A 288,358-nucleotide genomic window follows, 5' to 3' on the forward strand; every position below is an offset into this window, starting at 1 on the left:
ATTTAATTCTCCGATTAAATTCTTTTAACCAGTTTAATTTCATGATTCCATTTTCTTCTGCAATCCCAAAACTGGATCAATCAGGAACCAAACTTAATCGTCTTTAATGTCATCCAACTACACCTCATCCTTTCATTAGCTTGTTTGATGATTTACATAAGGGACGTATCATGGCAGCAGCTTCAACAGCGAGATTGGTAGATGGATCTCGGCCCAGATAGGAGCCCAACTAAACAAAGATATATGGCCCAATATAGTAAGCTTATTAGCCTATTTGCACAACAAGGATTTCGGTCCAATAAGATAAATATAGCAGCCCAATACTTACTAGCCCAAAAACCTATCTCGTAACCCAGGGAAATAAGAATGTGCAACGTCCTATTTAATTTACAAATCATGCTAAGACAAACGTGAGTTTGGTGTTGGTCACCACCAATTACGATCACTTTTACCACTATACCCACCATATCATTATCATCTTTGCTTTATCTTTACCCCACTAATTATTCAAAAAAAAAACCCATTTAACTTTGGCAATTTATCATTAACACCTAAATATACTCGATTGATTACATCCACTAAATCTTAAAGCTAGTGTTTTAAAACCTTGGCCTAATTCAAATTTCTTTTCCTACAGCTGGATGTTATTATTGGTTGGGTCTTCGGTTTTTAAAAAAAATATAAAAGCAATCGATATCATTAACCTCCACTGGTCGGCCATGAAGAATTAGAAGGGAACGTGCCATCCTCTTTACAACTCTTTTTATTGGTAACCTCAACAATTAGCAATACCCGTTAGCTAGTCACCATCATTATTTATGTCATAAACAAATCGAGTAGTAATATAATCCAGTTGCACGAACATCATCAACCATCTCTAAAATATTTGGGACTTCGGCCCACAATAGTAATCCAAGGTAATAGGATATATGCGTATAATTGAGTGGCTCCACAGCAAATTAAAAGTAGTCTTTAATCACCAAGTTGGTGATACTTGTCGGCCAAAAGAAAAAGGAAAGGCTAGACATCCCTTTATCCATCTTTTAACTTTGTAACTCCAATCACAGCATAATATGTCGGCCCAAAATATGAAGTAGCAACCATTTATAAGTTGCAATATATTCCATAATTTAATCTAATTTCTCTTATTTTTTATTGATCAATTTTTTAATTTAATTAATATTTTATTAATAATCTTTATTTACTTACCTTTTTCTCTTTTTTTTATTACAAATTATTAGTCATACTCTCACACTTTAATATTAAATAACAAGAATATGCAAATTATGTGAATTTTAATTATTCATTTGATACATATTTTCTCTTTGATCTTGTTAGGGTTATCAACGTTCAGTAATTAATTTATCACATAAATTTTGCACAACGAAAAGCTGTCAAATTATGTAAAATATAAAAAAAAATAAGGGGTCCGCCGCCGCAACGCGCGCTGGCCCCAAAACTCGTTATCTTCATTGTGAAGATTTTTAATATGAAAAAGTGGTATTTAGTACTTGTTCGAATCAATTTAAAAGGTGACAATAATGGAAAGGGGACTACTAGGAAAAAAATTAGGCTACTAATTAGTCAATCAATTTGTTAATAATAATAATAATAATAATAATAATATAGTATATAGGAAGTATTAGTATCAAAGCTTGCAATAATATTCCGGTATCAAGAACATATACTATTGATTGTATTTTTCTAGTGACCCAAGCCAATGCACTTGTGAACATTTTCTTGGTATTAAAACTTAATGATTCCAACTCAATCGCCATCAAGCGTAAGGAATAGTCAAACGTCAAAGCAAGAAAACAAAGGTTGAAAAATTTAGTATTAATTTTTGTACTAACTACCAGGAAACAAAAGATAAAAAGGTTTAATATTTGAAATATGTAATAGTGTTATAATTCAATTGCATCATGGGCTTCGTTCAATCACAACAGCTGTAATACCCACAGCTGCTTTTCGTTTATAATTATTATCTATTATTATCACCATCGGCCTTTTCATCATTCCTTGTCCCACATGCAATTAAAATAACCAAGTCCTATTTTATATGTAGCGTGTTTTTAAATGGCTGGATAGTTATAACTTTATGTGGGGTTATTAGTTTGGTAAATGTCTGCCATCAAGGAAAAAGAAATCATCTAGCTGTAAAAGAAAACGATAATATAGCAGACCCCAGGTTCGACTATATAATAGCTGGGTTGGTTATCGATAGTTTGTGTGATTAAATCAAAAACATGTAGCAGCGGTTTAATATGGTTAAAGATTGTTTTTGGTGGTTTGCAGGTGTTACGATGGTAACATAAAGCAGAAAACAGAAGAAATAGAGGGATAAGGTGGTGGTTGTCATGAAAGGTGATGGTTCCCGATTAAAGTGATGATCAAAGGTGATGGTGAATGTAACTCTATAACTCTCTCTCCCTCTCTCTCTCTCATTTTAGTTTGTATTTATTTTAAGTAGTTATATTATAAGTAGAGTAGATATAGATTAGAAGGTAGGAGTATACAGAGAGACAACACTCAAATTCATCTTCATATTTCTCTGTTCTATTTTCATATCTTATGAAGTTTTAATAAATGTATTTAAATAAATAAGTTGAAGTATTATAAGTTTGGGTTTTTATTCGCGTGCACGGATGTAATATTTAAAGTTTCTTTTGGAATACCTGATGAGTATAACTCAGTGGTGGAAGAACCCTAGCTGATAAATTCTTGATCAGAAGACAAATTAGAGGTTTCAAGATTTTTCGGCGGTTTCAGCGGCGGAGGACGGTGGCCGGTGGGAATCTTTAGAGGTGGAAGTGGTGGTTGAGCAACTCGAAGAATCACCTTAATTATAGGTAGATCTTCTTGCTGATAACGTGTTATAATTTAGTAGTTTATAACTACTTGTAATACCTATTTTAAAGAAATATGAATGAAGAAAGAAGATAGTAGATTCTTATTCAAGAATGGTGTCCCTACTGATTACAATCGATAACATACTTATAGTACAATAATTCACTGTGGCAGTTAGGTGGAACAGTAATATCCGTGATTCACCAAAATATTGATTCACCAAATTTTACTTTATCAAAAGTGTCGGCCACTACACCATGACACTTGACTTATAACAAATTGGAAGATCTTAGAAGAGTTTTTTTTTTTTTTTTTTTTTTTTTTTTTTTTTTTTTGAGAAATCAATAAAAAAAAAATAAAGAAAAATTGAGAAGATAGTTTTTAGCTTGATATGGATGCTTGAAGCAGATGAACAGAGAAGCAATACACATTCGGTTGTTTTTTTATTTTGTTTTGAATTTTTCTTTTTTAAAACTATAAGAAAAGAGATAAGACAAAGAATTGGAGTTCAATTCACCTACCGGAAGGTGAAGTAATGTGTGGATTTTTTACTCCTCGAAAGGGATATTGACCAAATAAAAGCAACATGAGTTAGAAGGATAAGAAGCAAATGGCTATTCAAACCAGGAGATAGCCATGGTTGGGAAGAGAGAAAACTTGAAAAAACTGATGAAGACGAAGATGATCGGTTTAGGAGGTAGCAGGTTACCTTTTGTATACATCGATACATTTTTTGAAAGTATGTGACCTACATTGGTATTTTTTTAGAGTATATGACCTACATTGGGACAAAAAAAGAAGTATATAACACTTTGGTAGCCTTAACCCTATTGTAAAATAGTCGAGATGAATTGTAGTTTACAACAAAAGCGCAAAATAGTGTTTTTTATGTGTTTGTCATATAAATTATCTTAAATACACAAGTATATAAATTATTTTAAATTTTTTTATAAGTTTCTTGTCCTATTTGAGGTGTACAAAATAAAATACCAACTTTGATAGCCTATAAAACTATTTTGCAAATATTGACGAATCTACTTTGTGTCGGGCATGTTGACCTTGATGAAATCATGAAATATATATTGTCGATAAAATTTCGTTGTGGTTCTATTCTTTAGAGATGATATAAATATAAATACTTATAAACAATGTTATTCAGAACATTTGAATCACTCGACGCTTCAGTTTTATTAAACGGACCGTTAGAGTACCAACTAGCATGTATGAAACAAAGACCTAAACCCATACATTGTTTGGTGACATAAAATGACAACTAGTTAGGGTGCGTTTGTTTGCCACTTAATGGAATGGTTGAGTGTTGAATGTTGAACCATTCAGCATTCAGTGTGTTTGTTTTTTACCTCTGAATGACATATGGTGCTGAATGGTTCAGAATTCAGTGCTGAATGGTTCAGAATTCAGTGCTGAATTATTTAGAGATGAAACACTCTCTTAACCATTAAGAGCCTAATTTTCTGTGATTTTCTCCTCAAATCTTATCATGAACACTTAACTAACAAGTATATTGAATATTTTATTCATGTTACACTTTGATATGGTAATTTTACTCAGTTTATATCGTTCATTCTAAATGATTATCAAACAGCTTATTTTTTTCAGAACAAACTTTATTCAGGGGCTTTAAATCATTCAGATTCTGAACCATTCAGTGCTAAATCATTCAGTTTTATCAAACACACCTTTTTTTGAATGTAGAAGCATGTTAACCACTTGGCTCATTGTAGGTCTCACCTGCATATCTTCCTCAACACATTGCAATGCAATTCTAACCAAATTTGCCATAAAGGTCAGATCAAACTCGCCCTTTACCAACCCATCTACAATCTCCTCAACCCAAGATCCAGTTTGACTTTGACCACAATCATGTACCTTATCTCTCACCCACTCGATAACCCCGGTCTCTGTCTCACCATTTCCATCGCTCGTCTTATTCTTTCCACCTAGAACCCGGCCCGTTATCATCTCCAATACCACAATCCCGTAGCTAAATACATCAACCTTCGAAGTTAATGGAAGATTAAACACCCATTCAGGAGCCATATAGCCTCGAGTCCCTCTAATTGTAGAAAAATTAGAATTGTGAATCCCGGCTCGATCCACTAGCTTTGAAAGCCCGAAATCCGCCACCTTTAGAGTGTAATTAGCTCCCAAAAGTATGTTATGTGGTTTCACATCACAATGTAGGACCCACTCCAAACACTCTTCATGTAAATAAGCTAGCCCTTTCGTTGTACCTTTAGCGATCTCAATCCTTTTTTCCCAATCTAACGTACCACGAATTAGGTTTTCGGCTAACGATCCATTTTCCATGTGCTCATAAACAATAAACCTATGCTTCCCTTCAACACAATAACCCCATGTTTCAATCAAATTCATATGATTTAACCTTCCAATTGTACTAATTTCATCTTGAAATTCACCTTCACCTCGTTGCGTAAGGTTCTTCAGCTTCTTGATCGCTGCAATTCGGTTATCTGATAACAACCCCTTATAAACAACACTTGCACCACCTCTCTCAATCTCGTCCCTAAAGTTGCACGAACCTTTTTTTAGCTCGTTGTACTTGAACTTTCGAAACGACACAACAGGAAAATAACCTTGATCAGGTGTATAAAAACGTCTACTGTTCTTATAGTATGTGTTAGGAAGAGAGGATCGCCTGGACGTTGGGAGATATAAATTTGAGAGAAAATAACTCTATTACTCACAAGAATAGATTACACGAGTAGTACAAAAAAAAAAAAAAAAAACTCTCAAACTCACACACACTATCTAGGTTGTGATTACACTTCTCTGAGTGATTTTGGGATGATTTACAATGAAAGTTTTCATCTCTATTTATATCAAAAATTCTATGGCGGTGAATGGTGTGAACGAGGAAGGTTAGCGGAAGTTGGTGGCCGTCATCGTGTTCAAGTTTGCCACTTCCATACACGTTGTCAACGTCGGCAGCTTTGAACATCTAGATGACGGCTGGAACAGAGCCATCAAGATAACGGCTGGAAACCATCAATTCTCCCCCTCCAGCCAAATCAACGAACATTCCAGTTATGTCTCTGCATAACTCTGACTCGATTGTTAACATATCCGCAGGATTCTTTTTGTATCGATCTTCACTAGTCTCAACAGTTGTCGATCAATTACCTCGCGTATCCAACGATAGCGAATATCAATATGTTTTGTACGGGAATGGTACATGGAGTTCTTGCTCAAATCTAAAGTACTCTGACTCTCACAATGTACCTTGTACTCCTTTTGCTTGATTCCAAATTCTTGAAGATAACGCTTTAACCACAACATTTCTTTTCCAGCTTCTGCGGCAGCAATATACTCTGCTTTAGTTGTGGATAATGCAACACACTTCTGTAGTCTTGACTGCCATGAAACAGCTCCTCTTTCAAAAATGTAAATGAATCCTGAAGTAGATTTCCTACTATCAGGATATCCGGCCATATCTGCATCTGTATAGCCTTCCAAGATTGGATCAGCTCCCCCGTAACAAAGACATAGATTTGTTGTACCTTTAAGATATCTGAGAATCCATTTTACTACATTCCAATGCTCTTTCCCGGGGTTGGAGAGAAAACGACTCACCGTTCCCACTTCATGAGCAATATCGGGCCTTGTACACACCATCGCATACATCAAACTTCCAACTGCTGAAGAATATGGTACTGAAGACATCTCCCCGATCTCTTCCTTGGATGAGGGACAAGAACTCTTGCTTAACTTGAAATGGTTGGCTAATGGAATGCTAACAGGTTTGGCATTGTTCATATTGAAATGTGAAAGCACTCGTTCAATATACTTCTCCTGAGATAGCCATAACCTTTTATTCTTCCTGTATCGGGTTATTTGCATTCCCAAAATCTGTTGAGCCTATCCTAAGTCTTTCATGTCAAAAGACTTCGAGAGTTCCTTCTCCAGCTGGTTGATCTTCATTGCGTCTTTCCCTATGATCAAAATATCGTCTACATATAGTAGAAGAGAAACGAAATTTCCTTTAGAAAACTTCTGAATGTAGACACACTCATCTGCTGCAGTTTTCTTGTACCCTTGACTCACCATGCACGAGTCAAACTTCTTGTACCACTGCCTAGGTGTCTGCTTTAAACTGTACAAACTTTTCTTCAGCTTGCATACGAGATTATCTCCTGAAACCTCAAAACCTTCTGGCTGCTCCATGTAAATTTCTTCATGTAAATCTCCATGAAGAAAAGTTGTCTTTACATCCATCTGTTCAAGCTCCAAGTTCATACTTGCGACTAATCCAAGTATGACTCTAATTGAAGTCATCTTGACTACTGGTAAAAATATCTCGTCAAAATCAATCTCTTTCTTCTGTTGGAATCCTTTGACTACAAGCCGTGCTTTGTATTTCACCACTTTTCCACTGCCATCCTTTTTCAGCTTGAACACCCATTTATTTTTCAGTGCCTTCTTCTCGCGTGGAAGTTCTACAATCTCATAAGTTTGATTTTTCTGCAGAGAATCCATCTCATCCTGCATTGCGAGCAACCATTTTTCTTTATCCTTTTACTGCTTCATGAAAACTCTCTGGTTCTCCATCTTCAGTAAGTAGAAGGTACTCGAATTCTGGATATCTACTCGATGGAATCCGACCTCATTCAGATCTACGAACTTCTGAAACATTCTGAGGAGATCCACCATCATCTTGACCTTGTGATGGTGCTGGAACGTCTGGCAGATGGGGTTGTGGCTCTCCCTGCTTAGCACCGTCATTTTCCTCATTATCTTCTACTTCTGGCATTTCTTCTTGCACTGAAAATTTATTTCTCATGAATGATTCCGTTGTTGCCTCTGGCACCTCAGCAGCAACATTTAATTTCTGAGATATTGTGGGCTTTTCAATATCTTCTATTGTCTGGCTTTCATGGAACACCACGTCCCTACTTCTGATCATCTTTTTCTCCTTTGGATCCCATAATCTGTATCCACATTCTTCATCTCCATAGTCTATGAATATGCATGGAGTGGTCCTTGCATCCAGCTTCTGTCTGAGCTCTTTGGATACATGTGCGTACGCCAAACATCCAAATACTCTTAAGTGAGAGTATGATGGATCCTTTCCAGACCAAAGTTACTCCGGAACTTCAAAATTCAGTGGTACTGATGGAGATCGGTTGATCAAGTAACATGCGGCTCTGACTGCTTCTCCCCAGAATGGCTTTGGCAGCTTAGTCATACTGAGCATGCTCCGAACACGTTTCATGATTGTTCGGTTCATTCTTTCTGCTATACCATTGTGTTGAGGGGTACGTGGAGCTGTCTTCTCATGTCGGATGCCATATGATCTGCAATAGGCATCGAACTGCATGGAAGAGTATTCACTGCCGTTGTCGGATCGAAGACACTTTGTGATGATCGCTCCAAATCCATATGGATGAATACGTCATTCATCGATTTCATTGCGAGGTATTTAACCTCTATATGATACGTTTTACAAACATTGCATTCTTTTGAAAAGGGTATACCATAAATGAATATTTAAATCCAAGGTTTTCGACATCCGATGATTTCTACATATAGACAATCACAGTAAATAATGGTTTACAATAATACATTCGTTGACAATGCAGTCAAAATATGATACATGGTGATGATTTTGTGAATGCAACGTTTCCTTGAAAAATATGCCATGTATGACTCCATGCACATAGCTTGTCTAACATATAAGCAAACAGCAGAAGACTTCTAGGAACCTGAGAATAAACATGCTTTCAAGTGTCAACACAAAGGTTGGAGAGTTCATAGTTTTAGTGTTGCGCATAATCTATATATAAAGGTGGATCACAAGATTTCAGTTGTTTCATCCAGAAACGTTTATCAAAATTTTCTACAAGATTGAGCACCCTGGTAACTAAACTTTAACGTATATATAATAAGTACCCCTGTTTTAACATACATGCAACCAGCATGTACAATACACGCAAACCAACGTGTACTAAACTCAAATAGCAATCGTCTGTTTTATATTTCAGGCTAGGGTTTCTATACCTGGAACAGACGGGGATGTCAAGCCCTATGGATCCATATACTACTACTCGCGCTCACTAGTTCTTATAACTAGCAGTTACTAGTTACCAAAGCTAAGGGATTTTCGGTTCAAACTCGGTGTAGAATTTAGTATGTACTTGTATCCATTGTGTTTAAAATAAAGTGCATGTATTCTCAGCCCAAAAATATAGATTGCAAAAGCAATTAAAAAGGGATCTATAAAACTCACCTTAGCAGCACATCAAGTCGTTCACCGAAATGTGACCGAAACTCGGAATACTAAATAACCGTAGATCTCAACCTAGAGAACATATGTTGGTCAATAAATGTCTATCAAGCTAGGTCAGGTCATAGTGTATCACAATCCTAATGCTTGAGATCGACATACATAAGTTATCAAAAGTCATTTCAAAAAGTCAACCTGACTTAATAGTGACTTTTAAAATCTAGTCTATAGTTTGAATGATCATGGCAATCGAAAGTCTTACTAAAATACCTTTGTTAATAATAATAAATTTTTTTTTTTAAGTTGGGCTGTTGTAAAAACCTGAGCCTGTTGGGCCAAAGTGAATCATGGGCTGCTTTGGGAAATCCACTTAACAACACAATTGGGCTATCTTTCTTGGACTCCTTTTAATAGTAATGGATTTGTTATCTAAGGTATAATTACTTCTATTTTTTATTATTATTATTATTATTATTATTATTATTATTATTATTATTATTATTATTATTATTAGTATTATCATTAAACTATCATTTAAAAAAAAATATTATTATTAACAAAGGTATTTTAGTAAGATTATCATTTTCATTATCATTATAAGCATTACCATTATTATTACCATTAATAACATTATTATTAGTATTATTATTACTACAAATAAAATAACTAGTATTATTACCAAGAATTTATATTATCATTATTAAATCTAATCATTTTCATTATCAACACTATTTGAGTATTATTAAAATTATTATTTTAACAAATCAAAAGTTATTTATATAAAAATATATCAAATACATATATGATAACTATATATATATATATATATATATATATATATATATATATATTACATTACTATTTTAAAATAAGTAATATATACAAACGGGTTCGATTATTAGTACATGTTAGTTATACGTTTTAATATATATAAATGATATAGGTTCGTGAATCCGAGACCAACCCTACACTTATTCAATGACGTTATATGTATTTTTACTACAAAATACAGTATGGTGAGTTCATTTGATTCTCTTTTACTCTTTACATTTTTGGGACTGAGAATACATACGCTACTTTTACAACTGCTTTATTAAATGCTTTTGAAATACATTTTGAACTACGAATACATAAAATGCTTTTATAAATGTTTGACGAGATAGACACAAGCAAAACATTCCTCGAATGAATTATGTGGACGTGATAATTGCCACAATTGAATTATGTGGACGTGATAATTGTCACAATTGATATGAATATTTTCCCCCTGATTATTATTGTTTGGTAACCTAAGAATTAGGGAACGTCACTAATTTTGAGAATTAGTGCACGCCTAATTGACGTGAATCCTAAAGGTAGCTACCGGGTTTAACACCCCCACCCAGAATATTCACTAGACGGAAGAGCTAGTGGGCGTGGTGTTTAGTACTTCGAAGTTTATATGATTATTATACAGACGAGATGTTCTGTTTTGGGGATATTATTATGCGCATTATATGTTAAGGTCGGTTACCAAGCCAAGCTATGAAAGAAATGAAAAGTGAATGTTACGTATCGAGAGAATGATTTTATACACAGGTTATGTTTATGTTATTTTGTGTACAAGATATATGTACGGTTACTAAGATTTATGAAAAAGGATTTCGTACACGAGAAAGGTGTACTGTATTTAAAAGATATTGCATGTACATTACAGGTGGGTATAGGATTCGGGCCCATTTGTACCATGCAGCATTTAAATCTTGTGGTCTATCAAAATGATGAATTTTATTATTTTATGATAAACCTATGAGCTCACCAACCCTTTTGGTTGACACTTTAAAGCACGTTTATTCTCAGGTATAAAAGAAATCTTCCGCTGTACATTTGCTCCATATTACATGGAATCGTTCATGGCATATAGAGGTCAGAACCTCGCAATGGGACCAACTGTTGAAGACTTCGTCCAGATGGATTAGGACGGGTTATTTCAATGGTTATGGGATCCAGCTCACAATCGTTTTGTACACTAGCTTGTCGACATATTATGATATAAATATAATATATTTAATTTATATAATTAATTATATATTATATTAAATTCACGTGCATAGTTGACTTGTAATTTTTGTTCCGATAAGTCGTACGTCGTCACTCGACTTATGTCCCGGTTCCGGTTTTTCGAACGTCCTTTCGTATACTGAGAAAACTGGCACTTTACCTTTCGTGACTCGTACCTTTGACAAAATATAGACTTAAACTATCCATAAACTATATCACTCGAAATATAACTTATACCTTTGAGTGTTTTGGTCAATTACTTCTATAAATCACCTTCTCGATATTTACTAATATAATGGTATTATCAAACGTTTTATAACCAAGTTAATATCTATACTCAATATTTATAAACACATTTTAAATACACATTGCAAGTTATTCATATAAATAATTCTTAACAATTAATATTCCAACTTATCATATATATTCAAATAGATATATAACCCAATAAGTTTAATGTACGGTATCATGCAATTAAAACTTTGTTACATTTTCAAGTTATAGTATATATATGTATCTATATAATGGTTTGCGAATCGTTGAGAACAACCGAAGGGTACTTGAATAGTTTAAAAAATTTGAGATTCGATTTTACTGACTTTTCTTATCGTGTCGGAAACATTAATCATTAAGTTTAAATTTGGTCAGAAATTTTCGGGTCATCACAGTACCTACCCATTAAAGAAATTTCGTCCCGAAATTTGAGTGAGGTCGTCATGGCTAACAATAAAAATGTTTTCATGACGAATATGAGTTGATAAATAGAATTTTATCACAGTTGAATAATATGGATAAAATAATACGATTACTCAAAGCGTATGAGAGAAGTTATCGTAAAAGAGTGAAATGAGGGAATAGAGATTCGTTTTAACTCTTGACGTAGTAACGATTGATTTCCGGAATTTAAGGAATAGAGAATCTTCATAATCTAAATAAGATTTGATTCTTCGGGATTTAAGGAAATTATGATTTTCTTTAATTAAATGCGTAATCTGCCTCGATTGCTCTGTCTGATATTTCGCTATAAATCAACCTCTTTCGTTCCATTATTTTCATTACTCCTACATATTCTTCCTCATTTCATACCTCCCAATAGGTTGTGAAAATGTTAAATCCAGTCCTGATTCTTGATATTTTCCTGACTATCGTATCCTTCATTCTTCTTTTTCATCTACCACCAGAGGAAGTTATTTTCTTCTACTATTACCTAGGGGTTATTATGTTTTTAATTCTCCCGTGTCTTTACATTGCAATACGTATTGATATACACGGTTTGTAATTTATGTGTTGTTGTCAGGCTTTATATTTTCCTTTATATTTAGGAGTTCCATGCTTTTGTTTTTCCTTCCCGACTTCAAGTCAAGCGAATAATGGTCCAGAATTCGTAGGTATGGAGTTTCGAATGATCATAATATACAAAGTAGAAAGAAAAGGTAATAGCACGATTTGATTTGTCAAATTACCAGAATATCCGAAAAAGACCGAATCATCAAGAAAAATATTTTCTTGATAGTTTAGAGGTTAAATAGAAAGAAAGAGTTATGTAACATGGTTCATGATGAGGGTATGATCTGTGAACCTTTATCACGTTCCATTAGAAACTCAGCATGACTTACTGTAATATAATCACGTTCATCAAGTGTCATTATATTATACTAACTCCTACTTCAATTCCCAATACTACTTTAAAAACATCCATTTTTCGAAATTTTCAGGATTTAGAAACTAAAATAGTTTCTTTTATAATGTAATACAGATAGCGCAAAGAGATAAATGATTTCAGATAAGAATAGTTGTGAAAATATCTTCAGGAATATCGAAGATATTTGTAATGAAAGATACGATGATATCTTAGAATTTCTAATATTGAAGGATGATGAAGAAGATTTGTTCGTAAAGGTTTAGAGTCAGAGCAAGGTATTCGTTAATGACTTCAGCAGACACTGAATTATTTGGATTCTTTAAAGGCAGGTTTAGTCTTTGTGATTTGTCCACATCCTTCTTCATGGTTTGCTCAATTCGTTTTCCAATACCAAATTTTCTCTTTTTCTGTGCTTTTCCAACACACTACTCTTTATCATCAAACTTTCGACTGTTAAAGTTGTTTACAGTTTTTGCTGCTTCATCGGCATTTTTTTCAAAATTCAGAGAACTAGTTTCGCAGTTTGGGGTGTTTTTTAGAAACTTCACATTCTTTTAGAAACTTCACATTCGAAATAAGTAAGTCTAGGAGATAGACATTATATGTATATATATAACTGTTGGAGTAGAATTGCTGCGAAATTCGAAATACTGATTGCTAATTACCGGTAGTTGGTATGGCAATTATTGTTACAAGATGTGGATGAGTACATGATAGGGTTTCAATGAACAATTATAATGATTTTTCGGAGAGACTTAAATCAATGAGTAATGAAGTTGCTGGTAAGTTTACTGCTAATGTGGTGGAACATGAAAGGTTCCCTGGTAACAAGAACGTATATGTCAAAGTTACAATAAGGCTAATCTGAAAAGTCGAAGTTGACTGGTTGGAAGTGTGATAAAACTGGATACTTTGAAAAGGATTGCAAGATTATTTTCGGTAATAACAATGCTAAAGGATCTTTCACAGTTTTGAAGTCAAAGTATAGATTTGAAAGATGTAGAGATCTAAGAATGATGTCACTTGTTAAATCTTGACTTGGATTCTGTTCTGTCAGAATATGTAATTGAATTTGAATAAGAATGGTTGTTCAGATTTCTATGAACGAATGTATAGAGTTGTGAAAGTAGTGGGTATAGTCAATTATTTTTGAATCAAAATTGAAGAATGTAGAGTGTAACATATTAATTGTGAACTTATATATTTCCCGGGTATTACTTACCCGTTAAAAATTTCACAATTAATATTTTGTACAGAAGAATTTTACTACAGTCTTTATAAAAATATATGTATGAATATTTTCTTCAGATGTAATACATGAAATGTCCCGTTCTTATTGATTAAAAACGTTCCATATTAATTGATTTCGTTGCGAGGTTTTGACCTCTATATGAGACATTTTTTCAAAGACTGCATTCATTTTTAAAACAAACCATAACCTTTATTTCATAAATAAAGGTTTAAAAAGCTTTACGTAGATTATCAAATAATGATAATCTAAAATATCCTGTTTACACACGACCATTACATAATGGTTTACAATACAAATATGTTACATCGAAATCAGTTTCTTGAATGCAGTTTTTACACAATATCATACAAACATGGACTCCAAATCTTGTCCTTATTTTAGTATGCAACAGCGGAAGCTCTTAGTATTCACCTGAGAATAAACATGCTTTAAACGTCAACAAAAATGTTGGTGAGTTATAGGTTTAACCTATATATATCAAATCGTAACAATAGACCACAAGATTTCATATTTCAATACACATCCCATACATAGAGATAAAAATCATTCATATGGTGAACACCTGGTAACCGACATTAACAAGATGCATATATAAGAATATCCCCATCATTCCGGGACACCCTTCGGATATGATATAAATTTCGAAGTACTAAAGCATCCGGTACTTTGGATGGGGTTTGTTAGGCCCAATAGATCTATCTTTAGGATTCGCGTCAATTAGGGTGTCTGTTCCCTAATTCTTAGATTACCAGACTTAATAAAAAGGGGCATATTCGATTTCGATAATTCAACCATAGAATGTAGTTTCACGTACTTGTGTCTATTTTGTAAATCATTTATAAAACCTGCATGTATTCTCATCCCAAAAATATTAGATTTTAAAAGTGGGACTATAACTCACTTTCACAGATTTTTACTTCGTCGGGAAGTAAGACTTGGCCACTGGTTGATTCACGAACCTATAACAATATATACATATATATCAAAGTATGTTCAAAATATATTTACAACACTTTTAATATATTTTGATGTTTTAAGTTTATTAAGTCAGCTGTCCTCGTTAGTAACCTACAACTAGTTGTCCACAGTTAGATGTACAGAAATAAATCGATAAATATTATCTTGAATCAATCCACGACCCAGTGTATACGTATCTCAGTATTGATCACAACTCAAACTATATATATTTTGGAATCAACCTCAACCCTGTATAGCTAACTCCAATATTCACATATAGAGTGTCTATGGTTGTTCCGAAATATATATAGATGTGTCGACATGATAGGTCGAAACATTGTATACGTCTATGGTATCTCAAGATTACATAATATACAATATAAGTTGATTAAGTTATGGTTGGAATAGATTTGTTACCAATTTTCACGTAGCTAAAATGAGAAAAATTATCCAATCTTGTTTTACCCATAACTTCTTCATTTTAAATCCGTTTTGAGTGAATCAAATTGCTATGGTTTCATATTGAACTCTATTTTATGAATCTAAACAGAAAAAGTATAGGTTTATAGTCTAAAAAATAAGTTACAAGTCATTTTTGTAAAGGTAGTCATTTCAGTCGAAAGAACGACGTCTAGATGACCATTTTAGAAAACATACTTCCACTTTGAGTTTAACCATAATTTTTGGATATAGTTTCATGTTCATAATAAAAATAATTTTCTCAGAATAATAACTTTTAAATCAAAGTTTATCATAGTTTTTAATTAACTAACCCAAAACAGCCCGCGGTGTTACTACGACGGCGTAAATCCGGTTTTACGGTGTTTTTCGTGTTTCCAGGTTTTAAATCATTAAGTTAGCATATCATATAGATATAGAACATGTGTTTAGTTGATTTTAAAAGTCAAGTTAGAAGGATTAACTTTTGTTTGCGAACAAGTTTAGAATTAACTAAACTATGTTCTAGTGATTACAAGTTTAAACCTTCGAATAAGATAGCTTTATATGTATGAATCGAATGATGTTATGAACATCATTACTACCTCAAGTTCCTTGGATAAACCTACTGGAAATGAGAAAAATACATCTACTGTAACATCCCGCGTTTTTCCGTTAAATTTATTTTAACACCGTCTTTTTTTATATATATATATTATATCTTTCGTCATTTAAATTTGTATCCTTCGTTAACTATCGTTCATAATATCCTCGTTATTTAATTATAACGTCACCCGTTTACTCGGGCGTTTCAAAATTGAAATGTCCCGTTCTTATTGATTAAAAACGTTCCATATTGATTGATTTCGTTGCGAGGTTTTGACCTCTATATGAGACGTTTTTCAAAGACTGCATTCATTTTAAAACAAACCATAACCTTTATTTTATCAATAAAGGTTTAAAAAGCTTTACGTAGATTATCAAATAATGATAATCTAAAATATCCTGTTTACACACGACCATTACATAATGGTTTACAATACAAATATGTTACAACAAAATAAGTTTCTTGAATGCAGTTTTTACACAATATCATACAAGCATGGACTCCAAATCTCGTCCTTATTTAAGTATGCGACAGCGGAAGCTCTTAATAATCACCTGAGAATAAACATGCTTAAAACGTCAACCAAAATGTTGGTGAGTTATAGGTTTAACCTATATATATCAAATCATAATAATAGACCACAAGATTTCATATTTCAATACACATCCCATACATAGAGATAAAAATCATTCATATGGTGAACACCTGGTAACCGACATTAACAAGATGCATATATAAGAATATCCCCATCATTCCGGGACACCCTTCGGATATGATATAAATTTCGAAGTACTAAAGCATCCGGTTCTTTGGATGGGGTTTGTTAGGCCCAATAGATCTATCTTTAGGATTCGCGTCAATTAGGGTGTCTGTTCCCTAATTCTTAGATTACCAGACTTAATAAAAAGGGGCATATTCGATTTCGATAATTCAACCATAGAATGTAGTTTCACGTACTTGTGTCTATTTTGTAAATCATTTATAAAACCTGCATGTATTCTCATCCCAAAAATATTAGATTTTAAAAGTGGGACTATAACTCACTTTCACAGATTTTTACTTCGTCGGGAAGTAAGACTTGGCCACTGGTTGATTCACGAACCTATAACAATATATACATATATATCAAAGTATGTTCAAAATATATTTACAACACTTTTAATATATTTTGATGTTTTAAGTTTATTAAGTCAGCTGTCCTCGTTAGTAACCTACAACTAGTTGTCCACAGTTAGATGTACAGAAACAAATCGATAAATATTATCTTGAATCAATCCACGACCCAGTGTATACGTATCTCAGTATTGATCACAACTCAAACTATATATATTTTGGAATCAACCTCAACCCTGTATAGCTAACTCCAACATTCACATATAGAGTGTCTATGGTTGTTCCGAAATATATATAGATGTGTCGACATGATAGGTCGAAACATTGTATACGTGTCTATGGTATCTCAAGATTACATAATATACAATACAAGTTGATTAAGTTATGGTTGGAATAGATTTGTTACCAATTTTCACGTAGCTAAAATGAGAAAAATTATCCAATCTTGTTTTACCCATAACTTCTTCATTTTAAATCCGTTTTGAGTGAATCAAATTGCTATGGTTTCATATTGAACTCTATTTTATGAATCTAAACAGAAAAGTATAGGTTTATAGTCGGAAAAATAAGTTACAAGTCGTTTTTGTAAAGGTAGTCATTTCAGTCGAAAGAACGACGTCTAGATGACCATTTTAGAAAACATACTTCCACTTTGAGTTTAATCATAATTTTTGGATATAGTTTCATGTTCATAATAAAAATCATTTTCTCAGAATAACAACTTTAAAATCAAAGTTTATCATAGTTTTTAATTAACTAACCCAAAACAGCCCGCGGTGTTACTACGACGGCGTAAATCCGGTTTTACGGTGTTTTTCGTGTTTCCAGGTTTTAAATCATTAAGTTAGCATATCATATAGATATAGAACATGTGTTTAGTTGATTTTAAAAGTCAAGTTAGAAGGATTAACTTTTGTTTGCGAACAAGTTTAGAATTAACTAAACTATGTTCTAGTGATTACAAGTTTAAACCTTCGAATAAGATAGCTTTATATGTATGAATCGAATGATGTTATGAACATCATTACTACCTTAAGTTCCTTGGATAAACCTACTGGAAAAGAGAAAAATGGATCTAGCTTCAATGGATCCTTGGATGGCTCGAAGTTCTTGAAGCAGAATCATGACACGAAAACAAGTTCAAGTAAGATCATCACTTGAAATAAGATTGTTATAGTTATAGAAATTGAACCAAAGTTTGAATATAATTATTACCTTGTATTAGAATGATAACCTACTGTAAGAAACAAAGATTTCTTGAGGTTGGATGATCACCTTACAAGATTGGAAGTGAGCTAGCAAACTTGAAAGTATTCTTGATTTTATGAAACTAGAACTTTTGGAATTTATGAAGAACACTTAGAACTTGAAGATAGAACTTGAGAGAGATCAATTAGATGAAGAAAATTGAAGAATGAAAGTGTTTGTAGGTGTTTTTGGTCGTTGGTGTATGGATTAGATATAAAGGATATGTAATTTTGTTTTCATGTAAATAAGTCATGAATGATTACTCATATTTTTGTAATTTTATGAGATATTTCATGCTAGTTGCCAAATGATGGTTCCCACATGTGTTAGGTGACTCACATGGGCTGCTAAGAGCTGATCATTGGAGTGTATATACCAATAGTACATACATCTAAAAGCTGTGTATTGTACGAGTACGAATACGGGTGCATACGAGTAGAATTGTTGATGAAACTGAACGAGGATGTAATTGTAAGCATTTTTTTTAAGTAGAAGTATTTTGATAAGTGTCTTGAAGTCTTTCAAAAGTGTATGAATACATATTAAAACACTACATGTATATACATTTTAACTGAGTCGTTAAGTCATCGTTAGTCGTTACATGTAAATGTTGTTTTGAAACCTTTAGGTTAACGATCTTGTTGAATGTTGTTAACCCATTGTTTATTATAACAAATGAGATATTAAATTGTTATATTATCATTATATTATGATATATAATATATCTCAGTATGATGTATATACAGTTAAATGTCGTTACAACGATAATCGTTACATATATGTCTCGTTTCGAAATCATTAAGTTAGTAGTCTTATTTTTACATATGTATTTCATTGTTAATACACTTAATAATATATTTACTTATCATTTAACATAATTAACCAAGTGTATCAATATCTTAATATGATTCATATGTACCTAGTAAGACGTTGTTATAACGATAATCGTTATATATATCGTTTTCGAGTTTCTTAAATTAATAGTCTCATTTTTATGTATATAACTCATTGTTAAAATACCTAATGAGATACATACTTATAATAAAAACATGTTAACTATATATATAACCATATATATGTCATCGTATAGTTTTTACAAGTTTTAACGTTCGTGAATCACCGGTCAACTTGGGTGGTCAATTGTCTATATGAAACATATTTCAATTAATCAAGTCTTAACAAGTTTGATTGCTTAACATGTTGGAAACATTTAATCATGTAAATATCAATCTCAATTAATATATATAAACATGGAAAAGTTCGGGTCACTACAGTACCTACCCGTTAAATAAATTTCGTCCCGAAATTTTAAGCTGTTGAAGGTGTTGACGAATCTTCTGGAAATAGATGCGGGTATTTCTTCTTCATCTGATCTTCACGCTCCCAGGTGAACTCGGGTCCTCTACGAGCATTCCATCGAACCTTAACAATTGGTATCTTGTTTTGCTTAAGTCTTTTAACCTCACGATCCATTATTTCGACGGGTTCTTCGATGAATTGGAGTTTTTCGTTGATTTGGATTTCATCTAACGGAATAGTGAGATCTTCTTTAGCAAAACATTTCTTCAAATTTGAGACGTGGAAAGTGTTATGTACAGCCGCGAGTTGTTGAGGTAACTCAAGTCGGTAAGCTACTGGTCCGACACGATCAATAATCTTGAATGGTCCAATATACCTTGGATTTAATTTCCCTCGTTTACCAAATCGAACAACGCCTTTCCAAGGTGCAACTTTAAGCATGACCATCTCTCCAATTTCAAATTCTATATCTTTTCTTTTAATGTCAGCGTAGCTCTTTTGTCGACTTTGGGCAGTTTTCAACCGTTGTTGAATTTGGATGATCTTCTCGGTAGTTTCTTGTATAATCTCCGGACCCGTAATCTGTCTATCCCCCACTTCACTCCAAAAAATCGGAGACCTGCACTTTCTACCATAAAGTGCTTCAAACGGCGCCATCTCAATGCTTGAATGGTAGCTGTTGTTGTAAGAAAATTATGCTAACGGTAGATGTCGATCCCAACTGTTTCCGAAATCAATAACACATGCTCGTAGCATGTCTTCAAGCGTTTGTATCGTCCTTTCGCTCTGCCCATCGGTTTGTGGATGATAGGCAGTACTCATGTCTAGACGAGTTCCTAATGCTTGCTGTAATGTCTGCTAGAATCTTGAAATAAATCTGCCATCCCTATCAGAGATAATAGAGATTGGTATTCCATGTCTGGAGACGACTTCCTTCAAATACAGTCGTGCTAACTTCTCCATCTTGTCATCTTCTCTTATTGGCAGGAAGTGTGCTGATTTGGTGAGATGATCAACTATTACCCAAATAGTATCAAAACCACTTGCAGTCCTTGGCAATTTAGTGATGAAATCCATGGTAATGTTTTCCCATTTCCATTCCGGGATTTCGGGTTGTTGAAGTAGACCTGATGGTTTTTGATGCTCAGCTTTGACCTTAGAACACGTCAAACATTCTCCTACGTATTTAGCAACATCGGCTTTCATACCCGGCCACCAAAAATGTTTCTTGAGATCCTTGTACATCTTCCCCGTTCCAGGATGTATTGAGTATCTGGTTTTATGAGCTTCTCTAAGTACCATTTCTCTCATATCTCCAAATTTTGGTACCCAAATCCTTTCAGCCCTATACCGGGTTCCGTCTTCCCGAATATTAAGATGCTTCTCCGATCCTTTGGGTATTTCATCCTTTAAATTTCCCTCTTTTAAAACTCCTTGTTGCGCCTCCTTTATTTGAGTAGTAAGGTTATTATGAATCATTATATTCATAGATTTTACTCGAATGGGTTCTCTATCCTTCCTGCTCAAGGCATCGGCTACCACATTTGCCTTCCCCGAGTGGTAACGAATCTCAAAGTCGTAATCATTCAATAATTCAATCCACCTACGCTGCCTCATATTCAGTTGTTTCTGATTAAATATGTGTTGAAGACCTTTGTGGTCGGTATATATAATACTTTTGACCCCATATAAGTAGTGCCTCCAAGTCTTTAATGCAAAAATAACCGCGCCTAATTCAAAATCATGCGTTGCATAATTTTGTTCGTGAATCTTCAATTGTCTAGACGCATAAGCAATCACCTTCGTTCGTTGCATTAATACACAACCGAGACCTTGCTTTGATGCGTCACAATAAATCACAAAATCATCATTCCCTTCAGGCAATGACAATATAGGTGCCGTAGTTAGCTTTTTCTTCAATAACTGAAACGCTTTCTCTTGTTCATCATTCCATTCAAATTTCTTCCCTTTATGCGTTAATGCAGTCAAGGGTTTTGCTATTCTGGAAAAGTCTTGGATGAACCTTCTGTAGTAACCAGCTAGTCCTAAAAATTGGCGTATGTGTTTCGGAGTTTTCGGGGTTTCCCACTTTTCAACAGTTTCTATCTTTGCCGGATCCACCTTAATACCTTCTTTGTTCACTATGTGACCGAGGAATTGAACTTCTTCCAACCAAAATGCACACTTTGAAAACTTAGCGTACAATTCTTCCTTCCTCAATACTTCTAACACCTTTCTCAAATGTTCACCGTGTTCTTGGTCATTCTTTGAGTAAATAAGTATGTCATCAATGAAAACAATGACAAACTTGTCAAGGTATGGTCCACACACTCGGTTCATAAGGTCCATGAACACAGCTGGTGCATTAGTTAAACCAAACGGCATAACCATAAACTCGTAATGACCGTAACGTGTTCTGAAAGCAGTCTTTGGAATATCATCTTCTTTCACCCGCATTTGATGATACCCGGAACGTAAGTCAATCTTTGAATAAACAGACGAGCCTTGTAGTTGATCAAATAAGTCATCGATTCTCGGTAGTGGGTAGCGGTTCTTGATGGTAAGTTTGTTCAACTCTCGGTAGTCGATACACAACCTGAAAGTACCATCTTTCTTCTTGACAAACAAAACAGGAGCTCCCCACGGTGATGTGCTTGGTCGAATGAAACCATGCTCTAAAAGTTCTTGTAATTGGCTTTGCAGTTCTTTCATCTCGCTGGGTGCGAGTCTGTAAGGAGCACGAGCTATTGGTGCAGCTCCTGGTACAAGATCTATTTGAAATTCAACGGATCGATGTGGGGGTAATCCCGGTAATTCTTTAAGAAATACATCGGGAAATTCTTTTGCAATGGGAACATCATTGATGCTCTTTTCTTCAGTTTATACTTTCTCGACGTGTGCTAGAACAGCATAGCAACCTTTTCTTATTAGTTTTTGTGCCTTCAAATTACTAATAAGATGTAGCTTCGTGTTGCCCTTTTCTCCGTACACCATTAAGGGTTTTCCTTTTTCTCGTATAATGCGAATTGCATTTTTGTAACAGACGATCTCTGCTTTCACTTCTTTCAACCAGTCCATACCGATTATCACATCAAAACTCCCTAACTCTACTGGTATCAAATCAATCTTAAATGTTTCGCTAACCAGTTTAATTTCTCGATTCCGACATATATTATCTGCTGAAATTAATTTACCATTTGCTAATTCAAGTAAAAATTTACTATCCAAAGGCGTCAATGGACAACTTAATTTAGCACAAAAATCTCTACTCATATAGCTTCTATCCGCACCCGAATCAAATAAAACGTAAGCAGGTTTATTGTCAATAAGAAACGTACCCGTAACAAGCTCCGGGTCTTCCTGTGCCTCTGCCGCATTAATATTGAAAACTCTTCCGCGGCCTTGTCCATTCGTGTTCTCCTGGTTCGGGCAATTTCTAATAATGTGGCCCGGTTTTCCACATTTATAACAAACTACATTGGCATAACTTGCTCCGACACTACTTGCTCCGCCATTACTCGTTCCGACACCATTTGTTCCTTTCGTTCTATTAACCCCTGGTCCGTAGACCTCACACTTCGCCGCGCTATGACCATTTCTTTTACACTTGTTGCAAAATTTGGTGCAGAACCCCGAGTGATACTTTTCACACCTTTGGCATAGCTGCTTCTGATTGTTGTTGTTGTTGCGGTTATTATTGTTATTGGGATGATTGTTGTAGTTGTTGTTGTTGTTGTTGTTGTTGTTGTTGTTGTTGGGCCGTTTGTTGTAGTTGCGATTGATGTTGCGATTGTTGGGATAATTGTTGCGATTATTGTTGTAATTGCTGTTGTTGTTGTATTGGTGATTCTTATCACCATTTTCCTCCCACTTTCTTTTGACTTGCTTCACATTGGCCTCTTCAGCAGTCTGTTCTTTAATCCTTTCTTCAATCTGGTTAACTAGTTTGTGAGACATTCTACATGCCTGTTGTATGGAGGCGGGCTCGTGTGAACTTATATCTTCTTGGATTCTTTCCGGTAATCCTTTCACAAACGCGTCGATCTTCTCTTCCTCATCTTCGAATGCTCCCGGACACAATAGGCACAATTCTGTGAATCGTCTTTCGTACGTGGTAATATCAAATCCTTGGGTTCGTAACCCTCTAAGTTCTGTCTTGAGCTTATTGACCTCGGTTCTGGGACGGTACTTCTCGTTCATCAAGTGCTTGAATGCTGACCACGGTAGTGCGTACGCATCGTCTTGTCCCACTTACTCTAGATAGGTATTCCACCATGTTAACGCAGAACCTGAGAAGGTATGCGTAGCGTACTTCACTTTGTCCTCTTCAGTACACTTACTTATGGCAAACACCGATTCGACCTTCTCGGTCCACCGTTTCAATCCGATCGGTCCTTCGGTTCCATCAAATTCCAAAGGTTTACAGGCAGTGAATTCTTTGTAGGTGCATCCTACACGATTTCCTGTACTGCTAGATCCAAGGTTATTGTTGGTATGTAGTGCAGCCTGTACTGCGGCTATGTTTGAAGCTAGAAAAGTACGGAATTCCTCTTCATTCATATTCACAGTGTGTCGAGTAGTCGGTGCCATTTCCTTCAAAATAGTCAATTGGAACAAGTTAATCATACAGAATATTAAGAGTAGTTAATAGTATTTCGTAGCATAATATGAACTCATTTATAAAAGCTTTTTCTTCATATTAGCGTTTTATAAGTTTAAATTCGGGTAGTACCTACCCGTTAAGTTCATACTTAGTAGCTAATATACAATTCAACTACTACAATTCTATATGAAAAACTGATTATAATAATATTTCGCGTTCAAACTTTTATACAATATTTTACAAACTTACAATACCGCTTATTTTACATAAAGCATGAAATATAGCACACAATAACTTTGATACAAGATAGTTGTGAAGATAATTCTAGATAGTACACAAGTCGTTCAGCAAAGACAATAAAGACACGTAATTCATACGTCCAGAAACAAGTCATGCATTCTGGTTTTACTAGGATTACTTCCCATCCTTGGTCTTGTGGAACATAACCGTTATGGCCGTTGATAAGACAGCGTGTTGTAACATCGTCAAAAGGATGAGGGTTACGTAATGTCCAACAGTCCCGTAACAATCTAAAAACCTCATTTCTTACCCCAATTACCGACTCCGTCACTTGTGGGAACGTTTTGTTTAATAGTTGTAGACCGATGTTCTTGTTCTCACTTTGGTGAGAAGCGAACATTACTAATCCGTAAGCATAACATGCTTCTTTATGTTGCATGTTAGCCGCTTTTTCTAAATCACGAAGTCCAATATTCGGATATATTGAGTCAAAATAATTTCTTAACCCGTTGCGTAAAATAGCATTTGGGTTCCCCGCAATATATGCGTCAAAGTAAACACATCGTAACTTATGGGTTTCCCAATGTGCTATCCCCCATCTTTCAAACGAAAGTCTCTTATAAACCAAGACATTCTTGGAACGTTCTTCGAATGTCTTACAAACTGATCTCGCCTTAAATAGTTGTGCCGAGGAATTCTGGCCGACTCTAGACAAGATTTCATCAATCATGTCTCCGGGTAGGTCTCTTAAAATATTGGGTTGTCTATCCATTTTGTGTTTTTATACTGTAAAATAGACAAGAGTTAGATTCATAAAAAAATACTTATTAATACAAGCAATTTTTACATATATCATAAAGCATAAGCACACTATATTACATATATTACACCACACGAATACAACTATCTTATTCCGACTCGCTTGTTTCTTCTTCTTCGGTTTTGGTTCGTTTTGCCAAGTTTCTAGGGATATATGATGTTCCCCTAATACGAGCCGTAATTTTCCACATTGGTTTAGAAAAACCTGGTGGTTTAGAGGTTCCCGGGTCATTGTTACAACTTAAGGACTTCGGGGGTTGACGATACATATAAAGTTCATCGGGGTTGGAATTAGATTTCTCTATTTTTATGCCCTTTCCCTTATTATTTTCTTTTGCCTTTTTAAATTCAGTTGGTGTAATTTCTATAACATCATCGGAATTCTCGTCGGAATCCGATTCATCGGAGAATTGGTAATCCTCCCAATATTTTGCTTCCTTAGCGGAAACACCATTGACCATAATTAACCTTGGTCGGTTGGTTGAGGATTTTCTTTTTCTTAACCGTTTTATTATTTCCCCCACCGGTTCTATTTCTTCATCCGGTTCCGATTCTTCTTCCGGTTCCGACTCTTCTTCCGGTTCCTCTTCGGGAACTTGTGAATCAGTCCACGAATCATTCCAATTTACATTTGACTCTTCATTATTATTAGGTGAGTCAATGGGACTTGTTCTAGAGGTAGACATCTATCACATAATATCAAACGCGTTAAGAGATTAATATATCACATAATATTCACATGTTAAAAATATATAGTTTCCAACAAAATTTGTTAAGCAATCATTTTTCAAGTAAACACGGTCGAAGTCCAGACTCACTAATGCATCCTATCAAACTCGATAAGACACACTAATGCAAAATTCTGGTTCTCTAAGACCAACGCTCGGATACCAACTGAAATGTCCCGTTCTTATTGATTAAAAACGTTCCATATTAATTGATTTCGTTGCGAGGTTTTGACCTCTATATGAGACGTTTTTCAAAGACTGCATTCATTTTAAAACAAACCATAACCTTTATTTCATCAATAAAGGTTTAAAAAGCTTTACGTAGATTATCAAATAATGATAATCTAAAATATCCTGTTTACACACGACCATTACATAATGGTTTACAATACAAATATGTTACAACAAAATAAGTTTCTTGAATGCAGTTTTTACACAATATCATACAAGCATGGACTCCAAATCTTGTCCTTATTTAAGTATGCGACAGCGGAAGCTCTTAATAATCACCTGAGAATAAACATGCTTAAAACGTCAACAAAAATGTTGGTGAGTTATAGGTTTAACCTATATATATCAAATCATAATAATAGACCACAAGATTTCATATTTCAATACACATCCCATACATAGAGATAAAAATCATTCATATGGTGAACACCTGGTAACCGACATTAACAAGATGCATATATAAGAATATCCCCATCATTCCGGGACACCCTTCGGATATGATATAAATTTCGAAGTACTAAAGCATCCGGTTCTTTGGATGGGGTTTGTTAGGCCCAATAGATCTATCTTTAGGATTCGCGTCAATTAGGGTGTCTGTTCCCTAATTCTTAGATTACCAGACTTAATAAAAAGGGGCATATTCGATTTCGATAATTCAACCATAGAATGTAGTTTCACGTACTTGTGTCTATTTTGTAAATCATTTATAAAACCTGCATGTATTCTCATCCCAAAAATATTAGATTTTAAAAGTGGGACTATAACTCACTTTCACAGATTTTTACTTCGTCGGGAAGTAAGACTTGGCCACTGGTTGATTCACGAACCTATAACAATATATACATATATATCAAAGTATGTTCAAAATATATTTACAACACTTTTAATATATTTTGATGTTTTAAGTTTATTAAGTCAGCTGTCCTCGTTAGTAACCTACAACTAGTTGTCCACAGTTAGATGTACAGAAATAAATCGATAAATATTATCTTGAATCAATCCACGACCCAGTGTATACGTATCTCAGTATTGATCACAACTCAAACTATATATATTTTGGAATCAACCTCAACCCTGTATAGCTAACTCCAACATTCACATATAGAGTGTCTATGGTTGTTCCGAAATATATATAGATGTGTCGACATGATAGGTCGAAACATTGTATACGTGTCTATGGTATCTCAAGATTACATAATATACAATACAAGTTGATTAAGTTATGGTTGGAATAGATTTGTTACCAATTTTCACGTAGCTAAAATGAGAAAAATTATCCAATCTTGTTTTACCCATAACTTCTTCATTTTAAATCCGTTTTGAGTGAATCAAATTGCTATGGTTTCATATTGAACTCTATTTTATGAATCTAAACAGAAAAGTATAGGTTTATAGTCGGAAAAATAAGTTACAAGTCGTTTTTGTAAAGGTAGTCATTTCAGTCGAAAGAACGACGTCTAGATGACCATTTTAGAAAACATACTTCCACTTTGAGTTTAATCATAATTTTTGGATATAGTTTCATGTTCATAATAAAAATCATTTTCTCAGAATAACAACTTTAAAATCAAAGTTTATCATAGTTTTTAATTAACTAACCCAAAACAGCCCGCGGTGTTACTACGACGGCGTAAATCCGGTTTTACGGTGTTTTTCGTGTTTCCAGGTTTTAAATCATTAAGTTAGCATATCATATAGATATAGAACATGTGTTTAGTTGATTTTAAAAGTCAAGTTAGAAGGATTAACTTTTGTTTGCGAACAAGTTTAGAATTAACTAAACTATGTTCTAGTGATTACAAGTTTAAACCTTCGAATAAGATAGCTTTATATGTATGAATCGAATGATGTTATGAACATCATTACTACCTTAAGTTCCTTGGATAAACCTACTGGAAAAGAGAAAAATGGATCTAGCTTCAATGGATCCTTGGATGGCTCGAAGTTCTTGAAGCAGAATCATGACACGAAAACAAGTTCAAGTAAGATCATCACTTGAAATAAGATTGTTATAGTTATAGAAATTGAACCAAAGTTTGAATATAATTATTACCTTGTATTAGAATGATAACCTACTGTAAGAAACAAAGATTTCTTGAGGTTGGATGATCACCTTACAAGATTGGAAGTGAGCTAGCAAACTTGAAAGTATTCTTGATTTTATGAAACTAGAACTTTTGGAATTTATGAAGAACACTTAGAACTTGAAGATAGAACTTGAGAGAGATCAATTAGATGAAGAAAATTGAAGAATGAAAGTGTTTGTAGGTGTTTTTGGTCGTTGGTGTATGGATTAGATATAAAGGATATGTAATTTTGTTTTCATGTAAATAAGTCATGAATGATTACTCATATTTTTGTAATTTTATGAGATATTTCATGCTAGTTGCCAAATGATGGTTCCCACATATGTTAGGTGACTCACATGGGCTGCTAAGAGCTGATCATTGGAGTGTATATACCAATAGTACATACATCTAAAAGCTGTGTATTGTACGAGTACGAATACGGGTGCATACGAGTAGAATTGTTGATGAAACTGAACGAGGATGTAATTGTAAGCATTTTTGTTAAGTAGAAGTATTTTGATAAGTGTCTTGAAGTCTTTCAAAAGTGTATGAATACATATTAAAACACTACATGTATATACATTTTAACTGAGTCGTTAAGTCATCGTTAGTCGTTACATGTAAATGTTGTTTTGAAACCTTTAGGTTAACGATCTTGTTGAATGTTGTTAACCCATTGTTTATTATAACAAATGAGATATTAAATTGTTATATTATCATGATATTATGATATATAATATATCTCAGTATGATGTATATACAGTTAAATGTCGTTACAACGATAATCGTTACATATATGTCTCGTTTCGAAATCATTAAGTTAGTAGTCTTATTTTTACATATGTATTTCATTGTTAATACACTTAATAATATATTTACTTATCATTTAACATAATTAACCAAGTGTATCAATATCTTAATATGATTCATATGTACCTAGTAAGACGTTGTTATAACGATAATCGTTATATATATCGTTTTCGAGTTTCTTAAATTAATAGTCTCATTTTTATGTATATAACTCATTGTTAAAATACCTAATGAGATACATACTTATAATAAAAACATGTTAACTATATATATAACCATATATATGTCATCGTATAGTTTTTACAAGTTTTAACGTTCGTGAATCACCGGTCAACTTGGGTGGTCAATTGTCTATATGAAACATATTTCAATTAATCAAGTCTTAACAAGTTTGATTGCTTAACATGTTGGAAACATTTAATCATGTAAATATCAATCTCAATTAATATATATAAACATGGAAAAGTTCGGGTCACTACAAAAATAATTCGTTTGGATAATCCACGCACCCGACTACAAACTTGAGGGACTAAACTTGCCAAAAGACCAAACTTTTGACTAGGTCAAAGTGGTCAAACCACTCTCCACCATTCATTAATTCTATTTTCATTTTCCTTTTTCCTTCATACTTTCCATTTTCCTTTCAATTCTCCAATTTGAAGATTCATCATCCATTTCAATTCAAGCAATCAAACATCAAAACAAACTACATATTCTTGATCCTCTCACCATCCTCTTCGATTTGATGCTAACCACTTCGATTTTGGGTAACATTTCTAAAACACTAGATTTCTTTAAATTCGTGTTCTTGACTTATAAAGTTGTTAATTAGTGTCTATGGCTCATCGTGATGTCGTGTATGTAATTTGTATGCTCGATTCGTTGTTTTTGGTGTAACTAGTTCATTATGAAAATTTGCTTGCTAAATCTTTGATTTTGAATGATCAAATGTTGTTAGATTGTTAAAGTGCATGTTTTAAAAGTGTTACTAGTATCATTAGCTTCGTTTTGATGTATAGGTTGATTAAGGAAACTCCAAGAACATGATTAGTGATTTTGTGAACTTGGATTAGGGTTTGATAAGCTTTAGATGAACTTTTGATGCACCAAATGCTATGAAATATTGTAGATAAGAATTTTGTTGCAATGTGTGTATGATTACCTTCGAAACGGCATATCATACATGTAAATTGGTTGCCCGAATCATAAAATGCGTTTTAGAACTTGAAACTTTGATTATGAACGTTTAATGCGGTTTTTGGTTGTTGTTAGTGATGAATTGCTTGATGAAATGTGCTTAGTTGTTTTCCTTGTCAAATTACCTTTCTAATGATATAGGTTATGCGTTTTAAGTGTTTTCGGTGCATGAAATGTGTTATATTGTATTTTGGTTCGTGACTTGGACCATTTTTCTGCAAACTGCATGATTCCCAGGTATTGCGCGCCGCGCATTTACCCGCGCGCCGCGCAGAATCAGAGATCCCAGATGTTTGCCTTCTTGGTTGAGTTCTGACCAGAAATTGCACTTGGGTGCGCGCCGCGCAAAAGCCCCAGGCCACTCTCTTTTGTTTTTAAATGTCACAAAAATGTTTCCGCTTAACTAAAACTCCGTTTAACATGAAACTTGACTATTAGGCTCTTATATGACTTCTCGTCTTGGGGAAAATTGTCGGATACCCGACCCGACCCCGTTGACTTTGACTTTGACCAAGTTTGACATTTAGTCAAACTTAACCAAACGATTATACAATCGTTCTAACATACTTAACTACTTGTATCGTGCATGAAACTTGACAAATTGATTCACATGCTATATTAATCGAGTCGTAACGAGCCATAGGACTAATTGAACACCTTTGACCGTTTGTGTTTACCGTTATTGATACAACCTATATGTTTAGGTCAAGACTAGCATTGTTTCTTGCACGTTTACTTGTCGAAGTACTTTGTGGTTCGTGCATACAAGGTGAGATCATAGTCCCACTTTTTACTCTTTTGAACTTACTTTTGGGATGAGAAAACATAAACGATTCTTTTGAACTAAGTGAACACAAGAACGGGAAAACAAACATTCTACATACGAGTTTAGAACGAAAATCCTCAATCCGATTATCATTAGTTACATCAGATGGTGTAAGCGAGAACTTATGTTATATGGCCATATGGGTTTGACAACCCTCATCTTTGACGGTTCGCTACCGTTTACGGATGAAATATATTTTCGAGAATCAGTGTTTGTTCTAGCACTATTGATGGGGTATTCAACGGACGGAATGTTAAGTTTTGATAATTGGGTGCTCGTGAATATTAACTTTTAGAATGTGTTACTATTATTTCAACTTTGCAAACCTTGTGGTTCGACTTACTTACTTTTAATCACTTACTTACTTAAACCTATGATTTCACCAACGTTTTCGTTGACAGATTTCTATGTTTTTCTCAGGTCTTGCACGATATGTGATACATGCTTCCGCTCATTATTTGATACTTGCATTGGATGTCGAGTATACATGCATTACTTGGAGCGTCTTTTGACTTTACTTTAAACCGTGTCGCCTAGATTTCAATTGTACTTATAACCTTGTAACTTAACTTTTGGTTGAACAATCCTTTTAAACTTTGGAAACAATCTTTATGTTGAAATGAAGGCGACATATTTTGGTCAAACGTTGTCATAAAGACTTCTGACCAGGCAATGGGACCTACGTAGACGACGCCGTCACTTGACGATTTGTCGGGGTCGCTACAAGTGGTATCAGAGCCTTGGTTGTAGGGATTTAGAGTTCATTTGTGTCCACCCCGAGTCATAGGGTACATAGGTGAATCTAGACTACAACCGGCATATAGACTGAAGTAGGAATTACTTGACTAATTGTGCATTTATACTCGAACTCTTCTATCATATCTAACTCGTATTCGATCTTGATCTTACGTTGATAAATTTTGTTGATGCGCCACCTTGACTTTATGAAGTAATGTTAAATGCACATGAGAATCAGGGTAATATAATTTCCGGGATTATATTACGGTGATTCACATGGACGTTCCGACATTATGACATAAAGAATTTAAGGCGAGTCAAGGAAAATTTTCTCTCTATCCTTATTCCATACTCCGGTTAGTATTGTTGAAAATACTAACCAACGATATTATTGTGTCATGAAGGAACAATGGCTCACCAAGGTCAACACAATACCCCTCTCGAAACTCTAGGACAAGCTCTTCAACGAATGATAACCACCGCCGTGGGTACGGCCGTGGCCGATCACTTTTCCAACAACACCAATCATGGAGCCGGTAATTCAATCGAAGGTTGCTCCTACAAGAACTTCATGAAGTACAATCCTCCCACTTTCGATGGAACCGGGGGACCGGTTACTCTCACCCGATGGTTTGAACAAATGGAGACCGTTTTTAACACAAGCGGTTGTCGAGACCAAGATAAGGTCAAGTTTTCCACCCTCACTTTCACCGGTATTACTCTCTCATGGTGAAACACGTATGTACAATTAGTGGGAAGCGATGAAGCCCACACACTCTCTTGGACCGAATTAAGAGAAAGAATGATCACCGAATACTTCCCGCGCGACGAGACTCGAAGGCTCGAGCAGGGTCTAAGGAATTTAAAAACGGTCGGGAACGACCTCGAAGCTTATAATCAACGGTTTACTGAACTAGTCTCGATGTGTCCAAATCTCATGACTCCCGAATCCCTAAGAGTCGAACTTTACATGGATGGCCTCCCTAAGAGCATTCAACACGGGGTAATAATATCCCAACCCCCTAACCTACAAGAGGCTTTAACAACGGCCCGCCAAACTTTAGGAATGACGAATGAAATGAAAGCACCGACACCAATGGTCGAGAGCCACCCGAGTAACAACAAAAGAAAATGGGAAGCCTCGCAACCAAGCAACCACAACAATAATAACATCTCCAAGAAGCCTTTCACCCTCGGCCGCAAGAAAGGCTATGCCGGAAAACTACCTTTTTGTAACGAATGCCACAAGCATCACTTTGAAGGATGTGGCAGGTTTCGCCACCGGCGCCAAGGAAGTGGTCACGTCGCCAAACGTTGTGGAAGTACCACCCCCGTCGCTCGAATGATGCCCAACGCACACAGGGCGGGTGCTTGTTTCGAATGTGGTCAACTGGGTCATTTTAGGAATGAATGCCCAAATAAGAAAATCAACCCCAACGCACACCGTTGAACTTTCAACATCAACGCCTAGGATGCCCGAGACGACGATGGACTAGTCACGGGTACGTTTCTTCACAACAAACCGTATATTTCATACTTATTCGATTCGATTACCGCTAGACGTTTTACAACCGAGACCTTGACTTGTACTCTTTACATTCCACCTTTTTCCTCTAGATACTACTTAGGCAACGTAAGCGACCAACGGAAAGATACTGTGTGTCTATAAATTTTATCGTAGGATATGCGTTAAGAAATTGGACTCGACACCTATAGAACTAAGGAGCTCAGAACCTATTCGTTAGGGAGAAATTGTTTCCCTACAACTAGGTATAGATTATTTTGAACCGAGTAATTTTCAGTTGGAAACCGATACCCTCTTCCTCGTATCCATTACCTCATGATTATTTGCGTGGATCCCGTGTATTCCAAATCGACCTCCGTTCCGGTTATCATCAATTGGGGGTTAAGGGAGACGATGTCTCCTAAGCCATTTTTTTTTCCGAACTCGCAACGTTAGTTGTAAATCTCTCTTAGTACCGTTTGATTTATTTAGGACTCCGTCCGTATTCATGAACCTCCTAAACCACGTATGCAACTTATCTAGACAAATCTGTTATCGTATTTATGGATGACATCTTAACTTATTTAAGTAAAGAAGGAAAACGAACAACATCACCATCTTACGCTCGAACTTTTGAGAAAAGAGCAACTCTATACCAAATTCTCCGAGTGAGAATTTCTGTTGAACGAAGTCCAATTTTCTAGACCATGATGTTAATGGTCAAGGCATTACAATCAATCTCGAAATCAAGCCACATGTAATCAGGAAACTCTACCAACTCGGACTTGTATTCTTAAAAATCTTAGATCTCGTCTGTTATTACCAAAGATTCATTTCTGACTTTTCTCGTGTTACACGACTTTTAAACTCGTTAACTCACTAAGGAAAACTTTAAACCTCTCCGTGTTCGAACCTTGAACGTAATTTTGCATGCAAACCTTTCTAGCTAAATTCGTATAGCACATAACGGAACTCAATATGGAAATAATTCTACTTAAACGCCCGAAAGGCATACTCTCTCGACTCGAAATCAACGGAACTGAAATTCGTTATTTTTGCACGAAGAATTCGAATACATAATTGTTGATCCGATCAACTTTTCTCGTCATCACGTACCACACTACGTACCTCTGTTATTCCACCGTTACCGTCTGATATTACTGGAACTTAAGATAACCCGCAATCCAAGGATACATCACTCTTATTTGACATAACGTCCTTGTGTTTCTGATAATCGGCCAACTACTATTCAACCCCGAACTATACAACTACGTGTACTATCTCGATTTTCTTTCAAACTTCAACTTTTGACAACTAGATGCACAATACGGCGACCTTGAGATGTAAACTCATCCTATTCTAAGTCCTCATTTCACTCCTATCTTTATCGCTCGCATTTCCGTTTAAGGAAACTCCTTGTAACATTTCTCCATGGATAGAGAAACTCTTCATATTACAATAGTATTCGCCACGAGGGTGAATAGTTCTAACGAACATTTTCGAACCCTAACTAACTTGTTCAAACGTATATTAAGAGATTCTATTCCAACACGGTGCATCTTTGTCAATTATCACGTATCGAAATACTCGTTTCACTTCTAGTTTTGCAAGAAACCTTGGAGACCCGCTTAGACATGAGTACCGCGTACCACCCACAAACCAACGAACCGAGCAAACGAACGATTTACGTCTTGGAAAGACATGTCACAAACTCGTATTGTCACCTTTAGTAGATCACTCTTACAACAGTAGATACCACTCGTGTGTTCACACGCACTTTCCGAAACCCTATATGACCGCTAATGTCATACCCCTGTTCATTTAACCAAAGCATCAACCACCGAAATCTGAACTCCATCAAGAAACAACAATTGAGATCGTTCAAGTCCGAGAAGGGCTCGAGACAACCCATTGTCGCTAGAAGAGTTATACCAAACTTAGATGAAAACCTCACCAAACCCAGTGTGTAACCGCGTAATATTGAGAAACCGCACCTTGGAAGGGTGTAATCCATTTTGGGAAATCGAGAAAGGCTATATCCGCAATATTGAACCTTTTGAAACCTTGGGGCGTATTGGAACCGCTTCCTACCGTTTAGAACTTCCGACTAAATTAAGTTTCCGTTTACCCTACATTTCGTGTAACAAACTTAGAAACGTGTCCTGCGGAACAGGAACGTGCAATCCTGCTAGATACATCAACTATCGATGACAAACTTCTCTTCATAGGAAAACCAGTTGAAACCGGGGATCGTAAAACCAAACCTTAATACAACGTGAAACCCTAACTATCCAAATTCATGAGAACACTCAAGGATGTACCTTCACTTATTCATAGCATTGACATCTCCGGTCTCGAGTGAGAGGCATCGATTATTACTTCCAACTAAATTTCGGGACAAAATTTCTTTTGAGGTGTGGATAATGTAACATCCCGCGTTTTTCCGTTAAATTTATTTTAACACCGTCTTTTTATATATATATATATAATATCTTTCATCATTTAAATTTGTATCCTTCGTTAACTATCGTTCATAATATCCTCGTTATTTAATTATAACGTCACCGGTTTACTCGGGCGTTTCAAAATAATTCGTTTGGATAATCCACGCACCCGACTACAAACTTGAGGGATTAAACTTGCCAAAAGACCAAACTTTTGACTAGGTCAAAGTGGTCAAACCACTCTCCACCATTCATTAATTCTATTTTCATTTTCCTTTTTCCTTCATACTTTCCATTTTCCTTTCAATTCTCCAATTTGAAGATTCATCATCCATTTCAATTCAAGCAATCAAACATCAAAACAAACTACATATTCTTGATCCTCTCACCATCCTCTTCGATTTGATGCTAACCACTTCGATTTTGGGTAACATTTCTAAAACACTAGATTTCTTTAAATTCGTGTTCTTGACTTATAAAGTTGTTAATTAGTGTCTATGGCTCATCGTGATGTCGTGTATGTAATTTGTATGCTCGATTCGTTGTTTTTGGTGTAACTAGTTCATTATGAAAATTTGCTTGCTAAATCTTTGATTTTGAATGATCAAATGTTGTTAGATTGTTAAAGTGCATGTTTTAAAAGTGTTACTAGTATCATTAGCTTCGTTTTGATGTATAGGTTGATTAAGGAAACTCCAAGAACATGATTAGTGATTTTGTGAACTTGGATTAGGGTTTGATAAGCTTTAGATGAACTTTTGATGCACCAAATGCTATGAAATATTGTAGATAAGAATTTTGTTGCAATGTGTGTATGATTACCTTCGAAACGGCATATCATACATGTAAATTGGTTGCCCGAATCATAAAATGCGTTTTAGAACTTGAAACTTTGATTATGAACGTTTAATGCGGTTTTTGGTTGTTGTTAGTGATGAATTGCTTGATGAAATGTGCTTAGTTGTTTTCCTTGTCAAATTACCTTTCTAATGATATAGGTTATGCGTTTTAAGTGTTTTCGGTGCATGAAATGTGTTATATTGTATTTTGGTTCGTGACTTGGACCATTTTTCTGCAAACTGCATGATTCCCAGGTATTGCGCGCCGCGCATTTACCCGCGCGCCGCGCAGAATCAGAGATCCCAGATGTTTGCCTTCTTGGTTGAGTTCTGACCAGAAATTGCACTTGGGTGCGCGCCGCGCAACCTAGTGCGCGCCGCGCAAAAGCCCCAGGCCACTCTCTTTTGTTTTTAAATGTCACAAAAATGTTTCCGCTTAACTAAAACTCCGTTTAACATGAAACTTGACTATTAGGCTCTTATATGACTTCTCGTCTTGGGGAAAATTGTCGGATACCCGTCCCGACCCCGTTGACTTTGACTTTGACCAAGTTTGACTTTTAGTCAAACTTAACCAAACGATTATACAATCGTTCTAACATACTTAACTACTTGTATCGTGCATGAAACTTGACAAATTGATTCACATGCTATATTAATCGAGTCGTAACGAGCCATAGGACTAATTGAACACCTTTGACCGTTTGTGTTTACCGTTATTGATACAACCTATATGTTTAGGTCAAGACTAGCATTGTTTCTTGCACGTTTACTTGTCGAAGTACTTTGTGGTTCGTGCATACAAGGTGAGATCATAGTCCCACTTTTTACTCTTTTGAACTTACTTTTGGGATGAGAAAACATAAACGATTCTTTTGAACTAAGTGAACACAAGAACGGGAAAACAAACATTCTACATACGAGTTTAGAACGAAAATCCTCAATCCGATTATCATTAGTTACATCAGATGGTGTAAGCGAGAACTTATGTTATATGGCCATATGGGTTTGACAACCCTCATCTTTGACGGTTCGCTACCGTTTACGGATGAAATATATTTTCGAGAATCAGTGTTTGTTCTAGCACTATTGATGGGGTATTCAACGGACGGAATGTTAAGTTTTGATAATTGGGTGCTCGTGAATATTAACTTTTAGAATGTGTTACTATTATTTCAACTTTGCAAACCTTGTGGTTCGACTTACTTACTTTTAATCACTTACTTACTTAAACCTATGATTTCACCAACGTTTTCGTTGACAGATTTCTATGTTTTTCTCAGGTCTTGCACGATATGTGATACATGCTTCCGCTCATTATTTGATACTTGCATTGGATGTCGAGTATACATGCATTACTTGGAGCGTCTTTTGACTTTACTTTAAACCGTGTCGCCTAGATTTCAATTGTACTTATAACCTTGTAACTTAACTTTTGGTTGAACAATCCTTTTAAACTTTGGAAACAATCTTTATGTTGAAATGAAGGCGACATATTTTGGTCAAACGTTGTCATAAAGACTTCTGACCAGGCAATGGGACCTACGTAGACGACGCCGTCACTTGACGATTTGTCGGGGTCGCTACATCTACCTTCAAAGGATCCTTGGATGGCTTGAAAGTTCTTGAAGCAGAATCATGACACGAAAACAATTTCAAGTAAGATTTCCACTCGAAATAAGATTGTTATAGTTATAGAAATTGAATTAAAGTTTGAATATGATTATTACCTTGTATTAGAAAGATAACCTACTATAAGTAACAAAGGTTTCTTGATTTTGGATGATTACTTGGAATGGATTTAGAAAACTTGGAAGTAAACTTGCAATCTTGGAAGTATTCTTGATTTTATGAAACTAGAACTTTTGGAATTTATGAAGAACACTTAGAACTTGAAGATAGAACTTGAGAGAGATCAATTATATGAAGAAAATTGAAGAATGAAAGTGTTTGTAGGTGTTTTTGGTTGTTGGTGTATGGATTAGATATAAATGATATGTAATTTTGTTTTCATGTAAATAAGTCATGAATGATTACTCATATTTTTGTAATTTTATGAGATATTTCATGCTAGTTTCCAAATGATGGTTCCCACATGTGTTAGGTGACTCACATGGGCTGCTAAGAGCTGATCATTGGAGTGTATATACCAATAGTACATACATCTAAAAGCTGTGTATTGTACGAGTACGAATACGGGTGCATACGAGTAGAATTGTTGATGAAACTGAACGAGGATGTAATTGTAAGCATTTTTGTTAAGTAGAAGTATTTTGATAAGTGTCTTGAAGTCTTTCAAAAGTGTATGAATACATATTAAAACACTACATGTATATACATTTTAACTGAGTCGTTAAGTCATCGTTAGTCGTTACATGTAAATGTTGTTTTGAAACCTTTAGGTTAACGATCTTGTTGAATGTTGTTAACCCATTGTTTATTATAACAAATGAGATGTTAAATTGTTATATTATCATGATATTATGATATATAATATATCTTAGTATGATATATATATACAGTTAAATGTTGTTACAACGATAATCGTTACATATATGTCTCGTTTCGAAATCATTAAGTTAGTAGTCTTATTTTTACATATGTATTTCATTGTTAATACAATTAATAATATATTTACTTATCATTTAACATAATTAACCAAGTGTATCAATATCTTAATATGATTCATATGTACCTATCAAGACGTTGTTATAACGATAATCGTTATATATATCGTTTTCGAGTTTCTTAAATTAATAGTCTCATTTTTTTATGTATATAACTCATTGTTAAAATACCTAATGAGATAAATACTTATAATAAAATCATGTTAACTATATATATAACCATATATATGTCATCGTATAGTTTTTACAAGTTTTAACATTCGTGAATCACCGGTCAACTTGGGTGGTCAATTGTCTATATGAAACCTATTTCAATTAATCAAGTCTTAACAAGTTTGATTGCTTAACATGTTGGAAACACTTAATCATGTAAATAACAATTTCATTTAATATATATATAAACATGGAAAAGTTCGGGTCACTACAGTACCTACCCGTTAAATAAATTTCGTCCCGAAATTTTAAGCAGTTGGAGGTGTTGACGTATCTTCTGGAAATAAATGCGGGTATTTCTTCTTCATCTGATCTTCATGCTCCCAGGTGAACTCGGGTCCTCTACGAGCATTCCATCGAACCTTAACAATCGGTATCTTGTTTTGTTTAAGTCTCTTAACCTCACGATCCATTATTTCGACGGGTTCTTCAATGAATTGAAGTTTTTCATTGATTTGGATTTCATCCAACGGAATAGTGAGATCTTCTTTAACAAAACATTTCTTCAAATTTGAGACGTGAAAAGTGTTATGTACAGCCGCGAGTTGTTGAGGTAGCTCCAGTTGGTAAGCTACTGGTCCGACACGATCTATAATCTTGAATGGTCCAATGTACCTTGGATTTAGTTTCCCCCGTTTACCAAATCGAACAACGCCTTTCCAAGGTGAAACCTTAAGCATGACCATTTCTCCAATTTCAAACTCTATATCTTTTCTTTTACTGTCCGCGTAGCTCTTTTGTCGACTCTGGGCGGTTTTCAATCTTTGTTGAATTTGGATGATTTTCTCGGTAGTTTCTTGTATTATCTCCGGACCCGTAATATGTCTATCCCCCACTTCACTCCAACAAATCAGAGACCTGCACTTTCTACCATAAAGTGCTTCAAATGGCGCCATCTCAATGCTTGAATGGTAGCTGTTGTTGTAGGAAAATTCTGCTAACGGTAGATGTCGATCCCAACTGTTTCCGAAATCAATAACACAAGCTCGTAGCATGTCTTCAAGCGTTTGTATCGTCCTTTCGCTCTGCCCATTAGTTTGTGGATGATAGGCAGTACTCTTGTCTAGACAAGTTCCCAATGCTTGCTGTAATGTCTGCCAGAATCTTGAAATAAATCTGCCATCCCTATCAGAGATAATGGAGATTGGTATTCCATGTCTGGAGACGACTTCCTTCAAATACAGTCGTGCTAACTTCTCCATCTTGTCATCTTCTCTTATTGGCAGAAAGTGTGCTGACTTGGCGAGACGATCAACTATTACCCAAATAGTATCATAACCACTTGCAGTCCTTGGCAATTTAGTAATGAAATCCATGGTAATGTTTTCCCATTTCCATTCCGGGATTTCAGGTTGTTGTAGTAGACCTGATGGTTTCTGATGTTCAGCTTTGACCTTAGAACACGTCAAACATTCTCCTACATATTTAGCAATATCGGCTTTCATACCTGGCCACCAAAAATGTTTCTTAAGATCCTTGTATATCTTCCCCGTTCCAGGATGTATTGAGTATCTGGTTTTATGAGCTTCTCTAAGTACCATTTCTCTCATATCTCCAAATTTTGGTACCCAAATTCTTTCAGCCCTATACCGGGTTCCGTCTTCCCAAATATTAAGATGCTTCTCCGATCCTTTGGGTATTTCATCCTTTAAATTTCCCTCTTTTAAAACTTCTTGTTGTGCCTCCTTTATTTGAGTAGTAAGGTTAGTGTCAATCATTATATTCATAGATTTTACTCGAATGGGTTCTCTGTCCTTTCTGCTCAAGGTGTCGGCTACCACATTTGCCTTCCCCGGGTGGTAACGAATCTCAAAGTCGTAATCATTCAACAATTCAATCCACCTACGCTGCCTCATATTCAGTTGTTTCTGATTAAATATGTGTTGAAGACTTTTGTGGTCGGTATATATAATACTTTTGACCCCATATAAGTAGTGCATCCAAGTCTTTAATGCAAAAACAACCGGGCCTAATTCCAAATCATGCGTCGTATAATTTTGCTTGTGAATCTTCAATTGTCTAGACGCATAAGCAATCACCTTCGTCCGTTGCATTAATACACAACCGAGACCTTGCTTTGATGCGTCACAATAAATCACAAAATCATCATTCCCTTCAGACAATGACAATATAGGTGCCGTAGTTAGCTTTTTCTTCAATAATTGAAACGCCTTCTCTTGTTCATCCTTCCATTCAAATTTCTTCCCTTTATGCGTTAATGCAGTCAAGGGTTTTGCTATTTTGGAGAAATCTTGGATGAATCTTCTGTAGTAACCAGCCAATCCTAAAAATTGACGTATATGCTTCGGAGTTTTTGGGGTTTCCCACTTTTCAACGGTTTCGATCTTTGCCGGGTCCACCTGGATACCTTCTTTGTTCACTATGTGACCGAGGAATTGAACTTCTTCCAACCAAAATGCACACTTTGAAAACTTAGCGTACAGTTTTTCTTTCCTCAATACTTCTAGCGCTTTTCTCAAATGTTCTTCGTGCTCTTGATCATTCTTTGAGTAAATAAGTATGTCATCGATGAAAACAATGACAAACTTGTCAAGATATGGCCCACACACTCAGTTCATAAGGTCCATGAACACAGCTGGTGCGTTAGTCAATCCAAACGGCATAACCATAAACTCGTAATGGCCATAACGCGTCCTAAAAGCAGTTTTTGGAATATCATCCTCCTTTACTTGCATTTGATGATATCCAGAACGTAAATCGATCTTCGAATAAACTGACGAGCCTTGTAGTTGATCAAATAAGTCGTCAATTCTCGACAGTGGATAACGGTTTTTGATGGTAAGTTTGTTCAACTCTCTGTAGTCAATACACAACCTAAATGTACCATCCTTCTTCTTGACAAACAAAACAGGAGCTCCCCATGGTGATGTGCTTGATCGAATGAAACCACGTTCTAATAGTTCTTGCAGTTGGCTTTGCAGTTCTTTCATCTCGCTGGGTGCGAGTCTATAAGGAGCACGAGCTATTGGTGCAGCTCCTGGTACAAGATCTATTTGAAATTCAACAGATCGATGTGGAGGTAGTCCCGGTAATTCTTTCGGAAATACATCGGGAAATTCTTTTGCGACGGGAACATCATTGATGCTCTTTTCTTCAGTTTGTACTTTCTCAACGTGTGCTAAAACAGCATAGCAACCTTTTCTTATTAGTTTTTGTGCCTTCAAATTACTAATAAGATGTAGCTTCATGTTGCCCTTTTCTCCGTACACCATTAAGGGTTCTCCTTCTTCTCGTACAATGTTAATTGCATTTTTATAACATACGATCTCTGCTTTCACCTTCTTCAGCCAGTCCATGCCAACTATTACATCAAAACTCCCTAACTCTACTGGTATCAAATCAATCTTAAATATTTCGCTACCCAGTTTAATTTCTAGATTCCGGCATATATTATCTGCTGAAATTAATTTACCGTTTACTAATTCGAGTAAAAATTTACTATCCAACGGAGTCAATGGACAACTTAATTTATCACAAAAATCTCTACTCATATAGCTTCTATCCGCACCCGAATCAAATAAAACGTAAGCAGATTTAATGTCAATAAGAAACGTACCCGTAACAAGCTCCGGGTCTTCCTGTGCCTCTGCCGCATTAATATTGAAAACTCTTTCGCGGCCTTGTCCATTCGTGTTCTCCTGGTTCGGGCAATTTCTAATAATGTAGCCCGGTTATCCACATTTATAACAAACTACATTGGCATAACTTGCTCCGACACTACTTGCTCCGCCATTACTCGTTCAGACACCATTTGTTCCTTTCGTTCTGTTATTGTTGCGGTTGTTATTGTTGTTGGGATGATTGTTGTAGTTGCTGTTGTTATTGTTGTTATTGTTGTTGTTGTTGTTGTTGTTGTTGTTGTTGTTGTTGTTGTTGTTGGGCCGTTTGTTGTAGTTGCGATTGATGTTGCGATTGTTGGGATAATTGTTGCGATTATTATTGTAATTGCTGTTGTTGTTGTATTGGTGATTCTTATCACCATTTTCCTCCCACTTTCTTTTAACTTGCTTCACATTGGCCTCTTCAGCTGTCTGTTCTTTAATTCTTTCCTCAATCTGGTTCACTAGTTTGTGAGCCATTCTACATGCCTGTTGTATGGAGGCGGGCTCGTGTGAACTTATATCTTCTTGGATTCTTTCCGGTAATCCTTTCACAAACGCGTCGATCTTCTCTTCCTCATCTTCGAACGCTCCCGGACACAATAGGCACAATTCTGTGAATCATCTTTCGTACGTGGTAATATCAAATCCTTGGGTTCGTAACCCTCTAAGTTCTGTCTTGAGCTTATTGACCTCGGTTCTGGGACGGTACTTCTCGTTCATCAAGTGCTTAAATGCTGACCACGGTAGTGCGTACACATCATCTTGTCCCACTTGCTCTAGATAGGTATTCCACCATGTTAACGCATAACCTGTGAAGGTATGCGTAGCGTACTTCACTTTGTCCTCTTCAGTATACTTACTTATGGCAAACACCGATTCGACCTTCTCGGTCCACCATTTCAATCCAATCGGTCCTTCGGTTCCATCAAATTCCAAAGGTTTGCAGGCAGTGAATTCTTTGTAGGTGCATCCTACACGATTTCTTGTACTGCTAGATCCAAGGTTATTGTTGGTATGTGATGTTATGTGAGGTGTATATAAAATAGCTTTATATTTTACTAGGAAAAACTATTAAATACGATACAATTTTACACAAGATATTTATTTATTTATAGAATGGATATACTTAAACCTTGCTACAACACTTATAGGCAGTGTACCTAATCGTACAGTAGTGTAGTTTTTAGTAAGTCCGGTTCGTTCCACAGGGAAATCTTTAAACAAAGCTCAACGCTATATTAGTTTACTTTTATAAAAATACAAACATATATATAAGTAATATTATTATTATAAAGGGGGGTTTTTACCGTTTAATGACCGGTTTGTCGATTTTAAGACTTTAGTCGCAGTTAAAACCTAATGTAAAATATTAAATAAATAAAAGACTTAATTTAAAGCGTAAAGTAAATAACGATAATGAAATTGTGAATAATAAAAGTGCGATAAAATAAACTTGCGATAATTAAAAAGTACGATAATTAAAAGTGCGATTAAATAACAATAAATAAAAGTGCGATAATTAGAAGTGCAATTAAATATAAAATAAAGGAAATTAAATATGAAATAAAAGCATTATGCTTATTTAAACTTCCGTAATCATGATGTTTGACGTGTTGATTTTAGTTTTATGCCCATGGGTTAATTGTCCTTTGTCCTGGATTATTTAATATGTCCGTCTGGTTTTTGTCCATAACAGTCCATCAGTCATAAATATAAAGTGCGAGTGTCCTCATCAAATTATTCTTATACCCGAAGTTAAATATTCCAACTAATTGGGGATTCGAATTGTAACAAGGTTTTAATACTTTGTTTAATGAATACACCAGGTTATCGACTGCGTGTAATCCAAGGTTTTACTACTTTGTTAACAATTACACCAATTACCCTTGAATGTAATTTCACCCCTGTTTTAATTATTCTAGTGGCTATTAATCCATTCCCGTGTCCGGTTAAATGAACGATTATTCGTACATATAAATACCCCGCCCATCGTGTCCGATCGAGTGTATATGGTAATTTATAGGGACGCCCAATTGTAAATCTTTATATTAACATTAACAAACTATCATTTAGTTAAACAAATATAAAGCCCATTAATAGCCCATAGTCTAATTTCCACAAGTGTCGTTCTTTTGTCCAAACCCCAATTATGGTACAAAGCCCAATTACCCAATTTTAGTAATTAGCCCAACATCATGATTACTTCGTTTTAAATAAGCATAATAATAACTTAGCTACGAGACATTAATATAAAAAGGTTGAACATAACTTACAATGATTAAAAATAGCGTAGCGTTACACGGACAGAATTTCGACTTACACCCTTACAACATTCGCTAACATACCCTTATTATTAGAATTATAATTAAAGTTAAAATTAAAATATAAATTATATATATATATTTTTCTTATATATGAGAGAAGAGAGATTATAGATTATCTTTTGCGATCAGAATTCGGTTGGCTTTATAGGGATTTTTGATTTTTGGGGCTCCGCGACTCGCGGTGAATTTTGCCTTCAAACTCCGCGAGTCGCGGAGTTTGAAATTCCAGCTCACATCTTGGAGTCTTTCTCTGCCGACGGTTTTTATTATATATATAATATATATATAATTAATATAATTAATTATATATTATATTATATTTATATACATAGTTAACTTGTAATTTTTAGTCCGTTGCGTCGAGCGTTGAGAGTTGACTCTGGTCCCGGTTCCGGATTTTCGAACGTCCTTGCGTACAATTTTATATTTTGTATTTTGCGTTTTGAATCTTGTACTCTTTTAATTTCGAGACGTTTCTTATCAATAATTGGAACCTCTTTGATTGTCTTTTGTACTTTTGAGCTTTTTGGTCGTTTGCGTCTTCAATTCGTCGAATCTGTCTTTTGTCTTCACCTTTTATTATTTAAACGAATATCACTTGTAAATAGAACAATTGCAACTAAAAGCTTGTCTTTCTTGAGGAATAATGCTATGAAATATATGTTCGTTTTTAGCATTATCAAATATTCCCACACTTGAGCGTTGCTTGTCCTCAAGCAATATCGTCTTGAAATACTAGAATCACTTCTTTATTCTTCACACTTTGTACATCAGTGATTTCTATACGGCGGTATAAACAATGGTAGTAACGATATGGTTTACAGTCCCACATGACTATAAAAATTTAGATCCATTAAGGAAATTGGATCTTTATGAAAACATTTGATCTTTTGAAAATTAAATCTAGTTTTTTCCCTAGATAAGTTTTCCGGAATAACCCTTTACCGGTGTTTGCAAAATATTTTTGTGGGTTTGGTGGGTTTTAGATTTGAAAATTTTAGCTCAAAACTTGCGGTTTTGTGTCACCCACTTGCTAACCTTGTATTTGGAAAGCAACACGTCCAGTTTACTTGTCCCGTATATTACCTTTCGGTAAACTACCGTCCGGTTGTAAAGGAAAGCGTTGAACAAGCAACTGTTAAGGCAATGTCCCATGACATGCTTTTGATTATGGTCTATAACGTGTCGGACGCAATTACTATCCTTGGTAGGAGCAATAGTAAAGCTCACCCTTATAATTTTTCGGTCTGGCACAAGCTCCTGTTTTTGACCATGCTATGCAACCACCGTTCTTACGGTTGACACCCGATTTAGTTCAGGTGACCTAATGAATTCCAGGTGAATTCCTAGGATTTTACGTTCAATGGTAATGAACGCATTGAAAATAGGGTTTTCAGAAAACAAATCGGTTTGTAATTTTGATCAAAATATTTTCTCGTTCATGCTCGAGTTTAGATATCATCGAATTCCATGAGTTTGAATTCTCAATCTTTAAGGTCAATCTCTAGGATTGAGTAATATCAGTCTTAAAAGCTGATTTTTAATCTTTAAGGAGATTATCCTTTTCTGGGGATCTGATTCATTAGTCTTATCAAGCTAATTTGCACGGTGCCTCCCCATTGTACGAGATAAATCCTTCTCATGGTTAGGATAAATCTGACCACTTGGCGACCCTGTTTAATGCTGAGGTCCGTGGATTTCCTGCTGATTTTAGTGATGACTTTTCTAGATTTTTTGTCAACCTACAGCTGGTCTGGACGACAACTTCATGACCTAGATCAAGAAGCGCGTGTCTTTTTCGGAAGACTTTACTTCCTTTTAATGATGGAATTGATTCATCGTGTAGATCCATCTCTTCTTTTCTTTCATCGGGTAAAACAGTTTAGTTTAGTCCAAAGCAAAAGTATTTTCAGTTATTTGTTACAGATATATGTGACATATGTTTAAAATAACTTGGTAAATTTTCCCACACTTGGCTTTTATTTTCCTTTTTATCGTCCTCTATTCCATTTTAAATGAATTTTAACATTTTAGTTTGTTTCTTAATTTATGTCCTTTCCGAGGTAACAATAATTTCGGTGTTAAAACCTAGTTTTATCGTTCATAAATATGTATAAACATGATTTTGAATTCATTTAATTGAAAATTTTGAAAAATTTTACTAGAATTGGGTAGTCAGTATATAAGACTAGGGCTGTTCTTTTTTATCAGAGAGCACTAGATTCTAATACAACTACTGCTTTACTAGTATTTTTAATGGTAACCAAGTGTATAAAGTAAAAATTTTTAAAATCCGAAAGAATTTAACCCCTTCCCACACTTAAGATCTTGCAATGCCCTCATTTGCAAGAAATCAGTAACAATTTAAATTATTGAGGGTGATTTGTGTGAAAATGATTAAATTTTACCAAAGTTTCCAAATATATTGGCGTTTGTTTGCTGAATGATAAATGGTGCACATCATTTGTTCATTCCGTCTTGTTGTTATTTCACATATATTTTGCATTTTGTCGTCAAAATTAGTTGCTTTTGCTGAACTTAATGCCAGTCTTTGAAAATGCGTTGTTTTACCCTGTTGTGTACATAAGATAAACTGCAAACATATATACATATTTTTGAAGTTTGGTATATTACCCCACATTCAAAAAAAATTATTAAAATCTAAGAATAAAAGTTAGATAATTATAAAAATGATTACAATATTAACAAAAATATTAAATGTATCAATAATTACAAATTACAAAATAAAAAAAATAATAAGTAAACTAAGGATGATATTGGTACCAATAGGGGTTCCAGGCATAACCATAAGTGCTATAGAATGCTTCGGCAGGGTCATACGTAGGATATGGTGGCTGCATCTCTATAGACCAAGGAGGGAAGATGGGTTTCGGTGTAGGAATATAGTTTCTACCTATATGTTGGCAATGAGCTATGATTTGGTTCTGATGAACTTGCCAATCTTCAAATGCTCTCTGTCTAGCATTTTCGTATTCCTGAGAAGCTATAAACCTATGCATTTCTTGCATCTCATTCCCCCCTCCTACATTACCTTGCTGCTGGTTTCTCTCCACCTGTGGATGTCTACCATGGTATCGTACTGCGGCGTTATTTCGCCTCTTCAAAACTTTCGCACCATGGTATACATTTAAACCTATAGTATCGCGGGGTTCCGGCTCTTCTAGTAATAATCCCCCCCGACTTATATCCACACCGAGATATTCACCAATCAAAGTAATAAAAATACCACCTCCTATTATGCTATGTGGTCGCATCCCCCGAACCATAGCTGATAAATAATAACCCATACAATATGGTATACTTACAGCGCTTTGTGGGTCTCGAATACACATATGGTAAAACAAATCCTGTTCATTTACTTTTTCCTTGTTTTTACCCCTTTGTGTAATCGAATTAGCTAAAAACCTATGTATCACTCTTAATTCGGCTCTATCTATATCCAAATAAGAGTAATTTCCCCCTTTGAAACGGTGATGGCTTGTCATTTGACTCCACACACCGTGTGTATCAAAATTTTCATCTATCTTTCTACCGTTTAGTATCAATCCTCTACAATCGGCAGACGCTAACTCCTCAGGCGTATATATACGTAAAGCCTAAGCCATGTCCAGTAAAGACATGTGGCGCATCGAACCGCCTAACAAAAATCTAATAAAAGAACGATCGGTTAAACTAGCTACCCGATCATTCAACTCTATACTACATAACAATTCTTCACACCATACTTTATATACAGGTCTACGTATGGTGAATAAACATATCCAGTCATTAAAAGAAGAATTACCATACCTCTGTACAAGTAATTCCCTAATTGGCCCGGCCAATTCTACAGCTTCTAAGGGTCCCCATTCTATGACCCTCGGTACCTCAACAACCTTAGAATGAAGAGTATGCAAACCCCGTTGATATTTTGGATAATCTATCCAAAGTCTGTCAAATCTCAGGTTCGGGTGCAACTCTTCCAAATGCATATCGGAAAAGGTCATGACTGGATGAGGTACATCCTGCTTGTAGTAGTTATCCACCTCCTGTTGTTCCAAATTCTCAGCAGGAGCATTGCGGGCTTGGGATGAAGATTCACCCCTTTCATTCTGCAAAACACATCAAACACAAATTTTGTGCATCCAAATATGCATTAGTGTCAGCAAAATCATCAATCAAAATAATTACAATGACATTATCAATTTATATCAAACTTAAGCTCATTTTCATATTTTCATCAAATCTACACTTTTTCAAATAAGCATATACGAAAATGTTCGCCAAGTTCATAAGCATTCAACTCAAATAACATGTCAAAATAATCATTACTAGCAATTAAACAAGTCTCAGATGGCATTATCTTTCAAAAATCAAGTTCATGAATTTTAGACTTGAAAAAGTCCACTTTAATTCTCAAAATCATGTTTAGGCTCAAAGTTTGGATCATTTAACTACCTAGACATGTTACACCACTCAATTTAGCAACAATTCATGACAAAAATCGGCCATAACCTGTTTATATCAAAAAGCCCCAAATTTGCTCAAGAACACAAACCCTAGATTACTCAAAATTTGAAGTTTAAGGCTTCTAATCATGTTAAACAGCATCAATCTAGGTTATACAAGCATAATACATAAACAATTTAAGCCTAATTACACTAAAAAGCATCAAAATCAAATTGGGGAAAAATTTGCTCAAGAACATCAAATTTCGAATTAAATGGTGTTTAGGTGTAGAAATTTACCGTTTTTCTTGAGTAATTCTTAGATAGCATCCTTCTCAACATGATTTTAGCAAAAAATTTGGTGATTAACGGTTAAAAATTGGGATTTTTGGGGGTGTTTTTCGGGTTTTTCGCGTGCAGTTTTCGCTGTGTTTTTATTGTTTTGGGGTTGGGACTGATCTGTTGTTCGGTTATATTTTTTTCTGATTTTTAGTCCCTCCGCGAGTCGCGGCGAAACGCACTCCAAACTCCGCGACTCGCGGAGTTTGTTTTTTTTTTTTTATTTTTTTTATTTTTTTATAATCATTAACTTTTGAAAACAATTAAGAAATTAATTTTAAAATTTTGTTTCCCTTGTTATTTAGGACGAGGTCGTTTCGGATCGATGTCCTAGTCCGTCTCTCGACAAAATTTTAAAATTTGTCTTTTTGTAGCGATTGTTTTAAAAGCTAAGATTTTTGGGTTTTTTAATGTTTTTGGCATACTTTAAATTAATAAGATTAAAAATAATGATAATAAAAGTTCTCGTCCCTCCCTTGGGTAAAGCAATTTCGGTTCAAAGACCTAGTCTTCAACTTACGACGAATTTTAAAAATCATATTCTTAACTTAATGAGATAAAGTAAATTTTTGTTTTTAAATTCACACAACTTAAATATAAAATTTAAAATTAATATTAAAAATTCACACCAAACTCAAAATTTAAAATGCATAAAATTAAAATTTTATATTTTAAAAATTAAAAATTCACACCAAACTTAAAATTTGAAATGCATAAAATTAAAATTTTATATTTTAAAAATTCACACCAAACTTAATTTAAAAATTCATAAATTCATATCAAACTTATATTAATTTTTCAAATATTTTAAATATATTGTTTTTACAAAGTTTACAATATTAATTTAAGATTTAAATATTAATTTTAAAAACATGGTAAAAATAAATTTAAAAATCTTTTTGTCTTTTTATCCCACTTTAATCAATCAAATATTATCAAAAATATGCGCCCCTCTTTTCGGTAAAGTAATTTTGGTTCCAAGACCTAATTTAACTCATGACGAATTTTTGAAATATTTTGGGTTGATTGATTAAAGATATTTATACCTTAAGAATAAACGTTAAATTTCGCAGTGATGTAATAAATTTTTGAATGATATCAATAATTTCGGTCGCCAAACCTAATTTTATTTAATACCAATTTAATACTTTTTAGCGAACAAATTAGCGTTTATTATCAAAAGGTTAAAAATAAAAATAAAAACTGTACAGACATACCTGTGAAATAGATTTCTTAGTTATATGATCTATTCCATTCATAAGATAGTCGGTTTAATTGATTTTCCATGGCTACATAGGCGTAACCTCGAGCATTCAGTGTCTTTTCTTCTAAACATATGAACGGTCCGTCTCTGCATAAAGTAACAAATTCGGTATTTGAATAGGTTTGATTATTTGAACATTTACCTCCATGTGACCATTTTCCGCATTTGTGACACCGTTCTTGGTGTCGTGCTCTTCTTTTCGCTGCGGATTTTGATTTTCCTTTACCAAATTGTAACTTATTATCTTCGCATCTGGATTCTTTTCTAACTCCGTCCATTCTTTCTCTGATTACTGATACTATTTCACTCGGTAGTATGTCATTATTTCTTTTAGTGATCAAAGCGTGTAGCATTAGACCATGGTTTAGTTCACAGGCAGTCTTCATTTCGTAAAAACCTAAAAAAATAAAAATTCAGAATGGGGGGAGAAGACTAGTTCTTTAGGGTCTGCTAGGGAAAGACCATTCGGGTTCCATTTTCGAGAACTACACGAAAACAGACAATCTAACTCTAACAGAAATACATATTATCCTTTAAAGACTTGATTCTCCCCACACTTAGTTAGCTGTGGTGTCGAAATTGTGATTAACTTCGTTGTCGACTTCCATCGGACCATGTATGTAATGTTTAACTCTGTGACCATTAACTTTAAATTCAATCCCATTTGAATTTATCAATTCTATCGTTCCGTATGGGAAAACTCTTTTGACTATGAATGGTCCAGACCATCTTGATTTCAATTTTCCAGGAAATAGCTTGAATCGTGAATTGAAAAGAAGAACTCTGTCTCCTTCTTTAAATTCTTTTGAACTTCTGATTCTTTTATCATGCCATTTCTTCGTTCTTTCTTTATAGATTAACGAATTTTCGTATGCTTCATGTCTTAATTCTTCTAATTCATTTAGTTGACTTAATCGTAGACGTCCGGCTTCATGTAAATCAAGATTACATGTCTTCAAAGCCCAAAATGCTTTGTGTTCAATTTCTACTGGAAGATGACATGCTTTTCCATAAACAAGTCTAAAAGGTGTGGTTCCAATTGGAGTTTTGTAGGCTGTTCTAAAAGCCCAGAGTGCATCCTCCAATTTAATGGACCATTCCTTCGGATTTGATCCTACCGTTTTCTCTAGAATACGTTTTAAAGCTCGGTTGGTATTTTCAACTTGTCCACTTGTTTGTGGATGATATGCGGTGGAGATTTTATGAGTTACTCCATATCTTTTAAGAACTTTCTCAAGTTGATTATTACAGAAATGAGTACCCCGATCACTTATTAAAGCTTTCGGTGTTCCAAACCTTGCAAAAAGACGTTTTAAAAAGTTGACTACAACTCGTGCATCGTTAGTTGGGAGAGCTTGTGCTTCCGCCCATTTAGATACATAATCAATGGCTACGAGTATATATAGATTATTATGAGATTTTGGAAATGGACCCATAAAGTCAATACTCCAAATGTCAAATACTTCACATACTTGGATGACATTTTGTGGCATTTCATCACGTTGACTTATTTTTCCGGCCCTTTGACATGCATCACAGGATTTGCAAAGAAGGTGTGCGTCTTTGTAAATTGTAGGCCAATAGAATCCAGCTTCATAAACTTTTCTTGCTGTTAGTTGAGGCCCATAATGCCCTCCTGTTGGTCCTGTGTGACAATGGTTTAAAATTTTACTAGCTTCATCTCCAAATACACATCGGCGTATTATTCCATCGGGACAACTTTTAAACAGATGTGGATCTTCCCAGAAATAGTGTTTTATATCACTGAAGAATTTCTTTCGTCTTTGGTACGATAATCCTTTTTCAAGGAATCCACAAACTAAGTAGTTTGCATAGTCTGCAAACCATGGGATTTCATTATAATCTATCTTCAATAGATATTCATCAGGAAAGTTGTCTTGTATGGCCGATTCATTTAGAACTTCTAATTCGGGATTTTCAAGACGAGAAAGATGATCAGCGGCGAGATTTTCTGCTCCTCTTTTATCTCGGATTTCAATATCAAACTCTTGTAAGAGTAAGATCCAACGGATTAATCTTGGTTTAGCATCTTGTTTCGAAAATAGGTATCTAAGAGCAGAATGGTCGGTATAGACCACCGTTTTTGCTAGAACGAGATATGATCGAAATTTGTCAAAAGCAAAGACAATAGCAAGGAGTTCTTTTTCAGTAGTTGTATAGTTCGTTTGTGCTCCTTGTAATGTCTTACTAGCATAATATATAGGTTGAAATCGTTTTTCAATCCTTTGTCCTAAAACGGCTCCCATTGCAAAATCACTTGCATCGCACATTAGTTCAAATGGTAGATTCCAATTTGGTGTTATCATGATCGGTGCATTAGTGAGTTTTTCTTTAAGAATATTAAAAGATTTGATACACTCATCTGAAAAGATGAATGGAGCATCCTTTTCTAGGAGTTTATTCATAGGAGTGGCAATTTTAGAAAAATCTTTTATGAAACGTCGGTAAAAACCGGCATGCCCTAGAAAACTCCTAACTCCTCTAACATTGGTTGGATGTGGAAGTTTAGCAATTACATCTACTTTAGCTCTATCCACTTCAATTCCTTCTTTTGAAATTTTATGTCCAAGAACGATGCCTTCTTTAACCATGAAATGGCATTTCTCCCAATTAAGTACTAGATTTGATTGTTCGCATCTAATTAGCATTCGTTCCAGATTAACTAGACATGATTTAAATGTATCACCGAAGACTGAAAAGTCATCCATGAATACTTCCATGCATTCTTCTATCATGTCGTGAAAAATCGCCATCATACACCTTTGAAAGGTTGCAGGGGCGTTACAAAGTCCAAATGGCATGCGTTTGTAAGCAAAAGTACCATAAGGGCACGTAAATGTGGTTTTCTCTTGGTCTTCGGGTGCTATTGGAATTTGAAAATATCCGGAAAATCCATCTAGAAAACAATAGTAACTATTTCCGGCTAATCTTTCCAACATTTGATCTATGAAAGGTAAGGGAAAGTGATCTTTTCTGGTGGCGTCATTTAATTTTCTATAATCAATACATACACGCCATCCTGTTACAGTCCTAGTAGGAATAAGCTCATTTTTCTCATTTGTAATGACAGTCATGCCACCCTTCTTAGGTACGCATTGAACTGGGCTTACCCATGGACTATCAGAAATTGGATATATCAAACCTGCATCTAGCAGTTTAATAATCTCTTTCTTAACTACATCTTGCATATTAGGATTTAGTCTTCGTTGGCGTTGCACATACGTTTTATGACCTTCTTCCATAAGGATTTTATGTGTGCAATACGAAGGACTTATTCCTTTTATATCATGAATCTTCCATGCAATGGCTGGTTTATGAGCTTTCAACACAGAAATGAGTTGTGATTTCTCATTTTCAGTAAGAGAAGACGATATTATTACAGGTAATTCAGATTCACCATGTAAATAAGCGTATTCCAAATGGTTTGGAAGTGGCTTTAACTCTAATTTCGGAGGTTCTTCTATCGATGATTTATATCGATATCTGTCTTCTTCTTTTAGCATTTGAATTTCTTCTGTTGTTGGTTCATATCCATTAGCTATAAGTGTAGCTAACATTTCAGCTTCATCAATTGGTTCATTACCTTCTCCTAAAGAACATTCTCCTGTTCCTTGTAATTCTGGAAATTCTTCTAATAATTCTGCATGTGCATCTATAGTTTGAATATAATAACATGTATCATCTGCAGATTGTGGCTGTTGCATTGCTCTATCAACTGAAAAGGTAACACTCTCATCCTCTATACTTAGGGTCAGTTTCTTACCGAACACGTCTATCATTGCTTTAGCCGTGTTTAAGAATGGTCTTCCTAATATGAGAGGAACTTGAGAATCTTCTTCCATGTCCAAAACAACAAAATCTACTGGAAATACTAAAGTACCAACTTTAACTAGCATGTTCTCCATTATCCCTCTAGGATATTTTATTGATCTATCGGCTAGTTGTATGCTTATTCTGGTTGGTTTTAATTCTCCAAGGTCTAGTTTAGCGTATAGTGAATACGGCATTAGATTTATACTAGCACCTAAGTCTGCCAATGCTTCTATTGAACTAAGACTACCCAGAAAACATGGAATTGTGAAACTTCCTGGATCAGATAATTTTTCTGGTATCTTATTCAACAGCACTGCTGAACAATTAGCATTCATAGTAACAGCCGAGAGTTCTTCCATTTTCTTTCTATTTGAGATTAGATCTTTCAAGAATTTAGCATATCTTGGCATTCCTGAAATCACATCAATGAAAGGAAGATTTACATTTATCTGTTTAAACATATCCAAAAATTTGGATTGCTCGGCTTCAAGTTTCTCTTTCTTCATTTTACTCGGGTAAGGAAGTGGTGGTTGGTATGGTTTAACATAAGGCTTATCCTTAACTGTGTTATCTTCATTAACCTTCTCAACTACCGATTCTTTTTTCTTATCTTGATCAGGTTGTGGTTCTTGTGGAGTAGGAATAGTTTCATCAGAAGTTACAGGTATTTCAGGTGGTTTAAGTGTTGTACCACTTCTTGTGGTAATAGCTTTAGCTGTTTCATTCCGGGGGTTAGCATTTGTATCACTAGGTAGACTTCCCGGTTTTCTTTCACCTATTAACCTTGCTAGGTTACTTACTTCTTGTTCCAGATTTTGAATAGAAGCTTGTTGATTTCTAAATGCTTGAGCATTTTGTTCATTAGTTTGTTTCTGAGATGTGAAAAACTGCGTTTGAGTTTCAACTAGCTTCGTCATCATATCTTCTAAATTTGGTTTTTTATCATCGGTCTGTTGTGGTGGTTTGTTTTGAAAATTAGGTCTTTGCTGATTGTAAGTATTATTGGATACTTGTTGATTGCTAGGACCTTGTTGGTTGTTGTATGGAATATTTCGGTTATAATTCTGGTTTTGATTGTAAATCGGTCTTGGCAGTTGATAATTATTCTGATAATTATTTCCAGGCCTTTGGTTTATGTATGAAATATTCTCTCTTTGTTCCATTGTTAATTCAATACTGAGACAATCTTTTGTCAAATGTGGTCCTCCACACTGCTCACAACTAATTCGTATTGAATGAATATCCTTAGTCATCTTTTCCATTCGTCTCTCCACAGCATCTATCTTTGCGGAAATGGAATCTAAGTCATGGCTAGAATCGGCTCTAGCTGCTTTAGATGATCTAATGATATCTTTTTCTTGGTGCCACTCATGTGAGTGAGAAGCAGTGTTATCAATAATTTTGTAAGTATCAGTTTCGGTTTTCTTCATAATAGAACCACCAGCTGCTATATCTATGTCTTTTCTTGTAGTGATGTCGCATCCTTGGTAGAATATTTGTACTATTTGACAGGTGTCTAAACCATGTTGCGGACATCCTCTTAATAACTTTCCATATCTTGTCCACGCCTCATATAGAGTTTCATTTGGTTTCTGTGTAAACGTAACAATTTCTGCTTGAAGTCTTACGGCTTTAGATGCAGGAAAGAATTGTTTAAGAAATTTGTCAACTAAAACATCCCATGTATCGATCGCCCCTTCAGGTAACGATTCCAACCAATCTTTGGCTTCTCCCTTTAAAGTCCAGGGAAATAACATGAGATATATCTGTTCATCCTCCACTTCTCGGATTTTAAATAGTGTGCAGATCCTATTAAAGGTACGTAGATGTTCATTTGGATCTTCCTTCGGCGCACCACTAAATTGGCATTGATTAGTCACCATGTGTAAAATTTGTCCTTTGATTTCATAATCTGGCGCATTAATGTCTGGATGAGTAATTGCGTGACCTTGGCCAGTGCGTTTAGCTCTCATTCGGTCTTCCATACTTAAAGGTTCCAGATTCTCCATAATTGAATTTGTTGAATCGGTATCACTAGATGATTCTGATTTAATGGTTCGTTCCTCAACAATCTCTGTTTGAATGATTGGTGGTTCCGGAGGAAAGTTTAGTGGTTCAGGATCTACGAACTGTTCCTGAATATTCTCCGGATTCTCAATTGTGAGGTCGGGTTCAAAAAATGGATTATCGGAAATTTGAACTGAAGTACTTGGTCGACTGGATGACGATTCTAAAGAAAAATCAACGGCGGTTATATTTGCTAAATGTCTTGATCTAGTTACAGGTGGTGAACGTACAAAAGGTGATGAACGTCTTGCTCGGTGCATTCACTGAATATCCTATTAGTTTTTAAAAAGGAAAGAAAAATTATAATAAGTTATCCAATCAATAGACTTTTCTGATTTTGCCCACGTTTTGAATAGCCAAAAGATGCAGCAGAGGGGCAGGATTCGTTTGGTCTCAATATAATTGAGGACTGTTTGGCTCCAATAACCCGGTCCACGTACAAATCCAACTATTACTACGAACCAGAAAATTTTGATGTCTATTAATTTAACCACTTAAAATAAATTTTCGTAATTTTAAGAAATTTAGATAAGAAGTAGAATAAAAATCTATGTCCTAAAAACTAGAATAGCGAGAAATAAGAGAGAAAAAGAGTTCGTCGAAAAAGGTCGAAAAAGAAAAATGGTTGAAAAATAAAAGGTGACGAAAAAAAAAAAGAAACTTATAAAAACTTAAAAATACTTGACTAACCTAATCTTATTACTACAACTAACTTAAAATTATAATCGCAAATTGAAATTACTAATTGGAATGATAATTGGTACATAATAAAAGTCGTCTAAAAATATTAAAGCTTACAGGAAAAACTAAATACCAAATGGAAATAACTTAAAAAGAAACTAAAACTTAAAAAGGCTTCGCAAAATTCTAAAGTACCTAAATCTTAGTTTAAAGAAAAAGCACTTAAGGAATTCTACGGCAAAGCCTAAAAATCTAGGAGTAAAAATAACTATAGCAAAAACTAAGTTTAAAATTAAATATGAGCTAAAAATACAAAAGTTATGCTACAACGATTAAAAAAAGGGACAAAATATAAAAATATACAAAAAGTTGTAAAAATTACAATTTTTATAAAAATATTATTTTTATATTATTATTTTAATAAAACTACTAATTTTACAATTTAAGTAAACTAATTAATACTAAATAAAACAAATTAAATAAAAAGTAAATGTAAAAATAAAACTAATAATAATAATAATAATAATAATAATTAGGGTTAAATAATAATTATAATTAATAATAAACCGTAATTAATGCTGAATTAGGGCTTCTGTCCGTGTGTCAGGTACCCTCCGCGAGTCGCGGTATTTAATGCTTCAAACCCCGCGAGTCGCGGGGTTCAGAAATTCAGTTGACAGATTTAAATATTCGACGCGTTTTTTTCTTTATTTTTTTTTTTTTATTTTCTGTTTTCTGTTTTTTTTCTATATATAAAAGATATTTAATAAAACTTATATTTTTATAAATTAAAATAAAAATAAAGAAACTTATAAAACTTAAATATTTAAAAAAAATACTTATATTTTTGTTTTTATTTTTATATTTTTGAATAATTAACACGTACTTTTACAAAAACGAATTTTTAATAGAAGTAAGCTAAAAATCTTTTTTTTTTTTTTGTGTGGCGTTTCGCTTCGGCGTTTCCCCGGCAGCGGCGCCAAAAATACTTGATGTTATGCGAGGTGTATATAAAATAGCTTTATATTTTACTAGGAAAAACTATTAAATACGATACAATTTTACACAAGATATTTATTTATTTATAGAATGGATATACTTAAACCTTGCTACAACACTTATAGGCAGTGTACCTAATCGTACAGTAGTGTAGTTTTTAGTAAGTCCGGTTCGTTCCACAGGGAAATCTTTAAACAAAGCTCAACGCTATATTAGTTTACTTTTATAAAAATACAAACATATATATAAGTAATATTATTATTATAAAGGGGGGTTTTTACCGTTTAATGACCGGTTTGTCGATTTTAAGACTTTAGTCGCAGTTAAAACCTAATGTAAAATATTAAATAAATAAAAGACTTAATTTAAAGCGTAAAGTAAATAACGATAATGAAATTGCGAATAATAAAAGTGCGATAAAATAAACTTGCGATAATTAAAAAGTACGATAATTAAAAGTGCGATTAAATAACAATAAATAAAAGTGCGATAATTAGAAGTGCAATTAAATATAAAATAAAGGAAATTAAATATGAAATAAAAGCATTATGCTTATTTAAACTTCCGTAATCATGATATTTGACGTGTTGATTTTAGTTTTATGCCCATGGGTTAATTGTCCTTTGTCCTGGATTATTTAATATGTCCGTCTGGTTTTTGTCCATAACAGTCCATCAGTCATAAATATAAATTGCGAGTGTCCTCATCAAATTATTCTTATACTCGAAGTTAAATATTCCAACTATGAGACGACCCGACCCAATCCATAGGGACGAATACAATAACATATGATTACATCGCGAGGTACTTGACCTCTAAATGATACATTTTACAAACATTGCATTCATTTTTAAAAGACAATCTTTCATTACATCGAAAGTTGACATGTATGCATACCATTTCATAATATCCAAACTATAAATGACCTAATCTGTCATTTACTTAATAATAATCTTTAATGAACTTCAACGACTCGAATGCAACGTCTTTTGAAATATGTCATGAATGACTCCAAGTAATATCTTTAAAATGAGCTAATGCACAGCGGAAGATCTCTTTCAAACCTGAGAATAAACATGCTTTCAAGTGTCAACCAAAAGGTTGCTGAGTTCATCAGTTTATAGTAATCATTTCATTTTCATCATTTTAATAGACCACAAGATTTCATATTTCCAATTCTCATAAATAAACGTCCCATGCATAGAGACAAAAATATCATTCATATGGATTGAACACCTGGTAACCGACATTAACAATATGCATATAGAATATCCCCATCATTCCGGGATCCTCCTTCGGACATGATATAAATTTCGAAGTACTAAAGCATCCGGTACTTTGGATGGGGCTTGTTGGGCCCGATAGATCTATCTTTAGGATTCGCGTCAATTAGGGTGTCTGTTCCCTAATTCTTAGATTACCAGACTAAATAAAAAGGGGCATATTCGATTTCGATAATTCAACCATAGAATGTAGTTTCACGTACTTGTGTCTATTTTGTAAATCATTTATAAAAATTGCGCATGTATTCTCAGCCCAAAAATATAAAGGGTAAAAAGGCAAATGAAACTCACCATACTGTATTTTGTAGTAAAAATACATATAACATCATTGAACAAGTGTAGGGTTGGCCTCGGATTCACGAACCTATATTAATTATATATATTTATATGACGGTCAATATTTGTCTAACAATTTAGGCCAAGTCATAGTGTACCACAATCCTAATGCTCGAGTCTGACTCAACAGTATAGTAACATGTTATATTACCCATGCTCACTTAGGTCAAAAGTCAAAGGTTAAAGTAAAAACGAGGTCGCATGCAAAAATACAATAACTTATACAAAAAAAAAAAATTTCGGTCAAACATGACTAAACGACCACTTCAGCGATTTTTAGAAAAATTATCGGAACTCCGATTGATAAACGGTCCAAGGATAAAAGTTACACATTACCAAAAAGATTAAGCATAAATTTTACAGAAGTAAACTAAAACTAGACAACTCGTAGTTGCCAACGCGGTTTCGGCGTTTCAAAGTTAATTTTTCAGCTTTAATAAAATTTACAAAAGTGACCGAGTAGCCTACTTTGGAGATTTTTAGAAAATTCCTCGAAACTCGGATTGACAAACGGTCAAAGCCTTCAAATTCTCGTTACCACAAAGATATAACATAATTTTTGGTAAAAGTAAACATACATCAGGCCGACCATGACAACTGATACAAAACTGACATTTTTAATAAAAAGTTTCAGCTCTTTTTAGAATTTTAAAATGTGATCAAACAGTCAACATTGACGATTTTTAGAAAAATCGTCGAGACTCAAATTGACAAACGGCCAGAGTCGTTTGTTAGACCTTACAGCAAAGAATTCAGTGGTATTTTTGTTTTAATCTGAAACAACGCAGATCATCGAGAATTTCAGTTTCCGTATCGACGTTTCATCAAAATTTACAAAACTTCTTTTATCCATAACTTGACAACCGTTCAACGAAACGAGACGTGCTTTATATGAAAATTCATCTACTCGACGAGTAGAATCCAAATAACCACTTTTTATTACCCAGAAAATTAGTTCACTAATTATTAACAGCATTTTTAATTACGAAATTAATTGTTTAATTCATAACTTTCTAACCGTTCATCGAATCCATTCGATATCTAAATGAAAAGTTTTTAATTTTTCGCTAGCTTTCCAAAGACATGCATATCTTATACCTTATCTCATCCCTAGTATAACAACCTTTAAGATTCATCATAACCTATCTAAGGGCAATATCAAAAGTACAAGCATGCATAATCCTATTTTCTCGAGCACTAGTCAGGGATACACTTTTAGTATGTAAAAATTAATTTACGAGTACTCACGTATCAATATCCAGATTCAATATTGCAGGAAAGTTACGTAGACACCACGGAGATGACAACCACTAAATTTGACCTCACGAGCATACCCATGAACCATACCCATCACCTCCATAGCTACAACCCATAATTTCCTTAGCCCTATCCTACTCGAAGAGCATATTCTGAACTCGCTCATTCATGACCTCGTCGTAGTATTTTATGTATAAGTAATAATAATACTAATACTACTAATAATAATAAGATTAATAATAATAATATTAATAATAAATAAATAACATATGGAGCATAAATTGGAGAAAGATAGAAAAATGAATCAGTTTGTAGAAACGAATTCGCGTTATATGCACCTCAGCCTACCTACCCATCTGTATGATCACATGAATTAGGAATTGTATGTCCATTCACACGTATGGACTTTTCTTTTTCTTTTTTTTTTTTAAATAATATAATAATAATATAATAATATAATATATTAATATAATAAATAAAAAAACGTGTAGAAATAGGAATTCCTACCAACGTACCTTTCATATATCATTTAGACATCATATTTATTTAATTTATTAATTATAAATTATTATTTAATCTATACAATTAATTATATATTATATTATATTTACGCTCATGGTAAAAATATAATTTTTACAAAAACGACACGGTCGTGGTCTCACGACTCATGCACCACTTTCGGTTTTTCGGGCGCACTTTCGTACGTTTAGAAAACTAGCCTTTTACGTTACGTGACGTGTACCTTTTACAAAAATTAGACTTACTTAACAATAAATTACCTTACAAAAAAATGTAACTTATAAAATTGAGCGTTGTGGTCATTTACTTTTATAAATCAGTGACTCGATGTTTATCAAAATATTTTATTTTAAATTAAACGTTTTGTGACATGTACCTTTATTATTAACTAGACTTAAATTAATTAAAAACTAACCCACTCAAAGTGTAACTTAATCTTTTGAGTGTTTTGGTCATTTCCTTTTATAAATCGACGTCTCGTTATATAACAAAATATATATTTAATCTTATTAGTTTGAATCAAAACGTTTTATGACTAAAATAAAATATATGTACATTTAAAATTTATAAACTTATACATAATACATATGTTTGAAATATTTATCTAATAATATAATATTTCACTTTTCAAAATTAATTATATTTCAAAGACCAATATATATATAACATTAAAATCGTGTGAATACAAGATATTGTTATATCACCTAACAGTTATGCTCGAAAACTTAATCTGATATAACTTATTTATGCGCCAACCTTTACTTTAATTTCTCAAAGGCTCTAGTTAAAATATCTAATTATAAATCGAATCAATGAACAAGGGTTACTATCTTTTACCTAACTAATATATCTAATATACATAATCACGTTCTATATACGGCGCAAGTTGTCAACCAAGTGTTATGAAATTCAACCCTCCACCAACCTTTGACTAATGCTCGATAAGAATACTGTCGTTCTTGCATGCGTATCATTTCACTAAATTTCCGAATACCGTTAAAAATGTAATAGTCTCTTAAATCATAGTGGACCTTACGATGGAGACTCGTGATCATAATTCAATGTATCTGATAATTCAATCATTTGATATTATCTTTTAATCTCGTCGATAAACTTACATCGAACAAATACGTTCATGTAAAGTATTATCTATTCAATACCTTGATAGTATTTTCAAGTTCACTAAATAGATCTCATAACTTATTTTCATATCAACTAATCCGTTCAATTAATATTTCTTAATTTAAAATCACATATATGTATATGTATATATATTTATTTACACATAATTGTTCGTGAATCGTCAAGCATGGTCAAAGGGTATTTGATTACATGAATATAGTTTCAAAACTTTCGAGACTCAACATTACAGATTTTTGCTTATCGTGTCGGATATATATAAAGATTAAAGTTTAAATTTGATCAGAAATTTCCGGGTCATCACATTACCTACCCGTTAAAAGAAATTTCGTCCCGAAATTTGGTAGAGGTCGTCATGGCTAACAGTAAGAACGTTATTATGACGAATATGAGTTGGTAAATGGGGTTTTATCAACATTGAGTAATATAGATGAAACAATTCATTTTTGTGAAGAGCACGAATGTACTTATTGCTTAAGAGTGAAAATGAATAAATGCAGGTTTGACTTAACCGGTAACGTAGTCAAGATTGATTTCCGGAATTTAAGGAATTTAGAAGAAATCTTCATAATAAGATTTAATTTTTCGGTAATTAAGGAGATTCAGATCTTCTTTGGCTAAGCACGATAATTTGCTTCGATTGCTCTGTCGAATATTTTCCTATAAATCCACTCTCTCCCTTTCCTTACAACTCACACCTTCTATTCTTTCTTCCTCAATTCATACTTTAAAGTATTCGTTAATATGCTCCATCCCATCCTGATCCTTGATATCCTCTTGACTTTCATATCTGTCATCCTTCTTTTTAATCTGCCACCGGAAGAATCTATTTACTTTTACTATACCCTAGGGTTTATAGTGTTTTTAGTTCTCCCGTGTCTTTACGTTGCTATATGCATTGACATATACGGTTTATAATTTATGGGTGGTTGTTGGGTTTTATATCTTCCCTTATACTTCGATGTCCTTGTTTCTGTCTTCTATAATCATTGTCATCCATAGTTAATGTTCCCTTCTATTTGATGCGGTTTATACCCCAATTTCTGTTTCGGAGCTTTGTCCTTTCGTTTCTTCTTCTTGCGATTAAATAGCTCTTGTAATGGTCCGGAATTCGCATGTATAGATTTCAGAATGAACATTGTTAATGTTCTAAGAATGAATTTGAAAGAGTACGATTTTGATTTTTCCAAATTACCAGAATACTCTGGAAAAGACCGAATCATCAAGAAATATTTTCTTGATATATTTAGAGATTAGGTAGAATGTAAGAGTCGTGTAAATGACACATGATGACGGTATGTTTTGTGAATCATCACGTCCATTAGAAACTCAGCATGAATTACTGTAATATAATGACGTTGATCAAGTGTCATTATATTATACTAACCCATGCATCAGTTCCCAACACTACTTTAAAACATTCATATTTGAATTTTTTTTTTTTTTTTTTTTTTTTTTTTTTAGAATTTTGAAACTAACACAGTTCCTTTTATGTTGCAGATATTACGGAGAGATAAATGATCTCAGATAAGAATCGTTGTGATAGTATCTCCAGAAATATGGAGAATATGTATAATGAAAGATACGAAGATATCTTATAATATTTAAGGTGAGATGATGGTGAAGAATATTTGTCTGTGAAGATTTAGAATAAGAAGTAACGTATTTACTAACGAGTTCAACAGGCACTGAATCATTTGGATCCCTTGAAGGCAGATTTAGTTTCTGTGATTTGTCCACTGCTTCCTTCATAATTTGCTCAATTCGTTTTTCAGTACCAACTCCTTTCTTTTTCTGAGCTTTACCAACTCACTATCTTTTGTCATCAAACTTTTGGCCGTTTAGACCATCTACCATATTTATGTTTCCTCTGCATTTAATGCTATAATATCTGAATCACTGGTTATCAATCCGAGGTGGGTTCAGAAGAATCGTGTTTTTAGATGATTAAACGCTGGTATAATATGGTGGAATATGAAAGGTTCCCCAGTAACAATGACGAATGGCAACGTATCTATCGGGGTTATAATAAGACTAGTCCGACTGAAATGTCGAAGTTGACTTGCTGGAGCTGTGACAAAATTGGCTACTTTGAAAAGGAATCGAAATGTTGTTTTTGCTAATAAATGATAAAGAATTGGATGCGGGTACGTGTCAAACTACGACCTTGATTTCGAGAGCTTTTCAGGTACAAGACTTCAGGTAATGTGTGGTTGGATCATTATCTCGATTGTTCAATGTTTGAAGTGTCTTTCGGAATTTCGAAGGGTTTTAAATGCAGATTGTCATAGTCAATATCCAAATGATGGAATTGTCCTGACTCCCGAATGATTTTCATATTCATCTGAGTGTTACGATTAAAAGTGATGTTCTATCACAGTTTTGAATTCAAAGTATAGCTTTGAAAAAAGGTAAGGATCTAAGAATAATGATTTCGGTTGTATTTCGAATTAAATTCTGAAATTCTCAAAATCAGAGCATGTAATTAGATTCGAATGAGTATGGTTGTTTTGATTTCTATAGAAGAATGCCTATTGGTATAGTTGATGATTGTTGGATCCGAATTGAAGAACGTAACATATTAATTGTAATTTAATATATTTCTCGGGTATTACCTACCCGTTAAAAAAAATTCACAATTAATATTTTGAACAAGAATTTTCATTTCAGTCTTTATGAAAATATATGTGAGTATATTTTCTTCAGATGTAATACAGATTTAATGAGTTTAAAATCACATCAAATTCATTTGATTTTCGGCTTGAATTAGAAATGAGTAATCTCTAAAACATTAGGAATTACAAAATTTCGCGGAGTATCTCACTAATGTAACCAATACTTCAATATTTATTCTTATTGATATTTCCTTAGTGAAGAATGTTGATGCTTGTGGAATTCTTGCGAACTTCGCAAGGTACGATTGATGTGATATATAAAGTTTTCAGCGCATCAAAGATTAAAGTGTAAAATCAAACATGTTATTGAATAATACACTTGATTTATTATGAAATAAAATTCATTGAGTTGAAACACAGATTGTGGTTAACAATGATTAAATTGTTAACGAAGAATGTACATCATAGCATATTAGTAATATGAATTAACCGGATAGTTAAGTTCCATACATAATAGCTTAGTACGAAAAGATTTCTTATGGTTAAAAATTTTTATATATGTATATATAGGATCTACATATAAATTCTTCGGAGGAACTGAGGTAATACTTCATGACTCGTTGATACAATATCCTCGTTATTAATTCATAATGGTTTCCACAGTGATTCTTGAACTGACGGAATATGTGATGTCATAAGTGTTGTTGATTCTGACGATGCTGATGTTACTGACTATACTGGTGATGCTAACGGTAATGTTGCTGCTGATGATACTTCCGGTAACTGCTAGTGATGTTTGTATAACAAGTCTAGTTTGTAAATCGCGCACCATTCTTATTAGGGTTTTGATTCTTCCTTGAATCATTTTGGTTCACTCATCTGATTTAGGGTTAGGGTGGAAATAGATAATCTCTAAGACTTTAGAGATTACATAATCGCCGTAGAATGTTCTTCCGATGAAGTTATGAATCAATACTTCATCGTTTGTTGTTGTTAGTACTCCTTGGTATCTATGGTGCGTGTGATGTTGATATCCGAGATACAGATTATGATGTTGAGGCGTGTGATGCTGCTGATGTTTAGGGTATCGAGGTTTGCGATGTTGATGCTACTGGTGGTACTGATTATGCTGCTGGTGCTGTTGATGGTGTTTGTAATCCTTGCACCATAAGCTCTAAAGCTGTCATGCGAGCACGAAGTTCGTTAACTTCTGCTAGTATACCGGGATGATTGTCGGTTGGGACAAGCGGATAAATAAAATCTGGAATTTGATGTAGGATATAATCGTGACGAGATACTCTGGAAATGAGAGAGAAAATGGTTTCACGAACAGGTTCGCCGGTAAGTGCTTCAGATTCATCGTCAATAGGGCAATTTGGTGGATGGAAAGGATTACCTTCTTCTTGTCTCCAATAATTGAGAAGGCTACGAACCCATCCCCATTTCATCCAGAATAGATGATGACTGATTGGTTGATCCATTCCGGTCACACTATTTTCGGAGCTCGAATGGAAATCCATATCGACATAGCTGTCGAAATCTGAGGAGTTCGAACTAGATGCAGAATCCATCTCGTATGATCAGAGAAAGAATTTTGGTATAAAATAGATTTTAGAATTTAGATTTGGTATTCCTCAATACATAATTTACATATGTATATATAATACCAAAATTCCATAGATTTCGGAGAATCTTTGAAAGATGTTAGTCAAAGTTCACAGTAATAAATACGCTAAGATATTAATTAGCAGATATGCTAAGATGTGAATTTCGTCTATACGCTGTTATGCAATAAATGCAGGAAAACGAGTCTAGACTTAAGATGATAAGCAGATAATTTCCTAAGGATGATAAGTAGATGATTTCCGACACAAAATGATAAGCAAAACTTTTGACATGCAGACACGGTCGAAGTCCAGACTCACTAATGCATCTTAACAACTAACAGTAAGACACACTAATGCAAGACCTGGTTCGCTAAGACCACCGCTCTGATACCACATGAGACGACCCGACCCAATCCATAGGGACGAATACAATAACATATGATTACATCGCGAGGTACTTGACCTCTAAATGATACATTTTACAAACATTGCATTCATTTTTAAAAGACAATCTTTCATTACATCGAAAGTTGACATGTATGCATACCATTTCATAATATCCAAACTATAAATGACCTAATCTGTCATTTACTTAATAATAATCTTTAATGAACTTCAACGACTCGAATGCAACGTCTTTTGAAATATGTCATGAATGACTCCAAGTAATATCTTTAAAATGAGCTAATGCACAGCGGAAGATCTCTTTCAAACCTGAGAATAAACATGCTTTCAAGTGTCAACCAAAAGGTTGGTGAGTTCATCAGTTTATAGTAATCATTTCATTTTCATCATTTTAATAGACCACAAGATTTCATATTTCCAATTCTCATAAATAAACGTCCCATGCATAGAGACAAAAATATCATTCATATGGATTGAACACCTGGTAACCGACATTAACAATATGCATATAGAATATCCCCATCATTCCGGGATCCTCCTTCGGACATGATATAAATTTCGAAGTACTAAAGCATCCGGTACTTTGGATGGGGCTTGTTGGGCCCGATAGATCTATCTTTAGGATTCGCGTCAATTAGGGTGTCTGTTCCCTAATTCTTAGATTACCAGACTAAATAAAAAGGGGCATATTCGATTTCGATAATTCAACCATAGAATGTAGTTTCACGTACTTGTGTCTATTTTGTAAATCATTTATAAAAATTGCGCATGTATTCTCAGCCCAAAAATATAAAGGGTAAAAAGGCAAATGAAACTCACCATACTGTATTTTGTAGTAAAAATACATATAACATCATTGAACAAGTGTAGGGTTGGCCTCGGATTCACGAACCTATATTAATTATATATATTTATATGACGGTCAATATTTGTCTAACAATTTAGGCCAAGTCATAGTGTACCACAATCCTAATGCTCGAGTCTGACTCAACAGTATAGTAACATGTTATATTACCCATGCTCACTTAGGTCAAAAGTCAAAGGTTAAAGTAAAAACGAGGTCGCATGCAAAAATACAATAACTTATACAAAAAAAAAAAATTTCGGTCAAACATGACTAAACGACCACTTCAGCGATTTTTAGAAAAATTATCGGAACTCCGATTGATAAACGGTCCAAGGATAAAAGTTACACATTACCAAAAAGATTAAGCATAAATTTTACAGAAGTAAACTAAAACTAGACAACTCGTAGTTGCCAACGCGGTTTCGGCGTTTCAAAGTTAATTTTTCAGCTTTAATAAAATTTACAAAAGTGACCGAGTAGCCTACTTTGGAGATTTTTATAAAATTCCTCGAAACTCGGATTGACAAACGGTCAAAGCCTTCAAATTCTCGTTACCACAAAGATATAACATGATTTTTGGTAAAAGTAAACATACATCAGGCCGACCATGACAACTGATACAAAACTGACATTTTTAATAAAAAGTTTTAGCTCTTTTTAGAATTTTAAAATGTGATCAAACAGTCAACATTGACGATTTTTAGAAAAATCGTCGAGACTCAAATTGACAAACGGCCAGAGTCGTTTGTTAGACCTTACAGCAAAGAATTCAGTGGTATTTTTGTTTTAATCTGAAACAACGCAGATCATCGAGAATTTCAGTTTCCGTATCGACGTTTCATCAAAATTTACAAAACTTCTTTTATCCATAACTTGACAACCGTTCAACGAAACGAGACGTGCTTTATATGAAAATTCATCTACTCGACGAGTAGAATCCAAATAACCACTTTTTATTACCCAGAAAATTAGTTCACTAATTATTAACAGCATTTTTAATTACGAAATTAATTGTTTAATTCATAACTTTCTAACCGTTCATCGAATCCATTCGATATCTAAATGAAAAGTTTTTAATTTTTCGCTAGCTTTCCAAAGACATGCATATCTTATACCTTATCTCATCCCTAGTATAACAACCTTTAAGATTCATCATAACCTATCTAAGGGCAATATCAAAAGTACAAGCATGCATAATCCTATTTTCTCGAGCACTAGTCAGGGATACACTTTTAGTATGTAAAAATTAATTTACGAGTACTCACGTATCAATATCCAGATTCAATATTGCAGGAAAGTTACGTAGACACCACGGAGATGACAACCACTAAATTTGACCTCACGAGCATACCCATGAACCATACCCATCACCTCCATAGCTACAACCCATAATTTCCTTAGCCCTATCCTACTCGAAGAGCATATTCTGAACTCGCTCATTCATGACCTCGTCGTAGTATTTTATGTATAAGTAATAATAATACTAATACTACTAATAATAATAAGATTAATAATAATAATATTAATAATAAATAAATAACATATGGAGCATAAATTGGAGAAAGATAGAAAAATGAATCAGTTTGTAGAAACGAATTCGCGTTATATGCACCTCAGCCTACCTACCCATCTGTATGATCACATGAATTAGGAATTGTATGTCCATTCACACGTATGGACTTTTCTTTTTCTTTTTTTTCTTTTTTTTTAAATAATATAATAATAATATAATAATATAATATATTAATATAATAAAAAAAACGTGTAGAAATAGGAATTCCTACCAACGTACCTTTCATATATCATTTAGACATCATATTTATTTAATTTATTAATTATAAATTATTATTTAATCTATACAATTAATTATATATTATATTATATTTACGCTCATGGTAAAAATATAATTTTTACAAAAACGACACGGTCGTGGTCTCACGACTCATGCACCACTTTCGGTTTTTCGGGCGCACTTTCGTACGTTTAGAAAACTAGCCTTTTACGTTACGTGACGTGTACCTTTTACAAAAATTAGACTTACTTAACAATAAATTACCTTACAAAAAAATGTAACTTATAAAATTGAGCGTTGTGGTCATTTACTTTTATAAATCAGTGACTCGATGTTTATCAAAATATTTTATTTTAAATTAAACGTTTTGTGACATGTACCTTTATTATTAACTAGACTTAAATTAATTAAAAACTAACCCACTCAAAGTGTAACTTAATCTTTTGAGTGTTTTGGTCATTTCCTTTTATAAATCGACGTCTCGTTATATAACAAAATATATATTTAATCTTATTAGTTTGAATCAAAACGTTTTATGACTAAAATAAAATATATGTACATTTAAAATTTATAAACTTATACATAATACATATGTTTGAAATATTTATCTAATAATATAATATTTCACTTTTCAAAATTAATTATATTTCAAAGACCAATATATATATAACATTAAAATCGTGTGAATACAAGATATTGTTATATCACCTAACAGTTATGCTCGAAAACTTAATCTGATATAACTTATTTATGCGCCAACCTTTACTTTAATTTCTCAAAGGCTCTAGTTAAAATATCTAATTATAAATCGAATCAATGAACAAGGGTTACTATCTTTTACCTAACTAATATATCTAATATACATAATCACGTTCTATATACGGCGCAAGTTGTCAACCAAGTGTTATGAAATTCAACCCTCCACCAACCTTTGACTAATGCTCGATAAGAATACTGTCGTTCTTGCATGCGTATCATTTCACTAAATTTCCGAATACCGTTAAAAATGTAATAGTCTCTTAAATCATAGTGGACCTTACGATGGAGACTCGTGATCATAATTCAATGTATCTGATAATTCAATCATTTGATATTATCTTTTAATCTCGTCGATAAACTTACATCGAACAAATACGTTCATGTAAAGTATTATCTATTCAATACCTTGATAGTATTTTCAAGTTCACTAAATAGATCTCATAACTTATTTTCATATCAACTAATCCGTTCAATTAATATTTCTTAATTTAAAATCACATATATGTATATGTATATATATTTATTTACACATAATTGTTTGTGAATCGTCAAGCATGGTCAAAGGGTATTTGATTACATGAATATAGTTTCAAAACTTTCGAGACTCAACATTACAGATTTTTGCTTATCGTGTCGGATATATATAAAGATTAAAGTTTAAATTTGATCAGAAATTTCCGGGTCATCACAAACTAATTGGGGATTCGAATTGTAACAAGGTTTTAATACTTTGTTTAATGAATACACCAGGTTATCGACTGCGTGTAATCCAAGGTTTTACTACTTTGTTAACAATTACACCAATTACCCTTGAATGTAATTTCACCCCTGTTTTAATTATTCTAGTGGCTATTAATCCATTCCCGTGTCCGGTTAAATGAACGATTATTCGTACATATAAATACCCCGCCAATCGTGTCCGATCGAGTGTATATGGTAATTTATAGGGACGCCCAATTGTAAATCTTTATATTAACATTAACAAACTATCATTTAGTTAAACAAATATAAAGCCCATTAATAGCCCATAGTCTAATTTCCACAAGTGTCGTTCTTTTGTCCAAACCCCAATTATGGTACAAAGCCCAATTACCCAATTTTAGTAATTAGCCCAACATCATGATTACTTTGTTTTAAATAAGCATAATAATAACTTAGCTACGAGACATTAATATAAAAAGGTTGAACATAACTTACAATGATTAAAAATAGCGTAGCGTTACACGGACAGAATTTCGACTTACACCCTTACAACATTCGCTAACATACCCTTATTATTAGAATTATAATTAAAGTTAAAATTAAAATATAAATTATATATATATATTTTTCTTATATATGAGAGAAGAGAGATTATAGATTATCTTTTGCGATCAGAATTCGGTTGGCTTTATAGGGATTTTTGATTTTTGTGGCTCCGCGACTCGCGGTGAATTTTGCCTTCAAACTCCGCGAGTCGCGGAGTTTGAAATTCCAGCTCACATCTTGGAGTCTTTCTCTGCCGACGGTTTTTATTATATATATAATATATATATAATTAATATAATTAATTATATATTATATTATATTTATATACATAGTTAACTTGTAATTTTTAGTCCGTTGCGTCGAGCGTTGAGAGTTGACTCTGGTCCCGGTTCCGGATTTTCGAACGTCCTTGCGTACAATTTTATATTTTGTATTTTGCGTTTTGAATCTTGTACTCTTTTAATTTCGAGACGTTTCTTATCAATAATTGGAACCTCTTTGATTGTCTTTTGTACTTTTGAGCTTTTTGGTCGTTTGCGTCTTCAATTCGTCGAATCTGTCTTTTGTCTTCACCTTTTATTATTTAAACGAATATCACTTGTAAATAGAATAATTGCAACTAAAAGCTTGTCTTTCTTGAGGAATAATGCTATGAAATATATGTTCGTTTTTAGCATTATCAAATATTCCCACACTTGAGCGTTGCTTGTCCTCAAGCAATATCGTCTTGAAATACTAGAATCACTTCTTTATTCTTCACACTTTGTACATCAGTGATTTCTATACGGCGGTATAAACAATGGTAGTAACGATATGGTTTACAGTCCCACATGACTATAAAAATTTAGATCCATTAAGGAAATTGGATCTTTATGAAAACATTTGATCTTTTGAAAATTAAATCTAGTTTTTTCCCTAGATAAGTTTTCCGGAATAACCCTTTACCGGTGTTTGCAAAATATTTTTGTGGGTTTGGTGGGTTTTAGATTTGAAAATTTTAGCTCAAAACTTGCGGTTTTGTGTCACCCACTTGCTAACCTTGTATTTGGAAAGCAACACGTCCAGTTTACTTGTCCCGTATATTACCTTTCGGTAAACTACCGTCCGGTTGTAAAGGAAAGCGTTGAACAAGCAACTGTTAAGGCAATGTCCCATGACATGCTTTTGATTATGGTCTATAACGTGTCGGACGCAATTACTATCCTTGGTAGGAGCAATAGTAAAGCTCACCCTTATAATTTTTCGGTCTGGCACAAGGTCCTGTTTTTGACCATGCTATGCAACCACCGTTCTTACGGTTGACACCCGATTTAGTTCAGGTGACCTAATGAATTCCAGGTGAATTCCTAGGATTTTACGTTCAATGGTAATGAACGCATTGAAAATAGGGTTTTCAGAAAACAAATCGGTTTGTAATTTTGATCAAAATATTTTCTCGTTCATGCTCGAGTTTAGATATCATCGAATTCCATGAGTTTGAATTCTCAATCTTTAAGGTCAATCTCTAGGATTGAGTAATATCAGTCTTAAAAGCTGATTTTTAATCTTTAAGGAGATTATCCTTTTCTGGGGATCTGATTCATTAGTCTTATCAAGCTAATTTGCACGGTGCCTCCCCATTGTACGAGATAAATCCTTCTCATGGTTAGGATAAATCTGACCACTTGGCGACCCTGTTTAATGCTGAGGTCCGTGGATTTCCTGCTGATTTTAGTGATGACTTTTCTAGATTTTTTGTCAACCTACAGCTGGTCTGGACGACAACTTCATGACCTAGATCAAGAAGCGCGTGTCTTTTTCGGAAGACTTTACTTCCTTTTAATGATGGAATTGATTCATCGTGTAGATCCATCTCTTCTTTTCTTTCATCGGGTAAAACAGTTTAGTTTAGTCCAAAGCAAAAGTATTTTCAGTTATTTGTTACAGATATATGTGACATATGTTTAAAATAACTTGGTAAATTTTCCCACACTTGGCTTTTATTTTCCTTTTTATCGTCCTCTATTCCATTTTAAATGAATTTTAACATTTTAGTTTGTTTCTTAATTTATGTCCTTTCCGAGGTAACAATAATTTCGGTGTTAAAACCTAGTTTTATCGTTCATAAATATGTATAAACATGATTTTGAATTCATTTAATTGAAAATTTTGAAAAATTTTACTAGAATTGGGTAGTCAGTATATAAGACTAGGGCTGTTCTTTTTTATCAGAGAGCACTAGATTCTAATACAACTACTGCTTTACTAGTATTTTTAATGGTAACCAAGTGTATAAAGTAAAAATTTTTAAAATCCGAAAGAATTTAACCCCTTCCCACACTTAAGATCTTGCAATGCCCTCATTTGCAAGAAATCAGTAACAATTTAAATTATTGAGGGTGATTTATGTGAAAATGATTAAATTTTACCAAAGTTTCCAAATATATTGGCGTTTGTTTGCTGAATGATAAATGGTGCACATCATTTGTTCATTCCGTCTTGTTGTTATTTCACATATATTTTGCATCTTGTCGTCAAAATTAGTTGCTTTTGCTGAACTTAATGCCAGTCTTTGAAAATGCGTTGTTTTACCCTGTTGTGTACATAAGATAAACTGCAAACATATATACATATTTTTGAAGTTTGGTATATTACCCCACATTCAAAAAAAATTATTAAAATCTAAGAATAAAAGTTAGATAATTATAAAAATGATTACAATATTAACAAAAATATTAAATGTATCAATAATTACAAATTACAAAATAAAAAAAATAATAAGTAAACTAAGGATGATATTGGTACCAATAGGGGTTCCAGGCATAACCATAAGTGCTATAGAATGCTTCGGCAGGGTCATACGTAGGATATGGTGGCTGCATCTCTATAGACCAAGGAGGGAAGATGGGTTTCGGTGTAGGAATATAGTTTCTACCTATATGTTGGCAATGAGCTATGATTTGGTTCTGATGAACTTGCCAATCTTCAAATGCTCTCTGTCTAGCATTTTCGTATTCCTGAGAAGCTATAAACCTATGCATTTCTTGCATCTCATTCCCCCCTCCTACATTACCTTGCTGCTGGTTTCTCTCCACCTGTGGATGTCTACCATGGTATCGTACTGCGGCGTTATTTCGCCTCTTCAAAACTTTCGCACCATGGTATACATTTAAACCTATAGTATCGCGGGGTTCCGGCTCTTCTAGTAATAATCCCCCCCGACTTATATCCACACCGAGATATTCACCAATCAAAGTAATAAAAATACCACCTCCTATTATGCTATGTGGTCGCATCCCCCGAACCATAGCTGATAAATAATAACCCATACAATATGGTATACTTACAGCGCTTTGTGGGTCTCGAATACACATATGGTAAAACAAATCCTGTTCATTTACTTTTTCCTTGTTTTTACCCCTTTGTGTAATCGAATTAGCTAAAAACCTATGTATCACTCTTAATTCGGCTCTATCTATATCCAAATAAGAGTAATTTCCCCCTTTGAAACGGTGATGGCTTGTCATTTGACTCCACACACCGTGTGTATCAAAATTTTCATCTATCTTTCTACCGTTTAGTATCAATCCTCTACAATCGGCAGACGCTAACTCCTCAGGCGTATATATACGTAAAGCCTGAGCCATGTCCAGTAAAGACATGTGGCGCATCGAACCGCCTAACAAAAATCTAATAAAAGAACGATCGGTTAAACTAGCTACCCGATCATTCAACTCTATACTACATAACAATTCTTCACACCATACTTTATATACAGGTCTACGTATGGTGAATAAACATATCCAGTCATTAAAAGAAGAATTACCATACCTCTGTACAAGTAATTCCCTAATTGGCCCGGCCAATTCTACAGCTTCTAAGGGTCCCCATTCTATGACCCTCGGTACCTCAACAACCTTAGAATGAAGAGTATGCAAACCCCGTTGATATTTTGGATAATCTATCCAAAGTCTGTCAAATCTCAGGTTCGGGTGCAACTCTTCCAAATGCATATCGGAAAAGGTCATGACTGGATGAGGTACATCCTGCTTGTAGTAGTTATCCACCTCCTGTTGTTCCAAATTCTCAGCAGGAGCATTGCGGGCTTGGGATGAAGATTCACCCCTTTCATTCTGCAAAACACATCAAACACAAATTTTGTGCATCCAAATATGCATTAGTGTCAGCAAAATCATCAATCAAAATAATTACAATGACATTATCAATTTATATCAAACTTAAGCTCATTTTCATATTTTCATCAAATCTACACTTTTTCAAATAAGCATATACGAAAATGTTCGCCAAGTTCATAAGCATTCAACTCAAATAACATGTCAAAATAATCATTACTAGCAATTAAACAAGTCTCAGATGGCATTATCTTTCAAAAATCAAGTTCATGAATTTTAGACTTGAAAAAGTCCACTTTAATTCTCAAAATCATGTTTAGGCTCAAAGTTTGGATCATTTAACTACCTAGACATGTTACACCACTCAATTTAGCAACAATTCATGACAAAAATCGGCCATAACCTGTTTATATCAAAAAGCCCCAAATTTGCTCAAGAACACAAACCCTAGATTACTCAAAATTTGAAGTTTAAGGCTTCTAATCATGTTAAACAGCATCAATCTAGGTTATACAAGCATAATACATAAACAATTTAAGCCTAATTACACTAAAAAGCATCAAAATCAAATTGGGGAAAAATTTGCTCAAGAACATCAAATTTCGAATTAAATGGTGTTTAGGTGTAGAAATTTACCGTTTTTCTTGAGTAATTCTTAGATAGCATCCTTCTCAACATGATTTTAGCAAAAAATTTGGTGATTAACGGTTAAAAATTGGGATTTTTGGGGGTGTTTTTCGGGTTTTTCACGTGCAGTTTTCGCTGTGTTTTTATTGTTTTGGGGTTGGGACTGATCTGTTGTTCGGTTATATTTTTTTCTGATTTTTAGTCCCTCCGCGAGTCGCGGCGAAACGCACTCCAAACTCCGCGACTCGCGGAGTTTGTTTTTTTTTTTTTATTTTTTTTTTTTTTATAATCATTAACTTTTGAAAACAATTAAGAAATTAATTTTAAAATTTTGTTTCCCTTGTTATTTAGGACGAGGTCGTTTCGGATCGATGTCCTAGTCCGTCTCTCGACAAAATTTTAAAATTTGTCTTTTTGTAGCGATTGTTTTAAAAGCTAAGATTTTTGGGTTTTTTAATGTTTTTGGCATACTTTAAATTAATAAGATTAAAAATAATGATAATAAAAGTTCTCGTCCCTCCCTTGGGTAAAGCAATTTCGGTTCAAAGACCTAGTCTTCAACTTACGACGAATTTTAAAAATCATATTCTTAACTTAATGAGATAAAGTAAATTTTTGTTTTTAAATTCACACAACTTAAATATAAAATTTAAAATTAATATTAAAAATTCACACCAAACTCAAAATTTAAAATGCATAAAATTAAAATTTTATATTTTAAAAATTAAAAATTCACACCAAACTTAAAATTTGAAATGCATAAAATTAAAATTTTATATTTTAAAAATTCACACCAAACTTAATTTAAAAATTCATAAATTCATATCAAACTTATATTAATTTTTCAAATATTTTAAATATATTGTTTTTACAAAGTTTACAATATTAATTTAAGATTTAAATATTAATTTTAAAAACATGGTAAAAATAAATTAAAAAATCTTTTTGTCTTTTTATCCCACTTTAATCAATCAAATATTATCAAAAATATGCGCCCCTCTTTTCGGTAAAGTAATTTCGGTTCCAAGACCTAATTTAACTCATGACGAATTTTTGAAATATTTTGGGTTGATTGATTAAAGATATTTATACCTTAAGAATAAACGTTAAATTTCGCAGTGATGTAATAAATTTTTGAATGATATCAATAATTTCGGTCGCCAAACCTAATTTTATTTAATACCAATTTAATACTTTTTAGCGAACAAATTAGCGTTTATTATCAAAAGGTTAAAAATAAAAATAAAAACTGTACAGACATACCTGTGAAATAGATTTCTTAGTTATATGATCTATTCCATTCATAAGATAGTCGGTTTAATTGATTTTCCATGGCTACATAGGCGTAACCTCGAGCATTCAGTGTCTTTTCTTCTAAACATATGAACGGTCCGTCTCTGCATAAAGTAACAAATTCGGTATTTGAATAGGTTTGATTATTTGAACATTTACCTCCATGTGACCATTTTCCGCATTTGTGACACCGTTCTAGGTGTCGTGCTCTTCTTTTCGCTGCGGATTTTGATTTTCCTTTACCAAATTGTAACTTATTATCTTCGCATCTGGATTCTTTTCTAACTCCGTCCATTCTTTCTCTGATTACTGATACTATTTCACTCGGTAGTATGTCATTATTTCTTTTAGTGATCAAAGCGTGTAGCATTAGACCATGGTTTAGTTCACAGGCAGTCTTCATTTCGTAAAAACCTTAAAAAATAAAAATTCAGAATGGGGGGAGAAGACTAGTTCTTTAGGGTCTTCTAGGGAAAGACCATTCGGGTTCCATTTTCGAGAACTACACGAAAACAGACAATCTAACTCTAACAGAAATACATATTATCCTTTAAAGACTTGATTCTCCCCACACTTAGTTAGCTGTGGTGTCGAAATTGTGATTAACTTCGTTGTCGACTTCCATCGGACCATGTATGTAATGTTTAACTCTGTGACCATTAACTTTAAATTCAATCCCATTTGAATTTATCAATTCTATCGTTCCGTATGGGAAAACTCTTTTGACTATGAATGGTCCAGACCATCTTGATTTCAATTTTCCAGGAAATAGCTTGAATCGTGAATTGAAAAGAAGAACTCTGTCTCCTTCTTTAAATTCTTTTGAACTTCTGATTCTTTTATCATGCCATTTCTTCGTTCTTTCTTTATAGATTAACGAATTTTCGTATGCTTCATGTCTTAATTCTTCTAATTCATTTAGTTGACTTAATCGTAGACGTCCGGCTTCATGTAAATCAAGATTACATGTCTTCAAAGCCCAAAATGCTTTGTGTTCAATTTCTACTGGAAGATGACATGCTTTTCCATAAACAAGTCTAAAAGGTGTGGTTCCAATTGGAGTTTTGTAGGCTGTTCTAAAAGCCCAGAGTGCATCCTCCAATTTAATGGACCATTCCTTCGGATTTGATCCTACCGTTTTCTCTAGAATACGTTTTAAAGCTCGGTTGGTATTTTCAACTTGTCCACTTGTTTGTGGATGATATGCGGTGGAGATTTTATGAGTTACTCCATATCTTTTAAGAACTTTCTCAAGTTGATTATTACAGAAATGAGTACCCCGATCACTTATTAAAGCTTTCGGTGTTCCAAACCTTGCAAAAAGACGTTTTAAAAAGTTGACTACAACTCGTGCATCGTTAGTTGGGAGAGCTTGTGCTTCCGCCCATTTAGATACATAATCAATGGCTACGAGTATATATAGATTATTATGAGATTTTGGAAATGGACCCATAAAGTCAATACTCCAAATGTCAAATACTTCACATACTTGGATGACATTTTGTGGCATTTCATCACGTTGACTTATTTTTCCGGCCCTTTGACATGCATCACAGGATTTGCAAAGAAGGTGTGCGTCTTTGTAAATTGTAGGCCAATAGAATCCAGCTTCATAAACTTTTCTTGCTGTTAGTTGAGGCCCATAATGCCCTCCTGTTGGTCCTGTGTGACAATGGTTTAAAATTTTACTAGCTTCATCTCCAAATACACATCGGCGTATTATTCCATCGGGACAACTTTTAAATAGATGTGGATCTTCCCAGAAATAGTGTTTTATATCACTGAAGAATTTCTTTCGTCTTTGGTACGATAATCCTTTTTCAAGGAATCCACAAACTAAGTAGTTTGCATAGTCTGCAAACCATGGGATTTCATTATAATCTATCTTCAATAGATATTCATCAGGAAAGTTGTCTTGTATGGCCGATTCATTTAGAACTTCTAATTCGGGATTTTCAAGACGAGAAAGATGATCAGCGGCGAGATTTTCTGCTCCTCTTTTATCTCGGATTTCAATATCAAACTCTTGTAAGAGTAAGATCCAACGGATTAATCTTGGTTTAGCATCTTGTTTCGAAAATAGGTATCTAAGAGCAGAATGGTCGGTATAGACCACCGTTTTTGCTAGAACGAGATATGATCGAAATTTGTCAAAAGCAAAGACAATAGCAAGGAGTTCTTTTTCAGTAGTTGTATAGTTCGTTTGTGCTCCTTGTAATGTCTTACTAGCATAATATATAGGTTGAAATCGTTTTTCAATCCTTTGTCCTAAAACGGCTCCCATTGCAAAATCACTTGCATCGCACATTAGTTCAAATGGTAGATTCCAATTTGGTGTTATCATGATCGGTGCATTAGTGAGTTTTTCTTTAAGAATATTAAAAGATTTGATACACTCATCTGAAAAGATGAATGGAGCATCCTTTTCTAGGAGTTTATTCATAGGAGTGGCAATTTTAGAAAAATCTTTTATGAAACGTCGGTAAAAACCGGCATGCCCTAGAAAACTCCTAACTCCTCTAACATTGGTTGGATGTGGAAGTTTAGCAATTACATCTACTTTAGCTCTATCCACTTCAATTCCTTCTTTTGAAATTTTATGTCCAAGAACGATGCCTTCTTTAACCATGAAATGGCATTTCTCCCAATTAAGTACTAGATTTGATTGTTCGCATCTAATTAGCATTCGTTCCAGATTAACTAGACATGATTTAAATGTATCACCGAAGACTGAAAAGTCATCCATGAATACTTTCATGCATTCTTCTATCATGTCGTGAAAAATCGCCATCATACACCTTTGAAAGGTTGCAGGGGCGTTACAAAGTCCAAATGGCATGCGTTTGTAAGCAAAAGTACCATAAGGGCACGTAAATGTGGTTTTCTCTTGGTCTTCGGGTGCTATTGGAATTTGAAAATATCCGGAAAATCCATCTAGAAAACAATAGTAACTATTTTCGGCTAATCTTTCCAACATTTGATCTATGAAAGGTAAGGGAAAGTGATCTTTTCTGGTGGCGTCATTTAATTTTCTATAATCAATACATACACGCCATCCTGTTACAGTCCTAGTAGGAATAAGCTCATTTTTCTCATTTGTAATGACAGTCATGCCACCCTTCTTAGGTACGCATTGAACTGGGCTTACCCATGGACTATCAGAAATTGGATATATCAAACCTGCATCTAGCAGTTTAATAATCTCTTTCTTAACTACATCTTGCATATTAGGATTTAGTCTTCGTTGGCGTTGCACATACGTTTTATGACCTTCTTCCATAAGGATTTTATGTGTGCAATACGAAGGACTTATTCCTTTTATATCATGAATCTTCCATGCAATGGCTGGTTTATGAGCTTTCAACACAGAAATGAGTTGTGATTTCTCATTTTCAGTAAGAGAAGACGATATTATTACAGGTAATTCAGATTCACCATGTAAATAAGCGTATTCCAAATGGTTTGGAAGTGGCTTTAACTCTAATTTCGGAGGTTCTTCTATCGATGATTTATATCGATATCTGTCTTCTTCTTTTAGCATTTGAATTTCTTCTGTTGTTGGTTCATATCCATTAGCTATAAGTGTAGCTAACATTTCAGCTTCATCAATTGGTTCATTACCTTCTCCTAAAGAACATTCTCCTGTTCCTTGTAATTCTGGAAATTCTTCTAATAATTCTGCATGTGCATCTATAGTTTGAATATAATAACATGTATCATCTGCAGATTGTGGCTGTTGCATTGCTCTATCAACTGAAAAGGTAACACTCTCATCCTCTATACTTAGGGTCAGTTTCTTACCGAACACGTCTATCATTGCTTTAGCCGTGTTTAAGAATGGTCTTCCTAATATGAGAGGAACTTGAGAATCTTCTTCCATGTCCAAAACAACAAAATCTACTGGAAATACTAAAGTACCAACTTTAACTAGCATGTTCTCCATTATCCCTCTAGGATATTTTATTGATCTATCGGCTAGTTGTATGCTTATTCTGGTTGGTTTTAATTCTCCAAGGTCTAGTTTAGCGTATAGTGAATACGGCATTAGATTTATACTAGCACCTAAGTCTGCCAATGCTTCTATTGAACTAAGACTACCCAGAAAACATGGAATTGTGAAACTTCCTGGATCAGATAATTTTTCTGGTATCTTATTCAACAGCACTGCTGAACAATTAGCATTCATAGTAACAGCCGAGAGTTCTTCCATTTTCTTTCTATTTGAGATTAGATCTTTCAAGAATTTAGCATATCTTGGCATTCCTGAAATCACATCAATGAAAGGAAGATTTACATTTATCTGTTTAAACATATCCAAAAATTTGGATTGCTCGGCTTCAAGTTTCTCTTTCTTCATTTTACTCGGGTAAGGAAGTGGTGGTTGGTATGGTTTAACATAAGGTTTATCCTTAACTGTGTTATCTTCATTAACCTTCTCAACTACCGGTTCTTTTTTCTTATCTTGATCAGGTTGTGGTTCTTGTGGAGTAGGAATAGTTTCATCAGAAGTTACAGGTATTTCAGGTGGTTTAAGTGTTGTACCACTTCTTGTGGTAATAGCTTTAGCTGTTTCATTCCGGGGGTTAGCATTTGTATCACTAGGTAGACTTCCCGGTTTTCTTTCACCTATTAACCTTGCTAGGTTACTTACTTCTTGTTCCAGATTTTGAATAGAAGCTTGTTGATTTCTAAATGCTTGAGCATTTTGTTCATTAGTTTGTTTCTGAGATGTGAAAAACTGCGTTTGAGTTTCAACTAGCTTCGTCATCATATCTTCTAAATTTGGTTTTTTATCATCGGTCTGTTGTGGTGGTTTGTTTTGAAAATTAGGTCTTTGCTGATTGTAAGTATTATTGGATACTTGTTGATTGCTAGGACCTTGTTGGTTGTTGTATGAAATATTTCGGTTATAATTCTGGTTTTGATTGTAAATCGGTCTTGGCGGTTGATAATTATTCTGATAATTATTTCCAGGCCTTTGGTTTATGTATGAAATATTCTCTCTTTGTTCCATTGTTAATTCAATACTGAGACAATCTTTTGTCAAATGTGGTCCTCCACACTGCTCACAACTAATTCGTATTGAATGGATATCCTTAGTCATCTTTTCCATTCGTCTCTCCACAGCATCTATCTTTGCGGAAATGGAATCTAAGTCATGGCTAGAATCGGCTCTAGCTGCTTTAGATGATCTAATGATATCTTTTTCTTGGTGCCACTCATGTGAGTGGGAAGCAGTGTTATCAATAATTTTGTAAGTATCAGTTTCGGTTTTCTTCATAATAGAACCACCAGCTGCTATATCTATGTCTTTTCTTGTAGTGATGTCGCATCCTTGGTAGAATATTTGTACTATTTGACAGGTGTCTAAACCATGTTGCGGACATCCTCTTAATAACTTTCCATATCTTGTCCACGCCTCATATAGAGTTTCATTTGGTTTCTGTGTAAACGTAACAATTTCTGCTTGAAGTCTTACGGCTTTAGATGCAGGAAAGAATTGTTTAAGAAATTTGTCAACTAAAACATCCCATGTATCGATCGCCCCTTCAGGTAACGATTCCAACCAATCTTTGGCTTCTCCCTTTAAAGTCCAGGGAAATAACATGAGATATATCTGTTCATCCTCCACTTCTCGGATTTTAAATAGTGTGCAGATCCTATTAAAGGTACGTAGATGTTCATTTGGATCTTCCTTCGGCGCACCACTAAATTGGCATTGATTAGTCACCATGTGTAAAATTTGTCCTTTGATTTCATAATCTGGCGCATTAATGTCTGGATGAGTAATTGCGTGACCTTGGCCAGTGCGTTTAGCTCTCATTCGGTCTTCCATACTTAAAGGTTCCAGATTCTCCATAATTGAATTTGTTGAATCGGTATCACTAGATGATTCTGATTTAATGGTTCGTTCCTCAACAATCTCTGTTTGAATGATTGGTAGTTCCGGAGGAAAGTTTAGTGGTTCAGGATCTACGAACCGTTCCTGAATATTCTCCGGATTCTCAATTGTGAGGTCGGGTTCAAAAAATGGATTATCGGAAATTTGAACTGAAGTACTTGGTCGACTGGATGACGATTCTAAAGAAAAATCAACGGCGGTTATATTTGCTAAATGTCTTGATCTAGTTACAGGTGGTGAACGTACAAAAGGTGATGAACGTCTTGCTCGGTGCATTCACTGAATATCCTATTAGTTTTTAAAAAGGAAAGAAAAATTATAATAAGTTATCCAATCAATAGACTTTTCTGATTTTGCCCACGTTTTGAATAGCCAAAAGATGCAGCAGAGGGGCAGGATTCGTTTGGTCTCAATATAATTGAGGACTGTTTGGCTCCAATAACCCGGTCCACGTACAAATCCAACTATTACTACGAACCAGAAAATTTTGATGTCTATTAATTTAACCACTTAAAATAAATTTTCGTAATTTTAAGAAATTTAGATAAGAAGTAGAATAAAAATCTATGTCCTAAAAACTAGAATAGCGAGAAATAAGAGAGAAAAAGAGTTCGTCGAAAAAGGTCGAAAAAGAAAAATGGTTGAAAAATAAAAGGTGACGAAAAAAAAAAAAAAACTTATAAAAACTTAAAAATACTTGACTAACCTAATCTTATTACTACAACTAACTTAAAATTATAATCGCAAATTGAAATTACTAATTGGAATGATAATTGGTACATAATAAAAGTCGTCTAAAAATATTAAAGCTTACAGGAAAAACTAAATACCAAATGGAAATAACTTAAAAAGAAACTAAAACTTAAAAAGGCGTCGCAAAATTCTAAAGTACCTAAATCTTAGTTTAAAGAAAAAGCACTTAAGGAATTCTACGGCAAAGCCTAAAAATCTAGGAGTAAAAATAACTATAGCAAAAACTAAGTTTAAAATTAAATATGAGCTAAAAATACAAAAGTTATGCTAAAACGATTAAAAAAAGGGACAAAATATAAAAATATACAAAAAGTTGTAAAAATTACAATTTTTATAAAAATATTATTTTTATATTATTATTTTAATAAAACTACTAATTTTACAATTTAAGTAAACTAATTAATACTAAATAAAACAAATAAATAAAAAGTAAATGTAAAAATAAAACTAATAATAATAATAATAATAATAATTAGGGTTAAATAATAATTATAATTAATAATAAACCGTAATTAATGCTGAATTAGGGCTTCTGTCCGTGTGTCAGGTACCCTCCGCGAGTCGCGGTATTTAATGCTTCAAACCCCGCGAGTCGCGGGGTTCAGAAATTCAGTTGACAGATTTAAATATTCGACGCGTTTTTTTCTTTATTTTTTTTTTTTATTTTCTGTTTTCTGTTTTTTTTCTATATATAAAAGATATTTAATAAAACTTATATTTTTATAAATTAAAATAAAAATAAAGAAACTTATAAAACTTAAATATTTAAAAAAAATATTTATATTTTTGTTTTTCTTTTTATATTTTTGAATAATTAACACGTACTTTTACAAAAACGAATTTTTAATAGAAGTAAGCTAAAAATCTTTTTTTTTTTTTGTGTGGCGTTTCGCTTCGGCGTTTCCCCGGCAGCGGCGCCAAAAATACTTGATGTTATGCGAGGTGTATATAAAATAGCTTTATATTTTACTAGGAAAAACTATTAAATACGATACAATTTTACACAAGATATTTATTTATTTATAGAATGGATATACTTAAACCTTGCTACAACACTTATAGGCAGTGTACCTAATCGTACAGTAGTGTAGTTTTTAGTAAGTCCGGTTCGTTCCACAGGGAAATCTTTAAACAAAGCTCAACGCTATATTAGTTTACTTTTATAAAAATACAAACATATATATAAGTAATATTATTATTATAAAGGGGGGTTTTTACCGTTTAATGACCGGTTTGTCGATTTTAAGACTTTAGTCGCAGTTAAAACCTAATGTAAAATATTAAATAAATAAAAGACTTAATTTAAAGCGTAAAGTAAATAACGATAATGAAATTGCGAATAATAAAAGTGCGATAAAATAAACTTGCGATAATTAAAAAGTACGATAATTAAAAGTGCGATTAAATAACAATAAATAAAAGTGCGATAATTAGAAGTGCAATTAAATATAAAATAAAGGAAATTAAATATGAAATAAAATCATTATGCTTATTTAAACTTCCGTAATCATGATGTTTGACGTGTTGATTTTAGTTTTATGCCCATGGGTTAATTGTCCTTTGTCCTGGATTATTTAATATGTCCGTCTGGTTTTTGTCCATAACAGTCCATCAGTCATAAATATAAAGTGCGAGTGTCCTCATCAAATTATTCTTATACCCGAAGTTAAATATTCCAACTAATTGGGGATTCGAATTGTAACAAGGTTTTAATACTTTGTTTAATGAATACACCAGGTTATCGACTGCGTGTAATCCAAGGTTTTACTACTTTGTTAACAATTACACCAATTACCCTTGAATGTAATTTCACCCCTGTTTTAATTATTCTAGTGGCTATTAATCCATTCCCGTGTCCGGTTAAATGAACGATTATTCGTACATATAAATACCCCGCCAATCGTGTCCGATCGAGTGTATATGGTAATTTATAGGGACGCCCAATTGTAAATCTTTATATTAACATTAACAAACTATCATTTAGTTAAACAAATATAAAGCCCATTAATAGCCCATAGTCTAATTTCCACAAGTGTCGTTCTTTTGTCCAAACCCCAATTATGGTACAAAGCCCAATTACCCAATTTTAGTAATTAGCCCAACATCATGATTACTTCGTTTTAAATAAGCATAATAATAACTTAGCTACGAGACATTAATATAAAAAGGTTGAACATAACTTACAATGATTAAAAATAGCGTAGCGTTACACGGACAGAATTTCGACTTACACCCTTACAACATTCGCTAACATACCCTTATTATTAGAATTATAATTAAAGTTAAAATTAAAATATAAATTATATATATATATATTTCGTATATATGAGAGAAGAGAGATTATAGATTATCTTTTGCGATCAGAATTCGGTTGGCTTTATAGGGATTTTTGATTTTTGGGGCTCCGCGACTCGCGGTGAATTTTGCCTTCAAACTCCGCGAGTCGCGGAGTTTGAAATTCCAGCTCACATCTTGGAGTCTTTCTCTGCCGACGGTTTTTATTATATATATAATATATATATAATTAATATAATTAATTATATATTATATTATATTTATATACATAGTTAACTTGTAATTTTTAGTCCGTTGCGTCGAGCGTTGAGAGTTGACTCTGGTCCCGGTTCCGGATTTTCGAACGTCCTTGCGTACAATTTTATATTTTGTATTTTGCGTTTTGAATCTTGTACTCTTGTAATTTCGAGACGTTTCTTATCAATAATTGGAACCTCTTTGATTGTCTTTTGTACTTTTGAGCTTTTTGGTCGTTTGCGTCTTCAATTCGTCGAATCTGTCTTTTGTCTTCACCTTTTATTATTTAAACGAATATCACTTGTAAATAGAACAATTGCAACTAAAAGCTTGTCTTTCTTGAGGAATAATGCTATGAAATATATGTTCGTTTTTAGCATTATCAGTATGTAGCGCAGCCTGTACTGCGGCTATGTTTGAAGCTAGAAAAGTACGGAATTCCTCTTCATTCATATTCACGGTGTGTCGAGTAGTCGGTGCCATTTCCTTCAAAATAGTCAAATGGAACAAGTTAATCATACAGAATATTAAGAGTAGTTAATAGTATTTCGTAGCATAATATGAACTCATTTATAAAAGCTTTTTCTTCATATTAGCGTTTTATAAGTTTAAATTCGGGTAGTACCTACCCGTTAAGTTCATACTTAGTAGCTAATATACAATTCAACTACTACAATTCTATATGAAAAACTGATTATAATAATATTTCGCGTTCAAACTTTTATACAATATTTTACAAACTTACAATACCGCTTATTTTACATAAAGCATGAAATATAGCACACAATAACTTTGATACAAGATAGTTGTGAAGATAATTCTAGCTAGTACACAAGTCGTTCAGCAAAGGCAATAAAGACACGTAATTCATACGTCCAGAAACAAGTCATGCATTCTGGTTTTACTAGGACTACTTCCCATCCTTGGTCTTGTGGAACATAACCATTATGGCCGTTGATAAGACAGCGTGTTGTAACTTCGTCAAAGGGACGAGGGTTACGTAATGACCAACAGTCTCGTAATAACCTAAAAACCTCATTTCTTACCCCAATTACCGACTCCGTCACTTGTGGGAACGTTTTGTTTAATAGTTGTAGCCCGATGTTCTTGTTCTCACTTTGGTGAGAAGCGAACAGTACTAACCCGTAAGCATAACATGCTTCTTTATGTTGCATGTTAGCCGCTTTTTCTAAATCACGAAGTCCTATATTCGGATATATTGAGTCAAAATAATTTCTTAACCCGTTGCGTAAAATTGCATTTGGGTTCCCCGCAATATATGCGTCAAAGTAAACACATCGTAACTTATGGGTTTCCCAATGTGATATCCCCCATCTTTCAAACGAAAGCCTTTTATAAATCAAGGCATTCTTGGAACGTTCTTCGAATGTCTTACAAACTGATTTCGCCGTAAATAGTTGTGCCGAAGAATTCTGACCGACTCTAGACAAGATTTCATCAATCATGTCTCCGGGTAGGTCTCTTAAAATATTGGGTTGTCTATCCATTTTGTGTTTTTATACTGTAAAATAGACAAGAGTTAGATTCATAAAAAAAAATACATATTAATACAAGCAATTTTTACATATATCATAAAGCATAAGCACACTATATTACATATATTACACCACACGAATACAACTATCTTATTCCGACTCGCTCGTTTCTTCTTCTTCGGTTTTGGTTCGTTTTGCCAAGTTTCTAGGGATATATGATGTTCCCCTAATACGAGCTGTCGTTTTCCACAACGGTTTAAAAAAACCTGGTGGTTTAGAGGTTCCCGGGTCATTGTTACAACTTAAGGGTTTCGGGGGTTGACGATATATATAAAGTTCATCGGGGTTGGAATTAGATTTCTCTATTTTTATGCTCTTTCCCTTATTATTTTCTTTTGCCTTTTTAAATTCAGTTGGGGTAATTTCTATAACATCATCGGAATTCTCGTCGGAATCCGATTCATCGGAGAATTGGTAATCCTCCCAATATTTTGCTTCCTTGGCGGAAACACCATTGACCATAATTAACCTTGGTCGGTTGGTTGAGGATTTTCTTTTACTTAACCGTTTTATTATTTCCCCCACCGGTTCTATTTCCTCCTCCGGTTCCTCCTCTTCCGGTTCCAATTCTTCTTCCGGTTCTGATTCTTCTTCCGGTTCTTCTTCGGGAACTTGTGAATCAGTCCAATATATATTCGACTCTTCATTATTATTAGGTGAGTCAATGGGATTTGTGCTAGAGGTAGACATCTATCACAAAATATCAAACATGTTAAGAGATTAATATATCACATAATATATACATGTTAATAATATATAGTTTCCAACAAAAATGTTAAGCAATCATTTTTAAAGAAAACACGGTCGAAGTCCAGACTCACTAATGCATCCTAACAAACTCGATAAGACACACTAATGCAAATTTTCTGGTTCTCTAAGACCAACGCTCGGATACCAACTGAAATGTCCCGTTCTTATTGATTAAAAACGTTCCATATTAATTGATTTCGTTGCGAGGTTTTGACCTCTATATGAGACGTTTTTTCAAAGACTGCATTCATTTTTAAAACAAACCATAACCTTTATTTCATAAATAAAGGTTTAAAAAGCTTTACGTAGATTATCAAATAATGATAATCTAAAATATCATGTTTACACATGACCATTACATAATGGTTTACAATACAAATATGTTACATCGAAATCAATTTCTTGAATGCAGTTTTTACACAATATCATACAAACATGGACTCCAAATCTTGTCCTTATTTTAGTATGCAACAGTGGAAGCTCTTAGTATTCACCTGAGAATAAACATGCTTTAAACGTCAACAAAAATGTTGGTGAGTTATAGGTTTAACCATAGATTACTAGACTTAATAAAAAGGGGCATATTCGATTTCGATAATTCAACCATAGAATGTAGTTTCACGTACTTGTGTCTATTTTGTAAATCATTTATAAAACCTGCATGTATTCTCATCCCAAAAATATTAGATTTTAAAAGTGGGACTATAACTCACTTTCACAGATTTTTACTTCATCGGGAAGTAAGACTTGGCCACTGGTTGATTCACGAACCTATAACAATATATACATATATATCAAAGTATGTTCGAAATATATTTACAACACTTTTAATATATTTTGATGTTTTAAGTTTATTAAGTCAGCTGTCCTCGTTAGTAACCTACAACTAGTTGTCCACAGTTAGATGTACAGAAATAAATTGATAAATATTATCTTGAATCAATCCACGACCCAGTGTATACGTATCTCAGTATTGATCACAACTCAAACTATATATATTTTGGAATCAACCTCAACCCTGTATAGCTAACTCCAACATTCACATATAGAGTGTCTATGGTTGTTCCGAAATATATATAGATGTGTCGACATGATAGGTCGAAACATTTTATACGTGTCTATGGTATCTCAAGATTACATAATATACAATACAAGTTGATTAAGTTATGGTTGGAATAGATTTGTTACCAATTTTCACGTAGCTAAAATGAGAAAAATTATCCAATCTTGTTTTACCCATAACTTCTTCATTTTAAATCCGTTTTGAGTGAATCAAATTGCTATGGTTTCATATTGAACTCTATTTTATGAATCTAAACAGAAAAAGTATAGGTTTATTGTAGGAAAAATAAGTTACAAGTCGTTTTTGTAAAGGTAGTCATTTCAGTCGAAAGAACGACGTCTAGATGACCATTTTAGAAAACATACTTCCACTTTGAGTTTAACCATAATTTTTGGATATAGTTTCATGTTCATAATAAAAATCATTTTCCCAGAATAACAACTTTTAAATCAAAGTTTATCATAGTTTTTAACAAACCCAAAACAACCCGCGGTGTTACTACGACGGCGTAAATCCGGTTTTACGGTGTTTTTCGTGTTTCCAGGTTTTAAATCATTAAGTTAGCATATCATATAGATATAGAACATGTATTTAGTTGATTTTAAAAGTCAAGTTAGAAGGATTAACTTTTATTTGTGAACAAGTTTAGAATTAACTAAACTATGTTCTAGTGATTACAAGTTTAAACCTTCGAATAAGATAGCTTTATATGTATGAATTGAATGATGTTATGAACATCATTACTACCTCAAGTTCCTTGGATAAACCTACTTGAAATGAAAAAAATAGATCTAGCTTCAAAGGATCCTTGGATGGCTTGAAAGTTCTTGAAGCAGAATCATGACACGAAAACAATTTCAAGTAAGATTTCCACTCGAAATAAGATTGTTATAGTTATAGAAATTGAATTAAAGTTTGAATATGATTATTACCTTGTATTAGAAAGATAACCTACTGTAAGTAACAAAGGTTTCTTGATCTTGGATGATTACTTGGAATGGATTTAGAAAACTTGGAAGTAAACTTGCAATCTTGGAAGTATTCTTGATTTTATGAAACTAGAACTTTTGGAATTTATGAAGAACACTTAGAACTTGAAGATAAACCTTGAGAGAGATCAATTAGATGAAGAAAATTGAAGAATGAAAGTGTTTGTAGGTGTTTTTGGTCGTTGGTGTATGGATTAGATATAAAGGATATGTAATTTTGTTTTCATGTAAATAAGTCATGAATGATTACTCATATTTTTGTAATTTTATAAGATATTTCATGCTAGTTGCCAAATGATGGTTCCCACATGTGTTAGGTGACTCACATGGGCTGCTAAGAGCTGATCATTGGAGTGTATATACCAATAGTACATACATCTAAAAGCTGTGTATTGTACGAGTACGAATACGGGTGCATACGAGTAGAATTGTTGATGAAACTGAACGAGGATGTAATTGTAAGCATTTTTGTTAAGTAGAAGTATTTTGATAAGTGTCTTGAAGTCTTTCAAAAGTGTATGAATACATATTAAAACACTACATGTATATACATTTTAACTGAGTCGTTAAGTCATCGTTAGTCGTTACATGTAAATGTTGTTTTGAAACCTTTAGGTTAACGATCTTGTTGAATGTTGTTAACCCATTGTTTATTATAACAAATGAGATGTTAAATTGTTATATTATCATGATTTTATGATATATAATATATCTTAGTATGATATATATACAGTTAAATGTTGTTACAACGATAATCGTTACATATATGTCTCGTTTCGAAATCATTAAGTTAGTAGTCTTATTTTTACATATGTATTTCATTGTTAATACACTTAATAATATATTTAATTATCATTTAACATAATTAACCAAGTATATCAATATCTTAATATGATTCATATGTACCTAGTAAGACGTTGTTATAACGATAATCGTTATATATATCGTTTTCGAGTTTCTTAAATTAATAGTCTCATTTTTTTATGTATATAACTCATTGTTAAAATACCTAATGAGATACATACTTATAATAAAATCATGTTAACTATATATATAACCATATATATGTCATCGTATAGTTTTTACAAGTTTTAACGTTCGTGAATCACCGGTCAACTTGGGTGGTCAATTGTCTATATGAAACCTATTTCAATTAATCAAGTCTTAACAAGTTTGATTGCTTAACATGTTGGAAACACTTAATCATGTAAATAACAATTTCATTTAATATATATATAAACATGGAAAAGTTCGGGTCACTACAATACAGATTTAATGAGTTAATATCATATTAAGCTCATTTAATTTTTGGCTGGATTAGAAATGAATAATCTCTAAAACATTAAAGATTTCATAATCTTTGCGGAGTATTTCACTAATGTAATCAATACTTCGTTATTCAGTTTTATTGATATTTCCTCAGTGAATCATGTTGGTGCTTATGGAACTTTTGCTAACTTCGCAAGGTACGAATGATGTTTTCTGGAAAGTTTCAAGTAAATCGAAAATGAAAGTGTAAAATCAATCATGTATTTGAATAATGCACTTGATTTATTATGAAATGGAATCTATTAAGTCGAAGCAGAGATTATAGTTAACAATTGTTAAGTCATTAACGAAGGATGTATAGCATATTAGTAACATAAACTAACCGAGTAGTACCTACCAGTTATGATTCACATGTAATAGCTTAGTAGGAAAAGATTTATTTTGATTTCAAATTTCACATATATATATATATATATATATATATATATAAAATATACATATAATTTCTTCAGGAGAGATTAGTTAATACTTCATAACTCGTTGATACAATATATGCGTTGTTGATTTGTGATGATGTTGGTGATTATAGAATTGGTGGAAATCGTGATGTTATAGGTGCTGCTAGTGCTGACGATGCTGATAGTACTGACGTGCTGGTGATGCTGACGGTACTGTTGATGCTGCTTGTATAACAATTCTAGCTTGTAAATCGCGCACTATTCCTGTTAGGTTTTCACTTTATTATTTCTATCCGCCCACTTCTAATTTACAATATGCATTAGAATATATAATCTCTAAAACTTTTAGAAACTACATATTCTTTGCAGAATATTTATTCAATGAAGTTATGAATCAATACTTCATCGTTTGTTGTTGTTGATATTCCTTGGTATCTATAGGGCGTATGACGTTGATGCTCGTGGGACAGATTGTGAAGTTGAGGTTTGTGATGTGGTTGTTGTTGGTGGTGGTAATGGTACTGTTGGTGTTATTGTCGGTGGTACTATTGATGCCGGTGATGCTGCTGGTGCTTGTAACCTTTGCACCATATTCTCCAAAGCCACTACCCGAGCACGAAGCTCGTTGACTTCTTCTATTGCACCAAAATGATTGTTGGTTCGGATGAGCGGATGAATAAGATTCAGAATTTGAGATAGTATATTATCGTGACGAGATACTCTGGAAATGAGAGAGAAAATGATGTCTCGAACAGGTTCGCCGGTAAGTGCTTCAGGTTCTTCGCCAAGAGGGAAATGTGGTGGATGGAAGGGATCACCTTCTTCTTGTCTCCAATGACTAAGCAGGCTACGAACCCATCCCCAATTCATCTAGAATAGGTGATGGCTGATTGGTTGATCCATTCCGGTTACACTGTCTTCGAAATTCAGGTGAATATCCATATCGGAATAGCTGTCGGAGTTTAAGGAATTTGAACTAGATACGGGATCCATCTTGGATAATTAGGGAGATGATTTTTTATATGTATTAGATTATAGAATTTAGTTTGGTATTCTTCAATACATAATTTACATATGTATATATAATACCAAATTCCATAAATCACGGAGAAATTTTCGGAAGATGTCAGGAAAAGTTTACAGTAACAGATACGCTAAGATATGAATTTTTGTCTATACACTATTTATGTAATAAATGCAGAAAAACTTGTCTAGACTTAAGAATGATAAGCATGTAATTTCCGACAAGAAATGATAAGCAAAACTTTTAACATGCAGACACGGTCGAAGTCCAGACTTACTAATGCATCCTAACAACTATCAGTTAGACACACTCATGCAAGACCTGGTTCGCTAGGACCAACTCTCTGATACCAACTGTGAAGATCACTCCAAATCCATATGGACAAATACGTCATTCATCGATTTCATTGCGAGGTATTTGACCTCTATATGATACGTTTTACAAACATTGCATTCTTTTGAAAAGGGTATACCATAAATGAATATTTAAATCCAAGGTTTTCAACATCCGATGATTTCTACATATAGACAATCACAGTAAATAATGGTTTACAATAATACATTCGTTGACAATGCAGTCAAAATATGATACATGGTGATGATTTTGTGAATGCAACGTTTCCTTGAAAAATATGCCATGTATGACTCCATGCATATAGCTTGTCTAACATATAAGCAAACAGCGGAAGACTTCTAGGAACCTGAGAATAAACATGCTTTCAAGTGTCAACACAAAGGTTGGTGAGTTCATAGTTTTAGTGTTGCACATAATCTGCATATAAAGGTGGATCACAAGATTTCAGTTGTTTCATCCAGAAACGTTTATCAAAATTTTCTACAAGATTGAGCACCCTGGTAACTAAACTTTAACGTATATATAATAAGTACCCCTGTTTAAACATACATGCAACCAACATGTACAATACACGTAAACCAACGTGTACTAAACTCAAATAGCATACGTCTATTTTATAGTTCAGGCTAGGGTTTCTATACCTGGAACAGACGGGGATGTCAAGCCCTATGGATCCATATACTACTACTCGTGCCCACCAGTTCTTATAACTGGCAGTTACTAGTTACTAAAGCTAAGGGATTTTCGGTTCAAACTCGGTGTAAAATTTAGTATGTACTTGTATCCATTGTGTTTAAAATAAAGTGCATGTATTCTCAGCCCAAAAAATATAGATTGCAAAAGCAATTAAAAAGGGATCTATAAAACTCACCTTAGCAGCACATAAAGTCGTTCACCGAAATGTGACCGAAACTCGGAATACCAAATAACCGTAGATCTCAACCTAGAGAACATATGTTGGTCAATAAATGTCTATCAAGCTAGGTCAGGTCATAGTGTATCACAATCCTAATGCTCGAGATCGACATACATAAGTTATCAAAAGTCATTTCAAAAAGTCAACCTGACTCAATAGTGACTTTTAAAATCTATTCTATAGTTTGAATGATCATGGCAATCGAAAATTAAGTGAATTTTTGAATGTTACCAGCCGAGTAAGTGAATTCTTAAATAAGGCATGTCTTGTTCTGTTGGACAATGGTCAAGTTGACTGTTTTATCATATTTTAAAGCATTATAAAACTACAGTCTAATTATACAAGTATTGGGAAACCATGTGAAATGTTAAACTATTTTCGATTGCCATGATCATTCAAACTATAGAATAGATTTTAAAAGTCACTATTGAGTCAGGTTGACTTTTTGAAATGACTTTTGATAACTTATGTATGTCGATCTCGAGCATTAGGATTGTGATACACTATGACCTGACCTAGCTTGATAGACATTTATTGACCAACATATGTTCTCTAGGTTGAGATCTACGGTTATTTGGTATTCCGAGTTTCGGTCACATTTCGGTGAACGACTTTATGTGCTGCTAAGGTGAGTTTTATAGATCCCTTTTTAATTGCTTTTGCAATCTATATTTTTGGGCTGAGAATACATGCACTTTATTTTAAACACAATGGATACAAGTACATACTAAATTCTACACCGAGTTTGAACCGAAAATCCCTTAGCTTTGGTAACTAGTAACTGCCAGTTATAAGAACTGGTGGGCGCGAGTAGTAGTATATGGATCCATAGGGCTTGACATCCCCGTCTTTTCCAGGTATAGAAACCCTAGCCTGAACTATAAAATAGGCGTATGCTATTTGAGTTTAGTACACGTTGGTTTGCGTGTATTGTACATGTTGGTTGCATGTATGTTAAAACAGGGGTACTTATTATATATACGTTAAAGTTTAGTTACCAGGGTGCTCAATCTTGTAGAAAATTTTGATAAACGTTTCTGGATGAAACAACTGAAATCTTGTGATCCACCTTTATATACAGATTATGCGCAACACTAAAACTATGAACTCACCAACCTTTGTGTTGACACTTGAAAGCATGTTTATTCTCAGGTTCCTAGAAGTCTTCTGCTGTTTGCTTATATGTTAGACAAGCTATGTGCATGGAGTCATACATGGCATATTTTTCAAGGAAACGTTGCATTCACAAAATCATCACCATGTATCATATTTTGACTGCATTGTCAACGAATGTATTATTGTAAACCATTATTTACTGTGATTGTCTATATGTAGAAATCATCGGATGTCGAAAACCTTGGATTTAAATATTCATTTATGGTATACCCTTTTCAAAAGAATGCAATATTTGTAAAACGTATCATATAGAAGTCAAATACCTCGCAATGAAATTGATGAATGATGTATTCGTCCATATGGATTTGGAGCGATCGTCACAAAGTGTCTTCGATCCGACAACGACGGTGAATACTCTTCCAGGCAGTTCGATGCCTATTGCAGATCATATGGCATCCCACATGAGAAGACAGTTCCACGTACCCCTCAACACAATGGTATAGCAGAAAGAATGAACCAAACAATCATGGAACGTGTTCGGAGCATGCTCAGTATGGCTAAGCTGCCAAAGCCATTCTGAGGAGAAGCAGTCAGAGCCACATGTTACTTGATCAACCGATCTCCATCAGTACCACTGAATTTTGAAGTTCCGGAGAAACTTTGGTCTGGAAAGGATCCATCATACTCTCACTTAAGAGTATTTGGATGTTTGGCGTACGCACATGTATCCAAAGAGCTCAGACAGAAGTTGGATGCAAGGACCACTCCATGCATATTCATAGGCTATGGAGATGAAGAATGTGGATACATATTATGGGATCTAAAGGAGAAAAAGATGATCAGAAGTAGGGACGTGGTGTTCCATGAAAGCCAGACAATAGAAGATATTGAAAAGCCCACAATATCTCAGAAATTAAATGTTGCTGCTTAGGTGCCAGAGGCAACAACGGTATCATTCATGAGAAATAAATTTTTAGTGCAAGAAGAAATGTCAGAAATAGAAGATAATGAGGAAAATGACGGTGCTAAGCAGGGGGAGCCACGTGTGATGACCCGGGAATTTCTGACCAAATTTAAACTTAATCTTTATATGATTTCGATACGATAAGCAATGTATGTAGAATTGAGTCTAGAAAATTTTGGAACAATGTTCATATATTCAATTGACCTTCGACCATTCCCGACGATTCACGAACAACTATTTGTAAATAAATACATACATAATTAAATGTATATATAAATAATAATTTGGAATATTATTTGAAATATTATATGATTTAATGGGAGGAAATAAATATGTAAAATAATATGCGATATAATAAAAACTATTATGTTATTATATATATATATATATATATTTATATATATATATATATATATATATATATATATATATATATATATATTCATATTTATATATAATAATACTCATAAATATATAATATTATATATATTTGTTTAAAAAGATATAATTAATATAATTATTTACTTAAATTTTTAAATTAAGATTGGTTATATATATATATATATATATATATATATATATATATATATATATATATATATATATATATATATATATATATATATATATATAGAAAGAGCATATATTAAAGATAAATGATTCTGAGCTTAATTGGTAAATATCGGTAACACTTGGTTGATGTTTTGTTAGTTTTAATATAGATATTGTACATGTTCATGAAGAATTGAAATAAAAGTTGGGCTGTACATCTATTACGAAGATTTTAGATTTGTTAAAAGTATTTTTACCTTTTTAAGTTTAAATATTAGTACTCCGTACATACAAATCGGAACAGAAAATAAATAATTTTCGAACCTTTTTGATCAGGTTCCAAACAGGTAATGAGTGAAATAATTAAATATAGTCAATCCGAAAATTTGGGAATTTTAGGAACAACTTTATACATTAACTGTTTAGCAATGGACACGATATAACACCTCCTAATAGGACAAATGTCCGGCTGCTGACTATTTATTACTGTATCTTACTGTTTCCTTGTGATTTCCTTTATAATATAATATAATAAAATATCTACATCTATCTATTATCTTTATATATATTCATATACATATATATCTACATATATGTAGATATGCTCGATCAACCGAAACCAACCTTGATCACCATGGTACACCACCACCGTATACACCACGTACTTCCGGCCACCTTTGCTGCTGTTCCGGCTGCCCACTGCCACACACCACAACCACCATCCATCACCATTCTCTCACTCTTTACCTCTCTCTCACTTTGCTAAACATACACATTCAACACCATCACCATGTTAACTGCAATTGCAGCTGCACCATTTCTAAGTTTTCGTCTTCTGTCTCAACTCCACGACCACCATAATCCACCACAGACATTTTCTTTGCCACCATATCTCATTCCTCTCTCTCTCCTCTCCTTCTTTTCTTCTTGATCGTGAATTCAACCAACACCTGCAGCCCCTAAACCGTCACATTCAATCATTAAACTAAACCACCATGAAACCCATCACCATTATAAACCGTCACCTTAACATGCTTCCACCACCACCTTAACCAACGACATCTTCACAACCACCATTTCCAACTTCTCATCTATTTCTGTTTTGAATCGAAGAAACCAACAACAACATTTGAATAAATTGCTACTGTACGTACTCATTTATGTTTTGATTAAACCAAGACGATGATGATGTGTTTGATGATAAAGATTTGGGTGAAATGATAACTAAAGAAATTAATGTTAATGGGAAATGACGTGGCAATATTGGTACTGCATTTTCTGTCGAGAAAACCAAGCAGGCCAATTATATTTTCGAGCCTATTAAAAATTGCTAGTTTGGATCTTGAATGATTGGGCTGACATGATAAATGGGCCAAGAGGTACACCTGCCTTTTGATGATAATAGTTGATGATGATGATGCTGGACAATGACTTGATGACGAGAGATGATGAGTCTCTAATGATGATGATAAATAAGGATGATGATGATGCGATAATGATGATGTGTAACGAAGATGAACAATGGAGATTGTTTGATGATGATGACGATGGGTTATGATGCAATGATGATGATGATAACGGATGGTATGATGATAATACTTTGATGATGTGATGATGTAAATGATATCACGTGATGATGATGATAATATTTTGATGAAGGCGATATCACGATGAATATGAGGCGTGAATGTTTAAGGATGATGATTGATGATAATACCGAAAGTTGATGATGATGATATATGATGATCGCTGTATGGTATTAAGATGGATGATGAGTATTGGATGGTATAATTTCTATAATTATTATTATGATTTTTATCATTATTATTATTATTATTATTAATTATTATTATCATTAAAATTAACATTATTATTAAAATTATTATTATTATTATTATTATTATTATTATTATTATTATCATTATCATTATTACTAATACTATTATTATCATCATTATTATTATTATTATTATTATTATTATTATTATTATTAAGATTATTATTATTATTATTATTATTATTATTATTATTATTATTATTATAACTAAATACAACTTTTTATTTATTATTATTGATATTATTTTACCAAATAAATATTAGTTATATAAAAATATATTTAATACATATAACATAACTATATTAATATTTTTATAATAAATACTAATTATTTAACTAAAGTATATAAAATTAATATATTTAATTAAATTATTAATGAAACCTATAAATTATTAAATATAACAATCATATCACTAATAATAATATATAAATTTGTTCGATTACAAATATATGTGTTAATATATATACTTGATATAGGTTCGTGAATCCGAGGCCAACCCTACTTTTGTTCAATGTCGTTATATGTATTTTTACTACAAAATACAGTTGGTGAGTTTCATTTGCCCTCTTTACTCTTTACGTTTTTGGGCTGAGAATACATGCAAATGCTTTATTAACTGTTTTACAATATTTATATGCGTGAGTTCATTTGCTCCCTTTTACTCTTTACATTTTTGGGACTGAGAATACATGCGCTTTTATAACTGTTTTACGAAATAGAAACAAGTAATCAAAACTACATTATATGGTTGAATGATCGAAATCGAATATGCCCCTTTTTATTAAGTCTGGTAATCTAAGAATTAGGGAACAGACACCCTAATTGAAGCGAACTCTAAAGATAGATCTATCGGGCCCAACAAGTCCCATCCAAAGTACCGGATGCTTTAGTACTTCAAAATTTATATCATGTCCGAAGGAGGATCCCGGAATGATGGGGATATTCTTATATACAAATTGTGAATGTCGGTTACCAGGTGTTCAATCCATATGAATGATATTTTTGTCTCTATGCATGGGACGTGTATTTATGAGAAATGGAAATATGAAATCTTGTGGTCTATTAAAATTATGAAATGATTATTTATGTTGAACTAGTGAACTCACCAACCTTTTGGTTGACACTTTAGAGCATGTTTATTCTCAGGTACGAAAGAAATCTTCCGCTGTGCATTTGCTCATCTTAGAGATATTACTTGAAGTCATTCATGACATATTTCAAAAGACGTTGCATTCGAGTCATTGAGTTCATCAAGATTATTATTTAGTCAATTATAGTTGGATATATTATGAAATGATATGTATGCCGTCAACTTTCGATGTAAAGCAAGTTTGTCTTTTAAAAACGAATGCAATTTTTGTAAAATGTATCATATAGAGGTCAAGTACCTCGCGATGTAATCAACTATTATGAATCGTTTATAATCGATATGGACTTCTTCCGGATGGATTAGGACGGGTCATGAAAGTTGGTATCAGAGCGGTGGTCTTAGCGAACCATGTCTGCATTAGTGTGTCTAACTGATAAGTCGTTAGGATGCATTAGTGAGTCTGGACTTCGACCGTGTCTGCATGTCAAAAGTTTTGCTTATCATTTTGTGTCAAAAATTACCTGCTTATCATTCTTAGAGAATCACTTGCTTATCATTCTTAGTCTAGACACGTTTTACTGCATTGACTACATGAATAGTGTATAGACAAAATTCATATCTTAGCGTATCTGCTACTTCATATCTTAGCGTATCTGTTACTGTAACTTTGCCTGACAACTTCCATAGATTCCTCCGTAACTTATGGGATTTTAGTATTATATATGCATATGTAAATTATGTATTGCAGGGTACTAATCTACATCCTATAATCTATTTCTTATCGAAAATCCTTCATCTAATCGTACGAGATGAAACCTGCAACCAGTTCGAGTCCCTCAGATTCCGATAGCTATTCCGATAGTTATTCCGACAGCTATTCCGACATAGATGTTCACTTAAGCTCCGAAAACAGCGTCATCGGCATGAATCAACTAATCAGCCATTATCAATTCATCTGATGGGTTCGTAGTCGACTTAATTAACGGAAACGCGCATAAGGCAATCCCTTCTACCAACCGAATTCACCTCTTGATAATGAACCTGAAGCGTTTACTCGTGAACCTGTTCGAGACACCATTTTTAGTCTCATTTCCAGGGTAACTTGACAAGATTATATTCTATCCACAATTCTGAACCTTATTCATCCGCTCGTTTCGACCGACAATCATCCTGGAGTAATAAGTCAACGAACTTCGCGCTCGAATAATCAATTCGGAGAATATGTTGCAAAATGTACCAGCTTCAGCAACATCACCAGCACCAACAGTACCATCAATAACAGCACCAGTACCATCAACAATCCATGCTTCAATATCATCCTCTGTACTTTGAGTATGATCTTCGTTCTACGTATCATTCTACCTCATTTATCTTCGTACGACATGGCGAATATGTAATCTCTAAAGTTTTAGAGATTATTTATTCTAGTTCCAACCGAAAAGCAAATGAGTTTAATATCATATTAACTCATTAAATTCATGAATACATCTGAAGAAAATATATATGTATATATGTGTTCATAAAGATTGTAATTAAAAATTCTCTTGTACAAACTGTTAATGGTGAAAATACTTTAACGGGTAGGTAATACCCGAGGAATATTTAAATTTCACATTAATAAGTTACATTGTACGTTCTTCGAATCTGTTTCAACAGTCATATACTATCCTACTTACATCTACCGATATATGAATCCGTTCACCACAGAATAACCATTTTCATTCAATTTCATATTTGGATTTTGATTTATCAGAATCCAACAAGTGGCATAATGAAGAAAACATTGGACAAAATAAAATTTGTTAGAAACAAACAAATTAACTATGAGAAATTTTGTTAAGAATTCACGCTAACTGTTCCGAGCTAATTGTTCCCAGCTAACTGATTACACTTTATTTATCGCAATTTAATTATCGCAATTTACATTCTCGCAATTTTATTTATCGTCATTTAATTTCTGTTAGTTACTTTACGCATTTTATTTATCGTCATTTAATTTCTGTTATTTACTTTACACACTTTATTTATCGTCATTTAATTTCTGTTATTTATTTTACGCACTTTAAATATCAAGACACGTATACAAGGTTTTGAAATATCATATCGACGCATCTATATATATTATTTGGAGTAACCATAGACACTCTATATGCAGTAATGCGGGAGTTAGCTATACAGGGTTGAGGTTGATTCTATAATAATATATATAGTTTGAGTTGTGATCGAGTCTGAGACGTATACGGGTCACGATACGTATTAATTAATTCGAATATTATATATTAAACTATATATGAATCATTGGATTGTTAACTGTGGACTATCGACTGTGGACTAATAATATTGGACAATTAAAATGAATTAGAATATTGATTATAACATATGAAACTAAACAATTCTTCAAGTTTGCCACTTGATTTCATCTTAAACCTCATTTGTATCCTGACGATTACAATCTGCGTTCAAACCTTTCATGATTCTTGAAAACACCTCAATCGAGAGAATGAACCAACCGCACTTCATCTACGGAAGAAAAGATTTATGCATATAATTATGCACCTGAAAAACACTTGGAACCTGAGTAAACTTTTAACACGTATCTGTGCTAGCTTCTTTGACGTTGTTATTACCTACAATGGCTGTACAATCCCTTTCCAAATTAGCCAATTTTATCATAGCTCCAGCAAATCAACTTCGACTTTTCGTTCGAAACAACCATATTATAACCATGATATATATGCGTGCTCTTTTATTGTTACCGGGGAACCTTTTATATTCCACCATATTACCATCAGCGTTTAATCATCTAAAAACATAATTCTCCTGAAACCACCTCGAATTGATAACCGATGATTCAGATATCGTAGCATTAAATGCAGAGGAGACAGAAAAATGGTAGATGGTCTAAACGGCCAAAAGTTGATGATAAAGAAAGGAGTGTTAGGAATGCTAGATAGAAAATTTGGTATTGAAAAACAGATTTAGCTAACCATGAAGGAGACAAAAGACAAATACAAGGACCAAACCCTATATTCAAAGGATCAAGGTAATTCTGGATCCAATGAAATCTTTAGAAAATATCTTGCTCTGAGGTCATATTAAAATCTTGCGGAAAATCTTTCTTCATCAACCATCGAACTTAGAAATCCCAAAATATCATCATAAATATCTTCGATATTTCTAAGGATATTTTCATAAATCTTCTTGTCCGAAATTAGTTATCTCTTCGTGCTATCAGTGTTACATCATATAGAAACTGTTAGTTTCTATATTCTGTAAACTTTCGAGCTTAAAATATGAATGTTATTGAAGTAATGTTGGGAACTGATGCATGAGTTAGTATAATATAATGACACTTGATCAACGTGATTATATTACAGTAAGTCATGCTGAGTTTCTAATGGGACATGATGATTCACAGATCATAACGTCATCATGTGTCATGTTACATGTCACACCCCCAGTTAGGGCCTGGGCGAAATGTGATTCAATATCATAATGCATACCAACATATTATAAAATGAGAACAATAACTATATGAATAAAACCAAATAGCAGCGGAAGGATTAATAATGTCGTTACAAGAATTATAAATTGTTCAAATGCAGAAAAGTAAATATGCGATAAGTCTTGATCCTAGCCAAGTAAGTCATCACATAAGCAGTAGATATAGAGGTCCTGATCATTCAGTACCTGAGACAAACATGCTAAAAGTGTCAACCAAAAAGGTTGAGTGAAATTCATAGGTTTAACAAATATGATTGACCGTTTGTTCTTAGACCACAAGATTTGTTATAAAAGTAGATCACGCAGATCCAAAAGTAGTACTGATTCGTGATATTTTAGACTAAACGTTTGTTTTGTTGCCCCGATGATAAGTTGACAGTACCTTATCACCATGTTTAAATTATTATTAAGTAATACAAAGACATCGCGGTCAAGTGTATCGGGGACGTTACTCCCGATAGGCCTACCCCCAATAATTAAGAATGCCTTATCCTGAAAGCAATTAAAAAATATCACTGTGGGGTCTTAGTAGCATAAGCTAGTCATAGCACAGTTTAAGTTCGTACTTGTATCTAAGTTGTTTAAAGTATAAAAGCAGCATGTGTCTCACCCCAGTAAGTATAAAAAGTGCTATAGCAATAAGAGTGGGGCTATGAAAGTCACCTTAGTAATTCGGTGAGTGAAAGTATTCCTTAAAGAGAAAGTATGGATGATCGAAGTACGGAGAAGTCAACCTAAGAATAAGTTGAGAATAGTTTAGATGTTTTGCCCTTTGTTAAGATAAATTTATGAATGTTTAAGTGTAGTTTCCTTTACTAAGTTTCCATGTTTAGTAAGTTTCTTATTAAAGAAGGTTTCTCGTTTTGGAAAGGCTTTTCATATTAGATGAACTTCCAATCTAACACTTTCAATTTGAATGGCCTTTTCAGGTCATAGGGTTCTGAGCCACAGGACCCTTTAAATCGGAAGCTCAAACTCTCCACCTAGACTTTCGAGCGTCCACTCCTCCGAGAAAGATCAAGATTTATACCCGTCTAATATACCCTTCCAATACGTTTTAGGTTTAAAGTTTAAGTTATACTTATACGTAATAATAGTAGTATTAGATAAGTAGGTTAAATTAGTGTAGTAGTAATTAGAGGTAGTATTAAAGGTTTAGGGTTTAGTATTTTAATTTATATCTTATATTTATTATACATGTAAGGATACATATATATATAGTTTAAATTTAAGTTTTAGATCAATATAAGCATTAATAATTGTCTAATAATGCTCACTAACATTTTATTGACTTCTTATTAGAAGGTAACATGTTTAAAACTTTATAAAAATTTTCTATACATTAATACTAGTTTTTATGCATTAATTATTATTTGCTATTATTGTTTTAATAGCTAAATACAATTAAATAGATAAATATGTTTTAAATCACATCTAATATTTTTCTTAGGATCTACTGATCAATATAAACATAGGAAAATTTTATAATTCATTTTTATGATGTTTAAGTATTTATTTCAAATTTTGCTCTCGGTTTACAATAATTCATAGTTAATTATGTATAAAATACCAATTTAACTCAAATAAAATATTTTATATTTTTCGTGACCTTCCATAAGTGTACTAAACTCAAGAAAATTATTTATATATATATGTTACAGATTTAAATATTTAATTCGAAATTTGCATTATTTCTAATATTAAATAATAAAAAAATATAATTCGACTTTGATAATCAACTTTTATAATTTTCGCTTGTTTGTTCAAGTATTAAAATCTCAGGAAAATTATTTGTATACTTATATTACTGATTTAACTATTTATTTCAAATTTTGTTTTGTTTTATGTATATAATCGGAATTAAATATAAATAAATAGTTAATAATTCTAAAAATAATTTTTACATCATTTTTAATTGTTTTCCAACTGTTTTCCTTCAGTACATATAGTTCTCATTATTTAAAAACATTTATCTCTATTTATATGTATTTACATATAATTACCGAAACAATAATAAATAGAAAATAAATATATAAAATGATAAATAAACCAAACATTTAGTTCCAGAAATGTTTTTACATCATGTGTGACACTCAAAAATTATTAGATCAGTTATATAAATTCGTTTAATATTTATTATGCATTTACATGTATTTATCGATAATTTAATAATTCGTTTTTAAATATAAATTAATATAGTTTCCGAATATATAAATCATAAAAATAATTTTTATAACCATTATGATACTTTATACTAATTATCATGTATTTATTTTATTTATTTATAATTAACTTGAATTTAATTTTATTTAACAATCGGCTAACATAAAAACATAATAAAAACTGAAATAAAACTATAAAAAAAATATAGAGAACTTACAAAAAAAAATTCCAGAGATTTGAGAGAGAATTCTTCAAGTTTTTGGTGTACAAATTTGTGAACTAGGCTTTGGTATTTATAGTTACAATTTTTGGTAAAGAGAAAATAAAAAAATACAAAAGTTTATAAAAAATAACTAGTGTCTTGTAAAAAAAATTAAAAGTATTTATGGCCAGTCATGCCATCATTTCAAAATATAAATAAATAAAAGTAAAATTAAAAGTAGGAATAAAATAAATAAAAGTGGATCTAGATCTAGTTTATATATAAAAAATACTTTTTTTTTTTTACAATCGGCCGAAGCCCATGAAGGGGTGTTTATATATATATATATATATATATATATATATATATATATATATATATATATATATATATATATATATATATATATATATATATATATATATATATATATATTTTTATAAAAACAGAATATTTATATTTCATAGTTCTAAAAATGTTAACTAAATTAATTTCTATTTTTATTTAATTATTAAATACGAATTTTGATAAATATAAATATATATTCGGTATTTATAAAATTATAAATACTAAATGTGGTTTTTATTTAATTAAATTATTACTTTATAATTTTATAAGTTTTATATACGTTACTACATTTATATATACTTGTATTTATTATATAGTTAATTGTATAATATATTAACTAAAAAAAAGTAATATAAGTATTTTATATGTAATCATGTTATGACATAAATTTTTTTTATAAAAATTCTTACGCGTACGTTGTTGAATAAAATTTATTATTCGTTTAACATTCGTTAATTTCGTATGTTATATAACGACCTTTTATTAATACTTAGGGTTTATTCATTTTACTTAAATCTTTTGTTCGGGCATTATATAGATGGAAAGAAAAAAAAATGAGGGTCGTTATATTACATAGCTCTTTCATTCTGCTTAACTTCTGAACATATCAAGAAAATATATTCTTGATAGTTCTATTCTCAGTGATTCAGGTAATTTGACAAAAAAAAATTGTACTACTACCTTTTCTTTCTACTTTGTATAATATGATAATTCGAAACTCCATACCTATGAATTCTGGATCATTACTTGCGAAAAGTAAACAAAAGCATGAAGCTCCGAAATAGAAAGGGGGTATAAATCACATCAATTAAGAGAGCGCATTAACTGTGGATAACAATAATTATAGGAGACAGAAGCAGTGATATTGAAATATAAGGGAAGATATAAAATCCAACAATAACATAGAAACTACAAACCGTGTATATCAATGTTTATCGCAACATAAAGATACGGGAGAATTAAAAACACTATAACCCCAAGTGCGAAGTAGAAGAAAGCAGATTCCTCCGGTGGAAGTTGGAAAAAGAGAATGATTGTTGCAAAAGTAAGGATAAGGACAAGGATCAGAACTGGATTAAGCATTTTCACAATTTTTTTGGATGTATGAACTAAGAAAGAAAGTATAGGAATGGTGAGAATAATGGGACGGAAGAGTTTAATTTATAATGGAAATATCAGACAGAGTAATTGTAACGACCCGGATTTTTCCGCTCGTTTTACACTTATAAGATTAATATTTACATAATTTAAACCTTACCAACATGATAAGCAATCCAAATTGTTGAAACTTATGTTTTTGAAAAGAGTTTTACACAACGTTTGACTGTCTAGTTTGACCGATGATATCACGAACTATATAACATATGATAATTATACGTTTGTGTATATATATGTATATATACATATTTAACATGATCTAAGGATGTTTTAATATCTCATTTTGTATTAATAACAATAAGTTATAAGTATATTTTGAAACTACTAACTTAAGTTTTCAAAACGATAACCATACGTAACGTTATTTGACATAAATACTTATGACCTATAATGTTTATACATATATCGTATAAGTAATGTATTTAATCACTTTTTAAGGACTTAAATACATAAAACAATATAAGTGTATTCACAAAAGATAGCTATATTTGAATTCTCATTCCATTTTTCACAAGATTTCTATACGTATATCTAGAGTATATGTACTCGTATCATACCTAGCTTCTATACGTATTTACTATTGGTATATACACATCAAATCACCACCAACCAGCCCTTGTTCATGCCTTATGTATAAGGTAACTACTTTTGTTATCTAGTATGACAATTTCACATGATTAAAAGATCTTTTCACAAAATTACAAACTTATACACCTTTTACACCACCATTTATACTCCATCCATTTTCAATTTTTGATTCATTTTTACTTCAAACCTCTAGCTAAAAACACACACACTTTTAAGAGCCTTAAACTCCATAACCATTCAGCTAATATCCATGAAGATCTAGCCATAAAAACATCACTTAAACACCATAAGAAAAACCTTACAAAAACACTTCAAGAATCCTTCCCAAGAACACAAGTTTACTTCCAATCTTTCATCCAATTCCATCACCCTTTTGGTTCTAGATTTTTACTCCTCTTTTACATCAATCTTGTCCAAGTAACTTGAGGTAGTAACTTTGTTCATAACCTTATTCGATTCATATATATATAGCTATCTTATTTTGTGGTATAAAAAGTTTAACAACAAGAACATAGTTTGAATGTTTTCAAACTTGTTTGCAAACTAAGTAGATCCTTCTAACTTAACTTTTAAAATACTTCAAGACCTGTAATATAACTTAAATATATACTAATTTAACAAGGTATAACTTGGTTTTTCAAAGATTACCTTAAAAAAAACTGTTTTTACGACGTCGGAGTGCAACCGGGGACTGTTTTGGGTTGGATAATTAAAAACCATCTTAAACTTTGAATTGGAGGTTTATTTTCTGGAAAAATGATTTTTACTATAAATATGTTAACACATAAAAATTTCATGATTTAATTCAAAGTATAAGTATTTTTAGAAAAATGGTCATTAAATGATATTTTTGTAACAAAAATGTTTAACTTCATAAGTTTCACTAAAGTTTCACCTATGCCGTGTGATTTTGAATACAAACTAAGGTATTTACAGTTCATAGTCTTAAAGAGGAACTCGATCCAAGGAGATGGCAAGTTGAATCAACGAAAACGGAGTTGTAACGAAGAAACTATCATCGAAACAAAATCGGATATCCAAGACTAGTTTAGCCACGAAAATAATTGGGAAAAATTAAATAAATCACATCTTTTTAAGATAACATGATATTTTATATATATGTACTTATAATTCAATTTTATATGGTTCAGGATCACCAGTAAACAACACGAGAAGATTAATCATAAGATCCCATGATTGTACGCAACACGTCATTTGACAACACCGGTACTTTATGTACGCAACACGTCATTTGACAACACCGGTACCGTGGGTCAAGATTAATCTCGACCAATACATATACAATGGGGTTTTATTTATTTCGTTGGGGGTTTATTAAACACCTAAAAATGAACCATTAAAATTGAATTACTAACATCGGACTGCTAACTACGGACTAAGGAATTATTCAAAGTATTAAAAGTATTATAAGTATATATATGTGACGATTGTTTAAAATGAAAATATATTGATATATTATATATGGATAGGTTCGTGATATCAATCGGAGACCGAGTCGAAATTACATATCTTCAAGACAACAGTGAGTATATAGTCCCACTTTTAAACTCTAAATATTTCGGGATGAGAATACATGTATTTTATGTTTTACGTTATGGACACAAGTAACTGAAAAATATATTCTACGTTGAGTTGTACCACTGGCATACTTCCCTGTAGCTTGGTAACTAATATTTACAGCGGTATTGTAAACGCGAATCCTGTTGATAGATCTATCGGGCCTGACAACCCCAACCGGACTGGACGACCAGTATTCAACGGTTGCACAGTACTTCGTTTCGTGACTACACTTGGTACAGTGTAGTAAGATTTCATATTAAAGGGAATATGCGACGTGATTAATTGTTAAGTATGGTTACCAAGTGCTCAACCACTTAGAATATTTTTATTAAACTGTTTATATATGAAATCTTGTGGTCTATATATATATATTGCTGCCGGCATTAAACCTATATCTCACCAACTTTATGTTGACGTTTTAAACATGTTTATTCTCAGGTATGAATTAAGTCTTCCGCTGTGCATTAGCTCATACTAAGGATACTACTCGGGACCATTTAAGCCATGATTCAAAAACGTTGCATTCGAGTCATTGAAGTTCACTAGAGACTATTAATAAGTAAATGGTGGTTTAGGACATTTGGATATTATGAAATATTAGGCGATCATGTCAACAATCGATGTAATAATAGATTGTTTTTTTTTAAGAATAAATGCAACGTTTGTAAAATGTTTCATATAGAGGTCAAGTACCTCGCGATGTAATCATATGTTATTGTATTCGTCCCTATGGATTGGGTCGGGTCGTCTCATGTGGTATCAGAGCGTTGGTCTTAGCGAACCAGGCCTTGCATTAGTGTGTCTAACTGGTAGTTGTTAGGATGCATTAGTGAGTCTGGACTTTGACCGTATCTACATGTCAAAAGTTTTGCTTATCATTTCTAGTCGGAAATCATCTGTTTATCATCCTTAGGAAACTGCCTGCTTATCATTCTTAAGTCTAGACACGTCTTACTGCATTTAGTGCATCGATAGTGTATAGACAAAATTCATATCTTAGCGTATCTGTTACTATAGACATTGCTTGACGTATTTCAAAAATTCTCCGTAATTCACGGGATTTTGGTATTATATATACATATGTAAATTATGTATTGAGGAGTACCAAACCCAATTTCTATAATCTATTCCATACCAAAAATTCATTTCTCCGACTATACAAGATGGATTCTTCATCCAGTTCGAATTCCTCCGACTTCGATAGCTACGCCGATATGGATTTCCATTCGAGCCCCGAGAACAGCGTCACCGGAATGGATCAACCAATTTCCCATCATCTATTCTGGATGAATTGGGAATGGGTTCGTAATATACTAAATCTCTGGAGGCAAGAAGAAGGTGATCCATTCCATCCACCAAATTGTCCTCTTAACGATGAACCTGAAGCACTTACCGACGAACCTATTCGAAACACCATTTTCTCGCTCATTTCTAGAGTATCTCGTCATGACTACATACTATCCCATATTTCGAATCTTGTTCATTCGCTCGTTCCAACCGTCAATCATCCCGGTATAATAGAAGAAGTCAACGAGCTTCGCGCTCGGGTAGTGGCTTTAGAAAATACGGTGCGAAGGTTACAAACACCAGCAGCAGCACCAGCAGCATAATCTGTACCACCATCATCAACTCCGACAGTACTCTTGTCACTCCCAAAATCTCAACCTCACAAACTGTATCTCGGATATCAACATCACATACCTCAAAAACCTCATCGGAACTTCGAGTATGATCTTTGTTCTATATATTGTTCCACATTGATTATAATCGTTCTATGTATTGTTCTACATCATTTGTTTTCGTTCTACATAGCGATTATGTAATCTTTAATGTTTTAAAGATTATGTACTCCAATTCTAACTGAAAAATCAAATGAGTTTAATATCTTATTGACTCATTAAATTCATAATTACATCCGAAGAAAATATATATGCAAGTATATTTTCATAAAGATTGTAATTAAAAATTCTTTCGTACAAACTGTTAATGATGAAAAATATTTTAACGGGTAGGTAGTACCCGTGGAATATTTGGATTTCATATTAATAAGTTACACTGTACATTTTTCGAATCTGATTCAACGGTCATTTGTTATTCTACTTACAACCATCGATATACGTATCCGTTCACCCCAGAATAACCATTTCCATTTAAATTTCATATTTGGATTTTTACCTATCCGAATCCAACAAGTGGCATAAAGAATAAACATTGGACAAATTAAAAATTGGTTAGAAACACACGAATTAACTATGATGAACATTGTTAAGATTCCACGCTAACTGTTTCGGCTAACTGTTCCCAGCTAACTGATTAACATTTAATTTATCGCAATTTACATTCTCGCAATTTTATTTATTGTTATTTAATTTCCGCACTTTATGCATTTTAAATAATGGGACGCGTATGCAAGGTTTCGACTTATCATATCGACCCATCTATATATATATTTCAGAACAACTGTAGACACTCTATATGTGAAGATGGGAGTTGGCTATACAGGGTTGGAGTTGATTCCAAAATATATATATGGTTTGAGTTGTGATCGACACTGAGACCGGTACACGGGTCACGATACGTATAAATTAACTCGGATATTATATATTTAATTTATATACGAATTTATTGAACCATTGGACAATCGGACTTTTGGACTGCTAACTTTGGACAATTAAAATGAAATAAAATGTTGATTATAACATATGAAACTAAAAAAAAAATTCTTCAAGTTTGCCACTTGATTTCATCCTAAACCTCATTTGTACTTCGACAATTATAATCCTCGTTCAAATCTTTTCATGATTCTTGAAAACACCTCGATCGAGAAGTTGAACCAGCCGCACCTCGTCTACGGAAGAAAGATTTATGCATATAGTTATACACCTGAAACTTTTGAAACCGAAGTTATCGTTAAAACTTATCCGCGTCAAATTCCTTATCATTCATTGGCAAAAACAACCTTACATTTCTCTTTTCAATATAAGTCGATTTTGTCAAAGCTCCACTTTGATTTCTCAGTAGGACTACTCTTATTATAACCTCGATATATATACCTTGTCCTTTCACCGTTGTTACCGGAGAACCTTTCATATTCCACGACATCATGTACCAGCAGCTTGTCATCTTTTTGGCGGAATCCGCAATTAGTATTTTAAAAATCTCGCAAAACTTCTCAGTCATACCTATAACGTCTATTCCTAAGGATTTCATACCCCGAAGGTGAAGTTTCTGAAAAACACCCTGAATTATGAAGTAGTTCTTTAAATGCTGATGAAGCAGCGAAAATTGTAAACGATTTTAAACAGTCAAAAGTTTGATGATGAAGCACAGTGGTTGATAAAACTCAGAAAAAGAGAAGAGTTGAAACCGGAAAACGGTTTGAGCAAAGTATGAAAGAGGTTGTGGATAAATCACAAGAACTGAATCTGCTTTCAAAGGATTCAAACGATTCAGTGCCTGCTGAAACCATTAGTAAAAAAAAAAACCCCACCCCTTATTCTAAACCTTTCCCGATGATATTCTTCATCATCTTATCTTAGATATTATAAGATATCTTCATATCTTCCGTTATTATATTCTCCATATTTCTGGAGATATTTTCACAACTATTCTTATCTGAGAATATTTATTTCTCCGTAATATCTGCGTTACAACATAAAAGAAACTGTGTTAGTTTCTAAGTTCTAAAACCTTCAAGTTTAAAATAGGAATGTTCTGAAGCAGTGTTGGGAACTGATGCATGAATTAGTATAATATAATGAAACTTGATCAACTTCATTATATTACAGTAAGTCATGTTAAGTTTCTAATGAAATGTGATGATTCACAGTACCATCACCATGTGCCATGTTACACGGCTCTTACATTCTATCCAATTCTCAAACATAATAGGAACATGTCATCCTGACAGTTCTATCTTTTTCGGGGTATTCTGGTAATTTGACAAATCAAAATTGTTCTATTACCATTTCTTTCTTAGAGCATTAGCTATACTCATTTCGAATCTCATATCTACAAATTCCGGACCATTACTCGCTTGACTCGAAGTCGGGAAGAGAAAATGAAAGTATGAAGCTTTGAAAAATAATGAAGAATACAAAGGCCGAAAATCACCCAGGATTTACAAACCGTGTATATCAATACGTATTGCAACGTAAAGACACGGGAGAATTAAAAACATTATAATTCCGAGGAAAGGATAGAAGTAAATAGATTCTTCTGGCGATAAATGAAAGAGAAGAATGAAAGATATGAAAGTTAGAAGTATAACAAGAATTAGAACGGGATGGAGCATTTAAAAGAATACTTTAAGGTATGAGTTGAAGGAGAAAGGATAGAAGATGTGAGTTGTGGAAATAAGGAAGAGAAGGAAGTGGATTTATAGCAAAATATTCGACAAAGAAATCGAAACAGATCGCCGCACTAAATCAAAGAAGATCTTGATCGCCAAAGAACCAAATCTTATTACGTAAGATATTCCATAAATTCCGGAAATCAATTCTAATCACGTTATCAGTTAAAACAATTCCATATTCACCCATTTCATTCTTTTGTGATAGCTTCACTCGTGCGCTTCACATGATCGAACCGTTTTATCCGTATCTTCCAATAATGATAAAACTCTATTATTACCTCATATTCGTCATGAAAACATTCCTATTGTTAATTATGACAACCTCTACCAAATTTCGGGACGAAATTTATTTAACGGGTAGGTAATGTAACGACCCGGATTTTTCCGCTCGTTTTACACTTATAAGATTAATATTTACATAATTTAAACCTTACCAACATGATAAGCAATCCAAATTGTTGAAACTTATGTTTTTGAAAAGAGTTTTACACAACGTTTGACTGTCTAGTTTGACCGATGATATCACGAACTATATAACATATGATAATTATACGTTTGTGTATATATATGTATATATACATATTTAACATGATCTAAGGATGTTTTAATATCTCATTTTGTATTAATAACAATAAGTTATAAGTATATTTTGAAACTACTAACTTAAGTTTTCAAAACGATAACCATACGTAACGTTATTTGACATAAATACTTATGACCTATAATGTTTATACATATATCGTATAAGTAATGTATTTAATCACTTTTTAAGGACTTAAATACATAAAACAATATAAGTGTATTCACAAAAGATAGCTATATTTGAATTCTCATTCCATTTTTCACAAGATTTCTATACGTATATCTAGAGTATATGTACTCGTATCATACCTAGCTTCTATACGTATTTACTATTGGTATATACACATCAAATCACCACCAACCAGCCCTTGTTCATGCCTTATGTATAAGGTAACTACTTTTGTTATCTAGTATGACAATTTCACATGATTAAAAGATCTTTTCACAAAATTACAAACTTATACACCTTTTACACCACCATTTATACTCCATCCATTTTCAATTTTTGATTCATTTTTACTTCAAACCTCTAGCTAAAAACACACACACTTTTAAGAGCCTTAAACTCCATAACCATTCAGCTAATATCCATGAAGATCTAGCCATAAAAACATCACTTAAACACCATAAGAAAAACCTTACAAAAACACTTCAAGAATCCTTCCCAAGAACACAAGTTTACTTCCAATCTTTCATCCAATTCCATCACCCTTTTGGTTCTAGATTTTTACTCCTCTTTTACATCAATCTTGTCCAAGTAACTTGAGGTAGTAACTTTGTTCATAACCTTATTCGATTCATATATATATAGCTATCTTATTTTGTGGTATAAAAAGTTTAACAACAAGAACATAGTTTGAATGTTTTCAAACTTGTTTGCAAACTAAGTAGATCCTTCTAACTTAACTTTTAAAATACTTCAAGACCTGTAATATAACTTAAATATATACTAATTTAACAAGGTATAACTTGGTTTTTCAAAGATTACCTTAAAAAAAACTGTTTTTACGACGTCGGAGTGCAACCGGGGACTGTTTTGGGTTGGATAATTAAAAACCATCTTAAACTTTGAATTGGAGGTTTATTTTCTGGAAAAATGATTTTTACTATAAATATGTTAACACATAAAAATTTCATGATTTAATTCAAAGTATAAGTATTTTTAGAAAAATGGTCATTAAATGATATTTTTGTAACAAAAATGTTTAACTTCATAAGTTTCACTAAAGTTTCACCTATGCCGTGTGATTTTGAATACAAACTAAGGTATTTACAGTTCATAGTCTTAAAGAGGAACTCGATCCAAGGAGATGGCAAGTTGAATCAACGAAAACGGAGTTGTAACGAAGAAACTATCATCGAAACAAAATCGGATATCCAAGACTAGTTTAGCCACGAAAATAATTGGGAAAAATTAAATAAATCACATCTTTTTAAGATAACATGATATTTTATATATATGTACTTATAATTCAATTTTATATGGTTCAGGATCACCAGTAAACAACACGAGAAGATTAATCATAAGATCCCATGATTGTACGCAACACGTCATTTGACAACACCGGTACTTTATGTACGCAACACGTCATTTGACAACACCGGTACCGTGGGTCAAGATTAATCTCGACCAATACATATACAATGGGGTTTTATTTATTTCGTTGGGGGTTTATTAAACACCTAAAAATGAACCATTAAAATTGAATTACTAACATCGGACTGCTAACTACGGACTAAGGAATTATTCAAAGTATTAAAAGTATTATAAGTATATATATGTGACGATTGTTTAAAATGAAAATATATTGATATATTATATATGGATAGGTTCGTGATATCAATCGGAGACCGAGTCGAAATTACATATCTTCAAGACAACAGTGAGTATATAGTCCCACTTTTAAACTCTAAATATTTCGGGATGAGAATACATGTATTTTATGTTTTACGTTATGGACACAAGTAACTGAAAAATATATTCTACGTTGAGTTGTACCACTGGCATACTTCCCTGTAGCTTGGTAACTAATATTTACAGCGGTATTGTAAACGCGAATCCTGTTGATAGATCTATCGGGCCTGACAACCCCAACCGGACTGGACGACCAGTATTCAACGGTTGCACAGTACTTCGTTTCGTGACTACACTTGGTACAGTGTAGTAAGATTTCATATTAAAGGGAATATGCGACGTGATTAATTGTTAAGTATGGTTACCAAGTGCTCAACCACTTAGAATATTTTTATTAAACTGTTTATATATGAAATCTTGTGGTCTATATATATATATTGCTGCCGGCATTAAACCTATATCTCACCAACTTTATGTTGACGTTTTAAACATGTTTATTCTCAGGTATGAATTAAGTCTTCCGCTGTGCATTAGCTCATACTAAGGATACTACTCGGGACCATTTAAGCCATGATTCAAAAACGTTGCATTCGAGTCATTGAAGTTCACTAGAGACTATTAATAAGTAAATGGTGGTTTAGGACATTTGGATATTATGAAATATTAGGCGATCATGTCAACAATCGATGTAATAATAGATTGTTTTTTTTTAAGAATAAATGCAACGTTTGTAAAATGTTTCATATAGAGGTCAAGTACCTCGCGATGTAATCATATGTTATTGTATTCGTCCCTATGGATTGGGTCGGGTCGTCTCAGTAATCGAGGCAGATCATCGTATTTAATTATAGAGATCTTAATTTCCTTACTCGCCAAAGAATCAAATCTTTCAGATTTCGAAGATTTTCTTTTAAATCCCTTGAATTCCGGAATTCAAACAAGGCAACGTCAAAAGTTAAAACGAAACTTCATTTAATCATTTCACTCTTTTGTGATAGCTTCATTCGTGCTCTTCGAATAATCGAATTATTTTATCTGTAATGATAAAACTCTATTTATCAGCTCATATTCGTCAGGAAAATATATTTATTGTTAGCCATGACGACCTCACTCAAATTTCGGGACGAAATTTCTTTAACGGGTAGGTACTGTGATGACCCGGGAATTTCCGACCAAATTTAAACTTAATCTTTATATGATTTCGATACGATAAGCAATGTATGTAGAATTGAGTCTAGAAAATTTTGGAACAATGTTCATATATTCAATTGACCTTTGACCATTCCCGACGATTCACGAACAACTATTTGTAAATAAATACATACATAATTAAATGTATATATAAATAATAATTTGGAATATTATTTGAAATATTATATGATTTAATGGTAGGAAATAAATATGTAAAATAATATGCGATATAATAAAAACTATTATGTTATTAAATATATATATATATATATATATATATATATATATATATATATATATATATATATATATATATATATATATATATATATATATATATTCATATTTATATATAATAATACTTATAAATATATAATATTATATATATTTGTTTAAAAAGATATAATTAATATAATTATTTACTTAAATTTTTAAATTAAGATTGGTTATATATATATATATATATATATATATATATATATATATATATATATATATATATATATATATAGAAAGAGCATATATTAAAGATAAATGATTCTGAGCTTAATTGGTAAACATCGGTAACACTTGGTTGATGTTTTGTTAGTTTTAATATAGATATTGTACATGTTCATGAAGAATTGAAATAAAAGTTGGACTGTACATCTATTACGAAGATTTTAGATTTGTTAAAAGTATTTTTACCTTTTTAAGTTTAAATATTAGTACTCCGTACATACAAATCGGAACAGAAAATAAATAATTTTCGAACCTTTTTGATCAGGTTCCAAACAGGTAATGAGTGAAATAATTAAATATAGTCAATCCAAAAATTTGGGAATTTTAGGAACAACTTTATACATTAACTGTTTAGCAATGGACACGATATAACACCTCCTAATAGGACAAATGTCCGGCTGCTGACTATTTATTACTGTATCTTACTGTTTCCTTGTGATTTCCTTTATAATATAATATAATAAAATATCTACATCTATCTATTGTCTTTATATATATTCATATGCATATATATCTACATATATGTAGATATGCTCGATCAACTGAAACCAACCTTGATCACCATGGTACACCACCACCGTATACACCACGTACTTCCGGCCACCTTTGCAGCTGTTCCGGCTGTCCACTGCCACACACCACAACCACCATCCGTCACCACTCTCTCACTCTTTACCTCTCTCTCACTTTGCTAAACATACACATTCAACACCATCACCATGTTAACTGCAATTGCAGCTGCACCATTTCTAAGTTTTCGTCTTCTGTCTCAACTCCACGACCACCATAATCCACCACAGACATTTTCTTCACCACCATATATCATTCCTCTCTCTCTCCTCTCCTTCTTTTCTTCTTGATCGTGAATCCAACCAACACCTGCAGCCCCTAAACCGTCACATTCAATCATTAAACTAAACCACCATGAAACCCATCACTATTATAAACCATCACCTTAACATGCTTCCACCACCACCTTAACCAACGACATCTTCACAACCACCATTTCCAACTTCTCATCTATTTCTGTTTTGAACCGAAGAAACCAACAACAACATTTGAATAAATTGCTACTGTACGTACTCGTTTATGTTTTGATTAAACCAAGACGATGATGATGTGTTTGATGATAAAGATTTGGGTGAAATGATAACTAAAGAAATTAATGTTAATGGGAAATGACGTGGCAATATTGGTACTGCATTTTCTGTCGAGAAAACCAAGCAGGCCAATTATATTTTCGGGCCTATTAAAAATCGCTAGTTTGGATCTTGAATGATTGGGCTGACATGATAAATGGGCCAAGACGTACACCTGCCTTTTGATGATAATAGTTGATGATGATGATGCTGGACAATGACTTGATGACGAGAGATGATGAGTCTCTAATGATGATGATAAATAAAGATGATGATGATGCGGTAATGATGATGTGTAACGAAGATGAACAATGGAGATTGTTTGATGATGATGACGATGGGTTATGATGCAATGATGATGATGATAACGGATGGTATGATGATAATACTTTGATGATGTGATGATGTAAATGATATCACGTGATGATGATGATAATATTTTGATGAAGGCGATATCACGATGAATATGAGGCGTGAATGTTTAAGGATGATGATTGATGATAATACCGAAAGTTGATGATGATGATATATGATGATCGCTGTATGGTATTAAGATGGATGATGAGTATTGGATGGTATAATTTCTATAATTATTATTATTATGATTTTTATCATTATTATTATTATTATTATTAATTATTATTATCATTAAAATTAACATTATTATTAAAATTATTATTATTATTATTATTATTATTATTATTATTATTATTATTATTATTATTATTATTATTATTATCATTATCATTATTACTAATACTATTATTATCATTATTATTATTATTATTATTATTATTATTATTATTATTATTATTATTATTATTATTATTACTATTATTATTATTATTATTATTATTATTATTATTATTATTATAACTAAATACAACTTTTTATTTATTATTATTGATATTATTTTACCAAATAAATATTAGTTATATAAAAATATATTTAATACATATAACATAACTATATTAATATTTTTATAATAAATACTAATTATTTAACTAAAGTATATAAAATTAATATATTTAATTAAATTATTAATGAAACCTATAAATTATTAAATATAACAATCATATCACTAATAATAATATATAAATTTGTTCGATTACAAATATATGTGTTAATATATATACTTGATATAGGTTCGTGAATCCGAGGCCAACCCTACTTTTGTTCAATGTCGTTATATGTATTTTTACTACAAAATACAGTTGGTGAGTTTCATTTGCCCTCTTTACTCTTTACGTTTTTGGGCTGAGAATACATGCAAATGCTTTATTAACTGTTTTACAATATTTATATGCGTGAGTTCATTTGCTCCTTTTTACTCTTTACATTTTTGGGACTGAGAATACATGCGCTTTTATAACTGTTTTACGAAATAGACACAAGTAATCAAAACTACATTATATGGTTGAATGATCGAAATCGAATATGCCCCTTTTTATTAAGTCTGGTAATCTAAGAATTAGGGAACAGACACCCTAATTGACGCGAACTCTAAAGATAGATCTATCGGGCCCAACAAGCCCCATCCAAAGTACCGGATGCTTTAGTACTTCGAAATTTATATCATGTCCGAAGGAGGATCCCGGAATGATGGGGATATTCTTATATACAAATTGTGAATGTCGGTTACCAGGTGTTCAATCCATATGAATGATATTTTTGTCTCTATGCATGGGACGTGTGTTTATGAGAAATGGAAATATGAAATCTTGTGGTCTATTAAAATTATGAAATGATTATTTATGTTGAACTAATGAACTCACCAACCTTTTGGTTGACACTTTAGAGCATGTTTATTCTCAGGTACGAAAGAAATCTTCCGCTGTGCATTTGCTCATCTTAGAGATATTACTTGAAGTCATTCATGACATATTTCAAAAGACGTTGCATTCGAGTCATTGAGTTCATCAAGATTATTATTTAGTCAATTATAGTTGAATATATTATGAAATGATATGTATGCCGTCAACTTTCGATGTAAAGCAAGTTTGTCTTTTAAAAACGAATGCAATTTTTGTAAAATGTATCATATAGAGGTCAAGTACCTCACGATGTAATCAACTATTATGAATCGTTTATAATCGATATGGACTTCGTCCGGATGGATTAGGACGGGTCATGAAACCACAACCCCATCTGCCAGACTTTCCAGCACCATCACAAGGCCAAGATGATGGTGGATCTCCTCAGAATGTTCCAGAAGTTCGTAGATCTGAACGAGGTCGGATTCCATCGAGTAGATATCCAGAATTCAAGTACATTCTACTTACTGAAGATGGAGAACCAGAGAGTTTTCATGAAGCAGTAAAAGGATAAAGAAAAATGGTTGCTCGCAATGCAGGATGATTCAACCTCTAAAGAAAAATCATCGATAAACGTCAGAAAGTATCGATTGCCGCCAATTGATTCAACCTCTAAGGGACCGCAAAAATCAGAGTGTACCAGACCGAGTAACTCTGATTTTCTTGTTGAAGATGAATTAAACGAGACTTTATGCTGCTTACCAAACAGACAATAATTGCAAGGATCTAGTGCAGCGTCCTTGTCTACATTGATAAGCTCCTTCTTTATTAGGGTAGACAACCCTTTCTCACTCATGTGACCGAGTCTCTGGTGCCATAAATTTTGTGAAGCCTCCTTTTCTGCAACATTAAGGCTGTCTGTGCAGATCTTCACATGAGTTTTGTATAGTGTGCCACAAATGTGTCCTCGAACGACTATCATAGTGCCTCTTGACAATTTCCATGTGCCTCTACTGAAATGACTATCATAGCCCTGTTTGTCGAGAGCTACCCCAGAAAGTAAATTCAGCCGAAGATCTGGCACATGGCGGACATCCTTCAAAGTGATTGTGCTCCCGGAACTTGTCTTTATCTTGACATCACCAATTCCGACAATCTCAGCGGAACTGGAATTCCCCATCTTCACAGCTCCAAAGTCTCCAGCTTTGTATGTTGTGAAGTATTCCTTGTATGGAGTCACTGGTAGGAAGCTGCAGTATATACCACCCATTCCGTATCTCCTCGTGAGACGTGAAGGCATGTCTCATCATGGGTTGAACAATAAGCTACATCACCAGAGATAGTCACTAATGTTTCTCCACTCTTATTCTTCGACTGTGAACTGCTTTGACCTTGTTCCTCTTTCAATCTATAGCAGTTCTTCTTCATATGTCCCTCTAATCCACAATGATGGCATTTATATATTGGTTTTCTGTCATCAGCTGACCTGCCCCTGCTTCTGCTTCTGCTTCTGCCTCTACATTTATTTTTGCTACTCATTCGCTGTCTCCCCCGATTCTCTGTGACAAAGGCATGGGTCTGATCTGTGCCCGTGTCCTTTCTCCTTACCTCTTCACTGAATAGGGCATCCTTGACCATTGACATGGTAAGTTTGACATTTGGAGCTGAGTTGTTGAGTGTTACGACCAGCGTTTCCCAGCTACCGGGAAGAGAACTAAGTAGCAATAGCGCCTGAACTTCATCGCCAAGCGGCATCTCTACAGACGATAACTGGTTGACCAAGCTCGGGAACTCACTGGTATGCTCGGCAACTGCATTTCCACTTTTAAGCTTCATGTTGACTAAACGCCTCATCAACAAGGCTTTATTTCGAGCAGTCTTGGCCTGGTACATGTCCTCCAACTTTTTCCAGAGGGCATATGCGTCTGTCTCTTGTGTAACATGGTGGAAGACACTATGATCAATCCATTGACGGATCTGACCAATAGTTTCTCGGTTTGATTTCTTCCACTCTTTCTCTTTGGCAGAATCAGGGTTTATACCCTTCAATTCAATAGGATCGAACAAATCCTTACAGCTGAGGAGATCTTCCATCCGAGGTTTCCACAGCGTGTAGTTTGTGGCTGTGAGCATAATCATAGCTCCCGAAGATGATGTTGACTCTTCTATGGACATTATCACCTTACAAATAATTTTTCAACACAAACGGGGTTGAATTGTAGAAAACAAAGATCACCGTTACGTCCGGAACGGTTGAAAATGGTGGAATAGACACTTCGCCGCTTAAATTCCACTTACGGGGCAAAATTATAATTTTTATAAACTTCAGGGACCAAAAATGAAATTCTGAAAATTTCAAGGACCAAATTGTAAAATTTCAGAATTGCTACAGTACTTCTACAGTACTACTACATGAACTTGCTACAGTGCCGCCAGCTGCTACAGTGAATTGCTACATGACTGCTACAGTGAATTGCTACAGGACTTTCTTCTCCGGCGAAAATTCTGGCACCGGTCGTCTTCTCCGGCGAGATTCTGGCTAGTTGACCAAACTTTGATCGCGTTTTCTGGGCTCGTTATAACTCCATTTAAGTCACCGTTTTTTGCGTTGGACTCGGTTCGACGAGACGAATCCAATGGTACACCCAAAATTGAATTTTATGGAAACTTCAGAAGACCCAAAAACTCAACCAACGTCTCTAACCAAGCTCTGATACCACTTGTTAGGAAGAGAGGATCGCCTGGACGTTGGGAGATATAAATTTGAGAGAAAATAACGCTATTACTCACAAGAATAGATTACACGAGTATTACAAAACTCTAAAAAAAAAAACTCTCAAACTCACACACACTATCTAGGTTGTGATTACACTTCTCTGAGTGATTTTGGTATGATTTACAATGAAAGTTTGCATCTCTATTTATAGCAAAAATTCTATGGCGGTGAATGGTGTGAACGAGGAAGGTTGGCGGAAGTTGGCGGCCGTCATCGTGTTCAAGTTTGCCACTTCCATACGCGTTGTCAACGTCGACAGCTTTGAACATCTAGATGACGGCTGGAACAGAGCCATCTAGATGACGGCTGGAAACCGCTGGAAACCACTGGAAACCATCAGTATGAATACGATTTCAAGAAACACGATCAAACATCCCAAAACAAGCACATACCTAAGTAGCTTGTTCTCGTGTTTCTTCTCATATGCTCTTGCGAGTGGTCTAACAACCGGCTGGGCTGCACAACGCAAGCTCGTTTGTTTGAAGAACGTCTGATTAAAAGATGATACAAACGTTTTCGGCAGTTTGATATACATTGAATTGTAAAAGCCCATTTGGTATCCATTATATAAAGAAGTTTTTATGTAACAATAATAAGTTCCTACTTCATTTTTATATCCAAATTGAAACCCTTTACAACTACAATCATGTAAACAATATTGCTTACAATCATCAAGAGTGGTTTTCGTGGTACCTAATATCAAAGCTATAGAATTCTACATGGCGTAATTCGATGAAATCTTGATTTTCGGGCTTGCAAGTCTTCAAAACGGGCTCGCACCCGTAACTCCAATCTTGAACATTCACCATTTTGTAACCATGTACACAAGTACAACTTCTACCTAAATTTTGAGAATTAGTACAAAGACTATTTTGCCCACAAATGCCATGAACCCTACAAGAGAAACAGCTTGCCATTGAACTTCGCATTTGCTACTTTTTTTTATACTTAACAAGACTATAAACTCTTAAATTACCATCTATATCAATTTTGATTATTCTTTGTGGCCCAATTCCGAAGTCATTCGATAAAAAACTTAAACCATCGGATGAATTAAACCTACCATAAGAATCAAGACTCGCTTTTCGACTATATAAATATTGGTATTTTCCTACTTCCCATGGTCTTAAAGCGGGGTCGGGCCAGAAATTAGTTATAGCATCTAGCCCGTCATAATGAAGACGTAAAATACTATCACTATCGAGAAAAAGCTTGTAAAACCCGGACGAAGTTAGTTAAACTTCTTGAAGAAACTAGTTGTGTGTTTTTAGATAATTGTTGATTTGGAAGAAGTGTATCAGTTAGATAATCAAAACTATGCCAGAGAATTTTGGTTATGTTCATGAAGGACAAGGTTACCAGTATTATGAAGGTGTAATTCAGTAGTTGACTTTGACTTTGTTTGAGTTGACCAAATAATGTATTGATCGGCATCTGTTAAAACAAGATTACCATCTTTCCATAAAGAAAGCTTCGAGCTTTTTCCTTAACCGGTTCGTCTCGGTTAGCCATCCAAACGATGGTGCGGTTTTCGGTGGTGGGTTGATCATTTGAGAACCAAATGGAGAAACAATAAGCATTTTGTCCGACTCGATGAAAACCCGCTGTGAATAGATTGTTTGGCGACCGTATAATGTCGTAATCGTTTTCGACTGATAGATATTGGCCCGGTGATAAGCTATAGATTTTGGGAATAAGATCGAAGTAGAACATGAAAATGAGATGAAAAAAAAAAATTATGGTTATGGTTATGAAGATGGAATGGTTCAGCCATTTATTTTGATTATTTTAGTATGAAATAGAAAGAGTATCTATAATGTAAATTTTGGTGGTCGCTGTTAGGTCCCAAAATGTGATTATATGCATAACATAACTTGGATAACGGATAAATGAGTATTTTGGTTGAATTTTAATTTCTAGTTAAAGCAAATATTTGGTGACGTGTGAACGCATACCGTTTTTGTGAATTATTTATTACTACGTAATCAATAATCATCCGTACATAAAATAGATTGTTAGGTAAGTGATTGGGAAAGGTGTAGCTATTAAGCCATCTATACATAAACGTTAGTCCTTTCTAACCGAATTAATTAAGTTATGTTGCAAACTTTTTGAGATCATTGGTTATGGTATCATAAAAGGAGTTGAACATCTGATTTGACATCAGATGACGCTCACAACGCCTAATAAAGTTCGGTTGCAAATTAAGTTATGTTGCAATTATAAGCAGCAAAACCTAGTAGGTTTCCAAAAACTGTCAGGTGTTTAGTTCTTCTTGCTGTTTTCATCTTTTGAAATCTGACGAACAGATTTAAAAAAATCCCAAAGGTTCTCACTGTTCATCCGAAACACCCTTTTCTCCCTCTTTTGTGACCTTCTCCTTAGCTGTCAATTATGAAAGATAACATACTGTCAGTCTTTATACGGGTTGGGTTGCATTAACCAACCCACAATGCTATATACCAAAACTCTAAAATGTTTTTATTTACTCATAATTTTTCAAACATGATTATTACATTTTTCCGATTATTTTTATTATAACTTATTAATAATAACAAAAAAAAAACCAAATATTATTTATATATATTATAAAACTTATCAAACCCGTATAGTCATGGGTATTTAACTAGTAAAAAAACAAGAACGAAAACTTACCAATGATGTCATGATTACGACGGTTATACTCATTAAGTATATTCACAATCTGCTGGTCAGAGTTACTCTACATAAAAAGTATAAGTAAATCACCCAAAATACATATTAAAAAAAATGAAAAAAAAAAATATAGGAAACAGAGTAAACATTAGTACCGGTGCATCATTCAGATTGAACATAGGATAGTTCTCATTTTTTTCAGAACTAGGCCGGTTCATCTTCAGGACTCTCAACATCACTTTCAGAACTAGGTTTAACTGAAAAACAGATTATTAAGGAACTGTTAGCATACAAAAACATTCAACATCTGTAAGTAAATTGCATTTCTCGGAATGAACTAAGTACAAACTTCATGATATTAACGAACTGCAACTTTTATAATACAATGATAGAAAGATCAAAAAATATAGTTAATTACATCATGTATAAATGTCTATCAAAATACGTGTTTACCTTTTCTGAAAAATAATATAAGATAAGTAGCAGGCCAACAATACAACTCTTATCTATATTCTATATGAGCAACTAGAAGCATATTTAACGAAAAATAAAGTTCTAATCACTCCATAAACCATAGCAAATTGTTAACAGAATATATTATATCTATATACTGAATTTTTGAATGAGTAATAAATAATCAAAAATCTTAACACATCATGATCCATACATTATCAATTACATATCAGAGTATATTGGTAACCACAACTTTTTTATAAACCACAACTTTATTCAAACTTAAACACAAAATTACTTAAACAGTTCAATTAATCAATTTCAGCAGAATTTTTTTGCACATATGCCCTACAACCTATTTTCATGTTTCCCAAATTATTATGAGAGAAATATTTATACCTTTACCAGCATCTATCTTTTTGATCAGAGCATTCTGATGCATTAGTACACAAAAAATCAAGATGACTCGTCTGTAATCAAGCTGCAACAGGTCAAACTGAAAAGTTATTCTTATATTCGAGTATAACTCACTTTTTTTAAAGTAAACACATTTTATTTTTGACACGAGACATACTAAACACATTACTTACTGATAAATAATAAACTATAATAAGAACATGAAAAAAAAACTGTTTTGGATCAACACCACCCAACACGTTTTGACACTTTACCCAACCAGTCCAAATTGCCATCTCAACTAATTTAGAGAAACAACATAGGAAGAAAACAGAATATTAGTACCGGAGTTTCTGACTCCTCGGGAGTTTTGGATGATGATACACGAGATGTATCTGCTTGAAAACAGATTATGAAGGAGCTGTTAGCATACATACAGAGATTTAAGCATAAAAAACGTTCAACATTTGTAAGTAAATTGCATTTCATAGCCTTCTTTCTCCACTAATCTTAAGACTTATCAAGATATGACTTGAACTACCAATCCAAATAATATAAATTTAAAAAAAATGCAAGAAAGACCACCTAAGACGATACTCTCTTCCTAAGATGAGCTAGCATGTAACAAACATTATGACTCTTTCAACTATGTGTTTTGCACATAATAAGCCCTAAATCCTAATTTCAAAACACTAACTTGAAAAATTCATTTGATTTAATTTTAAAAAAGTCACAACTAGCGATCTTGACAAAAGCAGTAGAATGTACCATGAGACAGCTTGCAAAAAGATCGCACGTTGTTGGTGAGGTGTGATGTCATCCGTGCACTAACAAGCAGAGGCGGAACATAGTACATCCCAAAGGTGGTGTCCGCCCACCCTAGATTTTACAGAACAAAAATTTTTACACTAAAAATAAAATTTATTTATTAAAAAATAAGGTTTTTTTTAGTGTTTGTCCCTGTTGACTATGAAAGATTTAAAAAAATTTTACACCCGTCCCACCTGTATCCGAGTTCAAGTTCCGCCACTGCTAACAAGCGGGAGTAGTGATTGCGTGGAACCTAATTGCATGAAAGTCCTAATGATACACAAATATATAAACACAGATAGAAAATGTGAGATTTTAATATCATAAAACGATAATTTCATTAAATAAAAAGTAAAACAAGAGTTAGAATATGTACCTAGGTTTTCCAACGCAGCGGGAGAGGAGACGAGTAGCAGTAATCGGCGTAGAACGGATGCGAGGGAGGGGAGAAGATGCTTGGAAAGATGAAGATTTCATTCCTTTTAAAGTTTTTGCTTCTAAACAAAAATATAAGTAAACTGCATTTCATAGCCTTCTACTCCACTTATCTTACAATTATCCGCTTAGAATGCATTTACATAATGTCAATAAAAATGTATGTCTTAGTTCTCATAAAAACCCTAATTTTACAACTTTCCCTAATTTCACACTTAGCATGAAGTGATCAGCAGTTTTCATTTTATCTAACAGAAATAGTAAACCTAACAGCGATCATTACTTAAAAATTCAACCCCTATAAAGAAAAACTGAACTTCAATCAACATTAACATACACCTAATCATAATACGCATCTGAAGTTATCTCTAAAATTGCATTTGTACAATCTCAAATAAACTGTACGGACTTCATACAAACCCTAATTTTACTAGTTCCTTTTAATGCATACTGAAAGTGAAACGATCAGCCGCTATCATCAAACTAACAGAAAATATTACACCTGCTAACGATTATTAAATATAAATGCAAACCCTAGAAGGTAACAATTGAACTAAAATTACAGTACACAAAAGATAAACGATCAGTATTATAGATTATAGATATAGATGATAGTGAAAGTGAAAGCGAGCTAACCAGAAGTCATAAGATCGAGAACAGACACGACGATGCGACGACAAAGACGGGAATCAGCCTTCTTTGAAATAGCCATTTTTACGTTCAACAAAATCAGTGCAGAAAACGAAATGCAAATACGCCCTTTCTTCTATTTTTATCTTTGATCTTTGAAGTGAAGTAGTTGTTGGAAATAATTGGTTAGGGATGGGAAGGGTGATGTCGTATCCACATTTATATCCATTTAGTTTTTGTTCATCCATATCCATATTCATATCCGTTCAGTTTCAGGTCATCCGTCCATATCCATATCCAGTGAATTAACAGGGTTAATGAATATTTAATTAATATTAAAAAAATGTTATGATATTTTCTAATATGCGATTAAAATAAAAATGTATTATACGGAGTAGTAGAAATAAATATAACATGACATATTTAAAATCTACTCGTAAGAATGTGTAATCTTTGTCGAAGATATAACAAAGATTATGAAAATTTAAATATGAAATTTGTAAGTTCATTTTATTAGATATGCGTGTTTTATTGTAATATATTATAGTTATTTCATTATAAGGTTGAAAGCAAAATATAAATCTAACGGTAAATGAACTTGTAATAGTAAATATGTAAACATATATCTATATTTATGTATTTTTATATGTATTTCGGGTGATAATGGATATATCCATGGATGAAACTTTTCATCCATGTCCATATCCATATTCATTTAGGTTCATCCATATCCGTATCCATATCCATTTAGGTTCGTCCATATCCATTACGTAGTGGGTGGATCGGGTGGATATTCACCGGATCGGGTGGCCATTGCCATCCCTAGTTATATCATGTATATTAATTAAGGGAATGTGCATGGTTATGGGTTTAGTTATAGGTTTGTTTAATTAAATGTCAATTAGTTTTGTCACTTGGAATTAGGAAATGGTAGTCCGATTCTCAAGCACTAAAATATGGCAAATACGCCCTTTCTTCTATTTTTATCAATTGACTTGGGCTGAAATAGTGCTATTGGGCTAAGATTGTGTCATTGGGCTACACTTGTTTATGTTTAATATTTGTTTGTAAAATATTTGTGTGTTTACGTATTCAATTTCGGCTAATTTCATTATGTTTGTCTAGACTAATAATTTTTTGTTGGATGTTAATTGTATCTGATTGATTATTTTCATGTGATGATTTAAAGCTTAAATAAAAGAACGATTCTTGATTTTAAGTTTATTCAACTTAATAGGTGATTTACTTGTTTAATAGGTGGGCAAACCCATTAATTTAGTGTGATGATTTACAACTGAATTAGAGGGTGTGGTTTAATGGTGCACTATACGATCTACACACATGATAAAGGCACAATCGCTCTTAAAAAATGTAAGACACGGACAGAATCTACCCCTTATGTGACTGGCAAATGATAAGATATGACGGAAAGTTTTAACAATCGTTAGTGAGAAACACCAACTACCCGACTAATGCAAACATGGGTGACTAACCACATAGAGAAAACATAAATGGCTACTGTGTAGTTTTTTACAAACATCACCAACGGCGTAATTTTTTATTTTTTTGTATTTCTAATTGCTTAAAAGTAGCTTGATCAAATAAAAATTATCAATTGAAAGCTCATACAAGCATAACAGAAATCAAGATTCGATTGTATATTGTTTCAAAACATAAGGCTCCGTTTGGATCGCAGAATTCCAAAGGAATTCGATGAAATTGGAATTGAATTCTTTTGACCGTTCCGTTTGGTTGACATATTTAGGAAGAATTAAATTATTTGGAATCTTGAAATTCATTCATTTATGGAATGTTCATTCTTTTAAGATGTTGATGGATTTCAATTCTTTCCAACATTGAATCTATGAAATCATAAAAACATACTCAATATGTATGTTTATCTCAATATGTATGTTTATTTTTTACATATATTTCAACTCGCGTTTCGATGCACGTTTTCGTAGCGCGTTCAGGAACGCGAATTTTTGCGGGGCGTCCGAAAACGCGCGTTTTCGCGTTGCGAGGCGTGCGAAAACAGGCGATTTTGCGGGGCGTCCGAAAATGCGCGTTTTAGATCCCGAAAAACGAATTTACGCACTTCGTCCGAAATCACGAATTTTCGCAGGGCCTAATTACTTGGCTTTTAACATAACATTTCTCGAATAATTCCATTAATGTATGTTTTGTGTTACAATAATCCATACACCAAACTTTGCTTTCCATTCCGGATTCACTGCAACAACTTTGTACTTGATTTTGGGTGAGATTGTACATTGGCCACTTAATGTTTGTAGCAAGTTATAGATCACGAAATATTGTTTCTTAAAACTTATGATATTATCAGACATGTGATAATATGGCTTACATACGTTACATAAATCTTTTTTATTTCAACATTCATCATTAAATCTCATTCCAACTTAAACGAAAAATTAAAGGGGTCCTAACTGTATATAATCTCCTGAACCCAAGTCATATGTCCTTGATCATATCCAACTTTACCATCATTAACATCACGCGAAAACGTAATATCATACGTTATTTGTTGGTTAACCGATGTGAATATGAGCTGTTTATAATGACTGCCAATCGAAACACTTAAACCCTTCGGTTTAGCAACATTCCGAATGGTATAAGTCGAGTTTGCTTTACCGAGACTAGTCACCGTCCTCGAGTACGTTTCCGTCTCACCTCTTTATAACGATACCGCAAAATAAGGATAGTTCAGTTGAGCCTCTGGTATTTTAACGGAGCACTTAACCGTCTTTTTTAACGATAACTTGAATATGTTTAGGTGTATATCCTAACCCACAAAGGTAAGGAATATAGTCATTAGGTTGGATATCAAAAACAAGACCAGAGTCGTTTGCTTTGGACGGGTTAACAAGTCCCGACCCCATTGCAAATACATCAGCACGAGTCGAATTCGCATACTTTTTTAATTCGATTCCTTCTTTGAAACCGACATTTCGATGCCGGCAGAAAGTTAGCGTCCGCCCTTATAGTTTCGCCGTAATTTTTTCCGTTGGAGATAATAATTGCGGCTCCTCCGGCATCCTTGACAACTTGACTCATTGCAGGCCCGCTAATTACACCGTCGTCGCAAATTACAATTTTACCCTTGATGTCGAAACGGTCTAATGATCCATTGAAGCAACTTGACGCCTTTCTATCACCATGTTCTCCTGGGTGCACAAGAGGCTGAAGTTTATGATCGAACTCGTTAGGCTGGTAAAGCGATTCTTCGTTAAAAAAACTCGTTGTTCCCTAAACGAACGGTTGTTCTAATGCTTCGATCAATGGTACTAGCCCCGACCGTAAGGATCCACGGGGCTTCGTTATGTAAAGTGGATAAACCCTGTCCACTATTACCTGCATAACAGCTTACAAAAATCCCTTTTTGTATGGCGGCAAACGCGCCTATCATGAAAACATTTTCGTAAAACGTGACGTTTGGTAAACCGAGCGAGATCGAAAGAATATCGACACCGTCTCCAATGGCGGCATCCATGCCTGCCGCGATCGCACTCTCGGAACAAAACCTGTAGTAACATAATACATCGCCACATGTGCTAAAGGTGTGATCCCATTGCAGTCTCGTTAGCGTTTTCGAATACGTCGGCGTTGTTTACAACGTTCTCTACAGCAGTACTTGTAGTGTGGGTCCCATGGCCGAACTCATCAACAGGAGTAGAACTTTCCGGAACAAAGTTCCTCAATCCAATTAGCTTGTTATTACATCCTTTGGATTCACATACACCTTTCCATTTTTTCGGTGGAGGTGGGACCCCTTTGTCCTTAACCGAAGGGTGTCCGGGAGTGATACCGGTGTCTATAAGCCAGATTATAACACCCTTCCCATAATTAGAAGACTTCCAAAACCCTTCATTTTGACATAAGCCTAAAAAATGCGGCGAACGAGTTGTATGCAACGGATACACGCTTTCGGGCTTTAAAAATAAGACTTGTGTCAGAAATTATATGAATGTTGTATAAATGAGTTGACATTATCTACTCATAATGAGAATAAACAAAATTTGGACTAAAAACAGTTTGACCAACCCAACTTGACCTTTTTAGAACATAAGCTGCTTTAAGTTTTGACCTGTTACACAATTTGCCACCTTAATAAAAAGCACATAGAACGGCAATTCAACGAGGGATAGAATTGCACAAAGAAGACAATCAGTGGGCTAACATAAGACAACAGTATCAGTGGGCTAACAGGGCCTGTAAAAGGTTTGACCGTAATGATTTTTTGATGTGAATTTTGGGAGATACGCATTCATCAAAATTGCACCAAGAAAGCACACAACAATAAAGTAAACGGTGATGTTCATGTGTGAAATAAGAATTGCAAATTTAACCAAAGAAAGCAACTCAATTTACCTACAAGTACTATGGGTAGCAAAACAAGGTGGAAATAACACTTGCATAAGCTTGTATGCAATCAAACAAATTTGACACAATGGTTGTATATATTGTAAACCAAATCTGATCTGTAGCACTAATAAATTTGAAACTAATAAATTTGAAACTAGTGTAAACCATACCAGTCAAACAGACCTATAGCAGTTTACGCAACTGTATTTTAACATAACCAAAACGGACAATTTATCCATCATATTTAACACGACGGATAAACAAATTTGAATAATATCCTGCAAAACGGATTTTGTTCGTGCTAAATAACAATAAAACAGTAGCTCAATTCATTGAATGTTACTAATAGGCACTCAGCCGCACCATAAAATCACCTACAATAGATATAGATACTATTAGTTTAGATAAAGGTAATAATAAAATAATAATAACTGTCTAAATAAAGGTAACAAATAAAGAATAAAAGTCTGAATGAATATAGTAAGTAAGCAGGAGGTCAAATAAGGAATTACCAGCTCAGTCATGGGGGAGTCCAAGTTTCAGTTGAATTGGTGAAAAAAGTTGGGATTTGTCACACACTGTCTAAAATCTGGGTCTGAATCGTACAAACCTTGAAAGTACCTAGCAGGAGATGCAAGTGCGATTGTAGGGTCAGGGACAGCCTGATTTTTTAGCGGGCCCCCCATAACGATCAGGTACACTTGTGTGTGTCCCGACGCCAAGCCTGTAACCAACCAAAGCATATTACATTATATAAGTCAACTCATTATGACCAACCAACCAACCCTGAGCGGATCAAGCCAACCCAACCCGATTATATTTTATGAGTTATAACAATAACAATAAAACAACTGGAGTAATAATATAAGTAAAATACTACCATAGCTTTTTAAAGTCCGATGGTCTTCCATGAGTTTCAAAATATTTCCATGAGAAATCAGACATTGCCGTCTTGCCGGTATTTCAAACTTTCGTTCGAGGAGGGACTTAAAGGTGAGAACAGTAGCCTCGAGGCTAGTTTGGATGCCAAACTTGGCATTTGAAGACGCCACATCAACCCTCACATCATCAAAGAAACCTTTGATCTCATCATTCTGTGATATACATAAAATAGGAATTAATTAATTATGATACTAACAGAAGTGATTGATATAAGTACACAAAGTAAAGAATCACGTTGGTTTGTATTTTATCTGTAAAAGGTCAAAATAAAAGGTTATTCTTATATACGAGTATAACTCACTTCTTTTTTTCATAAATGCATTTTATTTTTGACACAAGACAAACTAAACACATCACTTACTGATAATTAAAAAACTATAATAAGAACATGAAAATAAAATAAAAGTAAAAATAAAACTGTTTTGGATCAACTCCACCCAACATGTTTTCACATGTTACCCAACCAGTCCAAATTGCCATCTCAACTAATTAAAAAAAACATAGGAAGAAGACAGAATATTCGTACCAGAGTTTTTTATGCCTCGGGGGTTTTGGAATCGACTGGATCATTAACAGTGGATGATGCATGAGATGTATCTGCTTGCAAACAGAATATGAAGGAGCTGTTAGTATACATACAAATATTTAAGCATAAAAAAAGTTCAACATTTGTAAGTAAATTGCAATTCATAGCCTTCTTTCACCACTTATCTCAAGACTTATCAACATACGATTTGAACTACATATCCAAATAATATAAATTTAAAAAAAAAAAAAAAAAATTGCAAGACAGACGACCTAAGATGACACTTCCTTCCTAAGATGAGCTAGCATGTCACAAACATTATGACTCTTTCAACTATGTGTTTCACAAAATTTCTTCAATGATGCATGTTAAATTTAACAGAAAAAGTTAGAAAAGATAGTTCAATGATGCACGTACACTTTGTTCCAGAGATAAATATAGACAGAAATGAAAAGAAAGGGAAATAATCCGGATACAATAAACTGTATGAGTTGGAGGTAAAGGTAGGAAAATAAGTTGACAATTTTACGATTTTACTGTTGATTAGCCATACTTGCCCGTACAGCAAATATGACTCGAAATGCACTAAGTACAAACTTCATGATATAAACGAACTGCAACTTTTATATTACAATGTTAGAAAGAGCATAATATATAGTTCGTCAAATGTATTATTCTACATCGTGTATAATTTTACAGTACAATTTGATTCGTAAAAACTTACTAATAAGATTACACATATCAGTAATACATTCAATGAGCAAACTATAGTTCTCAATCAATCATGCTATTTCTAAGTTTTCAAACATGAGATAAGTGAATGATACAAAGTTTCCCTTTTCTAATAACGTATACTATAGCTACAAATATGATAGCCAACATAAAACAAAGTACTCATTAGGAACCATCTACAAATGTCTATCGAACTGCATAGACCCAACATGTTTAGCCTATCAACTGTATTTGGCTAAATGGGTTGAAAACCAATCAAATAAGTATTACTTTCGCAGAGAACCAACATTTTTAGTGAACTGAGGCTGATCCGATGTAGTTTGTTGCATATCAAAATGCTACGGGTGTTGACATGAAACCATTCGACATGAATAAACGGGTAAAAAGGCTCAAAAGTAAGTTTAAATGCATAACAGGTACCTATTCGTCATAAGTCATAACAGGTACCTACTTATCATCCAACACTATTTTAAGCAAACATCGTAGACCACAAGTTGTGTTATTTCAGTTAAAGAACAGATATTATTCCATTTTTCAATTTTTCAGATAAAGTATCAAGTTGAACTACACTAGCATGCCACGATACATATTTACCTTCTTTGAAAAATAATAAACCTCGTCAATTGGGTATAAAAGTTAAGTAGCAGGCCAACAATACACCTCTTATCTATATGAGCAACTTGAAGCATATTTATTCAACAAATACGAAAGTTTAATCACGCTAATTGCAAATCCATAAACCATAGCAAAAAGTTAACAGAATACATCTATACTGAAATTTTGAAAAGATAATAAATAATCAAAAATCTTAACACATCATGATTTATACATTATCAACTAAAGCCCTAAAGCCCTAAATCCTAATTTAAAAACACTGATTTGGAAATATCATATGAATATCTGATTTTATTATAAAAATATTCACAACTAGCGATCCTAACAAGAGCGAGAGAAGGTACCATGAGACAGCTTGCAAAAACCTCGCACATGAACATTGAGGTGTGACGTCATCCGTGCACCAGCAAGCGGCAGCAGAGATTGTGTGCGACCTAATTCTCCTAAAGGCCTATTGGTACACAAATTCATAGATACAGATAGAGATTGTGAGATATTCTCTCTTTTATATTAAAAGAGAAGTTAAATTATGTAATAATCTTTTGAAACATTTAATCTTGACCATCTATTTTGAAAGAAAAATAAAATCCAACCGTTCATTTCAATCTCCAAAATATTATTACATAATAGATTTTCAATTTGAATGACAAAGACATCAATACCCTCATTTTAACTAAAAACTACTTTTTGATATCACATTTCAAAATATCACATTAAATTCGTGTACTGCATTTATTTATTTGAATTTGAAATAACCATTAAATTCGGTAATTTAGGTAATTATTTAATTTAATTTTAATTGTCATTTATTCCATTAAATGCACTTATTTTGAAAATTGAAATGCACAGTCGATCCCCTAAAATCGTTCAAATTTTTCTTCATCCACACACCTTGATCATCGCACATATAATCTAATCCCATAATAATAGATTGCATTTGAATTCCTTAAAATTAAATTAAATTAAATAATTACCTAAATTAAATTAAATAATTACCTAAATTACCGAATTTAATGGTTATTTCACAAGTCTTCTTTAAATTGGACTTCGTGGTTACACTCGTCATTGTATTCCTTCTAATCTTCTTGAGGTTCATGTTTTAACTCCTTTATATACATACAAAAGTTAAATTTATTGCGATATAGATATGTATCATTGCTTTATTTGATGTTGTTCATCCACACCGGATATCTTAATTAACAGAAAAAACAATACTTAAGTATCATTATAGTTGGGCAACAAATCCTCAAGACTAATGGCGAGGTTGTACAAAAGACTTTATGATATAAAATCTTCATTACACTTATCATTTTTATTAATTATTAAACTTTGATTGTATTAATTGTTTACTTGCAGATAATTTGCTGGCTCCGTTGTGTTAATATGTTGGGAAAGTTCACGCTTTGTACCCATAACTATTGTGAAGATGCATATGATCTACTTCAAAACCCGTTCTAAACTCATGGTATGTTACAGTAAGTTAAATAAGTTATTTGGGATGCGTATTTCACAAATGATGTTATATTTCTTTCAACCATCCTATTATAGTTCGTTTAAAATTAATCACATCCTTATTCCACTTTTTGAACCATCATATCATATATCATATCATATATTATAATATAATATGTTGAAAACTAACAATAATCATACTTGACTGTCTTGAAATATCACCGATTATGGGCAGGTTTTTACCTATGCTTAAATTTATCACAATATCTAAATTATCGTGCAGGTATATTACTAGAGGTGCAAACTATATTGTCAGACTACTACAACTAAAGATACTGAGAATGCACGATTACTTTCCATCGGCTCTGCACCCAAGTTAGGAAATAGTTTTTATGGAATGTAGGTTTCTTTTTCTAAACTATCTAAAATCTTAAACATTGTTACCTACTCGTTAAATTACCACATTGCTTCACAAAATGACCATTTCGTGCTTTGTAGTGGTTTATTTGTCTCTAAACATCCATAAATTCTTATTGTTGTTCAACTTTTTAGTGACACAAACATTCTTTGAAGCTTTAAGGAAGAATTATGGGAAGCCTTTTAATGAGTCAAGCCAAGATAGAAAGCTTTAAGTAAGTTTTCTAATTATCGACTAAAATTAGTCAAACTTAAAGCTTAATGCCTGCAGAATATTTATGCATGATGACTGCAGACTATTTATGCATTGATGACGACCAAATTGTAACATGAATCATCAATTGTTCTCCACTCTTGTGAATAAGGTTTATATATTGATCAATATATAATAATGCCTTCCACTATAGTCACTAAAACCATTGTGATAAACTGAGTTTGATTTAGTCTTAGTTTGGCCCACAATTTGGAACCATGAGACACATGTGATGCTTGACCTTAGCATGTATTGTGACAAAGATGGGTACTCGCATGATAAAGTTTGACTAATTTTGGTCACGTGAACTTTCCAAGGTCAATCCATGGCACAATTAAGTTGGGAGTGTTAATGAATGATGTGTTGAGGACCCAAGATCAATCTGACTTAGCATACAATTCACTTATTGGTCTTGACATTGCTAAAACTGAGATATTATTAGGATTTATCTTGCTAATGTAAATTTAAGCAAGTCTTGTAACTATATAAGAAGTTCAGTTGTTGCTTATGTTTTTTAACTTTTGTGTTATTCATTATGCAGAGACATAAATGTGTGGTAAAAATGGATCGTGGATTGATGTTGAATTCTCCTGTAAGAGCTGTTCATGTTCATAATGATAATTAGAAATGGTCCAAGCCTGATCGTTCCAGTATGCCATTATTGGGCCCTCAATATCTTAGGTAAAACTAAATATGCAACTTTGGTTAAGCCCATTTAGCCGACTACCTGTAAAATGCATGGTCTCAGATTCTTTCTTTGGGTTGCAGGTTGACTATCATGGCTTCAGATAAACTGTTGATCTTACAGGTACATAATTGGGCTTTGAGTAGGGATTGTGGCATGATGTTGTGCTATTGTATGTATAGATCTTTACTTACAGTATCCTAGGTGTGATAAACATTTTACATATCCAAGGATGAATCTGCTGCTACTGTATATATATACCAAAGAGAACCTATTAATGTTTTTTTTTTTTTTTTTTTTTTTTTTTTGAAAGGCAAGCAACCTATTAATGTTTTAGGTCCCTTTTAACTAAAAAATTATGAATGGATGACAATGTTACCTTGGCCTTTGCTGGTCGGCTTTGCGAAAACTGATGGATTTTTAGTATATAAAGGTATAAATTTCTCTTTATATTTGAATAAGTATATGTATGTATTCAAGTAGTCTAAAAGATTAATACGAGCAGGTTTGTGAAGAGTTAATTTGGGTGGGTCTAATAGACTAATAATTTATCAAATGTAGTGTATCTGATTTGAAAAATGGCGGATCTAATATACAAGTAAATTATCAAATAGGCAGGAGTAGGTTTGTGAAAGAGGTAAAATGGGCGAGTCTAATATATAAAAAACAATTAATACATTTTAAATACATTATAATCAAATTGTTCAATATTCCACGTTTCCCTTTTATTAACTTTCATATCGTTTTTATAGGCGGATGAATGACGTATTTCTACTTTGAAAAAATCCCAGACATAATCATTATAAGAAAAACATCAAACATCGATGACATTACTCATCGTTCGCAACTACTGATAAAGATTAAAGCCGTTTAATCACTAATGGGAAGCTATATCTATATCTATATAATGTTTATTTAAAAATTTTACCAGATTTTTTATTTTGAATTGGATTATTGTGTTACAACATGTTACTTTCTGATTTGATTATTATTTCATGTTATTTCTACTTTACTATAACAAATCTTTTTTAAAAAAAAAACCCGCGAAATTCGCGGGTCTTTGACTAGTTAATTTTAATTTCATTTAATAAAAAGTTAAACTGGAAATGGAATATGTACCTAGGGTTTCCGACGCCGCGGGAGAGGAGGCGAGTAGCGGAAATCGGCGTGGGAAGAATGCGAGGGAGAGGAGGAGATGCTCGGAAAGATCTGGCGGTGGACATTGGCATGGAGGTTGAACGACGCAATGCCATTTTGGACTTGTTCTTCTTTGGATTTAGAATTTTGAATTTTGAACAGAATGTAGACGAGGTTTAGCTTTTGTGAATTTTAGGTTTGTTAAGAATAAGAATTGATATTTTCACCTACGAGTATAATAATTATTATTTATTATTTTAGGTTTGTTAATAATTGATATTTTCACCTCGTGATTTGATAAATGTATGGCGTTGGTTCAAACATAACGCCATGTAGATACTTAACGAGACAAATTAACCAACGTTAACTTTAGGAACATTCCCGTGCATTTATCAAACCGCATGGACTATCGGTATAAACTTAAATAGAAAAGGACTAGTTTCCCCCTCTTTTCTCACTTTCATATTCATCATCTCAAACTTATAAACCCTAATTTTATAAACATTCATCTTTATTATTCCATTTACATAAACCTTAATTTTATAAACCTTCATCTCCATCTCCATTATCTTAATAACAAAATCATTCATTTTAATCTAGATGAAATTTTCAAATCCTGTTCAAATCTATAGATCCATTTTATTTCTAAAATTAAAACAGGAGTTAAAAAAATCATATCTTACTATCCATCTTACATTTTTAGCGTTCATGTGTTACATGCCTCTATTCAATTTTAAACTAGTTTAATACCCGCGAATTTGCGGGATTTTGAAAGGCATATTTTAATATCGACATATTAGCTACATGTTACCTCCCTCATACCAAACATATGTAGGATTTGGGTTTTGTTGTTATTTTATTATAATATCAACAGTGGCGAGTCTACATAGTGTCATGTGGGGTCACAGGACACCTCTAGTTTGAAAATTATTAGTAGAAAATACTCTGTAAATTGTATGGGACACCCCTAAATTTATCTGGAGGAACCCATATCTATATCGAATTTATAATATATTTAACTACTTGCACCCAATATAAGTTCAGAACTTATAGTTTTTTCAAAATAAACAACCACCAAAATAGAATTACATATAATTAGTACTGAAAAAAAATTCAGGACCCCATTAAGTTTGCATTCTGGAATCGCCACTGAATATCGAGGTTGATTTTATAAATTTTTTTACAATCATTTCACACGTAGATTAAAACTAACGTGTAATTATCTCAACATTTGAAAACTAAAAAAATACGATGAAGAAATCAAGACCTTAGTGTATTATGACTACCAATGTAAGTGGATTTTTAGTCAAACATCTCATATTTGAGGCTGCAAAATTACGCCGGTCGTCCTTGAACTTGTACTCAGATTATGCACGTCATTCTTAAACTTTTTTTTTTGCTTGGGTCGTCCCTGAACTTTCAAAAAACAATGCTCGTCGTCCTTCCGTCTACATTCCGTCAAAACCTACCGTTAACTTGAAGCATGTGCCAAACATGAGGGTAGTTTAGTCTTTTTATAACTTTAAAATTAAATAATTTAATTTTTCCTTTTTTTTTTTCTTTTTTTCTCTTTTCTCTTCTTTTTTAAAACCTATTTTCTTACCCTATCCTTTTTTATCATTTTGAATTCACTGCTATTCCATGTTCATCCCTAAATTCATCTTTGATAAATTCATTGCAAATCCAGATGGTGAGGAAGAAGTCATCGCACAAACTAATACTTCCATATAACTCGGTCAAATGCATACAACGTTTGACTCAACAAAATACATATCTAGACATATTACTCCGTACTACGTATTAGATCTCGTACAAAACAAATTTAGATCTGTGCATACTTATAAAATACAATTTCACATATGTACATACATATTAAATACAAATTTAGATCTGGTACAGAACCAAGTTGTGAAGAGAACAAAAAAAAAAAAAAAACACAAAATACATTGAACTAGTACCTGCTTCCTAATTCTAATTGTACATCGTCATCATCGTAAACCACTGTACATCGTCGATCGGAGTACCGGATGTCAAAGGAGTCTGCCGAAGCCGCTGCTGCTCCGCCGCTACTGTATCTCCGGCGTAGATTTTGGTTTTTGTCTTCGATTTCTGGGAGTTTCTTTGCACATCTGGGTTTTGTGAATAAAAGGAATAGAATTGGAAACAGAGATAGCATGATCAACAACCACAATAAAAGTAAATAAAAGGGATGGAATTGCAATGAAGACTAACCATTAAGATTTCAATCCTTCAATCTGGGTTCAAAGCTTTAGTTTTGTAGAAATTGGGATTTAGGGTTTCGTAGATGGTTTAGGGGAAAATAGTGAGGAGGATACGTATTTAAAGGAGTAAATGTGGAAAAAGACTGAAATGCCCTCACATGGCATGCACATGATTTAGCTTAACAGAAAAAGGAACGGAAAGTAGACGGAAGGACGACGAGCGTTAAAAAGTACAACATCAGGGACGACCCAAGCAAAAAAAAAAAATAAGGACGACGTGCGTAATTTGAATACGAGTTTAAGGACGACCGACGTAATTTTGTCCTGCAATTTTGGTTATGGAATTATGAAGTTAAATGTCTGATGGTTGCACCTCTCAAAAGTTAACCTTCATTACATGCTCTGCCTTCATATTTATAGAATCTATATATTTTAAGAAAATACAATATCATATCATGCGTCAATTTATTGACGACTTAACTGACTCTTAGAGCCCCAATTAAATTTCAGGCAGGATTTAAGACTCATGGAAATTTAATTATACCATTTCCATGGTGTCTCACTTTTTTTATTATTTTATTTTATTTTTTTTTTAAACTTTTTCCTACTTATTGGCCGGAAGTCCACTCGGAAGCCATGTTTCTATCCGTCGAATAGAGAGATGATGATTTACTCTACTTTTGAAAGTATTTTCACTCTGAGTGGAGAAATGACTTGTCTTTATTTTCGGATGGGGGAAGGATTGTCTACATCTCATCTTCCCCATACACCACTTATGTAGTATTGAGTTTTGTTGTTGTTGTTGTTGTACAATATCATATCATTTTAAATAATATATATAATATATAATAATTACGTCAAACAGACCATTCACAACACCTTCTAAACAATATATCAATATATATACAATATGTCTTACATAAAAATTACATATTGTTCTTTAAAAAAGATACAAATTATATATAAATTTCAACATACCTGGAGCTGATGAGTTCCATATTCATGAACAATTATTTCCTCCCGCAACCTTTATGACTGTAAATTATTAATAGAAAAAAGAGATCCAAAAAATAATTCAATACTCATTATCAAAACCTGCAAAAATGAGAAAGTGTCGTTAGCTAACCGTATGTATTTGAATAAAAACAACATACACATAAAAGAAGTTAAGTACAATGCACACGTCCAAAGTAATTCAACAATGACCAAGTGTATGTAAACTACTAAGACTATGAACGTATATACTTTAATGAGAAGCATAGAAAGATAATCACTTCAAGACTAATTTTGAGATGATGGTGACCAAATGGTTGATATCCTGCTTGACGATTCTCTAAATAGTCAACTTAAAAAGATTGTGGAACAACCTTACTTGAACTTGATCTTAGGCTCGTACCTCTTTATTCTCGATTTCCAAAAAAAATTGTGAAAACTTGAAAAAATGAAGTGTTCCTTCCCATTTAAACCCGTCAAAAGCTTGGTTCCTCGCCATTTGTCCAAACAATATAGTACTTGAAGTTTCTGCAGGATAGCTTGGAGATGGGCCAATAGTTTCAATATTGTAGCGACCCCGACAAATCGTCAAGTGACGGCGTCATCTACATGGGTCCCATTACCTGGTCATAAGTCTTTATGACAACGTTTGACCAAAATATGTCGCCTTCATTTCAACATAAAGATTGTTTCCAAAGTTTAAAAGAATTGTTCAACCAAAAGTTAAGTTACAAGGTTATAAGTACAAATGAAATCTAGGCGACACGGTTTAAAGTAAAGTCATAAGACGCTCCATGAAATGCATGTATACTCGACATCCAATGCAAGTATCAAATAATGAGCGGAAGCATGTATCACATATCGTGCAAGACCTGAGAAAAACATAGAAATCTGTCAACGAAAACGTTGGTGAAATCATAGGTTTAAGTAAGTAAGTGAGTGAAAGTAAGTAAGTCGAACCACAAGGTTTGCAAAGTTGAAATAATAGTAATACATTCTAAAAGTTAATATTCACGAGCACCCAATTATCAAAGCTTAACATTCCATCCATTGTATACCCCATCCATAGTGCTAGAACAAACACTGATTCTCGAAAATATATTTCATCCGTAGACGGTAGCGAACCGTCAAAGATGAGGGTTGTCAACCCATATGGCCATATAACATAAGTTCTCGCTTACACCCGTCAAGTGTAACTAATGATAATCGAATTGAGGATTTTTGTTCTAAACTCGTATGTAGAATGTTTGTTTTCCCGTTCTTGTGTTCACTTAATTCAAAAGAATCGTTTATGTTTTCTCATCCCAAATATAAGTTCAAAAAGAGTAAAAGTGGGACTATGATCTCACCTTGAGCGCAAGAGTCAATAAAGTACTTCAACGAGTAAACGCGTGCAAAGACAAAGCTAATCTCGACCTAAACAAGTAGGTTGTATCAATAACGATAGTCACGAAGGGTCAAAGTTGTTCAATTAGTCCTATGGCTCGACACGACTCGATTATGTAGCATGTGAAGAAAATTGTTAAGTTTCATGCAAGATACAAGTATGGAATCATGTTAGAAAGATTGCATAATTAATTGGTTAAGTTTGACAAAAAGTCAAACTTGGTCGGGTCAAAGTCAACGAAAAAGTCAACATGTTCGGGTCGGGTCCCGGACTATTTTTCTATGCTAATTATTCATATACAAGTATATTAGAACAAGTTTCATGTGAATCGGAGGTCGGTAGCTAGTCAAACATTTCACGTGAAATGGGACAAAGAGGTCAGAATCTGACCAGGCCTATCCGCGCGCCGCGCGGGTATGGGGCGCGCCGCGCCACCATCTGGGCAGAGAATTCTGGTCAGTTTTTCAAAGTATGCACGAACCAAAACCTTTTCCAACCCAACTCTTGACCCGCAAACACTTATAATGCCTATCATATATCGTTGGAAAGGTATTTTGATGAGGAATACAACTAAGCACTTATGGTCCAACAATAACATCATTTACAATAGCCGAAAACTCATCAAGCGAACAATAAAAGTCCATTTTCAAAGTTTCAAGTTCATCAATTGCATTTTGAGTTTCGGGAAACCAATTCACACATATGATATGCCGTTTTGAAGGTAATGAAGCATACATTACTACTAAACACTAACAATTAACATTCCATGACATTCAAGCATCCAAAAATTCATGTCAAGAACTATCAAACCCTAGTCAAACATCTCAAAATCAATAATCATGTTTTTGAAGTTTTCTTAATCAACCTACACATCAATTTGAAGCTAATGATGCTAGTAACACATTTAATACATGAACTTTAACAATTAAACAACTTTTAATCATCCAAAATCAAAGATTAAGCAAGCAATTTTCATATTCAAGCTAGTTACACCAAAAACAACAAATCGAGCATAAAAATTACATACACGACATCACAATGAGCCATAGACACTAATTAACACACTTTTAAGTCAAGAACACAAATTTAAAGAAATCTAGTGTTTTAGAAATGTTACCCAAAATCGAAGTAGTTAGCATCAAATCGAAGAGGATGATGAGAGGATCAAGAATATGTAATTTATTTGGTTGCTAGCTCCCTAATTCGGATTTAGATGATGAATTTATGTTAGAAAGTTGAGAGGATTTGAAAGTATCAAAAGGAGAAAGAGAGAGATGAATGAGAGGAGGAGGTTGAAGGTTTGACTAGTTGACCTAGTCAAATCTTTGGCCTCTTTGCAAGTTTGGTCCCTCTAGTTTCAAAGCGGGTGCGGGAAATAACCAAACGAATATTTAAAACGCTCGAGTAAACGGGTGACGTTATAATTAAATAACGAGGATATTATGAACGTTAGTTAACGAAAGATGCCAAATTAAATGATGAAAGATATTATTTAAAAAAAAAGACGGTGTTAAAATAAATTTAACGGAAAAACGCGGGATGTTACAAATATGTGATGTTCTTGTTGTACCTACAAACAGGGTTGTAAAAAACCCGATTACTCGCCGATTAATCCCCGATTACTTGGTTTTATAAGAAATCCGTTCCGATTTTTCAAAATCCGTTTAATTAATCGGTCAACGTCGATTGATAGGTCAAAATCGAATTTGGTAATCAAAGTCAGTCGAAGTCAAAATTGGTCAACATTTTGACATGAATTGAAACTAAAACTTTAGGGTTTTTGAATAAAATAATCAATTTTAGACATTTATGCTAAAGTTTATATTTATGTTTATGGTTTTCTTCTTTATTTACACATATAATTTTTGAAATTTACCATTTAAATATATACAGTACAATCCGATTAATCCCCGATTAATCTTCGAATTGCCGATTAATCCTTCCAAAGTCCCGACCGATTAATCCCCGAATAGCGAATTTTGCAACCTTGCCTACAAATACATAAGTAGTAGATCATGATCATGTCAAATTTAATACTGCCATCTTTAAGATGCAATACTGAAGTGTGAACATGATATTAGTATGTAAACTGTAGATGTAATCGTGTCTGCCATTTACTGCTTACATCTTAATGATAGGTAATACATAAACAAGTTGCTCATATAGTGAAGACTCACCTCCAAATGAATCTTTTAGCAACGTTGTCAACTTACAATCTCTAAAAGGCACATGAGGAATAATTTCTATAAGAGCATTTGTATTCAGAAACATATAACATATTACAAACTATGAAAACACTAATAAAATGCATTTAAATAGTAGCATTCACATTTTAACATGAAGTTAAGCCAATAAAAACATTAAGCAATATAAACATATATATACTCAGATATATGAACTAATGTCCTGTTGCGCATCCACTATCAGTATGTTTGAATTGCATTAAACATTCATAGCTAAGCCAAAAGCTCTTATGTTTCATGTTTTAACTTTGGAACGTATGACATTAGATGATGATTTGTACTTCTAATTCGTAAGTATGTAGCCTAATTTTTAATTTTAAAGCAATCAGAATCGTTGAGAAGTAAACAAATAAAGGGATGAGTAAAATTAAAGATAAACAATTGTATACCTTGTTTAAGGATGCTATCAATCATCCAAAAAATTTCGAATACAGAAAAGACGAATATGAAGATTTTTAGGGCATGGATCGTGACGAGTCTGAACTATTTTAGGACAGGGTTCATGATTGAATGTTTGTACTGATTCTATATTTCTGGAATTCTAATTTCGCTAGATGATGATGACGGAAAAAAAGATCCATAAATCGAATTGGAACCCTAATTTTGAGAAGTTATCGATAGCGCTTGTAAACGTTTGTACATGTTTGATATTTTTTTCTTAAATTAATTAACTTAGAAAAATTCATTAATTAATTAAAGGGTATTAAAGGGATTTATCATGTTGATTAGCTAATGAGTTTTATTTGTTAGCTAATGTTTAAAATGGATGGTTAAGATTGTATTTTGGCATTGATCTAATGGTCATAAAGGGGCTCCATTTTTTAAGGAGGAGAGATATTGCTCCTCTTTTAATATATTAAAGAGATTATAAAACAAAGATTTGTAACCGTTGGAAAAATGAGCTATGATACACCTCTTCTTCTCTTGAATTTGACTTGAATTGTTTGATGTAGGATGGTGACTTCTGAACCTTAACAAAAACTTTCACATGTAAAAAAAAAAAAAAACATTCAACAAATTTAACTTGCGTGTCTAAACATCATTGATTGGGCATATCAAAACAAGAAAGAATGGTAGATGTGAAAAGAATAAAAGTTGCACGCACATTAAACGAAATGTGATCCGCATCTGAAGCACAAAGCATGGTACAAACCACCAACATCAATATAACATATAACATACTTCGTTATATTTCATCTGTTTTTTTAATAATCATCACCACTCAAAACGTATAATTGATTGGAATATATGAATTTGTTTTAAATCTTGTTTAATTTTAGAAGAAAAAAAATGGGTCTATAGATTTGGACTGAATTTAAAAATTTTATCTAGATTAAAACGGATGATTCATTGATTATTATTGGTATGAAGAAGATGGTTCATAAAATTAGAGTTCAATAATAGGCATGATGAAGATGAAAGTTTATAAAATTAGAGTTTATGATTTTGAGATGACGAAGGTGAAGGTGAGAAAAAGGGAAAAACTAGTCCTTTTCTTTTTAAAGTTATACCAATAGTCCATGTGATTTGATAAATGCACGTGATTAGTCCTAAAATTAACGTTGGTTAATTTATTTCGTTAACTATGTACACAGTGATAGGTTTAAGACCAATACAGTGCATTTATCAAACTACATGGACTACCGGTATAATTTTTTTTATAAAAGTACAATAGGTATAATTTTAGCTAAACCACATGGAAATTAACTCTTATTATTACTGTATTACATTACACCCTCAAATACTAAAACTCTTACCAAATTGGTCGTTTGGACCTTTCCCAGGCAATCATAAGACAACAACGACAACAAAAAAACACGTTTCATGTCCCCCTCTTTCATGGTTCATTTTGTAACTTCCACAGGGGTATAAAGTGTCAACTCATTACACCCTTAAATACTAAAACTCTTGCCAAAGTTGGTCTTGGTCGTTTGGACCTTTCCCAGGCAATCATACGACAACAACAACAAACAAACAAGTTTCATTTCCCCCTCTTTACCTCATCTTTAACGGACCATATATTTCTACTCGCCGCGAGTTACTTTTCACCGACCTCGCCATTAAACTCCAAATAATTTTACGAACAAAATGAAACTGACTACGTTCGAAACGGACGCTTTTTAAAAACGTTAACCGCACCGACATCTTGGAAGGAACTTATCTTTCTATTCGGCGCGAGTTATTTCTCACCGCCATAGTCATTAAACTCGAAATAATGTTACGAACAAATCAAAACTATGTTCGAAATGGACACTTAAAAAAAAACACTAACCACAACGACATCTAAAGGAGGCTTATCTTTCTATTCGCCGCGAGTTAATTTTCATCACCAATGCCATTTAACTCGAAATAATTTTACGAACACAACACAAGTAACTACACTCGAAACGGCCGCCTTTTAAAAAACACTAACCATTTCAAACTACTTCTCTTACATATATATACACATATAATAATCAACCCAAATTAACTATATCATCTCGATATCAGCTGTGATGACCCAGAAAATTCTGACCAAATTTAAACTTAATCTTTAACGTTTCCAACACGATAAACAAAATCTATGAAGTTGAATCTCAAAATTTTGAACTATTCAAATACCCTTCGATTGCTCTCAACGATTCGCGAACAATTATATGTAAATAGATACATATATATACTATAACTTGAAAACGTAACAAAGTGTTATGAAAATGATACTGTGCATTAACCTTATTGGTTTGATTATCTGATTGATATTTAGATAAGTTAACTAAAACGTTTAAGATGAACCAGTAAAACACTAATTTGCTACAGTATTTTCGAATTGCTACAGTACCCGAAAAGCTACAGTGTTTTCGAAAATCACTATTTGCTACATAAAAAAAAACTTTGCTACAGTAACTTTGCTACAGTAAAACACTATTTTAAAATGAAAATGTATATATGTATATGTATATACTACGAGACGATGATTTATATAAGTAAATGACCAAAACACTCAAGTGTATAAGTTACAAGTCTAGTGGTATAGTTCATGGATAATTTAGAACTATATTTTGACAAAGGTACGAGTCACGAAACGTAAAGTGCGAGTTTTCTCAGTGTACGAGAGAACATTCGAAAAACCGGAACCGGGACATAAGTCACGTGATGACGTACGACTTATCGGAACAAAAATTACAAGTCTACTATGCACGTGAATTTAATATAATATATAATTAATTATTTATATTAAATATATTATATATATTATATTATAATATGTCGACGAACAAAAATACAAAAACATGTGAGCTGGATCCTCCAGCCATACGATCGCATGGCCAAGGAGGCTAAACCCCATACGATCGCATGGGGTACTTTTTCAGCTGAGGTCCTATAAATTGATCGGATTTCGGTTCAGCTTTTCACCCACTTCTTCATATTACTCCGTAAGTATTTATTTTATTTATATTATTATTATTATTATTATTATTATTATTATTATTATTATTATTATTATTATTATTATTATTAAAATTAGTATTATAATTAATCTTATTATTATTAGTAATATTAATTAGTATTATACATAGAATACTACGACGAGGTTATGAGCGTGTCACTTTCAAAATGGTTTTATGAGCGGGATAAAGCTAAGAAAATTATGGGTTATAGCTATGGAGGTTATGGATAATATTCGTGGGTATTATTTGCAAGTCAAACCTAGTGTTATCATCTCTGTTGCATCTACGTACTTTTCTGCAATATTGAATCACAATATTGATACGTAAGCATTTATATTTTATCTTTTATATATCAATTGTGTATCCATGTCTAGTGCTCGAGTATATATATTTTGTATGCTAAATTTCGTCGTTAAACAGTTATGATGAATCACGAAGTAAATACATATATTACTGATAAAAGGAATATGATATGCATGTTTTTGGAAAGCTGGCGAAAAACCAATAACTTTTCATTTAATTATCGAAGAGTTTCGATGAATGGATTAAAAGATATGATCAGCTGAATTATGATTGACGTTAATTGAAATTACTTTTGAATCTGCAATTAAGATTTAAACAACTTGTTTACGAGATTGATAAATTGGATTTTTGAATATTACCAACCGAGTAAATGAATCCTTATATAAGGTACGTCTCGTTTTGCTAAACTATTGTCAAAATGGACTTTTTGAAACCACTTTGGATAACTTTTGTATGTCGATCTCGAGCATTAGGATTGTGATACACTATGACCTGACCTAGCTTGATAGACATTTATTGACCAACATATGTTCTCTAGGTTGAGATCTACGATTATTTGATATTCCGAGTTTCGGTCACATTACGATGAACAACTTTATGTGCTGCTAAGGTGAGTTTCATTTGCTCCCTTTTTAATTGCTTTTGCAATCTATATTTTTGGGCTGAGAATACATGCAATATATTTAAACGCAATGGATACAAGTACATACTAAATTCTACACCGAGTTTGAACCGAAAATCCCTTAGCTTTGGTAACTAGTAACTGCCGGTTATAAGAACTGGTGGGCGCGAGTAGTAGTATATGGATCCATAGGGCTTGAAATCCCCGTCTGTTCCAGGTATAGAAACCCTAGCCTGAACTATAAAACAGACGTATGCTATTTGAGTTTAGTACACGTTGGTTTGCGTGTATTGTACATGTTGGTTGCATGTATGTTAAAACAGGGGTACTTATTATAATGTTAAAGCTTAGTTACCAGGGTGCTCAATCTTGTAGAATATTTTGATAAACGTTTCTGGATGAAACAACTGAAATCTTGTGATCCACCTTTATATACAGATTATGCGAAACACTAAAACTATGAACTCACCAACCTTTGTGTTGACACTTGTTAGCATGTTTATTCTCAGGTTCCTAGAAGTCTTTCGCTGTTTGCTTATATGTTAGACAAGCTATGTGCATGGAGTCTTACATGGCATATTTATCAAGGAAACGTTGCATTCACCAAATCATCACCATGTATCTTATTTTGACTGCATTGTCAATGGAAGTACTATTGTAAACTATTATTTACGGTGATTGTCTATATGTAAAAATCATCAGATGTCGAAAACCTTTGATTTAAATATTCATTTATGGTGTGCCTTTTCAAAAGAATGCAATGTGTACAAAACGTATCATATAGAGGTCAAATACCTCGCAATGAAATCGATGAATGACGTGTTCGTCCATATGGATTTGGAGCGATCATCACAGTTGGTATCAGAGCGTTGGTCCTAGTGAACCAGGTCTTGCATGAGTGTGTCTAACTGATAGTTGTTAGGATGCATTAGTAAGTCTGGACTTCGACCGTGTCTGTATGTTAAAAGTTTTGCTTATCATTTCTTGTCAGAAATCACATGCTTATCATTCTTAAGTCTAGACACGTTTTCCTGCATTTATTGCATAAATAGTGTATAGACAAAAATTAATATCTTAGCGTATCTGTTACTGTAAACTTTTCCTGACATCTTCCGAAAATTTCTCCGTGATTTATGGAATTTGGTATTATATATACATATGTAAATTATGTATTGAAGAATACCAAACTAAATTCTATAATCTAATTCATATCAATAATCATCTCCCTAATTATACAAGATGGATCCCGTATCTAGTTCAAATTCCTTAAACTCCGACAGCTATTCCGATATGGATATTCACCTGAATTCCAAAGACAGTGTAACCGGAATGGATCAACCAATCAGCCATCACCTATTCTGGATGAATTGGGGATGAGTTCGTAGCCTGCTTAGTCATTGGAGACAAGAAGAAGGTGATCTCTTCCATCCACCACATTTCCCTCTTGGCGAAGAACCTGAAGCACTTACCGGCGAACCTGTTCGAGACACCATTTTCTCTCTCATTTCCAGAGTATCTCGTCACGATAATATACTATCTCAAATTTTGAATCTTATTCATCCTCTCGTCCGAACCGACAATCATCCCGGTGTAGTAGAAGAAGTCAACGAGCTTCGCGCTCGGGTAGTGGCTTTGGAGAATATGGTGTAAAGGTTACAAGCACCAGCAGAATCACCGGCATCAACAGTACCACCGACAACAACACCAACAGTACCATTACCACCACCAACAACATCCGCACCGCAAGCCTCAACATCACAATATGTACCTTGAACATCAACGTCATACGTACCATAGATACCAAGGAGTACCAACAACAATAACCGATGAAGTATTGATTCATAACTTCATTGGAGAAATATTCTACGGCGATTAGGTAATCTCTTAAATCTTAGAGATTATTTATCCCAGTTCTAACCGTAAATCAGATAAATAGAGATGATAGAAGGAAGAATAGAAACTCCGACAGGAATGGTGCGTAAGGTACAAGCTAGACTTGTTTTACCAACAACATCAATAGTACCCTTAGCCTCACCAGCACAGTCAATGCTGTCAACATCGCCTCTAACATCACAAGCTCTGCCAGTTCAAGAAAGCCCATGGACATCATTACGAGTCAACAACGAGTATATTGTATCAATGAGTTATGAAGTAATAACTCAATTCCTTTAAAGAATTTATATGTATATCTTATATATATAAATTTTAAAACCATCATAAATCTTTTTGTACTAAGCTATTATGTATGAATTGAAAAAGGGTAAATATTACTCGGTTAAATTCATATTACTAATATGCTATGATGTACATCCTTCGTTAACAACTTAACCATCGTTAACTACAATCTCTATTTCAACTCAATGAATCCCATTTCATAATAAACCAAGTGTATTATTCAATTACATAATTGATTTTACATTTTCATTTCGATATACTCGAAACTTTCCAGAAAACATCATCTATACCTTGTAAGGTTCATAAAAATTCCACGAGCAACAACATCCTTCACCGAAGAATATCAATAAGAACAAATAATGAAGTATTGATTTCATTAATGAAATACTCCGCGAAGATTATGTAATCTCTAATGTTTTAGAGATTATTTATTTCTAATTCAAGCCAAAAATCAAATGAGCTTAATATGATATTAACTCATTAAGTCTGTATTACATCTGAAGAAAATATACATACATATATTTTTATAAAGACTGTAATAAAAATTCTTTGTACAAAGTATTAATTGTGAATTTTTTTTTACGGGTAGGTAATACCTGAGAAATATTTGAGTTCACAATTAATATGTTACACAGTACATCATTCGATTATTCAAAAATCATTATCTACACTACTTTCACAACGTTGTACATTCGTTCATAGAAATCTGAACAACCATTCTTGTTCAAATTCAATTACATATTCTGACAGAGCAGAATCCAAGTCAAGATTTAACAAGTGATATCATTCTTAGATCTCTACATCTTTCAAAGCTATACTTTGACTTCAATACTGTGAAAGATCCTTTAGCATTGTTATTACCGAAAATAATCTTGCATTTCCTTTTCAAAGTATCCAGTTTTATCACACTTCCAACTAGTCAACTTCAACTTTTCAGATTAGCCTTATTATAACCTTGACATATACGTTCTTGTTACTGGGGAACCTTTTATGTTCCACCACATTAACAGTAAATTTACCAACAACTTCATTTATCCTTGACCTTTCGAAAAATCCTAATACTCATTGAAACCCTATCATGTACTCATTCACATCTTGTAACAATAATTGTCATACCAACTACCGGGAATTAGCAATCAGTATTTTGAATCTCGCAGCATGTTCTACGACAACAGTTATATATAGATAACATCTATCTTCTAGACTTACATACTTCGAATGTGAAGTTTCTGAAAAACACCCCAAACTGTAAAACTAGTCCTCCGAATTTTGGAAAAATGCTGATGAAGCAGCAAAAACTATAAACGACGTTAACAGTCAAAAGTTTGATGATAAAGAATGGTATGGTGGTAAAGCTGAGAAAAAGAGAAGGTTTGGAACTGGAAAACGGATTGAGCAGACCATGAAGGTGACAAAGGACAAATACAAGGACCAAACTCTATATTCAAAGAATCCAAATGATTCAGTGTCTGCTGAAATTATTAGCGAATACCTTACTCTAAAACCTTTGCGGACAATATTCTTCATCATCATCTTATCTTAAATATTCTAAGATATCATCGTATCTTCCATTATAAATATCCTCCATATTTCTGAAGATATTTTCGAAACCATTCTTATCTGAAATCATTACTCATTCGCGCTATCTGTATTACATCATAAAAGAAACTATTTTAGTTTCTAAATTCTGAAACCTTCAAGTTTAAAATATGAATGTTTTGAAGTAGTGTTGGGAACTGAAGCATGAATTAGTATAATATAATGACACTTGATCAACGTGATTATATTACAGTAAGTCATGCTGAGTTTCTAATGGAACGTGATAAAGGTTCACAGATCACACCCTCATCATGAACCATGTTACATAACTCTTTCATTCTATTTAATCTTTAAAAATATCAAGAAAATATTTTTCTTGATGATTCGGTCTTTTTCAGATATTCTGGTAATTTGACAAATCAAGATCGTGCCATTACGATTACCTTCTCAGAACATTTACTATGTTCATCCAAAACTCCATACCTACGAATTCTGGACCATTATTCGCTTGACTTGAAGGCGAGAAGAGAGAACGAAAGCATGAAGCTTCGAAATATAACGGAAAATATAAAGCCCTATAACAACCCCGAAATTACAAACTGTGTATATCAATGCGTATAGCAATATAAAGACACGGAAGAATGAAAAACACTATAACCCCAAGGTAATGGTAGAAGAAAATAACTTCCTCTGATGGTAGATGAAAAAGAAGAATGACAGATATGAAAGTTAGGAGTATATCAAGAATCAGAAATGGATGAAGCATTTCACAATCTTTTGGAAGTATGAAATGAGGAAGAAGATGTAGGAGTGGTGAAAATAATGAAACGGAAGTGGTTAATTTATAGCAAAATATCAGACATAGCAATCAAGGCAGATTACGCATTTAATCAAAGGAAATCATAATTTTCTTAATTCCCGAAGAATAAAAATCTTATTTAGATTATGAAGATTTTCTATTCCTTAAATTTCGGAAATCAATCATTACTACGTCAAGAGATAAGACAAATCTCTATTCTCCATTTCACTCTATTACGATAACTTCTCTCATACGCTTCGAGTAAATGGATTGTTGATAATGCTAAAAACAAACATATATTTCATAGCATTATCCCTCAAGAAAGACAAGCTTTTAGTTGCAATTGTTCTAATTACAAGTGATATTCTTTTAAATAATAAAAGATGAAGACAAAAGACAGATTCGACGAATTAAAGACGCAAACGACCAAAAAGCTCAAAAGTACAAAATACAATCAAAGTGGTTCCAATTATTGATGAGAAACGTCTCAAAATTACAAGAGTACAAGACGCGAAACGCAAAGTGCAAGATATTAAATTATACGCAAGGACGTTCGAAAATCCGGAGCCGGGACCAAAGTCAACTCTCAACGCTCGATGCAACGGACTAAAAATTACAAGTCAACTATGCACATAAATATATTATAATATTTAAATAATTCTTATAATTATTTATATATTATATTTATATATTAAACCGTCGGCATACAAAGAAACAAACTCATGTGAGCTGGAAAAAGAGGCCATGCGATCGCATGGCCTGGAAGCTTTAATTCCATGCGATCGCATGGTGGTAGGTGACATGCCACATTGCTATAAATTCGCGTGTTTTGGTTCAATATATATCATCCTATCTCTCTATCTATCATACGTAAATATATATATATATATATATATATATATTATAATTTTAATTTTAATTTTAATTTTAATTCTAATAATAAGGGTAAGTTAGCGAATGTTGTAAGGGTGTAAGTCAAAATTCTGTCCGTGTAACGCTACGCTATTTTTAATCACTGTAAGTTATGGTTAATGTTATTTTTAATTTAATGTCTCGTAGCTAAGTTATTATTATTCTTATTTAAGACAAAGTAATCATGATGTTGGGTTAAAAATATTAAGATTGGGTAATTGGGCTTTGTACCATAATTGGGGTTTGGACAACAGAACGACACTTGTGGAAATTAGACTATGGGCTATTAATGGGCTTTATATTAACTAAATGATACCTCGTTAATTTAATATATAGACTTATAATTTGACGTATTTATATATAACCACATACGCTTGACTGGGCACGGTGGGCGGGATATCTATAAATACCAATAATTGTTCATTTTACCGGACACGGAACTGGATTAATAGTTAGTAGACTTATTGAAACAGGGGTGGATTACATTCAAGGGTAATTGGTGTAATTGTTAAAAAAGTAGTAAAACCTTGGTTTACACGCAGTCGATAACCTGGTGTATTCATTAAACAAAGTATTAAAACCTTGTTACAATTCGAATCCCCAATTAGTTGGAATATTTGACTTCGGGAATAAGAATAATTTGGCGAAGACTTCCGCATTTTATGATTATGATTGATGGACTATTATGGACAAATCCGTATGGACATATTGAATAATCCAGGACAAAGAACAATTAACCCATGGGAATAAACTAAAAATCAACATGTCAAACATCATGATTATGAAAGTTTAAATAAGCATAATTCTTTTATTTCATATTTAATTTCCTTTATATTTAATTGCACTTTTAATTATCGCACTTTTAATTATCGCACTTTTATTTATTGTCATTGTATTTAATTGCACTTTTAATTATCGTACTCTTTAATTGTCGTACTTTTTATTTATCGCATTTGTATTTATCGCAATTTTATTATCGTTATTTACTTTACGCTTTAAATTAAGTTATATTTATTTTTAATATTTTACATTAGGTTTTAACTGCGACTAAAGTTTTAAAAATCGACAAACCGGTCATTAAACGGTAAAAACCCCTTTTACAATAATAATATCACTTATATATATATTTGTATTTTTATAAATTTAAAACTAATATAGCGTTAAGCTTGTTTAAGAGTTCCCTGTGGACGAACCGGACTTACTAAAAACTACACTACTGTACGATTAGGTACACTGCCTATAAGTGTTTTAGCAAGATTTAGGTATATTCATTCTATAAATAAATAAATATCTTGTGTAAAATTGTATCGTATTTAATAGTATTTCGTTGTAAAAATAATACTATTTCCTAGTACACCTCGCACACATCAAGTATTTTTGGCGCCGCTGCCGGGGATCGAATTCTGCTTAAACGCCGGAAGCGCAACGCTATATTAAAAAAAAGATTTTTATTAATTTTTAGTTTACTTTTATAAAAAATACGCTTTTGTAAAAATAATATATTCAAAAATATAAAAAGAAAAACAAAAATTTATATATTTTTAAGAGTTTGTTAAAAATATAAGTTTTATAAAGTTCTTTATTTTTATTTTGTAAAAAAAATAATAAGTTTTATTTACTTAATATAAATATTTTATAAATTATAAAACAGCAAAACAGAAAAATATATATATATATATATATATATATATATATATATATATATATATATATATATATATATATATATATATAAAAACTACTCGGCCCGTACTGTAGCAGCCCATTTACTGGCCCGAAAACCTAGCCCATGCGATCGCATGAGCCCGAAGGTAAAAACTCATGCGATCGCATGAGGGTCTCTGACACGCGATAGTGGACTCCAACAGCAATCATTACGGATTATTATTATTAATTATTATTAATATAAACCCTAATTAGGTTTAGATTATTTAATTAATTAATTTAGTTATTATTTAATTTATATATTTAGTTTAATTAAATTATAAAATTAATAGTTTTATTAAATAAATAATATAAAAATAATATTTTTATAAAAATTGTACTTTTTACAACTTTAAGTATATTTTTATATTTTGTTCCTTTTTAATTTATTTTAGCGTAATATTTGTATTTTTCGCTCGTTTTTAGTTTTAAGTCATAGTTTTTGCCATAGTATTTTTACTTCTAGATTTTTAGGTTTTGCCGTAAAATCACTTAAGTGCTTTTTCTTTAGACTAAGATTTAGGTGCTTTAGAATTTTGCGACGCCTTTTTAAGTTTTAGTACCTTTTTAAGTTATTGCCATTTGGGATATAGTTTTTCTTTTAAGCTTTAATATTTTTAGACGTGACTTTTAATTCTTAGTTTCTAGTTCCTTTTTAAGTTACGATGCGCTACTTTCTTATTTTTATTTTTCGGCGCCTATTATTTTTCGACCTTTTTCGATGCGTTCTTTTTCTTTCTTATTTCTCGACATTCTAGTTTTAGGACTTAGATTTTTTTTTTTTCTATTTCTTCTCTAAAATTTCTTTAAATTACGAAAAATTATTTTAAGCGGTTAAATTGATAGACATCAAAATTTTCTGGTTCGTAGTAATAGTTGAATTTGTACATGGACCGGTTATTGGAGCCAAACAGTACTCAATTATATTGAGACCAAACGAATCCTGCCCCTCTGCTGTATCTTTTGGCTATTCGAAACGTGGGCAAAATCAGAAAAGTCTATTAATTTGATAACTTATATAATTTTTCTTTCTTTTTAAAAACTAATAGGATATTCAGTGAATGCACCGAGCAATACGTTCACCACCTTTTGTACGTTCACCACCTGTAACTCGATCAAGACATCTAGCAAATATTGCCGCCGTTGATTTTTCTTTAGAATCGTCATCCAGTCGACCAATTACTCCAATTCAAATTTCCGATAATCCATTTTTTGAACCCGACCTCACAATTGAGAATCCGAAGAATATTCAGGGATGATTCGTAGATCCTGAACCATTAATCTTTCCTCCGGAACCACCAATCATTCAAACAGAGATTGTTGAGGAACCTACTTTTAAATCAGAATCCTATAGTGATTCAGATTCAACAAATTCAATTATGGAAAATCTGGAACCTCTAAGTATGGAAGACCGAATGAGAGCTAAACGCACTGGCCAAGGTCACGCAATTACTCAACCTGACATTAATGCGCCAGATTATGAAATCAAAGGACAAATCTTACATATGGTAACTAATCAATGCCAATTTAGTGGTGCACCGAAGGAAGATCCAGATGAACATCTTCGTACCTTTAATAGGATATGCACACTATTTAAAATAAGAGAAGTGGAGGATGAACAGATATATCTCATGTTATTTCCCTGGACTTTAAAGGGAGAAGCCAAAGATTGGTTAGAATCGTTACCTGAAGGGGCGATTGATACATGGAACGTTTTAGTTGAAAAATTTCTTAAACAATTCTTTCCGGCATCTAAAGCCGTGAGACTTCAAGGAGAAATTGTTACGTTCACACAAAAGCCAAACGAAACTCTATATGAGGCGTGGACAAGATTTGGAAAGTTATTGAGAGGATGTCCGCAACATGGTTTAGACACTTGTCAAATAGTACAAATATTCTACCAAGGATGCGATATCACTACAAGGAAAGACATCGATATAGCAGCTGGTGGTTCCATCATGAAGAAAACAGCAACTGATGCTTACAAAATTATTGATAACACTGCTTCCCACTCACATGAGTGGCACCAAGAAAAAGATATCGTGAGATCATCTAAAGCAGCTAGAGCCGATTCTATCCATGACTTAGATTCCATTTCCGCAAAGATAGATGCTGTCGAAAGACGGATGGAAAAGATGACTAAAGATATCCACTCAATACGAATTAGTTGTGAGCAGTGTGGAGGACCACATTTGACAAAAGATTGTCTCAGTATTGAACTAACAATGGAACAAAGAGAGAATGTTTCATACATAAACTAAAGGCCTGGAAATAATTATCAGAATAATTATCAACCGCCAAGACCAAACTACAATCAAAACCAGAATTATAACTGAAATGTTCCATACAACAACCAACAAGGTCCTATCAATCAACAAGTATCTAACAATACTTACAATCAGCAAAGACCTATTTTTCAAAACAAACCACCATAAATCGATGATAAAAAGCCAAATTTAAAAGACATGATGTCAAAGCTAGTTGAATCTCAAACTCAATTTTTCACATCTCAGAAACAAACGAATCAACAAAATGCTCAAGCATTTAGAAATCAACAAGCTTCTATTCAAAATCTGAAACAAGAAGTGAGCAACCTAGCAAGGTTGATAGGTGAAAGAAAACCGGGAAGTCTATCAAGTGATACAAATGCTAACCCCCGGAATGAAACAGCTAAAGCCATTACCACAAGAAGTGGTATTACACTTAAACCACCTGAAATACCTGTAATTTCTGATGAAGCTATTCCTACTCCACAAGAACCACAATCTGAACAAGATAAGGAAAAAGAACCGGTAGTTGAAAAGGTTAATGAAGATAACACAGTTAAGGCTAAACCTTATGTTAAACCATACCAACCACCACTTCCTTACCCGAGTAAAATGAGAAAAGAAAGACTTGAAGCTTAGCAATCCAAATTCTTGGATATGTTTAAACAGATAAATGTAAATCTTCCTTTCATTGATGTAATTTCAGGAATGCCTAGATATGCTAAATTTCTGAAAGATCTAATCACAAATAGAAACAAAATGGAAGAACTCTCGGCTGTTACTATGAATGCTAATTGTTCAGCAGTGCTGTTGAATAAGATACCAGAAAAATTATCTGATCCAGGAAGTTTCACAATTCCATGTTTTCTGGGTAGTCTTAGTTCAATAGAAGCATTGGCAGACTTAGGTGCTAGTATAAATCTAATGCCGTATTCACTATACACTAAACTAGACCTTGGAGAATTGAAACCAACACGAATAAGTATACAACTAGCCGATAGATCAGTAAAATATCCTAGAGGGATAATGGAGAATATGCAAGTTAAAGTTGGAACTTTAGTATTTCCAGTAGATTTTGTTATTCTGGATATGGAAGAAGATTCTCGAGTACCTCTCATATTAGGAAGACTATTCTTAAACACGGCCAAAGCAATAATAGACGTGTTTGGTAAGAAACTGACCCTAAGTATAGAGGACGAGAGTGTTACTTTTTCTGTGGATAGAGCTATGCAACAACCGCAATCTGCAGATGATACATGTTATTATATTCAAACTATAGAATCACATGCAGAATTGTTAGAAGAATTTCCAGAATTACAAGGAACATGAGAATGTTCTTTAGGAGAAGGACTGAACCAATTGATGAAACTGAAATGCTAGCTACACTTATGGCTAATGGATATGAACCAACAACAGAAGAAATTCAAATGCTAAAAGAAGAAGACTGATATCTATATAAATCATCGATAGAAGAACCACCGACATTAGAGTTAAAGCCACTTCCAAACCATTTGGAATACGCTTATTTACATGGTGAGTCTGAATTACCTGTAATAATTTCGCCTTCTCTTACTGAAAATGAAAAATCTCAACTCATTTCTGTGCTAAAAGCTCATAAACCAGCTATTGCATGGAAAATTCATGATATTAAAAGAATAAGTCCTTCGTATTGCACACATAAAATCCTTATGGAAGAAGGTCATAAAATGTATGTGCAACGCCAACGAAGACTAAATCCTAATATGCAAGATGTTGTTAAGAAAGAAATTATTAAACTGCTAGATGCAGGTTTAATTTATCTAATCTCTGATAGTCCATGGGTAAGCCCAGTTCAATGCGTGCCTAAGAAGGGTGGCATGACTGTCATCACAAATGAGAAAAATGAGTTTATTCCTACTAGGACTGTAACAGGATGGCGTGTTTGTATTGATTATAGAAAATTAAATGACGCCACCAGAAAAGATCACTTTCCCTTACCTTTTATTGATCAAATGTTGGAAAGATTAGCCGGAAATAGTTACTATTGTTTTCTTGATGGTTTTTCCGAATATTTTCAAATTCCAATAGCACCCGAGGACCAAGAGAAAACCACATTCGCGTGCCCTTATGGTACTTTTGATTACAAACGCATGCCATTTGGACTTTGCAACGCCCCTGCAACCTTTCAAAGGTGCATGATGGCGATCTTTCACGACATGATAGAAGAATGCATGGAAGTTTTCATGGATGAATTTTCAGTCTTCGGTGATACTTTTGAAACATGTCTAGTTAATCTTGAACGAATGCTTATTAGATGCGAACAATCAAATCTAGTTCTTAATTGGGAGAAATGCCATTTCATGGTTAAAGAAGGCATCGTTCTTGGTCATAAAATTTCAAAGGAAGGAATTGAAGTGGATAGAGCTAAAGTAGATGTAATTGCTAAACTTCCACATCCCACCAATGTTAGAGGAGTTAGGAGTTTTCTAGGGCATGCCGGTTTTTACCGACGTTTCATAAAAGATTTTTCTAAAATTGCCACTCCTATGAATAAACTCCTAGAAAAGGATGCTCCATTCATCTTTTCGGATGAATGCATCAAATCTTTTAATATTCTTAAAGAAAAACTCACTAATGCGCCGATCATGATAACTCCAAATTGGAATCTACCGTTTGAACTTATGTGCGATGCAAGTGATTTTGCAATGGGAGCCGTTTTAGGACAAAGGATTGAAAAACGATTTCAACCTATATATTATGCTAGTAAGACGTTACAAGGAGCACAAAAAAATTATACAACTACTGAAAAAGAACTCCTTGCTATTGTCTTTGCTTTTGACAAATTTCGTTCATATCTAGTTCTAGCTAAAACGGTGGTCTATACCGACCATTCTGCTCTTAGATACCTATTTTCGAAACAAGATGCTAAACCAAGATTAATCCATTGGATCTTACTCTTACAAGAGTTCGATATTGAAATCCGAGATAAAAAGGGAGCAGAAAATCTCGCCGCTGATCATCTTTCTCGTCTTGAAAATCCTGAATTAGAAGTTCTAAATGAATCGGCCATACAAGACAACTTTCCTGATGAATATCTATTGAAAATAGATTATAATGAAATTCCATGATTTGCAGACTATGCAAACTACTTAGTATGTGGATTCCTTGAAAAAGGATTATCGTACCAAAAACGAAAGAAATTCTTTAGTGATATAAAACACTATTTCTGGGAAGATCCACATTTGTTTAAAAGTTCTCCCGATGGAATAATACGCCGATGTGTATTCGGAGACGAAGCTAGTCAAATCTTAAACCATTGTCACACAGGACCAATAGGAGGGCATTATGGGCCTCAACTTACAGCAAGAAAAGTTTACGATTCTGGATTCTATTGGCCTACAATTTTCAAAGACGCACACCTTCTTTGCAAATCCTGTGATGCTTGTCAAAGGGCCGGAAAAATAAGTCAACGTGATGAAATGCCACAAAATGTCATTCAAGTATGTGAAGTATTTGACATTTGGGGTATTGACTTTATGGGTCCATTTCCAAAATCTCATAATAATCTCTACATTCTCGTTGCCATTGATTATGTATCTAAATGGGTGGAAGCACAAGCTCTCCCAACAAACGATGCACGAGTTGTAGTCAACTTTTTAAAACGTCTTTTTGCTAGGTTTGGAGCACCGAAAGCTTTAATAAGTGATCGGGGTACTCATTTTTGTAATAATCAACTTGAGAAAGTTCTCAAAAGATATGGAGTAACTCATAAAATTTCCACTGCTTATCATCCACAAACAAGTGGACAAGTTGAAAATACCAACCGAGCGTTAAAACGTATTCTAGAGAAAACCGTAGGATCAAATATGAAGGAATGGTCCATGAAATTGAAGGATGCACTCTGGGCTTTTAGAACAGCCTACAAAACTCCAATTGGAACCACACCTTTTAAACTCGTTTACGAAAAAGCATGTCATCTTCCAGTAGAAATTGAACACAAAGCATTTTGGGCTTTGAAGACATGTAATCTTGATTTACATGAAGCCGGACGTCTACGATTAAGTCAACTAAACGAATTAGAAGAATTAAGACATGAAGCATACGAAAATTCGTTAATCTATAAGGAAAGAACGAAGAAATGGCATGATAAAAGAATCAGAAGTTCAAAAGAATTTAAAGAAGGAGACAGAGTTCTTCTTTTCAATTCACAATTCAAGCTATTTCCTGGAAAATTGAAATCAAGATGGTCTGGACCATTTATAGTCAAAAGAGTTTTCCCATACGGAACAGTAGAGTTAATAAATTCAAATGAGATTGAATTTAAAGTTAATGGTCACAGAGTTAAACATTACATACATGGTCCGATGGAAGTTGACAATGAAGTCAATCATAATTTCACCACCCAAGAAAACCCTCAAAATGAAAATATAAATATGTTATCAACAACATATGAAAAATCAAAATTGGAAAATAGGGAGGATTCAAATTGGAGTGATGAAGAAGAATTCTTATACAAACCTCCCATTCCAAGAAACGAAGAAAAATATGAACAAGAAGTTCAAATAGAAGTGAAAGAACCAAGAAAAGAACACCCGAAAAAGGTTTACAAACCAACTCGACTTACTAAAGCAGGAGACCCGGGTGAATTTATCCTTTCTTGCTTGCTTAATGATGGTGCTGTATATAATGGACTCGCAGATTTAGGAGCAAGTGCAAATATTATGCCTCTTTCCTTATACAAAAGATTAGGTATGGGTAAATTAAAACCAACCAAAATAGGTGTTCAATCATTTGACCTAACCATTAAACACCCGGTTGGAATATCAAATAATTTACTTGTTAACGTGGGAAGTTTGACCTTTGTTGCAAACTTCATAGTGATTAATATGGAGGAAAACCTTGATATTCCTCTAATTTTAGGTCGCCCATTTTTAGCAACCACCGAGGCATTCATTGAAGTAAGAGAAGGTAGAATGACACTTAGGGATGGTGATAAATCAATCAGCTTTGTGAATCGAAAGTTTAGATCTCCACCAACCAAAACTGTTAGACCAATAAAAACGCATAAGTATGGGGAAGATGAAGAAACACTTAATGATGATCCGATCACAAAGAACCCCGTTGATGATAAGAAATTAGATGAACCCGTTTTTAACAGTTCAACGAAGAAACTTTATAAACGGATTCACGATGCTAAGATTAAGGGAAACTTTAAGTTATGTAACCGATTAATATCCAATTTATCGCCAAAAGAAAAGGCGATGTTAGTTGAATTTGTGAAAGTTACTGAGGAAATCAACAAATGGATTGAAGTAAAAGTCAGAGATATACAAGTTGTTGATGATCCAATTGAAAATAACGTTAATCACAATTTCAACTAAGTGTGGGGAGAATCGAATCTTTTTAGGGTAATATGTATTTCTGTTAGAGTTAGATTTTCTGTTTTCGTGTAGTTCTCGAAAATGGAACCCAAATGGTCTTTCCCTAGCAGACCCTAAAGAACTAATCTTCTCCCCCATTCTGAATTTTTATTTTTTTTAGGATTTACGAGATGAAGACTTCCTGTGAACTAAACCATGGTCTAATGCTACACGCTTTGATCACTAAACGTAATAATGACACCCTTCCAAGTGAAATAGTATCATTAATCAGAGGTAAATTAGACGGAGTAAGAAAAGAATCCAGGAACGAAAATAATAAGTTACAGTTTGGTAAAGGAAAATCAAAATCCGCAGCGAAAAGAAGAGCACGACACCTTGAAAGATGTCACAAATGCGGAAAATGGTCACACGAAGGAAAATGCTCAACGAATCAGACATATTCCAATACCGAATTCTTTACTTTATGCAGAGATGGACCGTTCATATGTTTAGAAGAAAAAACGTTGAATGCTCGAGGTTACGCCTATGTAGCTATGTAAAATCAATTAGTCCGACTATCTTATGAGTGGGCTAAAGCATATCACTAAGAATACTATCTCACAGGTAAGTATGTACAGTTTTTATTTTTATTTTTATTTTTAACCTTTTGATAATAAACGCTAATTTTTCGCTATAAAGTATTAAATTGGTATTCGATAAAATTAGGTATGCGTGACCGAAATTATTGATATCATACAAAAATTTATTACATCACTGCGAAATTTACCATTTATTCTTAAGGTATAAATATCTTTAATCAATCAACCCAAAATATTTCAGAAATTCGTCAGGAGTAAAACTAGGTAATATAGCCGAAATTACTTTACCGAAAAAGGGGCGTATGTTTTTGATAATATTTGATTGATTAAAGTGGGATAAAAGACCAAAAAGATTTTATTTTATTTTTACTTTATTTTTAAAATAATATTGTAAACTTTTTAAATCAATATATTTAAAATTGTAAATATTTGAAAAATTAATATTTTTAATATAAGTTTGTATGTATAAAAATAAAAATATAATTTAAGTTTGGTGTGAATTTTTAATATGAATTTTTAATTTTATGCATCTTAAATTTAAGTTTGGTGTGAATTTAAAAACAAAAATTTACTTTATTTCGTTAAGTTAAAAATTTGATTTTTAAAATTCGTCGTGAGTTGAAGACTAGGTCGTTGAACCGAAATTGATCTACCCAAGGGAGGGACGAGAACTTTTATTATCATTATTTTTAAACTTATTGAATTAAAGTATGCCAAAAATATTTAAAAAACCCAAAAATCTTTACTTTTAAAACCGCGCTTAAAAATTGACAAATTTTAAAATTTTGTCGAGGGACGGACTAGGACATCGATCCGAAACGCCCTCATCATAAAAAGAAACAAATTTTTAAAATTTTATTAATTTTATGTTTTATTAAAGTATAAGGTTTTTATAAATAAAAAAAAATAAAAAAAAAAAAAACCAAAGTACTGTTCCCGGACCCCCATGCGATCGCATGGGTTTTGAACTTCAACTCCATGCGATCGCATGGAGCTGAATTTTTGGCCAGAATCAAAAGGCAGTCTGTTCTGCCTTACTCCATAAACACACACACATACACACGAAAATACTCTCAAATCCTCACCAAATTTCACCAAAATTCACCGTAATTCGTCAAATTTTTCGCTCTAATCATGAAATTGTTCAGAAGTTTATCAAGAAAGGTAACAATTTCACCCCTAAATCTCTTTAAATTTGATTTTAAGTGTTCTTGTGCTATATTTTTCATAATTTGATTTTGTTAATTTCTAGTATAATTAGAGTTAAATTGTTAATATTTTATGCATGTATAACCTAGATTGATGCTATTAAACATAATTTGAAGCCAAAAACTTCAAAAATTTTAGAAATCTAGGGTTTGTGTTCTTGAGCAATTTGGGGCTTTTTGATATAAATAGGTTATGGCCGATTTTTGTCATGAATTATTGCTAAATTGAGTAGTGTAACATGTTTAGGTAGCTAAATGATCCAAACTTTAATCCTAAACATGATTTTTGAAGATGAAAGTGGACTTTTTAGGAGCAAAATTCATGAACTTGATTAATTTGATATAATTGCCATTTGAGACTTGTTTAATTGTTAGTAATGACTATTTTGACATGTTATTTGAGTTAAATGCTTATGAACTTTGTCTACATTTTCATATGTGCTTATTTGAAAAAGTGTAGAATTGTAAAAATTGTGAAAATGCGTATAAGTTTAAGTTTGATTTAACATGTTATTGTGGTTAATTTAAGTTGTTATTTTGCTAACACTAATGCATATTTGGATGCACAAATTTTGTGTTTAATGTGTTTTGCAGAGAGCCGATACTGGAGGTTCATCATCATCATCATCTAGACGACCTGCTCCAGAACCAGAACCAGAAATGCAATATGAACCTGAACAAGTACCACAACAGGAACAACAACATCAGCCTGATCAACGCGTACCTTATTATGATCCGTTACAGTTTGTTAACGAATTCATAGTATATCCGAGGCATCCGCCTGTAGAATACCCAACGATTCCTGAACACACATTGCATCCTAATCTGAGATTCGATAGACGATGGAGAGATTACCCGGCATATCAAAGTAATAAATTCAAATTAATAACGAAAGATGTAGAGGTGCCTAGGGTAATTGATTGGGATCCTTTGGAAAGGGTCCAACTTGCTGACTGTGTTAGGGAACATCTGATTCAAAGGTATGACATTTCTTCTTTTACTGATTGGGAACGCTTATTCACCATTCGTAGACCTGTATATAAGGAATGGTGTGTTGAGCTGATGAGTACTATAGCATTAAATGTAGATATAGATAGATTAGATGATAGAAATTTTCTTAGGTTTATACTTGACGGTAGGATGTACAGGATGTCCATGCTGGACAAGGCCAGGGCATTACAGATATATATGCCCGCTGAATTACTACTACCCGATTGTATGAATTTGATTTATCGTGGTGAAAGGGTAGATAAGAATTTTGATGCGAACGCCATTTGGAGGCGTATGTTCGATTATAATGTTTTTGGGCGGGGAGGAACACATACCTACTTACATATTAACAGAGCCGAGCTTCGTATAATTCATAGATTTTTGGCTAACTCGATTACACAGAGAGGTCACAACAAGGAAAAATTGACCTTACATGATTTATTCTACCTAAAGTGTATTCGAGACCCAAGAGGCTTTGTTAATATCCCTTACTGTGTTGGTTTTTATTTATCTAAGATGGTTGAAGGAATACAGGAAGGGGGGATTATAGGAGGAGGTATTTTTGTTACTCTAATTGGAGAGTATTTAGGTGTAGATAAGAACCAAGGGGGTCCACTTATGGAATGTAGGGAACAGGTTGAGCTTTTAGGATTGAGGTTTTATGCGGGTGCTAAGGTATTGAAGAGTAGACGCAACCAGAAAATACCCTATGTAGGTAGTCATCCGCAGGTAGAAAGAGGATCAGACGAGGAGATGGAGGAAGCGGATGACATTAGGGATGTCATTCGGGAGGCTATGACTAATGTCTACCAGCGTGTAGATGAGGTAGACATGACAAACGCGGAGAGATTTCGTCGGATGGAGCAGTGGCAAGCCCGGAATGATTACGAGCATTCCAGGCAACGACAGCATGATAGATGAGACTATCATCAGCGTCAGATTATGAGCCAGCTGTCACCTCAGGAGCCCTACATTCCGACCCGACCAGCTTACTATCCTCCACACCAGCCCGAGATGAGACCGCCTTATACTCTCTACGACCCTAACCAGGCCTACCAGTACACCTATCACCAACCATGGAACCCGGACGATGACATGAACTGGAACCCCTATCCATGATTGATATAGTTCCTGTTGGTAATTTATATGATTTTTAATTTTTATTATTTCTGTTTATTTATGTTTAAACACATTATTTTATGATACTTTTATTGTAATGTTTAATATTTTTATTATGTTGTACTAATGTTTCATTTTTGATTTGAAAGTGGGATTTTAAGTCCCATTTCAAATTGACATGCTTGTTTATATTTGTATGTATGTATATTGTCAATTGTACAAAACAGGGTAAAACAGCGCATTTTCAAAGACTGGCATTAAGTTCAGCAAAAGCTAGTACTTTTGACGACAAAACGAAAAACAAATGTGATGTAACAACAAGACGGAATGAACAAATGATATGCACCATTTATCATTTAGCAAATAAACGCCAATAGGTTTGGAAACTTTGGTAAAATTTAATCATTTTTCTACGCTAATCACCCTCAATAATTTAAATTGTTACTGATTTCTTGCAAATGAGGGCATTGCAAGATCTTAAGTGTGGGAAGGGGTTAAATTCTTTCAGATTTTAAAAATTTTTAATTTAAACACTTGGTTACCATTAAAAATACTAGTAAAACAGTAGTTGTATTAGAATCTAGTGCTCTCTGATAATAAAGAACAGCCCTAGTCTTATATACTGACTACCCAATTCTAGTAAAAATTTTCAAAATTTTCAATTAAATGAACTCAAAATAATGTTTATACATATTTATGAACGATAAAACTAGGTGTTAACACCGAAATTATTGTTACCTTGGAAAGGACATAAATTGAGAAACAAACTAAAATGTTAAGAATTCATTTAAAATAGAATAGAGGACAATAAAAAGGTAAATAAAAGAAAATAAAAGCCAAGTGGGGGAAAATTTACCAAGTTATTTAAAACATATATCACATATTTTGTATAAATAACTGAAGATACTTTTGCTTTGGACTAATCTAAATAGTTTTACCCAATTTACTGTAATATATTTGAAAGAAAGATGGATCTACACGATGAATCAATTCCATCATTAAAAGGAAGTAAAGTCTTCCGAAAAAGAAACGCGCTTCTTGATTTAGGTAATGAAGTTGTCGTCCAGACCAGCTGTAGGTTGACGAAAAATCTAGAAAAGTCATCACTAAAATCAGCAGGAAATTCACGAACCTCAGCATCAAACAGGGTCGCCAAGTGGTCAGACTTATCCTAACCATGAGAGGATCTGTCTCGTACAATGGGGAAGACGCCGTGCAAATTAGCTGGATAAGACTAATGAACCAGATCCCCAGAAAGGATAATCTCCTTAAAGATCAAAAATCAACTTTTAAGCCTGATATTACTCAATCCTAGAGATTGACCTTAAAGATTGAGAATTACAAACTCATGGAATTCGATGATATCTAAACTCGAGCTTGAACGAGAAAATATTTTGATCAAAATTACAAACCGATTTGTTTTCTAAAAACCCATTTTTAATGCATTCATTACCATTGAATGTAAAATCCTAGGGATTCACCTAGAATTCATTAGGTCACCTGAACCAAATCGGGTGTCAACCGTAAGAACGGTGGTTGCATAGCATGGTCAAAGACAGGACCTTGTGCCAGACCGGAAAATTATAAGGGTGAGCTTCACTATTGCTCCTACCAAGGATAGTAATTGCATCCGACACGTTATAGACCATAATTAAAAGCATGTCAGGGGACATTGCCTTAACAGTTGCTTGTTCAACGCTTTCCTTTACAATCGGACGGTAGTTTATCGAAAGGTAATATACGGAGAAAGTATACTGGACGTGTTGCTTTCCCAATACAAGGATAGCAAGTGGGTGACACAAAACCGCAAGTTTTGAGCTAAAGTTTTCAAATCTGAAACCCACCAAACCCACAAAAACAATTTGCAAACACCGGTGAAGGGTTATTCCGAAAAACTTATCTAGGGTAAAAGCTAGATTGTATTTTCAAAAGATCAAATGTTTTCATAAAGATCCAATTTCCTTAAAGGATCTAAAATTTTATAGTCATGTGGGACTGTAAACCACATTGTTACTACCATTGTTTATACCGCCGTAATGAAATCACTGATGTACAAAGTGTGAAGAATAAAGAAGTGATTCTAGTATTTTTATTTCAAGACTATATTGCTTGAGGACAAGCAACGCTCAAGTGTGGGAATATTTGATAATGCTAAAAATGAACATATATTTCATAGCATTATCCCTCAAGAAAGACAAGCTTTTAGTTGCAATTGTTCTATTTACAAGTGATATTCGTTTAAATAATAAAAGGTGAAGACAAAAGACAGATTCGACGAATTGAAGACGCAAACGACCAAAAAGCTCAAAAGTACAAAATACAATCACAGTGGTTCCAATTATTGATGAGAAACGTCTCAAAATTACAAGAGTACAAGACGCGAAACGCAAAGTGCAAGATATTAAATTATACGCAAGGACGTTCGAAAATCCGGAGCCGGGACCAAAGTCAACTCTCAACCCTCGATGCAACGGACTAAAAATTACAAGTCAACTATGCACATAAATATATTATAATATTTAAATAATTCTTATAATTATTTATATATTATATTTATATATTAAACCTTCGGCATACAAAGAAACAAACTCATGTGAGCTGGAAAAAGAGGCCATGCGATAGCATGGCCTGGAAGCTTTAATTCCATGCGATCGCATGGTGGTAGGTGACAGGCCACATTGCTATAAATTCACGTGTTTTGGTTCAATATATATCATCCTATCTCTCTATCTATCATACGTAAATATATGTATATATATATATATATATATATATATATATTATAATTTTAATTTTAATTTTAATTCTAATAATAAGGGTATGTTAGCGAATGTTGTAAGGGTGTAAGTCGAAATTCTGTCCGTGTAACGCTACACTATTTTTAATCACTGTAAGTTATGGTTAATGTTATTTTTAATTTAATGTCTCGTAGCTAAGTTATTATTATGCTTATTTAAGACAAAGTAATCATGATGTTGGGCTAAAAATATTAAGATTGGGTAATTGGGCTTTGTACCATAATTGGGGTTTGGACAAAAGAACGACACTTGTGGAAATTAGACTATGGGCTATTAATGGGCTTTATATTAACTAAATGATACCTTGTTAATTTAATATATAGACTTATAATTTGACGTATTTATATATAACCACATACGCTTGACTGGGCACGGTGGGCGGGATATCTATAAATACCAATAATTGTTCATTTTACCGGACACGGAACTGGATTAATAGTTAGTAGACTTGTTGAAACAGGGGTGGATTACATTCAAGGGTAATTGGTGTAATTGTTAACAAAGTAGTAAAACCTTGGTTTACACGCAGTCGATAACCTGGTGTATTCATTAAACAAAGTATTAAAACCTTGTTACAATTCGAATCCCCAATTAGTTGGAATATTTGACTTCGGGAATAAGAATAATTTGGCGAAGACTTCCGCATTTTATGATTATGACTGAAGGACTATTATGGACAAATCCGTATGGACATATTGAATAATCCAGGACAAAGAACAATTAACCCATGGGAATAAACTAAAAATCAACATGTCAAACATCATGATTATGGAAGTTTAAATAAGCATAATTCTTTTATTTCATATTTAATTTCCTTTATATTTAATTGCACTTTTAATTATCGCACTTTTATTTATTGTCATTGTATTTAATTGCACTTTTAATTATCGCACTTTATTTATTGTCATTGTATTTAATTGCACTTTTAATTATCGTACTCTTTAATTTTCGTACTTTTTATTTATCGCATTTTTATTTATCGCAATTTCATTATCGTTATTTACTTTACGCTTTAAATTAAGTTATATTTATTTTTAATATTTTACATTAGGTTTTAACTGCGACTAAAGTTTTAAAAATCGACAAACCGGTCATTAAACGGTAAAAACCCCCTTTTATAATAATAATATCACTTATATATATTTGTATTTTTATAAATTTAAAACTAATATAGCGTTAAGCTTGTTTAAGAGTTCCCTGTGGACGAACCGGACTTACTAAAAACTACACTACTTTACGATTAGGTACACTGCCTATAAGTGTTGTAGCAAAGTTTAGGTATATCCATTCTATAAATAAATAAATATCTTGTGTAAAATTGTATCGTATTTAATACTATTTCGTTGTAAAAATAATACTATTTCCTAGTACACCTCGCACACATCAAGTATTTAATATTTTTAGCCCAACATCATGATTACTTTGTCTTAAATAAGTATAATAATAACTTAGCTACGAGATATTAAATTAAAAATAACATTAACCATAACTTACAGTGATTAAAAATAGCGTAGCGTTACACGGACAGAATTTCGACTTACACCCTTACAACATTCGCTAACATACCCTTATTATTAGAATTAAAATTATAATTATAATTATAATACATATATATATATATATATATATATATATATTTACGTATGACAGATAGAGAGATAGGATGATATATATTGAACCAAAACACGCGAATTTATAGCAATGTGGCCTGTCACCTACCACCATGCGATCGCATGGAATTAAAGCTTCCAGGCCATGCGATCGCATGGCCTCTTTTTCCAGCTCACATGAGTTTGTTTCTTTGTATGCCGACGGTTTAATATATAAATATAATATATAAATATAATATATAAATAATTATAAGAATTATTTAAATATTATAATATATTTATTATGTGCATAGTTGACTTGTAATTTTTAGTCCGTTGCGTCGAGCGTTGAGAGTTGACTTTGGTCCCAGCTCCGGATTTTCGAACGTCCTTGCGTATAATTTAATATCTTGCACTTTGCGTTTCGCGTCTTGTACTCTTGTAATTTTGAGACGTTTCTCATCAATAATTGGAACCACTTTGATTGTATTTTGTACTTTTGAGCTTTTTGGTCGTTTGCATCTTCAATTCGCCGAATCTGTCTTTTGTCTTCACCTTTTATTATTTAAACGAATATCACTTGTAAATAGAACAATTGCAACTAAAAGCTTGTCTTTCTTGAGGGATAATGCTATGAAATATATGTTCGTTTTTAGCATTATCAATTGTTTTATCCATATTATTCAACAGTAATAAAACACTATTTATCAACTCATGTACGTCATGAAAACATCATGACGACCTCACTCAAATTTCGGGACGAAATTTCTTAAACAGGGAGGTACTGTGATGACACAGAAAATTCTGACCAAATTTAAACTTAATCTTTAACGTTTCCGACACGATAAACAAAATCTATGAAGTTGAATCTCAAAATTTTAAACTATTCAAATACCCTTCGATTGCTCTCAACGATTCGCGAACAATTATATGTAAATAGATACATATATATACTATAACTTGAAAACGTAACAAAGTGTTATGAAAATGATACTGTGCATTAACCTTATTGGTTTGATTATCTGATTGATATTTAGATAAGTTAACTAAAACGTTTAAGATGAACCAGTAAAACACTAATTTGCTACAGTATTTTCGAATTGCTACAGTACCCGAAAAGCTACAGTGTTTTCGAAAATCACTATTTGCTACATAAAAAAAAACTTTGCTACAGTGACTTTGCTACAGTAACTTTGCTACAGTAAAACACTATTTTAAAATGAAAATGTATATATGTATATGTATATACTACGAGGCGATGATTTATATAAGTAAATGACCAAAACACTCAAGTTTATAAGTTACAAGTCTAGTGGTATAGTTCATGGATAATTTAGAACTATATTTTGACAAAGGTACGAGTCACGAAACGTAAAGTGCGAGTTTTCTCAGTGTACGAGAGAACATTCAAAAAACCGGAACCGGGACATAAGTCGCGTGATGACGTACGACTTATCGGAACAAAAATTACAAGTCTACTATGCACGTGAATTTAATATAATATATAATTAATTATTTATATTAAATATATTATATATATTATATTATAATATGTCGACGAACAAAAATACAAAAACATGTGAGCTGGATCCTCCAGCCATGCGATCGCATGGCCAAGGAGGCTAAACCCCATGCGATCGCATGGGGTACTTTTTCAGCTGAGGTCCTATAAATTGATCGGATTTCGGTTTAGCTTTTCACCCACTTCTTCATATTACTCCGTAAGTATTTATTTTATTTATATTATTATTATTATTATTATTATTATTATTATTATTATTATTATTATTATTATTATTATTATTATTATTATTATTATTATTATTAATCTTATTGTTATTAGTTGTAACGACCCTGGATTTTCCAACGTTAATTATTAATAATTATTATTATTAATACTTGTGATTAAACGAATGTATGTTATTACATTTACATGTTGCCATGATTAAACGTACATGACTTTTGAATGCCCGAAACGTCTTTGTGACACACGAAACTTTCACGAATAATATTTTTAGAATATTATTTACATTCATGATTAAGTTTTATTAATCATTTTAATTAACTATGGTTATTAGTTAGTTACTTGGGCTTTTAATTGGATTAACTTGTTAATTACTTACATACTTGGGCTTTTAATTGTACATGGGCTTAGAAGCCCACCCCACTCACTTTAATGGACTTAATTAGCCCAACCTACTTCTTTAATGAACTAGTAAGCCCACTAACTCATGTAAGTATTATTTAGAACTAAACTAGATGGATAACTTTGTAAAGAATCTAGTTACCACCTTATCCCCATGAAACCACCCCATTTATCCAACTTTTTAAGGCTTTTACATGCATAAACTTGTGGACAATCCTCTCCCCCCCCCCCCATGCTTGGCCAAACTGTCGGTTTAGTAGGCCTTGGGAGAAGTTTTGGTTTTCAAATTTTGATCACTACTTACTTGTATTCTCTCACATTTCTCTCATTCCAAACACACACACAAAAATACTTGCAACTCTTCTCTCTTTTCTCTCTAAATATTGTAAGTAACTTGAAGCTTTTCTTCCCTTTCTTTCCTTCTAAAAACGTATACATGTACACATAATCATCATCATTCTTTGTTTGTTTTAATCACTTGTTCTTGGTTGTTGTTTAGTTACATGTATTTGTTAGTTATTTACTTACTAGTTTCAAGAATCAAACTTACTAGTTTCATTCTTCTTTTATCTTGTATTACAAGAACACTCAAGGACATAAACTTACTAGTTTATGATTCTACCTTTATTGTTTTAAAAAGATTGTAAGTTCATGGTTGAAAATCATTACTTGTGTTCATGAAGTAAACTTAAAGTTTACTTTCTAAAGATCAAGACTTAGGCTTGAATCTTTAAAGTATGAAACCCATGAACTTATTAACTTGTTTACTTAGTTTAGTACTTCATATTATGCACTTTAATTTCATGATTGTTGGTTGTTATTGGTCAAGTGTTACTAGTTAACTTTGATCTCATTAATCTTGAACTAAAAGTTAACTTTGAAAGTTCAAGAACATGTAAGTAAGCTTTCTTTAATTATAACTTTGTACACTTATGTTAGATCTAGACTTTTTAGTCTTGGATCTTCAAGATCTAACTAAGAACTATGTTCTACATCTTAAGATCTTGATTAGTTAGTTTACTTTCAAGTTTGTAGTTCAATATTACTTTTATAGTTCATATATGTGTTAAATCTAAGACTTTGATGTAACTTTGGTTCATCAAAACACATGCAACACTTAAGTGAGTTGTGTTTCATGTCTTAAACTTACACTTGGGTTATGATGGTCAAACCTTGTTGAAAATGATGCAAACACATCAACGAGTTGTACACTTGAAGCTATATGCATCAAGGATGAGAACCATGATAAGCATCGAGCACCAAGAACCACCGGAACCTACTGACCCTACTGTTTTACTCTTTCTGTGTCTGAACCGTACGACCTGGGCTACTTTAATTATGATTTTTAGATAGCTCTGTTCGAGTAGATAACTTTTCATATAGGACTCGTCTTAATCCGAGTTACGGTTTAGGATTTATGGCCCTCCGATCGTCCCTATGTCCTTTTAACGTTGTGCTGAAAATCCTGACCTACTCGCACTTAGACCGTCGCCACAGTCGAACGAAGACGAGTTTACTTCTGGGATTTTTACCACAACTAAAGGACTCATATACGGAGCCATGGCCACTGGTCTCACCTTATTTCAGAAGGTTTAGAGGCCGTGGTGACTGACCGAACTCAGCCTTTGTTTTAAACTCCTTTCATGAACGGAACTTGCTTTACACCTTTTGTTTAATGACGATTGATGATGACCTTTAAGACCTTATTTACATACATTTAAACCTTTTGGGATGATTTACTGACTTAGTGATATTTGACTTAGGTTGAGGACCCGTTTGGACAACCTTCATTACTTGCTTACTTTCCAAGTCATACTTTACCGCTACTTTATCATTGTGAGTTATAGCATCCCTTTTTACTTTAACTATTTTGGGAACTGAGAATACATGCGCATTTTACGTTTTACATACTAGGCACGAGTACTTAAACTTATATATGTGTGGGTTATACAACGGCATAAACATTCCCTTTAGCTCGGTAACGTTTAATCATTGGTTTTTGAACCGTGAACGCGAATCTTAGATATGGATCCATAGGGTTTGACATCCCACTCGGGCTAGTTGCGCTAGCATTTAACGAGTGTTTAATACTTCGTATACATATGCACTTGCCAAGTGTACTTTCAGGGGGTATAAACGTTAAGTTAGTTACCAAGTGCCCACGGTTAACATATACTTTATCATACTGTTTTGAAACGCTCTTTGTAGCACTGAAATCTCGTGGCCTACCTTACATACTGTTATACTTAAACTATAACTCACCAACCTTTGTGTTGACATTTTTAAGCATGTTTTTCTCAGGTGCTTAAGGTTGCTTCCGCTGTGTACTAGTCTTGCCGTAGACACCCGCTGCTCTAGTGTTATCACCGCATGAACTGTTTATCTTGCATTCAAACTTTAATACATTTGAAACTATGTTTTGTAACGACCTAAGGGTCACATACATTTATTCATGCTTGCTATTCGTAGAAGCATACTGTTGGTGTAAAACATTTGATGTCGATTATGACGTCACCTTTTTTTTTTATCGTGAATGCAACTTCTTTTATTACAGCATATAGTACTTAACCTTGTAATGATCATGTTGTTGATGATTCGTACACGATGGTTTTGTACGGGGCATCACATTTGGTATCAGAGCATTGGTTGTAGGGAATTAGGTTGCATTAGTGAGTCTAAGACCGACCCGAGTAGGATTCACTAATAGGACTAATCTACAACTTGCTAGTTTACTTGTTTCCGCTGAACTTACTGCATGCTGCTGCTTACTTTTACTGCTATATGCCGTATGCTACTACATGTTTTCACTACTGCATGATATTACTTGCTTTTGATTGCATGATACTTATCGTTATTGCCATGCTAGTTACTGTTATACATGATTTTGACTGTTGGCCTAATACGTGCTTGCTTTATGACTTACTGATATGGAAAATTTATTTTTCCTTGTTCATATGTCGGATATTCCACCTGCTATCGTTTTGAGCAGTTCAGACTCGTCAGCCACCCCACCTCTTGCTGCTGCCGACACACCGATCCGCTACCCACGAGTGACCCTGGCGCTTCATCTTCCGGGACTAGCAGCCAGGCGCCTGCCCCAGTGGTTACTTCTAGTGGAGCCCAGGACCCTTCGGAGATTCCAGCTCCATCTGCCCCCGGACCCTCAGGATCACAGCCCCGCTCCGGTGAGATTGTGATTCCCGCGGAGTTCGGGGAAGGTCCTTTCCGTAACTGGTATCGCCATTGGTGCCGACGCGCCCCTGATGGACGTCTCATTCCGATCAAACCCGCTAGGTACAGACAGATGATAGCCGCTCGAGGAGAGCCAGTTCAGCCACCAGTGCAGCCACCACCGCATGATTCATATGATTCTTCATCCGATGATTCATCTACAGACGGCTTAGTGATGACGACTCTGACGAGGAGGACCCCGATGCACCTGTTCAGCCACCCTCCACCCCGCCGAAGAAGCGGTATCGCTTCGACAGTGCCATCATTCCGGGGATCAACGGAGGACGAGCCTTCACTGACGCGTTTGGTCGGCGTCGTAGGGTTACCGCCCGTAAACGGCTTGTGCTGTATCATGCCGACCCACTAGTACGTAAGGTACCCCGCTACATACTGACTATTTCTGGAGCCGGACCATCTACATCTGCACCACCGGCACCACCCGCACCACCAGCACCGCCAGCACCGCCTGCCCCACCATCTCCCACTGTCGAGGAATTGACAAGGGAGGTGGAGATCCTCTGAGCTCGAGTTGCTGAGCTAGAGGACCAGATGGCACATGTTATGGACATCCTTCACCCACCTTCACCGTAGGGCATTTGTATTTAGATTTCATTATGTAATCTAGTTGTAGTTTTATGTTTCACTTATGTATTGTACGGACTTATTCAGATGTATGAAACTTATTATTATTAATGGAACTTTGCGTTATTTAATTCTTGCACGATGTTCTATTTACATTACTGTACGATGATTCTGTGGTATTTGTACCTAGATGCGTTATTTAATAACATGCGATGTTTTGATTCCATGTTGGTTACTATATAATGTATTATTACTATTGAATACTGGATTTTGACTTGAGTCAAAATTTTTGTTTAGAACATCATGGCCAACGGACGATCAACACCTACCACCGCCCAAATCGAAGAGATGATTGCCGAAAGGGTAGCCGCAGCCATTGCGGAAATGCAACCCCAAGCTCCACCGCCACCGCCACCACCACCGGTTATTCAACCCATTCGAAATGGGTGTACTTACAAGGAATTCCAGAGCTGTAAACCACATAACTTCAGCGGCACTGAGGGACCGGTTGGTCTCACTAGATGGTTCGAGAAACTTGAATCAGTATTCTGAGTTAGCAACTGTTCGGAGGACAACAAAACCAAATTTGCTTCTTACACGCTGTCTGACGGCGCGCTCACGTGGTGGAACACAATGGCACAGGCACAAGGCATTGATGAGGCGTATGCTACGCCATGGGAAGAATTTAAGTGTGCCATGATTGAGGAGTATTGTCCGAGAACCGGGATACAAAAGATGGAAATGGAGTTCATGCAGTTAAAGGCCGTTGGGAACGACCTTGATGGTTACAACAGGAGATTTTTGGAATTAGCCCTGATGTGTCCGACAATGGTCACTCCGGAATTCAAGCGAATGGAAAGGTACTTCTGGGGACTCCCTAAGAGCATTAAGGAAAACGTCACCTCGTCCAAGCCACCAAATGTTCCCGAAGCGATGCGCATGACGTATACTTTAATGAATCAAATAACCATCGATGAACCGGAGAAAACTAAGTCTGAAGCGGGCACTAGTGAAGCGCAAATGGGATAATCACAACAACAACAACAACAACAACAGGGGAAGAAACTATGATCAAAACCCGGCGAAACGACATGAGGGTTTTAGGGGAAACAACAACGGTGGAAACCCCAATCCGAACACCAACACGAACCCGAACTACAAGGGAACCCTACCTCAATGCAAGAGGTGCTACAAGCACCATACTGGGTATTGTAATGTTGTTTGTGAGAAGTTCCAACGGACTGGGCATGTTGGAAAAGACTGCAAGGTCACCACTTTGAATGGGAAGCCGAACCCCACAGGGCCAAGGAAGTGTTACGAATGCGGACAGACAGGCCATTTCAGAAATGCGTGTCCAAACAAGCGAAAAGACGACGGACCACCCCGTGGTAGAGCTTTCAACGTTAATGCAAGGGACGCCCGAGAAAACCCCGACTTGGTGACAGGTATATTCACTATCGACAATCTTTTAGCTTCTATCTTGTTTGATACTGGTGCGGATAGAAGTTATGTATGTAGACATTTTTGCGATAAGATTAATTGGTCGTTAGTCCCGTTAAAAGAGAGTATGCTTGTCGAGGTCGCCAATGGAAAACTTGAGAAAGTTGACCATATTAGTCGAGGAGTTATTATCAACATAGCTGGTGCAGATTTCGAAATTGATTTGATACCCATCAAATTGGGAAGTTTTGACGTGATCATCGGTATGGATTGGTTGAGTAAGATAAGGGCCGATATTATCTGTGGAGATAAAGCACTTCGTATACCACACGAAGATGGTGAGCTACTGATCATCTACGGAGAGAGATGTACCTCGAAGCTGAACCTCATTAGTTACGTGAAAGCGCAAAAGATCATGAAGAAGGGACGTTTTGATGTCCTAGCACATGTGAAAACAGTAGAAACTGAGGTGAAGAGCGTGAATGACGTTCGAATTGTGAACGAATTTTCCGATGTCTTCCCTGAAGAATTGCCTGGATTACCGCCACCGAGAGCAGTAGAGTTTCAGATTGATTTAGTGCCAGGAGCAGCACCTGTAGCTCGCGTACCTTATAGACTCGCACCTTCTGAGATGCAAGAATTACAGAGTCAACTACAAGAGCTGTTAGACCGTGGATTTATCCAACCAAGTTTCTCGCCTTGGGGCGCACCTGTGTTATTTGTGAAGAAGAAGGATGGATCCTTCCGTATGTGTATCGACTACCGTGAACGCAACAAATTGACAATCAAGAATCGGTATCCTCTTCCTAGAATTGACGATCTTTTTGATCAACTACAAGGATCGAGCGTTTACTCTAAGATCAATTTGTGATCCGGATATCACCAGCTGAGGGTGAAGGAAAGTGATGTGATGAAAACTGCGTTCAGAACTCGTTATGGTCATTATGAGTTTCTCATGATGCCATTCGGATTAACCAACGCACCTGCCGTGTTCATGGATCTTATGAATCGTGTCTGCAAGCCGTACCTGGATAAGTTTGTTATCGTCTTCATAGATGATATCCTCATCTACTCCAAGAGCGAAGAAGAGCATGAGCAACATTTTCGATTAGTACTTGAACTCTTGAGACAAGAGCAACTTTACACCAAATTCTCCAAGTGTGAATTTTGGTTGAAGGAAGTCCAGTTTCTGGGTCATGTTGTGAGCGACCAGGGTATCAAAGTTGATCCCGCCAAGATTGAAGCTATCAGCAAGTGGGAGACTCCCACTACTCCAACTCACATCCGCCAATTCCTAGGTCTCGCCGGTTACTACCGAAGGTTCATTGAAGGATTTTCTCTGATTGCGCGTCCTTTGACCGCGCTGACTCACAAGGGCAAGAAGTTCATTTGGGAACCCGCACACGAATCAGCATTTCAAACTTTGAAGAAGAAGTTAACCACCGCACCTATCCTATCACTTTCTGAGTGCAGTGATGACTTTATTGTTTATTGTGATGCATCGAAGAGTGGTTTTGGTTGTGTATTGATGCAACGATCAAAGGTTATTGCCTATGACTCCTGACAACTGAAGATTCACGAGCGGAATTACACTACTCACGATATCGAACTTGGAGCCGTCATCTTTGCGCTCAAATTGTGGAGACACTATTTGTATGGAACTAAGAGCACTATCTTCACCGACCACAAGAGCCTCCAGCACATCTTCGATCAGAAGCAACTGAATATGAGACAGCGTCGATGGATCGAGATGCTGAACGACTACGATTGTGAACTTCGTTATCATCCTGGCAAGGCCAATGTTGTAGCTGATGCTTGAAGCCGAAAGGAGAGGACGGCACCTCTTCGTGTTAGGGCTCTGAACATCACCATTCATTCGAACCTCAACAGCCAGATCAGAGTAGCCCAAGATGAGGCTCTCAAGAAGGAGAATATAACTCATGAACATTTGAACATACTTGTCTCTCGATTCGAGGTTAGGGAGTCTGGACTCCGATGTTATGCCGGAAGAATTTGGGTACCTCTTTATGGAGATCTACGGAACCTTATACTTGATGAAGCCCACAAATCGAGATATTCGATTCATCCTAGAGCAGGAAAATGTACCATGACCTTAAAGAACAGTATTGGTGGCCGAATCTTAAGAAGGACGTTGCGACTTATGTTGGTAAGTGTTGGTTAAAGCTGAGCATCAGAGACCTTCTGGGTTACTTTAACAACCAGAAATCCCACAATGGAAGTGAGAAAGGATCACAATGGATTTCATTACTAAGCTGCCGATGACGGTGGGCGGGTACGATACCATCTGGGTTATCGTTGACCGTCTTACCAAATCTGCACACTTTCTAGGGATGAAGGAAATGGATACAATGGAGAGACTTGCTCAACTATACATCAAGGAGGTTGTATCTCGTCATGGTGTACCCTTATCGATCATCTCCGATCGCGATCCCCGTTTTGCTTCTAGATTTTGGCGTTCTTTGCAAGAAGCCATGGAAACTCGTCTTGACATGAGTACTGCTTACCACCCACAGACTGATGGGCAAAGTGAACGAACGATTCAGACCTTGGAGGACATGTTGCGTGCATGTGTCATTGATTTCGGAAAGGCTTGGAAAAGGCATTTGCCGTTAGCCGAATTCTCGTACAACAACAGTTATCACTCGAGCATTAATGCAGCACCTTTTGAAGTGTTGTATGGCCGCAAGTTCCGATCTCCTATTTGTTGGGCCGAAATAGGCGAAATGCAAATCACCAGACCCGAGGTAGTCCACGAAATAACGGAGAAGATTGTTCAGATTCAAGGTAGACTTAAGACTGCCCGTGATCGCCAAAAGAATTATGCTGATCTTAAACGTAAAGACTTTGAATTCAACGTTAGTGATCGTGTAATGTTGAAGGTCACACCTTGGAAAGGTGTGATCCGTTTTGGAAAACGTGGAAAGTTGAACCCACGATACATTGGTCCTTTTGAAATTTTGAAACGTGTTGGACCCGTTGCTTACCGTTTGGATCTACCAGCACAATTGAGCTCAGTTCATCCTACCTTCCACGTGTCAAACTTGAAGAAGTGTCTTGCTGCACCCGAATTTATCATACCACTGGAAGAACTTACGATTGATGATAAACTCCACTTTGTGGAAGAGCCTGTTGAAATTATGGACCGTGAGGTCAAGACTTTGAAATGCAACAAGATTTCGATCGTCCAAGTACGATGGAATGTCAAACGAGGACCTGAGTTTACTTGGGAACGAGAGGATCAAATGATGCGGAAGTATCCTCACCTTTTCCCAACTCCTCCATCTACCTCAGCTTAAATTTCGGGACGAAATTTTCTTTAACAGGTGGGTAATGTAACGACCCTGGATTTTCCAACGTTAATTATTAATAATTATTATTATTAATACTTGTGATTAAACGAATGTATGTTATTACATTTACATGTTGCCATGATTAAACGTACATGACTTTTGAATGCCCGAAACGTCTTTGTGACACACGAAACTTTCACGAATAATATTTTTAGAATATTATTTACATTCATGATTAAGTTTTATTAATCATTTTAATTAACTATGGTTATTAGTTAGTTACTTGGGCTTTTAATTGGATTAACTTGTTAATTACTTACATACTTGGGCTTTTAATTGTACATGGGCTTAGAAGCCCACCCCACTCACTTTAATGGACTTAATTAGCCCAACCTACTTCTTTAATGAATTAGTAAGCCCACTAACTCATGTAAGTATTATTTAGAACTAAACTAGATGGATAACTTTGTAAAGAATCTAGTTACCACCTTATCCCCATGAAACCACCCCATTTATCCAACTTTTTAAGGCTTTTACATGCATAAACTTGTGGACAATCCTCTCCCCCCCCCCTGCTTGGCCAAACTGTCGGTTTAGTAGGCCTTGGGAGAAGTTTTGGTTTTCAAATTTTGATCACTACTTACTTGTATTCTCTCACATTTCTCTCATTCCAAACACACACACAAAAATACTTGCAACTCTTCTCTCTTTTCTCTCTAAATATTGTAAGTAACTTGAAGCTTTTCTTCCCTTTCTTTCCTTCTAAAAACGTATACATGTACACATAATCATCATCATTCTTTGTTTGTTTTAATCACTTGTTCTTGGTTGTTGTTTAGTTACATGTATTTGTTAGTTATTTACTTACTAGTTTCAAGAATCAAACTTACTAGTTTCATTCTTCTTTTATCTTGTATTACAAGAACACTCAAGGACATAAACTTACTTGTTTATGATTCTACCTTTATTGTTTTAAAAATATTGTAAGTTCATGGTTGAAAATCATTACTTGTGTTCATGAAGTAAACTTAAAGTTTACTTTCTAAAGATCAAGACTTAGGCTTGAATCTTTAAAGTATGAAACCCATGAACTTATTAACTTGTTTACTTAGTTTAGTACTTCATATTATGCACTTTAATTTCATGATTGTTGGTTGTTATTGGTCAAGTGTTACTAGTTAACTTTGATCTCATTAATCTTGAACTAAAAGTTAACTTTGAAAGTTCAAGAACATGTAAGTAAGCTTTCTTTAATTATAACTTTGTACACTTATGTTAGATCTAGACTTTTTAGTCTTGGATCTTCAAGATCTAACTAAGAACTATGTTCTACATCTTAAGATCTTGATTAGTTAGTTTACTTTCAAGTTTGTAGTTCAATATTACTTTTATAGTTCATATATGTGTTAAATCTAAGACTTTGATGTAACTTTGGTTCATCAAAACACATGCAACACTTAAGTGAGTTGTGCTTCATGTCTTAGACTTACACTTGGGTTATGATGGTCAAACCTTGGTGAAAATGATGCAAACACATCAACGAGTTGTACACTTGAAGCTATATGCATCAAGGATGAGAACCATGATAAGCATCGAGCACCAAGAACCACCGGAACCTACTGACCCTACTGTTTTACTGTTTCTGTGTCTGAACCGTATGACCTAGGCTACTGTAATTATTATTTTCAGATAGCTCTGTTCGAGTAGATAACTTTTCATATAGGACTTGTCTTAATCCGAGTTACGTTTTAGGATTTATGGCCCTCCGATCGTCCCTATGTCCTTTTAACGTTGTGCTAAAAATCCTGACCTACTCGCACTTAGACCGTCGCCACGGTCGAACGAAGACGAGTTTGCTTCTAGGATTTTTACCACAACTAAAGGACTCATATACGGATCCATGGCCACTGGTCTCACCTTATTTCAGTAGGTGTAGAGGCCGTGGTGACTGACCCAACTCAGCCTTTGTTTTAAACTCCTTTCATGAACGGAACTTGCTTTACACCTTTTGTTTAATGATGATTGATGATGACCTTTAAGACCTTATTTACATACATTTAAACATTTTGGAACAATTTACTGACTTAGTGATATTTGACTTAGGTTGAGGACCCGTTTGGACAACCTTCATTACTTGCTTACTTTCCGAGTCATACTTTACCGCTACTTTATCATTGTGAGTTATAGCATCCCTTTTTACTTTAACTATTTTAGGAACTGAGAATACATGCGCATTTTACGTTTTACATACTAGGCACGAGTACTTAAACTTATATATGTGTGGGTTATACAACGGCATAAACATTCCCTTTAGCTCGGTAACGTTTAATCATTGGTTTTTGAACCGTGAACGCTAATCTTAGATATGGATCCATAGGGTTTGACATCCCCACTCGGGCTAGTCGCGCTAGCATTTAACGAGTGTTTAATACTTCGTATACATACGCACTTGCCAAGTGTACTTTCAGGGGGTATAAACGTTAAGTTAGTTACCAAGTGCCCACAGTTAACATATACTTTATCATACTGTTTTGAAACGCTCTTTGTAGCACTGAAATCTCGTGGCCTACCTTACATACTGTTATACTTAAACTATAGCTCACCAACCTTTGTGTTGACGTTTTTAAGCATGTTTTTCTCAGGTTCTTAAGGTTGCTTCCGCTGTGTACTAGTCTTGTCGTAGACACCCGCTGCTCTAGTGTTATCACCGCATGAACTGTTTATCTTGCATTCAAACTTTAATACATTTGAAACTATGTTTTGTAACGACCTAAGGGTCACATACATTTATTCATGCTTGCTATTCGTAGAAGCATACTGTTGGTGTAAAACATTTGATGTCGATTATGACGTCACCTTTTTTTTTATCGTGAATGCAACTTCTTTTATTACAGCATATAGTACTTAACCTTGTAATGATCCTGTTGTTGATGATTCGTACACGATGGTTTTGTACGGGGCATCACATTAGTAATATTAATTAGTATTATACATAAAATACTACGACGAGGTTATGAGCGTGTCACTTTCAAAATGGTTTTAAGAGCGGGATAAAGCTAAGAAAATTATGGGTTATAGCTATGGAGGTTATGAATAATATTCGTGGGTATTATTTGCAAGTCAAACCTAGTGTTATCATCTCTGTTGCATCTACGTACTTTTTTGCAATATTGAATCACAATATTGATACGTAAGCATTTATATTTTATCTTTTATATATCAATTGTGTATCCATGTCTATTGCTCGAGTATATATATATTTTGTATGCTAAATTTCGTCGTTAAATAGTTATGATGAATCACGAAGTAAATACATATATTACTGATAAAAGGTACAAGATATGCATGTTTTTGGAAAGCTGGCGAAAAACCAATAACTTTTCATTTAAATATAGAAGAGTTTCGATGAACAGATTAAAAGATATGATCAACTGAATTATGATTGACGTTAATTGAAATTACTTTTGAAACTGCAATTAAGATTTAAACAACTTGTTTACGAGATTGATAAATTGGATTTTTGAATATTACCAACCGAGTAAATGAATCCTTATATAAGGTACGTCTCGTTTTGCTAAACTATTGTCAAAATTGTCTTTTTGAAACGACTTTGGATAACTTTTGTATGTCGATCTCGAGCATTAGGATTGTGATACACTATGACCTGACCTAGCTTGATAGACATTTATTGACCAACATATGTTCTCTAGGTTGAGATCTACGATTATTTGATATTCCGAGTTTCGGTCACATTACGATGAACAACTTTATGTGCTGCTAAGGTGAGTTTCATTTGCTCCCTTTTTAATTGCTTTTGCAATCTATATTTTTGGGCTGAGAATACATACAATATATTTAAACGCAATGGATACAAGTACATACTAAATTCTACACCAAGTTTGAACCGAAAATCCCTTAGCTTTGGTAACTAGTAACTGCCGGTTATAAGAACTGGTGGGCGCGAGTAGTAGTATATGGATCCATAGGGCTTGACATCCCCGTCTGTTCCAGGTATAGAAACCCTAGCCTGAACTATAAAACAGACGTATGCTATTTGAGTTTAGTACACGTTGGTTTGCGTGTATTGTACATGTTGGTTGCATGTATGTTAAAACAGGGGTACTTATTATAATATTAAAGCTTAGTTACCAGGGTGCGCAATCTTGTAGAATATTTTGATAAACGTTTCTAGATGAAACAACTGAAATCTTGTGATCCACCTTTATATACAGATTATGCGAAACACTAAAACTATGAACTCACCAACCTTTGTGTTGACACTTGTTAGCATGTTTATTCTCAGATTCCTAGAAGTCTTCCGCTGTTTTCTTATATGTTAGACAAGCTATGTGTATGGAGTCTTACATGGCATATTTATCAAGGAAATGTTGCATTCACCAAATTATCACCATGTATCTTATTTTGACTGCATTGTCAATGGAAGTACTATTGTAAACTATTATTTACGGTGATTGTCTATATGTAGAAATCATCAGATGTCGAAAACCTTTGATTTAAATATTCATTTATGGTGTGTCTTTTCAAAAGAATGCAATGTGTACAAAACGTATCATATAGAGGTCAAATACCTCGCAATGAAATCGATGAATGACGTGTTCGTCCATATGGATTTGGAGCGATCGTCACATCAGCTCTCGCTCGACATTACTTTCATAAGACGTTAAAAACGCGGATGTTGCAAAGTGCGGGACATCTCTACTACTGAAACAATATTTTAGTTATCGAGCAAAATCATTTCGCGCAGCAACGCATACGCCGTTTTTGCTTCTGTAAAAACATAACACTACGTTAAGTATAAATATGCAACTCGAAAGGCTCCACCACAACGTACGGGCCGATACAGAACTCGTTATTATTATTACTATTATATATAGGGAAAATTATTTGTAAATGCATCGACCTTTACAAAAATTTCTACTGTATGCATTCAACTTCTAAATTTCCTATTGTATGCATTAAACTTTATATTATGTGCTATTGTATGTATTAAGTCACTTGGACTTCCGGTATCCAGTTAAACTAGTGGGTTATGTACCATATAGGAGAATAATATATTAATTTATAATAAAATAATATTTGTTAGGCTTATGAAGATAATAATGTAATTAATCAGTAATTAATATTTAATATTATATACGATCAAGCACAGAATATTCGGGTCGAGTTTGGTCAATGCTTGACATTAAAGAAGGGGGATTTAAGGGTCAACTGAGTTCAACTCTCTGGTCCGGAGTACCATGAATAACCCCCTGCGAGATGAGGATCTCAGCGGGGGTGGTTAAACATAGACCCACCATCGGCGGGTAGTCCGGTCAGCGATGGCTCGCGCTGGGTTATAGGGTTTATGTTCATAGCACGTTACCTGTATATCAAGAGTGTCTAGTGAAATGTTTTAAGTCCGGTAGCGCGGGTACAATTGCGCTATCTCAGATAGCGCGGAAGGTCCGTACGTGGATACTTAAAATAGTGTGTGTGTGTAAGTTCTCCCAGAACAGATCCCTGCTTCGTGGATTCGAGTCCGTTATTTATAGAGCGATCCTTTTTGTCTTCTATTGCTACGTAATAGTGTCAGCAAGATCTTGGCCTGCAAATAGTACTTTCGTGAGTGAGCTGGTCCGACAAAAGTAAAAGGTGTTTTGTCGGATCTGACTCTTGCCTGCCATACACCCCCTGCTAGCTACAGCATCGCCTGACATGCATACGTCACTACTGCGCTGACGAGGAAACAGCGCGGCTTAGTGATTATAGCGCTTATCATATTAGCGCGCATCATGCTTGGCTCACCTAGCGATGATGTTTGATGCGCTACACGAGCTAATCGGGTATGCGTATCATTAATATATATATATATATATATATATATATATATATATATATATATATATATATATATATATATATATATATATATATATATATATTGTATTTAACTGAAACTCAAACACTTTATTAAAAAAAATTCAACGCCATTTCTTGCTAATCACTTCAGGTCTTCATCAATAAACATCATCAGGTTCATAAACACAAACAGATCCAGATCGTGTTCTTCATCTCTGTTCTTCGTGTTCTTCATCGAAATTAAGCATCTCTCACTTTGTGGATTAAACTTTAATATGAGCACGGATTCGAGTTCATGAGCCTAAACCTAACCTTCATCACCGTTCAGATCGGATCAATTATAACAATTCGAGTTTTTAAGCATTTTTGTTCGAAAATTGATTTTAGTGGGTTTTGATTTAGAAGTGTTTTACCAAAATCTGAAAAAGTAGAAATGTTTACAATCATATAGTGATCATTTCTTCAAAATTTCAGAGATTAATTCGATCATTTGATGGGTGTTTGATCAGCTTTTTGTTCGAAAAATATTGACCAAAATCGAATTGTTTATGTCGATTCTTTGCGTGTTTTGAAAAACTAAAAACGTGGATGTGTTAGATTTGGTCTAACGCATCTTTCTACATAGTTTCGTGTTTTAATTTTGTGTTTTTGGCCACTTCCGCCATCCCTTCGTCGTAAACCACCATATAACTTATCGGAATTTGGAAAAACTACTCATGGTGGTTTGAAAAAGAAGTGAACTGCTCATGGTGGTTTCTTTTAATTTTGTGTTTCATATTTTAATGTTTTTGTTGCTTTAATACGAGTTAAGAGTTTGATTTTCATGATGAAAATAGAATGTGATGATGAACAGAGAGTAAGAGGGTGATGATGATGAATAGAGATGATGATAAGGACTTTGAATGACTGTATCTCTTAGCTCCGATTTAGTTACCATTTTAATTTGCTATAGAACATTCTAATTTGTGATCCGTTAAAAGTATCACCAATCTTGACTAAAAGTACACAAACCCCACAATCAATTATAATAAACGTCACATTTTGAAAATCGAATATTTTCTATGTTAATGTAAAAAAAATTGCACCATCATATCAGGTCTAATTTCAAAATTATTTTGGTCACTTCAAAAGCGTTCCAACGGATAAATCTCAAAAAAAATAAAATAAAAAAAAAATACATGTTTTCAAAAAAAATTGAATAAATCGGAGCTACAAGTAAAAAGATACGGTCAATCAAATTTTTAGCCCAACAAACATCATATGAAGCGCCCCGTTCATATACAATATAAACGATTCACAATAGTTGATTACATCGCGAGGTAATTGACCTCTATATGATACATTTTACAAACATTGCATTCGTTTTTAAAAGACAAACTTTCTTTACATCAAAAGTTGACGGCAAGCATACTATTTCATAAAACCTCCAACTATAATTGACTTAATAATAATCTTGATGAACTCGACGACTCGAATGCAACGTCTTTTGAAATATATCATGAATGACTCCAAGTAATATCTCTAATATGAGCAAATGCACAGCGGATGATTTCTTTCGTACCTGAGAATAAACATGCTTTCAAGTATCAACCAAAAGGTTGGTGAGTTCATAGGTTTATCATAAAACAATAAAATTCATCGTTTTGATAGACCACAAGATTTTCATTTTCAGTTCTCATAAATATACGTCCCATGCATAGAGACAAAAATATCATTCATATGGATTGAACACCTAGTAACCGACATTAACAAGATGCATATAAGAATATCCCCATCATTCCGGGACATCCATCGGACATGATATAAAAACTCGAAGTAGGATGAGGTTCGTTAGGCCCAATAGATCTATCTTTAGGATTCACGTCAATTAGGCGTGCACTAATTCTCAAAATTAGTGATGTTCCCTAATTCTTAGGCTACCAAGCAAAAAGGGGCATATTCAGCTTCGATCATTCAACCATATAATGTAGTTTCGATTACTTGTGTCTATTTCGTAAAACATTTATAAAAATTGCGCATGTATTCTCAGCCCAAAAATATAAAGGGTAAAAAGGCAAATGAAACTCACTGTAATGTATTTTGTAGTAAAAATACATATGACGATATTGAACAACTGAACAATGCAAGGTTGGCCTCGGATTCACAAACCTATATCATTTGTATATTTATTAATATACATAATTGTAATCAAACACACACACACACACACACACACACACACACACACACACATATATATATATATAAATTTATTAGTTATATTCTTTTTATATATCATTGTAGTTATTTAGGATTTATTCCAAACTTCATTAAAAACATATTCTTTATTTATGTAAACCATATCTTAACTTATATGTTATATATATTTATTTTATATATTTCATTACAATAATTAATATCTATACTTTTAGTTATCTTGATATCTATATATATTTATATACACATATGTTTAGTATTATATTTAAAAATTGATATTGTATAAGTATTTTAAATGTTAGCCTGTTTGATATATAGTTATATGGGATATTATTTTAATTATCGTAAATGTAATAAGTATCTTTTATGAAACTAATATTTATTTGTTAAAAATGGTAGTTTTGATAATAATAAGTTAATAATAATAATAATAATAATAATAATAATAATAATAATAATAATAATAATAATAATAACTATAACAATACTCTTAATTATAACTATAATCATAATGGTAATAATGATAACTAATGCTTAAATGTAAAAATTTATAATGACGAATACATTAGTTATGTTAATAATAATAATAATGGTTATATTCTTATAATTATGTTTGTAATATTAATTATGATACTAATAATAATTATAATACTAGTAATACTAATAATATCAATAACAATTAACAATAATAATCATAACAACAACAACAATAATAATAATAATAATAATAATAATAATAATAATAATAATAATAATAATAATAATAATAATAATAATAATAATAATTTTAAAAGAAATAAAAGATTGTACCCTTATTGAAAGCTTTTACAAAAAGATTACCCCAGCCCGGACTCGAACCCAAGACCTCTCAAAAATGCAAACACCCTAATCCATTACTCCAATTGTGCTTTCCTGATTTTATTCCTAATCTATATATATATATATATATATATATATATATATATATATATATATATATATATATATATATATATATATATATATATATATATACCGTTAACTGTTTCTTCTTCTTTTCATCATCGAAATAATAGGCTCAACATGGTGGCTTGTTGGGCCGTGTACCTCCAACAGCAACCCAGGCCCGTGAAAGAATTTGTTGGGCTGCACTTGGTGATAGTTGGCTCATGGTATTTGCAGGAGGGTTTATCTAAAAAAAAATAAAGGAAAAACTGCCTCTCCCCAGTTTTGAACTCGTAACTCGTGACCTCTCGCTTGTCAAACACAACATCAAACCACTGAACCATTAATTAATTTCTTGTTTTAACTCACACTTCTATTCATTTAACGTCTAAAAAGCTGTTTATCATCATCATCATTATCCGCTAATTACTATCATCATTATCCACCTTTATTCCCATCGTTCATCATTATTGTTTCTTTATCATCGAACACTGCATATTGATCTTAAACTTAAACCTTACTTTGTGTGCAAGTGCATAAATCTCGTCTTCATACTCTTCGTATAAAACAGGAACCGTGAGTAGAATCACAACAGTGGTGTAAAACAAAGTGAAAAAAAAAATTCACCAACTCCCACTACAGAGAATACCCATAATCAATCTTTATTATCATTTAACATAACCCGTAATCATCAATATTCTTCTCGTAATTCTTCATCATGACATCATATCAGTCACTCATGATCATGACCATCATCTTCACGTACATAAAACGGAAACGTACAACGTCGGTAATATTTTGATGGTGCTCGGGTTTGTTCTCGAACAGAATAGGAACGAAACAGAAATGGGTCTTGATGGTTGAAGTTAAAAACAAGTAGCAGTAGCATAGCGTCTAGTGTGGTGTTTTAGGTGGTGGATCGTGAATCGTATACACTTATCAAGTTACAATTAATTATTCGTGAATCGTCGGAACTGGTCGAAGGTCAAATGATTTCGTAAAATAGTTCAAAAATTTTGAAATTCAATTTAGCAGACTTTGCTTATCATGTCGAAACTATTTAAAGATTAAGTTTAAATTTGGTCGAAAATTCCCGGGTTATCACATCATACACCACGCACCATGCTACAAGCACGATGTGTAGTGAGAGACCATTCTTACAATGTCAACTTTTTAAAGACATATTGTTAAATATTTTTAAAAATGGGAAAATTTATACTAATTTTCCTTTTAGGAATGATATAGAGATCGTAGACTAGCGATGGTTTACATTCCATATATTAGATTTTCTTTGACATAAATACTATCGTGACTTTAGATCAGTGTCAGCAATTGTTCACTACAAACATCCTTGTACGTCGTGAAAGGAAGAACTTTCGTGAAATAAGTTAGGTTTAAATTTTAACCGCCCACGGTCTATAAAAAAACAACTAAATGTTGTTTAAGAATGATAATGACTTTTCAAATAACTTTTCGAAGGGAGACTATCAACGGCAATTTGGAAAAGGTAGTTTCATAGGTTGTGGTCGTCTTTTGTTTGTTTGGTCATTAGTAGTTTATTCGTTCTACCTTGTATTATTCGCTTGGTTCAGATTAAGTGATTGAAATTGGTGGTAGTATTTTTGTTGTTCTCGGTCATTAATTTGTATTTGGTTTTGGCTGATGAGACTCGTTTATAGGTAGTTTAGCCGCTAGTTTTCTTTATATCTTTCTATGTTCGAGCCTCGTTCGGCCCCAACTTTGTTCTTTCCGCTTGTCGTCGTTTTTTTTTTTAAAAACGTCTTCGTTTCTATACGAGAAAGGAAAAAACAAATTATTAGATGCATATTATGGTTGTAATTTAAATGACCACCCATTATCTACGAAAAACTAACTTTAACCAACAAAATGTACTACAATTTTTTTCACAAATTACTTTTAGATAACTCTTATTATTCTAGAGTTTTTGGGTGAAAGAAATGAAATTAAGTGAAGTAAAATGAAAGGGGAGGATTTGGGATCCTTCTAATTTAGAAGGATGGATTGAAAGGATAATTAGGCTAAAATCATTCATCCTCTTATTTTCTCTTCCTTCTAATGAAAACTTAGTAACACACATTTTTTTTTCTGATTCCTTTCCTTTCTGTCCTAAACAAAACTCTGAAACAGAGCCTTAAGATTGTCATTAGCATTTCTTAAAATGATAAACTAATTGAGTGTTTTTTTTTTTTTTTTTTTCCAAATTGATGACCGACTCTCCCAATTGAGATAATCCGATTCTCCCTTAAGACTTTGTTCTAGAGTTTATATATATAAAAGAAAAGAAGTGAAATGAAGAGGAATGAAAGGGAGTGAAGTGGGATCTTTCCAAATTGAAAGGAAAGATTGAGAGGGAAATTAGGCAAAATTATCAATCCATTCACTTCCCTTTCTTCCCTACAAAAACTCAGGAACACCATAACTTTTTTAATTTCTTCCTGAATCGTTTCTTTTCCTTCCAATATTAAACTCTGGAACAGAGCCTAAGACTCCAAATGTTTACCTATTGAATTTTACAACTATTTAGCACTTGTGAAGTCGAATTTAAACAACGGGTATCAAAGCGCAACTTGGCTAGCGGAATCAAATTAACCACCTTAATTAAGAGAAGTTTGCCTTTATAAGAAAAGATAAAACAAAAATAACAAAATTCGGAAATCTATATCTATCTATATCACTATATACATTAAAAAAGAGTCTCGATTAGCTAATAATTGTTTTCAAAACCCCCTTATCGTTAGATTAGAAAATTAAAGCTTAATAACCCTCGATCCAACGGCCCCTAATCATCTATTTTTAATCAAAATTATACCTTATATACCCTTAAAAAAACACGCGGAGCTTAATTCTATTCAGATCCTTACCCACCAAACTACGGACTAAATCCCTAAATCAATTCATCTTCTTCATCTATCCTTCGATTCTTCTTCCAGATCTAATCGATACCTAAGCCATTTTGTTGAAGAGAGGCTAACATTCATTTGGTTGATAATGATTCCATTCTACAAGTTACGGGCAAATTGTACAGAAAGTTAATAATTGATTTTGTTGAAGAGAGGCTAACATTCATTTGGTTAATAATGATTCCATTCTACAAGTTACTGGCAGATCGTACAGGTAACTGACAAATCAAAGCCCATTCGTATTGAACCCTAGAAATTTGGGCGATGCCCTAATTTTTTATTTTATTATAAATCGTTATTCAGCCCTAACATTCATTGGGTTAATAATGATTCCATTATCAAAAGGGTTTTGATTTTTTTTTTAAATCAAAGCGTTAAGGATTGATATCGTATTGAATTCTAGGTTTTCAGGTACGTATATAATCTGTTATATGATTTTCAATACCAAGCACAACATCATATACTTTCATGATGTTTAAAATTTCGATTAATAAGTTGATTTTGTCATAGTGTTGATATCATACAGCGGACATTACATCAAACGGAGGTATCACAAATTTATAGCATCATATATTAGGATTATTCGGATTTTACATATAAGTGTGCCACTTTTTTGGCTTTGGACTGGACTTCTTTGTTGAACAAATAATCTGTCAAGGTGCATCACGTGCTTCTTATGTTTAGTTATGGTTTCATTCTTAATGTTATAATTTTTAATATTTTTCGTTAACTCAATAATCACGGAACATGTATGTATGAACCTTGGGCCAACTGAGCAGTCGACTGAGAAGGATTCAACAGAATAAATGAATTTTTATGAGTTGTATTCTTATGCTAATAATTTATTGTGTTTAGTGCATCTTGACGTTGAGTGTACCAAGGAGGTTAGTATTATAACTTTGTTAGTTACGTAGTATAAATCATGTAGTCATCATTACTTATTTGCTGAAGGTCATGTTGGGAGCTGATAACATGTTATATATCAAGAATGTTATTTCAGGTTATGACTGCTTAAGAATGAGTGCAAACTGACGTAAATACGAAATCACTAACAACAATAATTGTTATGTCTATTTGTTAGAGTAAACATATTCAGTGTGGGTTGGGTTGACCTAAATGGCTGAAACTGTATTTGTCTATATTTGTTACCTTTCTTTTAAATAATAAAGGTGTCACATATTGTTAAACAATACTTCATATGTATAATTTCCATAATATTTGTTTTTTAGAAAAATGATCTATGAAGTTACTTGCTGCAATAAATAATTTTATGATTTTTCAGGAACCTTGATTTCTCTTATGGTAAGATTTTATTTATCTACACTCAAAAACGTCATTAAAACATTGTTATTGTTCATATGTGAATCGTTATTTCTGATTATGATTTTTTCGAATTTTGGCTCTGTTTGTGGTTTTTCTTCTAACGGATTTTGATTTTTTAGAAATAAGAGAAGGGTTGATTGTGTGAGAGGTTAAAGATGCAGTAGCAAGATCGAAGAAGAAAGGTATAACTATCTCTAATTCTGTAATTTGTTTGATATTTATTTACTAAAATATTAGATTTATATGAGTTTTAGATGCTAATACTGATTGCTGATCAAATAAATAGATATACTTGAGGGTTTGGATGTTACATTTCCTAGAACAAAGTAGACATGTGGACAGTTTTAACTTTGTTTAAATAGATTAATTTTGAGATAAAAGTTCAGTTTTTTAGTAGTTATGAAGATGTACTCGATAGTTTGCATTGTCCTTCTGCTGTCTTAGACATACTCCTTGATTTTACCATATGTATTTCTAATCATCATTTGTAAACTTGTGCAGAACAACTTAAGCAATCGATTTGAAAGCATCATTTGTAAACCATGTTGTGATGTTTTGGGTTATAAGAAAACTTAAAGTTCCAAGTGCTCGCTCAAGCCAACTGTCGAGATAAGTCGTCACCCAAGTAGGTATGTCTTTACTTCATTTTTCTGTTAAAACCATATATCAAGGAAATATGTATGTTGAGGCAACTGTTGAGGCTCTTCGAACTAAGGATATGGTGATTCTTTAATTTTTATATACACAATTGATTAATTGATTCTATGTTTTCCTTCTTTCTGGAATAATGAAATCATATTTTGTCCCAAGTTTTGGTCTAAACTAATTGAATCCATCTTAATGAAAAGGGAAGACTGCTATCGTCGATGTTATCTATTGCTGATGATGAAAGGATAGGGTTTAATTTCTTTTTTCCCCCTATGATTCGTTATCGACAAACTTTCAAGGCTATTGAGGATGGTGAAAGGTTAGGTCTAATATGGTTTATCATGTTTCTTTTGTTGTGTTATATGTTCTTCGCTTCTGATGTTGTAATGTTGTGTGTTCTATTTTATTGCTTATATTGCCTCATATTAGTACTCTAATTCGTTGTCAGGACCCATGGTCACATCTTGTTCTTCTGATCCGGAACAGCAGGGGCCTTACATGTGTCGCTACATCATTTCACCAAGAAAGCAAAGGTCTTTTGTTGTTACTTAATTTGTTAGTTCATATTTTATCTCTTATTTTTTTAACCTTTACATGTTTAAGCTACAGTAGGTTGTTTACCCTAAAGCATAGGATAACACTTCATCAATCATCAATAAGAGTAAGAAAAAAAAATCATTTTATGTCTGAATATCGTTAGGATTAGTTTCTAAAATGTAATAACGGTGTGTTGTTATCCTATACTCGCTGTGAGTTTGCAGGTACAGGTATCTTAATCTTAATAATAAAACTCTTAATGTGAGTTTTCAGGTACATGTATTGCATTGAAACCCACACTGAGCCTTAATGTACGGGTTTTATCGATCAACGAATAACCCTTTTTCAATTCATTATTTGATTTCATATCGACAATATCTGTGTTGATGTGAATTTTTCTTCATGCTGATTCGGATCTCGGGTTCAATTGGTTAGCTTTCATCCTCCTTGTTCAATTTATGAAAGTAAACTCTGATTTATATTTGTTATTTTTGACTCTCATATGATATCATAAATATTACGGAGTAATGATCGTGATACTTGCATTAGTATTTTTAATAAACACACAATTAGAGTAGCTTTTATAATATTAAATAATGTACAGTTTTGGTGTATTTTTGAAATTGTCCACTTAATAAACAAATTTGAACCATATACGTTTTCTTTATGGATGAAAACAGGCTGATTTTGAGGATGCACTATCGCCAACATGGGAGAACTTGATGAAAGGACAAGTGAACTAGAAGAATGCAGTTAATGGCACAATCAGCTTCCATGACAAATCTAGAAACAAGGAGTACAAGCTCAATGATCAAATTGCAAAGCTCTTTGTTCATCCTCGAGGCTGGCATCTACCCGAGTCCCACATCACAATCACGCAGCATTTCGTAAATCGCAAGGCCAAGGATCGGGCCCTTCTTTTATCTTCCTAAAATGGAGAATTCAAGGTAGTATTCAACTATTACTGGTTGGTACACATAAATTTTTATCTCCCGAATTGGATTAATTATCGGTATTAATTAACGTTATGTGGCAGGGAAGCGAGGATTTGGAACAATGTGTTTGAACGGGCTGAGAAAATGGTGGGAATAGAAAAAGGTAGTATCAGGGCAACTGTGCTAATTGAGACACTACCAGCAGTGTTTCAAATGGATGAGATTTTGTACGAATTAAGAGACCATTCGGTTGGTTTGAACTGTGGAAGATGGGACTACATCTCAGTTATGTTAAAACATTCCAGGCTCACCCTGACCGTTTGTTACCAGACAGAGTGTTGGTCGGTATGGGCCAACACTTCATGAGAAGCTACTCTGATCTTCTCATTAGAACGTGCCATAGGTGTGGAGTGCACGCCATGGGAGGAATGGTATTTATTTTTTAATATTTGCCCGTTCAGGCCAAAGTATCTAAATTTAGAAGATATTCGGTTAAATCTTTGGTTTTGATATTTTTATAACTTCAACATACTAAAATTGGCCATGGTTAAATGACTAAAATGCTGCTGTTTTACTATTCATCAGTGACGGTATTCTGGTCATTTTTATAACATCATGCTGATGTCATCAAAGGTCATGCTGATTAAACTTTATTGTTGATGAACAGCTCCCAGATTCCAATAAGAGATGATCCGGAAGCAAACCAAGCAGCGCTCGAGCTAGTGAAGAAAGACAAGTTAAGAGAGGTACGGGCCGGGCATGATGGGACATGGGCAGCCCATCTGGGCCTAATTCCAGCCATCGTGGAAGTCCTCACCGACAACATGGGCAACTCTCCTAACTTGATTAAAACCATGAAACGCGAAGATGCTTCAAGTTTAACCGAAGTAGATCTTCTACAAATTCCTAGGGGCGTTCGAATCATTGAAGGTCTTAGACTAAACACACGGGTCAGAATCCAGTACGTAGAAGCATGGCTCACTGGAACAGGGTCGGTCCCACTTTATAACCTCATAGAGGATGCAGCCACTGCTGAAATAAGTCGAGTCCAAAACTGGCAGTGGCTGAAATACGGAGTTGAGTTGGAACTAAAATGCTGATGTTTTACTGTTCATCAGTGACGGTATTCTGGTCATTTTTATAACATCATGCTGATGTCATCTAAGGTCATGCTGATTAAACTTTATGGTTGATGAACAGGCTGCCCAGATTCCAATAAGAGATGATCTGGAAGCAAACCAAGCAGCGCTCGAGCTAGTGAAGGAAGACAAGTTAAGAGAGGTACGGGTCGGGCATGATGGGACATGGGCAGCCCATCTGGGCCTAATTCCAGCCATCATGGAAGTCTTCACCGGCAACATGGGCAACTCTCCTAACTTGATTAAAACCATGAAACGCGAAGATGCTTCAAGTTTAACCGAAGTATATCTTCTACAAATTCCTAGGGGCGTTCGAATCATTGAAGGTCTTAGACTAAACACACGGGTCGGAATCCAGTACGTAGCAGCATGGCTCACGGGAACAGGGTCGGTCCCACTTTATAACCTCATGGAGGATGCAGCCACTGCTAAAATAAGTCGAGTCTAAAACTGGCAGTGGCTGAAATACGGAGTTGAGTTGGACGGTGACGGGCTTGGTGTCAGGGTCAGCCCGGAACTTTTTGGTAAAGTGGTCAAAGAAGAAATGGCTAGGATCGAAAGAGAAGTGGGTCGGGCTAAGTTTATGAAGGGAATATGCAAGGAAGCATGTAAGATCTTCACTCGACAATGTACATCGCCTGTACTCGATGATTTTCTGACGTTAAACGCGTACAATCATATCATTGTTCATCATCCAAGAGGGTCATCAAAGCTCTAAAAGCAGATTTTAAAGGCTTTTTGTGTTTGTTTATTGCAGCTATTATCGATCAACGAATAAGTCTTTTCAATTCATTATTAGATTTCATATCGACAATATCAGTGTTGATGTGAATTTTTCTTCCTGCTGATTCGGATCTCCGATTCAATTGGTTAGTTTTCATCCTCCTTGTTCAATTTATGAAAGTAAACTCTGTGATTTATATTTGTTATTTAACACTACTCAATTGTTTCTTAACCTCATAATTTAATAGTTCTGTATTTTGGTCTTGGCAACAAAGCAGGTCATAAGGTATCTATATATCCATGTTTCATTAAACTAACAAGTGGATAATATGATAATAATAATACTGAATTTTATTATTTTAACACTTAATTTGGTTTGAAATGAATGAACACTATTATGCTTTGAAGGTGATCACTAAGACAAATAAGTCATGGTCTAAGCTTGTCAAAGAACGACCCCGGTTGCGGAGTTTAGATGAAATACCTCCATAACACATGACATAAATAATACATAAGAAAATACAAAAAAATACATAAGAATAAGGTTTATGTCATGTACTTGAACATGACATAAATAAGGTTTGTGAATAATTAAGAATAAGGTTTATATAGCCAAATGATTTATCATCATTTGCAGTAGGTCTGACATCAATACGTTTTTTTTTCTTAGTTTTTCATGAACATTGTGGGTTGAGGACTGTTTTATTAAGTTAATTCTTCAGGACTCCTGAATTACTTAGTAATATGTTGGTGATGACTGATGAGGTAAAGTCTATCATCAATATTGTCATAATATCTACATCAAATATTTTTAATGCCATATGGTGGTAATTGTCTGCCTTTATAATGCAGTTAACTACAATGTTTCATTTGGATTGACCAATGTATCTTATAGAATATCTAGCTAATCAAAGCAGGGTTTATCTCATTGGCAAAGAATTTAAGTGTGTAGACTTTGGTGTTCTTTTTTTGGATATATGACTTTTATAACTTATTACTCTAACCTTTTCATATATTCTTTATGTTTTAGTGTCATTGGATACACTTTACTGCTCACCTTAATCGAGTATAAGACACTTGTTATGCCTGGAGACTTAAAACGAGCTAGTGGTGTATTGCCATCAATTCCAAAAGAGCATCATAATAGGTAGGGTTCATTATCTAAATCTATTCCTTCCAAAAGCTTGACATTATTGAATATTATCTTTTTAGGATGCTTACTAATTAAGATGCTTACTTTGGAACATGAATGCATCATGGACTTTGTAAAGGAATTCTCAAATATCACTCTGATTTGTGCATTCTTTGATAATGTTGCTCATTTTCTGGAGTCAAGAAGAATGTTTGAAGAGGCATTAAAAGTTGCTACAAATCCCGACTATAGTTTTGAACTATTCCAGACATAAAGTTTTGGGGGTTTTACTTCGATTTTCATCGTCGTTTGATTCCAGCTTCCGTTCATCTTGACGGTCGTTTATTCGATGGAAACCTTGTAGATAACTAATATGTTCTACCTTTTTTTTTTTTTTTTTTTTTTTTTGCGCGCGATTGTATGCTTCTGATGTTAATAATGACGATTGTGGTTGTATGGGCGAATCAATAATCAATAAACCTTTTTAAATGAGCCTTCAACTTAAATGCACAAAAGTTTTATGATGTAGGTAGTGAGATGTTTGTTCAACAAACCAGGAGCTGATAGAGGATGAAAGTAAAAAGAGGGGAAGGCAATACTAATACGAAATCATGCACGACTGATAATAGCTAGGAAAATAAAGATGTATGACAAATATTTAAAAGTTTTTAAGTATTAATCATCTTTTTGTATTAGGATGATGCAGTCACATGATTTATTATCTTAGTATGGTGTAATAATTGATTGGCTAGTGTAATTTCCAGTAAACTGAAGAAAAACAACATCGTCCTAAAAATATCAACAAGATTGCTTATTTCAAGGTGTTCGTGTAGTTACAACACAATCACCTTAAGTTTCCCATTATAACGATAGTTTCTTATTAGATCGTTAATGGTTAATGAAATAGTGGGCAAAAGATATATGTGTGTGATCTTAAATTTGTTTAAACAAAACAAAGATATTACTAATATAAACGTCACAATTAAGTTAATTGATTGATATTTATGAACATTTATATTGGTTATAAAGATTTCATGTATCATTAGTGAAATAGCTAGCTCTGCATTTAATTTTTTATTATTGAGTTGATTGGGTTATGTTTGTTAATGACAACTGAATAGTGAATAGCTTGATTAAATTGGTTTGAAGTGTAATTTTAATATGTAGATTTTCCTAAATCATTTTTTTATGATGTTAGTCTTTCAATTTTATTTATTACATATTGGTTTAAACTATAGATAGCTACATTGATTATAAGTCATGTAACACTACGACTGTAACTGAATTGATTTATTTTAAACTTTACGAACACTATATAAAACATAATGATTCTTAAAATTCAATGGTGAGTTTAGAGTTTACGTTTTTAGGGTTTAGGGGTTTGAATCTAAGGTTTAGGGTTTATATTTTAGGGTTTAGGGTTAGGGTTTAGAGTTTTTAGTTTTTAGGTTTGGGTTCAGGGTTTAGGGTTCAGGGTTTAGATTTAGGGTGTACGGTTTAGAGTTTAGATTTACGGTTTAGGTTAGTTTTTATGGTATATATTTTAGAGTTTAGAGTTTAGGTTTAGGGTTTTGAGTTTAGATTTAGGGTTTAGGGTTTAGATTCTAGGGTGTAGGGTTTTGGATTTATGTTTAGGGTTTAGGTTTAGAATTTAGGGTTTATATTCTAGGGTTTAAGGTTTAGGGTTAGGGTTTAGAGTTTTTAGGTTTTAGGTTAGAGTTTAGGGTTTAAATTTAGAGTGTAGGGTTTAGAGTTTAGGTTTAGGGTTTTGTGTTTAGATTTAAGGTTTAGGGTTTAGGGTTTAGATTTTATGGTTTAGAGTTTAGGTCTAGGGTATCTGGTTTAGATTTATGGTTTAGATTCTAGGATTTAGATTTTAGGGCTTATGATTTAGGATTAGGGTTTAGATTTAGGATTTAAGCTTATATACTAAATTAATAGTGTTATTATTTTTTGCACTTCATGCTTATATTAATAGTCATTGTGACATTGGCATAAAGGTAATAACATTACTTTTAATAATTTAATTTTAATTTAGTTTCTTCGTGTAATGGACCTATTGTCTTAGAAATAAAAAAAAAAAAACTTATTTTATTTGTGTTGTAATTTTGTTAGGTATATAGGTATATGTATCTGTTGAGTATTCATCTTCATTCAACCTTTCAATCTTCCATCTTCAAAGTTAACTGGTAAAAGCAACATACAGGGTTAGCTATTGAATTACACGATGAGATTTTGACACCTTTGAAGAACATGGGAACAGAAGGATATTAAAGTTAGTGGATTTGATTTATTTATGTTTGGTATTTATGTCATATTATCTTGTCAATTAGTCTAGGCCAAACTATCCCACAAATCATTTTATGTTCATTCAATTTTATTGTTTTTATAGAAAACTAATCAAAAGTCGAATTTCAAATATTATGTCATATAGTATATCTCAGTGTTGTAGTTTATAATGGTATGACTTGAGGATATGCTACAGGAACAGTTGAAACAATATGAGAATTAAACCTGCACAGATGGGTTTAAGATTGCGTAACTTAACATGGCTTCTTGAGTTGAAATACAACTAATGATGTATATTTGTCTAAAAAATACTATTTTTCTAGATCCTATTTTTCTTTTCTTAATTTTTCAAATCTGTAACTCAATCTTAATCATTTATTCGTGTTATCATAGTTAAAGATTGTCATAAAATATCATCATTTCATAAAACCGCGAAACCGCGGGTCTTTAACTATAAGAGTCAAAATAAAAACACGGGGACCATCCACGAAACCTGTTACAAACCAAAGGGACCTTTCGTGTAATGTTGTTATTGTGAATAAAGATGATGAATCTGCCATGTCAAATTATGAAAATTGTATGTCAAGTTTAGTTGGAAAGTTAAGTATTATATACAACTTTATAGATCACGTAAAACAATGGATAAATTTTCAGCATTTAATATCTTTCAATAATATACGGAGTACACATTTGTTACAAAAAATAATGTATTTATTTTTACAGGTGTAACATCCCGTTTTTCCCGCACATATTGAAAGGTACATACTTAATCATTTGTACGTTTGTAACTCGCTAGATTATGCGTAACTGTATAGATATATGTGTAGATATATATATATATATATATATATATATATATATATATATATATATATATATATATATATATATATATATACTTGATAATGTGTGCGCATACAAGTTTATACATGGGCTTTGATAGCGTTAAGTCTTGTGAGACTATTGTTGAAGGGTAGGCGAATGTAGGAAGCGGGATTTAGGTGTACGAATCAAATGAAATCAAAATGTGTTTTAGATTGTCAAACTGTTCAGACTTAGGCTAATGCCGCGCCGCGGCGATCTGGGCCACGACGCGACAAACAAAGGAAATCTGGATCCGAAGTTGAGTTAAGAAGGGTCTTTTTTCCTTTTATACGCCGCGCCGCGAGAATTTGGGTCGCGCCGCGACATTTCTGTTGGACAGATTCCGGACTTAGCTCATTTTAAGAGATTTTTATGGGCAATTTGGTAATTTGACTTGTGGATCTGATGGAGCATTAAATCTCCACCACTCATCCATTTATTTCATTTTTCCTTTTATCTTTTCTTTCCATTTTCTCTCCCAAAACACAAAATCCACTTAGTTTTATCTTGAGATTTGAAGGTGAAGATTTGTGAATCAAACCTAGGAGCAAGAATTAAAGTTGTTCTCTTTGTTGTTAGCTACAAGAAGATAGTCTTGGTAAGTTCTAACTCTATGTTTCGATTTTTAATTAGTTATGCTAGGGTTTTGGTTCATTTGGAACTTATGTGACCCATTTGGGGTTAAAATGGGTGAACTTGAGTTGTGTTGATGAAAGGAAACCCTAAGTAACTATAATCTAGGGTTTGGACTTAAGATTTGAAGTTGAAAGTGTTAAATGGGTTCTTTGTCACTAATACACTTGTTAATGATGATGAAAAAAGTTAATGAACTAAGTTTGACTTGATTGTGAGTCTAAGTAATATAAAATGGGTCAAAATGCACTAGTTGACCTAATTAGATGAAATGGGTATGGATTACCCTAAGTTTTATGTTAATTAAAGTTAGTAGACTTTAATTCACTAGCCTTAGTGATTAAAGTTTGTCTTGGCCATTTATGGGCGGTTGTGTGTAGTTGAGTCATTTAATGCAAATTGGGTCATTAAATGCTCAAGTGGGAGTATTGTGGTTAATCCCACTAGTTGTGAAATTGAATGTGCACTTAATGATTTAGGTACATTGCGTTGAAGCTCGAAAGTGCTAAATCATCATCCTTGTGACAAGGTAAGTGGAGTAATTATACGTATGTGTATATAGCGTATTTATTTGTGAAAGTTATGGTACGAACCACCGAGCCGGTAGTGCCGTAACATGTGTGGGTTATGATGTGAACCACGAGCCGGTAGCATCGAGTGTGAACCACGAGCCGGTAACACTATAAACTAAGATGTGAACCACGAGCCGGTAGCATCGAGTGTGAACCACGCGCCGTTAGTGTGACAACCCGGAAATTTCCAACCAAATTTAAACTTTAATCTTTATATGTTTCCGACACGATAAGCAATATTTGTTAAGTTAAATTGCAAGAATTTTAAACTATGTTCATACATTCATTCAACCTCGACCAAGTTCCAACGATTCACGAACCATTAAACGAATATGATTATATATGTATATGTGTATATATATTATAACTTGAAACGTAAACAAAATATTAGATTAAATACTTTATATGATTGTATCTGTTTCAAAATGTTTATCAATGGAATTAGAAGATAAGATCAAATGATTGAATTATCAGATATATTGAATTATGATTACAAGTCTCTGTTGAAAGGCCCACGTTGATTTGAGAAATCTTTCCATTTTAACAATATTCGAAAAATGGTAAACTGATTTATAAATAAGAATAAATTGTCAATCATTGAGAACTAGACAAAGGATAGTGGAAGATTGAATCTCATAAAGACTCGATTGATCTATTTAGTTTCAAACGTACAAAAACGTTTTCAATTTAAAAAGAACTTTATTATTAAAACGTATATAACTTTTATAAATATCTAGAATCACTTTTTACAACTCATTACTTAACTAGTATGATAAAGATAACGATATTTATATTTTATTTTATTAAATATATATAACAATTTAAATTAATATTATATATATTTATATGCGTATTATACGTACATAATTTTATACTTTTACTATATTTAAACTTTACCTTTACTTTATTTTTACTTTACTTTAACTTTAATAATTCACTTTAATAATTCATACTTTAATAATTCACTTTAATAATTCATACTTTAATAATTCACTTTAATAATTCATACTTTAATAATTCACTTTAATAATTCATACTTTAATAATTCACTTTAATAATTCAAAAATCTATTATAAATAGAATTCAATAGGTTTCATTATTTCATAGAAACTTGAAAATATTTTTCTCTAAACTCTTTCAATCGATGTACATATATATTTACTCCGTATTATTTCAAGATATTATTAGTATACATAAAATATTACGACGGAGTGCTGTCCGAGTGATTTTGAAATTGTTTTTCGAGTAGGATAGGATTAAGGAAATTATGGGTTATAGCTATGGAGGTGATTGAGTATGGTTCATGGGTATGCTCGTGAGGTCAATATAGTGTTTATCATTTCCGTTGCGTCTACGTACCTTTTCTGCAATATTGAATCTCAATATTGATACGTGAGTACTCATAATTTAACTTTTACATACTAATAGTGTATCCCTAACTAGTGCTCGAGTATTTAGGATTATGCATGCTTGTATTTTTGATATTGCCCTTAGACAGGTTAGGTTGAATATTGAATTAGTTACACTTGCGGTTGAGATAAGGTATAAGATATGCATGTCCTTGGAAAGCTAGCGAAAAATTAAGAACTTTTCCTTTAGATATCGAATGGTTTCGATGAACGGATTAGAAGTTATAATCAATTGAATTTTCGATATTTTTATTAAAAATGATTATTATTATCGTCGTTTTTTTTATCGTCGTTATAGTTTTATCTTATTATTATCATTATTATTATTATCTTTATCAATAAAAGGGATTTATCATTAAAAATTGTTATTTTTTTTTTATTATTACTATAGTTATTATCGTTAAAGTTATAATTAGTATTATTATTATTATCCAATTATTATTATTATTATTATTATTATTAGTATTATTATTATTATTAGTATTATTATTATTATTATCATTATTAATATATATATCATTATTTAAAAATGGTTATTGTTATTATTATTATTATTACTATATTATCATTAAGATAATTATTAGTAATATCGTTAATAATGTTATAGTAACTATCATTATTAATATAAGTGTAATTAAAACAAATATTGGTAACACCTAATTATTTTGATTACTATTATTATCATTATTATAAACACGATATAAAAGACGATTAAAAGCTATTAAACGAAACGATTAGGAAATAATGAGTAAGAGTATCATGATGAAATTAAAATATTATAAGATATTGATTTAGGTAAAATTATCGTTCTTATTATTTTTATCATTACTATTATTATTAAAAGTATCGTTAGTATTAAAGCTATCATTTTAACAAAAATTATCATTTTAATAGAAATGTCATTGTTACTATAAAATATCATTATTATTATTATTTTAAATAGAATTATTATTTTAAAGATAATATTAAAAATTATCGTAAATATTAAAGTTATCATAATTAGAATTATCGTTTTATCATAATGTCATCTTAGTAATTATAAATATTGATATTTTTATAATAATATATTTTTTATAATAATAATTATTATTACAAAATAATACAACTTTTACTTACTATCATTATAGATATTATTTTATCAAATAAATATGTGATACAAACATATTTTACTACGTGTAATAACTTACTTTAATAATACCTATCATATTATCTTTATGATACTAAATGAACCCTATAAATTTTATTACTTAATATATATAAAAGTATATTTTATTACATAAATTTAATATAAAATTTTATTTATTAATAAATAAATTATATTATTACTCTAATAAATCTTTTTAAAAATATTTAAAAATATAAAACGACGATATTTAAACTATATATTAATCATGTATATATTTTTGGAAATTATTTTGAGTCAAATTTACTTTTGTTGACTTTTGCATATTAGTCTCGAGCATTAGGATTGTGGTACACTATGAATTGACCTAATTTGTTAGACAAATATTGACCAACACATAATTATATATAATTAATTTAGGTTCGTGAATCCGAGGCCAACCTTGCACTTGTTCAATGACGTTATATGTATTTTTACTACGAAATACAGTATGGTGAGTTTCATTTGCCTTTTTACCCTTTATATTTTTGGGACTGAGAATACATGCGCTTTTATAAATGTTTGACGAAATAGACACAAGTAATTGAAACTACATTCTATGGTTGAATTATCAAAATCGAATATGCCCCTTTTTATTAAAGTCTGGTAATCTAAGAATTAGGGAACAGACACCCTAATTGACGCGAATCCTAAAGATAGATCTATTGGGCCTAACAAACCCCATCCAAAGTACCGGATGCTTTAGTACTTCGAAATTTATATCATGTCCGAAGGAGGATCCCGAAATGATAGGGGATATTCTTATATGTATCTAGTTAATGTCGGTTACCAGGTGTTCACCATATGAATGATTATTTTTGTCTCTATGCATGGGACGTATATTTATGAGAACTGGGAATGAAATTCTTGTGGTCTATTAAAATGATGAAAATAAATGATTATGATAAACTAATGAACTCACCAACCTTTTGGTTGACACTTTAAAGCATGTTTATTCTCAGGTGTTAAAGAAATCTTCCGCTGTGCATTTGCTCATTTTAAAGATATTACTTGGAGTCTTTCATAGCATATTTCGAAGAACGTTGTATTCGAGTCATTGAGTTCATTAAAGATTATTATTAAATCAATTTATAGTTGGATAGTGGATATTATGAAATGGTATGCATGCCTGTCAATTTTCAATGTAAAGAAAGTTTGTCTTTTAAAAACGAATGCAATGTTTGTAAAATGTATCATATAGAGGTCAAATACCTCGCAATGTAATCAACTATTGTGAATCATTTATAATGTATATGAACGGGTCCTTTCAGTTGGTATCAGAGCGGTGGTCTTAGCGAACCATGTCTGCATTAGTGTGTCTAACTGATAAGTCGTTAGGATGCATTAGTGAGTCTGGACTTCGACCGTGTCTGCATGTCAAAAGTTTTGCTTATCATTTTTAGTCGGAAATCATCTGCTTATCATTCTTAGGAAATTACCTGCTTATCATTACTAGTTTAGACACGTCTTGCTACATTAATTGCATGAGTAGTGTATAGACAAAATTCATATCTTAGCGTATCTGCTAAATCATATCTTATCGTATCTGTTACTTTAAACTTTACCTGACATATCCCGTAAATTCCTCCGTAATCTACGAAATCTTTTGTTCTATATCTATGGATATTCTATGTAATTAGAATACCATCCGATAATCGAAAATCATTTCATATCGAAAAAAATCCTTATTCAATCGTACGAAATGGAATTCATCATTAATTCAAGTTCCTCGGATTCCGAAATGGAATCTCACTCCAGCTCTGAAAGCAGTGTGACCGGAATGGATCAACCAATCAGCCATCATCTATTCTGGATAAATTGGGGATGGGTTCGTAGTCTCCTCAATCATTGGAGACAAGAAGAAGGTGATCCCTTCCATCCACCCCATTGCCCTCTTAACGAAGAACCTGAAGCACTTACCGGCGAACCAATCCGAAACACCATTTTCTCTCTCATTTTCAGAGTATCTCGTCACGATTATATACTACATCAAATTCTAGATTATATTTATCCGCTCGTCCGAACCGACAATCACCCTGGTATAATAGAAGAAGTCAACGAGCTTCGCGCTCGGGTAGTGGCTTTGGAGAATATGGTGCAAAGATTACAAACACCAGCAGCAGCACCAGCAGCATAACCAGTACCACCATCATCAACGCCAACAGTACCTGATGTGGTAGCGTGGGGGTATGAAATAGTTTATATTTTTACTAGGAAAAGCGATACAAATTACACAAGTTTTAATTATTTATTTACAAATGGGATATACCTAAACCTTGCTACAACACTATAGGCAGTGTACCTAATCGTAGAGTAGTGTAGTTTTTAGTAAGTCCGGTTCATTCCACAGGGAGCTGGCTTATTTCACACTATATTTTAAACAATTATATTCGTACAAAATATATTATATTAATAATATATAAAAGGGGGTTTTACCGTTTAATGACCGGTTTGTCGATTTTATATTTTAAGCGAAGCGTAAAGTAAATGACGATATTTAACTAACAATATAAAATAAATAACAATAATTAAAATGACAATAAATAAAAGTACGAGGAAATATGAAATAAAATATATTATGCTTATTTAAACTTCCGTAATCATGATGTTTGACGTGTTGATTTTTAGTTTATTCCCATGGGTTAATTGTCCTTTGTATTGGATTATTTGATAAGTCCATCTGGTTTTTGTCCATAACGGTCCATCAGTCATAAATATAAAGTGCGAGTGTCCTCGTCAAATTATCCTTATGTCCGAAGTCAAATATTCCAACTAATTGGGGACTTAAACTGTAACAAGGTTTTAATACTTTGTTTAATAATTACACCAGGTTATCGAATGCGTGTAATCCAAGGTTTAATACTTTGTTAACAATTACGCCAAGTGTCCTTGTACATAATTTCACCCCTGTTTTAATAATTCCATAGACTATTAATCCATTCACGTGTCCGGTTAAATGAACGATTATTCGTACATATAAATATCCCGCCCATCGTGTCCGATCGAGTGTATATGGTTATTTATGGGTACGTCCAATTGTAAATCTTTATATTAAAATTAACAAACTATCATTTAGTTAAACAAATATAAAGCCCATTAATAGCCCATAGTCTAATTTCCACAAGTGTCGTTCTTTTGTCCAAACCCCAATTATGGTACAAAGTCCAATTACCCAATTTTAGTATTTTAGCCCAACATCATGATTACTTCAGTTCAAATAAGCATAATAACAACTTAGTTACGAGACATTAATTTAAAAAGGAGAACATAGCTTACATTGATTATTTATCGCGTAGTGGTACACGGACAGAGCTCCGACTTTAAAACCCGTAAAAATAACCTTTACATAACCCGAACTAATCTAATATAAAACTACCCTATACTATATATATATATATATTATATATATATATATTTATTTATTATTTAGTATTATTATTATTATTTATTTATATATATATTTTTTATATATATTAAAATCGAACGAATGCATGGCCTTTTATAGGCATTTTGATTTCTGACAGCTCCGCGAGTCGTGGAGTTTTATGCCTGCAAACTCCGCGAGTCGTGGAGTTTGAAAATCCAGCTCAGGATCCTTTGTCTCATAGCTTGTCGACATGATTATATATATATATTTATAATATATAAATAATTTATATAATTATTTATATATTATATTTTATTCTTGTGCATAGTTGACTCATAATTTTTAGTCCGTTGTGTCGGGCGTTGATAGTTGACTCATGTCCCGGTTTCGGATTTTCGAACGCCTTTTCGTATAATTTAATATCTTGTACTTTGCGTTCCGCAACTTGTACTTTTATCATTTTTAGACGTTTCTCATCAATAAATTGAACCTTTTGAATTGTATCTTGTACATTTGAGCTTTTTGGACGTTTGTGTCTTCAAATCTTCGTTTTCGCCTTTTGTCTTCGCACTTATTTATTTAAACAATTACAATGAAAATATAATACAATTACATATGAAAACCTATTATTTAGGAGGGATATTGCTATGAAATATATGTTCCTTTTTAGCCTTATCAAACATCCCCACACTTGAGCGTTGCTTGTCCTCAAGCAATACAGAACTTGAAATAAAAACATACATGAATCACTTTTTTATTCATCACACTTTGTACATTAGTGATTTTGATATGGTGGTATAAACAATGATAGTAACGATAGAACCATGGTTAAAGGTGGGTGTGTCATCCACAGTTGCCTCGGGTTTAGGTCAACGACACTTGCAATCAAATAGCCGATTTACTTTCGGTTTCCAAAGTAAAGTGCACATTTGAAAGGCGGTTTACAGTCCCACATGACTATGAAAATTTAGATCCGTTAGGAAATTGGATCTTTATGAAAACATTTGATCTTTTGAAAATTCAATCTAGCTTTTACCCTAGACAAGTTTTCCAGAATAACCCTTCACCGGTGTTTGCAAAATATTTTTATGGGTTGTGTGGGTTTCAGATTTGAAAATTTTAGCTCAACACTTGTGGTTTTGTGTTACCCACTTGGTAACCTTGTATTAGGAAAGCAACACGTCCAGTTCACTTGCTCCGTATATTACCTTTCGGTAAACTACCGTCCGGTTGTAAAGGAAAGCGTTGAACAAGCAACTGTTAAGGCAATGTCCCCTGACAAGCTTTTAATTATGGTCTATAACGTGTCGGACGCAATTACTATCCTTGGTAGGAGCAATAGTAAAGCTCACCCTTATAATTTTTCGGTCTGGCACAAGGTCCTGTCTTCGACCATGCTATGCAACCACCGTTCTTACGGTTGACACCCGATTTGGTTCAGGTGGCCTAATGAATTCCAGGTGAATTCCTAGGATTTTACATTCAATGGTAATGAACGCATTGAAAATAGGTTTTCAGAAAACAAATCGGTTTTAATTTTGATCAAAATATTTTCTCGTTCAAGCTCGAGTTTAGATATCATTGAATTCCATGAGTTTGAATTTCTCAATCTTTAAAGTCAATCTCAAGGATTGAGTAATATCAGGCTTAAAAGCTGATTTTTAATCTTTAAGGAGATTATCCTTTCTGGGGATCTGATTCATTAGTCTTATCAAGCTAATTTGCACGGCGCCCTTCCCATTTTACGAGACAGACCCTCTCATGGTTAGGATAAGTCTGACCACTTGGCGACCCTGTTTGATGCTGAGGTCCGTGGATTTCCTGCTGATTTTAGTGATGACTTTTCTAGATTTTTCGTCAACCTACAACTGGTCTGGACAACAACTTCTTGACCTAAATCAAGAAGCGCGTGTCTTTTTCGGAAGACTTTACTTTCTTTTAATGATGGAATTGATTCATCGTGTAGATCCATCTTTTCTTTTCTTTCATCGGGTAAAATAGTTAATTTAGTCCAAAACAAAAGCACCTGCAATAAACTTTACAGAAACATGTGATAGATAGTTTTTAATTGAATAACTTGGCACATTCTCCCCACACTTAGTTTCTTTCTTTGCCTTTTTATTCTCCTTTATTCCATTTTAAATGAATTCAATCGTTTTAGGGTGTTTCTCAATTTATGTCCTTTCCGAGGTAACGAAAATTTCAGTATTAACACCTAGTTTTCACCGTTCATAAATATATATAAACATGATTTTAAATTTATTTAGTTGAAAATTTTTCAAATTTTCATAAAATTTGGCAAATAAACCAAGTATAAACCCGAGAGAATTTATAACCCTTCCCCACACTTGAGATCATGCAATGCCCTCATTTGCATGAAATCAGACTCTAATTATAAATTCATGAGGGTGATTAGTGTAGAAAAATGATTGGAAATACCCAGTTTGTAATTACAAAGCTTGTCGAATGATAGATGGCGCGCCTCATCGTTCATTCCTTCTTGTTTTATCACACATGCTTTTTTTTTCTTTCAAAAACGGCTGCTTTTCTGAACTGTTTACTAATATTTAAAAAAACGTCTTTTACCCTTACTTATTATGCATGTTTATTTAACGAGTTATGCACTAACCCGAACCCCAAATTTAACGTTAAGTGGGGTTAAACTTCCCCACACTTAGCTGACGACTTGTGAAGTCGGTAGAATAAGTTCCACGAATTAAAATAGTGAGCCAGTTATTTACATCTCGGGTGGTATAAAATATATTAATGGGTTTAAAGTTTAGACCCACCAGATCGTCACTACTTAATTCTTTTTTAAGTGTAGCTTTTAGTAAATGGATATGTCTCTTTTCTGGTTCTTGGTCAAATGGATCGATATACGCCGACATACATATTATAGGGTGGACAATTTCTAACGTTTCCTTCCTTTTATTCTCAAGATCAAAGTTTTCACCTCTATTACCCAATTGGGTGAAATCCGAGGTGTCATTATCTATTACAGCTCGTAGTTCATCTTCGGTAGATGACTCGTCTATTGAGAATATTGGGTTGGAAGGTTGTGGAATGGTGAATTTCGGGATTGGAGTAGATTCTTCTTCATTAACGGTACTTATCAGTCCCTCCATTTTGGTCTCGGGGGTAAAATTTTCAACGTTATCGTTTTCCCAAGAGTACAAATTTGTCTTCCTTACTTCTTCTTCATCCATAGATGGATCGATGATTTCGTCGGTAGAGGCTAATGTGTCGATATGTTGTGAAATTGGTAAGACTGAATAAAAAGTATCATCGGGATAGTTGGTAATTTCGGAGCTCTCGAATTCATCAAAATTCGATGATATGAGATTTTCTTACACAATACTCCTCAGATTAACAGGTGTGTAGTCTGATAGAGTTTCAGCTTGCCAGTTTACAAACTCTCTCATTTGTTCATTTTGAGCATTGAGTTCTTCGAGTTTGATTTTCATATTGTCTAATAAATTTTCAGACACGTAATTTTCCTCGTCTACTGGTTGTTGAGTTTGGATATATTCTTGGGAATAATCCCAATTTGAATTGTATTCTTCATAATCATTCCGTTCAGGTTCCGTGGGTGCTTAATTTTCCATAGGAACGTAATAATAACATTCCCATGTTGAGTGATAATCTCCACAGATTTCACAACCAGTTATTGTTTCGTCATTCGTGATCCAAGATTGACCGAACGAATTGTCATCAACACTAGCTTGAGAGTATTGATTTAATTGATTTTGGATATCAAAAAGGGTTTCCATAGCCTTGTTTTCAAAATTTTCTATTTTATTGCGATGGCCAAATTTTAGCTACAATGTGGTGCATTTACTAATTATCCTATTAGTTATAAAAATAGAAAAACTTATATAAGTTGTCCAATTAATAGACTTTTCTGCTTTTGCCCACGTTTCGAATAGCCAAAAGATGCAGCAGGGAGCCAGAACCCTTTAAATCGGAAGCTCACAACTCAGCCACTAACAAATCCAACTATTACTACGAAGCAGAAAATTGTCAACGTCCATTAATTTAACCACTTAAATAATTTTTCTTTCCGTTTGAGATATTAGATAAGAAATAGAGAAAATTTCTAAGTCCTAAAAACTAAAGCGTCGAGAAATAAGAAAGAAAAAGAATGTGCGTCGAAAAACGTCGAAAAATAAAAATAAGAAAATAGCGCGTCGTAACTTAAAAGTCTAAAAATTATATCTAAAAAGTTGCGCCTAAAGGTCTAAAGGTAAATGCAATTTTATTAAGAAAACGGCAATTACTTAAAGGCACTAAAATCTATTTAAAACTAAAGCGAAAAACGGCGTCGCAAAATTCCAAAGCGCCTAAATCTTAATCTAAAGAAAAAGCACTTAAGGGATTTTACGGCAAAGCCTAAAAATCTAGAAAATAAAAATAAGCTACGGCAAAATACTAGAACTTAAAACTAGCTACGAACGAAAAATATACAAATATTACGCTAATACAAATGAAAAGATACAAAATATAAAAATAAACTTAAAGTTATAAAAATTATTTATTTTTATAAAAATATTATTTTTATATTATTTATTTTATAAAAGTATTAATTTATATATATATTTAATAATACTAATTAATATTTAAAATACAAATTAATTTAAAAACTAAAACTAAATATTAATATTAAATATAAACCTAATTAAGTTTTAATAATAATAATTAAATTATAGTCGTAATAAATGCCAAATTAGGGTTCTGGGTGCGTCTGTCAGGGTGGCTCCGCGAGTCGTGAAGTTTTAAGCCTGCAAACTCCGCGAGTCGTGGAGTTTGCATTTTCCGTTTTTTTAATAATTTTATATTGTTTTTCTAAAATGATATATAAATATATTTATACAAAAATAAATTAAAAATCTAGCGTTTCGCCAAGTTCCCCGGCAGCGGCGCCAAAAACTTGATGTGGTAGCGTGGGGGTATGAAATAGTTTATATTTTTACTAGAAAAAGCGATACAAATTACACAAGTTTTAATTATTTATTTACAAATGGGATATACCTAAACCTTGCTACAACACTATAGGCAGTGTACCTAATCGTAGAGTAGTGTAGTTTTTAGTAAGTCCGGTTCATTCCACAGGGAGCTGGCTTATTTCACACTATATTTTAAACAATTATATTCGTACAAAATATATTATATTAATAATATATAAAAGGGGGTTTTACCGTTTAATGACCGGTTTGTCGATTTTATATTTTAAGCGAAGCGTAAAGTAAATGACGATATTTAACTAACAATATAAAATAAATAACAATAATTAAAATGACAATAAATAAAAGTACGAGGAAATATGAAATAAAATATATTATGCTTATTTAAACTTCCGTAATCATGATGTTTGACGTGTTGATTTTTAGTTTATTCCCATGCGTTAATTGTCCTTTGTCCTGGATTATTTGATAAGTCCATCTGGTTTTTGTCCATAACGGTCCATCAGTCATAAATATAAAGTGCGAGTGTCCTTGTCAAATTATCCTTATGTCCGAAGTCAAATATTCCAACTAATTGGGGACTTAAACTGTAACAAGGTTTTAATACTTTGTTTAATAATTACACCAGGTTATCGAATGCGTGTAATCCAAGGTTTAATACTTTGTTAACAATTACGCCAAGTGTCCTTGTACATAATTTCACCCCTGTTTTAATAATTCCATAGACTATTAATCCATTCCCGTGTCCGGTTAAATGAACGATTATTCGTACATATAAATATCCCGCCCATCGTGTCCGATCGAGTGTATATGGTTATTTATGGGTACGTCCAATTGTAAATCTTTATATTAAAATTAACAAACTATCATTTAGTTAAACAAATATAAAGCCCATTAATAGCCCATAGTCTAATTTCCACAAGTGTCGTTCTTTTGTCCAAACCCCAATTATGGTACAAAGTTCAATTACCCAATTTTAGTATTTTAGCCCAACATCATGATTACTTCAGTTCAAATAAGCATAATAACAACTTAGTTACGAGACATTAATTTAAAAAGGAGAACATAGCTTACATTGATTATTTATCGCGTAGTGGTACACGGACAGAGCTCCGACTTTAAAACCCGTAAAAATAACCTTTACATAACCCGAACTAATCTAATATAAAACTACCCTATACTATATATATATATATATATATATATATATATATATATATATATATATATATATATATATATATATTTATTTATTTATTTATTATTTAGTATTATTATTATTATTTATTTATATATATATTTTTTATATATATTAAAATCGAACGAATGCATGGCCTTTTATAGGCATTTTGATTTCTGACAGCTCCGCGAGTCGTGGAGTTTTATGCCTGCAAACTCCGCGAGTCGTGGAGTTTGAAAATCCAGCTCAGGATCCTTTGTCTCATAGCTTGTCGACATGATTATATATATATATTTATAATATATAAATAATTTACATAATTATTTATATATTATATTTTATTCTTGTGCATAGTTGACTCATAATTTTTAGTCCGTTGCGTCGGGCGTTGATAGTTGACTCATGTCCCGGTTCCGGATTTTCGAACGCCTTTTCGTATAATTTAATATCTTGTACTTTGCGTTCCGCAACTTGTACTTTTGTCATTTTTAGACGTTTCTCAGCAATAAATTGAACCTTTTGAATTGTATCTTGTACATTTGAGCTTTTTGGACGTTTGTGTCTTCAAATCTTCGTTTTCGCCTTTTGTCTTCGCACTTATTTATTTAAACAATTACAATGAAAATATAATACAATTACATATGAAAACCTATTATTTAGGAGGGATATTGCTATGAAATATATGTTCCTTTTTAGCCTTATCAGTACCATTACCACCTCCAACCACAACTGCGTCGTAAACCTCAACTTCACAATCTATCCCACGAGCATCAACGTCATACGCACCATAGATACCAAGGAGTACCAACAACAATAACTGACGAAGTATTAATTCATAACTTCATTGGAGAAACATTCCGCGGCGATTTTGTAATCTCTAAAGTCTTAGAGATTATCTAATCTAGCCCTAACCATAAATCAGTTAAACGAATCAAAATGATAGAAGGAAGAGTAGAAACCCTGACAAAAATGGTGTGTGATTAACAAGCTAAACTTGCTTTACCAACAGCATCAACAGTACCGTTAGCATTACCAGCATCGTCAGTACAGTCAACATCCGAATCAACAACACCGATAACATCACAAACTCCGTCAATTCAAGAATCACTGTGGACATCATTACGAATCAATAACGTGTATATTGTATCAACGAGTTATGAAGAATTAACTCATTCCCTCTGAAGAAATTATATGTATATTATATATATATATATATATATATATATATATATATATATATATATATATATATATATATATATATATTGAAATAAATCTTTCCGTGCTAAGCTATTGTGTGTGAATCTTAACTACTCGGTTAATTCATATTACAAATATGCAATAATGTACGTCCTTAGGCCGCAACTTAACCAGCGTTAACTACAATCTCTGTCGCATTTCAACAAATTCCAATTCATAATAAATCAAGTATATATTTGATTGTACACTTTCATCATCGATGTACTTGAAACTTTTCAGATAACATCATTCGTACTTTGCGAAATTCACAAGAATTCCACGAACCGAACATCATACATCAACAAATAACGAAGTATTGATTCATAATTTCAATGTCATTAAAGAAATACTGCGTAAAAGTTATGTACTTTTTAAAATCTTTAGGGATTATTCAATTCTAGTTTCAACCGTAAATCAAATGAGTTTAATTTAACATTAACTCATTAAATCTATATTACATCTGAAGAAAATATACATATATATATTTTCATAAAGACTGTAATAAAATTATTTTATACAAAATATTAATTGTGAAATTTTTTTTTAACGGGTAGGTAATACCCGAGAGATATATAAATTCACAATTAATATGTTACATTCTTCGAATCTGATTCAGCAAATCATCCATTATACTCCCTACTTTCACAACAATATACATTCTTTTATAGAAATCAAAACAACCATACTCATTCAAAATTTAATTACATATTCTGATTTTGAAATCTCAAAATTCAACTTGAGATAAGACCAAAATCATCACTCTTAGATCCTTACATCTTTCACAAGCTATATTTTGACTTCAAAACTGTGTTAGAACATCAAATGTATGTTAACGATTACAATCTGTGTTCAAACCCTTCGAAAATTTCTGAAGACACTTCGAATGATGAGCAATCGAGATGATGATCCAACCACATGTTACCCACAGTTATGTACCCGAAAAACTCTTGAAACCAAAGTAAAAGTTTAAACAACGTATCCGCGTCAGATTCTTTGGCATTTATTAGCAAAAATAACTTTGCGACTCCTATTCAAAGTAGCCAGTTTTGTCACGGCTCCAGCAAGTCAACTTCGACTTTTCAGTCAGACTAACCTTATTATAACCTTGAGATATACACCATCGTTACTAGGGAACCTTTTACATTCCACCACATTATTAGCAGATGTACCAACAACTTCATTACCCTTTGACTTTAGTGTGATGACCCGGAAATTTCGACTAAATTTAAACTTAATCTTAAATGATTAATGACTTCGACACGATAAGCAAAGCCTATGAAGTTGAATCTCAAAATTTTGAACTATTCAATTACCCTTCGGTTGTTCTCAACGATTCGCGAACCATTATATGTAAACAGATACATATATATACTATAACTTGAAAACGTAACAAAGTTTTAATTGCATGATACCGTACATTAAACTTATTGGTTTATATATCTATTTGAATATATATGATTTCAAGTTATTTAGTAAACGATAGTAACATTCGATTATTGATTCGATTGATATTTAGATAAGTTAACTAAAACGTTTAAGATGAACAAGTAAAATACTAATTTGCTACAGTATTTTCAAATTGCTACAGTACCCAAAATGCTACAGTGTTTTCAAAAATCACTATTTGCTACAGTGAAATTGACTTTGCTACAGTGAATTGCTACAGTAAAAAATGCCTTTGCTACAGTAACTTTGCTACAGTAACACTATTTCAAAATGAAAATGTATATATTATATATATATATTAACAAATAGCGAGACGATGATTTATAGAAGTAAATGACCAAAACATTTGAAAGTTTAAGATATACTATGAGTGGTATAGTTTATGGATAATTTAAGACTATATTTTGACAAAGGTACGTGACACGAAACGTAAAATGCAAGTTTTCTAAAGGTACGAAAGGACATTCGAAAAACTGGAACCGGGACATAAGTCGAGTGATGACGTACGACTTATCGGAACAAAAATTACAAGTCAACTATGCACGTGAATTTAATATAATATATAATTAATTATTTAAATTATATATATTATATTAATATTTTATCATGTCGACAAACAAATGGACAAATGATTCTGAGCTGGAAATTGAGGCCATGCGATCGCATGGCCATCATGCCCAAAATCCATGCGATCGCATGAGGCAAAATTTCAGGCCAAGTGCTATAAATTCTCGAGTTTTGGCCAGATAAATCACACACACATATATATTATTTTTACTCCGTATTTATTTTATTATTATTATTATTATTATTATTATTATTATTATTATTATTAATAATAAGATTATTATTAATCTTATTATTTTTATTATTAGTGTTATTATTTTTGCGATACAAAAATAATAATGTACATAAAATATTACGACGGAGTGCTGTCCAAGTAATTTTTCAAAACGAGTTTCCGAGAAAGCTAGAGCTAAGGAAAATATGGGTTATTGCCAAGGAGGTTATGGGTAATATTCGGGGGTATTTTTGTGAATCAATCCTCGTGCTTATTATCTCCAATGCATCTACGTGCTTTCCTGCAATATTGTATATCAATATTAAACTGTGAGTTCATTTGATTCCCTTTTACCCTTTACATTTTTGGGCTGAGAATACATGCAAATGCTTTAACAACTGTTATACAATATTTATATGCGTGAGTTTCATTGATCCCTTTTTAATTGCTTTTGCAATATATATTTTTGGGCTGAGAATACATGCACTTTATTTTAAACGCAATGGATACAAGTACATACTAAATTCTACACTGAGTTTGAACCGAAAATCCATTAGCTTTGGTAACTGTTAACTGCCAGTTATAAGAACTGGTGGGCGCGAGTAGTAGTATATGGATCCATAGGGTTTGACATCCCCGTCTGTTCCAGGTATAGAAAGAAACTCTAGCCTGAACTATAAAACAGACGTATGCTATTTGAAGTTAGTACACGTTGGATTGCATGTATTGTACATGTTGGTTGCATGTTAAACGAGGGGTACTTATTATAAACGTTAAAGCTTAGTTTCCAGGGTGCTCAACTTTGTAGAACCGATTGATAAACGTTTCGGATGAAACAACTGAAATCTTGTGATTCCCCTTTTATGTAAAACCTATTGATAAACGTTTTGAATAAAACAACTGAACTTTTGTAATCCACATTGATATACGGATTATGTGTAATATTAAAACTATGAACTCACCAACCTTTGTGTTGACACTTGAAGCATGTTTATTCTCAGGTTTCCTAGAAGTCTTCCGCTGTTTGCTTATATGTTAGACAAGCTATGTGCATGGAGTCATACATGGCATATTTTTTCAAGGAAACGTTGCATTCACCAAATCATCACCATGTATCTTATTTTGACTGTACTGTCAACGGAAGTACTATTGTAAACTATTATTTACAGTGATTGTTGTAGTGACCCGAACTTTTCCATGTTTATATATATTAATTGAGATTGATATTTACATGATTAAATGTTTCCAATATGTTAAGCAATCAAACTTGTTAAGACTTGATTAATTGAAATATGTTTCATATAGACAATTGACCACCCAAGTTGACCGGTGATTCACGAACGTTAAAACTTGTAAAAACTATATGATGACATATATATGGATATATATATATAGTTAACATGATACTATGATAAGTAAACATATCATTAAGTATATTAACAATGAACTACATATGTAAAAACAAGACTACTAACTTAATGATTTTTAAACGAGACATATATGTAACGATTATCGTTGTAAAGACATTTAATGTATATATATCATATTAAGAGATATTCATACATGATAATATCATGATAATATAATAATTTAAAATCTCATTTGATATTATAAACATTGGGTTAACAACATTTAACAAGACCGTTAACCTAAAGGTTTAAAAACAACACTTACATGTAACGACTAACGATGACTTAACGACTCAGTTAAAATGTATATACATGTAGTGTTTTAATATGTATTTATACACTTTTGAAAGACTTCAATACACTTATCAAAATACTTCTACTTAACAAAAATTCTTACAATTACATCCTCGTTCAGTTTCATCAACAATTCTACTCGTATGCACCTGTATTCGTACTCGTACAATACACAGCTTTTAGATGTATGTACTATTGGTATATACACTCCAATGATCAGCTCTTAGCAGCCCATGTGAGTCACCTAACACATGTGGGAACCATCATTTGGCAACTAGCATGAAATATCTCATAAAATTACAAAAATATGAGTAATCATTCATGACTTATTTACATGAAAACAAAATTACATATCCTTTATATCTAATCCATACACCAACGACCAAAAACACCTACAAACACTTTCATTCTTCAATTTTCTTTATCTAATTGATCTCTCTCAAGTTCTATCTTCAAGTTCTAAGTGTTCTTCATATATTCTACAAGTTCTAGTTACATAAAATCAAGAATACTTTCAAGTTTGCTAGCTCACTTCCAATCTTGTAAGGTGATCATCCAACCTCAAGAAATCTTTGTTTCTTACAGTAGGTTATCATTCTAATACAAGGTAATAATCATATTCAAACTTTGGTTCAATTTCTATAACTATAACAATCTTATTTCAAGTGATGATCTTACTTGAACTTGTTTTCGTGTCATGATTCTGCTTCAAGAACTTCGAGCCATCCAAGGATCCATTGAAGCTAGATCCATTTTTCCCTTTTCCAGTAGGTTTATCCAAGGAACTTAAGGTAGTAATGATGTTCATAACATCATTCGATTCATACATATAAAGCTATCTTATTCGAAGGTTTAAACTTGTAATCACTAGAACATAGTTTAGTTAATTCTAAACTTGTTCGCAAACAAAAGTTAATCCTTCTAACTTGACTTTTAAAATCAACTAAACACATGTTCTATATCTATATGATATGCTAACTTAATGATTTAAAACCTGGAAACACGAAAAACACCGTAAAACCGGATTTACGCCGTCGTAGTAACACCGCGGGCTGTTTTGGGTTAGTTAATTAAAAACTATGATAAACTTTGATTTAAAAGTTGTTATTCTGAGAAAATGATTTTTATTATGAACATGAAACTATATCCAAAAATTATGGTTAAACTCAAAGTGGAAGTATGTTTTCTAAAATGGTCATCTAGACGTCGTTCTTTCGACTGAAATGACTACCTTTACAAAAACGACTTGTAACTTATTTTTCTGACTATAAACCTATACTTTGTCTGTTTAGATTCATAAAATAGAGTTCAATATGAAACCATAGCAATTTGATTCACTCAAAACGGATTTAAAATGAAGAAGTTATGGGTAAAACAAGATTGGATAATTTTTCTCATTTTAGCTACGTGAAAATTGGTAACAAATCTATTCCAACCATAACTTAATCAACTTGTATTGTATATTATGTAATCTTGAGATACCATAGACACGTATACAATGTTTCAACCTATCATGTCGACACATCTATATATATTTCGGAACAACCATAGACACTCTATATGTGAATGTTGGAGTTAGCTATACAGGGTTGAGGTTGATTCCAAAATATATATAGTTTGAGTTGTGATCAATACTGAGATACGTATACACTGGGTCGTGGATTGATTCAAGATAATATTTATTGATTTATTTCTGTACATCTAACTGTGGACAACTAGTTATAGGTTACTAACGAGGACAGCTGACTTAATAAACTTAAAACATCAAAATATATTAAAAGTGTTGTAAATATATTTTGAACATACTTTAATATATATGTATATATTGTTATAGGTTCGTGAATCAACAGTGGCCAAGTCTTATTTCCCGACGAAGTAAAAATCTGTGAAAGTGAGTTATAGTCCCACTTTTAAAATCTAATATTTTTGGGATGAGAATACATGCAGGTTTTATGAATGATTTACAAAATAGACACAAGTACGTGAAACTACATTCTATGGTTGAATTATCGAAATCGAATATGCCCCTTTTTATTAAGTCTGGTAATCTAAGAATTAGGGAACAGACACCCTAATTGACGCGAATCCTAAAGATAGATCTATTGGGCCTAACAAACCCCATCCAAAGTACCGGATGCTTTAGTACTTCGAAATTTATATCATATCCGAAGGGTGTCCCGGAATGATGGGGATATTCTTATATATGCATCTTGTTAATGTCGGTTACCAGGTGTTCACCATATGAATGATTTTTATCTCTATGTATGGGATGTGTATTGAAATATGAAATCTTGTGGTCTATTATTATGATTTGATATATATATAGGTTAAACCTATAACTCACCAACATTTTTGTTGACGTTTTAAGCATGTTTATTCTCAGGTGATTATTAAGAGCTTCCACTGTCGCATACTTAAATAAGGACGAGATTTGGAGTCCATGCTTGTATGATATTGTGTAAAAACTGCATTCAAGAAACTTATTTTGTTCTAACATATTTGTATTGTAAACCATTATGTAATGGTCGTGTGTAAACAGGATATTTTAGATTATCATTATTTGATAATCTACGTAAAGCTTTTTAAAACCTTTATCTATGAAATAAAGGTTATGGTTTGTTTTAAAAATGAATGCAGTCTTTGAAAAATGTCTCATATAGAGGTCAAAACCTCGCAACGAAATCAATTAATATGGAACGTTTTTAATCAATAAGAACGGGACATTTCAGTTGGTATCCGAGCATTGGTCTTAGAGAACCAGAATTTTGCATTAGTGTGTCTTATCGAGTTTGTTAGGATGCATTAGTGAGTCTGGACTTCGACCGTGTTTACTTGAAAAATGATTGCTTAACAAATTTTGTTGGAAACTATATATTTTTAACATGTGAATATTATGTGATATATTAATCTCTTAACGCGTTTGATATTATGTGATAGATGTCTACCTCTAGAACAAGTCCCATTGACTCACCTAATAATAATGAAGAGTCAAATGTAAATTGGAATGATTCGTGGACTGATTCACAAGTTCCCGAAGAGGAACCGGAAGAAGAGTCGGAACCGGAAGAAGAATCGGACCGGAAGAAGAATCAGAACCGGATGAAGAAATAGAACCGGTGGGGGAAATAATAAAACGGTTAAGTAAAAGAAAATCCTCAACCAACCGACCAAGGTTAATTATGGTCAATGGTGTTTCCGCCAAGGAAGCAAAATATTGGGAGGATTACCAATTCTCCGATGAATCGGATTCCGACGAGAATTCCGATGATGTTATAGAAATTACCCCAACTGAATTTAAAAAGGCAAAAGAAAATAATAAGGGAAAGGGCATAAAAATAGAGAAATCTAATTCCAACCCCGATGAACTTTATATGTATCGTCAACCCCCGAAGTCCTTAAGTTGTAACAATGACCCGGGAACCTCTAAACCACCAGGTTTTTCTAAACCAATGTGGATAACGACGGCTCGTATTAGGGGAAAATCATATATCCCTAGAAACTTGGCAAAACGAACCAAAACCGAAGAAGAAGAAACAAGCGAGTCGGAATAAGATAGTTGTATTCATGTGGTGTAATATATGTAATATAGTGTGCTTATGCTTTATGATATATGTAAAAATTGCTTGTATTAATAAGTATTTTTTTTTATGAATCTAACTCTTGTCTATTTTACAGTATAAAAACGCAAAATGGATAGACAACCCAATATTTTAAGAGACCTACCCGGAGACATGATTGATGAAATCTTGTCTAGAGTCGGTCAGAATTCCTCGGCACAACTATTTAAGGCGAGATCAGTTTGTAAGACATTCGAAGAACGTTCCAAGAATGTCTTGGTTTATAAGAGACTTTCGTTTGAAAGATGGGGGATATCACATTGGGAAACCCATAAGTTACGATGTGTTTACTTTGACGCATATATTGCGGGGAACCCAAATGCTATTTTACGCAATGGGTTAAGAAATTATTTTGACTCAATATATCCGAATATTGGACTTCGTGATTTAGAAAAAGCGGCTAACATGCAACATAAAGAAGCATGTTATGCTTACGGATTAGTAATGTTCGCTTCTCACCAAAGTGAGAACAAGAACATCGGGCTACAACTATTAAACAAAACGTTCCCACAAGTGACGGAGTCGGTAATTGGGGTAAGAAATGAGGTTTTTAGATTGTTACGGGACTGTTGGATATTACGTAACCCTCGTCCCTTTGACGACGTTACAACACGCTGTCTTATCAACGGCCATAACGGTTATGTTGCACAAGACCAAGGATGGGAAGTAGTCCTAGTAAAACCAGAATGCATGACTTGTTTCTGGACGTATGAATTACGTGTCTTTATTGCCTTTGCTGAACGACTTGTGTACTAGCTAGAATTATCTTCACAACTATCTTGTATCAAAGTTATTGTGTGCTATATTTCATGCTTTATGTAAAATAAGCGGTATTGTAAGTTTGTAAAATATTGTATAAAAGTTTGAACGCGAAATATTATTATAATCAGTTTTTCATATAGAATTGTAGTAGTTGAATTGTATATTAGCTACTAAGTATGAACTTAACGGGTAGGTACTACCCGAATTTAAACTTATAAAACGCTAATATGAAGAAAAAGCTTTTATAAATGAGTTCATATTATGCTACGAAATACTATTAACTACTCTTAATATTCTGTATGATTAACTTGTTCCATTTAACTATTTTGAAGGAAATGGCACCGACTACTCGACACACCGTGAATATGAATGAAGAGGAATTTCGTACTTTTCTAGCTTCAAACATAGCCGCAGTACAGGCTGCGCTACATACCAACAATAACCTTGGATCTAGCAGTACAGGAAATCGTGTAGGATGCACCTACAAAGAATTCACTGCCTGCAAACCTTTGGAATTTGATGGAACCGAAGGACCGATCGGATTGAAACGGTGGACCGAGAAGGTTGAATCGGTGTTTGCCATAAGTAAGTGTACTGAAGAGGACAAAGTGAAGTACGCTACGCATACCTTCACAGGTTCTGCGTTAACATGGTGGAATACCTATCTAGAGCAAGTGGGACAAGACGATGCGTACGCACTACTGTGGTCAGCATTCAAGCACTTGATGAACGAGAAGTACCGTCCCAGAACCGAGGTAAATAAGCTCAAGACAGAACTTAGAGGGTTACGAACCCAAGGATTTGATATTACCACGTACGAAAGACGATTCACAGAATTGTGCTTATTGTGTCCGGGAGCATTCGAAGATGAGGAAGAGAAGATCGACGCGTTTGTGAAAGGATTACCGGAAAGAATCCAAGAAGATATAAGTTCACACGAGCCCGCCTCCATACAACAGGCATGTAGAATGGCTCACAAACTAGTGAACCAGATTGAAGAAAGAATTAAAGAACAGACTGCTGAAGAGGCCAATGTGAAGCAAGTCAAAAGAAAGTGGGAGGAAAACGGTGATAAGAATCACCAATACAACAACAACAGCAATTACAACAATAATCGCAACAATTATCCCAACAATCGCAACATCAATCGCAACTACAACAAACGGCCCAACAACAACAACAACAACAACAACAGCAACTACAACAATCATCCCAACAACAATAATAACCGCAACAACAACAACAATCAGAAGCAGCTATGCCAAAGGTGTGAAAAGAATCACTCGGGGTTCTGCACCAAATTTTGCAACAAGTGTAAAAGAAATGGTCATAGCGCGGCGAAGTGTGAGGTCTACGGACCAGGGGTTAATAGAACGAAAGGAACAAATGGTGTCGGAACGAGTAATGGCGGAGCAAGTAGTGTCGGAGCAAGTTATGCCAATGTAGTTTGTTATAAATGTGGAAAACCAGGCCACATTATTAGAAATTGCCCGAACCAGGAGAACACGAATGGACAAGGCCGTGGAAGAGTTTTCAATATTAATGCGGTAGAGGCACAGGAAGACCCGGAGCTTGTTACGGGTACGTTTCTTATTGACAATAAATCTGCTTACGTTTTATTTGATTCGGGTGCGGATAGAAGCTATATGAGTAGAGATTTTTGTGCTAAATTAAGTTGTCCATTGACGCCTTTGGATAGTAAATTTTTACTCGAATTAGCAAATGGTAAATTAATTTCAGCAGATAATATATGTCGGAATCGAGAAATTAAACTGGTTAGCGAAACATTTAAGATTGATTTGATACCAGTAGAGTTAGGGAGTTTTGATGTGATAATCGGTATGGACTGGTTGAAAGAAGTGAAAGCGGAGATCGTTTGTTACAAAAATGCAATTCGCATTATACGAGAAAAAGGAAAACCCTTAATGGTGTACGGAGAAAAGGGCAACACGAAGCTACATCTTATTAGTAATTTAAAGGCACGAAAACTAATAAGAAAAGGTTGCTATGCTGTTCTAGCACACGTCGAGAAAGTACAAACTGAAGAAAAGAGCATCAATGATGTTCCCATCGCAAAAGAATTTCCCGATGTATTTCCGAAAGAATTACCGGGATTACCCCCACATCGATCCGTTGAATTTCAAATAGATCTTGTACCAGGAGCTGCACCAATAGCTCGTGCTCCTTACAGACTCGCACCCAGCGAGATGAAAGAACTACAAAGCCAATTACAAGAACTTTTAGAGCGTGGTTTCATTCGACCAAGCACATCACCGTGGGGAGCTCCTGTTTTGTTTGTCAAGAAGAAAGATGGTACATTCAGGTTGTGTATCGACTACCGAGAGTTGAACAAACTTACCATCAAGAACCGCTACCCACTACCGAGAATCGATGACTTATTTGATCAACTACAAGGCTCGTCTATTTATTCAAAGATTGACTTACGTTCCGGGTATCATCAAATGCGGGTGAAAGAAGATGATATTCCAAAGACTGCTTTCAGAACACGTTACGGTCATTACGAGTTTATGGTCATGCCGTTTGGTTTAACTAATGCACCAGCTGTGTTCATGGACCTTATGAACCGAGTGTGTGGACCATACCTTGACAAGTTTGTCATTGTTTTCATTGATGATATACTTATTTACTCAAAGAATGACCAAGAACACGGTGAACATTTGAGAAAGGTGTTAGAAGTATTGAGGAAGGAAGAATTGTACGCTAAGTTTTCAAAGTGTGCATTTTGGTTGGAAGAAGTTCAATTCCTCGGTCACATAGTGAACAAAGAAGGTATTAAGGTGGATCCGGCAAAGATAGAAACTGTTGAAAAGTGGGAAACCCCGAAAACTCCGAAACACATACGCCAGCTTTTAGGACTAGCTGGTTACTACAGAAGGTTCATCCAAGACTTTTCTAGAATAGCAAAACCCTTGACTGCATTAACGCATAAAGGGAAGAAATTTGAATGGAATGATGAACAAGAGAAAGCGTTTCAGTTATTGAAGAAAAAGCTAACTACGGCACCTATATTGTCATTGCCTGAAGGGAATGATGATTTTGTGATTTATTGTGATGCATCAAAGCAAGGTCTCGGTTGTGTATTAATGCAACGAACGAAGGTGATTGCTTATGCGTCTAGACAATTGAAGATTCACGAACAAAATTATACGACGCATGATTTGGAATTAGGCGCGGTTGTTTTTGCATTAAAGACTTGGAGGCACTACTTATATGGGGTCAAAAGTATTATATATACCGACCACAAAAGTCTTCAACACATATTTAATCAGAAACAACTGAATATGAGGCAGCGTAGGTGGATTGAATTATTGAATGATTACGACTTTGAGATTCGTTACCACCCGGGGAAGGCAAATGTGGTAGCCGATGCCTTGAGCAGGAAGGACAGAGAACCCATTCGAGTAAAATCTATGAATATAATGATTCATAATAACATTACTACTCAAATAAAGGAGGCGCAATAAGGAGTTTTAAAAGAGGGAAATTTAAAGGATGAAATACCCAAAGGATCGGAGAAGCATCTTAATATTCGGGAAGACGGAACCAGGTATAGGGCTGAAAGGATTTGGGTACCAAAATTTGGAGATATGAGAGAAATGGTACTTAGAGAAGCTCATAAAACCAGATACTCAATACATCCTGGAACGGGGAAGATGTACAAGGATCTCAAGAAACATTTTTGGTGGCCAGGTATGAAAGCCGATGTTGCTAAATACGTAGGAGAATGTTTGACGTGTTCTAAGGTCAAAGCTGAGCATCAGAAACCATCAGGTCTACTTCAACAGCCCGAAATCCCGGAATGGAAATGGGAAAACATTACCATGGATTTCATCACTAAATTGCCAAGGACTGCAAGTGGTTTTGATACTATTTGGGTAATAGTTGATCGTCTCACCAAATCAGCACACTTCCTACCAATAAGAGAAGATGACAAGATGGAGAAGTTAGCACGACTGTATTTGAAGGAAGTCGTCTCCAGACATGGAATACCAATCTCTATTATCTCTGATAGGGATGGCAGATTTATTTCAAGATTCTGGCAGACATTACAGCAAGCATTAGGAACTCGTCTAGACATGAGTACTGCCTATCATCCACAAACTGATGGGCAGAGCGAAAGGACGATACAAACGCTTGAAGACATGCTACGAGCATGTGTTATTGATTTCGGAAACAGTTGGGATCGACATCTACCATTAGCAGAATTTTCCTACAACAACAGCTACCATTCAAGCATTGAGATGGCGCCGTTTGAAGCACTTTATGGTAGAAAGTGCAGGTCTCCGAATTGTTGGAGTGAAGTGGGGGATAGACAGATTACGGGTCCAGAGATTATACAAGAAACTACCGAGAAGATCATCCAAATTCAACAACGGTTGAAAACCGCCCAAAGTCGACAAAAGAGCTACGCTGACATTAAAAGAAAAGATATAGAATTTGAAATTGGAGAGATGGTCATGCTTAAAGTTGCACCTTGGAAAGGCGTTGTTCGATTTGGTAAACGAGGGAAATTAAATCCAAGGTATATTGGACCATTCAAGATTATTGATCGTGTCGGACCAGTAGCTTACCGACTAGAGTTACCTCAACAACTCGCGGCTGTACATAACACTTTCCACGTCTCGAATTTGAAGAAATGTTTTGCTAAAGAAGATCTCACTATTCCGTTAGATGAAATCCAAATCAACGAAAAACTTCAATTCATCGAAGAACCCGTCGAAATAATGGATCGTGAGGTTAAAAGACTTAAGCAAAACAAGATACCAATTGTTAAGGTTCGATGGAATGCTCGTAGAGGACCCGATTTCACCTGGGAGCGTGAAGATCAGATGAAGAAGAAATACCCACATCTATTTCCAGAAGATTCGTCAACACCTTCAACAGCTTAAAATTTCGGGACGAAATTTATTTAACGGGTAGGTACTGTAGTGACCCGAACTTTTCCATGTTTATATATATTAATTGAGATTGATATTTACATGATTAAATGTTTCCAATATGTTAAGCAATCAAACTTGTTAAGACTTGATTAATTGAAATATGTTTCATATAGACAATTGACCACCCAAGTTGACCGGTGATTCACGAACGTTAAAACTTGTAAAAACTATATGATGACATATATATGGATATATATATAGTTAACATGATACTATGATAAGTAAACATATCATTAAGTATATTAACAATGAACTACATATGTAAAAACAAGACTACTAACTTAATGATTTTTAAACGAGACATATATGTAACGATTATCGTTGTAAAGACATTTAATGTATATATATCATATTAAGAGATATTCATACATGATAATATCATGATAATATAATAATTTAAAATCTCATTTGATATTATAAACATTGGGTTAACTACATTTAACAAGACCGTTAACCTAAAGGTTTAAAAACAACACTTACATGTAACGACTAACGATGACTTAACGACTCAGTTAAAATGTATATACATGTAGTGTTTTAATATGTATTTATACACTTTTGAAAGACTTCAATACACTTATCAAAATACTTCTACTTAACAAAAATTCTTACAATTACATCCTCGTTCAGTTTCATCAACAATTCTACTCGTATGCACCTGTATTCGTACTCGTACAATACACAGCTTTTAGATGTATGTACTATTGGTATATACACTCCAATGATCAGCTCTTAGCAGCCCATGTGAGTCACCTAACACATGTGGGAACCATCATTTGGCAACTAGCATGAAATATCTCATAAAATTACAAAAATATGAGTAATCATTCATGACTTATTTACATGAAAACAAAATTACATATCCTTTATATCTAATCCATACACCAACGACCAAAAACACCTACAAACACTTTCATTCTTCAATTTTCTTCATCTAATTGATCTCTTTCAAGTTCTATCTTCAAGTTCTAAGTGTTCTTCATATATTCTACAAGTTCTAGTTACATAAAATCAAGAATACTTTCAAGTTTGCTAGCTCACTTCCAATCTTATAAGGTGATCATCCAACCTCAAGAAATCTTTGTTTCTTACAGTAGGTTATCATTCTAATACAAGGTAATAATCATATTCAAACTTTGGTTCAATTTCTATAACTATAACAATCTTATTTCAAGTGATGATCTTACTTGAACTTGTTTTCGTGTCATGATTCTGCTTCAAGAACTTCGAGCCATCCAAGGATCCATTGAAGCTAGATCCATTTTTCTCTTTTCCAGTAGGTTTATCCAAGGAACTTAAGGTAGTAATGATGTTCATAACATCATTCGATTCATACATATAAAGCTATCTTATTCGAAGGTTTAAACTTGTAATCACTAGAACATAGTTTAGTTAATTCTAAACTTGTTCGCAAACAAAAGTTAATCCTTCTAACTTGACTTTTAAAATCAACTAAACACATGTTCTATATCTATATGATATGCTAACTTAATGATTTAAAACCTGGAAACACGAAAAACACCGTAAAACCGGATTTACGCCGTCGTAGTAACACCGCGGGCTGTTTTGGGTTAGTTAATTAAAAACTATGATAAACTTTGATTTAAAAGTTGTTATTCTGAGAAAATGATTTTTATTATGAACATGAAACTATATCCAAAAATTATGGTTAAACTCAAAGTGGAAGTATGTTTTCTAAAATGGTCATCTAGACGTCGTTCTTTCGACTGAAATAACTACCTTTACAAAAACGACTTGTAACTTATTTTTCCGACTATAAACCTATACTTTTTCTGTTTAGATTCATAAAATAGAGTTCAATATGAAACCATAGCAATTTGATTCACTCAAAACGGATTTAAAATGAAGAAGTTATGGGTAAAACAAGATTGGATAATTTTTCTCATTTTAGCTACGTGAAAATTGGTAACAAATCTATTCCAACCATAACTTAATCAACTTGTATTGTATATTATGTAATCTTGAGATACCATAGACACGTATACAATGTTTCGACCTATCATGTCGACACATCTATATATATTTCGGAACAACCATAGACACTCTATATGTGAATGTTGGAGTTAGCTATACATGGTTGAGGTTGATTCCAAAATATATATAGTTTGAGTTGTGATCAATACTGAGATACGTATACACTGGGTCGTGGATTGATTCAAGATAATATTTATTGATTTATTTCTGTACATCTAACTGTGGACAACTAGTTATAGGTTACTAACGAGGACAGCTGACTTAATAAACTTAAAACATCAAAATATATTAAAAGTGTTGTAAATATATTTTGAACATACTTTAATATATATGTATATATTGTTATAGGTTCGTGAATCAACAGTGGTCAAGTCTTACTTCCCGACGAAGTAAAAATCTGTGAAAGTGAGTTATAGTCCCACTTTTAAAATCTAATATTTTTGGGATGAGAATACATGCAGGTTTTATGAATGATTTACAAAATAGACACAAGTACGTGAAACTACATTCTATGGTTGAATTATCGAAATCGAATATGCCCCTTTTTATTAAGTATGGTAATCTAAGAATTAGGGAACAGACACCCTAATTGACGCGAATCCTAAAGATAGATCTATTGGGCCTAACAAACCCCATCCAAAGTACCGGATGCTTTAGTACTTCGAAATTTATATCATATCCGAAGGGTGTCCCGGAATGATGGGGATATTCTTATATATGCATCTTTTTAATGTCGGTTACCAGGTGTTCACCATATGAATGATTTTTATCTCTATGTATGGGATGTGTATTGAAATATGAAATCTTGTGGTCTATTATTATGATTTGATATATATATAGGTTAAACCTATAACTCACCAACATTTTTGTTGACGTTTTAAGCATGTTTATTCTCAGGTGATTATTAAGAGCTTCCGCTGTCGCATACTTAAATAAGGACGAGATTTGGAGTCCATGCTTGTATGATATTGTGTAAAAACTGCATTCAAGAAACTTATTTTGTTGTAACATATTTGTATTGTAAACCATTATGTAATGGTCGTGTGTAAACAGGATATTTTAGATTATCATTATTTGATAATCTACGTAAAGCTTTTTAAAACCTTTATCTATGAAATAAAGGTTATGGTTTGTTTTAAAAATGAATGCAGTCTTTGAAAAATGTCTCATATAGAGGTCAAAACCTCGCAACGAAATCAATTAATATGGAACGTTTTTAATCAATAAGAACGGGACATTTCAATTGTCTATATGTAGAAATCATCAGATGTTGAAAACCTTTGATTTAAATATTCATTTATGGTGTGCCTTTTCAAAAGAATGCAATGTTTACAAAACGTATCATATAGAGGTCAAATACCTCGCAATGAAATCAATGAATGACGTATTGTCCATATGGATTTGGAGCGATCGTCACATTTAGCCTCTCCAAAAAGTCATTATAATTATTCATTGAAACCCCATCATTTACTCATTCGCATCTTGTAATGAGAATTGTCATACGAATCATTGAGAATTAGCAATCAGTATTTTAAAATCTCGCAGGATGTTTATGCCAACAGTTATATGTGTATATATAACGTCTATCTTCTGGACTTAATTTGAATGTGAAGTTTCTGAAAAACACTCTGAACTACGAATTGGTTCTCCGAAAATGGAGAAAAAAAATGCTGATGAAGCAGCGAAAACTATAAATGACTTTAAAGGATAAAAGCTGGATTATAATGATGAAGTGTGCTGGAAAAGCGCAGAAAAAGAGAAGTTTTGGAACTGGAAAACGGATTGAGCAAAGTAGGAAGGAGGCTGTGGACAAATTACAAAGACTGGACCTGACTTGAAAGGATCCAAATGATTCAGTACCTGCTGAAGTCATTAACGAATACCTTGCTCCTGACTCTAAACCCCTGAGGACAATATTCTTCATCATTCTCTGATATTAGAAATTCTAAAATATCATCATATCTTTCATTATAAATATCCTCCATATTTCTGAAGATATTTTTTTAATTTTTCTTATTTGAAATCATTTACCTCTTCACGCTATCTGTATTACATCATAAAAGAAACTATTTTAGTTTCTAAATTCTGAAACATTCAAGTTTAAAATAGAAATATTTTGAAGTAATGTTGGGAACTGAAGCATGAATTAGTATAATATAATGACACTTGATCAATGTGATTATATTACAGTAAGTCATGCTGAGTTTCTAAATGGAACGTGATGATTCACAGATCATAACATCATCATGTGCCATGTTATACGACTCTTGTATTCTATTTAACCTCTAAAATATCAAGAAAATATTTCTTGATGATTCGGCCTTTTCCAAGGTATTCTAGTAATTTGACAAGTCAAGATCGTGCCATCACAATTTTCTTCCTAGAACATTAACAATGTTCATTCCGAAATTCATATCTGTGAATTCTGGACCATTACAAGCGGTGCTTAATCGCAAGAAGAAGAAACGAAAGGACAAAACTTTGAAATAGAAATTGGGGTATAAATTGCAGCAAATAAAAGAGAGCATTAACTGTGAATGATAATGATTATAGAAGACAGAAGCAGAGACTTTGAAATATAAGGGAACATATAAATCCCAACGACAAACCAGAAATTATAAATCATATATATCGATGCATATAGCAATATAAAGACACGGGAGAACTAGAAACACTATAAACCCAAGAGTATAGTAGAAGTAAATAGATTCTTCCGGCGATAGATGAAAAAGAAGAATGACCGATATGAAAGTTAGAAGTACATCGAGAATCAGAACTGGATGGAGCATATTGATGAATACTTTAAAATATGAGTTGAGGGGGAAAGAATAGAAGGTGATGAAACATGACTAGGAACTTAGAAATCAACAGATTTAACTCACACAATGGCGGAATAAGCGAATCAAACCCTCTAGTGAATAGGTTAAGTTTTTTTTTTTTTGATTAATTTAGTCAAACCACAACTAAATCAAGTGTGATTAGATCAACACCTAGAGCTATTATTCACCACCTGGGTGATTTGGACTGAGAGAGAATCGGAGGAGCTCACTAGATCTGAGTGTGTGTAACAAATGAGAGGCTTAACCTAAAATAAAGAACATAAGACTTTATATACTCCTGCTGTTGACTCACCCATACGATTCATTCATCACACGTACGAGTTGGCTTCATCAGTCGTACGGGTGAGCACTCACTCGTGTCTTCTCATTTAGGTTGTAATTGTGACTTAGCTCAGCATCAATCGTGCGTATGAGCCTGTCAGCTGTACTAGTGAGGCTTCACTCGTACGTCTGACTAAGTCTAACATAGTCAAACATCTAAATCTCGTTCCTGCAGTTCCTGTAACCACATACAAACACGGATAGGATAATAACAAGCAATCATGGTGGCCTGTAAACTGTTGTACCTGCAATGGACGTGGGTAGATGTCTAGGGAGTTGCATAAAATGCATCAACAGAAGGTGTGAGTTGTAAGGAAACGAAGGAGGTGAATTTATAAGAAAATCTCCGACAGAACAATTAAAATGGACGATCGCATTTAAAGCGGATCCTAATTTCCTTGATTACCGGAGAGTCAAATCTTATTAAGAAGATTTTCTTCAAATCCCTTGAAATCTGGGAATCAATCATATCTACGTCAAATGATAAGATGAATCTACACTTATTCATTTCACTCTTCTATGTTAGCTTCATTCGTACTCTTCATATAAATGGATTGTTTATCCAAATTATTCGCTGATGAGAAAACTCTAATTTTCAGCCCGTATGCATCATGAAAACATACTTATTATCATTCACGACCTTTCCACTCAAATTTCGGGACGAAATTTCTTTAACAGGTAGGTACTGTGACAACCCGGAAATTTCCAACCAAATTTAAACTTTAATCTTTATATGTTTCCGACACGATAAGCAATATTTGTTAAGTTAAATTGCAAGAATTTTAAACTATGTTCATACATTCATTCAACCTCGACCAAGTTCCAACGATTCACGAACCATTAAACGAATATGATTATATATGTATATGTGTATATATATTATAACTTGAAACGTAAACAAAATATTAGATTAAATACTTTATATGATTGTATCTGTTTCAAAATGTTTATCAATGGAATTAGAAGATAAGATCAAATGATTGAATTATCAGATATATTGAATTATGATTACAAGTCTCTGTTGAAAGGCCCACGTTGATTTGAGAAATCTTTCCATTTTAACAATATTCGAAAAATGGTAAACTGATTTATAAATAAGAATAAATTGTCAATCATTGAGAACTAGACAAAGGATAGTGGAAGATTGAATCTCATAAAGACTCGATTGATCTATTTAGTTTCAAACGTACAAAAACGTTTTCAATTTAAAAAGAACTTTATTATTAAAACGTATATAACTTTTATAAATATCTAGAATCACTTTTTACAACTCATTACTTAACTAGTATGATAAAGATAACGATATTTATATTTTATTTTATTAAATATATATAACAATTTAAATTAATATTATATATATTTATATGCGTATTATACGTACATAATTTTATACTTTTACTATATTTAAACTTTACCTTTACTTTATTTTTACTTTACTTTAACTTTAATAATTCACTTTAATAATTCATACTTTAATAATTCACTTTAATAATTCATACTTTAATAATTCACTTTAATAATTTATACTTTAATAATTCACTTTAATAATTCATACTTTAATAATTCACTTTAATAATTCAAAAATCTATTATAAATAGAATTCAATAGGTTTCATTATTTCATAGAAACTTGAAAATATTTTTCTCTAAACTCTCTCAATCGATGTACATATATATTTACTCCGTATTATTTCAAGATATTATTAGTATACATAAAATATTACGACGGAGTGCTGTCCGAGTGATTTCGAAATTGTTTTTTGAGTAAGATATGATTAAGGAAATTATGGGTTATAGCTATGGAGGTGACTGAGTATGGTTCATGGGTATGCTCGTGAGGTCAATATAGTGTTTATCATTTCCGTTGCGTCTACGTACCTTTCCTGCAATATTGAATCTCAATATTGATACGTGAGTACTCATAATTTAACTTTTACATAATAATAGTGTATCCCTGACTAGTGCTCGAGTATTTAGGATTATGCATGCTTGTATTTTTGATATTGCCCTTAGACAGGTTAGGTTGAATATTGAATTAGTTACACTTGCGGTTGAGATAAGGTATAAGATATGCATGTCCTTGGAAAGCTAGCGAAAAATTAAGAACTTTTCCTTTAGATATCGAATGGTTTCGATGAACGGATTAGAAGTTATAATCAATTGAATTTTCGATATTTTTATTAAAAATGATTATTATTATCGTCGTTTTTTTATCGTCGTTCTAGTTTTATCTTATTATTATCATTATTATTATTATCTTTATCAATAAAAGGGATTTATCATTAAAAATTGTTATTTTTTTTTATTATTACTATCATTATTATCGTTAAAGTTATAATTAGTATTATTATTATTATTATCCAATTATTATTATTATTATTATTATTATTATTATTATTATTATTATTATTATTATTATTATTAGTATTATTATTATTATTATCATTATTAATATATATATCATTATTTAAAAATGGTTATTGTTATTATTATTATTATTACTATATTATCATTAAGATAATTATTAGTAATATTATTAATAATGTTATAGTAACTATCATTATTAATATAAGTGTAATTAAAACAAATATTGGTAACACCTAATTATTTTGATTACTATTATTATCATTATTATAAACACGATATAAAAGACGATTAAAAGTATTAAACGAAACGATTAGGAAATAATGAGTAAGAGTATCATGATGAAATTAAAATATTATAAGATATTGATTTAGGTAAAATTATCGTTCTTATTATTTTTATCATTACTATTATTATTAAAAGTATCGTTAGTATTAAAACTATCATTTTAACAAAAATTATCATTTTAATAGAAATGTCATTGTTACTGTAAAATATCATTATTATTATTATTTTAAATAGAATTATTATTTTAAAGATAATATTAAAAATTATCGTAAATATTAAAGTTATCATAATTAGAATTATCGTTTTATCATAATGTCATCTTAGTAATTATAAATATTGATATTTTTATAATAATATATTTTTTATAATAATAATTATTATTACAAAATAATACAACTTTTACTTACTATCATTATAGATATTATTTTATCAAATAAATATGTGATACAAACATATTTTACTACGTGTAATAACTTACTTTAATAATACCTATCATATTATCTTTATGATACTAAATGAACCCTATAAATTTTATTACTTAATATATATAAAAGTATATTTTATTACATAAATTTAATATAAAATTTTATTTATTAATAAATAAATTATATTATTACTCTAATAAATCTTTTAAAAATATTTAAAAATATAAAACGACGATATTTAAACTATATATTAGTCATGTATAGATTTTTGGAAATTATTTTGAGTCAAATTTACTTTTGTTGACTTTTGCATATTAGTCTCGAGCATTAGGATTGTGGTACACTATGACTTGACCTAATTTATTAGACAAATATTGACCAACACATAATTATATATAATTAATTTAGGTTCGTGAATCCGAGGCCAACCTTGCACTTGTTCAATGACGTTATATGTATTTTTACTACGAAATACAGTATGGTGAGTTTCATTTGCCTTTTTACCCTTTATATTTTTGGGACTGAGAATACATGCGCTTTTATAAATGTTTGACGAAATAGACACAAGTAATTGAAACTACATTCTATGGTTGAATTATCAAAATCGAATATGCCCCTTTTTATTAAAGTCTGGTAATCTAAGAATTAGGGAACAAACACCCTAATTGACGCGAATCCTAAAGATAGATCTATTGGGCCTAACAAACCCCATCCAAAGTACCGGATGCTTTAGTACTTCGAAATTTATATCATGTCCGAAGGAGGATCCCGGAATGATAGGGGATATTCTTATATGTATCTAGTTAATGTCGGTTACCAGGTGTTCACCATATGAATGATTATTTTTGTCTCTATGCATGGGACGTATATTTATGAGAACTGGGAATGAAATTCTTGTGGTCTATTAAAATGATGAAAATAAATGATTATGATAAACTAATGAACTCACCAACCTTTTGGTTGACACTTTAAAGCATGTTTATTCTCAGGTGTTAAAGAAATCTTCCGCTGTGCATTTGCTCATTTTAAAGATATTACTTGGAGTCTTTCATAGCATATTTCGAAGAACGTTGCATTCGAGTCATTGAGTTCATCAAAGATTATTATTAAATCAATTTATAGTTGGATAGTGGATATTATGAAATGGTATGCATGCCTGTCAATTTTCAATGTAAAGAAAGTTTGTCTTTTAAAAACGAATGCAATGTTTGTAAGATGTATCATATATAGGTCAAATACCTCGTAATGTAATCAACTATTGTGAATCGTTTATAATGTATATGAACGGGTCCTTTTAGTTAGCACTATAAACGAGTATGACTCAAAAGCGTATGGTGTGAACCACGAGCCGGTAGCACCATAGCGATATTGGTTAACCATATTGAGATTGTTGTTTTTGTTTAGCATATTATATATATATACTGAGTTGAGTATATGCTAATGAAGTGGTGTGATAATGTACGACTTGTTAGTGTTACGGGTATGTTGACATGCTATTTGAGTTACAAGTTCGTATGAGGTATTTGGTATTGTGATTGCAAATGGATAGGTTATATATATGTATGTATAATTGTTGCACTCACTAAGCATTGCTTACCCTCTCGTTGTTTATCATTTTATAGGTTCCGGCTTGGACAAGGGTGAGGGCATACGGTTGGATTAGTTGTCTCCTGTTTATGTTGACAGGGGGTGCTTTTGGCATAGCTTTTGAAGTTTGGCCTAACGTTTTGGGTAGTTTAGCCCCAAACCGTGCTCGAGTGTCGTTTGGATTATAAACTATCATTGTAGTGGGTCAAACTTGTATAAAACTTAATTAATGTCCTTCGTGCCTTTTGTAAACATTTAAATTGATGTACGTTTAAATGGAACTTGTGGAATGGTTTACATATTTAATTGGCGCGTAAATGTGTATTATATAAAAAAAATTTATCGTATGGAATACGGGTTAGGTTGTTTCAAGTGGTATTAGAGCATGGTCTAAGGGATTTAGGCGACTCGAGATAAGTGCCTAGACTTAGACTTTATTGTGTGAGCGCTTTATGCGGGACTTGTAGGACTTCGGGTCTAATCGGAAATTGTTAGTGCCTTGGTTTATGTGAACTAACCTTGTGCTAATTGTTTTGTGGTGTGTTTATCAATCATCAAGCAAGACGGACGTTGTACTAGCGAGTTAATGCGACGTGCTCGCGTAACAACGATTAGCTACCGTTGTTACGGGTGCAAATCGTGTCAAACGAGTAATGTACGACGATTGTTGAGCAAGATGGGGTAGTGTGGTACGCATGTATATACTTACGTGTTATGCCTTTTCATTCATGGTTTAACCTTTTCTGTTTTATAGAATGAAGATGAGAAACGGACACGATAATGATATCGATGGTACAAACGAGGACCCCGAATTCACGGCCAAAGTTGAGGCCATCTTGAAGAACTACAAGGAGGATTTTCTTATTAGCGTGAGAAAAGTTTTCAAGGAATTGGTTGACTGCCAGATAACCGATTTAATTAATGAACGAATGAAGGCCACTGTCGATGAGGCTCTTGACGCTAGAAACATTTATCCTCGTGGTGAAGGAGGTGAAGGAAGGCGAGACTTCCACTACAAGAACTTCAAGGATACTCAACCTCCAATGTTTAATGGGGTGAGGGATCCATTGAAAAGCACTTGTTGGATTTCCGATATCGAGGGGGCGTTCCGTATCGCGGAGTGTCCTCCCGAGAAGAAGACGAGATATGGGTCTAGCATGCTACGTGAAGAAGGCAAGTTGTGGTGGGACGATAAAATCAATTTATATGGTGAAGAACAATGCATGAGCTTGACATGGGAGGAGTTTAAGAAGGAATTCTTCCAAGAATACCGAACTTCTTCCGACCTTGATAGAATCCGGGACGAGTTGCATCATTTGCAACAAGGTTCGATGGACTTGGTTACTCTCAAGTCTACCTTTTTGGCAAAGACTCGTTTTTGCCCGGAATACGTTGGTGACGATCACAAGCTAATGAAAGATTTCTACCGTACCTTGAACGATGAGTTAAAGGGTAAGATTAGTCGGGGAATGGCTAAGACCTTTGAAGAGCTATACGAGTTGGCTAGGGGTTTTGAGCCGGAGGTTCCAAGGAAGAGTGATTTCACTTTTTCAAAGAGAAAGTTTGAAGGTTCGAGTCATTCGAATTTTTCAAATAAAAAGAACAAGAAAGGCTCCGAGAGCGTTAATAGTGTGAAGAAGGGTACTTCCGGGGGTTTCGAACCGACGTGTTATAATTGTAACCAAAGAGGGCACATGGCCCGTGATTGCACCAAGGCGTCGACCAAAATCACTTGCTTTAATTGTGGTAAAGAGGGGCACAAGAGGCCGGAATGCCCCGATTTGAATAATGATCATGCTAAGAAGTTAGAGAAGGCGGCGGGCACGGCTAGGGGTCGCAACTACTTGATGACCAATGATGAAGCCAAACAATCCAACGAAGTTGTCTCAGGTACTTTTATGGTTAACTCTAATCCGGCAAGGATTCTTTTTGATAGCGGTGCAAATTTGTCGTTTGTGTCTCCAAAATTTGTGCCTAAACTTGATAGACCGTTAGCTAAGTTAAGTCGTCCGGTAGAAGTCGAAATTGCAGACAGCAAGACGGTGCTAGTGGTTGATGTGTGTAAGAATTGTGACGTTGTTTTTGGTGCCGAAAACTTTAAAATTGATCTCATCCCGATGACTTTGGGCGACTTTGATATCGTTGTTGGTATGGATTGGCTCGATCAAAATAGAGCCGATATTACATGCCATGAGAAATTTATCCGTGTGAAGACCCCAAGTGGGGGAGAGTTAATTATTCACGGTGATAAACGAAGAAGACTTGTGCCGATATGTTCTTTTGCACGGGCACGTCGTTTTCTTGTTAGTGGTGGCATGGCTTTTCTTGCCCATGTTGTTGATACTCGTGATGAGCCACCACCCATTCGTGAAATTCTGGTGGTTAGTGAATTCGAAGACGTTTTTCCGGACGAGTTACCGGGTTTTCCGGCGGAAAGACAAGTTGAATTTCGCATTGAGTTAGTTCCGGGAGCTACTCCCATTGCTAAAACTCCTTATCGTTTAGAACCAACGGAAATGCAAGAGTTGTTAAATCAAACCCAAGAGCTACTTGAAAAGGGTTTTATCCGACAGTGTGCTTCGCCATGGGGCACTCCGGTTTTATTCGTGAAGAAGAAGGATGGTAGTATGCGGATGTGCATCGATTATCGGGAGTTGAATAAAGTGACGATCAAAAATAGTTATCCATTGCCTAGGATTGACGATTTGTTTGACCAACTCCAAGGTGCGACGTATTTCTCAAAGATTGACCTATGGTCCGGCTATCACCAAATGCGGGTCCGTGAGGAAGATATTGAGAAAACGGCTTTTCGAACGTGTTATGGGCATTTTGAGTTTGTAGTAATGCCTTTTGGTCTTACGAATGCACCGGCGGCATTCATGGATCTTATGAACCGAGTGTGCCAACCTATGTTGGACAAGTCGGTGATTGTGTTCATTGATGACATACCAGTCTACTCGAAAAGTATGAACGAGCATGAACGTCATTTACGTGAAGTATTGAAGACGTTACGAAAGGAGAAGTTGTATGCTAAGTTCTCCCAATGTGAATTTTGGCTAAGGGAGGTTCAATTCCTTGGTCATATTGTGAACAAAGTCGGTATTCAAGTAGATCCGGGGAAGATAGAGACGGTGAAGAGTTGGAGACAACCGACTACGCCTACGGAAATCCGAATTTTTCTCGGATTGGCCGGTTATTATCGTCGGTTTATCCAAGACTTTTCTAAGATCGCTTCTTCATTGACGAAATTGACGAGGAAGAACGCGAGGTTTGTTTGGGAGAACGAGCAAGAAGTTGCCTTTCAATTGTTAACGGAGAAGTTATGTCAAGCTCCGGTGTTAGTGTTGCCGGAAGGAGTGGAGGACATGACGGTTTATTGTGATGCTTCGTTAAATGGGCTCGGGTGTGTTCTAATGCAAAGAGGTAAAGTCATCGCTTATGCCTCTCGACAATCAAAGGAACACGAAACGAGATATCCGACTCATGATCTTGAGTTGGCGGCGGTGGTACATGCGTTGAAAATTTGGCGCCACTACTTGTATGGTGTCAAGATTACGATTTATTCGGATCATAATAGTTTGAAACATCTCTTTAATCAACGAGATTTGAATTATCGTCAACGTAGGTGGATGGATGTGGTGAAAGATTACGATTGTGAAATACTTTATCATCCGAGCAAGGCGAATGTGGTCGTGGATGCGTTAAGTCGAAAGAGTCATCACCCGGCGTTACGATTGGGATTGTTACGTATGATTATTACTAACGATTTTCTTGAAAAACTTGGTGTGATTCAAATAGAGGCTTACGTTCACAACAAGCATGCGGAACGAATTGTGGGGCAATCGAAATTCATTACAATGGGTTCGCGTGGTTTGTTGTCTCTTCAAGGAAGAGTGTGGGTGCCTAAGATGAGTGATTATCGACAAGTGTTACTTGATGAAGCACATAAGTTAAAGTATTCCATTCACCCGGGCGCGACGAAAATGTATCTTGATTTAAGGAAAGATTATTGGTGGTCGGGCATGAAACGTGATGTTGTGAAGTATGTTGAGCAATGCGTCACGTGTTTTCAAGTTAAGGCCGAGCACCAAAAGCCTTATGGTAAGTTACAACCGTTGGAAATCCCGAAATGGAAATGGGAGCACATTACCATGGATTTCATCACAAAGTTACCTAAAACGGCGAGAACCCAGGTTGATTCGATTTGGGTTATAGTTGATCGATTGACGAAGAGTGCTTTGTTTCTTCCCATCAAGGAAGCGATATCGTCGGAGACTTTGGCTAAGTTGTTTATCAAGGAAGTTATCTCTCGACAAAGAGTTCCTATATCTATTATTTCGGATCGAGATACCCGTTTTACATCTCGGTTTTGGGAGAAATTTCATGAAGATATGGGTACGCAATTAAAATTAAGCACGGCGTATCATCCTCAAATGGACGGTCAAATCGAACATACGAATCAAACTTTGGAAGATATGTTACGAGCGTGCATTATTGATTTCGGTGGTAGTTGGGACGAGCACTTACCTTTGGTGGAATTCTCGTACAATAATAGTTATCATGCTAGTATTGGGATGCCACCTTATGAGATGCTTTATGGGCGTAGGTGTCGAACCCCGATTTGTTGGGGTGAAGTAGGACAAAAGGAAATCGGGAGTACCGATTTGGTCTTAGAGACGAATAGCAAAATTGATGTGATTCGAGAGCATTTGAAAAAGGCTCAAGATAGGCAAAAGTCGTATGCCGACAAACGTAGACGAACGATCGAATTTCAAGAAGGTGACATGGTGATGCTTAAGGTTTCGCCATGGAAAGGTATTATTCGATTCCGGAAACGAGGAAAGTTAGCTCCTTGGTTTATTGGACCATTTAAGGTTTTAGCTCGTGTTGGTGAAGTCGCGTATCGTTTGGAATTACCCGAAGAGCTTGCGGGGATCCATAACACATTTCATGTTTCCCATCTCCGTAAGTGTCTTGCGGATGATTCATCTTGGGTGCCATTAGATGAGATCGATCTAAATAATAAGTTAGAATATATTGAGGAACTGATTTCCATACTTGATGAGAAGGTCAAAAGGTTGAGACATAAAGAGGTTAGGACTTTTAAAGTTCAATGGCGTCGTAGTAAGGGTTCCGAGTTTACTTGGGAGCCCGAAGAGTTTGTGTTGGTCTATCTTCCCTCTTGTCATGCGGCTTGGATCGCGAGGACGCGCTCCGATTCAAGTGGGGGAGGGTTGTAACATCCCGTTTTTCCCGCACATATTGAAAGGTACATACTTAATCATTTGTACGTTTGTAACTCGCTAGATTATGCGTAACTGTATAGATATATGTATATATATATATATATATATATATATATATATATATATATATATATATATATATATATATACTTGATAATGTGTGCGCATACAAGTTTATACATGGGCTTTGATAGCGTTAAGTCTTGTGAGACTATTGTTGAAGGGTAGACGAATGTAGGAAGCGGGATTTAGGTGTACGAATCAAATGAAATCAAAATGTGTTTTAGATTGTCAAACTGTTCAGACTTAGGCTAATGCCGCGCCTCGGCGATCTGGGCCGCGACGCGACAAACAAAGGAAATCTGGATCAGAAGTTGAGTTAAGAAGGGTCTTTTTTCCTTTTATACGCCGCGCTGCGAGAATTTGGGTCGCGCCTCGACATTTCTGCTGGACAGATTCCGGACTTAGCTCATTTTAAGAGATTTTTATGGGCAATTTGGTAATTTGACTTGTGGATCTGATGGAGCATTAAATCTCCACCACTTATCCATTTATTTCATTTTTCCTTTTATCTTTTCTTTCCATTTTCTCTCCCAAAACACAAAACCCACTTAGTTTAATCTTGAGATTTGAAGGTGAAGATTTGTGAATCAAACCTAGGAGCAAGAATTAAAGTTGTTCTCCTTGTTATTAGCTACAAGAAGATAGTCTTGGTAAGTTCTAACTCTATGTTTCGAGTTTTAATTAGTTATGCTAGGGTTTTGGTTCATTTGGAACTTATGTGACCCATTTGGGGTTAAAATGGGTGAACTTGAGTTGTGTTGATGAAAGGAAACCCTAAGTAACTATAATCTAGGTTTTGGACTTAAGATTTGAAGTTGAAAGTGTTAAATGGGTTCTTTGTCACTAATACACTTGTTAATGATGATGAAAAAAGTTAATGAACTAAGTTTGACTTGATTGTGAGTCTAAGTAATATAAAATGGGTTAAAATGTACTAGTTGACCTAATTAGATGAAATGGGTATGGATTACCCTAAGTTTTGTGTTAATTGAAGTTAATAGACTTTAATTCACTAGCCTTAGTGATTAAAGTCGAGTCTTGGCCATTTATGGGCGGTTGTGTGTAGTTGAGTCATTTAATGCAAACTGGGTCATTAAATGCTCAAGTGGGAGTATTGTGGTTAATCCCACTAGTTGTGAAATTGAATGTGCACTTAATGATTTAGGTACATTGCGTTGAAGCTCGGAAGTGCTAAATCATCATCCTTGTGACAAGGTGAGTGGAGTAATTATACGTATGTGTGACGACCCCGTCAAAACACTTAACGGATCCGTCAGTTGGTCCCACAGCTTGATCGGACTTAAATGAATTAAATAAACAAAGTTGCATTCTTTTATTTCAAAAGTTTCCCAAAAAGGAAACAAACCCAAATATGTAGTTTTAAACAACCAACCATAGTAATAAACCAAAAGTTCACACAAATCCTTGCCAACAAACCCACAAGTTTAAATTATCCAAAAATAGAATGCAAGCTTAAGTTTCATAAAATGTTTCATAAAATCTGCCCAAATGCATGCAGACTCTTCTAAAGACAGCGGAAGCATCATATAACTCAAGTACCTGTGAAAACATGCAAGTAAACTGTCAACACAAAGGTTGAGTGAATTATAGGTTTAAGTAAATAAGTAAACTTTAGACCACAAGATTTAAAAATGTTAGAAAACATTAAACATTATTCCATTATCAATGAGCCACCTGGTAACCACTTAACCCTTTATTTACCCTTGCCAAACACAATAAAAATATACACTTGGACAGTGTATCTACAACAAATTACGAAGTACTAAACATTCCGATTATAAATTGCTAGCTCGAATAGCTCGAAATGGGGTTGTCAAACCCGATAGATCTATCCATAGGATCCGCGTTCACCAGTAGAAACCAATGATTACAGTTACCAGACTAGGGAATATTTTTGTCCAACTCACAATGAATAATTAAATTTAACTGTTACTTGTGTCTAAACGTAAATGAAAATGCATGTAATCACATCTCAAAAATATACTATGAAAAGTATGTAAAAACGGGACTATAACTCACCTTAAAAGCAACTGAAGAAATCTCACAAACAAGCGAACAACAAATAGAGTAAAGTGATCAGGAACGATCACAACGCCGACCTATAAATAAAGCAGGTCGATATAAATAACTAACTTAGGTCAAGTCTTAGTATGATAGCTATTGTACATGTTGCAAGTAGACATGGAACAATACTCGGCAAGCATCAGTTTGACTGGAACAGCGTACGAACACATACTTTCTATTTATAGAAAGTTTCTATTTTTAGCAGGTTTCCATTTTTGGAAAGTTTCTATTTTTGGAAAGTTTCTATTTTTGGAAAGTTTTTAAGTTAGGAAAGTTTCCTTATTTAGAAAGTCAACAAAAGTCAACTGAAAGTCAAAGTCAACCGAAAGTCAACTCAAAAGTCAAACTTGGTCAAACATAGTCAACGTTAATTTGAAAAGTGTAAGTTATAATAATAATGTAAGTTATAACGTTTATTAAAGTTAGATATGTCTAATTATGTCATAACATAAGTTTAATTAAATAAAATGAATTATTAAAGTTAATATAAGTTGAAATGATAAAATTAATATAACATAAGTATTTAATTAATTAATTAAATATTAGTCATAATATAAATATTATTAATTAATAATAAATTTTAAATCATATCATAAGTATTATTAATTAATAATGAATTATTAATCATATCATAAGTTTCTAAATATAATTATTAAATCATAAGTATTTAATAATTAAATCATAATTAAATAATAATTAAGTCTTATAATAATTAAATAATTATTTAATCTTTATTATAAGTCTTATAGTAATATTCTTATAAAATAAATTTAATACTTATCATAAGTATTTTCCATTAATAATAAAAGTGTCATTAATCATAAGTTAAATTAAAATGTTAATTAAATCATAAATAATAATTTAAATGATATAATAAATATTTATATCATAAGTCTTAAATAATAATAATTACTTCTTTTATCATAAGTAATTAATTAATAATGAAAGCCATAAATTTTATCATAAGTTTAATCATTAACCATAAGTTTTTAATTCAAAAGTTCATCGGGTCGTATTTTGAGCCCCGGGTGTCGATTTCTGGCGAGCCTTATATGCATCTCCGCCTATCCAAACCACCTGACACAATGGTGTACTCAAGAACACTCCAAGAACAGTCCCTATGTCATGGTAATCAGCAATGACACCACTTGGGACTTCAATTTACTCAAAACAGTGATTTAGGCACAACGGGTGAACTTGTGGCTCGGATTTAGGTGACCCGAACATGAAAATTCGTCCCACCATCAGTCCTAACCAAATGACACACCCCAAAGACACCAAGGATGGTCACAAAGTCGGACCCAACCTGGTTCTTGTCCATAACACAATTCAATTTTAACAAAAAGTAATTTGATCATAACTAGGGCTCCGGGAATCGAAACGACATGAATCCGGAGTCTAAAATTAATGTCTTGATGAGAGGAACTCATCTAGATAGTTTATTTTAACTTTTATATCAGTCAAAAACTCAGAAATCACGAAATAGCTGCTGTCAAGAAATTTACAAACCGAAAACATGCAATTTTGAGTACATCTATGCATACAAACACCATTACAATAATCCACAAACATCATACTATCAATTAAACATCAAAATACAGTAAATAAATGAAAAATTGAAAATTCTAGGATTAGGGTTTATACCCTAATCGAGAAACGATTGATGTTATCGCGTAGAGGAGATTGCGTAGAATCCGATTATGCAAACGATCAAGTAATACAAGCCTTTGATGATTAGAAAATGGTGATGATGATGATACTTGTGGGGGTCGGCCGAAAAAGAGAGAAAAGGGAGAGGGGAGAGCAAGAGTGATTGGGTTAGAATGAAAAATGAAGTGGAATTAGGAGTTTAGGATACAAGTTTACAAAAATTGCACAAAGCACCCCTCCCCTAAAGGGGTTCGGCCGAGATTTGCACGGGGGTGGGCCCCACTAGCCCATCTCACTTAAATATAATTTCCTGATGGCCCGAAAGCCCGATCGAGTCCCGAAACGCGAAAACGCACTTACGCGATTAAAAATCCGGAAAGATAACAAACGCGCGACGAAAAATAAATATAAATACACTATATAATAATATGATCTTAAAATATCATATTTAAAATATTTAGGATTTAAATATCCCAAAAACGCATCCGTTGGTTTGAAAACCAAAAAGATTCGCCGGATGGAAATCCGCGAGACGTAGAAACGTATAAATTAAAATATGAATACAAATATTCACATAACACATAATAATTAATATATATATATTATTACAAATAATAATATAGGTCATAGAAATGACGTGGCACACTAACAGTTAACGGTCGTTAAATAATTAACTGAAAAGATAACGGAAAAAGTAGGGTCGTGACAGTACCTTCCCGTTACGGAAATTTCGTCCCGAAATTTAAGCAGGCGCAGGGGTTGACTCGGCATCTGAGAACAAATGCGGGTATTTCTGCTTCATCTGGTCTTCACGCTCCCAAGTGAACTCGGGACCGCGTCTAGCGTTCCATCTGACCCGAACAATAGGAATTCTGCTCTGTTTAAGAGTCTTAACCTCTCGGTCCATGATTTCAACAGGCTCCTCAATAAAATGCAATTGCTTTTCAACTTGAAGTTCCTCCAAAGGAATAGTCTGATCAAATTCAGCCAAGCACTTCTTTAAATTCGAAATATGGAAAACGTCGTGAACAGCACTGAGTTCTTGTGGCAATTTCAAACGATAAGCCACCGGTCCAACTTTTTCAATAATCTCAAAAGGTCCCACGAAACGAGGACTTAACTTCCCTCTTTTACCAAAACGGATTACGCCCTTCCAAGGCGAAACCTTTAACATAACACGATCACCAACTTGAAATTCAACATCTTTCCTTCCCTTATCGGCATAACTCTTTTGCCGACTTCTAGCAGTTCTCAACCTTTCTTTAATTTGTACAATCTTCTCAGTAGTCTCGTGAATAATCTCTGGACCTGTAAGTTGAGCATCCCCAACCTCATTCCAACAAATAGGAGACCTACATTTCCTACCGTACAAAGCTTCAAACGGTGCGGCTTTAATACTTGCGTGGTAACTGTTGTTATAAGAAAACTCAGCTAGCGGCAAATATTTATCCCACCCATTTCCAAAATCAATGACTTTAACGCCTTGATTCGAGTAAAATTTTTTTTTTTTTTTTTTTTTTTTTTTTTTTTGAAAAGTTAAGTCACTGGCCGGACAAGGCTTATGCCGCGGCGCGGCAAGCCTTGTCGCGGCGCGACACAACACAGGAAATTTTAGACTCCTTAACCTTGCTTCTGTTCCCAACTTCAGTTATATGCCGCGGCGCGGACCCCTTTGCCGCGGCGCGACATAACCCTAATCCGGGTGCCTGACCTGCAACATTGTATTTAAACCAACTTTTGCACGTTCCATCATTCTCAAACACATTTAAAACAACCAAATTCATACACAAACTTAAGATTCAGTTTCTAACATCGTATACCATCTAATAACAACATTTAGACATCAAACGTGTTTTCATGAAACAAAACCATCATTTGGTCCCAAATTCAATAATGACAAACATGACACTTCAAATACATGGCGTTTGATAAGCGGTAACCATAGAGCGTGATTACAAAAGGGACTTGCAATACCACTTACGCTAATGCCAATGCTCCTCCAGCTCTTCACACGGGTTCCTTACCTTCTCGATGAACCTTAGCACCTAAAACATAAAACATCATGGGGGTAAGCTTTTACACTTAGTGAGTTATAGGAAAGTAACAAAACACAAAACATAAATCATTTGGGCATAATCAAAACACTTATCCTTCAACCCTTAGATTGCTTGCATACTTTCGGATCCGATCATTCATACCATAGGCATGACTTACTAGGCCGAACCTAGTAATCATGTCTAAGCTAAACATAGACATACTAAATATGCCTAAGCTATCATCATCTCATACATAGACACCCGAAGTGTCTAAGCTAACATGAACCATAGGCAAGATTACTAGCAATGTAATAACCTTGCCTAAGCTAAGCATCATCCATAGACACAACTATTGAGCTAACCCAATAGTTCTATCTAAGCTACGTAACTAGTGCACTTAGTCGTTACTCTCTTGCACGGATGCAATCCGAGAACACTAAGCCACTCTTGACCCGCCCATATTACCCCCTATAAACTCACCTTGCTTAATTGAATTTCCTTGGTCACTTGTAACTTCTTTTCCTTGATTAGCACCTATACATGAGCTAATCTCATTAATCACATAACTAAATCAAAATCACAACTTTCTTGAATCCTTACGTCATTCATACTTACACTTACACTTTACCCCTTAATCACAACATACATTCATTCATACTTTCTAACTTTGAACTCATCTTTTCTAAAACAAGCATGTTACCAATCAAACATCACATTTTAATCATGTATATTACTAACTCATCACTTTTAGCTTTATCATGCAACTTTTCCTTTAATCCTTTCATTAAACATCAAATGTGCATAATAATTCAATTTCATTACTAACACCATTAACTTATCAAATTATCAATTTCTATAACTTATGACTATAACAAAAGTTCATACATGAGCATCCTTCATCAAAATTTCTAGCTAGAACACAAAATCATCTCATTGAGGCATTTTAACAAACACTTGGTGTGCATGACTAGAAATCTAACTAGAACATCATCATTCTCACCATAATCATGCCATAAATCTATAATGCAAGTTCATACATGTAATTACTTCCAAAATCAACAACAAATCCATACTAACTCATCCAAATGTGCACAATTTAACAAATAGCAACTTTCTTAAGCATAATCTCATCATTAGCATACAATGCAAGCAATAATTAGACACAAAATCCATACCTTGTCTTTTAGAGTTTTAAGAACCCTAATTGTGCACAATGAAGATGAAATTGGAAGATTAGAGCTTGCTAAAGTGATTAGGGTGTGTTAGATTTCACAAATTCAAGCTTGCATGAGTTAAATTTCAACAAATGATGGATCCTCCTTCTTCCCTTGCAAATGTCGACATACACAACCCAGGAGCACTCTCTGTATATTATTTTTTTGTGAATAATAATCAATTTCCAGCATTTCTAATTTCTTTTATTAAAACAACTATGGCATAATTGCAATTTCTACCCTCCCCATGTAAACTATAGTTAAGGAGGTCCTAAATCATAACCTTGCATCTTTAGTCCCTTGAAACTTAACTAACAACATTAACTTTCGTCCATTTAACATAAAATATCCTTTACCATTAATTTCTTAGCAATAAAATTTTACATAAAATAATACCTTAAATATTTGGGGTGTTACAACTCTCCCCCTCTTGGATTGTTCGCGTCCTCGCGAACCATTCTTGATGCAACGCCGGATAATATTTTATGAGCCATTCTTCGGGTTCCCATGTGCATTCGGAACCTTTTCTAAATTGCCATAATACCTTCAACAATATAACCGACTTATTTCTCAAGTGCTTAACCTTTTGATCCAAAATCTTTACCGGCTTCTCCGCATATCTTAACTTATTATCGACCTCAATTTCATTCAAAGGAACATAGGTTGAATCATCCGCCAAACACTTTCTCAATTGTGACACGTGAAACGTGTCATGTATATTACTCAATTCATCGGGTAAAGCCAAACGGTAGGCTACCTTCCCAACTTTCGCCACTATCTCAAATGGTCCCACGAACCTTGGACCCAATTTTCCCCTCTTTCTAAAACGGATGATGCCTTTCCATGGAGAAACTTTTAGCATCACTTTATCACCTACTTGAAATTCTATCGGCTTTCTCCTCTTATCAACATACGACTTTTGTCTATCTTGTGCCGCCTTCATTCTTTCACGAATTTGATCAATCATCTCGGTGGTTTGTTGCACTATTTCCGTGCTTCCCAATTCTCGTTGACCTACCTCGCCCCAACAAATCGGGGTTCTACACCTCCTTCCATACAACATCTCATATGGTGCCATTCCAATTGTAGAGTGATAACTATTGTTGTATGAAAATTCAACTAAAGGTAAGTGAGTATCCCAACTACCACCAAAATCGATAACACATGCTCTTAACATATCCTCGAGAGTTTGTATAGTCCGCTCACTTTGACCATCCGTTTGCGGGTGAAACGCGGTACTTACATGTAACTTAGTACCCATTTCCTCTTGAAATTTCCTCCAATATCGAGATGTAAATCGAGTGTCTCTATCCGAAACTATGGAAACCGGCACTCCATGCCTTGCAACCACTTCTTTCATATACAACTTAGACATTGCTTCCGATGACGAAGCTTCTCTTATTGCCAAAAATAATGCACTCTTAGTCAATCTATCAACAATAACCCAAATTGCATCGTGTTGTCTAGGGGTCTTAGGCAACTTAGTCACTAAATCCATCGTAATATGCTCCCATTTCCACACCGGTACCTCTAAAGGTTGCATTTCACCGTAGGGCATTTGATGATCGGCTTTCACTTGAAGACAAGTAAGACACTTGTGCACATACTTAACTATATCCCTCTTCATTCCCGGCCACCAATAGTCTTTCCTTAAATCTCTATACATTTTCGTAGCACCGGGGTGAATCGAATACTTAGACTTGTGAGCTAAGTCAAGGAGCTCACTTCTAACATCACTTTGCAAAGGTACCCAAATTCTCCCATATCTAAGCCTTAAACCACGAGAATCTACCACAAAATCGTCAACTTGCCCCTTGATTCTTTCTTTTCTCACGTTTTCGGGCGATAATGCTTCACCTTGTGCAACACGAATATCATCAAATATTTGAGGTGATATTACCATAGCCAAGCTTGTTATCTTAATCGGTTGATGACTTGACTTCCTACTAAGAGCATCCGCTACTACATTCGCTTTTCCGGGGTGATATAAGATCTCACAATCATAATCTTTCACCAAATCGAGTCCTCTCCTTTGCCTATCGTTCAAATCCCTTTGATCAAACAAATACTTTAAGTTCTTATGATCGGTATAAATGGAAAACTTAACACCATAAAGATAATGACGCCAAATCTTTAGAGCAAAAACCACGGCCGTCAATTCTAAATCATGCGTAGGATAGCGTTTCTCGTGTTCCTTCAATTGTCGGGAAGCATAAGCTATGACCTTCCCATTTTGCATCAATACACACCCTAAGCCTTTCTTAGAAGCATCACAATAAACCGTCATGTTCTCATTCCCTTCCGGTAAAACCAATATGGGAGCTTGAACGAGCTTTTCCTTAAGGAGTTGAAACGCTTGTTCTTGCTTTTCTTCCCATCTCCATGGCACACTTTTACGAGTCAACTTGGTGAGTGGGGTGGCTATTCTAGAAAAATCTTGTATAAATCGCCGATAATACCCCGCTAAACCTAGAAAACTCCTAACCTCGGTAGGATTCGTAGGTGGTTCCCATCTCATAATTGCCTCTATCTTCACCGGATCAACACAAATACCCTTCTTGTTAATGACATGGCCCAAAAATTGAACTTCACGAAGCCAAAACTCGCACTTAGAGAACTTAGCAAACAATCTTTCCCTTCTTAAAGTCTCTAATACTTGTCTTAAATGTACCGTATGTTCCTCTTCACTCTTAGAATATATCAAAATGTCATCAATGAACACAATTACAAACCTATCAAGCATCGGTCGACAAACTCTATTCATCAAATCCATAAACGCGGCCGGAGCATTTGTTAATCCAAACGGCATAACCACAAACTCATAATGACCATACCTTGTTCGAAAAGCTGTTTTAGGGACATCTTCTTCCCTCACCTTCAATTGATGGTAACCCGACCTCAAATCTATCTTTGAAAAGAAACTTGCACCTTGCAATTGATCAAACAAATCGTCTATCCTCGGCAACGGATACTTATTCTTAATAGTGACTTTATTCAATTCTCGATAATCAATACACATTCTCATAGTTCCATCCTTCTTTTTCACAAATAAAACCGGAGCTCCCCAAGGTGAACTACTAGGGCGTATAAAACCTTTATCTATCAAATCTTGCAATTGAGTCATCATTTCTCTCATTTCCGATGGGGCTAATCGATATGGAGCTTTGGCAATTGGCGTGGCCCCGGGTATCAAATCTATTCTAAACTCTACCTCTCGCTCGGGAGGTACACCGGGCAATTCACTTGGAAACACATCCGGAAACTCGTTAACTATTGGTACATCATCTAATTCAACAACCTTTTTCAAATCATCAACAACATGTGCCAAAAACGCACAACACCCATGAGACAAAAATCTTTTAGCCTTAGCATATGTGCATATAGGAATTGCACGCCTAGCTCGTTCCCCATAAATCCATATAACTTTTCCACTTGGTGATTGAACTAACACTATTTTCTTACGACACAAAATTATCCCCTCATTGTTATCTAGCCAATCCATGCCCACAATTACTTGAAATTCACCCATTTGCATGGGTATTAAATCAATGACAAACTTTTCATCATCCAAAATAATTTCACACCCCTTAATGATACTATACACCATCACGGTCTTATTATCCGCTATTTCAACCTCTAATGGGTGTTCTAACATACTTGGGGTCATATTAAAATGCTTACAAAAAGAATATGATACAAACGACCGCGTAGCACCGGAATCAAACAAAACATGCGCAGGTAAAGAGTTTACAATAAAGGTACCTGACACCACATTTTGGGACTCCTTCGCTTCGAGTGCGGTAATCTGATGAGCTCGGGCCCTTGGTCGGCTATCACTAGTCTTCGGTTCCGTCTTAACCTCTTTCTTAACACTACCACTAGCTAAATCCTTCTTGTATTCCGGACATTCGGCTTGAAAGTGACCTTTCTCAAAACAATAGTAACATTGCTTACCTTTCTTAGGGCATTCGGCGGCCCTATGACCCGGCCTCCCGCAAGAGTAACAATCGGTGGTACCCGCTTTACATTCACCCGTATGATTCTTACCACACCTGGTACACGACTTGGCTTCTTTCCCACCGCTCTTACCCGACACAAAACCCCCTTTTGACTTGTGCGGGGATTCGAAACCAAACTTACCCTTTTTCGGACTAACATTTTGCATTACCTTGGAGTCTTGATCTAACTTTCGCTTGAACGCCGCCTTCTTCCTAAGTTCATGTTCTCTAACAAGTGCTCGATTCATCATCTCGGCTAAAGTCTTATAAGTACTCTTATCGATAAACTCACTTATTTCGGGATTCAACTTTTCATGATAATGATCCATCATCAACTTGGGACTTGACACGAAGTCCGGACAAAAACGAGACTTATCATTAAACTCGGCATTAAACTCGGTCACCGACTTACCTCCATGCTCTATATTCATAAACTCGGATTTCAACCTACTAACCTCGGCGGGTGGAGCAAATTGGGTCATAAACATTTCACGGAACTTGTCCCATGAGAAACTCGTAGCCACGTCTCGCCCATGAGACTTAACTATAAAATTCCACCACTCGTATCCACTACCCTTCATTTGATGAGCCGCATAAATTACCTTCAAATGTTCGGGGCATTCACACAACATGAAGGTTTCTTCAATCTCATCAATCCATCTTTGACTAACAATAGGGTCAACCTTACCATGAAACTCGGGAGGATGGCAATTTGCGAAGTTCTTATATTCAAAACGGTCATCCTTTCTCTTAGGGGCTTCTACCTCTTCTTGCCTTACTCCACTTCCCCCTTCACCTCTTAAGGTAGGGTTATTAGCAACAAAAGTCTTTAACTTCTCATCTAATTGATCATTGATCAACGTCTTAATCTTCTCTAACAAAGTTGGAGTATAACGTATCAAGGCTTGCCCTATTTGCCCCGAAATGTCATTTGGCATGTTAACTTCTCCCGATTCGTTTTGAGAGTCTTCTATAGACTCCGCGGATGGGGTGCGGACGTACTCATCATCCTCATCTTGACCTCGGTTTGGTGATACAATAGCCATTTCTAAAAAAATTACATTCAACCCATTAGTTCAAATACCGATAACACCATTAATCAACAAAACCAAACCATTCGAAAGAATTCCTAACTCGATTCACCATGACTATAGTAGACGTTCATGTGTACTAAAATGAAGTAATAACAATGGCCTGTTGTTATTACACCATTTCATTACACATTAAGTCCACTATGACATCATGGCTAACGGGTATCAAACTCCTTTCATATATCAATCATTATACTACGGGTCTAGTCGATGACTCTACCCTATGGAGCATGGCACAACTATACGACTATAACACTTATGCAAGTCCTAAACCGCTTATCCTTTCACAACAATGGTTTAAGCCTAGATAATCCCTATCGTGGATTACCCAAGTCCCTTAAACCACAGCTCTGATACCAACTTTTAACGCCTTGATTCGAGTAAAATTTTTTTTTTTTTTTTTTTTTTTTTTTTTTTGAAAAGTTAAGTCACTGGCCGGACAAGGCTTATGCCGCGGCGCGGCAAGCCTTGTCGCGGCGCGACACAACACAGGAAATTTTAGACTCCTTAACCTTGCTTCTGTTCCCAACTTCAGTTATATGCCGCGGCGCGGACCCCTTTGCCGCGGCGCGACATAACCCTAATCCGGGTGCCTGACCTGCAACATTGTATTTAAACCAACTTTTGCACGTTCCATCATTCTCAAACACATTTAAAACAACCAAATTCATACACAAACTTAAGATTCAGTTTCTAACATCGTATACCATCTAATAACAACATTTAGACATCAAACGTGTTTTCATGAAACAAAACCATCATTTGGTCCCAAATTCAATAATGACAAACATGACACTTCAAATACATGGCGTTTGATAAGCGGTAACCATAGAGCGTGATTACAAAAGGGACTTGCAATACCACTTACGCTAATGCCAATGCTCCTCCAGCTCTTCACACGGGTTCCTTACCTTCTCGATGAACCTTAGCACCTAAAACATAAAACATCATGGGGGTAAGCTTTTACACTTAGTGAGTTATAGGAAAGTAACAAAACACAAAACATAAATCATTTGGGCATAATCAAAACACTTATCCTTCAACCCTTAGATTGCTTGCATACTTTCGGATCCGATCATTCATACCATAGGCATGACTTACTAGGCCGAACCTAGTAATCATGTCTAAGCTAAACATAGACATACTAAATATGCCTAAGCTATCATCATCTCATACATAGACACCCGAAGTGTCTAAGCTAACATGAACCATAGGCAAGATTACTAGCAATGTAATAACCTTGCCTAAGCTAAGCATCATCCATAGACACAACTATTGAGCTAACCCAATAGTTCTATCTAAGCTACGTAACTAGTGCACTTAGTCGTTACTCTCTTGCACGGATGCAATCCGAGAACACTAAGCCACTCTTGACCCGCCCATATTACCCCCTATAAACTCACCTTGCTTAATTGAATTTCCTTGGTCACTTGTAACTTCTTTTCCTTGATTAGCACCTATACATGAGCTAATCTCATTAATCACATAACTAAATCAAAATCACAACTTTCTTGAATCCTTACGTCATTCATACTTACACTTACACTTTACCCCTTAATCACAACATACATTCATTCATACTTTCTAACTTTGAACTCATCTTTTCTAAAACAAGCATGTTACCAATCAAACATCACATTTTAATCATGTATATTACTAACTCATCACTTTTAGCTTTATCATGCAACTTTTCCTTTAATCCTTTCATTAAACATCAAATGTGCATAATAATTCAATTTCATTACTAACACCATTAACTTATCAAATTATCAATTTCTATAACTTATGACTATAACAAAAGTTCATACATGAGCATCCTTCATCAAAATTTCTAGCTAGAACACAAAATCATCTCATTGAGGCATTTTAACAAACACTTGGTGTGCATGACTAGAAATCTAACTAGAACATCATCATTCTCACCATAATCATGCCATAAATCTATAATGCAAGTTCATACATGTAATTACTTCCAAAATCAACAACAAATCCATACTAACTCATCCAAATGTGCACAATTTAACAAATAGCAACTTTCTTAAGCATAATCTCATCATTAGCATACAATGCAAGCAATAATTAGACACAAAATCCATACCTTGTCTTTTAGAGTTTTAAGAACCCTAATTGTGCACAATGAAGATGAAATTGGAAGATTAGAGCTTGCTAAAGTGATTAGGGTGTGTTAGATTTCACAAATTCAAGCTTGCATGAGTTAAATTTCAACAAATGATGGATCCTCCTTCTTCCCTTGCAAATGTCGACATACACAACCCAGGAGCACTCTCTGTATATTATTTTTTTGTGAATAATAATCAATTTCCAGCATTTCTAATTTCTTTTATTAAAACAACTATGGCATAATTGCAATTTCTACCCTCCCCATGTAAACTATAGTTAAGGAGGTCCTAAATCATAACCTTGCATCTTTAGTCCCTTGAAACTTAACTAACAACATTAACTTTCGTCCATTTAACATAAAATATCCTTTACCATTAATTTCTTAGCAATAAAATTTTACATAAAATAATACCTTAAATATTTGGGGTGTTACAATGACGCACGCTCGCAACATGTCTTCTAATGTCTGAATGGTCCTTTCACTTTGACCATCCGTTTGAGGATGAAAAGCGGTGCTCATATCCAACCTAGTACCCAAGGCTTCCTGTAAAGATCGCAAAACCTCGACACAAATCGACTGTCTCGGTCAGAAATAATGGAAACAGGAACACCATGCCTAGAAACAATCTCTTTCAAATACAAACGGGTGAGTTTCTCCATCGAATCCGTTTCCCTAATCGGCAAAAAGTGAGCCGACTTAGTGAGTCGATCTACAATCACCCAAATCGCATCATAGCCACCCGAAACTCTTGGTAACTTAGTAATAAAATCCATAGTGATACCTTCCCACTTCCACTCGGGAATTTCTGGTTGCACCAAAAGTCCAGACGGTTTTTGATGTTTAGCTTTGACCTTAGCACATGTCAAACACTTAGTCACATACCTAGCTACATCACCTTTCAAATTATGCCACCAATATAGCTCCTTAAGATCCTGATACATCTTTCCTGAACCAGGATGAATAGAGTATCTAGACTTATGAGCCTCATCCAAAACAAGTTGTCGAAGACCTCCAAATTTCGGAACCCATAGACGTCCCGCAAAATACCTAGTACCATCAGCTCGTACTTCAAACTTCTTAGCTACCTTTTCTACATTCTCCTTCACGAAATTCTTCTCCTTTAAGGCTTCTTGTTGTGCCTCAAGAATCTGCCTTGCGAGGTTTGATCTAACTGTCATATTCAAGGCCCTAACCCTGCGAGGTTCAGTCCTTTCTTTACGACTCAATGCATCAGCCACAACATTGGCCTTACCCGGGTGATACAAAAGGTCACAATTATAATCATTCAATGTCTCAATCCATCTTCGTTGTCTCATGTTCAACTGTTTCTGATCGAGGATATGTTGAAGACTCTTGTAATCGGTGTACACAGTACTCTTGACACCATAAAGATAGTGTCTTCAAATTTTAAGTGCAAAAACAACAGCCCCCAACTCTAAATCATGAGTTGTATAGTTCTGTTCGTGAATCTTCAACTGTCGTGACGCATACGCAATAACCTTCTTTGGTTGCATCAAAACGCAACCATAGCCTTGTCGCGATGCATCACAATAAACAACAAAATCGTCATTACCCTCCGGTAGTGACAAAATCAGAGCGGTAGTCAACTTCTTCTTCAAAATCTGAAAAGCATTCTCTTGTTCATCCTTCCACTCATACTTCTTCCCCTTATGCATTAAAGCGGTCAGAGGTTTCGCAATACGAGAGAAATCCTGAATGAACCTTCGATAGTAACCTGCCAACCCTAAGAACTGACGAGTCTGAGTAGGAGTTTTTGGGGTTTCCCACTTTTCAATCGCCTCAATTTTAGCAGGATCAACTTGTATTCCCTGTTTACTAACAATATGACCAAGGAACTGAACTTCTCTTAACCAAAAAGCACACTTAGAGAACTTAGCGTACAACTCTTCTTTCTTTAACAAATCAAGCACTAACCTCAAGTGTTCTTCGTGCTCTTCATCACTCTTAGAATAGATAAGGATGTCGTCGATGAAAACAATAACGAACTTGTCCAGATAGGGTCTACACACACGGTCCATGAGGTCCATGAACACAGCAGGTGCATTTGTCAATCCGAACGGCATAACAAGAAATTCAAAGTGACCGTAACAGGTGCGAAAAGCAGTTTTCGAAACATCAGATTCTTTAACACGCAACTGATGATAGCCAGAACGAAGATCAATTTTTGAATAAACAGACGAACCCTGAAGTTGATCGAACAGATCATCAATTCTCGGAAGAGGATAACGATTTTTAACAGTGAGCTTATTCAGTTCACGGTAATCAATGCATAAACGAAAGGAACCATCTTTCTTCTTAACAAACAGAACGGGAGCTCCCCAAGAGGATGAACTAGGACGAATAAAACCTTTGTCTAACAACTCACGAAGTTGACTCGACAATTCTTGAAGTTCGAAAGGCGCAAGACGATAAGGAGCACGTGCTACAGGAGCAGCACCAGGAACAAGATCAATCTGAAATTCTACCGCGCGTTGCGGCGGAAGGCCAGGTAAGTCATCGGGAAACACCTCGGGAAAATCCCTAACAATATGAACGTCATCAACGTTCTTTACTTCCTTACTAGGATCAACAACATGAGCAAGAATAGCATGACAGCCTTTGCGGAGATGTTTACGAACTTTCATACAGCTAATAAGGTTTAACTGTGTGCATTTCTTATCTCCAAAGACCATCAGTGGCTCTCCAATCACATCAGTAATACGAATAGCCTTATCATAACACACGATCTCAGCACGGTTCGCAGACAACCAATCCATACCAATAACAATATCAAAACTACCAAGTTCAATCGGTATCAAATCTATCTCAAAATCCCTACCACCCAGATTAATGTTACATTTACGATGTACAGTCTTAGCAGTAAGTTCCTTACCATTAGCTACTTCAACAACATAAGTATTGTCTAAGAGAGTTAACGGCGTTTTGATTCTCGGACTTAATTTACTCGACACAAAACTTAAATCAGCCCCTGAATCAAATAGTACATAAACTGATAAATCGTTGACTGAGAACGTACCAGTAACAAGCTTAGGATCTTCCTCCACATCCTTAGCATTAATGTTGAACGCTCGGCCGCGTGCAGTCTCTGCAGTCTTCTTGTTGGGACAAGCATCTCGGAAATGCCCCGGCTTCCCACACTCATAACAAACCCTTGGATTACCTCCATTATTCGATTTCCCATTACCGTTACCGTTACCACCTCTATTACCAACATTATTATTATTACCACCAGTCGCGGGAGTAGCAGCCCCCGGCAAAAGCACTGTACAATCTTTAGCAATGTGCCCTTGCTTAGAGCACCTCTTACAAGTAACTGTGCAGTAACCATCATGAGCTTTATAGCAACGAGGACACACACGCTGATTTCTGTTATTAGCACCTGAGGTATCCTGTTTCTTCTGCTGATTTTGGTTTTGATTGCGGTTGTTATCCCACTTTCGTTTCCCATTATCAGCCTTCTTGACAACCTCCTCACTACTTTCAACAACTGTAGTCTTGCTTCTTCTCAACACCTTGTCATTAAGTTTGTGGGCCATAGACATAGCCGCCTCAACAGTCTGGGGTTCACTAGACTCAACCCCATGTTCAATCTTCTCGGACAAACCATCAATGTAAGCCTCAATTTTGCGGTCCTCATCTGCATAAACCCTAGGACACAGCAAAGTTAACTCGAAAAACCTTCGTTCATAGGCATCTAACTCGGTGCCATACATTTTTAAATTCTTGAGCTCAACCTCTAGCTTCTTAAGCTCACCCCGAGGTCTATAGCGGGTGATCAATCTTTCCTTAAAATCATTCCAGGCCAAACCATAAGCTACATCGCTTCCCAAACTACTAACCAGATTGTTCCACCATGTCAAGGCACTATCCTTGAGAGTGCAACTAGCAAAACTAACTTTGTCCTCTTCACGGACCCGACTGACCCTGAAAATAGATTCGATTTTCTCGAACCAACGAGTAAGCCCTATTGGTCCTTCTGTACCACTGAATTCTTGGGGTCGACCAGCCATAAAAGTTTTGTGGGAGCATCCCAAGTTGTTGTTCACATTGGCGTTAACATTAGCATTTGCTGCCATAGCAGCAGCAATTCCTTCATTGATCAGGCGTTGCATACGCGCTTCAGTGGACTCTCTTGGAGGCATGATCTTCAAAATAGAATAACACATCCGTTAGTACCAAGAATATTACTAGTGTCATAAAGGAATAGATCAAAACACGAAAAGACTAACCATTAAGATATTAGTCAACTAACACTATGAGTAATAACATGACAGTTATGATTGTTATAGAAATAACCATCACATGCATACATATTTTATGATAACATCATACAACATACATAGCACCTAACATACATGAACATATATTACGCATAATATAACATGCCAAGAGCCACAACATCAGAAATAAAACATGATAATGATAATAGATGTCATAAAAATAACCATCCATACATAATGAAAAATATCCCATAACAAAATCTTAATAAAATCCTCGGCAAAACGCCGTACATAACCCAAAATGTATGTATAAAAAGGACATTAAGTCTGATGAAATAGATAATCAATTATGAATAATCATATCACATGTGCTTAGAGCGGGTTTCCATTTTTAGCAGGTTTCCATTTTTGAAAAGTTTCTATTTTTGGAAAGTTTCTATTTTTGGAAAGTTTTTGAGTTAGGAAAGTTTCCTTATTTAGAAAGTCAACAAAAGTCAACTGAAAGTCAAAGTCAACCGAAAGTCAACTCAAAAGTCAAACTTGGTCAAACATAGTCAACGTTAATTTGAAAAGTGTAAGTTATAATAATAATGTAAGTTATAACGTTTATTAAAGTTAGATATGTCTAATTATGTCATAACATAAGTTTAATTAAATAAAATGAATTATTAAAGTTAATATAAGTTGAAATGATATAATTAATATAACATAAGTATTTAATTAATTAATTAAATATTAGTCATAATATAAATATTATTAATTAATAATAAATTTTAAATCATATCATAAGTATTATTAATTAATAATGAATTATTAATCATATCATAAGTTTCTAAATATAATTATTAAATCATAAGTATTTAATAATTAAATCATAATTAAATAATAATTAAGTCTTATAATAATTAAATAATTATTTAATATTTATTATAAGTCTTATAGTAATATTCTTATAAAATAAATTTAATACTTATCATAAGTATTTTCCATTAATAATAAAAGTGTCATTAATCATAAGTTAAATTAAAATGTTAATTAAATCATAAATAATAATTTAAATGATATAATAAATATTTATATCATAAGTCTTAAATAATAATAATTACTTCTTTTATCATAAGAAATTAATTAATAATGAAAGCCATAAATTTTATCATAAGTTTAATCATTAACCATAAGTTTTTAATTCAAAAGTTCATCGGGTCGTATTTTGAGCCCCGGGTGTCGATTTCTGGCGAGCCTTATATGCATCTCCGCCTATCCAAACCACCCGACACAATGGTGTACTCAAGAACACTCCAAGAACAGTCCCTATGTCGTGGTAATCAGCAATGACACCACTTGGGACTTCAATTTACTCAAAACAGTGATTTAGGCACAACGGGTGAACCGTGGCTCGGATTTAGGTGACCCGAACATGAAAATTCGTCCCACCATCAGTCCTAACCAAATGACACACCCCAAAGACACCAAGGATGGTCACAAAGTCGGACCCAACCTGGTTCTTGTCCATAACACAATTCAATTTTAACAAAAAGTAATTTGATCATAACTAGGGCTCCGGGAATCGAAACGACATGAATCCGGAGTCTAAAATTAATGTATTGATGAGAGGAACTCATGTAGATAGTTTATTTTAACTTTTATATCAGTCACAAACTCATAAATCACGAAATAGCTGCTGTCCAGAAATTTACAAACCGAAAACATTCAATTTTGAGTACATCTATGCATACAAACACCATTACAATAATCCACAAACATCATACTATCAAGTGGGAGTATTGTGGTTAATCCTACTAGTTGTAAAATTGAATGTGCACTTAATGATTTAGGTACATTGCGTTGAAGCTCGGAAGTGCTAAATCATCATCCTTGTGACAAGGTGAGTGGAGTAATTATACGTATGTGTGACGACCCCATCAAAACACTTAACGGATCCGTCAGTTGGTCCCACAGCTTGATCGGACTTAAATGAATTAAATAAACAAAGTTGCATTCTTTTATTTCAAAAGTTTCCCAAAAAGGAAACAAACCCAAATATGTAGTTTTAAACAACCAACCATAGTAATAAACTAAAAGTTGACACAAATCCTTGCCAACAAACCCACAAGTTTAAATTATCTAAAAATAGAATGCAAGCTTAAGTTTCATAAAATGTTTCATAAAATCTGCCCAAATGCATGCAGACTCTTCTAAAGACAGCGGAAGCATCATATAACTCAAGTACCTGTGAAAACATGCAAGTAAACTGTCAACACAAAGGTTGAGTGAATTATAGGTTTAAGTAAATAAGTAAACTTTAGACCACAAGATTTAAAAATGTTAGAAAACATTAAACATTATTCCATTATCAATGAGCCACCTGGTAACCACTTAACCCTTTATTTACCCTTGCCAAACACAATAAAAATATACACTTGGACAGTGTATCTACAACAAATTACGAAGTACTAAACATTCCGATTATAAATTGCTAGCGCGACTAGCTCGAAATGGGGTTGTCAAACCCTATAGATCTATCCATAGGATTCGCGTTCACCAGTAGAAACCAATGATTACAGTTACCAGACTAGGGAATATTTTTGTCCAACTCACAATGAATAATTAAATTTAACTGTTACTTGTGTCTAAACGTAAATGAAAATGCATGTAATCACATCCCAAAAATATACTTTGAAAAGTATGTAAAACGGGACTATAACTCACCTTAAAAGCAACTGAAGAAATCTCACAAACAAGCGAACAGCAAATAGAGTAAAGTGATCAAGAACGATCACAACGCCGACCTATAAATAAAGCAGGTCGATATAAATAACTAACTTAGGTCAAGTCTTAGTATGATAGCTATTGTACATATTGCAAGTAGACATAGAACAATACTCGGCAAGCATCAGTTTGACTGGAACAGCGTACGGACACATACTTTCTATTTATAGAAAGTTTCTATTTTTAGCAGGTTTCCATTTTTGGAAAGTTTCTATTTTTGGAAAGTTTCTATTTTTGGAAAGTTTCTATTTTTGGAAAGTTTTTAAGTTAGGAAAGTTTTCTTATTTAGAAAGTCAACAAAAGTCAACTGAAAGTCAAAGTCAACCGAAAGTCAACTCAAAAGTCAAACTTGGTCAAACATAGTCAACGTTAATTTGAAAAGTGTAAGTTATAATAATAATGTAAGTTATAACGTTTATTAAAGTTAGATATGTCTAATTATGTCATAACATAAGTTTAATTAAATAAAATGAATTATTAAAGTTAATAAAAGTTGAAATGATAAAATTAATATAACATAAGTATTTAATTAATTAATTAAATATTAGTCATAATATAAATATTATTAATTAATAATAAATTTTAAATCATATCATAAGTATTATTAATTAATAATGAATTATTAATCATATCATAAGTTTCTAAATATAATTATTAAATCATAAGTATTTAATAATTAAATCATAATTAAATAATAATTAAGTCTTATAATAATTAAATAATTATTTAATCTTTATTATAAGTCTTATAGTAATATTCTTATAAAATAAATTTAATACTTATCATAAGTATTTTCCATTAATAATAAAAGTGTCATTAATCATAAGTTAAATTAAAATGTTAATTAAATCATAAATAATAATTTAAATGATATAATAAATATTTATATCATAAGTCTTAAATAATAATAATTACTTCTTTTATCATAAGAAATTAATTAATAATGAAAGCCATAAATTTTATCATAAGTTTAATCATTAACCATAAGTTTTTAATTCAAAAGTTCATCGGGTCGTATTTTGAGCCCCGGGTGTCGATTTCTGGCGAGCCTTATATGCATCTCTGCCTATCCAAACCACCCGACACAATGGTGTACTCAAGAACACTCCAAGAACAGTCCCTATGTCGTGGTAATCAGCAATGACACCACTTGGGACTTCAATTTACTCAAAACAGTGATTTAGGCACAACGGGTGAACCGTGGCTCGGATTTAGGTGACACGAACATGAAAATTTGTCCCACCATCAGTCCTAACCAAATGACACACCCCAAAGACACCAAGGATGGTCACAAAGTCGGACCCAACCTGGTTCTTGTCCATAACACAATTCAATTTTAACAAAAAGTAATTTGATCATAACTAGGGCTCCGGGAATCGAAACGACATGAATCCGGAGTCTAAAATTAATGTCTTGATGAGAGGAACTCATCTAGATAGTTTATTTTAACTTTTATATCAGTCACAAACTCAGAAATCACGAAATATCTGCTGTCCATAAATTTACAAACCGAAAACATGCAATTTTGAGTACATCTATGCATACAAACACCATTACAATAATCCACAAATATCATACTATCAATTAAACATCAAAATAAAGTAAATAAATGAAAAATTAAAAATTCTAGGGTTAGGGTTTATACCCTAATCGAGAAACGATTGATGTTATCGCGTAGAGGAGATTGCGTAGAATCCGATTATGCAAACGATCAAGTAATACAAGCCTTTGATGATTAGCAAATGGTGATGATGATGATGCTTGTGGGGGTCGGCCGAAAAAGAGAGAAAAGGGAGAGGGGAGAGCAAGAGTGATTAGGTTAGAATGAAAAATGAAGTGGAATTAGGAGTTTAGGATACAAGTTTACAAAAATTGCACAAAGCACCCCTCCCCTAAAGGGGTTCGGCGGAGATTTGCATGGGGGTGGACCCACTAGCCCATCTCACTTAAATATAATTTCCTGATGGCCCGAAAGCCGAATCGAGTCCCGAAACGCGAAAACGCACTTACGCGATTAAAAATCCGGAAAGATAACAAACGCGCGACGAAAAATAAATATAAATACACTATATAATAATATGATCTTAAAATATCATATTTAAAATATTTAGGATTTAAATATCCCAAAAACGTATCCGTTGGTTTGAAAACCAAATAGATTCGCCGGATGGAAATCCACGAGACGTAGAAATGTATAAATTAAAATATGAATACAAATATTCACATAACACATAATAATTAATATATATATATATATATATATATATATATATATATATATATATATATATATATATATATATATATATATATATATATATATATATATTATTACAAATAATAATATAGGTCATAGAAATGACGTGGCACACTAACAGTTAACGGTCGTTAAATAATTAACTGAAAAGATAACGGAAAAAGTAGGGTCGTGACAGTATGTGTATATAGCGTATTTATTTGTGAATGTTATGGTACGAACCACCGAGCCGGTAGTGCGGTAACATGTGTGGGTTAGGATGTGAACCACAAGCCGGTAGCATCGAGTGTGAACCACGAGCTGGTAGCACTATAAACTAAGATGTGAACCACGAGCCGGTAGCATCGAGTGTGAACCACGAGCCGGTAGCACTATAAACGAGTATGACTCAAAAGCGTATGGTGTGAACCACGAGCCGGTAGCACCATAGCGATATTGGTTAACCATATTGAGATTGTTGTTTTTGTTTAGCATATTATATATATACTGAGTTGAGTATATGCTAATGAAGTGGTGTGATAATGTACGACTTGTTAGTGTTACGGGTATGTTGACATGCTATTTGAGTTACAAGTTCGTATGAGGTATTTGGTATTGTGATTGCAAATGGATAGGTTATATATATGTATGTATAATTGTTGCACTCACTAAGCATTGCTTACCCTCTCGTTGTTTATCATTTTATAGGTTCCGGCTTGGACAAGGGTAAGGGCATACGGTTGGATTAGTTGTCTCCCGTTTATGTTGACAGGGGGTGCTTTTGGCATAGCTTTTGAAGTTTGGCCTAACGTTTTGGGTAGTTTAGCCCCAAACCGTGCTCGAGTGTCGTTTGGATTATAAACTATCATTGTAGTGGGTCAAACTTGTATAAAACTTAATTAATGGCCTTCGTGCCTTTTGTAAACATTTAAATTGATGTACGTTTAAATGGAACTTGTGAAATGGTTTACATATTTAATTGGCGCGTAAATGTGTATTATATAAAAAAAAAATTATCGTATGGAATACGGGTTGGGTTGTTTCAACAGGCTGACCAATTACGTGAAATGGCTTTGTCGGAGATCCGAAAAAAACTCACCACAAGGCAACAAACTATGCCATTATTCACAATTCATGACCACCTTAAACGATTAACGACATTAACGAATATGTGAGAAACTACATAGAAGAATTGAAAATAACATCCAAAGAGTTACAATATCCCCGCCATCAAAGTTATACGTCGTACCTATTTGAAAATACGAACCGTTGATTACTATTACTTTCGAATTTAAGTCCAATATTTTTATTTTGAACAATATTTTTTTATTTCTAATTCTACAAATTTGAACTTTAAGAATGTTTAATTGTTTATTTGTGTTATCATTGTTGGAGATTGTCTTAATATATCGTGATTTCATAAAACCCGCGAAATCGCGGGTTTTAACTAGTTATATAATAAAAGGGAGTTGGCGCTGATGTCATTACATGCTTTCAATGTTGTAACATATGCTTCTAAAATTGTACCTAAATTAATTTGATGATGTCATCAGTACTCAATATCTTTTCATTTAAAAATAAAAACACAAAATTATATAGTATATATATAAAACCTTTCCAAAGTACTGCTTAAAATTTTTAATTTAAATTTTTTGTGAGTCTTTATGCATGCAGCTTTGGAGCTTTGGAAAGGTAAAATTTCTCATCTTCTCCAACACTCTTTGTCTACACAATACTTTCCTCTCATTGGACTTACTCACCACCCAAAAATTAAGTTGGTTATCAATTCCGTTTAATTTAATTTTCTTAAATAAATAAATGCTTTTCTCTTTACCTCCATTCCGTTTCAATTTTGCGTCTCCTTATCTCCATTCTGTCTCATTTATCCATTTCATCACATTCATCACAAAAGCCCTAAAATATAATGGGATATGAGTATTTTATTCATGGAAGTAAATTTAATATGTGATTAGATACCTTTTTGTTGATTTCTTTTTTTTTTTGCTATTTTAATCTTTCAAATTCTTCAAATTGTATGATGAAAATGTGGAGTAATCAATACTACATATTTGAGAATCTTTTGTACCAAATTCTTCCCCATTTGATTAGAGGTCTCAACAATCAAGAACTCAAAATTTATTATACTATATATTTGATCTATGTGATTAGTTTTTCATCTATGTTTATTATTTCTTCAGTTTTTAGAGTTTTTTCAGGTTACTCAATTACGAGTATTTATTTTATGAAACTATGACTAATATATTTTGTTTGTATATGTTTTTACGTTCTTTCGGATCTCTTCTTCCTATTGAGTTTTGTTAGTTAAACTGAGGTATAAAGTATTCTCCAAATTCAAATAATATCATTTTTTGTTAAAAAAAAATATAAGTTTGCTAAGTTGATGTAAGAAGTATATGAACTGTTTTGATTAAGATAGTGATTCATGCTAAATTAATGAAATTTTAATTATTCAATTCAACAAAGTTGATACAAATTTTGAGTTTTGAAATTTATATAACAGTTACAATTATGATAGTTTTTGGCCATCAAAAAGAAGATGGACCATTCGGATTCGCCTGTAGAACCCGCACTAGAAGCTACTGATGAAGTTATTTACCTCTGCAGTATGAAAGCTCTATGAAAATATCTAGGATGTTGGGGTTCTAAGGAAGCATGGTCACATTAATGGAGAGAAACAATATGTTTGTCATTATGAACATGGTGGAAAGTTACAACCTTTATTATTTGATAATTAGTTGTCAAATAACGCGGTATGGACCCGGGTAAATGTCACGTGTCTAATGCCAAAACTTCTTCGAAAGGTTTTTAAGCTTCTATATACTTAGCTTTGAAATTGAGTAGCATTCTTAATCTTTTAACATATAGATAGCTTAATCAAAAGATTTTAAAAGACATATTTTCTTAGTAACAAGGTAAGTCATATATTATGCTACAATATTTTTAAGCTTTTATTGGTGTATGTTATGCTACAATATTAATTCTAATATTTTCCTACTAACTTAGTAACCTATAAATATAGTAGTTTTTAATCAAACCCGTGAATTTACGGGTCACTTAAGTAGTATTTGATCCAAAGTTTTGTTTTTTAAGTGTAGGTTGTTTGTTACACGCTATATCCGCCCCGCGTAATTCGAGTCTTCGTCATTAAGCTAAACAAAATATCTCTATCAGACCATCTATATCTTTGTAGCTATATATTTATATATTTGTATAGAAATGGCTCAACGATCCATCTTATTCGTCACTTTATCTCTAATATTCATTATTATCATCACCATATCATCAACATCAATGGCGGATATCAAATCATCAGTTCCAGAAACGGCGTCAGTTCCAGTAGAATCAGCCGTTCATATCGTTTACACCGATCGACCTGTAGACGAAGAACTCGAAATCTATCACCTTCGTACTCTCTCTTCAGTTCTCGGCAGGTAAACTATCTCTCTCTACCTCTGATTTGTATAATTGATGATAATTATATGTGTACGGATCGAGTGAATGAAGTTTGGTATATGTATGAATTTTTGTATATACATGATTATTTTGTTAAGAACTTAGTGAACTATTGTAGGATCAATTAGGTTATTCAATTAGAAGTTATGTATTGTTACGAAGGTTTGTGTATAGGATTGATCAATGCTTGGAAGATGATTGAATTTTTTTGTTATTAGGATCTTTCTTACCTTCTATTTGGACAAAAGTAGGTTGTTTAATTCAAAGTAATATATTGTTACTGTATTTTAGGTTGATTTGATGCTTTAGTACCAAAATTGAAATTCATTTTGCTATGAGATCAGCCAATTAGGTTCTCAACATCGGAATTTGTAACAATATTTTCTCTAAAAATGATTGGATTGATCAAGTTAAATATGTTTGGAAGACAAATGAAAATTTGATTTTAATGTTATGAATTTGGTTAATCAGGTAATTTGGAAGTTATTGTTACTTGATCTTCGTTGATTTCAGCTTTTGTCATAGCAGTGGAATTAGGCTTTTGAACATATAGCAAAGCGAATTAATTGTTTTAAACAGAAACTAGAACGAATTGGGGTTATAACTTTCGAGTTTAAATGGAATAGTTTGGTGACATATAAAAGTTTGGTGACATATAAAAGAATGAGTACTTATGTATTAAAAACGTCACTATTTAATTATGCGAAGACAGTGTATAGGAATTCGCTCCTCACGGTTTGATTTTTTTGTTGTTCCAGATTTATGATTTTATCTTTTGTTACTGGGATAGATCATAGATAAGCGGAAAAGCGTGTATTTGTATGTTTTTGAATTATGAGTTGTTAATATATGTGGTTAATTTTGTTTCCTAATTGATAGTGAGGACGCAGCAAAAGGGGCGTTGCTGTACACTTACAAGCATGCAGCTTGTGGATTTTCTGCTAAGCTAACTCCCAAGCAAGTTGAAGAACTTTCAAGTATGATGTCTTTTCTCTTGTGATATTTTTTTGTATAATTTTTGGATTCAGTGTTTTGTCAAAAAATGGTATCGTAGTGGTTATAATATAGGGTCGATAGCCTTATCATATAGCCTTAGGTTGCTCGAGAAAAGTATAATATCCATTGAACAGAACAGATGAAGAAAGATACATAGGTATATATTACTGTACTGAAGTAGGGGGCATATTACACCTGAAAGAAAAATAAATATAAACGGATCAAATGTTGATCATAAAGAAGGGTAACAAGGTAATTGAAAAAAAAGGAACATTATGGGCAAGTAGTGTCTGTTTGGTGTCATTTGTGTAATTTGTTCAAGTGGGCAGTCAAGCGGGTGATGTTTTACTTTACTGTTTACTGGCTATGGCTACTACGATCTTTAGTGTATTCCATTGATTTTACTTACAACACAATATTAGTAAACGTAATTTTAATCTTCTTTTTTTTCGACAGAGCAACCAGGTGTTCTCCAGGTGGTTGAGAGCAGGACAATGAAGCTTCATGATTCACCAGTGAATATGCTCGTCTAAAATCAGCAACAGGGTTTATTTTTTCCGTTGACTAATGAACTGCAACTGTTTTACCTTTTCAATACTTTGATGTGTACAAATCTATAGTTTGGTTATAATCTAATGAAATTACATGAGTGCTTCTGTTTGTTATGTATCGATTATGGGTTTTTCATCTGTTGTCTAACGTTATTGTAAACTATTCACCATAAACAATAGGATCAGTGTATCTAGTTCAACACAAGTTTAACAATGTTTGGTAAGACGATAATAAGCTTTTAAGAGTAGTACATAATTAAAATTGCAGGGCATCTAAAACTGTCCTTATAGTTTCTTTGATTTTGTCCTGCACTGCAGGCCCATTTAGTCTCCAATACCCATCAAAACTTTGATTTCTTTATTGAATATGGTAAATCTTGAATTCTGATTGAGATAATTATCATGCATGTTTGCTGTATTACTACTTGGCATGTATGAAACAAACCCAGAATCCATACATTGTTTGATGATTTAATATGATAACTCATTAGTTACATAGAAAATAGAGATGTATCATTTTTTGGATGCAAAAGCATGTTAACCACTTGGCTCATTGTAGGTCTCACCTGCATATCTTCCTCAACACATTGCAATGCAATTCTAACCAGATTTTCCATAATGGTCCAATCAAACTCGCCCTGTACCGACCCATCTACAATCTCCTCAACCCATGATCCAGTTTGACTTTGACCAAACTCTTGTACCTTATCTCTCACCCACTCAATAACCCCGGGCTCTATCTGACCATTTCCATCACTCGTCTTATTCTTTCCTCCTGGACCCCGCCCCGTTATCATCTCCAATACCACAACCCCGTAACTAAATACATCAACCTTCGAAGTTATTGGAAGATTAAACACCCATTCAGGAGCCATATAGCCTCGAGTCCCTCTTACTGTCGAAAATCTTGAATTGTAAACCCCGGCTCTATCGACTAGCTTCGAAAGCCCGAAATCCGCCACTTTTGGAGTGTAATTCGCTCCCAAAAGTATGTTATGTGGTTTCACATCACAATGTAGGACCCACTCCAAACACTCTTCATGTAAATAAGCAAGCCCTTTCGCTGTACCTTTCGCGATCTCAATCCTTTTTTCCCAATCTAACGTACCACGAACTAGGTTTTCGGCCAATGATCCATTCTCCATGTGCTCATAAACAATAAGCCTATGCTTCCCTTCAACACAATAACCCCATGTTTCAATCAAGTTCATATGATTTAGCCTGCCAATTGTACTAATTTCATCTTGAAATTCACCTTCACCTCGTTGCGTAAGGTTCTTTAGCTTCTTGATCGCTGCAATTCGGTTATCTGATAACGTTCCTTTGTAAACAACACTTGCACCACCTCTCCCAATCTCGTCCTTAAAGTTGCGCGACGCTTTTTTCAGCTCGTGGTACTTGAACTTTCGAAACGCCACAACAGGAAAATAACCTTGATCAGGTGTAATTAAACGTCTACTGTTCTTATACCAGAAAAACAGTATGAATACGATTTCAAGAAACCCGATCACACATCCCAAAACAAGCACATACCTAAGCAGCTTGTTCTCGTGTTTCTTCTCATATGATCGTGCGAGTGGTGTAACAACCGGCTGGGCTGCACAACCTAATCTCGTTTGTTTGAAAAAAGTCTGATTAAAAGATGATACAAACGTTTTCGGCAGTTTGATATACATCGAATTGTAGAAGCCCATTTGGTACCCATTATATAAAGAAGTTTTTATGTAACAATAATAAGTTCCTACGTCATTTTTATATCCAAATTGAAAGCCTTTACAACTGCAATCATGTAAGCAATCTTCCTTACAAGCATCAAGAGTGTAGTTTTCGTGGTACCGAATATCAAAGCTATAGTATTCCACATGGCGTAATTCGATGAAATCTTGATTTTCGGGCTTGCAAGTCTTTAAAACGGGCTCGCACCCGTAACTCCAATCTTTAGAATTCACCATCTTATAACCATGTAAACAAGTGCAACTTCTACCTAAATTTTGAGAATAAGTACAAAGACTATTTTGTCCACAAATGCCATGAACCCTACAAGAATGAGAAACAGCTTGCCATTGAACTTCCCATTTGTTACTTTTTTGATACTCAACAAGACTATAAACTCTTAAATTACCATCTATATCAATTTTCATCATTCTTTGTGGCCCAATTCCGAAATCATTCGATAAAAAACTTAAACCATCGGATGAATTAAACCTACCATAAGAATCAAGACTCGCTTTTCGACTATATAAATATTGGTACCTCCCAACTTCCCATGGTCTTAAAGCGGGGTCGGGCCAGAAATTAGTTATAACTTCTGGCCCGTCATAATGAAGACGTAAAATACTATCACTATCGAAAAAAAGCTTATAAAAACCGGACGAAAAGTTAGTTAAACTTCTTGAAGAAACTAGTTGTGTGTCTTTAGTTAATTTTTGATTTGGAAGAAGTGTATCAGTTGGATAATCAAAACTTTGCCAGAGAATTTGGTTTTGTTCATGAAGGACAAGGTTACCATTGTTATGAAGCTTTAAGTTACAAGTTGACTTTGACTTTGTTTGAGTTGACCAAATAATGTATTGATCAGCATCTGTTAAAACAAGATTACCATCTTTCAATAAAGAAAGCTTTGAGCTTTTCCCGTTAACCGGTTCGTCTCGATTAGCCATCCAAACGATGGTGCGGTTTTCAGTGGTGGGTTGATCGTTTGAGAACCAAATGGCGAAACAGTAAGCGTTTAGTCCGACTTGATGAAAACCCGCAGTGAAACGCTTGTTTGGTGATCGTATAATGTCGTAGTTGTTTTCGACTGAGAGAGATTGGCCTGGTGATAAGGTATAGATGGGGAACAAGAAGTAGAACATGAAAATGAGATGAAAAAAGATGATTTTATGGTTATGGTTATGAAGATGAAATGGTTCAGTCATTATTATTATTATTATTTTTTTAGTTTGAGAAATAAGAAATATAAAGAGTATGTAGAATGTAAAGTAAGGTCCTCATTATTAGGTCACAAAATGAATATATGCATAACGAAACTTGGGTAACAGGTAAATGAGTATTTTGGTTGAATTTTGACTTCTACTTATAGCAAGTCTGGGTAGGTGACGTGTGAACACATGTAATTCGGTTTTTGTGAATTATTAATCATACGTACATAATTAGTACTGGTATATGTTAGGTGTGATTAGGAAGGTTGAAGCTATTAAGCCATTTGTATAACCGTTAGTCCGCTCTAACCGATTTAATGTTCTTTTGCAAATTTATATAATTTTCTAAGAACATTCGTTACGGTATAAAAAAGACGTTGGACATTCGACTTGGCGCCAGACAACACAAACGCAACACTTGTTATGGAGTGTTATTGTGTATTTTTTTTTGTACGCGTGGAGGGTATTACAACATACTTCGTAAGTTACAACGTTGTATACTCTTTCTCCATCTCAAAATAACGGTTCCATTTGACTTTTCAAAGTCTATCTTTTTAAATTTTGAATTAAAATATTTTAATTCGTACTCTAAAATATTTGAGAAAAGTTATATGAATATATTCGACTTTAAAATGTTTTTTATTGGTATAACTTTTATCAAATATTATATAACACAAATTAACATATTTACAACTAAAGTTGTTCAAGAAAGACTCAAAAAGTCAAACTGAGACAATAATTATGAGACTGAGGAAGTAATACTGAGTAGGTTTTTAAGAAAACCTTCAATCTTCAATACATCCACAACTATTAGTGAATGAGTGTATTTCTAGTTTTAAATTCTTTATGTTATGCCCATCAAAAAATAAATGACTTATGAGGTCATGCATGACATTAGCGTGGTTATTATTCATCATTCATCCAGAATTGACAATTAGTATCTAGTAGAATCAATTTTGTGTACTAATATGAAGAGATACTTATATGTTTATATTCATGTATGAATTAAAAGGAAATATATTATGTATGAATTAAAAGGAAATATCTATATCTATATCTATCTATATCTATACTATACATTAAAAGAAAAGAAAAATTGAGATATACTTTTTTAGCATTATTGAATACGGACCATTAGATCAAAAAAATGACCTCCATTGCCCTTACTTGATAACCATTGGATCAACCTATAACCTTATAACTATTTGCATTCTCACAAAACTTCCCATAATACCCTTATAGAATAAAATTACGGGAGTAAAACAACTCGAATAGGGGTCACGCTATTCAGTTTCACTTACACCATACACCCCATTTTCACGAACCCTAATCGATTCCTGAAACAAAATGGTTACTCTCTTCCAGAACATACATTAATCGCGGGTTAGTACCTTTGATTTAATCCTCAGATCGTTATTTTTTCTTTATATCATCTTTGATTGAGTGGTTCGTGTGTGAGTATTTTTGATTTAGGGCTCCGATCAATCGATTTTTTCAATATCATCTCTGATTTGGTGCTTCGGTCAATCTGTTTTTCAAATATCACCAATTTATAGTAAATTTTAATTCGAGATCTTCTGTTTTAGTTCTGAATTTGTTATCGATTAAAGTGGTTTAATTTGTTTTCATTCAAAGTACCTGCAGTGGTTGTTTCTCCTATTGTTTGTCCTCCTTTTAATTCGGTTTCAGTTGATGCTATTGTTGCTGAGGTAATTCGATTTCTTTAATTTTGCCCTATGTTCCATTGTTAATGATTATTGATTGAATGATATATCTGCTGTAATTATTTTTTGTCATCTCAAATTTGCTAAGTCAGTTTGAATTATATGTTTGTATGTCTGTTTCATCAACGCATTCAGAAGCTTATATATTTGAAATTGAATTAGTCTATGAATCTTTTGTTGCTAAATTAATGGTAATAGCAAAATGCAGGTAGTCTAAAGTTTAAGCGGGTGAACTGTGACAACCCGAAAATTTTTGACCAAATTTAAACTTTATCTTTAAATGATTTAATGTTTTCGACACGATAAGCAAAGTCTGTAATGTTGAGTCACAAAGTTTTGGAACTATATTCATGTAATCAATTATTCTTTGACTGTTCTTGAAGATTCAAGAACAATATATATATATATATATATATATATATATATATATATATATATATATATATATATATATATATGATTTCAAGTTATTTAGTAAACGATAGTAACATTCGATTATTGATTCGATTGATATTTAGATAAGTTAATTAAGACGTTTAAGATGAACCAGTAAAACACTAATTTGCTACAGTATTTTCGAATTGCTACAGTACCCGAAAAGCTACAGTGTTTTCAAAAATCACTATTTGCTACAGTAACTTTGCTACAGTAAACACTATTTCAAAATGAAAATGTATATATGTATATGTATATACTACGAGACGATGATTTATAGAAGCAATAACCAAAACACTTAATTGATTAAAGCTACACTTCGAGTGACATAGTTTATCAATGATTAAGTTTAATTTTTGATAAAGGTACACCTCGCGTAACGAAAAGTACTAGTTTTCTAAGCGTACGAAAACGCATTCGAGAAACCGGAATCGGGACATAAGTCGAGTGACAACGTACGAGTCAACGGACCAAAAATTACAAGTCAACTATGCACGTGAATATAATATAATATATAATTAATTATATAAATTAAATATATTATATATAATTAAATAATATGTCGACAAGCTACACGATAAATCAATTGTGAGCTGTAATCTAGTCCCATGCGATCGCATGGGAATGTGGCTTGATAGCCATGCGATCGCATGGCTATGGAATCCAGGAAAGATCTATAAAGTGAGCTCGTTTCTCATTTCTCTGATCACTCTATCTCTAAATCTCTCAACTCTCTGTATATATTTATAATTATTATTATTATTATTATTATTATTATTATTATTATTATTATTATTATTATTATTATTATTATTATTATTATTATTACTACTATTATTATTATTATTATTAAAATTAATATTATTATTAATCGTATTATTATTATTTAGTAGTATGAGTATTATTCTTAGTAGTATACATAAAATACTACGACGAGGTCATGAGCGAGTTATTTCAAAATAGGTTTTGCGAGCGGGATAGAGCTAAGGAAACTATGGGTTGTAGCTACGAAAGTTATGGGTAATGTTCATGAGTATTGTTCGCAAGTCAAACCTAGTGTTTATCATCTCCGTTGCGTCTACGTACTTTCCTACAATATTGAATCACAATATTGATACGTGAGCATTCATATCTTATCTTTTATATATTAATAGTGTATCCATGTCTAGTGCTCGAGTATATATGTTTATGCATGTTTGTATGCTTTAATTTTGTCGTTAGATAGTTTATGATGAATCACGAATTTGATACATATGCTACTGATATAAAGTATATGATATGCATGTTTTTGGAAAGCTGACGAAAAATTATTAACTTTTCATTTAGAAATCGCGTGATTTCGATGAACGGATTAAAAGATATGGTCAACTGAATTATGATTAACATTAATTGAAATTGCTTTTGAATCTGCAATTGATATTTAAACAACTTGTTTATAAGATTGATAAATTGGATTTTCAAATATTACTAATCGAGTAAATGAATTTCTATATAAGGCACGTTTTGTTTTGTTGATCAATTGTCAAAGTTGACTGTCTTATCATGTTTTAAAGCTTTATAAACACTATAATCTGATTTTATAAGTATTGGAAAACTATATGAAATAATAAAACATGTTTAATTGCCATGATAATTCAAATATAATATAGCTCCTGAAATAAATAATATTTTGAGTTTGATAAACTATAAGTTCGTTCAATTATCAAGACTTATACTATGTTAATAAACATGTATAGATTTAAAGATCATATTGGGTCAGTTTGACTTTTGAGATGACTTTTGTTAACTTTTGCATGTCGGTCTCGAACATTAGGATTGTGATACACTATGACTCAACCTAGCTTATTAGACATGTATTGACCAACATATGTTCTCTAGGTTGAGATCTACGATTAATTTTGCATTCCGAGTTTCAGTCACATTTTAGTGAATGACCTTATGTGCTGCTAAGGTGAGTTTCATTTGCTCCCTTTTTAATTGCTTTTGCAATCTATATTTTTGGACTGAGAATACATGCACTTTATTTTAAACGCAATGGATACAATTATATACTAAATTCTACACTGAGTTTGAACCGAAAATCCCTTAGCTTTGGTAACTAGTAACTACCAGTTATAAGAACTGGTGGGCGCGAGTAGTAGTATATGGATCCATAGGGCTTGATATCCCGGTCCGAGCTAGAGCACTAGCCTTTTAACGGACGTATGCTATTTGAGAAGCGTACACGTTGGTTTGCGTGTATTATTAAGATGATTATACAAAGGGTATAAATTATATACGTTAAGTTTAGTTACCAGGGTGCTCAATTTCGTAGAATATTTTGATAAACATTTCTGGATGAAACAACTGAAAACTTGTGATTCACCTTTATATACAGATTATGTGCAACATTAAAACTATGAACTCACCAACCTTTGTGTTGACACTTTTAAGCATGTTTATTCTCAGGTTCCTAGAAGTCTTCCGCTGTTTGCTTATACGTTATACAAGCGATGTGCATGGAGTCATACATGCTTTATTCAAGAAAACTTTGCATTCACAAAATCATCACCATGTATCTTATTTTGACTGCATTGTCAACGGATGTAGTATTGTAAACTATTATATACGGTGATTGTCTATACGTAGAAATCATCAGACGTCGAAAACCTTGGATTTATATATTCATTTATGGTATGCCTTTTCAAAAGAATGCAATGTTTACAAAACGTATCATATAGAGGTCAAAACCTCACTATGAAATCAATAAATGATGTATTCGTCCAAGTGGATTTGGACGGGTCATCACATGAACCTTCATGTAAATTCACCATTACAGGCGGGCTTCAATTAGATCGAAACTAACCCTCATGCTAGAACAGATCCTAAAGTATATAGCAGTTCATCAATTGCTATGTTATAATCTATAAGTTTCTTTTATATAATATATAATTTAAATTTAAATGAGTTAGCGTAATCTTGCAGATACCTGGATTAAATAATGTTGATTTTGCTGATGAAGTAGATGCAGTTTTATGGCAGCAGGAATGACCCACAAAACTCAAAACTGATTGTCAATGATAATCACAAATATAATATGCTATTCAAAATAGGAAAAAAAA

At 33.6% G+C, this 288,358-nt stretch overlaps 4 protein-coding genes and 3 pseudogenes across 4 annotated transcripts; 3 read left to right on the forward strand and 4 right to left on the reverse strand.

The window, feature by feature from the left end:
- Positions 1-4,524: 4,524 nt before the first annotated feature.
- Positions 4,525-128,670, reverse strand: LOC139848744 (putative receptor protein kinase ZmPK1; annotated as a pseudogene).
- LOC139847379 (uncharacterized) lies at positions 127,836-131,375 on the reverse strand. Its single transcript, XM_071837048.1, has 7 exons — positions 131,222-131,375; positions 130,109-130,219; positions 129,686-129,735; positions 129,344-129,425; positions 128,647-128,748; positions 128,492-128,558; positions 127,836-128,221 (listed from the first exon to the last, which is right to left on the reverse strand). The coding sequence occupies exons 1-5, from the start codon at positions 131,295-131,297 to the stop codon at positions 128,696-128,698; spliced, it is 372 nt and encodes a 123-aa protein (XP_071693149.1). The 5' UTR covers positions 131,298-131,375; the 3' UTR covers positions 127,836-128,221; positions 128,492-128,558; positions 128,647-128,695.
- A 2,283-nt stretch (positions 131,376-133,658) lies between these two features.
- LOC139848745 (subtilisin-like protease) lies at positions 133,659-138,884 on the reverse strand (annotated as a pseudogene).
- A 61,374-nt stretch (positions 138,885-200,258) lies between these two features.
- Positions 200,259-206,040, forward strand: LOC139850647 (malate synthase, glyoxysomal-like; annotated as a pseudogene).
- LOC139848747 (malate synthase, glyoxysomal-like) lies at positions 202,468-203,714 on the forward strand. The gene is made up of 4 exons (XM_071838449.1): positions 202,468-202,598; positions 202,748-202,873; positions 203,314-203,607; positions 203,708-203,714. Exons 1-4 carry the CDS (start codon positions 202,468-202,470, stop codon positions 203,712-203,714), a joined length of 558 nt encoding a protein of 185 aa, XP_071694550.1.
- A 72,279-nt stretch (positions 206,041-278,319) lies between the features above and the next one.
- On the forward strand, positions 278,320-280,297 carry LOC139847606 (subtilisin-like protease SBT3.17). Its single transcript, XM_071837311.1, has 3 exons — positions 278,320-278,608; positions 279,510-279,607; positions 280,083-280,297. The coding sequence occupies exons 1-3, from the start codon at positions 278,394-278,396 to the stop codon at positions 280,157-280,159; spliced, it is 390 nt and encodes a 129-aa protein (XP_071693412.1). The 5' UTR covers positions 278,320-278,393; the 3' UTR covers positions 280,160-280,297.
- A 358-nt stretch (positions 280,298-280,655) lies between these two features.
- Positions 280,656-283,111, reverse strand: LOC139847848 (putative receptor protein kinase ZmPK1). The gene has a single exon (XM_071837577.1). The coding sequence runs from the start codon at positions 283,093-283,095 to the stop codon at positions 280,669-280,671; it is 2,427 nt and encodes an 808-aa protein (XP_071693678.1). The 5' UTR covers positions 283,096-283,111; the 3' UTR covers positions 280,656-280,668.
- Positions 283,112-288,358: the final 5,247 nt, after the last annotated feature.

This window comes from Rutidosis leptorrhynchoides, chromosome 5, assembly GCF_046630445.1.
Source record: "Rutidosis leptorrhynchoides isolate AG116_Rl617_1_P2 chromosome 5, CSIRO_AGI_Rlap_v1, whole genome shotgun sequence".
Lineage (NCBI taxonomy): Eukaryota > Viridiplantae > Streptophyta > Magnoliopsida > Asterales > Asteraceae > Rutidosis > Rutidosis leptorrhynchoides.

What these genes read in the sequence shown, in the direction of transcription:
- LOC139847606 (XM_071837311.1), top strand. Translation starts at nt 278,394, where the DNA reads ATGGCTCAACGATCCATCTTATTCGTCACTTTATCTCTAATATTCATT. An exon ending in CTCTCTTCAGTTCTCGGCAG is followed by an intron (nt 278,609 to 279,509) that starts GTAAACTATCTC and finishes CCTAATTGATAG; the next exon opens with TGAGGACGCAGCAAAAGGGG. An exon ending in GCAAGTTGAAGAACTTTCAA is followed by an intron (nt 279,608 to 280,082) that starts GTATGATGTCTT and finishes TTTTTTCGACAG; the next exon opens with AGCAACCAGGTGTTCTCCAG.
- LOC139847848 (XM_071837577.1), bottom strand. Translation starts at nt 283,095, where the DNA reads ATGACTGAACCATTTCATCTTCATAACCATAACCATAAAATCATCTTT.
- LOC139848747 (XM_071838449.1), top strand. Translation starts at nt 202,468, where the DNA reads ATGGCACAATCAGCTTCCATGACAAATCTAGAAACAAGGAGTACAAGC. An exon ending in TCACAATCACGCAGCATTTC is followed by an intron (nt 202,599 to 202,747) that starts GTAAATCGCAAG and finishes GTTATGTGGCAG; the next exon opens with GGAAGCGAGGATTTGGAACA. An exon ending in TTTCAAATGGATGAGATTTT is followed by an intron (nt 202,874 to 203,313) that starts GTACGAATTAAG and finishes GTTGATGAACAG; the next exon opens with CTCCCAGATTCCAATAAGAG.
- LOC139847379 (XM_071837048.1), bottom strand. Translation starts at nt 131,297, where the DNA reads ATGGCTATTTCAAAGAAGGCTGATTCCCGTCTTTGTCGTCGCATCGTC. An exon ending in TTTTTGCAAGCTGTCTCATG is followed by an intron (nt 129,736 to 130,108) that starts GTACATTCTACT and finishes GTTTTCAAGCAG; the next exon opens with ATACATCTCGTGTATCATCA. An exon ending in AAAGATAGATGCTGGTAAAG is followed by an intron (nt 128,749 to 129,343) that starts GTATAAATATTT and finishes TCTGTTTTTCAG; the next exon opens with TTAAACCTAGTTCTGAAAGT.